This window comes from Anomaloglossus baeobatrachus, chromosome 5 (genome assembly GCF_048569485.1).
Source record: "Anomaloglossus baeobatrachus isolate aAnoBae1 chromosome 5, aAnoBae1.hap1, whole genome shotgun sequence".
Lineage (NCBI taxonomy): Eukaryota > Metazoa > Chordata > Amphibia > Anura > Aromobatidae > Anomaloglossus > Anomaloglossus baeobatrachus.
The window spans coordinates 522,882,112-523,152,157 of NC_134357.1; the positions used below are offsets into that span (position 1 = coordinate 522,882,112).

The window sequence follows — 270,046 nt, forward strand, 5'->3', positions numbered from 1 at the left end:
GGCAGAGCCCGGAGGTACAAGAACAGCAGAAATCCCCCACAATTGTCCCTATTTTACAAACTGTAGCCCTCAATGAGCATATTGACACTACAGGTCTGTCAAGTTTATACCTTGGGGGGGGGGGGGGTTGAACAAAAATTAATTACATTTTACCACTGTTGGAAGCCAACATGGACAATGTATGCATCATAAGGAATCACTGGACATACATACGAGCTACCAATATTACCAGGACTTTACATCAAAGGAATCGGCCATGTGCAGTGAGGAGTTTCACAGCCTGTGAGGCAAGAAGGCCATTGTGTGTTCTGTGATGATCTGACCTTTGTTCCATCAACAGGATAAAGGTTGCACCTTCATGTGAATTGAATGGGGTGCCTTTAGCCTCTTAGAAGATACACAACTCTTGTGGTATTCATGAATTGAATGTCCTGTTTATGGCCTAGTAAAATATACATTGGTAAACAATCCCATATTCAAGTGGAATACACGCCATTGTTCTGGAGATGGACATCAAGCCTCCAATCTGAGTGTAAACCTGTCCTCAGGCTTTGTGATATGAAAGACCTTTGCTGTATACCAAGATATTATCCACAGGTTTGTCAATACTCTTGATCCGTTAAACTGACCTTAGAGCCAACTTCAGGAGAGCGTTGACATCAGCAGCCATATGCACGTTCCTGGACAACTCAAAAGACTGACGTGACTGGATGGTACCATGTGGAGGTGTTACAGTGATGGGCACTGCAAGGCCAGGTTTGATTGTGTGTCTGATATAAGGTAGCATACCAAGCTATTCAGTCTACCCACTTCCCATCTTCCACCACCCTCTATTACCTTTTCCCTAAAGGTCCAGTCACACTAAGCAACTTACCAGCGATCCCAACAACGATAGGGATCGCTGGTAAGTTGCTAGGAGGTTGCTGGTGAGATGTCACTGCGACGCTCCAGCGATCCCACCAGCAACCTGACGTGGCAGGGATCACTGGAGCGTCGCTACACGAGTTGCTGGTGAGCTCACCAGCAACCAGCCCCGCGTGGAAGATGCTGCGCTTTGTAACTAAGGTAAATATTGGGTAACCAACCCGATATTTACCTTTGTTACCAGCGCACGGAGCTACACATGCAGAGAACAGGGAGCAGCGCACACTGAGCGTGGCTCCCTGCTCTCCTAGTTACAGCACACATCGGGTTAATTAACCCGATGTGTCCTGCAGCTACATGTGCACAGAGCAGGAGCCGGCACTGACAGTGAGAGTGGCGGAGGCTGGTAACGAAGGTAAATATCGGGTAACCAAGGACAGGGCTTCTTGGTTACCCGATGTTTACATTGGTTACCAGCCTCCGCAGAAGCCGGCTCCTGCTGCCTGCACATTTAGTTGTTGCTGTCTCGCTGTCACACACAGCGATCTGTGCTTCACAGCGGGACAGCAACAACTAAAAAATGGCCCAAGACATTCAGCAACAACCAACGACCTCACAGCAGGGGCCAGGTTGTTGCTGGATGTCACACACAGCAACATCGCTAGCAACATCACAAAAGTTGTTCGTTAGCAGCGATGTTGCTAGCGATGTTGCTTAGTGTGACGGGGCCTTTAGTATGTCACTGTAAATACCCTATTTGTAATAAATCTTCTTTTAAAGATCCAGTAGCTCTTGTTAATTAGGATTAACTGGCACCCCAAAACTCAGCAGATTTTTACATCCACTAAAATGTTTTATGATTTCCAATTTTCACAAAGGGAAATAGGTTAAAAGGGCCTCTTATGTGTTACACAATTTCTCCTGAACGTGGCAATACCCCACGTGACCGTACAGTACTGTTTGGCCGCACCAGAGGACTCTGGAGGGAAGGATCGCAATCTGATTTTCTCGGAGCACAGATTTTCCTAGAGTACTAAGTGTACACGATTTGCAGCGCTCCCAAGTGCTAGAACAGAAGAAATCCCCTCAAGTGACACAATTTTAAAAATTACACCCCTCTGAATACATCTACAGGTGTGGTGATGATTTAGGTTCTGGAAACCAAATTGAGTCAAATGCAGTGCATGTTGCAGAGTTAAAAATTGCAAAAAAAAAAGGCCTTGTGTCCAGTACATTGTAGTGCCAATACATTGTGCTTCTGGAAACCTGCACCCTGTACATTAAGTGAGCTCCCCTCACTACAATAATGCTGCACATGTGGATGCCAACTGTGGTTTAGCCAGATTGTGGGCATTTGGAAATGCAGATTTTGCTGGATTCCCCCCAAAGCCTAAATATGTACTGGTAGGTAGAATGCAGCATTAGTCCATTTTAACTGACTAATTGGAGGAATGCTCAGTAAGAACAGGATAGTCTTGTTGCTTACAGTGCAACTGTATTATGCAGTCCCAGCGGCTTGCACCGGTTCACACTTTGTTCTATTTGGAGGTGATTGCCAGTTTCAGTTTATATATCTATTACAGTTTGTAATTGTGACACCAGCATTTTTAGCTACTCATGGGAAGTGTTGTAATAGCCTCAGCCACATTTTTTCCTAACAGAATGGGAGATGATGCAAATAGTTCAAACTATTACAATTGTAGAACACAACCTTCAGCCTACGCAATATTGTTATACATGTTCAGTTACATCACATTGAAGACAAAGGACACTTACTCCCCAAGTGTACCCCTCCCCTTGGGTTGCGCCTTCATCCATTTCCAAAGAGGATGGGCACCATCTCCATTGACATCGATCTTACTAAACATGTCGAATTCCACCTTGTAGGAAGCAGCAAAGTCTTTTATTTGAGCTTCATCCCCAGGTTCCTTACATAGGGGGTGGGGGGGGGGGGGGGGAGAGAGAAAGAAAAAAATAAAAAAAGTCACGCTACCTTGAAATATTTTGCATCTACACATTATTATGCTTCTAGAAAATGGGTTTTAAAGTCTCATTGTAGGTCAGGGTTATGTAGACAAGCTGCTCTGGGTCAGAGTCTTAGGCCGGAGTTCTACTTGTGTGTGACTGGTGCGAGTCTCATCGGTATCACCAGACACGGCCACACTAACAGGAGCGCGTTGGCTGCATGTATTTCCATGTAGCAGCACAGTCAAGTCCAGAGAGTGGCCGTGCCGGGTGATACCAATGAGACACTCGCACGAGTCATACACAAGTGGAACTCCGGCCTTATCGTTCTACTATTCACAGCAATATTAAGTAATCAAAAGCTAATCACCGAGAGCCCTATTCCCTACTCTTAGAGACCAATGCATTGCAGTCTTAAAGAAAATTTGAGCCCAATTGCAGTAGTTGTGTGTACACTGTACATGTTTATACTTACTGATCACAGCTCTCTCCCAACATCAGTTTTCTGATTCTCTTCTGCACCATGTGAACACAAATCAGACTAGCCAGATTGCTGAGAGCCAGCATTTATGTGTACTAATGGAGGTGAAGATGGGTAGATCAATTTGCAGGACTCCAGTCCATCAACCAGGTTGGTCACTGGACAGGAAACCTGCAAATCTCTTCCTGAGATCTTGGCCGATTTCTTTTGACTTTCCCATGATGCTACACAAAGAAGCAGTGTGTTTCAGGTGTGCATTATAATACAGCCACAGGTGTCTAACTCAGATGTTACCAATAAACCTATCAGAAGCTTCCAAAGACATATCATAGGGGCTGTCCCATATTGTTTAACGGCATAGGCTCCTTTCACATTGCGTTTCAGCGGCTCCGTCGGGGCATACGTCCAAAATCCCACCCCTCCCCCCCAAAAAGCGTGTTTTGGATGTATGTGCCGACAGGGTCATTGAGTATAATGGAGCAGACAGAGCAAGCGTATGCTCTGTCTTTCACCATTTTCGGGTGTATACGTTCAGGTGTCCGCCTGCAAAAAGCGTAGTCTACTACGTCTGGGCATCCGCCTGCAGAAAGCGTATACACCCGAAAATGGTGCAAGACAGCATATGTTTGCTCTGTCTGCTCCATTATACTCAATGACCCTGTCGGCGCATACGTCCGAAACACGTTCTGTGGGGGGGAGGGGTGGGATTTTGGATGTATGCCCTGACAGACACTGAATTGCAATGTGAAAGGGGCCTTAGTGTATGTAAACTTATGACTGCAGAAAGTAATAAAATGCCTTAAAACATTCTCTCTCATTATTAAACATATTTAACTTGTCAAAGAGTTGGATATTGACTAAAAGGGCCACTTAATATGGTGGTCTCCTAAAAAGAGCCACCCCTTGGCTGGGTCCTTCCCAGAGGGATATCTGGCTGGTTTCTGTGTCGAGACTCCCAACAGAGGCTCCACGGACTTTTTTTTTTATTTTTTTTTTTTATCTCATTCTGGCATTTGGCAAATATAAATATTTTTTGTTCTTAGTTGACCTAAAAACAGGAAAGGTTTGTGATTTCATGAAAGCTAAAGAGAAAACAAACATGTAGATGTGTCTTTTTAGAGCATGTATGGAAACATCTGGTTTCAACTGTAGGTCTTGTGCACAGCAATGCAGACATAAGACAAATGGTGGGAGAAAGTGGACATTTATAAGTGTATGAACCCATGCTTTATGTACACTTACACTCATGCAATGGAGCTAGAAAAGCCATTTCCTGCAGTGCTTTACTATATGCTCTCTTCTAAAACAAGGTTTTTGCCATACAATGTATTAAGAGCCAGTACCTGTTTCCCAAACTGGTTGCAAGGAAACCCAAGGATGCGTAAACCCCTCTCAGCATATTTGGCGTGAAGGTTAACAAGCTGAGTGTAGTTTACAGGAGTTTTTCCTCATTTCGATGCTACGTTTACAATGACGCAGACAAAGCCCCTGTGAAAAAGAAGTTACATAGTTATTTCCGTGACAAGAGCACCATTGTTCCTAGAACAAGTGACAGCTAAATCACCAGCTCTGGATTAGACCAATGGAAGTCTCGGCACATCCGCCAGCAGCCACAAGGGAAAAACCAGCTGTGAAAGGTACCTGTACTTCTCCAGGGACACTGCATTGCCATCGATGTCTGTAGCAGAGAATTCATAGATACTTTTAGCAGTTTTCCAGTCGTCCACCTGAGCACACTGCAATACAAGCAAACAAATCCCACATCATATTACATAACGTTAGAGGCTGTAGTTTAAGAATTCAGAATTATTGTTTTTAATGATCAATCTCCCCAGTAATACAGAAATTGATGAAGACGTAAAAGGGATCATACATACATACAAACCCTGTTCCAAGGTTGTGCTTTATGCAACCTTCCAGAGTCCAACGCCGAGCCTTTACCACTGCTCCCAGTGTAAGGACTAAGACACGGCATGAAAATCAGAGCGATTAGAATGCGATAAAACATTGCATTCCACTCGGGCCAATATTACCCTGTGTGCCAGCACCCAATGAGCGATTATTTTCTCATCCCTAACCGGAGCGAGAAAACAGTCGCAGCATGCTGCAACAGAAATGTGAGACTATTCTCTTGCACCCATTCAAAAGAATGGGGCGAGAGAAAGATCGCACTGCACTCGCAATACATCGGTGTACCGCGAGTGCAAGGTGAGAATGGCAATAGCTGGCTACGGAGGAGAGAGGGAGATAAATCCCTCCCTCCCCTCAGAGCCAGCCTGCCCCTCGCAGCTGAGTTCCGATCGCATGATTGGACCTCAGTCGCAGTGACACTCTGCTCCTGCTGTGCTGCCAGCGTGAGCAGAGTCATGCGAGGATCACAGTAGTCCCCTGTGTGGCCCCAGCCTTATTGTCTGGCTGCAATCACTGAGCTCAGGGGCTCTACCCAAGTAGACAACAGGAGCAGTATACAGCCACTAATGAAGACTGCAGACAATAATAGACACTGGGAGCAGAGGCTTGACACAGGACAAGTAAAGAATTAGGAAAATTTATAACCCAGAAAACGCAATTAAGAAAACAAATACATAAAGAAATTAAAGGGAACCTGTCAGGTGCAGTATGCACCTGAAACCACGAGCAGTTCTGGGTGCATATTGATAATCCCTGCATCTAGTAGCATAAATAAAGGGATCTTTAGGGTACGGTTCCACTTGCGCATAGCTGCCGACATAAAAGAGGGGGGGGGGGGGGGGAAGCACCCACACCACTGTTTATTTGCCAGGAGAGTTCAGAGTAATGAGGTCAGAGGTACTCTTAGGTAGGTTACAGGTGGCGTACTCCAGCTGTGACCGCAACTAACCTGAGTGACGTCACCACTGATTGCTGCGGCTCATCGATTCTCTGGAGCTCACAGCAGGCCAGTCATGTTGATTGATTGCACGCTGTGAGGTTCAGATGTAGCAGAGCTGAATCGCTGTGTGGATTACATCAGCTCTGCAGGGGTGTTTTGGGGTTAGGCTATGTGCGCACGTTGCGTACTGGCCCTGCAGAAAGAAATTTCTGCAGCGATTTTGAAGCACACGTGTGCTCTTTAAATCGCTGCAGAAACAAAAGCCGATTCCACGCGCTCTGCATGTAACCCCTCCCATAGACAGAGCAGGGACTTCATGCAGAGCCCAAGAAAGTAGTGACATGTCACTTCTTAGAACACGCACTTCTGGCAGCAGCCGAAGCGCTGCGCTCTAATACGCCACGTGCGCACGGCTCCTGCACAATCTCCACAGATTGTGCTGGGGAAGCAGGACGCATGCAGTTACGGTGCGGTGCAGATCGCAGCGTAACTGCATGCAAATACGCACATAGCCTTAGTGAAAGGGTTGTTTGCATTTTATTCCAAAAAGGGTTTTTCTCATGTTTATTTACTTTCACTTACAGATTAGTGATGGGGGGGGGGGGGGGGGGGGGGGAGGTCTCAGACACTGCCATTACTAATCCAAGACTTGGTGGCTGCTATTAACTCCTTAGTACTCAGATTGCCACTGCACCAGGGCAACATGAAGAGCCGGGTTAAGCACCGGGCTTGCCACATCAATGGATACAACAATTACGGGCGGCTGGAGGCTGATATTTTAGGCTGGACCTCCCCAGCCTGAGAATACCAGCCCCAGCTGTCTGGCTATCTTGGCTGGGTATCAATATCAGAGGGACCGCACGTCAGTTTTTTTAATTATTGACTTAAATAAATTTTTTTTTAAAAATGTCGCATGCAGTTCCTCTTAGCCCGTAGTAACACTTGCGAGGGACTTGCCAGACTCTCGCACTGCATCACCCGGCACAGTCGCACACTGGCAGGTGCAGGTCAGCTGCATGTATTTCAATGAGATGCTCGTCTCCGGAAAGCGTCAGGCCGTGGCGGGTGATACGATGCGAGACTCAAGTGTGACTCCCGCCTTATTTTGATACACAGCCATGATAAAGCTAGACAGCTGGGGGCTGCACCCACAGACTTTATCTGTGCTGGTCTCAGAATACGGGGATCCTAAGACAATTGTTTTATTTATTTATTTTTATACCACCATACTAACCCACAGACATTTGCGCTGCTTTCCTCACCCACCGGCCATCCTGGTGCCTGTGATTGGATGCAGTCAGCTGACACACTACCACTCAGGATTGGGACACGTCTAACTGCAACCAATTACACACGTCAGTGGGCGGGGAAAGCAGTGAATATTCAATGAGGGTTAACTGTCGGCTCCAGAAGGGAATGCGTGACCATGGAAGCCACCATGACAGATCTTCAATGATTACACCACGTGCGCTCCTACCCACTTATCCCATTTGCCAACATTTTTAATCTCTGGATTCTGGTCCCCATAGACTTATATGGGTACCAGATGCCAAACCATATCAGGTTTTTATTAAAACAAGCAGGTATCCATCGACCTAAGGGTACTTTCACACTTGCGTTGTTTTCCTTCAGTTGCAATCTGCCGTTTTGGAAAACAGCAGAATCAGCTGTCAATAGTTATTATGGATCCCTATGGTGGCAGATTCCGTTGCAAAGTGCTTTACAATGGAATCCGCCACTGGATTCCATTAATTTCTACTGAGCATGCCAAGATTGAAAAAAAAAAAAAAAAAAAAAAAAAAAAAAAACACGGAGCTGACCCATTCCATTAGACATACGCCTAACGGATACAACGGGTCCGTTATTTCACAGGAATCAGCTAACGGATTCCTGTTAAATAACGGACCCTTTGCATCCAATGACAACACAAAAATAACGGATGCGTCAAAACGACGCAGGAACGGAGACCCAGCGGATTCAACCCAACACAAGTGTGAAACTAGCCTCAGTTGGGCTACTTTCACACTTGCGTTGGACGGCTTCCGTTGCCATCCGCAGCCTTGAGGAATTACAGTAACCATTGCAGGAAACAGTTATATGCCTCAGACTTCTATTAGCTACGGATAACAACGGATGATCTTGCATTGCATCCGCCCTGCGGCACATCAGTTGCTTTGACGCTGACCATCAGGCGGATGGAACGCTGCATGTAGCGTTTTTCTGCACTTCAAAAAAACGCAACCTGCAGGATTCAGTCAGCGTCCGTGGTTTTTATAATGGACGCCTATGGTGGCGGATTCCGTTAGAATCCATCATTTGACGGATTCAGTTAACGCATCCGTCTTTACACAACTGCGCATGCCCAGATGTGTAAAGTCAAGGAAAAAAAAACAAAAAAAAAAACCTATAACGGATTGCGTTATTTTGTACGATCCGTAGCATCCGGTGCATCCGTTACACAACACTACGGATCCCGTCCAACGCAAGTGAGAAACTAGCCTTAGTTACCTGTGCGCCCACCCAGCTCTAATTGTAACGACACCTCACAAGTGACCCTGCATTATGCTGCTCAGATTACATAGCAATAGGTCTGCTGACTCTCCCTCTATTACAATAGGCCACATGACGAAGGAGGGTGCAGGACACTGTTCACATTAGGGTATTAGTGCAGCACCCAGCCCCCCAGAAATGTAGACAGACCCTATATAACTCCATACACGACCCCCTATTTAATGGGCTGCTGTAGGAAGCTACGCCATTAGCCAGGGAGGGGGAGGACAGAGCTGGTAAGCGGATAACACTCACCTCGGACCTTGCCCTTGGTGCTCTGTAATCTCATAAGCGGGCCCTGAGCGCCCCGGGAGGGGGACGTACGGTACAGGTATGGCAGGCCCGAGCTCACACGGCACATACAGCCGCCTCACCATGCGCTGACCAACGGGAGAACTCGCCAGCCGCACTACACCGGCGGGTATAACGGGAACAGCCCCATACGCGTACTCACCATGACTCTCCTGCCGCTCACAGCGCCGAGCGCGACTAACCGCCCAGCGCCACCACACAGCGTTTTCAACATGGCACCAACACGTCCCTCCCTCCCGTGCTACATACAGACCAATCACTGTAAGTGGGCGTGGTTTATGTTGATAAAGAACTTCTGTAGTGACCAATCAGCCGTCTTCCCAGCTGAGAACGCGCTGGCTGGCTTGTGGACGCGCTGGTTGGCGTGATACAGCAGTTTCCCAACTCCGGCCTCCTTCACACATCCGTCTTCTCCTGCCTTGTGGACGCGCTTGCCGGCTTGTGCACGCGCTTGCCGGCTTGTGCACGCGCTTGCCGCCTTGTGGACGCGCTTACCGCCTTCTTCACGCGCTCGGCGTCTTGTGGACGCGCTTGCCGGCTTGTGGATGCCTTGGGCGCCTTGTGGATGCCCTGGGCTCTTTGTGGATGCCCTGGGCGCCTTGTGGATGCCCTGGGCGCCTTGTGGATGCCCTGGGTAACTTGTGGATGCCCTGGGCGCCTTGTGGATGCCCTGGGTGGCTTGTGGATGCCCTGGGTGGCTTGTGGATGCCCTGGGCGCCTTGTGGATGCCCTGGGCGCCTTGTGGATGCCCTGGGTGGCTTGTGGATGCCCTGGGCGCCTTGTGGATGCCCTGGGTGGCTTGTGGATGCCCTGGGTGGCTTGTGGATGCCTTGGCCGTCTTGTAAATGTGGGCGCGCGAGCGAGCTTCCCGGCTAGCGGGCGCGCGAGCGAGCTTCCCGGCTAGCGGGGCGCGCGAGCGAGCTTCCCGGCTAGCGGGCGCGCGAGCGAGCTTCCCGGCTAGCGGGCGCGCGCGCGAGCGAGCTTCCTGGCTTGTGGATGTGCTTCCTGGCTTGTGGATGTGCTTCCTGGCTTGTGGATGTGCTTCCTGGCTTGTCGATGTGCTGGGCGCCTTGTGGACGCTCTCGGCGCCTTGTGGACGCGCTGGGTGCTTTGTGGTTGCGCTGGGCGTGATACTGCAGTTTACCAACTCAGGCCTCATTTACACATCCATCTTAAAAAAAAAAAAAAAAAACACGTTTTGCATGATCCGTTTTGGACATAATCCGTATGACCATCCGTATGTCCGCATGACCGGTACTGAAAAAAAAAGATACTAAAATGAATGGGGTTTTTTATGTGTAAAAGATTTGCAAAGCCAGAAAAATTATAGATAAATGCTACAGAGATAACTTGTACAGCTATTTAGCAGAGTTAATAAATAATTTACTAAAAAAAATGACGTGGGGTTCCCCCAATTTTCATAACCAGCACAGGTACAGCAGCAGCTGTGGGCTGCAATCCTCAGCTGTACCTTGGCCGCTTGCTGCTTAGGAAAAATAGAGGGAACCCATGCTTATTTTTTTTTTAATTATTATTAATCATTTTTCTAAAACAGCCAAGGACAGGAAACAACTGAGCCTGATATTTTTAGAGTGGGAAGGGCCATGGTTATTTGACGATTCCCAGCCTAAAAATAGCAGCCCGCAGTCACCCCAGATGTGATGTGCCAAATCTGGCGCTGTACTCTGTTTTTCCTGTTACCCTGATGTGGTGTGGTGGTACCAGCTGACATCAAGCTGTAGTATTAGTAATGGGTGGGCGTCTGTCAGACACACCCATTAGTAATCCAGTAGAAATATAAAAAAATATTTTATTTGAACAAACACCCCCCTACTACAGTCCTCGTTCACCAATTTATTAAAAATGTATTTTGAAAAAAAAAGTCCGTCGTAATCCATAGTGATATCCCACAATGTTTCCCAAAAGCGAACCTGAAAGACTTAAAAAGAGAAAATGATTGAAGAAATAAAGACAAAATACACCCTCATTCACCAATTTATTTCTCTGTAAAAATCCTAATCTACAGTCCAACGTAATCCAAAAGGGCTGTTCTGGTCACCAAGGGGCAGCGACGGTCCAGGGGTGGACTCACTGGACCGTGCATCAGACTCCCCTGAAGGAGCAACCAGCAGAGAAGGAGATTGTCTCTTATGGACGGGTATAGTCTCAATGTCCAGTGCAGAAGTGCACAGGTGTGGCAGCACAGAGATGATGGCTCAGATGTGGTGGCACTGTAGTGGCGACTCAGACGTGATGGCACTGTGATGATCGCTCAGACGTGGTGCACTCTGGTGATGACTTAGACGTGACGACACTGTGGTGATTGCTCAGACGTGGTGCACTCTGGTGATGACTTAGACGTGACGACACTGTGGTGATTGCTCAGACGTGGTGGCACTCTGGTGATGACTCAGACGTGACGGCACTCTGGTGATTGCTCAGACGTTGCGGCACTCTGGTGAAGGCTCTGACGTGACAGCACAGAGGTAATCGTGGTCACTAGGATCTAGGACAAGACAGAGGTTACACACATGAGACTGGTACTAGGACACAACAGCAGGGTTAAACACAGGAGCGTACGCAGACCTGAGAACTAGCAACGCACTAACTAATGGATGTGCCAGGCTAGACTGGATTATAATTAGGATGGTTGACCTTAGGGAGATCAACATCCACCACTGCGGAGACACCATCACGTGTTTCTCAACGCAGTGATTCTAGAGCAATGCCCCCTGGGAAATATTCAAAGCAAGAAGGCCTGCGGAGACACCATCACATGTTTCTCAATGCTGGCAGGAAACTAGCCAGGTCTTTCACCGGGAAGGAACAACCACGGGCAGGGCAGTCTCCAGTCAAGGAGACCACCTATGCCAAACATGGTATCCATCCACAGACAGCCTTTCGGGGTATTTGCCCCTCATCAGTGTGGAGTAGGAATCTGGCTAGTGGGACATTGCCTAGTAAAAGACTATGTGAGCAAGGATGGTTGACCTTAGGGAGATCAACATCCACCACTGCGGAGACACCATCACGTGTTTCTCAACGCAGTGATTCTAGAGCAATGCCCCCTGGGAAATATTCAAAGCAAGAAGGCCTGCGGAGACACCATCACGTGTTTCTCAACGCTGGCAGGAAACTAGCCAGGTCTTTCACCGGGAAGGAACAACCACGGGAAGGGCAGTCTCCAGTCAAGGAGACCACCTATGCCAAACATGGTATCCATCCACAGACAGCCGTTTCGGGGTATTTGCCCCTCATCAGTGTGGAGTAGGAATCTGGCTAGTGGGACATTGCCTAGTAAAAGACTATGTGAGCAAGGATGGTTGACCTTAGGGAGATCAACATCCACCACTGCGGAGACACCATCACGTGTTTCTCAACGCAGTGATTCTAGAGCAATGCCCCCTGGGAAATATTCAAAGCAAGAAGGCCTGCGGAGACACCATCACATGTTTCTCAATGCTGGCAGGAAACTAGCCAGGTCTTTCACCGGGAAGGAACAACCACGGGCAGGGCAGTCTCCAGTCAAGGAGACCACCTATGCCAAACATGGTATCCATCCACAGACAGCCTTTCGGGGTATTTGCCCCTCATCAGTGTGGAGTAGGAATCTGGCTAGTGGGACATTGCCTAGTAAAAGACTATGTGAGCAAGGATGGTTGACCTTAGGGAGATCAACATCCACCACTGCGGAGACACCATCACGTGTTTCTCAACGCAGTGATTCTAGAGCAATGCCCCCTGGGAAATATTCAAAGCAAGAAGGCCTGCGGAGACACCATCACGTGTTTCTCAACGCTGGCAGGAAACTAGCCAGGTCTTTCACCGGGAAGGAACAACCACGGGAAGGGCAGTCTCCAGTCAAGGAGACCACCTATGCCAAACATGGTATCCATCCACAGACAGCCGTTTCGGGGTATTTGCCCCTCATCAGTGTGGAGTAGGAATCTGGCTAGTGGGACATTGCCTAGTAAAAGACTATGTGAGCAAGGATGGTTGACCTTAGGGAGATCAACATCCACCACTGCGGAGACACCATCACGTGTTTCTCTACGCAGTGATTCTAGAGCAATGCCCCCTGGGAAATATTCAAAGCAAGAAGGCCTGCGGAGACACCATCACATGTTTCTCAACGCTGGCAGGAAACTAGCCAGGTCTTTCACCGGGAAGGAACAACCACGGGAAGGGCAGTCTCCAGTCAAGGAGACCACCTATGCCAAACATGGTATCCATCCACAGACAGCCGTTTCGGGGTATTTGCCCCTCATCAGTGTGGAGTAGGAATCTGGCTAGTGGGACATTGCCTAGTAAAAGACTATGTGAGCAAGGATGGTTGACCTTAGGGAGATCAACATCCACCACTGCGGAGACACCATCACGTGTTTCTCTACGCATTGATTCTAGAGCAATGCCCCCTGGGAAATATTCAAAGCAAGAAGGCCTGCGGAGACACCATCACATGTTTCTCAACGCTGGCAGGAAACTAGCCAGGTCTTTCACCGGGAAGGAACAACCACGGGAAGGGCAGTCTCCAGTCAAGGAGGACTAGGATGGGGCACAATACTACAAGGGGACAAGGATGGGCACGTTACAACAATATGGGGAACATTACTAAAAGATGTTGGTCAAAATTTCTATGTAGTGCTAATTGTAAGACTATTAGTTATAAGAAAGGAATAAAATGTAAAAAAAAAAGTTTATACTTAAAGAATGTGCACGTTTGCTATAATGAACAAGTGAAAATGTTCAAAATCAGTGATCCCAAGGTGTGTAAAAAAAAAAATATTTTATATGTGGTACCAATAAAAATGTCACTTTGTCCTGCAAAGAATGCGGCCCCCCCAAATTATTTTTTTTTATTTTTTTCCTCTGTGCGGCTCATACACCCAGCCGAGTTTGAGACCCCTGCTCTAGAGCACAAACTCTAGAAACACCTCTTAAGACTTAGCTTGTAAAGTTACCATAATGCTTAAGCAAGCATTGTTGACCTTAGGGAGATCAATGATATATTGATATAAGGATATGTTCCTAAGGTCAACAATGCTTGCTTAAGTAGTCTTTTACTAGGCATTGCCCCCACTAGCCAGATTCCTACTCCACACTGATGAGGGGCAAATACCCCGAAACGGCTGTCTGTGGATGGATACCATGTTTGGCATAGGTGGTCTTCTTGACTGGAGACTGCCCTGTTGTTCCTTCCCGGTGAAAGACCTGGCTAGTTTCCTGCCAGCGTTGAGAAACATGTGATGGTGTCTCCGCAGGCCTTCTTGCTTTGAATATTTCCCAGGGGGCATTGCTCTAGAATCACTGCGTTGAGAAACACGTGATGGTGTCTCCGCAGTGGTGGATGTTGATCTCCCTAAGGTCAACCATCCTTGCTCACATAGTCTTTTACTAGGCAATGTCCCACTAGCCAGATTCCTACTCCACACTGATGAGGGGCAAATACCCCGAAACGGCTGTCTGTGGATGGATACCATGTTTGGCATAGGTGGTCTCCTTGACTGGAGACTGCCCTTCCTGTGGTTGTTCCTTCCCGGTGAAAGACCTGGCTAGTTTCCTGCCAGCGTTGAGAAACATGTGATGGTGTCTCCGCAGGCCTTCTTGCTTTGAATATTTCCCAGGGGGCATTGCTCTAGAATCACTGCGTTGAGAAACACGTGATGGTGTCTCCGCAGTGGTGGATGTTGATCTCCCTAAGGTCAACCATCCTTGCTCACATAGTCTTTTACTAGGCAATGTCCCACTAGCCAGATTCCTACTCCACACTGATGAGGGGCAAATACCCCGAAACGGCTGTCTGTGGATGGATACCATGTTTGGCATAGGTGGTCTCCTTGACTGGAGACTGCCCTTCCCGTGGTTGTTCCTTCCCGGTGAAAGACCTGGCTAGTTTCCTGCCAGCGTTGAGAAACGTGATGGTGTCTCCGCAGGCCTTCTTGCTTTGAATATTTCCCAGGGGGCATTGTTCTAGAATCACTGCGTTGAGAAACACGTGATGGTGTCTCCGCAGTGGTGGATGTTGATCTCCCTAAGGTCAACCATCCTTGCTCACATAGTCTTTTACTAGGCAATGTCCCACTAGCCAGATTCCTACTCCACACTGATGAGGGGCAAATACCCCGAAACGGCTGTCTGTGGATGGATACCATGTTTGGCATAGGTGGTCTCCTTGACTGGAGACTGCCCTTCCCGTGGTTGTTCCTTCCCGGTGAAAGACCTGGCTAGTTTCCTGCCAGCGTTGAGAAACATGTGATGGTGTCTCCGCAGGCCTTCTTGCTTTGAATATTTCCCAGGGGGCATTGCTCTAGAATCACTGCGTTGAGAAACACGTGATGGTGTCTCCGCAGTGGTGGATGTTGATCTCCCTAAGGTCAACCATCCTTGCTCACATAGTCTTTTACTAGGCAATGTCCCACTAGCCAGATTCCTACTCCACACTGATGAGGGGCAAATACCCCGAAAAGGCTGTCTGTGGATGGATACCATGTTTGGCATAGGTGGTCTCCTTGACTGGAGACTGCCCTGCCCGTGGTTGTTCCTTCCCGGTGAAAGACCTGGCTAGTTTCCTGCCAGCGTTGAGAAACATGTGATGGTGTCTCCGCAGGCCTTCTTGCTTTGGATTATAATTAGGACTGTTTAGTTAATTAATGTACCAGCACGTACAAAAATGCACCCCAAAAATCTCTCCCTTTAATGACACAAACTCCCCCTACACTAACTGCGGACACACTGTGCATAAGATGTCATCTGTGGATCTTATCTTTTCCTTTTTTGGCTTCCTTCTCCTTTTCCACCATACCCAAGAAGTCTTCATGAGGCCCACAACCATAATTTTTGGAGGGCCATCAGACATCCCTCACTTGTACATTTGGGAGGACACTCTCTCATGAATTTGGTAGGGCAGCATGGTGGCTTAGTGGTTAACACTGCATACTGTACGCACATTGCGCACAAGATGGCGTCTGTGGATATATTTTTTCTTTTTAGCCTCCTCCTCCACCATATCCACAGAGTCATCATGTGGCCCCCAACCATACTATTTGGAGGGCCATTAGACATCCCTCACTCATACATTTGGGAGAGCCCTCAGGTAGCACTCTACCAGAAATGTGGTAGGGCACTCTCATATATTTGGGGGGGCCCACAGGTGGCCCTCCACCAGAAATTTTAGAGGGCCCTCTCTCAAACATTTGATAGGGCTGCAGGGTGGCTCAGTGGTTAGCACTGCAGTCTTTGGACACACTGTGAAAAAGATGGCATATGTGAATCTTATTTTTTTGGGAGGGGGGCCGCCTCCTCCTCCACCATATCCACAGTCATCCTGTGGCCCTCAACCATAATTTTTGGAGGGTCATTAGGCATCCCTCACTTATACATTTGGGAGGGCCTTTACGCATGCATTTTGTGGGGCCCTCACTCATGTTGTGGTGCAGCTTTGAATACACTAAATTTATCTGTACTACATGAACATTGTTTTATACCAGTTAGGTCCCTTTCACACATCAGTTTTTTTCCATCAGTCACAGTCCATCAATTTTGAAAAAAACGGATTCAGCGACTGATGCCGCTGGATCCTTTTCTTTCTAATTGACTTGTATTAGCGACAGATTGCGACGGATGGCCGAACGTCGAAAATTGTTTGTCCAGCCGATGGAAACGACGGCCATAGTAACGTTTTTTGTCTACGTCGAAAAAACGGACAGTGACGGATCCGTCGCCGTACATCCTTTGTTAGAATGGAAGCCTATGTGCGCAGGATCCGTTGTAGTCTGTCAAATGACGGAATCCTGTGACATTTTCCGTTTTTTTAACTGACCATACTCCAATTTATTATTTAGGAAAGGTATATAACCCTGCCAGGTAGGGCTTCACTTCTCAATGTCCCAGCAAGCAAGCCAGTCGTCGGGACTTGCAGTGTCCAGGCAAGCATTTTTTTTTTAGATACTGTCTTTGTATTTCAATAAAGAGCTGTATAGCTCCTACTTTGTTGACATTTTTTTTTTCAAAAAAGTGAGTTAAAAAAATAAAAAATGTAAAATTGTTCCAAAACCTTGGCATCTGTAGTATCATTTCACCAAAGTAACTTTAAATTTTTGGGTTATGTCTCACAGGAAAGCACCTATGGTAGTTATTTTGGTTTACGTGTAATACAGAGGTGTTTGAGGTTGTATTTTAAAAATCCATGGTGTATACAAATGGGAAATGCAGAAATTGGGTCTTTAAAATTTTACCAGGGTTTTTAAAACATTACATATGTGGTCAATATATATTCAAGTGGGCGTTTAGTGATTTTAAGTGGGAAGAAGTATTTACTGTGCAATGGTGTTTGCAAGGTACTACTTGGCTGGGTGTGTTATGTTTGTTTTTTTGGGGGGAAATACTGAAGGGGGAGTGTTATGTTTCCTTGTGCATCGCACATATCTAAAACCTTTTAATTACAGAGGGGGTGGTTTAGCATCTTACTAATGTAGTTAGCATTTTTTGTTTGGGGGGCATAGGGGGATCTTTTTGGGGGGAGGGGTTGAAATCCTAAAAGGTATGGAGTTACCTTTCTATTTTCTAAGTCGGCGTACAACACAGAAAAAAATCTTAGTATAATAGCTAAGAATCGTGTTTATTTCTTCCAGAAAGTTGACTGAGCCACCAGCGACACAGCCAGGCCAGCCAGTCTGAAATCTGTCTTCTTCTGGGAGCCCTCCCTCACATCGTCAGGGAACTGAGGGTTTTTTTTTCTTTTTTGTGATAACATTTTTTGTACATATAACCCTATATGCATTAATTCTTGTTTAAACGGAAGCTGCAGCATCAGAGGTACTTTCAGAAGGAGACGGACAGGGTGGAGAAAGACTCGGATCGGGCTTGCAGAGTGTAAAGGCCACTTTACACACAGCGACATCGCTAGCGATGTCGCTAGTAAAAGCACCCGCCCCCGTCGGTTGTGCGTCACGGGCAAATCGCTGCCCGTGACGCACAACATCGCTAGGACCCGTCACGCATACTTACCTGCCTAGCGACGTCGCTGTGGCCGGCGAACCACCTCCTTTCTAAGGGGGAGGATCGTTCGGCGTCACAGTGGCATCACTAAGCGGCCGCCCAATAGAAGCGGAGGGGCAGAGATGAGCGGCCGGAATATCCCGCCCACCTCCTTCCTTCCTCATTGCCGGCGGCCGCAGGTATGATGTTGTTTCTCGTTCCTGCGGTGTCACACATAGCGATGTGTGATGCCGCAGGAACGACGAACAACCTGCGTCCTGCAGCAGCAATGATATTTGAGATTAGAATGACGTGTCAACGATATGGTGAGTATTTTTGATTGTTAGTGGTCGTTCGTACGTTTCACACGCAACGACGTCGCTAACGAGGCCGGATGTACGTCACGAATTCCGTGACCTCAACGACATCTCGTTAGCGATGTTGTTGCGTGTAAAGCCCCCTTTAGTTTCTTACATGCATCATAGAAACAGATCATCACAGTACACCTGTGCTGTATATATATATATATATATATAGTACACATATGCCTACATCCAAGCACAAATGTTTTTTTTCCGTTTTTCTTTTTTTTATAGTCTTCTGATTCTAGGGCTGAAGGTAGAGGTTCTCAAAGCACCTCTCAGGGTCGTCGGCGTGAGCGTCAGGGCGGTCAGCAGAGAGTAAGTTGGTTTTTTTTGTTTTGTTTTTTTTTGTTTTTTTGTATTTTTCAACTTCATGTGGATGATTTGAGTTTAATGTTTTTGTTTTTTGTCTTTTTTAACAAGCTTCACAGCGTGCTCATGACTCTGACGGTGAGGAGGCAGAATGTGTAGACATCAACCTCCTCATAGATGTAGTCTGAGAGCGGGAGCCGCTGTGGATCATGGGGGCCACCATCACACTGATGTTTTTGTGACCCGTCGGCTCTCTGAGGAAGTGTGCCACTAAGTGGTTGAAGATTGGGAGGACCTTGATGCTCGGGCTCAGAATCAAGTGCGTACGTATTCACAGTTCAGTAAGTTATGTTGTCGAATGTAATGTGTTGTATACTAACCAATTTGTGCTTCCACTTTACAGGGGACAAGAGTTATTAAGCGGTGGCGGTCACTCAGGGATCGCTTCAAAAGTGAATTCAACAAAGAGGTGCAGCGGCCCTGAGTGGATCCGGAGGACGCAGATCGAAGTACAAGTATTCAAGAGCTCTGTTGTTCCTCCGGTCAACTATGGTGAGCAGAAGGTAAATAACATTTACACAACATTTACTAAGTAAAAATGTTTACTTGTGTAACCTTCTTTTTTTGTTTGTTTTTTTGTTTCAGCCAGAGCCAAGCAATAGCAATGAATTACTTACAATTTATTTTCTTTTTCTTTCTACCACAGCACCGTCAGCAACACTCAGGAGCCTGCAGAGTTGAACCCTTCTGGAGCGATCCCACAGGAGTCCGCCACTGGGGAACACTTCGACAGACCCGACCCATCTGCACCTTCCCTCCCTTCTCTGCCTTCTCTCACATCTGGTCCCTCGGTCCCATCCACCAGCGCTGGAGCATCTTGGCAGACTTCGTTATATGAATCTGCTGGTGATGAGGTAGCTTTTCCTTTACCCCACCCCTCTCACACTACTGCCACCAATAGAACACCTTTGGGTTCTGGACGGCAGTGCCATAGGGGTCAGGAAAAGAGCTATGCTCCCGAGAACTTTATGAAACCGTTGTCCGAGCAAATAAGTGCTGGATTCAACCTCATGCAGAACAGTATGCTCAAACTGAGAAAGTGTCTGGATAGGATGCATTTAGATGCAAGTAAATCGCCAAATCATTCCTTTTCCAGTCGGTAGTCGAGCGCATAGATAAGTTGTCTCCTGACCAGCAGATGCATGTAATGCAAGCCTGTCAGTTTGCTCTAGCGCAGGTTAGCTCCCAAGCCCCTCCACCCGCCCCGGTAGTTCCTCCCGCACCGGTAGTTCCTCCCGCACGAGCTTCTTGCTCGTACCAGCTTCCTGCCGCATGCCAGTTCCCAACCACAGCATCTGTGTCTCCACTTCTTGCCCAACCTGTGCTCACTGCCCAACCTGAACTCCCTGCCCGCTACCACCAGTCTCCTTCCACACCCATCATGCCCCAAATACAACCCTCTTCTCCAGACACCACCACTTCTGTCTCCCAATCCCTCCACTCCACCCCTCAAACCTTACCAAATCCCATCCCATCTCCCGTTTTTTTGTAAACCCATCCTCCTTGGTTTCTCCACCACTTCAGCTTCTGTAAGTTCTGATCCTTCACCACCACAATCCGCCCTCCATACTCCCACTGTCGAAGTGTTCCCATCTGTCAGCCCCTCCAATACTATCTCCACCCCAAACTATATTAATTTATAATAAGTTTATAACAAGTTATGAATTAAAAAAAATATTTTGGTAAAAACCTTTATTGTTTTTCATTTATTTAATGATAAGGTACAATACTTTTTGTAAAACAAGGTACAATACTTTGGGTAACAAGGTACAAAACTTTGGTTAATAGAAACAATTCATAGTGTAATCACAAATATGAAAACTACAATATGTTTGGTACTCCAACATACATTATATCAAAAGACAAAGATATCAAACCATCTCATGCTGCCATTCTACTCTTCCTTGAGGTGAAATAAAGTACTCTGCAAATTTGTCCCTCATCCTTGAAACTGCCACAGGACTTCGAAAAGTAATATTCTGATAATCATACAAGGAGGTTTCTACAAAATTGTCATCCATGGCAATCTGTTCCTTGCATATTAGGAAATTGTGCAGGACCACACAAGCTTTCACCACCTCATCCACAGTGTGAGTCTTTAGGTTAATAGTGGTCAACAAAACTCGCCATTTGGATGTGAGAATGCCAAAAGCACACTCAATGATTCTTCGCGCCCGTGTTAAGTGATAATTAAACACACTTTTCTTTGGCGTCAAGCCACTACTTGCGTATGTCTTAGGCCCCCTTCACACGTTCGTGATACACGTGCGTGTTTGGTCCGTTTCCGTATATACCGGAGACACGGCCAAACGTGCACCAATGTTAATCTATGATTGTGGTCACACGTGCGTTATTTCATTATGTCCGTGTGTGCGTGTCCGTGATCCGTATGTGTTTGCGTTTTGCATGGATGCATGTCCGTTATCTGCACGGAGCACGCACACGTGGACACAATGAAAGTCTATGGGTATGTGCACACACGTTAGTAAACACGTATGCATCTACCTATACTCCGTGTCCGTTTGGTGTTTTTATTTCTAGTGATGTCGGCTATTCTTTCTATTTCTGTGTATGTCGGTCAATCTCCCTGAGTCCGTCGGTCGGTCTCTCTGTCTCTCTGTCGGTCTCTCTGTCTGTCTGTCCCTCTCTCACAGTCTGTCGGTCAGTTTCCCCCCCTCTCTCATACTTACCGTTCCCCGATCTCCGGCGCAGCGCTGCACGGCTTTCTCACTGCTGCGGCGGCTTTTACTATTTTGAAAAAGCCGGCCGCTCATTAAACAATCTCCTATTCCCTGCTTTCCCCGCCCACCGGCGCCTATGATTGGTTGCAGTGAGACACGCCCCCACACTGAGTGACAGGTGCCTCACTGCACCCAATCACAGCAGCCGGTGGGCGTGTCTATACTGTGCAGTAAAATAAATAAATAAATAATTAAAAAAAAACGGCGTGCGGTCCCCCCCAATTTTAATGCCAGCCAGATAAAGCCATACGGCTGAAGGCTGGTATTCTCAGGATGGGGAGCTCCACGTTATGGGGAGCCCCCCACCCTAACAATATCAGTCAGCAGCCGCCCAGAATTGTCGCATACATTATATGCGACAGTTCTGGAACTGTACCCGGCTCTTCCCGATTTGCCCTGGTGCTTTGGCAAATCGGGGTAATAAGGAGTTAATGGCAGCCCATAGCTGCCACTAAATCCTAGATTAATCATGTCAGGCGTCTATGAGACACCCTCCATGATTAATCTGTAAGTGACAGTAAATAAACACACACACCAGAAAAAAATCCTTTATTAGAAATAAAAAACACACACATATACCCTGGTTCAACAATTTAATCAGCCCGAAAAAGCCCTCCATGTCCGGCGTACTCCAGGATGGTCCAGCGTCGCATCCAGCGCTGCTGCATGGAAGTGACCGGAGCTGCAGAAGACACCGCCGCTCCGGTCACCTCCACGCAGCTAATGAAGACAGCCGTGCGATCAGCTGAGCTGTCACTGAGGTTACCCGCTGTCACTGGATCCAGTGACAGCTCAGCTGATCGCGCGGCTGTCTTCAGTTGCTGTGTGGAGGTGACAGGAGCGGCTGTGTCTGCTGCAGCTCTGGTCACCTCCATGCAGCAGCGCTGGAAGCGACGCTGGATCATCCTGGATTACGCCGGACAAGGAGGGCTTTTTTGGCCTGATTAAAGTGGTTAACCAGGGTATATGTTTGTGTTTTTTATTTCTAATAAAGGATTTTTTCGGGTGTGTGTGTTTATTTACTGTCATTTACAGATTAATCATGGAAGGTATCTCATAGACGCCTGACATGATTAATCTAGGACTTATTGGCAGCTATGGGTAATTCTGGGCGGCTGTTGGCTGATATTGTTAGGCTGGGGGGCTCCCCATAACGTGGAGCTCCCCATCCTGAGAATACCAGCCTTCAGCCGTATGGCTTTATCTGGCTGGTTTTAAAATTGGTGGGGACCGCACGCCGTTTTTTTTAATTATTTAATTATTTATTTCACTGCACAGTATAGACACGCCCACCGGCTGCTGTGATTGGGCGCAGTGTGACACCTGTCACTCAGCGTGGGGGCGTGTCTCACTGTAACCAATCATAGGCGCCGGTGGGCAGGGAAAGCAGGGAATACGAGATTGTTTAATGGGCGGCCGGCTTTTTCAAAATAGTAAAAGCCGCCGGAGCAGTGTGAATACCGTGCAGCGCCGCGCCGTGGATCGGGGATCGGTGAGTATATGAGAGAGGGCTGCTCAATTCAGTTACTCAGGAGTTTAGCGGTCACCGGTGAGTCCTTCACGGGTGACCGCTAATCAGGGCGCGACAGACAGAGCCGCAGCATGACCATGAAGTCGGGTGAGGTTCACCCGAGTTCATTCTGACAGTGCGGCTCTGTCTGTGTCTGCTGTCATCTGCCATTCAGCTCTGCTACATGGCTGTCTGTGTCTGCTGTCAGCGACCATGTAGCAGAGCTGAATGGCAGATGACAGTAAAAACGCATCCCTACACATTACACACGCTTGGCAAGTCAATAAATAAAAAAAAAAAGGGTGCCCAATGCATACGTCATAGAACACATGATCTAAAGGAACGCACACAAAATTGATCAATTTAACATAGACTACTAATGCTCGTGAGACAGCAAATGAACGACCTACGTGCAATCTCATAAGATCCTGTATGCAACCTGGGCGTGTCGCATCGCAAATGCGATTGTACAACTAATTGCAACGTGTAAAGCAGGCTTTACACCTGAGTTTAACCAGTGTCAGTAAAATGGAGCTCAGAAGCAACAGATTTATTTAGGGTCTGTAAAATTCATCTTTAACGTCGTGCTGTGCTTCTGATGTGGATGCAACTTTCTCCAGGAGAGGAGCCTGAACTGTGTGTGTGCACTCAGTCCAACCCTGGGGACTTTTTCAGCCACATCCACAACCAGAGAGATTGACAGCTTCTCAAAAGAAAGATCATGTCCCATGAAGAGTTTTATGCAGAGAACAAATCAGAGGATATCGCCCAGCAAGAGAAGAGATCTGAGAAGCATATTATGCAGGTGAAGGGAACTGGTACAGAGCTCAGATAAAGGACCTCCTAATACCAAGCGTGCCAATGCTGGTGTTCCAGAATGTGCAAGGGTAGACCAAAAAAATCATGTCGCGGGCGGAGAGGGGTTTTTGGGGAACGCCGCTCGCCTGGGGTGGAATTTCTGGCGCTCGGGTCAGGTGCTTCTGCTCCTCGGTGGCTTGAGCACGGGGCCGGACACGGGGGCTCGAGCAGTGCCTCCTCGCCCATGAGTGAAAAGGAGGTTTGGTGGTGGGATGTCGGTTGTGACGCCACCTATGGGGTTGTGGTGATGGTGGGCACCACTGCTGCTGGTGACGGGGGTTCCCGGGAGCGATGGCGGGGAGCAGCTGAGGTGTTGGCCCCTCCGTGGGGAGCGTGCTGCAGGGCACAGTGCTGCGGTGCGGTGCCTGATGGCACTGTTGTACTCACAATTGAACGACACAGAGTCACTGGTAAACTAGAAACTGCTGGAGTCCGCAGCCTTCGGTACGGAGGGTGTTTAAGTCCCACACACGGTGCAGCAGACCCCTGTTCTTTCCCTGCAGTCAGGTGCCTCTTTCTCCACTCTTTCTCTTTCTTTCCTCCTTGGCCGGGAACGGGGAGTCCACTCCCCTGCAGTGATCCGGGATCTCTTTCGATACCGGCGGGCCACTACCCTGCCCCGGTCACCTCAAGTCCCTTCCTCACTAACAGCCTGTCCCGGCCCTTTTGGAGCACGCTTCTGTAGCAGACCGGGAGCTCCAACTCTGGACTCCTCTCCTTTCCCTCTCCCCACTCACTCTGCTCCAGCGCCTCCCCTGCTGCTCTGTTTTGCTCTTACCCTGGGGGGGGGTCTGTCCTGCTGCACTGGTGTGGGATCAGGTTACCAAGGAGGAGAATGGCCTGCACTTTGCTGGATTTCTGCAGGCTCTGTGACACCCTGGTTTTGCCAGGGCGTCACGATCAGGAGAAGGCTCTCTGATACACACTGGAATAGACAGTGAGGAAGGCCTTAAAAAACAATGTGTTACCATTCGTAAGGAGTGGCACTACTAGTGGCACTATGTGAAAGACCGGACAAAAAAAATTACCCCTGTGGGGTATACTTATATCAGAATGAGCAACAAGATATGGTGGAGACAGAGGAGTAGGATAGGAGAAACAAAATAAAAAAAATATACCCTTGTTTGGATGGGAAGGGATGCTTGTTAATACAACTTACAAAACTGAACATTTTTATGAGACTTTAGGTTTGCTTGGTGTCATCTGGTGGGGTAACAAAGTTTGGGGAAATCCAGTCCTTGTTCAAAAGAAACTAGATAGGTTGATGAAACTTTACATTTATTCCACATACTCTCCACTGATGTCAACACACTTCTTACATCAGTATTCTAAGTTCTGAATGCCTAGCAAAAAGGATTTCAGTTGTACCTCAAACCAGGCATCCGTAGCAGCCATGGCATCAGAAATGGTGTGAAATTTAGTACCCTTGAGTTGTTTCTTGAGGTTTGGAAACAGATGATAGTCGGGAGCTAGATCTGGTGAATAAGGTGGGTGGTCAACCAGCTGGAAGCCCAGCTCAGTCAGTTTTGCCGTGGTCACTTGTGCAGTGTGAGCGGAGGCGTTGTCTTGCAGGAACAATATTTCTTTGGACAGCTTGCCGCACCTTTTGGCCTTCAGAGCTGCCTTCAATTGGTCCAAAGGTTCAATGCAATACCTTGCATTGATGGTGGAACCCTTTTGAAGGTAGTCCAAACAGACGCCAGCACCTAAGTGGCTAATTTTTGTATCCTGAACTTCTTTGGATGACAAGAACCACTGTGCCTCCACTCTTTTGACTGCTCCTTGCTTTCAGGGTCATACAAATAAATCCAGGTCTCATCCATAGTGACCAGTCGATACAGGAAATTCTTATCAGTCCGGAAACACTGACAAAAGGACCGGAAAGTTTCCACTCGCATGCTTCTCTGAGCTGTTGTCAAACATTTGGGGACCCACTTTGCAGATAGCTTCGTTATGTCAAAATGTTCATGGATAATGACACAAACACGTTCACGGGAAATCCCCTTGATGTCTGCTATTGCTTTACATAAAATTTGTTGATTCTCTAGAATGACGTTGTGCACAGCATCAAAAATATCCAGAACAACCACTCTCAGTCATCCAGGACGTTCCCCATCATTGGTATTGAAGTGGCCGTTTTAAATTTGGCAACCTAGTTCAATGCCCTTCTTATTCTGTGGAATATGAAGGGCATTGATCCCCCAATGTCTGCGACATATAACCATGAATATCCTTTGCGGACTTTCCTTGCAGAAACAAGAATTTTATCACTCCTCTGCTCTCAGTTGCTCTGAATATTGCATTAGACTTCGTCATTTTGTTTTCCCGCATGCGTAGAACACTGTTGCCATAAGCACCAAACACCACATTTTGAAAAGATATGTTAGACACATAAGGCTTTCATGTGATGTAACATTCTTTACCATAGAAACAAAAAAAGATCACAAAGCTAAAGACTTATCAACAGCCCCGTGTACCATGGATCGAAAAAGGTGCACAACCAGTATTACACAAGGGTCTTGCTAAAGGCCATAAGACATGAACTCTGCCATGTGTGTCAGAATACCAAAAGGCAAACTTTCAGTGTCCCCACCAGGACAAAGACTATCCATCATCTCCTGCTCCTCCTTCCTCTCCTCCTCCTGCTGATTACCCAGTCTGGGCACAGAAGATGGGATGAGGCTGGACTGGGTTGTATCTCCCAGTGTAATATCTTGCTCCATAGCCACCTGCTCGGCATGCAAAGCTTTGTCTTTCAGAGTGATCAGCAAGCATTTCAGTAGACACAGCAGTGGGATAGTTAGGCTAATTATGGCGTCATGACCGCTCACCATCTTGGAGAAGTCCTCAAAGTTTTGGAGAACCTCACATATTTCAGACATCCATGCCCACTCCACAATTGTTATGTGTGGAGGCTGGTTGGAAGTGCAACGAGCATGTTGGAGCTGGTAATCAACTACTGCCCTCTGCTGTTCACTAAGCCTTGCCAACATGTCTAATGTGGAGTTCCAGCACATGGGAAGGTTGCTAAGCATTCTGTGAGGTGGCAATTAAAACCAATGCTCCAACACTGCCAGACCAGTGGCAAGTGACTTTATGAAATGGGCAAAGGAGTGGCATATCTTAACAAGTAGCTCCGGCAAGTCTGGGTATGTTTTCAGAAAGCGCTGTACAACTAAATTAAACATATGGGCCAGGCATGGAATGTTTTCCATCTTGCCAAGCTTCAGAGTAGCCACTAGGTTATGCTCATTATCGCACATGACCAGGCCTGGTTCTAGTTTCAATGGCAAGAGCCACTGATCAGTCTGGTCTTTTAGACCATTCAACAGCTCTACTGCGATGTGTAGTTTATCACCTAAAGAGATTAATTTCAGCAGAGTCTGTTGCAGCTTCATAGAGGCAGTCAGGGCCAGATTAAGGTTGGTGGGGGCCCCTGGGCAGAAAATCTGGTGGGGGCCCCACGTTACCATTTTTAGCCATAACAGTAGAGCACGAACTGTAGCATTTAGATATAAATCCAATGAACATGTATCTTATGCTGTTCTGCCACATTCAGATTTACAGTACAATACAGACACAGTCCAGGATCACTCACAGCCGTCACTTATACACACAGTACAATACAGATACAGTCCAGGATCACTCACAGCCGTCACTTATACACAGAAAGTAGAGTTAAGGCTGCTTTACACGTTTCAATTACATACGATCTCGTATGTGATCGCACACACCCCCATCGTATGTGCGGAACGGGCAATTTGTTGCCCGTGTCGCACAAACAATTAACCCCCGTCACACGTACTTACCTTCCATACGACCTCGCTGTGGGCGGCGAACATCCACTTCCTGATGTGGGAGGGACGTTCGGCGTCACAGCAATGTCACACAGCGGCCGCCCAATAGAAGCGGAGGGGCGGAGATGAGCGGGACGTAAACATCCCGCCCACCTCCTTCCTTACGCATTGCCAGCGGGACGCAGGTAAGCTGTGTTCATCGTTCCCGGGGTGTCACACGGAGCGACGTGTGCTGCCTCAGGAACATTGAACAACCGGAAGTTCAATTTTTAGAAATTGAACGACGTGCGTGCGATCAACGTTTTAACGCACAATCAGGGTCGCACGAAGCTGTCACACACTACAATATCACTAACGATGCCGGATGTGCGTCACTTACGACGTGACCCCACCGACACATCGTTAGATATATTGTAGCGTGTAAAGCCCGCTTTGCTCACATTTTTTATTGATCCCAATGTTAAGGCAGCCAGGGCCGGCTCCAGGTTTTTGTGGCCTCCGGGTGAAAGAGTCTCAGTGGACCCCATCCACACACAGACACGCACATACACATACAGGTATACGTACATATACATATTTAAAGACAAATTCAGAAAAATACATATAAACAGACAAATATATGCACAGTCATATACACTGATATATATGCAGACAGACGCATTAGGGCTCATGCGCACGTTGCGTAATTCCATGCATTTACGCTGCGTATAGCACTGCAGTGTAAATGCATGCGTCCTGCGCCCCCTGCACAATCTATGTGCAATGTGCATGATACGTGCGCACGTTGCTTTTAAGAACGCAGCGATTTGGATGCTAAAATGTTGACCCAAATCTGTGCGTTCATAAAATGAGCATGTCAATTATTCCGTGCGCTATGGATGCAGCTCCCACTCTGTCTATGGTAAGGGCAGCAGCCAGAGCGCATGAAATCGGCTATTTTGTACAGAAAAACTGCATCCATTATGCAGTGTTTCTGCAGCAATTTGAAGCGCACGTGTGCTGTCAAATCGCTGCAGAATATTCAGCAGTTACGTGCACATGAGCCCTTATAAGTATTAATATGGGGATGTCGCCAGCAGCTTCACTCACCTCTCCCGCTTGTTTCCGTCCAGCTCCTTCAGGACATGTGGCTGTGTTTCACGATGGCTGTCACTAACAGACATGACTGCACACTGACAGCACTGCTGTATATACATCACAGGAGCGGCTGGGGGCTACAATATATACATTACAGGAGGGGCAGGGGGCATAGACGTTACTGGAGTGGCAAACAGCTCTGGTGGTGTACTCATTACTGGGATGGGTGACATAGCGCTCTGGGGGGCCCATATAGTTCTGGGGGGGCCGCACAGACTGCTCTAATTCATATATACACACACACACAGTACTGCTTCTTACACACACACAGCTCTGACACACACAAATACAATGCACCCTCCATTACCCCTCCCCACACACACACACACAATACAATGCACACTCCATTACCCCTCCCCACACACACACACAATACAATGCACCCTCCATTACCCCTCCCCCCCACACACACAATACAATGCATCCTCCATTACCCCTCCCCCCCACACACACACACAATACAATGCACCCTCCATTACCCCTCCCCCCACACACACAATACAATGCACCCTCCATTACCCCTCCTCACACACACACACACACACACACACAATACAATGCACCCTCCATTACCCCTCCCCCACACACACACAATACAATGCACCCTCCATTACCCCTCCCCCACATACACACACACACAATACAATGCACCCTCCATTACCCCTCCCACACACACACACACACAAACAAACACACACAATACAATGCACCCTCCATTACCCCTCCCCCACACACACAATACAATGCACCCTCCATTACCACTCCTCCCACACACACACACACACACACAATATAATGCACTCCCCATTACCCCTCCCCCCACACACAATATAATGCACTACCCATTACCCCTACCCCACACAATATAATGCACCCCCCATTACCCCTCCCCCCACACACAATATAATACACCCCCCATTACCCCTCCCCCACACACAATATAATGCACCCCCCATTACCCCTTCCCCACACAATATAATGCACCCCCCATTACCCCTCCCCCCACACACAATACAATGCACCCCCCATTACCCCTCCCCCCACACACAATACAATGCAACCCTCATCACCCCCTACACACACAAATTACACTGCCCCATCCCTACACACTCCTCCCCCTCCCTCCCTCCCTCGGAATACAGTGCTCCTCCATTGCCTGTCACAAAGCTGTGCTCCTTCACAAATGTTCCCCGTGATGTGTCCTCAGCCCCTCCCCACTCATCCCCATTAATTTAACCTGTCTCTTCAGCTCCTTCAAGGAGCGCTCACTTCCTGATGTCCCCTGTGTGCCGGCGCCAGCAGCACTGTGATGACGTCAGCAAGGTGCTGATCTCATCACATTGCTGCACGTCGGGGGCGGGGCCCAGTCCCGGCGCGCTGTTCAAATGTATTTACGTCTGAAAGACGCAAATACATTTGAATAGGAAGGACGAAGCTGCAGTCACCGACACCGGCACGCTCCTCTGCACTGTGTGCATGCCGAGCACAACGCACACAGCACAGCGCGCTGCCTCCTGCTAGTGTGCCTGGCATGTACACACTGCAGAGGAGCGCTGCGGGGACAGCAGATACAGCGGCCCACTACACCGTGCCCCCCCCGCCCCTCGCTGGGTACGGCCGCAGCACATAGCAGGGAGCTCATTGGCAGTGCACACCTCTGACCCCGGAAGTGCAAGCGTTGGTACTTCCGGGGTCAATCAGCATCCTGTGCCCGCAGTTTGTTTTTGTGTCTTAAAGACGCAGATACAAGCAAATGGCGGCACGCGCCAACACCCCGCGCCCCCCCCCTCCTCCCAAAAACACAGCTGATTTATTAGACTGTCTTTACGGAGGGGGGGTGTGAAGAAAAAAAAAAAATGCTGACAGGTGAATAGTGGCAAGTATGGCCCTGGTGGTGGGGGCCCCCTTGGAAGCTCTTTTGGTGGGAGCCCCGGGGCTGAAGCCCCGCCTGCCCCGCCTATAATCCGGCCCTGGAGGCAGTGCACACGACCTCCTCATATCAGTCTTGAAACGTGCACGGTGAGAGGCCTGAATAAGCCATAAATGGAAATGTAAAGAGCTTCTCGGAGTGTCCAAGTGTGGGGTGTTTTGTCTCCTGGGACTCATCATGGTGGGAGGAAGGAGGATCAGGGTGACGATTATGTGGTCCAGCCTCTTAGCTAGTGAGACTAAACTATGTGGAAGACAAGTGGTAAACAGACTGGAAGCATTATATGCCATCCAGCCCACAACCTGCTTGCACAGTTCTGTCTTCAACAGTGGTGTATTGCACCCCCCTACAAATTAGGCCAGGAACCTAAGACAAGATGAGGTTTGGGGTTCTCACGCAGAAGCAGACATAGTTTGCCCTGCCACATGGCCATGAGGACGGTGTCATACAACATTAGCACCACATCCACTCCCCTGTCCCTTAAAGACTTCCACATTTTTAATTAGGTATGCAGCTAAGCGAACTCTTATTACAGAATAGAATGCATTGGAATTCTCATTTTAAGGGACTGTTTGATTGATCTTGCAGCAGGAAATAAAAAGCAAACAACCCTGCTTAAAAGCTGGTCCCACGACATCCACTGAATCGGTACTCTAACCAAGGGAACCTCATTCAGAGAGCAAGGCTCCATAGAGCACTCCCATTCAGTGCCAGACCCAGAATTTCTCTTGAGCGGTGACGTCATTGAGTTACTAATCAATCAGGGAAGGCCTGGGTCAACTATAAAGCGGTGCTCAGGAGAAAGAAATACACTAGTAATAGAAAAATAACTCCAGCACAACAAGAGAAAGTAGAATCCAGATGCTTTTTGCTCAGTATTAATATTTATTCTTATTTTGATTATTGCTCAAAAAATTATGTCCATAAGTGATAATGGTGTTAATAGACAGTATCAACGTTTCGACAGAATCGGTCTTTTTCAAAAGACTGTCAGTAAAGACTAGTGAAATGCAGAGAAAAAACAATTGAACACGTAAATGACTTGTTGAAAAGCGAAGCACTATGTCTAGGGATCAAAAGAATAGGTGAAACCTTGTGAATTACAAAACCAGAAGAAACATCCAGAATATGACATCACTGGTTGATGCAGATGCTATGCAAATTGTAAACAGAAAAGGAAGTAAGGCGGTGGCAGCACCAGAAGTGGTGTATACAAAAGGGGGGCTAGTATGTACTTCAAAGAAATCTGACAATACAAAGTGTCTATGTGTATCCTGGGATAGGTAACCTGATGCGGTATGATGAAGCAGGAAAACAGGTATACCTTTGCAGGATATGTGTTAAAGGAGATACAAAGTCACTCTAGGACCACATCTGACTGATAAAAGGCAAACAAGAAAACATGCACAGAGTGATCTCCACTGCTTTGTATGTACTACAAGATGCAAACTGCACATTGAAGGGACATGAGGAAATGATGACAAATCTCCACCTGGTATATACAGCAGTCACCTGCTCCTTTGCATTGCCATCTACCAGGTGGATTTTTGCATAGCATCTGCATCAACCAGTAACGTCATATTCTGGATATTTCTTCTGGTTTAGTAATTCACAAGGTTTCACCAATTCTTTTGATCCCTGGACATAGTGCTTCGCTTTCAACGAGTCATTTACGTGTTCAATTGTTTTTTTTCTGCATTTCACTAGTCTTTACTGACAGTCTTTTGAAAAACAGATTCTGTCGAAACGTTGATACTGTCTATTAACACCATTATCACTTATGGACATCATTTTTTGAGTAATAAGCAAAAGTAAGAATATTAATACTGAACAAAAAGCATCAGGATTCTACTTTCTCTTGTTGTCCTGTTTTGAGTGCCAGAGTTATTTTTCTATTACTTGTCATTGAGTTACTGACATCACCAAGCGTGAGATATTCCGGGTCTGGAAGCTTTCTGGATTTTTAAAAAAATAATTAATTGTGAACAAGGGATAGTGTGGAGGAGTCTTTATTCAAATAAACTATTTTTTCTGTATTTGTTCTTTTCACTTTACACTTAATGTATTAGTAATGTGGGTGTCTAATAGACGACTCTGCATTACTAACCCCCGGGTTTGATGCCAGCTGACAATTCACAGCTGACATCAACCCCTTCCTCAGTTTGAAATGTAATTAAGAAATGTCAGTTAACAGGAATGGTGGAGTTCAAGATAAGGTCTGGAAGACCAAGCAAAATTTCTGTACGAGTTGCTTGAGGGATTGCTAGTGAAGCAAATCAGAACCTGAATACCCTATTAAATCGATGGCTGGACCGTATATGACAAGCTTTTCTCCCCCCCATTCACCTTTTGTGTCTCCCCTATTTCCTCATAGACTGTAAGCTTACGAGCAGGGCCCTCACTCCTCCTGGTATCTTAATTTTGTTATTTTGTATTGTCTCATATTGTCTGTACATGTCCCCTCTTAATTGTAAAGCGCTGCGGAATATGTTGGCGCTATAGAAATAAAACTTATTATTATTATAACCTCCACTTGACTGCAAAAGACCTACTGGAAGATTTAGCAGAGTTTAGAGTTCATTGAGTACATTGTTCTACTGTTCAGAGACACCTGCACAAATATGGGCTTCATGGAAGAGTCTTCAGAAGAAAACTTTCTCCTGCGTCCTCACCATAAGAATCAGAGTCAGAAGTATGCAAAAGAACATCTAAACAAGCCTGATGCATTTGGAAACAAATCATGTGGACCAATGAAGTTAAAGGGAACCAAACATCAGGTTTTTCGTCTATAAGGTGCAGCCAGTGCAGTACTGGCACTATCGGGCACAGTGTTTACATACCATCAGGGTGCAGCTCGGGTGTTTAGGCAGCGAAATCCAACTTTATAAAGTTTGAAAATTCGTGTACTTTTTGATTGACGTGTGCACCCCTCTCCTAATGTCCGGGCGGGTTATACACTTGTAGCCCCCCCCCCCCCCCCCCCCGCTGCCTGTTCCTCCTTCTCTCTGGTTGTATTTAAATTTCCCTCTTCAGTAACATGACGTCTAAGTTGGCGCCTGCGCATAGCGCTTATCTCCGGCGCTATGTTTCTGAAGCTCGCATTACCGTGCAGCCGTTTGCACGAGAAGGGCGGCGCACGCTTCTTCAGATCCCGTTGTGACCGCGGGAGCGCGCGCGGTTACAACAGGACTGGAGAACAGCTGACAGGAGGACGCGATTAGCTGCACCTACGCTACCAGCACAGCAGCCACCTAGGACACCGGGGCTCAGGTACCCAAAATTCGCTGCCTCGGAGTGACCTTTGACTCTGCCTTGTCCTTCATACCACACATCCAATCCCTCACCACTTCCTGCCGTCTTCAACTCAAAAATATTTCCAGAATCCGCCCTTTCCTCAATTCACAATCTACAAAAATGCTAGTGCATGCCCTCATAATCTCCCGCCTCGACTACTGTAACATCCTCTTCTGTGGCCTCCCTGCCAACACGCTTGCCCCTCTCCAGGCCATCCTTAATTCTGCTGCCCGACTGATCAACCTCTCTCCTCAATACCACCCCGCTTCTCTTCTCTGCATGTCCCTCCACTGGCTCCCACTCTTCCACCGTATCTAATTCAAACTACTAACACTGACCTACAAAACTGTGCATAATCTCTCTCCTCCGTATATCTCCGAACTAATCTCCCACTACACTCCAACACGTCACCTCCGGTCCTCCCAAGATCTCCTTCTCTCCTCCTCTCTCATTCGCTCATCACGTAACCGACTCCAAGACTTCTCCCGAGCATCCCCAGTCTCCTGGAACTCGCTGCCTCAACACGTCAGACTATCCCCTACCCTTGCAAACTTCAAACGGAACCTGAAAACCCACCTGTTCAGAAATGCCTACAATCTACAATGAACTCACTGCCGCCCGACCACCGTGCGGAGCTGCAGCCCGACCACTGTGCGGAGCTGCCGCCCGACCACCGTGTGGAGCTGCCGCTCGACCACCGTGCGGAGCTGCCGCTCGACCACCGTGCTGTAACTGCCGCCCGACCACCCACCGTGCTGCAGCTGCTGCCCAACCACCGTGCTGTAGCTGCCGCCCGACCACCGTGCTGTAGCTGCCGCCCGACCACCGTGCGGAGCTGCCGCCCAATCTACACCTCACCTACTGTCTCCTCCCCATAATCCTATAGAATGCAAGCCCGCAAGGGCAGGGCCCTCTTCCCTCTGTACTAGTCTGTCTACTGTTAACTTGTATATGTATTTTGTATGTAACCCCCTTCTCATGTACAGCACCATGGAATTAATGGTGCTCTATAAATAAATAATAATAATAATAAAAAAGGTGAGGTGAGTTCACAATGCTGTGTGTGCGCCCCTGCGTTGACCCGGGCTCACCTTCTGAATGCCAGGTCACCGCAGGAAAGCACTCAAGCTGTGTGTCTGTGCTATGTGTGTGTGCAGTGTGTGTGTGTGTGTCTGTGCTATGTGTGTGATTCTGTGCAGTGTGTGTGTGCAGTGTGTGTGTGTGCAGTGTGTGTGTGCGCAGTGTGTGCGCGCAGTGTGTGTCCGCAGTGTGGTGTGTGTGTGTGTGTGCACGCTGTGTGGTGTGTGTGTGTACGCTGTGGTGTGTGTGTGTGTGCGCACACACGCTGTGTGGTGTGTGTGTGCGCACGCGGTGTGGAGGAGAGCAGACAGCAGCTGCCAAACTACAAGGCTCAGCATCCTCCATCTAGGACTGTATGCAGGATTTTTTGCCCCCCCCCCACTCCCAAAAAAATGACGTGGGCTTCACCATGTTTTTGTATGCTAGCCAGGTACAGCAGGCAGCTACGGGCTGCCCCCAACCCCCAGCTGCCCATTTGTACCCGGCTGGGAACTAAAAAATATAGGGAAGCCCTTTTTTTATTATTTCATGAATTTCATGAAATAATTAAAACAAAAATGACATGGGCTTCGCCCAATTTTTGAGTCCAACCAGGTACAACTAGGCAGCTGGGGATTGGAATCCGCAGTTTAGAGTGCCCAAGCTTTCTGGGAACCCCGCTGCGAAATGCAGTCTGCAGCCACCCCAGTAAATGGCGCTTTCATTGAAGCGCCAACTTCTGGCGCTGTATCCAACTCTTCCAGCTGCCCTGATGCCGGGGGTGGCTCACTGGGTAATAAATGGGGTTAGGGATAGGTGTGTATTATCAGCTAGCCCTAAGCCCGAAATTCATGGTGTCACGCCAATATTAGACATGGCCACCATGAATTTCTAGTAAAGATAAAAAAAAACAACACAGAAAAATATTTTTAATAGAAATAAAACACAACACAATTAGTGATACCATCTTTATTGAAATAAAGAACCCCTCTCCGCAGTAATCCTGGGTCAAGGGTCCCGCGCCGTCCAATCCGGATTCAATATCATCTGAGAAAAAAAAGAAACTACACACTTCAGTGCAGCGTCGTACAGGCTACCGGAAAAAACTCCAGCCAGGCCTGGATTCAGGACACACACACCACACAGTGTGCACATACACACACACACACACCACACAGCATGCGCACACACACACACACACCACACAGCGTGCGCACACACACACCACACAGCGTGCGCGCACACACACACACACACACACACACACACACCACACAGCACGGACACACAGCACGCACACACACACACTGCACAGAATCACACACATAGGACACACACACACACTGCACACACATAGCACAGACACACAGCTGTGAGTGCTTTCCTGCGGTGACCTGGCATTCAGAAAGTGAGCCCAGGTCAACGCAGGGGCGCACACACAGCATTGTGAACTCACCTCACCTGAGCCCTGGTGTCCTAGGCGGCTGCTGTGCTGGTAGCATAGGTGCAGCTAATCGCGTCCTCCTGTCAGCTGATCTCCAGTCCTGTTGTAACCGCGCGCGCTCCTGAAGCCACAACGGGATCTGAAGAAGCGAGGGCGCATGCGCCGCCCTCTCGTGCACAGGGCTGCACGGTAATGCGGGCTTCAGAAACATGGCGCCGGAGATAAGTGCTATGCGCAGGCGCCAGCTACGACGTCATGTTACTGAAGAGGGAAATTTAAACACGGGGGGGGGTGTGGGGATACAAGTGCATAACCCGCCCGTATATTATCTGGAGAAGTGCACACGTCAATCAAAAAGTGCACGAATTTTCAAACTTTATAAAGTTGGATTTCGCTGCTTAAACACCCGAGCTGCACCCTGATGGTATGTAAACACTGTGCCTGATAGTGCCCGTACTGCACTGGCTACACCTTATAGACGAAAAACCTGATGTTTGGTTCCCTTTAAAATAGAATTCTTCAGCCACAATGATCACAGGTATGTATAGAGTAAAAAGGGCACAGAATTTCAGGAAAAGAATATCTCGCCAACCATTAAGCATTGGGGTGGATTAATCAAGCTTTGGGGTTGTGTTGCAGCCAACATTTCACGTCTAGAGGAAAGAATGGATTGAATGAAATTTCAACAAATTCTTGATGCAAACATAACACCATCTGTAAAAAAAAAAAGCTGAAGTTGAAAAGAGGAGGGCTTTTACAAATGAATAATGATCCTAAAAACACATCAAGGTGAAGGTTTTACAATGGCCCTCACAGACCCCTGATCTAAACAACAGTGAAAATCTGTGTCTAGACATGAAAAGAGCAGAGGGTGCAAGACGAGCCAGGAATCTTACAGAACTGAATATAACAAGAATATAAGTGAACAAGAAAGAATATAAGAAAATCCCTCAAACAAGAATAGAAAGACTCTTGGCTGGCTATAAAAAGCATTTACATGCTGTGATACTTTCCAAAGAGGGTGCTACTAGGTACTAACCATGCAGGGTACCTAAACTGTTGCATTGGCCCATTTTTCTTTGTTGTTAATTTTAAAATGCAAAATATGAAAATGCATTTTTTTGCCTAAAATACAAAGGAAATGTGTCCCCTTTAACTTTATGCCTTTTACAGATCATTTCATCGTCAACTTGCTTAATTGTTCACAATAACAGTAATTTTAACCAGGGGTGCCTAAATTTTACCTGCCACTGTATGTGGAGGAAATCTACTGTTTGGGCGCACGGCAGGCATCGGAAGAGAAGAAGCACAATTTTAATTTTTGAATGGAAAATCGTCTGGAATAGTTAGCAGATGCAATGTTGTAATTGGAGAGCCCATAATGTGCATAACAAGTGGAAACCTCACACAATTTTGGAAATCTCAAGGTATTTATCAAGATGTAAGGTAAGTACTTTGAACCTCCAGGGTTTATAATGTTGAGCCGTGAAAATAAAATAAAGCAAATTTTTCTTACAAAAATATTCTTTTAGCTCCAAATTTTTTATTTTCACAAAATTTGTTATGAAATTTCTCCTTAGTAAGCCAATACCCCATATGTGGTGGTGCATAGCAAGGCTCGGAAGGAAAGGAGTGCCATTTGACTTTTTTAATGCAAATTTGGTTGGCATAGTTAGCGGACACCATGTCGCATGTAGAGAGCCCCTGATGTGCCTAAACAGTGAAAACTCCCCACAAGTGACCCCATTTTAGAAACTAGACCCATCATGAAATTTATCTAAATGTTTGTTGAGCACCTTGAACCCCCACATGCTTCACAAAAATGTATAAAGTTGAGCCGAGAAAATGAAAAAAATACATTTTTTCCACAAACATGTTGATTTTGCCCCAAATTTTTAAATATCACAAGGGAAACAAGAGAAAATGCACCATACAATTTGTTGTGCAATTTCTACTGAGTACGGCAATAACCACAGATTTTCTGTGTATGAGATTTGTCCAAATCCTTCTGTCTCCTGATCTGCTCCCAGACAGACTGGATGATGTGAGATCAGTGCTGTGTTCTGCCGGATCATCACCTCCAGGACTACTTGTTCTTCTTTTTGCTAAAGATAGTTCGTAATGATACTGGTTTATCTATGGGGTCGTGCCATTTCCGGCGCTTTACCTGGCTTATCTCGATTTCCCTGCAGCAGTGGTACTTGCATAGCTTTGGAATCTAATTTGAATGGGGAGTTCCAAACATCTTAGAAAACCAACCACAGATTTTCTGTGTATGAGATTTGTCCAACTCCTTCTGTGTCCTCATGTAATCCCAGACAGACTGGATGATGTGAGATCAGTGCTCTGTTCTGCAGAATCTTCACCTCCAGGACGCCTTGTTTTCCTTTTCTCTAAAGATAGTTCTGAATGATACTGGTTTATCTTTGGGGTTGTTGTTCTGCTGCAGAATAAATTTAGCACCAATCAGATGCCTCCTTGATGGAACTGCATGATGGGTAGGTGTCTGCCTGTAAAATGTAAACAATGTTAAAAAAAAATTGCATATAGATTGCACTTGGATGACATCTATGTGCTGTCCATGATTTACACAGACCCATAGATGTGCATTGTGTATCAAAAATGGCTGTTAGTTTTTTTATTACACACAGCTGTACTCTGTGCACGTCACACACGTGGCTACGCTCTGCATGCCTCGTACACACATAGTTACATAGAGAAACCTATAATGTTGATCACTACTCAAATAGAGCCAATACGATAATAATGACTATGTAGTTCACAGTGAACACTAACTAAACCTACAAAGAACTACAACAAATGCAATTTTGAAAAATCTTTATTAAAGCATAAAAATGACAATGACATATGAAGGAACAATAATGTACCAAGAAAAAAAATGTACTTGCAATAATCCAACAATGGCCAGTAACAACAATAATAGACCAAGAAAAATATAATGGCTAGGGTACCTCAAGCATATAGACCAAAAACAAATAAATAGCCATAAAAATAGTACATTTATTGATAATCTATTAAAAATTATCACAAATCGAACAAACATCAAACATACAAGGTGCATGTAGTGTGAAGGTGCACACTGGGTGGAAAGGTATAGGAAGTATTGTAGAAGGGTCTGAGGTAGGTATATATGATAGATTAATGTAATATGGAACAAAGGGGATATAGCTGTCCCTTGTCTGTGTCCTACCTAACAATGTGGCTTTAAGCACGCTTTAAGCACCCTGGGTTTGTAGTGCCCCCATTCCACGGCGGCTCGCCCTCACTGTTCCTAACTACCTAGTTATATAACCACCACCAAGATAAAGACGTGCAAAGTGCAATAAAATCAGCACAATATTGCCAGGCACAGCAACAATTATACACACATAAATTGGTTAGGAGACTAACAAAGCAATGTATAGACTCTACCAAATAATAAAGCTATATCCCAAGTTAAGGACAACGGCTGATGTCTCAGGGTCAGTGAATACAGCCCCCCCTCTCTACAGTATGTAGACTTAATAGAAGAGGTACAGAACTCTTATAAACTGACCATCCCAAGAAGTAATCGCGGGGAGAGGAAGACAGGGGGAGGAGGAGGTCGTCCCTCTGCCAAGGACTGATGATCGTCAAGATGGGGCTTGTATGCTTCTCACACTTTATACTGTACTTGAGTAGTATTGTTATTTGGGGGTTGGATGCGGAGGGCTGATTGAGGGGATAAGTTTAAGTTAATGAAGTCATGGGAGAAGTTTAACGCTAGATATAATAACTGACGTGAGTCAAAACGGTTCCCTCTCTCTGCCGATACATTTTTGCCCTCCTGCCCCCGATTCTTGTAGTTTCATGCTTTTACAGAATTCCTAGCATTTTCATAGAGGACATGTATGGTTATGATTAACACACCCCCGTTTTTCATGTTTCCTTCCGCTTCCTCCTTCTGTGTCCCCTTTGGCCTTTTATCGCCTCTTTTCGGGCCCATGCTCCTCGACCTCTCTCTTCCCCCGTTCTTCTTGCCCCCTGTGGCCCTCTGTCCCCTCTTGTCCCCGTCCCCCCCTTTTTATTTTTTTCCCTCCTTCCTCCCTCCTTTTTTCCTTTCCCTTTTTTTTTTTTCTTTCCTCTCCTCCCCCCCTTTTTTCCTCTCCCTTTTATTTTTCTCTTTCTCTCTACCTCTCTCTTCTCCCTCCCTTCCTTCCCCTGAGGGGGGTGGGTCGTGGGGGGGGGGGTTGGGAATTGCAGGGCGCGCATATGAGCTGGGGTTTGTCTGTGGTTTGGGTCTTATAATGAGGCCTGGGGGGGGGGGGGGCTTCCGTCCTGGAATTTGTTGGGCTTACAGTTTGTAATCTTTGTTTTCCCTTTCTTTTCCTCTATTTCACAGCCTAATCTTTTCTTGATTCTTGCTGCGTTTCTTGCTCCTTACTCTGGTCATCTCTCTTTCCCCTTCTTCATCCCTATCCTTAGGTGTGGGACCCCAGTGCTCGGGATGACGCAACTTAATTTTGGCTCCCTTAATTGTAAAGGGTTGAATGTGCCACAAAAGAGATCGCAAATATTTTATGCTATGCATAAACAGAAGACTCAGGTGTTATTATTACAAGAGACCCATTTTAAAGCTGACCAGGTCCCAGTTCTTAGGGATAGATTTTAAACAACATGGTTCACAGCCCTAACCCGACTGCTAAATCCGGGGGGGGTCTCCATTGCTCTCCATAAGTCATTGGTGTTCTCCGTGATCGACTCTTTGGTGGATCCTGAGGGTAGATTTATATTTCTGAAGCTCCAGATTGGTGTGGGTGTATATACCGTAGCTAACTGGTATTTACCCAACTCCAGACCCACTGTGGCATGCTCTTCCCTCCTGTCTCGGCTGGCGGAATTTGCAGAAGGGACTTTAATAGCTGGGGGGGACTTTAATTTCACTTTGAACCGGCAATTGATACCTCCTCGGGGCAGAGTTTTATTTCACAAAAAAGGATGTTGGCAACTAGGGAGAAAGTTGCAAGCATTACAATTGGTTGATATTTGGAGGGCACTGCATCCCATGGAGAGGGATTACTCTTATTTCTCCCCAATTCATTAATCTTACAGCCGTATAGATATGTTGTGGATTAGCCAACACGCCATGCCATGGCGAGCCCAGGCCTCCATAGGGTCTATATGTCTATCGGACCATGCACCGGTGTTCGTCCAACTCACTGCCCCAGACAGTTCGTGGCGACCATGGACGTGGCGTCTTAATGAACATCTACTTAAAGACGACTTATGTGTAGCGGAAATACGACAGGTGATGAGTGATTTCTTGGAAATTCACGCTCAGGACCAGACGGCCTTGCCGACACAGTGGGAGGCCCTTAAATGTGTGGTGCGGGGTATATTAATAAAGCATGGATCAAGACTTAAACGGGAGAGGGCCTCTCTGATTACCTCTTTGGTTCAGCGAATACAGACCTTGGAGGCATCCCACAAAAAATCCTTATCGGCCTCGGTGTACGTTGAATTGGTGCGATCCCGGGAGGAACTTAGGGGGCTCTTAGATCAAAAATACTATGCACAGAGGGTACGTTTACAGAGATACTTATATGAACATGCAGACAAGTGCGGAAGGGCATTAGCCAGGTTTATTCACCCGAGGAAACTCACAAATCATATCCCGAAAATTAAGGACAGAGGAGGACATATGATTCAGGACCCGGTTAAAATAGCTGAGGAGTTCCGGGCCTTTTATAGGGAACTGTACAACATAAAGGGTCAGTTTACTGATATGTCACCGACGGCACTCAATAATAAGATCGAGGACTATGTCCAGCGGACTGCCTTGCCTAGGCAAGCCCAATCAGAAATTGAGACGCTGGAGTCAGATTTTACGGAAGAGGAGATATCTTCGGTTATCAGCGACACCCCAGTAGGTAAGAGCCCGGGACCGGATTGTTTTACAACTAAATTTTTTAGAGTTTTTAGGGAACAGATTGTCCCCTTTTTGACACGGGTCTTTAACTCGGTGCCTGCTGGAGCATCTTTTGTTCCTCAGTCTCTAGAGGCGCATATATGTGTAATTCCGAAGCCAGGGAAGGACCTGGTTAATGTCTCCAATTACCGTCCCATATCATTGATTAATATAGATGTCAAATTCTTTTCAAAAGCTCTCGCCAATAGACTGGCACCTTTGCTCCCAAAAATGATACACAAAGACCAGGTGGGTTTTGTGGGGACCCGAGAGGCAAGAGACAACACGAATAAGACGTTTCTTCTGCTGGCTTGGGCGAAGGCAAAGGCACTACCTATGTGTTTACTTTCCATAGATGCGGAGAAAGCCTTCGACCGGGTCAGCTGGAGTTTCATGTTGGCAGCGTTGAGACAGGTGGGGATAGGTGACAGGTTCCTTAGAGGAGTGGCCTCCCTTTATAGTACACCGACTGCCAGAATAAAGGTAAATGGGTCCTTGTCCGCGCCTATTAGCATAAAAAATGGTACCAGACAGGGTTGTCCCTTATCCCCCCTCCTATTGGTTCTCGTAATGGAGCAATTGGCTTTGGCCATTAGACAGAACCCAGATATAAAAGGGATAGAGGTGGGAGAGCATCATTGGAAAGTGGCCTTATATGCAGATGACCTCCTCCTATACATTACACAGCCACACATATCCTTTCCCTCTTTGGTTAAGGAAATTGAGAACTTCGGACATATAAGCAACTTTAAAGTTAACTATAATAAATCAGAAGCCTTGAATTTCACTCTGCCGGGGAGGGAAGTAGATCATATTGCATCCAACTTTCCTTTTAGATGGCAGACATCGGCCCTGACTTATCTGGGGGTGGCGGTACCACGGGACAGTACCAAGATTTTTCACCTCAATTACCTCCCTTTGTTGGAACGCACTATAAGAGATCTTAAACAAATCGATCGACAGAAACTGTCCTGGTTTGGACGTATTAATGTCATCAAGATGGATGTTCTCCCTCGTTTTCTATATATCTTTCAAACGGCCCCTATAGCACTACCATCGTTTTTCTTTACCAGAATACAGTCAATTATTAACAAATTTGTCTGGGGAGGGAGGAGCTCACGGGTGGGGAGGAGAGTGTTGAGTAGAGGTAAGGGAGAGGGGGGGGCAGGGTTGCCAGACTTTAAAAAGTATCACAAGGCGTCTCTTCTGCTGAGACTAATGGATTGGCAATTTAATAGGAGCACTAAACAATGGGTGAGTCTGGAGCAGGTTTGCTCCGAAACGCCCCTGCGGTTCTTCCCGTGGATCACACCGCTGCAGAGGGGACGGATAAATGGAGAGGCGGAGTTTCTCAGGGCATCCTGAGGGTCTGGGACATTGAGTGCAGGCAGGGATCTCTCTCAAGGGGTCCTGGTCCACTCTCACCGCTTTTCTCTAACCCGGAGTTCCCCCAGGGTTGGGAGTCGAGCGTTTATGTTGGAGGAGGGGTGAGGACACACGGATAGCACAGACTTTGCACGGTTTGGAAGTACCCCCCTTTTCGGCCCTTTTGCTCCCAGAGGGTCGGCATCCAACGGCTTGGCTGGAATACCTTCAACTTAGGTCCTTCTTGATGGTTGACAACAGAGTTGGGCTTTTTGCGGCTCAGCCCACAAAATTTGCAGGAGAATTCTCCCGGGCATCTCTTATCTCTGGTTTACTCCTTCCTGATTACAGAGGCGGACATGGGAGACCGTAAATACATCTAGAAGAGAATTGGTGTTACCGTAGTTAGGATGTGGCTTATACTCTTCTCTGTAAGTTGACATGAAGTAATCACGTATTTGAATCTTCTTTTTTTTTTTCTTCCTGTAAATTCTCTTGTTTACTTTAATAAAGAAAGATTAAACATAAAGAAAGATTAAAAAGAAAAAAAAAAAGATTTAAAGAAAGATTAAACATTTAAAGAAAGATTAAACATAAACTGACCATCATATAAGTATAGAGAATGACCATCATATAAGTATAGAGAATAGACAGATAGGTACAAGCTAAAAAATCAATTGCTACTAGATGTTATATAGAAAGTACAATGGGGTGCTGTGCCTGGTGTTGTGTAAATGTACTTCGCCCATCGTTCACCCAACGCGTTTTCCCCCACTATTAACTGGAGTTCATCATTTGCTGTTCTCTGTTCAATTCCCCCAATGAACCCCAGTGAATAGTGGGGGGAAACGCGTTGGGTAAACGATGGGCGAACATTGTGAGGAAAGAGTTAACCTTTTTCACTGACTTAGAAAATAATAGAAATTCATTCTCCCTTGCAAGACCAAACCAGACTTATTTACGTAATAAACTATGAGACCAACTTCAAGGACGCAGAATGTTTTGACTTAGAGACAACTGAAAAACATCTTGTTATGGGAGTATAAGTCATTATGTTAATTTCTCTTGCTGGGAATATGTTATCCACGCCTTAATGAATGTAGATTAATGAATATGTATGTTGCATAGTTACGCCCTAATCAACTTTGTATAACCTTGTAATGTAAATAAAATAATACACTTTCTATTCGGAGCCACACATCTCCAGTCTTATGTGTATAACAGCGTCTGCTTGTTTTCATTGAGACGGAATAGCCGAGGGGGAAGGGGGGGGGGGGGGTCACCGATACCCTCTCTGCATTCGGACATCGCTGGCAACAGCTGTGACCGTTAGGTCAACCTAACATTATCTGGCGCCCGAAAAACAGGGACCCGTGTTAATCCCAGGACGCAGTGAACTGTCTTGACAAGCCGAGGAGGAGGTGACCAGACGTGGGGACCAGAAACACCTGGCCAGGTAAGAGTTGAACCTTATTCTTCTCTTTATGCTCCCCATCTCTGTTCAATTCCCTCCTCAACGCGCAAGAGGTACACTGTGAGTAGATACTGGGTTATTGGCGGGTTTCTACTGAACTCTGAGAGAGCCTTGCCAGCAGATGTTTTCTGTGCCTTGTTCGTTTGTTTGTTTCTCTGTGTTTCTCTGCCTCTCCGTGTGTCGCGTGTCTGCTCTCCTGCGCTTTGCTTCTGTGCTGTTGTCTTTGTTGGTCGCTATAGATTCCATACATCAGTGAGTGTTGAAAGGGAATAGTGTACCTGCTCTGTCCAATGGATGTGATATTCACTGCCCTAGTGTTAGTGGGAATAGCCCTGTTTGCCATTGCCATCGGATATAGAGTGTACCTTTGGTACAAGAAGGGTAACCCAGCGCCATTCAACATTCTCAGCCCCCTCTGAACAGTTAGGACACCACCTTTCAGTAGGAATACAGATCAAGAGTCAGTCTCTGGGTACTTCCAGGAAAGGTGGTTCTAGACCTCACCTTAGGTAGGAATACAAAAGGAGTTAGTCTCTGAGTACTTCCAGGATAGATAGGTTTAGTCCAAAGGACGTTCAAGGGTCTAAAAGCTGAAGAAGATAGACGAAGAATGGGGCAAGGAATATCAAAAGACAGAAGAGCTGGATGCTCCCTGCAACATCTCATAATGTGTTATCATGGCAAAAGAACAGCCAGTCAGTCCAAGGAAGTTTTTAAGACATTTGGATTGAAGGGGAAGGATCAATTGGACCCCAACAAATGGGACACAATAAGAGCTACTAGAGCAGGAGTGATAGCAGATAAAACATGGACTAAACTGGTCAGAACTCTTTCTGACATGGCAAAAACAGCCCACGATCAAGGTTGGATATACCATGAAGAATCAGACACATGGGAAGAAGCTGGGAAGCAGGCTAATAAGGATCAGCAGCCTCCTCTGTACCTGTCAGCTACTCCTGGAAGAACTCCAAAAATAGCAGGATCCCCGGAATGGACCTGCACAAACTGTGGCCAACAAAATCCGGACTGGAGTGAAACATGCCTGGCCTGTGGAGCCCCACAGCACAAGCTACAAGCCACAGCACCAGTGTCTCTTTATCCCGTAGTGGAAAGAAGAGTCCTGATAAGACCACCTGTTAATCCACAAAACCCAGATGCTCCCAGAGATGCAGTTCCTCGTACGTATGAAGACTACGTACCCTGGACTCCAGCCGAGCAGATGGCTTTCCTGCAAAATGCTCCAGACCCGACTAGAAACCCAGTCAGTTTTTCACGTTACCTGAACCAAATACAGGTCTCCTACAGAAGCACTTGGTTGGACATGGAAGGTTTGTGTAGAGTTAAAATGTCTCCCGAACTGTATGCCAAACTCACTGCCCACCTGACAGGACATGTTCCGGACGATACCCGTAATGTGGAATCAGGCCAAGACTTCATGATAAGACTCAATCTCTTCTGCGCCCAGGAACAAAGAACTAAGGGCACAATGGGACCAGTGCATCAAGGTCCTGTGGAGCATGTCAGCTCATTTTACTACAGATTCATGCAGTCATTCGCAGATGAAGGGCTGGACATACAAGCAGCCGCAATACGTCGCCTGATGGTAAGATCCTTCATGGATGGAATACATGCACCTCTGGCAGAAAGATTGAAAGCGTGCTGCCCAGAATGGAGAAACATGGAAGACATAGATCTTCTAGTCAACAAAGCAAGTGGCTTAGAAACCGACGCAAAGGATAAAAGGAGCAACAAGAAAGTTGTCATAGTAGCAGTGGACGGTCAGCCAGAAGGTACAAGAAGGAAGGCACCGACCTGCTACTATTGTGGAATCAGAGGACATGTGATCAGAGACTGTAGAAAGAAGAAGAGGGGCACTCAAAACCAACCCGAGAATCAGGAGAAGACTGCCTGACTTGCGGCAGCACGGGATAGGGATGTCAGAGGTCCATTTATACACGTCCCCCTTCACATTGGCAACAAGGAAATAAGAGCTTTGGTGGACTCAGGAGCCTCACGCTCCGTACTCCCCAGGAACCTAGTGCCTGAAGGATCCATCTCATCTGAAGCTACTGTAGTATCCGGATTTGATGGACAAGCCCAGATAATCCCAATAACACATCCACTGAAGGTGAAACTGGGACTACACATGTTCGTGTCTAAATTCTTAGTGTCCCCCCTGGGTGGAGATGCCCTAGTGGGAGCAGATCTACTATCAAGACTGCAAGCTCAGAGGATTTTTAGGACTAATATCATTCTGCAGACAGTGGATTCCTAATGCATCGCTACTCATGTAACCGCTGTATGATTGCACAAAGAATGTTCCTTTCTCCCTTACAGAAGAAGCTCGACAAAACTTTCAAAAGCTCAAGGAACTAGTGATTGATGCACCTGCTCTGGCACTACCAAACTATGATCTCACCCTTAATCTGTTCGTAGCAGAGCTTCAAGGATTTGCCGTAGGAGTACTCACCCAGAAGACGGACAAACACCACATAATCGGGTACTACTCCTCTCAACTTGACAACGTCACCAAAGCAGCACCAACCTGTGTCCGTGCTGTTACAGCAGTTTCAAACATACTGCAGAAAGCATCTGAAATCTCACTCGATTTCCCGACTACCATCCTTACCAGCCATGACATCTATGCTGTTCTCAATCAAGTGCAGCTGAAACACCTCTCCATGGCAAGACAAGTCAGACTTCAGTGCACGCTGTTGCTACCCCCAAACATCTCGTTTGCTGGAGTTACAAGTCTAAACCTTGCTGATCTGCTGATCTTCACAAGATTAGAAGGGGGGACAGAAGAGAGGACAGAAGAGAGTGACAAACGTACCAGCGCACCATTTGATCATGATTGTCAGGAACTCATTGAACATGAGGCAAAGCCCCTGCACAATATTCAGGCAACACCGCTTACAAATCCAGACTTTGAACTTTTTGTGGATGGTAACAGATACGCTGATGAAGCAGGCAAGTTCCACACCGGATTTGCAGTAGTGACTCTATATGCAGTCTTAGCCAAACAACCGCTACCTCCACGCATATCTGCTCAAGAAGCATAACTTCTTGCTCTCATCTGGGCAATTGAGTATCTGGAAGAACGAAGAGCGAACGTCTACACGAACTCAGCCTATGCCATTGTGCACGATTTTGGCAGTATCTGGCAGACTAGAGGATTCCTCACAGCAACAGGAAATCCTATCAGGCATGGAGCCTCAGTGAAGAAACTAATGGAAGTAGCCTTGATACCAAAGCAGCTAGCAATCATATTGCTGCCCACACCAAGGCTCAAACACCCGAGGCAAGGGGAAATCGCTTGGCCGATCAAACAGCAAAACAAGCAGCCTAAAGCCCACTTTACACGTTGCAATTAGTTGTACAATCGCATTTGCGATGTGACACGCCCAGGTTGCATATGGGATCTTATGAGATTTCACGTTGGTCGTTCATTTGCTGTCACACGAGCGTTAGTAGTCTATGTTAAATTGATCAATGTTATGTGCGATCCTTTAGATCATGTGTTCTGTGACGTTTTTTTATTTATTGACTTGACAAGCGTGTGTAATGTGTAGGGATGCGTTTTTACTATGTCATCTGCCATTCAGCTCTGCTACATGGCCGCTAACAGCAGACACAGACAGCCATGTAGCAGAGCTGAATGGCAGATGACAGCAGACACAGAAAGAGCCGCACTGTCAGAATGAACTCGGGTGAACTTCACCCGACTTCACGGTCATGCTGCGGCTCTGTCTGTGTCGCGTCCTGCTTAGCGGTCACCAGTGAAGGTGAATCGCGCTACTCACCTCAGTTGCTGCGTGGAGGTGATAGGAGCGGCGGTGAGTAGCGCGATCAGCTGAGCTGTCACTGAGGTTACCCGCGGCCACCGCTGGATCCAGTGACAGCGGGTAACCTCAGTGACAGCTCAGCTGATCGCCGGCTGTCTTCATTACCTGCGTGGAGGTGACCGGAGCGGCTGTGTGTGCTGCAGCTCCGGTCACCTCCATGCAGCAGCGCTGGAAGCGACGCTGGAGCATCCTGGATTACGCCGGACATGGAGGGCTTTTTGGGGATGATTAAAGTGGTGAACCAGGGTATATGTTTGTGTTTTTTATTTCTAATAAAGGATTTTTTCGGGTGTGTGTGTTTATTTACTGTAATTTACAGATTAATCATGGAGGGTGTCTCATAGACGCCTGACATGATTAATCTAGGACTTATTGGCAGCTATGGGCTGCCAATAACTCCTTATTACCCCGATTTGCCAACGCACCAGGGCAAATCGGGAAGAGCCGGGTACAGTCCCAGAACTGTCGCATCTAATGTATGCGGCAATTCTGGGCGGCTGTTGGCTGATATTGTTAGGCTGGGGGGCTCCCCATAACGTGGAGCTCCCCATCCTGAGAATACCAGCCTTCAGCCGTATGGCTTTATCTGGCTGGTTTTAAAATTGGGGGGACCGCACGCCGTTTTTTTTAATTATTTAATTATTTATTTCACTACACAGTATAGACACGCCCACCGGCTGCTGTGATTGGGTGCAGTGTGACACCTGTCACTCAGCGTGGGGGCGTGTCTCACTGTAACCAATCATAGGCGCCGGTGGGCGGGGAAAGCAGGGAATACGAGATTGTTTAATGGGCGGCCGGCTTTTTCAAAACAGTAAAAGCCGCCGGAGCAGTGTGAACGCCGTGCAGCGCCGGGGATCGGGGATCGGTGAGTATATGAGAGAGGGGGATAGACTGACATGGACAGAGAGTGAGGGACAGAGATAGTGACCGACTGACAGAGATTAGTGAATGACAGACATTGTGAGGCGCTTCAGAACGCAGCTTTTCAGCTGCGCTCTGAAGCAGACCTTTTTTAAGCTGCGGTGCAGAGCGCACACCTGCGCATATAACCTCAGACACCAAAATCGTATGAGGGATGTCACACGTTACAATTCACTAGGTTCGTGCAACAAAACGCTCAATTCTAGAGAATGATACGATGTGTTTGCGATCAACGGTTTTGCGTTCAATCCTGATCGCAAGTAGATGTCACACGCAGACACCTCACAAACGATGCCGGATGTGCGTCACTTACAACTTGACCCCAACGACGGATTGTGAGATATATTGAAGCGTGTGTAGCGGGCTTTACTCCCTTTGAAGGAGACGGAAACAGTGTCAACGACTGAGGAAGAAATGCAGAACCTCTTTGAGACACAAGAAAACGCTCTGAGGAAGAAAAGGCCAGATGGCGGGCCAAGGGGGCAGAAAAGGTGGAGGGGATTTGGCGCCTAAACGGACTTTCCGTCCTGCCACGCAGTTGGTTCCCTGCCATTTTCCAAGTACTCCACTACCCCACACATGGTAGCACAAACTCAATCATGAACCAGATGCAACCTTATTGGGTAGCCCCTGGCTTCAGACAATACGCCTCCCAGTGAATAAAAGCTTGTTGCATCTGTCAACAACACAATCCAGGCCAGCTAACTAAAACCCCGCAAAGACACATGCCAAAGACATTTGCCCCATTTCAAAGAGTACAAATAGACTATATACAGTTGCCAAAACATGGCATCTACGAGTTTGTATTTGTCTGTGTAGACCTCTTCTCAGGATGGCCAGAGGCCTACCCTGTAAGCTCAGCCACGGCCCGAATTACAGCAAAAAAATTGGCCTGTGAGCTGGTGCCTCGGTTTGGACTCCCTGAAGTCATAGAGTCGGACCGAGGTACTCATTTCACTGGACAAGTTTTCCAGAACACCTGTGCCCTGTTAGGCATTCAGTCAGCCTTACACACGCCTTACCACCCACAGCCATCAGGGAAAGTGGAAAGGTTAAATGGAACTCTAAAGCTCAAATTAGCCAAGGCAGTGGAGGAGACTTGTAGACCATGGACAGAATGTCTCCCCATAGCTCTTTACTCTATAAGGACTACCCCGCAGGGAAAGCACAGGCTCTCACCCTTTGAAATACTCTTTGGTAGTGCACCCAGATTAGGATGCTACTTCCCGCAGGAGTTACACCTGCAATGTGATAGCCTAATGTCTTATGTTGTTTCCCTGCAGAAGAGACTAACTGAAACCCACCAAAGCGTCTACTCTTCTCTATCTGATCCTGATGCCGTTCCAGGAACCCACTCTCTAAAACCTGGTGACCGGGTCTACCTAAAGAAGCACGTGAGAAAGACCCTTGAGCCACGATTCGAAGGGCCTTTGACTGTCCAGCTGACCACTCCAACCTCCGTCAAACTTGAGGGGAGATCGACATGGGTCCATGCCAGCCACTGCAAGAAGGCCTAATACTGCTGATAAGTATTTCTATGTGTACTCCCTTTTTGGGGCCTTCTACACCACGGCAGAATTCATTTGAGACCCATCATGAAGTGTTAGCTGAAAAACTTGAGATCACAGACTGCTGGATATGTACACACGCACCTGTGACAGCCTCTTCCATGCCATACTTAGCCATACCAGTCCCAATAAACAAAGTGTTTCAATGGGGAGGCTGTTACAATAGACTATCAGTCAATGACACCAAGTATCAAAAACTGTGGAACACTAGTGTGCCCATACCAATAGTAGGGTGGGTAGATTTCCCCTGGTGGCAAAACAACCTTACTACTGGCCTTCCCGGAACCCAGCAATATTTAGCCTTTGAAGGAAGCAGCTGGGTACCCCGTAATTACACAAAAACACCTACTATGGGCAAGATTCCAACAGAAGGAATCAAAATAAGTTTTGGGCGAACCTCTGACAGTACAGATGCATTTAAACCCTTGCTGTTAGAGAGACATCTGCATGACCATGGGTGGGTATACAATTCATTGTTTCCAGAAGGCACAAATGATACTTGTTACTCCCAACCCGGAAACTTATGGTGCAATGATTCTGACCCATATGTGCTTGGCCGAGAAACCTGTGGTGAACCGTCCGCAGGGTATTGTAGTCCCCTAGGCCAACTTCCCGGATGGTGTATGCTCAGAAACATATCGGCCTTTATAGATATAGTACATAGACTCATATTACAACATTCTGCCATCTGGGATCTCCCACCGCAAACCTACTGGGTTTGTGGTTACAATGCCTACAAATGGCTACCAGTAGGAGTAAATGGCACCTGCACCTTGGCCCGTTTGACCCCTGCCACCTTCATTATCAATACCACTGATATACTGGCAGGGAAAATGCCTCTCCACCTACTGGTAAAGAGAGCGGCAGACAACAAAGACAGGCCTAGTGGCCGACCCCATGTGATTCAAATGAGTCATGTCAACAAATTTTTCAGTTCTCTTTTTATCTATCCCATGATAATGCAGATGTATAAGTTGGTGGACAGCACTGACTATCTTGATGATCAAATTTTTGAGGTTCTCCAAGCAGTAAATAGTACCATTGCCATACAGAGACAATTAATCATTGTAACCAACCAACATACTTTGGTACTGGATTTCCTCACTGCAGCCCAAGGGGGGATGTGCCAAATAATAGGCCCCAGCTGTTGTCACTACATAGATCCAAAAGGAACCTTAAAAGCCCAAGCCAGTTTAACTGAGATACAAAAGCTGAGGAAAAAACATGATGAGGAGGTACTCAGAAGCTCAGATGCTTGGTGGAGCAATGCCTTTTCAATGTTCAACCCTGCAAACTAGTTTAAAGGAATAGGAGGATGGTTCATGGGGATACTGCAATCAGTGTTCCAAGTGTTACTCTGTTTACTAGTGGCTTATGTAGTGTTCAAGTTGCTAATGGCTTTGTTTTCCCGCTGCTTGAAGCAATGTAGATACAATGATTATTCAGCACCCGTATGAAATCACTAATATGCCTTTTTTTTCCTCTTCTCTACTCTTTCCTCTAGAAATCACCTTGGCATATCATGATGAGACTCCTATCGAGAGGCATGCAGGCAGTCCTGGGTGACGGACGTGAGACGACACTGCCTGAGCAACCCGCGGCTCAGAAAGTATCTGGAGGCTGGCCTGCTCTCTCTATAGTCCACAGCTTCTCGATGGCCCCCTGTCCATCAATCACGCCAATAGGGGGGATTGTGAGGAAAGAGTTAACCTTTTTCACTGACTTAGAAAAATAATAGAAATTCATTCTCCCTTGCAAGACCAAACCAGACTTATTACGTAATAAACTATGAGACCAACTTCAAGGACGCAGAATGTTTTGACTTAGAGACGACTGAAAAACATCTTGTTATGGGAGTATAAGTCATTATGTTAATTTCTCTTGCTGGGAATATGTAATCCACGCCTTAACGAATGTAGATTAATGAATATGTATGTTGCATAGTTACGCCCTAATCAACTTTGTATAACCTTGTAATATTAACAAAATAATACACTTTCTATTCGGAGCCACACATCTCCAGTCTTATGTGTATAACAGCGTCTGCTTGTTTTCATTGAGACGGAATAGCCGAGGAGGGGGTCACCGGTACCCTCTCTGCATTCGGACATCGCTAGCAACAGCTGTGACCGTTAGGTCAACCTAACAATTAAGTACATTTACACAACACCAGGCACGGCACTATTATGTGTCAATAAGGATGGGAGAATCCTGGTATCTAACTACGCCACTGTAGTCCAGGAGGACTACCAACTAAAAGTAGGATACTCAGTAGATCACTGGGGATGGTTTATTGTATACCCCATTGTACTTTCTATATAACATCTAGTAGCCATTGATTTTTTTAGCTTGTACCTATCTGTCTATTCTCTATACTGATATGATGGTCAGTTTATAAGAGTTCTTTACCTCTTCTATTAAGTCAACATACTGTAGAGAGGGGGGGGGCTGTAGGCACTGACCCTGAGACATCAGCCGTTGTCCCTAGCTTGGGATATAGCTTTGTTATTTGGTAGAGTCTATACATTGCTTTGTTAGTCTCCTAACCAATTTATGTGTGTATAATTGTTGCTGTGCCTGGCAATATTGTGCTGATTTTATTGCACTTTGCACTTCTTTATCTTGGTGGTGGTTATATAACTAGGTAGTTAGGAACAGTGAGGGCGAGCCGCCGAGGAATGGGGGCACCAAAAACCCAGGGTGCTTAAAGCCCCATTGTTAGGTAGGACACAGACAAGGGACAGCTATATCCCCTTTAGTCCATATTACATTAACCTATCATATATACCTACCTCAGACCCCTCTACAATACTTCCTATACCTTTCCACCCAGTGTGCACCTTCACACTACATGCACCTTGTATGTTTGTTCGATTTGTGATTTTTTAATAGATTATAAATAAATGTACTATTTTTATGGGTATTTATTTGTTTTTGGTCTATACAGTAACAACAATAAGCAGGGAAGTTTATCAGGATGTAAACGATAAGGAATACCCTAGTATGTCCTTTGGTAAGATACAGCATGTGAATTTTTGTGATATATATTACCTCATATGGCTGTTTATTTGTATAAAATGTAGTGTGTCAGGATTTTTATCCATGTTTTTTTGCCCCTACTTTTTCAAATCCATTTGGATCTTAATATGACATTACTTACGTGTATAAATATTTGATAGGTGTGTTATCTCCTGATACATGTCATTAAATTTTATATACTTATAGTGTTATTGGCCATTGCAGTATTATACCCATTACAACTACCATTTTCGTGCTGTTTTACTTCCATAGAAGATGAGATACTGCATTCTGTCAATTACTGAGCTCAATTCCCTCAGTACCCGTACATGAATGCTATCTGGCCCGGGGGATTTGTCAGTGTTTAATTTACTCAGACGTACACTAGGCATACTTCTTGTATTAAATTCATTATATCAGGTGGTGAACTTTGACTTTTGAATGATCCCTGGAATTAATCCCTTGGTGAACACCGATGAAAAGTGCCTGTTTAATATCTCAGTCTTTTCTTTGTCCTCTATATCTAACTTCTTATTATATTTTAAGGGGCAGAGACCATCCTTTCTTTTCCTTTTGGCAATAATGTATTTATAAACATTTTTGGGATTTTAATGTCCTTGGCGATTTTTGTTTCGGTAGCTAATTTTGCTAGCATGATTTCTTTTTTACATTTCTTATGGAGATCTTTATACTCCTGAAATGATATTTCTGTATTCTCAGCCTTCAAGATTTTGAATGCCCTTTGTTTTATTATACTTTGTACTGTCTTATTTATCCATAGTGGTTTGTTTTTATTCCTGGACATTTTATTACCAGAGGGTATACGTTTTTTACAGGACTCTAGGAGTATATCCTTAAACTTGCCCCATTTATGTTCGGTATCCCCAGTTACCATGACATTGTCCTAATCTACACAATTAAGCTTTTCCTTAACTTGTTTTTGTTAGTAGCTTTCCTAAAATTCCAGGTTTTAGCATTTCCCTTTTCAAGTGTTCTATTGAATACTACTTTGAAGCTTACCATATTATGATCATTAGTACCCTGCCCAAGTGCTACCGAACCAGTAGATCTGAAATTGTATCTGGTCTATTTGACAGGACCAAATCCAGCAAATTATCTCCCCTGGTTGCTACATCTACTAACTTAGAGAGGAAATTGTCTTGAATTATAGATAAGAACTTACAGCTTTTAGCACAACCCTAAGATTCTATGTCCCACTAAATGTCTGGATAGTTGAAATCCCCCATAATAAGGACCCGATTATTATTATTATTATTAGCTGCCTTTTCAATTTGTTGCAGCATTTCACCCTCTACCTGTTCAGGTATGTTAGGAGGTTTATAGTAAACTCCAATTAGCAGCTTTCCATTATTCCCCTCCTCATGTACATTTACCAATACTGACTATACATTGTCACAACATCCCCTACGTAGAACAGTCGTCAAGAAGTGGGGGGCACCCTAAACATTATGGTGGAACTCCGCTGGTAGGCTGGTGACAGTATGGGCTAATTGACAGACATAGTGCCCCTGATTATCAATATAATCTTTGGAAGTATTGGTGAACACTGTCACCCCTTTCACCACTTTTATTGTATCCTATATTATGTTTCGCACCTCACCCCCTTCACTTGACTACGGTCTGATAGAATTATATTGATGGTTCTAAGGAATACCGTTTTAATTAATAGAAATAAAGTATTGTTTTAGGGGATTTTTAATTTGGTCTATATATAATTCATTCCTCTTTTTGATTATTTGTTTTGGTTTTCTATGACTCTCATCCAGCCAAGTTTTCGTAATACTCACCACATCATAATCCACGGTTGATATAAGAGTCTCCAATGCATTCATTTTGTTTGCAAGACTTCTTGCATTTGCCAGTAGGCATTTAAAACTATTAACACATTCCTTACTCTTTGCCTCCCTACATTTATTGCACGTCCCATCCCCCCTAAACCTTCATTGACCCCTACTGTCTCACTGTTTCTATCTGCTCTATCTATCCCCTTATTTGCTCCACTACCCTCCCTCCCCCCAGATTCCAGTTTTAAAGCTCCTCCATCCGTCTGACCATTTTCTCCCCCAGCACAGCTGCACCCTCCCCATTGAGGTGCAGCCCGTCCCTACCGTAGAGACTGTAGCCTACTGAGAAGTTGGCCCAGTTTTCCATGAACCCGAACCCTTCCTACCTTCACCAATTTCTAAGGTACGTATTTATCTCCCTATGCTCCCACTGTCTTTATAGTGACGCTTATGGCACTGATGGTATTTCTGAAAACGCCATCTTGGAGGTCCTGGCCTTCAGCTTCTCTCCTAGTTTCCTGTACAAGTAAAATATATCTTTGTACCGTGTTAGCCAGTAGTAGGCTCGAAAGCTTGCAATTATTACAATCTTTTCAGTTAGCCATTAAAAGGTATCAACCACTGAGGACTCTCTGTTCTTTTAAACAATTTTTTTTAGTTTCCTGTAATCATTTTTAAAGGACCTTCCTCCTACCTCTAACTTTGTCATTAGTACCAATGTGCACCATGACCGCTGGGTTTTCCCCAGCCCCACCCAGCAATCTGTCTATTTAATCTGCAATATGCCGAACCCGAGTACCCAGCAAACAACAAACTGCTAGGCATTCACAGTCTCAGCGACAGATAACCCTGTCTGTCCATTTAATTATAGAGTCCCCTATCACCAACATAGGTCTGGCCTTTGCTACACTCCTATTTCCCTACTTCCTACAGCAGGCGTTTTCTTGGTTGCTAGGAGCAATGTCCTGCTGTAGTGAGCCTAATCCTGGGCCTGCATCCCTAATATCAGCCAAACAGGCATATTTGTTAGGTTGTGCCAGATCAGAACTAGGCTCCCTGACACTTTTCCCCCTACCTCTTCTTCTAACGGTTACCCAGCTATCTACCTCTGGGTCCTGACCTTCCCCACCTCCACCCTCCTCCATATCACTGACCCCAGCCAGAGCCACTCAGCGAGCTCTAAACTTCTCTCCAGGTATGCAATGCTCCTGAGTGTTGCAAGCTGCATATTTAGATCAGTTGCCTGGGCTTCCAAATATGTAACATGCTGGCATCGAGTGCAGATATATTCACACTTATAACGGCTGTTCAAGGCATGCATACATCTGACAAGATACACACCTGGTAGCATTGTCCATGAAGCACCTATTAAATGGGAATAAACAGTACAGATAAAAGCAGAAAAACAATGGGAAACTTGTAAGGATAACTCCAAACTATGTTCTTGTGTCAAACTATGATATTGTGTTTAAACCATGGACTTGCCTGCACCCTTGGACTTTACTGCACTCTCGCTTACTGTGGCTGGAATATGTAGTTCTAGGACAATCTACTAACAATTAAGTCACAAGACAAATATCACCAGACACTTTTTTTTTCTCTTTCACAGTAGCACAGACAAACAGACAATACCCTATAGAAATTAAAGAATTGCACAGTTATCACAACTATGATATAGTGTTTAAACTATGCAGTTACCTGCACCCTTGGACTTTACTGCTAACTTTACTTTACTAACACTTGCTTACTGTGGCTGGAATATGTAGTTCTGGAACAATCTAGCAAAAACCCCCACTCTGTACATGTCGCATTCACACGGCTCTGCTACATACACGTCGTGCACATGGCTCCGCTCAGTACACATCGTACACACACTGCTCCGCTCAGTACACATCGTACACACACTGCTCCGCTCACATCGTTATCAAACAGCTCTGTACAAGTCCTACACTCATGGCTCTGCTAACATCGTATACACACTGCTCTGCTCTGTATACCTTATACACACGGCTCTGCTCTGCACATGCTGTATACATACAGCTCCGCTCCGTACATGTTGCACACATGCGCCTCCTCTCCGTACATGTCACACACACGGCTCAGCTCCGCACACAAGACCCTGCTCTGCACACCTCGTACATACAGGGCTTCACTCTGCACACATCGTAAACAAATAACTCTGCTTTTGCACACGTCGTAAACATGTGGTTCCGCTCCACTCAGGTCACACACACGGCGCCGCTCCATACACCTCACCTCGTACACACACATCGTAAACATATGGCTCCGCTCCATACACACACAGTTCTGTTCCGTACACGCTGTATACACGAGGCACAGCTCCGTACATATTGTACACAAGCAGCTCCGCTCTGTACCTGTTGCACACGCAACTCTGCTCCGTACACGTCACACACACAGCTCCTCTCCATACACATTGTTCCCAAGTAGCTTTGAACATGTCGTATACACATGGCTCCGCTCTGCACTCGTCATAAACACACAGCTTCGCTCTGTACATGTCATACACTGCGCCTGGTCTCCGTACACGTCGCACACATTGCTCCACTCTGTATACACACGTGGTATACACAAGGCTCCACTCCATACACCTCACACACGGCTCTGCACCTCATATATACATGGCTCCACTCCACACACGTCTTACACATGGGGCTCTGCTCTGTACACACGGCTCCGCACAAGTTGTACACATCCATCTCCTCCTTGTACATTAACATAACATAACTCACATCAAGAGCCATAAGAAAATAAGCACCAAACCTCTCTTGGTTAGGTAGGGAAGGTGCCAGCACTACTCATTACAGGAATAGTAACAAGAGGACAAGAGTAAAGTGCAAAAAATAGACAATTTTATTGAATACACAACAAGACAATAATTACATTAAAATGGTGCACTACCAGTATATCCTGGGGATGCCAGCAAAAAATAGACCAGTAATTGTAGTCAGAAAAGTCAAAAAAGACAAGTAGTCAGTATTCATATATATGGCGACAACTAGCCTAAATGGGTCACAGTAGTTGGGACTGTACCCAAACCCAAAAGAAATGCTATGTATAAAATGGGAAAAATAGTCAGATCAAACCGTGGTTGCCCACCGTGTAAGGGTGGGGAATCATGGTGATATCACTGGTTATGCTGTTAGTAAACGTGAGTGCACAACAGGGAATAAGTCTGCAATAAATATATGGCACAAGTGTGCAGTTAAGAAATATTCCCTTACCTAAAGTGCTCAAGTGCAAACAGAACCAACACAGGACAGCCAGCCGTAAATACAAGCGGTTCTTATGGGGTGTAGGAAGGCATCCTCAGGTCATCAAAAGGTCTCCATCCAACGCGCGTTTCGCGGGGATAGCTTTGTCAAGGTGGAAAACCAAAGTAATGACCCCATGACCTGCATGCCTGTTTTATATACCCCTCCTAAAGTGAAATCCAACAGCTGAGTGGCCGGAAATGGCATGGGGACAGGAAGTGACATCACTAAGTAACAAGCTTATGTCGCCAACGTACCTCAAAGTGGTTAGAAGTGCATATAGTTTGGGGGTCCATGATGCATCCCACCACATCTTAATTAAACCACTAGAAATTGAAACTGGATTGTACATGGCACATATCGTTACCATGGACGCACTTCCTGATACAACCAACAGGAAGTCGTCAGCACAAAGGGCAGGGAGAGTACAGTGGCCGCTATGTATGCTGGTATGTCGTAACTATAGACGCTATTCCGGATTGTTACCGGAAATCGTCATGAGAGGGGGCGGGAAGAACCCACGTGTCCGCTATGGCCGCTGGTAACTAGGGAAGCTATAGACGCAGAAAGTCGTCATAGGTCCCGAAGTCAGCTCCACCCATCCGCCGGGTGAGTGACACGTGGATCGCCCAATAGCAATCACGGTACGGACATATGGGGACACCACAAAGGAGGGAGGGAACAAGGAAAGGTCATGTGACCGCTATGTGTACGTCCAGCCTAGGGCCACACCTCTCAATCCCTGACTAATGTAGATACAGATAGAGCGTACATCCCTGTTATAATAACTCATGCCACATTAGGTAACTAAACGGGCCGAAGACGTAATGATACTACACCCGAACAATATGGTAATCAGGGAGGCCAATTATACATAGAACCCCAAATAACCACAGACAGGAAAAAGAGAGAGAAGAACAGCCCACATCTCCCCAGACTTCGGCGCAATATGTAAGCACTCATGGCGATCTAAAGACAAAAGTGTCATCAGTTTTCATGCCTGGTGGGAAGGCCCACGTGGCTAGTGGGGACGTGTCACCCCACAACCACGCACCACCACTCCCAAACAGGACGACAAACCCAAACAACAGACCATGAGCCACCACATTGTGTCCTAAGTCCTGTCACCACAGGACCACCCATTCCGAGGGGCACGTATCCCCGGAAATAAGGTGTACATGTGTACAAGACAGGTACCAAGGAACATCATGGAGGAAAAAAAAAAAAAGGGGATCAAAATTAAAAAACATTTTTCCCATATCACACAGATGTTGAGAACCATATGTGAAGTACCAAGATGATCAAAATTACATGGCAAATAGGAACACATGGAGAACATGGTACAATTAGAGTTGCTCAGAAAATCAATTTATGACATGCCGGATGAGCTTCGGTAAATCTTCAATATACACAAGGCCGCCGGAGTGTACGAATCATGCTGTTCTCTTCATAAGATGATAATAATCCTTCAATTTTCCCCACTCTTGGGTATCTGGCAGAGATCCAGGCCTTGCTTCAGCCTTGCAGCACACAGTCACTTGTATCGCATAAAGGAGGAATATATCTAAGGGGTAATGTATCGAAAATTAATAACAGGTCAGAGGTCATTACTATGTTGAGCAAGATGTTGCTCCCGGTAGTATTAAAATAAAAACAAACCAATAAAAACAACACTCATAAACACACAAACAATGAAATTAAAAAGAAGGATTGCAAACAGAAGAGAACATGAAAAAGCTGGAACACCAACTAGAAGTCAAATTATAATAAAAAAAAAAAAAAAAAAAAAAAAAATTATAAAAAAGACACAAAGCTGATGTTCTCATTGAGCCCCTTGGGGACCAAAGTGTCCAGAGTGGAGATCCATCGGGCCTCCACTTGAGCGAGACGCTTTTTCAGATCGCCACCACGAGATCCGCCACGTATATGGTCAATACCCCGTACCTTCAGTCCAGACGGGTTACTCCCATGAAATTTAAAAAAATGTCTAGGGAGTGTTTTCAACGTGGTAGGGTCAATAGTATCCTTGGCTGCGCTAATATCCCGTACATGCTCCCTCGTGCGCACCCTCAATTCACGTGAAGTGAGACCAACGTACACGAGGGAGCAAGGACACGTGGCGTAATAAATAACGTGTGTAGTAGTGCACGTAATATAACACCTGATGTTAAATGTCTTGGTGCCATCTGAGGACGTAAATACGGAGGTACGAATGATGTTCTGGCAAGCCAAGCACCGACCACATGGAAAACACCCTAAGAAGGGACCGCGGGTACTGAAAGGATTACAAATAGGTGGCACGTAATGACTCCTTACCAGAATATCCGAAGGTTTTTTGACCGGCGAGCTGTCATGAGAGGGCCAGGAGGGAGGACGTCAGCCAGAACAGGATCCGATCGAAGGACAGGCCAGTGCTTACCCAGGATATCTCGCATAGTCTGCCAGTGGTCGTTATGAGTACCTATAAAACGAATAGGTGGATCAGTTTTTTGTACTTTAGGAGTATATTGAAGCAACTGCTGACGAGGAGTCCGCTTGGCACGTAAGTACCCCTTTCGGACACAGCGATTGCTGTATCCACGATCCCTGAAACGGCTCCTGAGGTCAGCCGATTGTGACTCAAATGTCTCATTGGTGGAACAAATCCGCCTAGTTCTCAGGAACTGGCCAGTCGGGATAGCGCGTATTGTCGAAGGTGTGTGGGCAGATGACGCGTGCAGCAGGGCATTGACTGAAGTGGATTTGCGGTGGACACTAGTCTGAATCATTGACAAAGGGTCCACTTCGATGTTAATATCCAAAAAGTCAATGCACCTGCTGCTGTGTTTGTATGTTAATTTAATATTAAGGTTATTGTTATTCAATTGCCCCATAAATTCGTCGAGCTGCTCCACTGTGCCCTGCCAAAAAAACAAAACATCATCAATATATCTGAGCCAGCACTGCACATGGGAGCTAAGCCCAGTGCCACCCTCGCCAAAGACCGCCCTCTCCCACATACCGAGGAAGAGGTTGGCATACGCGGGGGCACAGGCCGCCCCCATGGCAGTGCCGCGTTGCTGCAGATAAAATTGGTCCTTAAAAATGAAAAAATTATGTGTAAGGACAAAGTGGAGCAGCTCAAGGATGAATGTATTAAGTTCGCTATCCCGACCGGCCATCCCCAAGAACAGGCGGGTGGCCTCCAAACCATCATGATGGGAAATACAAGTGTACAGGCTCTCCACATCCGCTGTCACGATTAGCATGTTCTGATCCATAAAGATGCCATCGATCCGCCGGAGCACGTCAGTCGTGTCACGGACATAGGAAGGCAAAATTTCAACTAGGGGCTTAAGATGGTAGTCAATGAATTTGCAGATGGGATCGCACAAGCCTCCTATGCCGGACACGATGGGGCGCCCCGGAGGGCAGAGGGCATCTTTATGGATTTTAGGTAGCAAATAAAAAGTGGGTATCGTAGGATATTTGGTGGAGAGCCCGCACACCATTTTATTGGTAATTAAGCCAACCTCAGAAGCCGACTCCAGGATCCTGGAAAGGTCACGGGAAAAGGACTGCACAGGATTATAAGATAGTTTAGAGTAGGTACTCCTGTCACGCAGCTGCCTCAATGCCTCCTTCTCATAACTTGCTACCGCCCAGATCACAATATTACCCCCCTTGTCCGCTGGTTTGATCACGATATCGGATATGTTATTTAACTCTTCTAACGCCAATCGCTGTCTATGGGTAAGGTTATCACGCCGTCTCCGTGATGAAATTTGTTTGAGATCACTAGACACTAGGCGAGTGAAAATTTCAATAGCAGGACAGAGGGACAGGGGGGGAAAGCTTGTAGATCTGGGCAGGAGTGACCTGGGAAACACACCTACTGTGGCACTGGACTGTTCTTCAAGCAGATCCTCCAATACCTGCAGGGCCTCCCTCTCCGCGGGACTATCCAGTCCCGTGTTATCCCGTCTGTGGTGGAGTCTCTTAAGTATCAGCTTCCGTGCAAAAAGGTGGGTATCTTTCAAGGCTGTAAAGAAATCAAATTTATTGACAGGAGAGAAGGTTAGACCCCTTGATAATACCTCCAACTAATCGTTGGAGAGTATATGTGTGGAGAGGTTAATCACCTGGAGTCTATTCCTCCCCCCCTGTCGGGTGGCCTGTTGTTTGTTGCGGGTGGTTTTTACTCGGGCACCGACACTTGATTCGACCTCACTACCACCGCCCGATGCCTCCGAAGATTCCCCAAGAGAAGTGAGGGATGAAAGGGATGCGGACTGGCCACGAGTGATGGTTCGTCCCCGAGAGCCTGCTCTGGATCTAGTTTGCCATCGATATGCAGTGGAACTGGCATAATCACTCAAATCCCTATTGAATTTTTTCAGTTTCTGACCACAGACCTCTTTCTCCAATTTGGACAGCTCTTTTTCAATTTCGGCCTCCATCCCAGTGACAACTGTGCAATTGCTTTTAATGGTTTTCTCAAGCTCCTCTAGCTCAACCTCCATAGTGGAGAGGGTCGTTGTATTATGCTCCTTCAACAGAGACAGGAATCCCAAGGAGCATGCTTGGGCCAGACACTCCCACCTCTCACGGAAGGAGGGATCCTCTACCGGAAAGGATGGGAATATCTGGACCCGCAGGCCCCGAGGGATCATGTCTCTGTCAAGGTATTTAGAAAGTAATGCACGGTTCCAGCAAATTCTCAATCTCTTCTTAAGCAGCTCCTTATATTTAAAAATCAGAATATCACTGTTGGGCGTGTTGACATCGCTAGTGGTGTCCTTGTTGTGGTCTTTCAGAACATTATCGAAATGTACTGACCAGGCCCGATCACGGGCGCGGAAATCCATGCTCGGATGCAAGTAATCTGTGAGAAGCACAGAGACACACATTAACATAACATAACTCACATCAAGAGCCATAAGAAAATAAGCACCAAACCTCTCTTGGTTAGGTAGGGAAGGTGCCAGCACTACTCATTACAGGAATAGTAACAAGAGGACAAGAGTAAAGTGCAAAAAATAGACAATTTTATTGAATACACAACAAGACAATAATTACATTAAAATGGTGCACTACCAGTATATCCTGGGGATGCCAGCAAAAAATAGACCAGTAATTGTAGTCAGAAAAGTCAAAAAAGACAAGTAGTCAGTATTCATATATATGGCGACAACTAGCCTAAATGGGTCACAGTAGTTGGGACTGTACCCAAACCCAAAAGAAATGCTATGTATAAAATGGGAAAAATAGTCAGATCAAACCGTGGTTGCCCACCGTGTAAGGGTGGGGAATCATGGTGATATCACTGGCTATGCTGTTAGTAAACGTGAGTGCACAACAGAGAATAAGTCTGCAATAAATATATGGCACAAGTGTGCAGTTAAGAAATATTCCCTTACCTAAAGTGCTCAAGTGCAAACAGAACCAACACAGGACAGCCAGCCGTAAATACAAGCGGTTCTTATGGGGTGTAGGAAGGCATCCTCAGGTCATCAAAAGGTCTCCATCCACACATTGCTCCACTCTGTATACACACGTGGTATACACAAGGCTCCACTCCATACACCTCACACACGGCTCTGCACCTCATATATACATGGCTCCACTCCACACACGTCTTACACATGGGGCTCTGCTCTGTACACACGGCTCCGCACAAGTTGTACACATCCATCTCCTCCTTGTACATGTTGTACACACACGGCTCCGCTCCCTACACATCGTACACACATGGCTCCGCTCCATACACACATGGCTCCGCTCCGTACACACACAGCTCCGCTCCGTACACCTCGTACACACACACACCTCTGCTCCGTACACCTCGTACACACACACCTCTGCTCCGTACACCTCGTACACACACAGCTCTGCTCCGTACACCTCGTACACACACGGCTTCGCTCCGCACACCTCGTACACACACGGCTCCGCTCCGTACACACACAGCTCTGTGCCATACACGTTGGACACACAGGAGATGCGCCTCGTTAATACATGTCATTCACAAGTGGTTCCGCTCTGTACGCGTTACGGCTCTGCTTCGTACACACATGGCTGTGCTAGGTACACACACAGCTCTGCTCCGTATACCTCGTACACACGCGGCTCTGCTCCGTACACCTCGTACACACACGGCTCTGCTCCGTACACCTCGTACACACACGGCTCTGCTCCGTACACCTCGTACACACACGGCTCCGCTCCGTACACCTCGTACACACACGGCTCCGCTCCGTACACCTCGTACACACACGGCTCCGTTCTGTACACCTCGTACACACACGGCTCTGCTACATCCACACTGTAAAACCCCTCCTGACCCCACACATAACCTTCCCCTCATCCAGCACATGACACCCAGCACAGCAGAGTCCTGCATACACTGAGGAGCTGATCATGTGACCCCTGACTCCTCCCTCCATGTGACATCATCACAGGTCCTGGAAGCACAGAGCAGCAATAAGAACACGCCCCTGTCATGTGATAGGGGCGATTTGAAATTACATCATACCTGGAAGGAGCCAATACACTCTAGCATTTACACTGCAGGTGGAGGTATGTGGTGATTCCCCATGGGCACAGTAACCACATCATGTTGTGATGTGTCATAACATGTATATTTTTATTTGGCGCTCTTTGGGGATCATACATATAAGTTATTGATTCATATTTACTCTTATTTTCAAGGGGGATGGAAAATAACTTCTATATTGACTTTTATGTTGGTTTGTTTCTGCAGCTTAGGCTGGTTTCAGATGTCCGTGTTTTAGATACGTGTGACATTCGTTTTTAACACGGATGTCACACGTACCCATGTTACCATATTGTGTACTCACACGGCCGTGTTTTCACAGGGACCGTGTGGTCGCGCTATTTCACACAGACGTGCCCGTTTTTTCTCCAGCAGCACGGATGTCACACGGACCGCACACTGTTGTGATCCGTGTGACATCAGTGTGACAGGTACCTGAGAAAACACGGGTTTTTAAATAAAAACATTTTTTATAGTTACCTGTATGCAGCGATTCTGTCTCCAGCTCCTGACCCCCGCTCATTATTTTCATTGATTATTCACCACAGTGAGCAGCTGGGAGCAGGGGCATCGCTTTGACAGCGCCGGAGACAGCACCGCCGAGGACAGCATCGCCGAGGACAGCATCGCTGGAGACATCGCTAGTGACAGGTGAGTACCCTGCCAGCAGTGTGTGTGCAGGGACGTCCAGGAGGTCATCGGATTTCCCAATGAACTCTGATGACCTCCTGATGACCCTCCGCGACAACTGTGCTACAGCGAGTGTCCCGATGGTGACTTCCAGGGGTTCATGAGAGTTCATTGGGAACTCTGATGACCCCCTGGATGTCACTGCACAAACTACTGTATACTCACCTGTCCTCGGCGATGTCCCCGGCGATGCAGTCCTCGGCGGTGCTGTACCCAGTTTGTCCCCGCAATGCTCCGGCTTCCAAATCCTCGGGCAGTGAATAATCAATGAAAATAATGAGCGGGGATCAGAAGCGGGACGCAGCAGAGCAGAAGACAGTGTCGCTACATACAGGTAAATATGGAACATCTTTTCATTGCAGAGACACGTGTTTTACCCGGCACAGGTATGCAAACACGGATGTCACACGTGTGACCATAACCACGCGTGTGACTGGTACCTGATTAAACACGGATGTCTGAAACCAGCCTTAGTTTGTACAGAGGTCCGTTCCTATGTTTCTCTAAATTGGAGCCAGAATTGAATTTAATCCGCTCTTTCCTGGATTGCGGTTTCCACCTATTCACAGCCACTGAAGGGCAGAGGGGACAGTTGTCTCAGGTTCCTCGCTCGGAGGGGCAGCTCCAAGTTAAGGGGAACCTGTCCGATGCAATATGCACCCAGAACCACGAGCAGTTCTGGGTGTATATTGCTGATCCCTGCCTAATCGTCCCTTTATACACTAGCATAGATAAATAGATCTTTAGAAAAAGTATTTCTAAAGATCGTATACTATATGCTCATGAGTGCAGGGACTAGTCCAGAGGGCGTAACTTCCCTTGACTGGTCGGCCCCCCTTAGCATGTTAGTACGTCCCTATGGGCATACTAACATGCTAATGAATGCGCAGCCGCACATACCTCACTCTTCATGGTGGACGGCGGAGGATGGATGCGCTCTGCGCATGATCCAGAGCACCCGGGACTTCCAATCATGCGCACTAAACTGATGTCAGGTGTAAGCTTCCCGGTTTCAGTGAGGTACAGAACCCATAACCGGAAGTGCTGAGGACTCCATATCCTACCCAGTGCGCATCCATCCTCCGCCGGCTGCCATGAACAGTGAGGTATGTGCGGCGAAGCTGCACATTCATTAGCATGTTAGTACGCCCACAGGGGCCTGCTACCATGTTTTATGGGCCGACTAGCTAAGGGAACAAATGCCCTTGGGACTAGTCCCCGCGCTCATTAGCATATAATATACGATCATTACAAATACTTTTTCTAAAGATCTCTTTATCTATGCTAGTGTATACAGGGACTGTTAGGCAGGGATTAGCAATAAGCACCCAGAACTGCTCGTGGTTCTGGATGCATATTGCACCTGACTGGTTCCCTTTTAACTGTGTGTGTACCAGAGCTGCAGAGTCGATGAGTCGGTGTCCATTGTGGTGGAGTCGGAGTTGGTATAAAATGGACCGACTCCGAAAATGTATAATAAATTGGGTACAGTGGTTCAGTGCAGTATGTGATCAATATTTTTTTCTTAAGAATTTGTGAAAGTTATGAAATGTTCTATAAATGTCTTTTCTATTCCTGATCAGAATCAGATGAATCTGTGCTGAACTTCAGCTACATGATAGTAGTGTTACCATTTTACCACAGAATACTTAACACAAACATGAGTCATCTACAGTTGAAACCAGAAGTTTCCCTCCGCTCTCCATAAAGACACATATGCAGGTTTTTCTCACTATCTGACATGAAAACAGAATAAGGCCCTGTGTGTACTGGAAAATGGAATTTTCTCAAGAAAATTCCGCAGGTATTCAAAGATTACCGCACCCGCGGTAAAAAACCGCGGCAAACCGCATGCGGTTTGCTGCGGTTTTACCGCAGCATTGTTCGCGGTATTGCCGCGGTTTTGCCGCGTGCGGGTTGGTATGTGCTTTATTGCATTCAATGCAATAAAGCACATTGAAAAAAAAAAAAAGTCATTTCATTCTGAGATAGAGAAATAGACAGAAGAATAGATTAGACAGAGGGATAGATAGAGAGATAGATAGATAGATAGAGGACAGATCGCTGCATTTCTCACGGTTGGCAGTGAGTTCACATTACCGGCCGTGGGAAATGCCCTGGAGTTACCTCTGCTGTCTGCTGCGAGGCTGCATTCAGCAGTGTCTGTGTCAGTCGCGGCTGGATGCCAGCATCACAGGACGCCGGAGCTGTGGATTACGTCGGAGCTTTGTTTCGGGAGGGGTTAATAAAAGGGTGAACGAGTCTTATTTGTGTTTTATTTAAAATAAAAGGATTTTTCGGTGTCTGTGTTTTTTCACTTTACTTACGGGTTGATCATGTCAGCTGTCACATAGACGCTGCCATGATCAAGCCTGGAGTTAATGGCGGTGATCTGCCACCATTAACTCCTTGTATTACCTTGACTGCCACTGCTACACGGCAGCAGGAAGAGCCGGGGACACTCCGGTACTGCCGCATAATGCATGCGACAGTGCCAGGGCAGCTGCGGCTGATATTCTGGGCTGCGGGAGGGGGAGTGAGGCGGGGGACATTAACCCTGCCCCTCTCCCTCCCCAGCCTGAGAATACCGGGCCTCCGCTGTGTGTCGTGGAGCTGACAGGAGCGGCGGTGTCTGCTGCAGCTCCTGTCACCTTCACGTAGCAGATCTGGATGCGATGCTGGACCTCCGTGGATTACGCCGGACACGGAGGGGTTTTTCGGGCTTAATAAAGTGGTGAACGAGGGTATTTGTTATTGTTTTTTATTGCAAATAAAGGATTTTTTCAGGTGTGTGTGTTTATTTACTGTAACTTACAGATTACTCATGGAAGGTATCTCGGGGAGACGCCTGACATGATTAATCTAGGATTTAGTGGCAGGTATGGGCTGCCATTAACTCCTTATTACCCCGATTGCCAACGCACCAGGGCAAATTGGGAAGAGCCGGGTACAGTCCCAGAACTGTCGCATATAATGTATGCAGCAATTCTGGGCGGATGCTGACTGATATTGTTAGGCTGGGGGGCTCCCCATAACGTGGGGCTCCCTATCCTGAGAATACCAGCCTTCAGCCGTATGGCTTTATCTGGCTGGTATTAAAATGGGAGGGGACCGCACGCCGGTTTTTTTTAATTATTTATTTTACTGCACAGTATAGACACGCCCACTGGCTGCTGTGATTGGGTGCAGTGAGACAGCTGTCACTCAGTGTGGGGGCGTGTCTGACTGCAACCAATCACAGGCGCCTGTGGGCGTGGAAAGCAGAGAATACGAGATTGATTAATGAGCGGCCGGCATTTTCAAAATAGTAAAAGCCGCCGGAGTCTTTATAACAGCCGTGCAGCACCGCGCCGTAGATCGGGGAATGGTAAGTATGAGAGGGCTGCTCACTTCAGTCACTCAGGGGATTAGCGGTCACTGGTGAATCCTTCACGGGTGACCAGTAATCAGTACGCGACACACAGACAGAGCCGCGGTATGACAATGAAGTCGGGTGAAGTTCACCCAAGTTCATTCTCATTGCGCAACTCTGTCTGCTGTCAGCCGACATGTATCAACGTCATTTTACATCACACACACGGACATTCCACACGGACATTCCACGTACACATACGCGCAAATTTTACATGCATACACAGACATTTTATACGCACACACGGATAGCATACGCCATCACACGGATGAAAAACGTATCGGAGAAACACCCATAAAAAACGGAACACGGATCCGAAAAAAGGGACCGTGTCACACGTACGTTTTCTATGCGGAAGTGTGTTTTAGGCCTTAGCTAGCTCATCAGTTTTTTGCAACTGCGCATTATGTTGCTTTTTACAAAGTTAAAGTTTTACTTAAGTTTTTTGATCACCCACCGCACAATGCTTCAAGGTTGTCTCTTACTAACATAACCCAAAGTTTGTTTGTAAGGTTTGTTTGCTATTTTCTAACATCTCAAAGTTCACTGGTTTGTTGTTTTCACCAAGTTAACTCCTCATGTTCAGGCATAATGCTCTATGATTATAGCACATGGCCAGCAAGACCTCCGTAATCACCTATTCTGAAGACTGGATACCTATTTTAATCCAACAACACACTCCTATTTGTCTCATTTATATCACATCAGGGTCATTTGGATGTTTTTGGTTGTCATTATAATTTAAAAAAAAAGAGAATTTTGTTTACTTACCGTAAATTCTTTTTCTTATAGTTCCGTATTGGGAGACCCAGACCATGGGTGTTTAGCTTCTGCCTCCGGAGGACACACAAAGTACTACACTTAAAAGTGTAGCTCCTCCCTCTGAGCTTATACACCCCCTGGTGAGCAGACCCAGCCAGTTTAGTGCAAAAGCTGAAGGAGAATAGCCACTCACAAGTAGAACAGAGCAAGAGCCGGAACAACCGGAGACTCTGTCCACAACAACAGCCGGTGAGAACACGCGGAACAAGAAAATTGCCAACAGGCAACAGGGAGGGTGCTGGGTCTCCCAATACGGAACTATAAGAAAAAGAATTTACGGTAAGTAAACAAAATTCTCTTTTTCTTTATCGTTCCTTTGGGAGACCCAGACCATGGGACGTTCCAAAGCAGTCCCTGGGTGGGAAATAAACAGAAAAAACTAAGAATTAGGCAGAACCTAACTTCACAAATGGGCGACAGCCGCCTGAAGGATGCGTCTGCCCAAGCTCGCATCTGCCGAAGCATGAGCATGCACTTGGTAGTGCTTCGAAAAGGTATGCAGGCTAGTCCAAGTGGCAGCCTGACAGACTTGTTGAGCCGTAGCCTGGTGCCTAAAAGCCCAAGAGGCACCGACAGCTCTGGTCGAATGTGCCTTGATCCCCGGCGGGGGAGGCACCTGAGTACTCTGGAAGGCGTCCGAAATGGTCGATCTAAGCCAACGGGCTAAAGTCGGCTTAGAAGCAGAGAGGCCCTTGCGCCGACCTGTGGTTAGCACAAAAAGAGAAGTGCACCGTCTAAGAGCAGCTGTGCGAGACACATAGATCCGGAGAGCACGCACCAAATCCAGAGTATGCAGCGCTTTTTCAAAGCGATGAACAGGAGCCGGACAAAAGGAAGGTAGGATAATGTCCTGGTTAAGGTGGAAAGGAGAGACCACTTTAGGAAGAAAGTCCGGAGTTGGACGGAGAACCACCTTGTCTTGATGAAAAACCAAAAAAGGTGACTCCGAAGAGAGCGCAGCCAAATCAGAGACTCTCCTGAGGGAAGTTATGGCCACCAGAAAGGCCACTTTCTGTGAAAGACGATACAAAGAAACTTCCCTAAGATGCTCAAAGGGAGGTTTCTGCGAAACCGTGAGAACCAAATTAAGGTCCCAGGGATCCAAGGGCCGCCGATAAGGCGGAATGATGTGAGACGCGCCCTGCATGAACTTCCGCACCTGAGCCAGCCGAGCGAGACGCCGCTGGAACAGAACTGACAGAGCTGAGACTTGTCCCTTGAGAGAGTTGAGGGACAGTCCTAGCTGCAGACCGGACTGTAGAAAAGACAGAAGGGTCGGCAAGGAGAAAGGCCAAGGAGGATGGTCGGTAGAGCGACACCAGGACAGGAAAATTCTCCAAGTCCTGTGATAGATCTTAGCGGAGGAAGACTTACGGGCCCGAGTCATAGTGGAGATGACTTCAGGAGGAATACCAGAAGCCGTCAAAATCCAGGACTCAAGAGCCACGCTGTCAATTTGAGAGCCGCAGAATTCAGGCGGAAAAACGGACCTTGCGAGAGCAGGTCTAGACGGTCCGGGAGATGCCACGGCACCTCTACGGACAGATGAAGCAGGTCTGGATACCAAGCTCGCCTGGGCCAGTCTGGTGCAATGAGGATGACTCGACGGCCTTCCATTCTGATCTTGCGCAGGACTCTGGGCAAGAGAGCTAGAGGGGGAACACGTAGGACAGACGAAACTGGGACCAGTCTTAAACCAGAGCGTCCGCGGCGAAGGCCTGAGGATCGTGGGAGCGAGCCACGTAAACAGGAACTTTGTTGTTGTGACGGGATGCCATTAGGTCCACGTCCGGAGTGTCCCATTTGCGGCAGATTGACTGAAACACTGCCGGGTGCAGGGACCACTCGCCACCGTCCACGGTTTGACGGCTAAGATAATCTGCCTCCCAGTTTTCCACGCCTGGGATGTGGACTGCGGACATGGTGGACTTGGAGTCCTCCACCCATTGAAGGATGCGTTGTACCTCCAACATTGCCAGGCGGCTGCGTGTCCCGCCTTGGTGATTGATGTAGGCAACCGCTGTCGCGTTGTCTGACTGGACTCGAATGTGCCTGCCCGCCAACAGGTGGTGAAAAGCTAGGAGAGCTAGAAACACGGCTCTGGTCTCCAGCACATTGATTGAAAGGGCTGACTTGGACGGAGTCCAAGTGCCCTGTGCTCTGTGGTGGAGACATACCACTCCCCAGCCGGATAGACTGGCATCCGTGGTGAGGATCACCCAGGACGGGGCCAGGAAGGAGCGCCCCTGGGACAGAGAGAGGGGCCGAAGCCACCACTGAAGAGAGCTCCTGGTCTGTGGCAACAGAGCCACTAACCTGTGTAAGGAGGAAGGCCGCTTGTCCCAACAGCGGAGAATGTCCAGCTGCAGGGGGCGCAGATGGAACTGGGCAAAGGGGACAGCCTCCATTGACGCCACCATTTGACCCAGCACCTGCATCAGACGCCTGAGGGTATAACGGCGGGGCCTCAGCAGAGAGCGCACCGCTAGCTGGAGTGACTGCTGTTTGACTAAGGGCAACTTCACAAGTGCAGGCAAAGTCTCGAACTGCATCCCTAGGTACGTGAGACTCTGGGTCGGAGTCAGAGTGGATTTGGGCAGATTGACCAGCCACCCGAATTGGGCTAGAGTGGCGAGAGTGAGCGAGACACTCCGCTGACAGTCTGCGCTGGATGAAGCCTTGACTAGAAGGTCATCCAGGTAAGGAATCACTGCCAACCCCTGTAGGTGCAGAACCGCAATCACTGCTGCCATGACCTTGGTGAATACCCGAGGGGCTGTGGCCAACCCGAAGCAATTGAGGCAATGACTGATCGCAGAGACTCCATGCGAAAGTGCCGCACCTGAACATGCTTGTTGAGAAGCTTGAGATCCAGGATGGGCCGGAAAGTACCGTCCTTTTTGGGGACTAGGAAGAGATTTGAGTAGAAACCTCTGAACCGTTCCCGGGCGGGAACCGGTACAATTACTCCGTTGGCCTGCAAGGATGCCACGGCCTGTGAGAAGGCGGCGGCCTTGGAACAGGGGGGAGTTGAGAGAAAAAATCTGTTTGGCGGACTGGAAGAGAATTCTATCCTGTAGCCGTGGGAGATGATATCTCTCACCCACTGATCGGAGACGTGTTGAAACCAAGCGTCGCCAAAGTGGGAGAGCCTGCCACCGACCAAGGACGTTGCTGGAGCGGGCGGATAGTCACGAGGAGGCTGCCTTAGTGGCAGCACCTCCTGCGGTCTTCTGTGGATGCGCTTTTGGGCGCCAGTTGGATTTCTGGTCCTTGGCTGAGTTAGTGGACGAGGCCGAGGGCTTAGAGGACGACCAGTTGGAGGAACGAAAGGAGCGAAACCTCGACTGATTCCTACCCTGGGCAGGTTTCCTGGCTTTGGTTTGTGGCATGGAAGTACTCTTCTCGCCAGTAGCTTCCTTAATAATTTCATCCAGCTGTTCTCCGAACAGCCGGGACCCAGCAAAAGGGAGCCCAGCAAGGTACTTCTTTGAAGAAGCATCTGCCTTCCACTCTCAAAGCCACAAGATCCTGCGGATAGCGAGGGAATTAGCCGAAGCCACCGCAGTGCGGTGAGAAGCCTCCAGCACGGCAGACATGGCATAGGATGAAAAAGCTGAAGCTTGGGAAGTCAAGGCAACCATTTCGGGCATAGATTCCCTGGTGAGGGAATGCATCTCCTCTAGAGAAGCAGAGATGGCTTTGAGAGCCCACACTGCTGCAAAAGTCGGGGAAAACGAGGCCCCCGCCACTTCATATACGGATTTGGCCAGAAGGTCAATCTGGCGGTCAGTAGAATCCTTAAGGGAGGTGCCATCAGCCACCGACACAACGGTCCGGGCTGAGAGCCTAGACACCGGGGGGTCTACCTTTGGGGACTGAGCCCACTACTTGACCACCTCAGGTGGAAAGGGAAAACGGTCATCAGAACCACGCTTTGGGAAGCGTTTGTCAGGACAGGCCCTGGGCTTGGTCACAGCGGCCTGAAAACTGGAGTGGTTAAAGAACACACTCTTTGCCCTCTTAGGCGAGGTAAACTGGTGCTTTTCTGCCAGAGAGGGTTGCTCCTCTGATACTGGCGGATTGAGATCCAGTACAGAATTAATGGAAGCAATCAAGTCACTAAGATCTGAGTCACTTTCGGACAGATCAATGGGGTACATGGAGTTAGCCTCCGAGCCCCCTGTAAAGGCATCCTCCTCATCTTGCGAGTCAGCTCTTGAATCAGAGCCGCGGGAGGAGGAGGGAGAGGGAACCCTGCGTCTCTTCTCAGGAAGACGGGGTCTGGGACCTGATGATGAATCCTCTGTGAGCTCCGGTCCTGAGAGACCCCTAGCAGCAGAGGCACCCTGTGAGGGGGGCTGATGCATATTCAGCAAAGTCCTGGACAGAAGTCCCATGGACTCAGCAAAAGACTGGGAGATAGACCTAGAAAAGGATTCTACCCAAGCCAGGGGCTCAGCCACAGGAGCAGGAGCAGCCTGAGAGACCACTGGGGGAGAGACTCCAGGCTGTGGCACCGCCAAGGTAGAGCAGGCATCACAATGTGGATAGGAGCTCGGTTCAGGCAGCAGGAGCTTACATGCAGCGCATACAGCATAAAGCTTTGGAGCCTTGCTCCTCGTGTGACACATGCTGCTGGAGTGGGGGCTCTGCCAGAGAATGAACCCCAGAGAGTATATACAGAGGTCCACAACCAGAGACCGGTTGTGGCTTACCAGACCGCTGTGCTGTGCAGAGCGGTGTTGTGTGCCCTCCAGATCCCGGACCCCCAAACACAGCACCTTAGCAGGGATGCAGAACGCAGACCAGCGCTGAGTGAACTCTGAGAAAATGGCCGCCGGAGTGAAGAGAGGGGGCGGGACTTGGCTGAAGAGCGGGATCTGGAGGGCCATAGAGACCTACAGGGGAGGAGACATGCACAGCAGTGGGGAGAGTCCCTCCCCTGTGCAGAACGGCCGCCGGGAGGAGCCGTGCTGTCCCTCTGCATGAGTGACATGCGAGGGCAGTGAAAACGAAACTAGGCCTCCGGTGAAGCCGGGGCCTAAATTTGAGTGGCGAGGCCGATGCGTAGGCACCATCGGCGCGGTTCTCAGGCGACAGCTAGAGAACCCGCCGGAAATGTCAGTAAATACAGTAAGCACACTCTCCCCAAACAATAAAGCACAGGGACCCCCAAATATAAACGTCTCAGGTACTTAGCTGCTGAGACGCAGGGCCAGGTCCCTGGGGATGAGTGCTCCGGTCCAGCAGGGTCCTGAAGGGCTGCGGATGGAGACCGGTCTCCTGCCAGGCATGGAGACCGTGCTGGCTCCCACTTCAAGCCAGAGCCCAAGAGGGATGGTGAAGGAGCACGGCATGTAAGGCTCCAGCCTAGGAAATCAACCTTACAACACCGCCGACACAGTGGGGTGAGAAGGGACATGCCGGGGGTCCAGACGTGGACCCGCAGTTCTTCAAACTCATTCCAAAAGGAAAAAATCATATGAGAATGCATGTGTGGATGTATGCCTCCTGAACACAAAGCGATAAACTGGCTGGGTCTGCTCACCAGGGGGTGTATAAGCTCAGAGGGAGGAGCTACACTTTTAAGTGTAGTACTTTGTGTGTCCTCCGGAGGCAGAAGCTAAACACCCATGGTCTGGGTCTCCCAAAGGAACGATAAAGAAAAGATAACACAGTAGTTTGACAATAAATGGCTTCACCCAAAAAAAAAATGTTTGTGTTATCATTCATGTTCTCTGAAAAAAGGCCAAGAAAGCAAAAAATCTGCTGAGGTATGTAAGCTTTTGAGCACAACTATAGATAAATTAAATGCTCCAGTCCATACAAAGAAAGTATACAATATTTACTCCTTTTATATCTCCTCATGTTTTTCCCTTTATTATCTCCAGTAGTTCTTTATTATGTTACATCATTATCTTCTTCCCATGCAGGTCCCTACAATATTGGACCCTTTCAGTGGAAATTTTCCATATAAGAGAATTTTCCTGATTGACCCATCAAGGATGGATAAAGAAAGGGACAAGATGGTGGAGAGGATATTAGCCCTCACCCTAGAGATCCTCTTCCGGCTTACTGGAGAGGTGAGAGATTCTGATGACGTCACATTACATCATTCTTATCTATGGGAATAACAGATGGACAGAACTGGAGAGGTGAGGACTCTGGAAATGTCTATAGTGAGATTTATTAATGTGTCTCTCCATAACCAGGATTACACAGTAGTGAAGAATACCTCTAGTGAGCGCTGTCAGGCCCCTGTGTCTGAGGGATGGGGAAGACCCCTGAGCCCAATCACATGTCCTCCACCTCACCCCCTGATACATGAGGACATCAATGACCAGAAGATCCTAGAACTCACCTACAAGATGATTGAGCTGCTGACTGGAGAGGTGACACTGTTGGGAATGCTGGGACATTATACAGTAATGCTATGAAGGGATCGGGGGATGACGGTATCATTGTATGTGTCAGGTTCCTATAAGGTGTCAGGATGTCGCTGTCTACTTTTCCATGGAGGAGTGGGAGTATTTAGAAGGACACAAAGATCTGTACAAGGACGTCATGATGGAGGTTACTCAGCCCCTCACATCACCAGGTAATACACAGGATGAAAAACTAAGTGGTAAAGAAGTGAAATTTCTAGAATGCAATTTTGTTTAAAAGATATTATCTTATTTGCAAACACCTGTATCCTTCACCGATGAGAATATCTGACAAACTGTGTTCTATATGAAACTTTCACACAGGGCTGACTTAGTTTTGTATTATTCCATAATTGTTATTTTTAGACAGTAAGTGGTATTGTGTATGTATATTGAGGTATGCTCCTCATGGACTGACCCAGCAAGTTGAAGAATCGTTCTTCCAACCAGTCCAATTTTAGATTATATCAAAATAATTGTCCATTCATATTTGAGCTGATTAGTCCTAAAAATACTCACCCAGGTAAGTCGTAACAACTAAATGCAGAGAAGTCACACTTTCCATTACTAATTTTTTTTATGTAAAGTTGTGGCATGACGATTACTAGATTAATTCTACATAACTTTATACTGTATATTCTGGCATTTTAAGCTTCAAAAAACGGGCATGTATGAATCTATCTCTTTAAATTGAACACTCTCTACCAATATAGTGACGTGGCTGGGTCAGAAACAATAGCCCGACTTGGAAACTGAGACACAAAATATATTCTAGAAAATAAAGTTAACATGTTCACATTTCTGAGGGCCAGATCTAAATGTGCCGATGCTAATGCAATAGTCTCCTAAACTCAGCGAAGCAAAAGAGAAAAATACAGAGGAGGAAAATGATGAGAAAATAGTCAGGTGGGTAATTTTGAATATCCACCACTCATTTATCTGAGGTAGGAAGATTGTGACCTATTTTACTCCCAATAGTATAATATTTTACTCCCAGTAAGGATGTTATATATACGCTAAGAGTAATATGTCGCGGGCGGAGGAGGGGACGCCGCGCTCTCCCTCTGCTCGGGTCCGGCGGGCACTGCGGCCTGCTGCTGCCGCTGCTCGGTGGCTCGAGCGATGGGCCGGATTCCGGGGACTCGAGCGGCGCTCCTCGCCCGTGAGTGAAAGGGGGTTTTTGGGTGTGGGGATTGTTTATTGTCCGTGACGCCACCCATGGTTGTGGTGATTTGTTGGCACCACCGCTGCTCTGTATGGGGATCCCGGGAAGGATGGTATGGAGCAGCCAGTTGTTGTGTTGCCCCTCCGTGGGTAGGGGTTGGTGATCCCGGGGCCCAGTGATGAGGTGGGAGATGCAGGGCTTGGTGGGCGCAGGGACGCGGGGGCAGCGCTGTGCCTTGCGGCACTGTGGTACTCACTCAGCCTGAGACGATGACACAGTTCTCGGTAAAACACACGGCTGGAAAGACGGTTCCCACGGACGGCTGCACTTGCTTTCCCCAGTAGGTGACGGTGACGGTCCCTCTGTCCTGCACCTATGATGATAATGGTTGCGATGGGTTCCCACCGGTAACCCGCTCCCCGGCTTGGATATGGGCCGGAGGAGCCCTACTTTGCCCGCAGGCGCTGGCCCTGAGAAACTGGTGCCCTGGCGGTGGCGGTGTCTCTCCTCAATGGTTAGACTGTTGCCTTCAATCGGGACTTGGTTGTTTGGAGACAGACGTCCCGTTCACTGACGGATTTGGCAAATTTACGGCGACTCCTAGCCTTGCCGGGGTCCGAGAGGCCCCTGCCCTGGTGCTGACTGTTCTTTGTATACTGCTCCAGACCGCCGGGCCACTACCCGTCCGCGGTCCTTCCAGCAACCTCCGAGCAGTCCCCCTCCAGACTATCACCGCCGTCTGCTGACCTTGCTGACACTGTCCGGGCACACAGCCGGACCAACTTCAGGCTTTCTTACTGACACTTTTACTCTTTTCTTCTGCTCCTCTACTACTTCCTTCTACTTCACTCCCCTAAACTGCACTCTCTGTTTACTCCTTCTACTTCCTCCTCCTAGACTCATCTGCCTGGTTCTTCCCGCCTCCAGGGCTGTGTACTCCTCGGTGGGCGGAGCCAACCGCCTGGCCCACCCCCTGGTGTGAACATCAGCCCCTGGAGGAAGGCAACAAGGATTTTGGTAGCCTTGGTGTTCCTAACTGGGGTGTAGGGTGTGGTGGTGTGATGACCTGTGACCCCTGGCTTGCCCAGGGCGTCACATTCCCCCTTAGCAAAATGCAGACCGTCCGCGGGCTGCCCGTCCAACACCGGTTTTATTTTCTGAAAAATATAAAAAGAATAACACACATACAACTTATGACATCATCCCACAACGGGAGGCACATTTCTTAAACGTTACTAACGGTTTACGGTTACGGTTTCCGCTCTCTCCCACCCAAGCAACCTGGCCCTGATGCTGCCCCTAAAACCCAGGCAGCACCCCTTGACCCAAGTCCAGCACAAGTTACCCGAGCGGGATCTATCCTTCCCCTCCAGAGGGTAGCCACCGGTTCCTGTGGTGGCTGGGCCCCAGCCTGCTCTGCTGAGGGCCCTCCCTCCAACCTGCCTCTCCGGAGGCGGCAACTGCGGAAACGGTAACGGTAAAACAACTTATTTACAAGCCACTAACGTTTGTGGTTGCCCTGCAAGTTCACGGGCTTGTCCATAGAAAGTTCTCCATGCCAACTTTTTAAACGGTCCCCACGGGGACAACGTTGCAGGCAACGGCCGGTTTTCAAATCACGGTAGAATCAGGTTACTCCATCAGTTGATTACTTCATTTTCAATTTTTAAACTTTCAAACAAACACACTCAACACACCTGTTTTCTTTTTCCTCCCCCTTTAAAGAACGGTTTCCCTGTACCTAAGTGGGGGCCTACCTAGGTTGGGACGGGTGGACCTCCGGGGTCCGGTGTCAGTGTGGCTAGGCAGTGGGGCAGAGGGAACAATTGGTTCCTCCTCCCGGCTATCGTGTGGGGCAGGCGGAGGCCTAGGGGAGCTGGGCACAGATTCATCCCTGGGCACTGGCACTGGTTCTGGCTCATGGTTGACCGCTTCCACCACTTCCTCATCCACAGGTTGTGGGAACAGTATCACTGGAAGAATCACCGCGCCGTTCTGTGTAGGCCAGTCTGCTGGGAAGTCTCCCATCGCAGTGTGGATCACCTCTTTCGCCTTATCCGCTGGTAGGGGAACCGGTACTTCTGCCGCCGCTCTTAAGGCTGGTGGGCACCTTTTCAGATGGTCCCGGGAAACCGTGGCCAAAGTGCCTCCTTGATCACGGCCGATTTGGTAGGCCTTCCCGTCTTCCCATCCTGTGGGCTGTATGACGTACAGGTTCTGTTCCCATTGATCATCCAGCTTGTGGGTTCTCCTCTTCCGCTTCAGTACGACATCTCCGGGCTGAAAAGGGCCAGCAGACGCCTTTTGATTAAAGCGCTGCTCCTGCAGTTCTCGACTCCGGCTTAAGTTCTTCTCGACATATTCTTGAATCTGCCGGTACTGTGCTCTACGCCGGGTTTCCCATTCAGCTGTCGAAGGGAGTGCTTCTGGGGCTTCCAACCCCATTTCCAGGTCCACCGGCAGGCGGCCGGGGCGAGCCCTCATCAGATATGCTGGGGTGCACTTTGTTGAGCTGGACGGGATATTGTTGTACATATCGACCAAGTCGGGTAGCTTTTCCGGCCACAGGTTCCGCTCTTCCAGCGGTAACGTCTTGAGGAGTCCCAGGACCAAGTGGTTCATCTTCTCACACATGCCGTTGGTCTGGGCATGGTAAGGGGTGGTCCGGATCTTCTTACAGCCGTACAACTGGCAGAACTCGTGGAACACCTCCGCTTCAAAAGCCGGGCCTTGGTCAGTAAGCACCTTTTCTAGGATATCCATGTGGTCGGCAGAAATAGGCCTGGAACGCTCGAGCGGCAGTACGACCAGTTAGGTCCTTGACGGGGACAACCACCATGAATATTGAATAGTGGTCAACGCGTAGGCGTACCCACTTCGGCTGGGGGTGAGCTTGACATGGTCTAGGGCGACCAATTCCAGCGGCTGATGTGTGATGATTGGGTGTAGGGGCGCCCTCTGGCTGGTCTCGTCCTTCCTCCTCAGCGTACAAGGACCACACTCCCGGCACCAGGCTTCTACCGACTCCCGCATCCCACTCCAGTAGAACCGCTCTCTCAACAGCATCTCCAGCTTTTTCCACCCGAAGTGCCCGGCACCATCATGGTATGCCCGCAAAACAGTAGCTACATCAGCTTGGGGAATAACCAACTGGCAGATTTTCTCATGAGTCTTCGGGTTGATCAGCTCACGGTACAGCTTCCCTTGATGTAGATACAGCCGTTTCCGTTCTTTCCACAAGCGCTGGGCTTCAGCTGGGGCGGCAGGGTCCATTCTAACAGCACCTTGTTCCACCAGGGTCTTGACGAGGCGGACAGCCGGCGCCTGGTTTTGAGCTTCCTGCCACTCTTGACTGGGCCGTGGGTCCAAGTCCACCCGTTGTTGGTGCACCTGTACCTTCTCAGTTGATGGCTGGTGAAATGCAGGCAACTCGATCTCCTCGAGGTCGTCATCCTCGCACCCTTCCTCTGACAAATGGGGCATTCAGGAGAGTGCATCAGCATTAATGTTGACACGACCAGCACAGTACTTGATGGTGAAGTCATAGTTGGCTAGCCGGGCCACCCACCGCTGCTCCAAAGCGCCCAACTTGGCCGTGTCCAGGTGAGTCAACGGATTGTTGTCCGTGAAAGCGGTGAATTTTGCTGCAGCCAAGTAGTGGCGGAACCTCTCTGTGATAGCCCATACCAATGCCAGGAGCTCGAGCTTGAAGGAGCTGTAGTTCTCAGGGTTCCTTTCAGTTGGCCGAAGCTTCCGGCTAGCATAAGCAATCACTTTCTCCTTCCCATCCTGGACCTGGGATAGGACTGCTCCTAGTCCCACATTGCTGGCGTCTGTGTAGAGGATGAACGGGCAGCCATAGTCAGGATACGCTAGGACCTCTTCTCCGGTCAAGGCCGCTTTCAGCTGGCAGAAGGATTCCTCATGCTTTTCTTCCCACACCAGTGGGGCTCCGATGGGTCTACCACCTTTGGTCTGTCCCACGAGGAGATCTTGCATGGGGGCAGCCATCTTCGTGTACCCTTTGATAAAGCACCGGTAGTACCCCACCAGACCCAGAAACTGCCTTACTTCCCTCACGGTGGTTGGTCTCGGCCAGCCCTGGATGGCAGTGATCTTCTCAGGGTCGGGGGCGACACCTTCTGCACTTACCACGTGCCCCAGGTACTGCACTCTGGGTTTCAGCAGGTGACACTTAGAGGGCTTCAGTTTCATCCGATATCTGGCAAGGGACGCGAACACCTCGGCCAGGTGCTCCAGATGGGCTTCATACGTCTGGGAGTAAACAATCACATCATCCAAGTACAATAGGACGGTCTCGAAGTTTAGGTGTCCCAGGCAGCACTCCATCAGCCGTTGAAAGGTTCCTGGGGCATTGCACAGCCCGAACGGCATACTATTGAATTCACAGAGCCCCATCGGGGTGGTGAAGGCGGTTTTCTCCCGGTCTTCTGGGGCCACGGCCACTTGCCAGTACCCACTGGTGAGGTCAAGTGTAGAGAAATAATTTGCAGTTCTCAGTGCGGCCAAAGACTCTTCAATACGGGCAGTAGGTAGGCATCTTTATGGGTTATCTGGTTAATCTTCCGTTAGTCCACACACATCCGCATGGTACCATCCTTCTTCTTGACCAGTACCAACGGAGCGGCCCAGGGACTACAGCTGTCCCGAATAACCCCTGCCTCCTTCATATTCCTCAACATATCTTTGGCACACTGGTAATGTGCAGGGGGAATAGGCCTGTACCTCTCTTTGATAGGGGGGTGTTCCCCGGTGGGGATATGGTGTTGGACCCCCTTGATCTGCCCAAAGTCTAGTGGATGTTTGCTGAAAACCTGTTCATACTCCCGCACCACCCTGTATACCCCTGCTTTGTGATGTGTAGGGGTATCATCAGTGCCCACATGTAGCTGCTGGTGCCACTCATTTACCTCCCCTTGAGGCGGGGAAGTGCTGGTAGTAGGTGGGGAGACTGAGGGACTGGCTTCGTGGATGGTGTGGGGATCCAGGGTGAGGAGTTTGGCTATGGTGGCATACCGGGGAAGCCTGACTTCTTCCTCCCCACAGTTCAGCACCCTCACGGGCACTCTCCCCTTCTTCACGTCTACCACCCCTCGGGCGGCCATTATAGTGGGCCAGTGCTCGGAGGGTATGGGCTCCATCATGGCAGGGTAGTCACGCCCCTGAGGCCCTACTGCTGCCCTACACCAAATCATCATCTCACTCCTAGGGGGCACAAGCAACGGAGCAACATCCATCACTCTCACTCCACCAATCTCTCCTCCTGTTGTTTACATGCTGGCGGTACATCAAGGCTCGGATCTCACGCTGCACAGCTCTCTGTCGGCTCCCCGCCGCCGTGGCGGCCAGCTGTTGCAGTAGGGCCAACACATCACCCATACAGTGCTCCATCACATTGGTTCCTAGCACTATCTTCGGGTTATGATCACTGGGTTCATTCATGATCACAATCATACCCTGGTGTTGCAGTTCAGCTTGCCCTACTGTCATAGCCACCTGTTTATACCCCACTTGGGTCAATGGGAGTCCATTGGCAGCAATTAGCGTTATACTAGTATCTGGGGGTGCCAGCTCGTCTATCCCCCAATACCGCTGGTACAATGTGTATGGTATGGTGGTTACTTGTGATCCAGTGTCCAAGAGAGCCATCACCGGTATGCCGTCCACAGCCACGGGGATGATGGGCCGGACCCCGATATACCGGTCCCGCCAGTCCGAGGGGCCACGGGGTTCTACTCCTGAGGATTGGCCCGGGGCCCCAGGGGTTGTTCGTTTAACGGGCACTCTCGGATGTAATGCCCAGGCTTACGACACTTGTAGCAGGTGGGAGGTCTGCTCCGCGGGTTGCTATTTCTTCTCCGCTGCATCCAAGGGACATCCTCAGGGCTGTCGGCAAGCTGTATCTGTGCTGAAGGCTGAGATCTGGTCAAAGGTTGGAGTGCAGCAAGAATCTTGGCGAGGTCTCCGTCAATGCGACGGACCTGGGCTGCCAGTTCCTCCATAGTGCTGCTTGGGGCTGCAGGTGTTGGAGAGGTTGGTAGGGCAGGGGCCACCACTACGGGGGCTGTCTCAATGGGCCACGGGGCTGTCTCCAGGACTTCTGAGGCTGGGGGCTGTAGTGCTTTAATGGCCCGTTCCTTTAACACAGCAAAGTCCACATCAGGGTGTTCCAGGGCCCACAGCCGGAGTTGTTTGCGATCCTCAAGGGATCTCATCCCCTGCACAAATTGCTCTACTAACATCTTGTTGCTGTCCGCCTCATTGATAGGATTCACCCACTTTAGCGTGCGGAGGGCGGTTTGCAGACGTAAAGCATAGTCCCGAATGCTATCCACAGCCCGTTGCCGGCACTGGTAAAACTGCATCCTCAGCTCAGCTTCAGTCCGGGTCTCAAAGGCAGTCTGTAGCTTCTCAAAGATGGTGGCTACAGAGAGCCGGTCCCCCTCGGCCCAGGTCTCCGCCTCCTGCTCAGCCGCACCGGTTAACTGGCCTAGCACTACCGCTGCACGTTGCTTATCGGTCAGGGGGTACAGCTCTAGCAACGGGTTAAGCTTTTTCCGGAAGACCTGTAAAGCATCAGGTTTCCCGTCATACTGCGGTAGCCAGGTAGCTCCGGGCGCATAGGGCAAGGAGAACGGCATCACCTGAGCGAGCGCGGGGGCCGCGGCACCTCCCGCCAGCGCGGCCGGGACCTGGGCAGGCCTATTCCCATCCGCGGGTGCCACTGCGGCTGCGACCGCCGCTCCTCCAGCGGCTCCGTTGGGCGCAGACATCTTGTTTCCGTCCCCCTTAGCTTGTTTCCGGCCTCTCCTCTATTGGGGCGGAGTTTTGGCCTTCGCTCCTCTGCTACTCGAGAAGACGCTCGAGCAGGAACTTTTCGTGCCAAAGATGGCGACTTCCGAAATCTTTCAGCCGGATACCTCAGGCGGTCACAAGGCGCACCTCTACCCAACGGCAGAGCGGTAAGATCCTGTTCGTGACGCCAAGTTGTCGCGGGCGGAAGAGGGGACGCCGCGCTCTCCCTCTGCTCGCGTCCGGCGGGCACTGCGGCCTGCTGCTGCCGCTGCTCGGTGGCTCGAGCGATGGGCCGGATCCCAGGGACTCGAGCGGCGCTCCTTGCCCGTGAGTGAAAGGGGGTTTTTGGGTGTGGGGATTGTTTATTGTCCGTGACGCCACCCACGGTTGTGGTGATTTGTTGGCACCACCGCTGCTCTGTATGGGGATCCCGGGAAGATGGTATGGAGCAGCCAGTTGTTGTGTTGCCCCTCCGTGGGTAGGGGTTGGTGATCCCGGGGCCCAGTGATGAGGTGGGAGATGCAGGGCTTGGTGGGCGCAGGGACGCGGGGGCAGCGCTGTGCCTTGCGGCACTGTGGTACTCACTCAGCCTGAGACGATGACACAGTTCTCGGTAAAACACACGGCTGGAAAGACGGTTCCCACGGACAGCTGCACTTGCTTTCCCCAGTAGGTGACGGTCCCTCTGTCCTGCACCTATGATGATAATGGTTGCGATGGGTTCCCACCGGTAACCCGCTCCCCGGCTTGGATATGGGCCGGAGGAGCCCTACTTTGCCCGCAGGCGCTGGCCCTGAGAAACTGGTGCCCTGGCGGTGGCGGTGTCTCTCCTCAATGGTTGGACTGTTGCCTTCAATCGGGACTTGGTTGTTTGGAGACAGACGTCCCCTTCACTGACAGATTTGGCAAATTTACGGCGACTCCTTGCCTTGCCGGGGTCCGAGAGGCCCCTGCCCTGGTGCTGACTGTTCTTCGTATACTGCTCCAGACCGCTGGGCCACTACCCGTCCGCGGTCCTTCCAGCAACCTCCGAGCAGCCCCCCTCCAGACTATCACCGCCGTCTGCTGACCTTGCTGACACTGTCCGGGCACACAGCCGGACCAACTTCAGGCTTTCTTACTGACACTTTTACTCTTTTCTTCTGCTCCTCTACTACTTCCTTCTACTTCACTCCCCTAAACTGCACTCTCTGTTTACTCCTTCTACTTCCTCCTCCTAGACTCATCTGCCTGGTTCTTCCCGCCTCCAGGGCTGTGTACTCCTCGGTGGGTGGAGCCAACCGCCTGGCCCACCCCCTGGTGTGAACATCAGCCCCTGGAGGAAGGCAACAAGGATTTTGGTAGCCTTAGTGTTCCTAACTGGGTTGTAGGGTGTGGTGGTGTGATGACCTGTGACCCCTGGCTTGCCCAGGGCGTCACAAATATCTGTCAAATCCACTAATTTAGGACAACCCGACTTTCTCTGGACAGCAGATGTTAAGAAAAAAAATGCATTGATCTGATCAGTTGTGATTTGCTTGCTATATCTTGTTCTCATGGGAGATTGGGTGATGCTCGACTGAGGTTTGTGTTAGGCTGCTTTCACACATCCGGTTTTTGCTGAGCGGCACAATACGGCGCTTTGCAGAAAAAACGCAACCTTTTTTTGCCGCCGGTTGCGTTTTTTTCTGCATAGACTTGCATTAGTGCCCTATTGTGCCGCATGGCCTTGCGTTGCGTCAGTTTTTTCCGGATGCGGCATATTTAGCCCATGCGGCGGACGGATTGAACGTTGCCTGGCACTTTTTTTGTGCGTCGAAAAAACTGCATCGCTGGTCCGGCGCGATGCGGCACCATTTACAATGCAAGCCTATGGACGCCGGATGCGGTTTTTTGAACTGCGCATGCTCAGTATCAAGCCGCATCTGTCAAAAAACGGACGGGCCGCATGGAAAAACTTATGCAACAGATCCATTTTTTTCGCCGCATCGGTTGCATAGGTTTTTGAGCCGGATTGAGCCGCACTGCAAAAATTGGATGTGTGAAAGCAGCCTTAGCTGCCTCCCTTCTCAAAAGCAAGCAAATATAGGGAGAGGTCAGTAGAGGCTAACTGTTCTCTGAAGTTTTTTTTTCAACTTCAATCAGAAAATGTATTTGTGTTACATGTTTTACATATTGTTATGTATATTTTATAAAATCTCTATATAATATCACATATTTAATATATTAATTTAAAGTGAAAAACAAAAAATTGTTTTCATTTTGGCAGGTGCCTATATCAGTCTTTCAAAAGAATGTGTGATATCTTCTAATGTTAAAGATGATCATGGTTTTAAACAAGAAACATCTGAAGAGCATGCCATCACTCCAGATAAACCCTCAGCTTTTCCAAAGAAAAACCTGTCATCTGATTATTTTCAACAAGTCCAATCTTTTGATTCATTACAGACTGGTAGAAAAATAAAAAATAACAGAAGAAATGTTGAACATCAAAAAACTCACAAGCGGAAAAAGTCTTATTCATGTTCACAATGTGGGAAATGTTATACTCGAAAAACAAATCTTATTTACCATCAAAAAACTCACACAAGGGAAAAACCATTTTTATGTCCTGAATGTGGGCGATGTTTTAAAAAGAACTCACATCTTCTTGAACATGAGAGACATCAGACATGTCAGAAGCCATTTTCATGTTTAGAGTGTGGGAAGTGTTTTAACCAGATATCAGATTTTGAAGCACATCAGAGATTTCATGTGGGAGATAAACCATTTTTATGTACAGAATGTGGGAAATGTTTTAACAAGAAATCTGTTCTTGAAGCACATGAAAGAATTCACACAGGAGTGAAGCCATATTCATGTTCTGAATGTCAAAAATGTTATAATCGAAAAATAGATCTTAATACTCATAAGAGAACTCACACAGGGGAGAAGCCATTTTTATGTTCTGAATGTGGGAGATGTTTTAACCAAAAATCACATCTTCTTACACATCATACAATTCACACAGGGGAGAAGCCATATTCATGTTCTGAATGTGGGAAATATTTCAGCCACAAATCACATGTTACTAGACATAAGAAAATTCACACAGGGGAGAAGCCATATTCATGTTCTGAATGTGGGAAATGTTTTAGACACAAATCACATCTTATTAGACATCAGAATGTTCACACAGGGGAGAAGCTCTATTCATGTTCCGAATGTGGGAAATATTTTAGCTACAAATCACATCTTATTAGACATCAGAAAATTCACACAGGGGAAAAGCCATATTCATGTTCTGAATGTGGAAAAAGTTACAATGCTAAATTACACCTTGTTGCACATCAGAGAATTCATACAGGGGAGAAGCCATTTTTATGCTCAGAATGTGGAAAATGTTTTAACCAGAAATCGCATCTTGTTACACATCAGAGAAGTCACACAGGGGCAAAGCCATATTCATGTTCAGAATGTGGGAAGTGTTTTAACCAGAAATCACATCTTGTTAGACATCATATAAGTCACAAAGGGGAGAAATCATGTTGATGTTCTGAATGTGGGAAAAAATTATAATGCTGCAATAAATCTCAAATGGGAAATGTTTTGCGCACTTGTTAACATTTGCCTTTTTGTATATGTTGGATGTGAGCACTAGTTGTATAATGCGGGCTCAGAAGTTGAGCATGATCCTTACAGGTATTAACAGTGTTCTACAGCCATCACTCATTATGGTACCAGCAATCCCAGATGGTGACCAAGGTTGACCCTGAAATGGTTCGCAGGCTGGTAAAAGTATGCGACATTTCAGTCCTTTTGGTAAATCTAAATGTATTTCTTTTTCTTTTTTGGCAAATAGATTGTAAGGTGGACTTCCTTTGTAGGTCAGTTTGTGGCAATAAGAACACGATGTCTGCACACAGTTTTCAATGAGTACACTCCCAAATGTAAGAATTCTGCCATTAACCGCTTCACGACCGCGGGCAGTAAAATTACGTCCTATTTTAACGTGACTTAACGACCAGGGACGTAATTTTAGTGCCTAAAGTTCATTTGATTGCCGTGGCCATAGCAACGGCTTTCAAATGATGTCCCCTGCTGTTTCTTACAGCAGGGGATCTTTGCTTCACCCCAGGGGGGGTGGCATCGCCACCCCCCATCGACGATCGATGTGATTGGCTGTTCAAATCTGAACCGCCAACCACATCTTTCGCACTGATTTCGGTAAAAATAATGCCGGAAATAGTGCGATACTGTGAGATCCGGCTATGATGTGCTGTAGCAGGTACAGCAGATCATAGGTGGATCTCAAACATGCCGCCCCCAGCCCCTGCAGCACTGATTTGAGCGATCGTGCTATGACGCGCAATCGCTCCAATCAGTGTGCAGTGGGGCGGTTTGATTTGCTGGTGGCCGCCCTCCCCAGGCCTGTGCTGGTCTGGGGACCCTCCCCCAACATGTCTGCAGCGTGCAGCACTGGCTGGTACTAGTGGTACCACGCCACCGCTGCTGCTGCCGCTGCTGTCACGTCACGGAGCAGGAGCAGGAGCGGTGAGTATTGTGCTCACCTTGCAGCCCCTGCGCGCTCTTGTGATTGCTCCTGCGCGCTCCCGTAATGGCCCCTGCCCGTGCCCCCTTGCGATCTGCCCCCCCGACATCCCGATCTGTCCCCCCGACATCCCGATCTGCCCCCCCGACATCCCGATCTGCCCCCCACGACATCCCGATCTGCCCCCCGCCATCCCAATCTGCCGGCCTCCCCCGTGATCTCTATTCTGCAGCTCCTCCGGTATCTCCCTCCTCCTCTGCTCTCCCCCTCTGCTGTCCCCCCGACGTCCTCTTACCTGTCTTCACCGGCCGATCACATCTGCCTCCATCGCTGGGTCCTTCTTCCTGGGTCTTCTGCTGAGCTGTCCAACTTCCTGCCTGCTGCTCCTGTAAAGCTGTTCCTCCTGCTAATCCTCTGGGTACTGTGAGTATAACTTTTTTTTTTTCTTTTTTTTTCCTCTATCCCCTGTCCATTTTTACACCTCATGCGTCCGTGCGTCCCGCCGAGCGCTGATCAGGGATGCACATAACGGATTGGCATCCCTGCTCAATTTTTGGTGTGACAAAAAGCATCGGGGATACGGAAAAAAAAGTCACGCCAAAAAATGAGCAGGGATGCCGATCCGTTATGTGCATCCCTGATCAGCGCTCGGCGGGACGCACGGACTGATGCGATACTTTTTTTTCCGTATCCCCGACGCTTTTTGTATCGCATCAGTCCGTGCGTCCCGCCGAGCGCTGATCAGGGATGCACATAACGGATTGGCATCCCTGCTCAATTTTTGGCGTGACAAAAAGCATCGGGGATACGGGAAAAAAAAGTCACGCCAAAAATTGAGCAGGGATGCCGATCCGTTATGTGCATCCCTGATCAGCGCTCGGCGGGACGCACGGACTGATGCGATACAAAAAGCGTCGGGGATACGGAAAAAAAAGTATCGCATCTGTCCGTGCGTCCCGCTGAGCGCGGATCAGCATCCCTGCTCAATTTTTGGCGTGACTTTTTTTTTTTTTTTTCCCGTATCCCCAGCGCTTTTTGTATCTCATCTGACCGTGCCTCCTGCAGCGGCCGATCAGTGCATTGCATCTGTGCGTTTGAAAAGTCAAATGGCGTTCCTTGTCTTCTGAGCCCCGCCATGCGCCCAAACAATTGATTTCCACCACATATGAGGTATCTGCGTACTCGGGACAAATTGCACAATACGTATTATGGTGCATTTTTTCCTGGTACCGCTTTAAAAAGAAAAAAAAAAGCTACCTTGTTGCTGCAAAAATTTAAAAAAAATAAATCATTTTCACGGTTCAACGTTATCAACTTTCAGTGGAGCTCCTGGGGGTACAAGGGGCTCAACAAACTTCTAGATAAATTCCTTGAGGGGTCTAGTTCCAAAATGGGGTAATTTGTGGGGAAGCTCCACTGTTTAGGCACCATAGGGGGGGGGGTCTAAAAACGTGACATGGCGTCCGCTAATGATTCCAACCAATTTTGCTGTCAAATGGTGCCCTTCTCTTCTGAGCCACGCCATGCGCCCAACAATTACTTTCCACCACATGTGAGGTATCTGCGTACTCAGGAAAAATTGCACAATACATTTTATGGTGCATTTTTTCCTGATACCCTTGTGAAAAAAAAGCTACCTGGTTCAAGTAACAGTTCTGTGGTAAAACAAAAGAAAATTGTATTCATGGCTCAACATTATCGACTTCTGTGGAGCCCCTTGAGGCTCACCAAACATCTAGATAAACTCCTTGAGGGGTCTAGTTTCCAAAATGGGGTCACTTGTGGGGGAGCTCCACTGTTTAGGCACCTCAGGGGGTCTCCAAACGTGACATGGTATCCGCTAATGATTCAAACAAATTTTGCTGTCAAATGGTGCTCCTTCTCTTCTGAGCCCCGCCATGCGCCCAAACAATTACCTTCCACCACATATGAGGTATCGTCGTACTCAGGAAAAAATGCACTATAAATTTCATTGTGTATTTTTTCCTGATACCCTTGTAGAAAAAAAAGCTACTTAGTTGAAGCAACAGTTTTTTGTGGTTAAAAAAAAAAAAATTCTTTTCACGGCTCAACGTTATAAACTTGAAGTGAAGTTCCCAGGTGTTCAAAGTGCTCACCAAACATCTAGAAAATTATTTGAGGGCTCTAGTTTCCAAAATGGGGTCACTTGCGGGGGAGCTCCATTGTTTAGGGGGTCTTCAAATCTGACATGGCGTCCGCTAATGAGTGCAGCTAATTTTGCGTTCAAAAATTCAAATGGCGCTCCTTCCCTTTCGAGCTCTGCCGTGTGCCCAAACATTTGATTTCCACCACATATGAGGTATCTGCGTACTCAGGAGAAAATGGACAATACATTTTATGTTGCATTTTTTCCTGATACCCTTGTAAAAAAAAAAGCTACCTAGTTGAAGCAACAGTTTTGTGGTAAAAAAAATGTTTTTTCTTTTCACGGCTCAACGTTATAAATTTTTGTGAAGCCCCCAGGTGTTCAAAGTGCTCACCAAACATCTAGAAAAATTATTTGAGGGCTCTAGTTTCCAAAATGGGGTCACTTGTGGGGGAGCTCCATTGTTTAGGCACCTCAGGGGGTCTTCAAACCCGACATGGCGTCCGCTAATGAGTGCAGCTAATTTTGCGTTCAAAAATTCAAATGGCGCTCCTTGCCTTTCGACCTCTGTCGTGCACCCAAACAATTGATTTTTACCCCAGGGGTATCAGCGTACTCAGGAGAAAATGCACAATAAATTGTAGGGTGCACTTTCTCTTTTCTCCCTTGTAAAAATGAAAATTTTATGGCTAAAGTAACATTTTTGTGTTTAAAAAGTAAAATTTTCATTTTTTCCTTCCACATTGCTTTGGTTCCTGTGAAGCACCTAAAGGGTTAATAAACTTCTTGGATGTGGTTTTGAGCAGTGTGAGGGGTGCAGTTTTTAGAATGGGGTCACTTTTGGGTATTTTCTGTCACCTCGGCCTCTCAAAGTCACTTCAAATGTGATGTGGTCCCTAAAAAAATTATTTTGCAAATTTTGTTGGAAAAATTAGAAATTGCTGATGAACTTTGACCCCTTTTAACTTCCTAACGAAAAAAAAATCATTCGAAAATTGCGCTGATGTAAAGTAGACAAGTGGGAAATGTTATTTCGTAACTATTTTGTGTGACATATCTCTCAGATTTATGGGCATAAATTTTCAAAGTTTGAAAATTGCGAAATTTTCCAAATTTTCGCACAATTTCCTAAATTTTCACAAATAAACGCAAAAAGTTTCCGCCTAAATTTGCAACTGACATGAAGTACAATATGTCACGAAAAAACAATCTCAGAATCGCCAGGATCCGTTGAAGCGTTCCAGAGTTATAACCTGTCAAAGTGACACTGGTCAGAATTGCAAAAAATGGCTCGGTCATTAGGGTGTTTTAGTGGCCGGGGGTGAAGGGGTTAAAGTGGTTAGCCGGGACTTGTTGTTTTTTTTCTTCTATGGGGCTTAGCACGTATTGGTAGGTAGCTGCTAACTATCTGCTTGTTCAGTCATACGTCAATTTCTCCATGCTCAGAGTGATCACAGGAATGCACCTGGCCCCAACTCTCACCTGTGAAGTCATGTTGATTGATAGCTGGCTCCCCTCTGCTTAACTTGGTGCAAGCGCACTGAGTTAGACCACATCTACTCTTTCAGTATTTCGTTAGTATTTTACATAAGTATTTCTAAGCCAAAATCATGAGTGGAACGATCAGAGGAAAAGTATAAGACATGTGCATCACTTGTGCATTTTTTTACCCACTCCTGATTTTGGCTTACAAATAGTTATGTAAAATACTGATCAAATACTGAACGTGGATTTACTTAGATTTAGAATGCATGAGCTGACACATGAGCAGTGCAAAAAACTCTGAAAATTACTCTGATTTTCAGTGAGTATCAGTTTAACCCCTTTACGCCCTTGGACGTACCCATACATCTGAATTGCTGTTTCTTCATTCTGACTCACAAAAAGCAAATTAAAAAGTGATCAAAAAATATTATGTGGCCCAAAATGTTACCAATAAAAACTCCAACTCATCCCGCAAAAAGCAAGCCCTCACATCACTCTGTTGGCAGAAAAATGAAAAAAATGATAGTCTTCAAATTTCAGTGATGCAAAAACGTTTATTTTGTAAAAAAGCATTTTTAGTGTGATAGTAGCCAAACCTAAAATTATTATATAAATCTGGTATAGCCGTAATTATACTGATACTTATAGGTGAATGGCGTAAAAAAACGCCAATTTTTCAACTGCTGTTGATTTGTTCAGTCTGCCTCCCAAAGCTTGCAGTAAGGCTCTGTTCATATTTATCCGGTGCTCTATGCTGACCGCTTACACCGGAAATGATGTGTAAATCTCTGAAAAACATTATTCAGACAAAATTCCCAATGGAAAATTCACTGTAATGAGGCAGAGGGAGTCACTTTGAACTCCCATCTGGCCTATGGTCCATCGTCTTACTTGTCTTTTTGGGCGTGCACAAAAGTGCAGTCATCAACAGTTTTGTTCACATTTGAAAGAATGAACACAGCTGAGCAGAGGCCAAACAGAGTTTGCAGTAACTCTGCTGCCTCATTAGTGAATAGATCCGTCAGGGGTTTCACCTGAATAATGTATTTTGGAAATGTAGATGGAAACCCCGGTGTAAGTGCTCATAAAACAGCACAAAATAAACCTGAACTGATACAAAATGTTCAGTACCCAAATCGCCAAATAGCATTCAACTCAACCCACAAAAACACAAGTCCCTTCTCAGGTCCATCATCTAACAGAAATACAGGGGGCTTCAATGTTACTGGTAGCACAAAGTCTCTGGAAAAATGTTATGGCTCTGCCACTCAAAAAAGAAATGGAGTGTAATCTTCTCTCCAAAATTCAAATGATCCCCTCCCTTCTGAGCCCCAGAATGTGCCTAAACCACAATTAACATTAATTTGGCATTACTGTAGTGAGGAGAACCTGTTTAATTTATGGGGTGCAGATTTTCAGAAGCCCAAGCTGGGCACAATGTATGGGCACTGCAATGTTCTGGGCACGACAGAGGCTTATTTTTAATTCAGCAAAATTCAATGTGTTTGACTCCATGGATGTTTTCCAGAGACTAAATCATCACTACATCCATAGATGAACTCCCAGAGGGATGTAATTTCCAAAATGTGGGCACTTGGGTTTCTGCCGTTCTGGCACTTAGGGGCTCTCCAAATGGAGTTGGCAAACTATTATAGGAAAAACTGTGCTCCAAAAATCAAATGGCTCGCCTTCCTTCCCAAACCCTGTGGTGTGGCCAAACAGTACTGTACAGTCATGTTGGGTATTGCCACGTTCAGGAGAAATTGTGCAAGACATTATAAGGCCTTTTTTACCGATTCCCCTTGTGAAAATTGGAAATCTTGGGTTAAAGCAACATTTTAGTGGTGAGAATGTAATTTCGTCGCCCAATAGTGCGGCCAAACAGTATTGTACAGTCACATGTGGAGTATTGCCACATTCAGGAGACATTTTGTAATACATTATGGGACCTTATTTACATATTCCTGTTTTGAAAATTAGAAATCTGAGGTTAAAACAACATTTTAGTGGTAAAAATGTATTTTTTGTTCACGTTCCAATAGTATAACATTTGTGACATGCCTGTAGAGTCAATATGGACTTGTATCAGAGTTTGATCAGAGTGGGATCAATTTTTCTCAAAGGCTCGAGAGTGTCGGAAGTCAGCTCTGGAAGGCAAAGACAGGGACTCCGTAAAAAAAAAGCACACGGGGTTACAGTCCTAAAAGCTAAGTGTTTATTCACACTACCATAAACACAAACGTAAGTACATTCGCTGTTGCAAGCGTAAACAGTACCATGGGACCACAGATCCCGGGCTTACCATGTCATGGGAGGGTGTAACTAAACGACCACCTAGTTCATTGCTAGAGCCACTGACGGTGTAATATAGACTTGGGCCACAGGTAGCCACCAGGTGCTATTCTCAGAGCAGTCCCCGAGCCTGACAGCTGAGCCGAGCAGGTCAGCCACAGAGCAGGCTGACTTCAGAAATGCAGTATAAAACTCTCCAGCTTCCTTCATCTTTAAGACCCGCAACACACATCCGTTTAATTTGTACGTGTGCGGTACGTATCTGCACGTACCTGTAGACACGTACACACGGAGACCCATGTTGTTCTATGGTAGATGGCACACACACATAAAATCACACGGAACGTGTGTCCGTGTGATAAGTACGTGTGTGCGCTTTTCTACACGGACAACATGTCCGTTTTTGGCCGGCATCACGCAGGCACGGACCCGCTAAAGTCTATAGGTCCGTGCCTGCACAGACCGCACACAGAGTATGTCCGTGTTCAGCACGTTTCGTGCGTGTGCGTTTTTACACTAGCGATCTTATTTTTTTTTTTTTTAAATTATATTCAGTATACTTACCTTTTTTTCTGCTGTTCTCAGTCATACTTATATTGGCGCTCGTTTTTTTTCTTCCCCCGGCTCATACCGCTCCCCGATCACCAGCGCGGCGAGGAACAGCTGTGCAGAGAATACGCGGCAACAATTACTTTGAAAATGCCGGCCGCTCATTAATCAATCTCGTATTCCCTGCTTTCCCCACCCACTGGCACCTATGATTGGTTGCAGTCAGACACGCCCCCATGCTGAGTGACAGCTGTCTCACTGCACCCAATCACAGCAGCCGGTGGGCGTGTCTATACTGTGCAGTAAAATAAATAAATAATTTAAAAAAACGGCGTGCGGTCCCCCCCATTTTAATACCAGCCAGATAAAGCCATACGGCTGAAGGCTGGTATTCTCAGGATGGGGAGCCCCACGTTATGGGGAGCCCCCCAGCCTAACAATATCAGTCAGCAGCCGCCCAGAATTGCCGCATACATTATATGCGACAGTTCTGGGACTGTACCCGGCTCTTCCCGATTTGCCCTGGTGCGTTGGCAAATCGGGGTAATAAGGAGTTTTTGGCAGCCCAAGCTGCCAATAAATGCTAGATTAATCATGTCAGGCGTCTCCCCGAGATACCTTCCATGATTAATCTGTAAGTGACAGTAAATAAACACACCCGAAAAAATCCTTTATTAGAAATAAAAAACACAACATATACCCTGGTTCACCACTTTAATAAGCCCAAAAAAAGCCCTCCATGTCCGGCGTAATCCAGGATGGTTCAGCGTCGCTTCCAGCTCTGCTGCATGGAGGTGACCGGAGCTGCAGAAGACACCGCCGCTCCTGTCAGCTCCACGCAGCTAAGGAAGGCAATAGCGCGATCAGCTGTATTCAGTGTTGGCCGCGAGTAACCTCAGTGACAGCTCAGCTGATCGCGCTATTGCTTTCATTAGCTGCGTGGAGCTGACAGGAGCGGCTGTGTCTTCTGCAGCTCCGGTCACCTCCATGCAGCAGAGCTGGAAGCGACGCTGGACCATCCTGGATTACGCCGGACATGGAGGGATTTTTCGGGCTTATTAAAGTGGTGAACCAGGGTATAGGTTTGTGTTTATTATTTCTAATAAAGGATTTTTTCGGGTGTGTGTGTGTTTATTTACTGTCACTTACAGATTAATCATGGAAGGTATCTCGGGGAGACGCCTGACATGATTAATCTAGGATTTATTGGCAGCTATGGGCTGCCAAAAACTCCTTATTACCCCGATTTGCCAACGCACCAGGGCAAATCGGGAAGAGCCGGGTACAGTCCCAGAACTGTCGCATATAATGTATGCAGCAATTCTGGGCGGCTGCTGACTGATATTGTTAGGCTGGGGGGCTCCCCATAACGTGGGGCTCCCCATCCTGAGAATACCAGCCTTCAGCCGTATGGCTTTATCTAGCTGGTATTAAAATGGGGGGGACCGAACGCCGTTTTTTTTAATTATTTATTTTACTGCATAGTATAGACACGCCCACTGGCTGCTGTGATTGGGTGCAGTGAGACAGCTGTCACTCAGCGTGGGGGGCGTGTCTGACTGCAACCAATCATAGGCGCCGGTGGGTGGGGAAAGCAGGGAATACGAGATTGATTAATGAGCAGCCGGCATTTTCAAAGTAATTGTTGCCTTCACAGGTGACCGCTAATCAGTACGCGGCACACAGACAGAGCCGTGGCATGACAATGAAGTCGGGTGAAGTTCACCCAAGTTCATTCTCATCGCGCAACTCTGTCTGCTGTCAGCCGACATGTATCAACGACATTGTGCAACACACAAACGGACATTCCACACGGACATTCCACGTACACATACACGGGCATTTTACACACAAACACGGACATTTTACACGTACACACGGCTCGCATACGCCATCACACAAATGCCATATGTACCGGAGAAACGCCCCAAAAAAACGGAACACGGACCCGAAAAACGGATTGTAAGACAAGCACGTTTTTTTTTGCGGAAGTGTGTTTTAGGCCTTACACACCATTACTGATGCACTCTGGCTGCCTTTATGCATTCTTAATTCCTACAGCTTAGCAACTCAGGTGTTCCCCTGAAAATCTGGATCAGCAAGAATGGTCCAGGTCAGACTATACCTTCTGTTATCCAGTCTGAAAGGCATTTGATGGTAGAAATGTACCTTCCATCCAGAACCACACCCTTCAATGTTCAAACAGTGGACTCAGGACTAGACATCTGCATTTCCCTGCAGCGTGCCTGCCCGATGTTCCACTTTAAACTTAAAAATTTACAGGGACAGGAACCACCTGGTAACCCGAACATTCCCCTACTTGGCTTGACTCATCCACATAGAGAATGATTGGTCACCAAGCAGAATGTCAGCCCCAACAAATAATAGTGGAGAGGCTCGAATGCCTAATTAATTGCGAGACACTCCCTCTCCACTATACCTAATCTAGTTTTAGCTGGGGTAAGCCTTCAACTAAGGAAAAGAACAGGCTGCTCTTCCCCGTTAATCTGGGACATCACTGTACCTAGACGCACTTCTAATACACTGTGTGCAGAATTATTAGTCAAATGAGTATTTTGATCACATTGTCTCTCCAGTAAAGGAGACAAACTCTAGCACAGCGCCACCTATTGGAAGTAGCGATCCTAAAAGTCACAAGTGGATTTTCAACAATCCATTGCAATATGACTCAGGATATATAAGCCAGATCAGAATCCCAATTTGCAGACACGGTGTTTCGGGGTGCTTGCCCCTCGTCAGTGCAAAGTATGGGGGTGTCTGATCTGGCTCATGAGAAAGCTATGTGGGGACCACGGGGGAACACTATTCTCCTTAAGGAGACTTTGCAAGCCAGTCTGGCTGCCAGGTAAGGGGACTTATAGCTGCAATGCCCCTCTGGGAAATATTCAAATTGTCTCTCCAGTAAAGGAGACAAACTCTAGCACAGCGCCACCTATTGGAAGTAGCGATCCTAAAAGTCACAAGTGGATTTTCAACAATCCATTGCAATATGACTCAGGATATATAAGCCAGATCAGAATCCCAATTTGCAGACACGGTGTTTCGGGGTGCTTGCCCCTCGTCAGTGCAAAGTATGGGGGTGTCTGATCTGGCTCATGAGAAAGCTATGTGGGGACCACGGGGGAACACTATTCTCCTTAAGGAGACTTTGCAAGCCAGTCTGGCTGCCAGGTAAGGGGACTTATAGCTGCAATGCCCCTCTGGGAAATATTCAAATTGTCTCTCCAGTAAAGGAGACAAACTCTAGCACAGCGCCACCTATTGGAAGTAGCGATCCTAAAAGTCACAAGTGGATTTTCAACAATCCATTGCAATATGACTCAGGATATATAAGCCAGATCAGAATCCCAATTTGCAGACACGGTGTTTCGGGGTGCTTGCCCCTCGTCAGTGCAAAGTATGGGGGTGTCTGATCTGGCTCATGAGAAAGCTATGTGGGGACCACGGGGGAACACTATTCTCCTTAAGGAGACTTTGCAAGCCAGTCTGGCTGCCAGGTAAGGGGACTTATAGCTGCAATGCCCCTCTGGGAAATATTCAAATTGTCTCTCCAGTAAAGGAGACAAACTCTAGCACAGCGCCACCTATTGGAAGTAGCGATCCTAAAAGTCACAAGTGGATTTTCAACAATCCATTGCAATATGACTCAGGATATATAAGCCAGATCAGAATCCCAATTTGCAGACACGGTGTTTCGGGGTGCTTGCCCCTCGTCAGTGCAAAGTATGGGGGTGTCTGATCTGGCTCATGAGAAAGCTATGTGGGGACCACGGGGGAACACTATTCTCCTTAAGGAGACTTTGCAAGCCAGTCTGGCTGCCAGGTAAGGGGACTTATAGCTGCAATGCCCCTCTGGGCATGTTGTCCTACTCCAAGCTGTATAGGCTTGAGAGCCAACTACCAATTAAGTAAATCAAGTGATGTGCATCTCTGTAAGGAGGAGGGGTGTGGTGTAATGACATAAACACCCTATATAAGGTGTACTTAATTATTAAGCAACTTCCTTTCCTTTGGAAAAATGGGTCAGAAGAGAGATTTAATGGGCTCTGAAAAGTCCAAAATTGTGAGATGTCTTGCAGAGGGATGCAGCAGTCTATAAATTGCCAAACTTTTGAAGCGTGATCACCGAACAATCAAGCATTTCATGGCAAATAGCCAACAGGGTCGCAAGAAGCGTGTTGGGCAAAAAAGGCGCAAAATAACTGCCCATGAACTGAGGAAAATCAAGCGTGAAGCTGCCAAGATGCCATTTACCACCAGTTTGGCCATATTTCAGAGCTGCTACGTTATTGGAGTATCAAAAAGCACTAGGTGTGCCATACTCAGGAACATCGCCAAGGTAAGGAAGGCTGAAAAATGACCACCTTTGAACAAGAAACATAAGATAAAACATCAAGACTGGGCCAAGAAATATTTTAAGACTGATTTTTCAAAGGTTTTATGGACTGATGAAATGAGAGTGACTCTTGATTGGCCAGATGGATGGGCCAGAGGCTGGATCAGTGAAGGGCAGAGAGCTCCACTCCGACTCAGACGCCAACAAGGTGAAGGTGGGGTACTGGTATGGGCTGGTAACATCAAAGATGAACTTGTGGGACCTTTTCGGAATGAGGATGGAGTGAAGCTCAACTCCCAGATCTACTGCCAGTTTCTAGAAGACAACTTCTTCAAGCAGTGGTACAGGCAGAAGTCGATATCATTCAAGAAAAACATGATTTTCATGCAGGACAATGCTCCATCACATGCATCCAACTACTCCACAGCGTGGCTGGCCAGTAAAGGTCTAAAAGATGAAAAAACAATGACATGGCCCCCTTGTTCACCTGATCTAAACCCCATAGAGAACCTGTGGTCCCTCATAAAATGTGAGATCTACAGGGAGGCAAAACAGTACACCTCTCGGAACAGTGTCTGGGAGGCTGTGGTGGCTGCTGCACGCAATGTTGATCGTAAACAGGTCAAGCAACTGACAATCTATGGATGGTAGGCTGTTGAGTGTCATCATAAAAAAAGTGGCTATATTAGACACTAATTTTTTTGGGGTTTTGTTTTTGCATGTCAGAGATGTTTATTTCTAAATTTTGTGCAGTTATATTGGTTTACCTGGTGAAAATAAACAAGTGAGATGGGAATATATTTGGTTTTTATTAAGTTGCCTAATAATTCTGCACAGTAATAGTTACCTGCAAAAACAGATATCCTCCTACTATAGCCAAATCTAAAAAAAAAACCACTCTAACTTCCAAAAATATTAAGCTTTGATATTTGAGTCTTTTGTGTTGATTGAGAAACTAGTTGTTGATCAATAATAAAAAAAATCCTCTAAAATACAAGTTGCCTAATAATTCTGCACACGGTGTACATCTGTCTGCACGAAGTCTGATGTAATCAGAACAGGTGTTCCACACAACATTGACTTCAAAGACATGAAGCCTCCTCAGCCTGATTATTCCACTGGACCATTACGGACTTCCTACCTTTTGGACAGTCCATCAATGGAGCCGACAATGTGGCAAAATTGGGATTAAATTTCCTATTATATCTGATTAACCCAAATAAAGCTCTACTTGCTTCGCTGTGAGGGGATGGGAACAGTTCTGAATTGCTTCTACTTTGTGTACTTGGGGTTTGATAACGGCACAGACTCTATATGCACACGTGAAACAAGTGCGCCCGTTTTTGTGGCAGAACCCATGATGCTGAATTTATGGGACACAGTTATTGTGAATGGTATAAACTCCCCTGATGAGTGAAGGTGATGACGAAACGCTTCGGAAGCAACCTTACAGATCTGCACATGGTGCGATGACAGGAGGAATTATATCCTGATCTGCAATAGGAATTCTTGATCCCTAAAAACAGGATGATGGTGGCGACTATAAAAAGGAAGGTCGATCATGCCTGAATACCCTGTGATGGGAATCTTTAGATGAGCCTAATTGGGTGAGATCTTTCCATATCTTTAAACATGAACAGTCATAACTTGTAAATGATGTTCAGTGGTTTGAACTGGTAAACATCAGGTCTCACCTTGTTTGTAAAAAATTCTGGTTTTCCTCTTTTTGGGGGGAGGGGTGGCTCCCCTCACGGGTGAGTACGGGATCTTGATATTATTGTGAATACTGCTATTCACAGGGATTCTTTGTCTATTGTGCTGTACATGTATGCTGGGCCCTTTTGTCCTCTGGTGTGACCCAACTACATGTTTACTTTTATGTTCATGTTTCTATGTGACTTTTGTCACTTTTAACTTTCATGTAATTAAAAGTTAAGTTTTAGGAGTCTTTGTTCCAACCTTTTAGATTTTTGTATGTCTCCTTGACCCTATTTTGCTACTTATTATATACCGTCTGTGGGTCTACAGTTTATTAGTATCCAGGTTATAATTTTTGATAACTCCTCGCCCAATAAATACCATAGGTACAGAGCTTCTTCCACCCCTAAGGTACATTTTTTGGGTATGGCGGAGAAAATCCACTGATGCTTGAACCTCTGGTAAGTGACTCTCCCAATCCACACTAAGTGCCACAATGTCATGCAAGCCAAAAGATAATACCTTATACTGATACACCTCTTCAGCTTTACAAAGGTCGCCTTCTCCTTAGCGGCCTCCATCAGGGGCACCTGATAGTACACTGTGGTCTAGTGTCAAAAAGTACCAAGCATGCCCTAACCTCTCTATTAACTCATTCCTCCGGGGCAATACCATTTGGCTTAGGTATTAAACCTATCGGACTAGCCTATTCCCTCCTGGACTCCGTCATGACCCCTAGCTGTAGCATTGATTTCACCTTCTCCTAGATGGCTTGTAGACGAGCAACAGGCACCTGATAAGGCTTTGATCAGACATTTTGCATGGGGCTCAGTAATAATTTAATGTTAAATTATAGTGGCACATCCAGTGAGTTTGGAGAAGAAATCCATATTCTGGCTAACAAACTCCCGGATTTCCTGAAGCTGTATGGAGGACAAAACCACAGGAGGTAACTGAGCTTTCCCCACAGGAAATGCAGGCAGCAGATTGTCCCCACCATGGCTTTCCCTATCCATCCAGGGCTTCAGCAAATTGATATGGTAGACCTGCTCTGGTTTGCTTCACCCTGGCTGGTGTATCTTGCAGTTTACTGGCCCCAAATTCTCTATTATCGCATAGGAATTTGTCTATAGTGGGCACAAGTACCAGCACCTGATCCACAGGGTTAAAGATTCTTACCTGAGCCGCCTAATTATAGACTCAACTCTGAGCCAGTTGTGCCACCTTCAAATACTCCCAGTACTCCCAGACAAGTGGCAGAACTGTCTCAATTCTTTCCTGCATTTTTGCAACATGTTCTGTCACAGAAAGAAAGAATCCAGCTCTTGACCATGCGATTTTCTTCAATAGTTTAAGTGAATTGTGTGACGCCCTGGCAAAACCAGTTAGTCACAAAAGTGTACATCCTCCTTGTTACCACCAGAAACCCACACTTAGGCATAACACACAGCCATTAAACCCTAGCCACCCCCTCATGATAATAAGGACACACCAGTGGGCGGGATCAGGCGGATGAGAACGCCGACCTATGGGTCCTGATGTGTCAGAGGCGGGAACACAGTGGATCAAGTTCAGGCATTGAAGTGTAGACAGTCAAGTGGAAGTGGGGCACACACTGAGAAGTGTATTCAGGGGTAATAGCCCTTGGACTACCCGGCTAGGTGGCAGACAGTGAACAGGGCCACAGGCGACGGAGATCCGGTCGCGGGAGACCTAAAGTGGACCAGGGCAGGGTTGTAGCCCACCGGTGCCGATAGCAGGAATCTGGTCCGGAGGCCGTGCACAGTCGGGGTGCCTGGACCCTAGGGCGAGGAAGGTTGCAAGCCCCTCTCCAATTATCCAGTCGGGGACAAGGTTCCAGACTTTGTCCCATTAACTGCCCAGATAGAGCAAAACGGAAGCCCAACGCGGGGGATAGGGTGTCCGTCAGAACCCACTGAGATCCCAAGGGTCAGCTTTCGCGGGCCACAGCTCCCAACACATACAGAACCGGGAGTGGACTTCTCTGTTCTATGCTAAGTCGTCCAAAAGAGAAACTGTGGAAAAAGAAGCGCAATAGGGTCTTACCCCAATATATACAGGGTGAGGAAATGAGCAATACTACTCACCAAAAGGGGTTGTGAAAGTCACAACTCCTATAACAGCATGTAACTCCAAGCCACGGCAGCGGTCCCCATAAGGCAGATAACAGAGAGCATTAGAGATGGGTTTCAAAGCCGCGCCAATGACCAACAGATCATGAAAGCTTAAGATTAATGTTGCTTTATTTCATGCACAGGTCTACGCGTTTCAGGAGACACAGCTCCCTTCCTCAGGACAAACTGGCAAAGAACATCAAATCTGCTGTATAGAGGAGAGCCTACACAACATTATATTCCTTTGGGGGTGTGTCATGACGTCATCTCTAAGGTATATAATGTTGTGTAGGCTCTCTATACAGCAGATTTGATGTTCTTTGCCAGTTTGTCCTGAGGAAGGGAGCTGTGTCTCCTGACACGCGTAGACCTGTGCATGAAATAAAGCAACATTAATCTTAAGCTTTCATGATCTGTTGGTCATTGGCACGGCTTTGAAACCCATCTCTACTGCTCTCTGTTAAGTCGTCCAAAAGGAAAGACAAACACAAAGTGCAGGAGGAAGGGATACCTGTTCATTAACCTGCGTGCGGGACCCGAATGCACCCTCCTAAGGCAGCCGGCCACTGGCAACTTGGTTTACTACTGGACTTGTGTGAAATTATTGAACTGTGAGTACGCCATTGTCCCCCGGTCCAGCCCGACACGCCACCTCCAGCAGCCATCACTCCCGTGTTCAATCCGCGGGCCCTGGGACTACACCTCCCCTACCCGTGGAGGGGATCCCATCTTGCTGCCCCGCTCCATCAGACCCGGGCGCTCCATCACCAGGCAGCGGCGATGCTACCATCCCTTACCGCAACCCACGGGTGGCGTCACAGACACAACAACTCCCCTGTAAATATCCCCTTTCCAACGGTTGTGAGGACGGGCGGCCATGAGAGCCCGGGTCAGGTCACCACTCGAGCCGTAGCAGTAACCCGGATCCGAGCAGGCCCCCGAGAGAGAAGCGGCAGCGCGCCCCGCCCGCAACAATTGCATAACAAACAGATCAATAACGCATGAGAAGCGTGTTCATCAATGCGTTTCAAGTGCTCATACCACTAATAGTTGATCCACTTTAGTGCCCGCTGATCATTTTCCCTGGGAGGGAGTGTATTTTATTTCATTTGGTACTGAAGTGGTTAGGGTGCATTTCTATACTGCAGTGTTCTAACTGAGTTGTAACCTCAGCTGCAGTCACTCCCTTCTTTTGTAAATATCCCCTCCTTATGTTGGCTGTAGCTCATTCCTATGCCAACCATGTTGCAGGAACTCACTGCATAGCAGTGGGGTCATTACTATTGTAGCTGCAAAGTTTCCTATAGAAGTATCCAAAGAGTGCTTTTTGTTGTGTCTTTCCCCACCCATTTCTCTTTCCTTCCTTGCATTGTCTTATTGTAGTGGAGAGACTAGCATCTCGTTGGCCTTCAGTAGTCAGGTTGAGTTCAAGGCCAGCTAGGGCCTAGGCGACGGAACAGTGTTCAGAGGGGGAATGACCCATCTAGGGGTATAGGGAGTGCAGGGATAAGCCTCAGGTGAGTGTCTCTTCTCCCTAGCACCAGGGTCTTCCACTCACCGGGCATGACAATCCTGATGTTCCCACTGTGTTATGCTGCTTGGTGGGTGTGCCATGTAATGCTCACTGCCAGAAATGGTGCTGCAGTGAGCTGAAGTGGACCCACTGGACCACAGTGAGACCCCGGCACTATAGTTTTGTGGGGTAAAGTCCTGGACTGTGGCAGCTGATCCCTATGGCGGACACAGGAGCAGGCAGGACAGAGTCTCAGGTGCAGACAGACCACCAGGGTAGCTGAGGCAGACAGCACAGGCAGAACAGACAGGTAGAGTCACTAGCACCAACAGGGCAGGAAGGACAGGCAGAGTTACTAGCAAGGCGGATCGCACTGCCAGGATGGACAAAGTCAGTAGTACCAAAGGCAGGACAGACAGATATCAGGTACAGGTATGACGGGATTAGAACCAGATGCCAACAGGACAGGATGTGATGGAACCAGGTACAGGCAGGAACCAGATGCCAGCAGGGCAGGAAGGGCTGGGACCAGAGACAGGACTGGAACCCGGTGCCAACAGGCAGGACGGCCTGGGACCAGGTACAGGTAGGGACAGGACTGGAACCAGGTGCCAACAGGCAGGACGGACTGGGACCAGGTACATTTTTGTACAAAAAGGACCTGGCTCGACCACTATTATCAATAGGTGCTCTGGAGAAAAAAATAGTCAATACAATAGCAAATATACTCCGGCACACTGAGAGAAATGTATGAGAGAAGTCCAAAATGGTGCTCAAAAAATCATTTTTATTATTTTGTATTCTTATAGTATTCACCGTCCAACGTTTCAACCCGTTTTCTTCAAGGACTATGTCAAATTAGAGTAAACATTTTTCTGAATAGGTTTTCAGAGGAGCACCCAGGTGTATCAGGCAGATACGGAGATTCTCATGTCAGAATTACGCTGTTGCTTACAAGGTGTCAAGTCATCAAGCAAAGTGGTAGGATATGGAGAAGAAAAGGACCAAGTCCGTCTAATGAACCAAACCGAGACATATATGAATACACAATATGGTATGGGGTTATTGTGATATGAGTATCATATGTGAGTCTACCTTGTGTATGTAGATCGGTGGGCCTAAGGTCTAGAGTGTTATATTATTCACTAAGGGGGAGCCTTAGTGGGTCCGTGCTTATGTTGCTGTAGCAATAAGAATGAACAGATTGGTTAGTGCCCGCATGGGCTAGAGAGATATACCACTACCAATAAACCAGTTCAATGGATCCCACATGGGGTAGAATGAACACCAATATAAATATAGATACCATGAAGGAGGTCCCAAATAAATTGAATGTTACATGCAATATTGTAGTTACCGTTAGTATTCAGGGTAAATGCCCAAGGGTCATAAATTGGCTGATAACAGAGAAAATGGAAAGACGAGGTGGTTAGTTAATGAGCATAAAATGTTGTAGAAAAAGAGTTGTAAAAAAAGGGGGGGAGAAGGTAGGATAGAGATACAGCATACCTCAAATGATGACATTCATATCAAAAACGTCATGGAATATAGATCTGAAGTAGGTTCAGGCTCTTGATAGTGAGGAAACCACAGGTGGAGCGTCAGGTGTGACGCTCCACCTGTGGTTTCCTCACTATCAAGAGCCTTTGGCCAGCTCACGGTTTATGCAATTTGCACAGCCTATTAGGGAGTTGTAACAGGTTACATTCTTACAAAAGCATGACCCTTGATACATGACCCTGAACCTACTTCAGATCTATATTCCATGACGTTCTTGATATGAATGTCATCATTTGAGGTATGCTGTATCTCTATCCTACCTTCTCCCCCCCTTTTTTTACAACTCTTTTTCTACAACATGTTATGCTCATTAACTAACCACCTCGTCTTTCCATTTTCTCTGTTATCAGCCAATGAATACTAACGGTAACTACAATATTGCATGTAACATTCAATTTATTTGGGACCTCCTTCATGGTATCTATATTTATATTGGTGTTCATTCTACCCCATGTGGGATCCATTGAACTGGTTTATTGGTAGTGGTATATCTCTCTAGCCCATGCGGGCACTAACCAATCTGTTCATTCTTATTGCTACAGCAACATAAGCACGGACCCACTAAGGCTCCCCCTTGGTGAATAATATAACACTCTAGACCTTAGGCCCACCGATCTACATACACAAGGTAGACTCACATATGATACTCATATCACAATAACCCCATACCATATTGTGTATTCATATATGTCTCGGTTTGGTTCATTAGACGGACTTGGTCCTTTTCTTCTCCATATCCTACCACTTTGCTTGATGACTTGACACCTTGTAAGCAACAGCGTAATTCTGACATGAGAATCTCCGTATCTGCCTGATACACCTGGGTGCTCCTCTGAAAACCTATTCAGAAAAATGTTTACTCTAATTTGACATAGTCCTTGAAGAAAACCTTCGGGTTGAAACGTTGGACGGTGAATACTATAAGAATACAAAATAATAAAAATGATTTTTTTGAGCACCATTTTGGACTTCTCTCATACATTTCTCTCAGTGTGCCGGAGTATATTTGCTATTGTGGGACCAGGTACAGGCAGGAACAAGACAAGCAGGATGGTACAGGAACAGGACTGGAACCAAGTGCCAACAGGCAGAACAGGCCATGGTGAGGTACAGGCATGAACAGGACTGGAACCAGGTGCCAACAGGCAGGACGGGCTGGGACCAGGTACAGAGAGGAACAGGACTGGAACCAGGTGCCAGGGCGGTCTGGGGCAAGGTACAGGCAGGACAGGACGGGACGAGACCAAACTGGACAGACAGGGTGGCCTGACAACTAAATAGACAGAACTCAAAAGACTAAAGACTAAGACTTGTTGAGCAGGCATCTCCCTTAGCGGGAGCGTGCCTGATATACCCAGTTCCTCTCAGCGATAGGCTGAGAGGCACTTCCTAGGAGTGGTATGCTGGCTTTTTAAGAGAGGGGCAGTGGCATGCGTGCACTCCCTAGGAGCACTTCCAGAGGTCCTGTGACGTGTGCATAGACTCCGGAAGGGAGAAGGAGGAGTCACCCACGAGGAGGAGTGCACAGACACCAGGCAGCATAGAAGGAGCCAGTGACGGTGAGTGAGTGAGTTCCCTTAAGGAAGGGAGAGCAAGGGGCGCAGGGACACAACGTTACATCCCCTTATTTCTGGCTTGACACCTGTAGGCATACCTGTGGAGACACAGGGGTCAGTGGGTGCTCTCATCAGCTGGACCAGCCACCTTTAGAAAGACCGCATGGACTAGGGCTCATCCCATCTGAACGCCTTAACTCCTTACCCATGAGCAGAACACTACTCAGACAACACAGGTTGCAGGAACCTCAATAATTAGACTTCATTGGATCCCCAACATTCAAAGGCATATAACACAAAACAATGCAAATCATATGATGTAACTAGCAACAGAGTCTCACACTTCCACTGGCTTACCAGGGATTAGAATATTCGTGCCTTTGGAGCTTCCAGGACCACATACCCCAAACTAGCAGCACCCTGCTTTTGTCAGGCACCCAACAGGAACAGGATAGTGACAAGCTACGGACTTTGCTGTGCTCGAAGCTTAATGAGCACAGCAAAGTCCATAGGCAACCGAATCATCCCAACCTAGGTTTCTTCCAGCCAAATACTACAATCCTCGGCGGTACTCCTGCACATTATCCAGTTTCGGATCCCCCAACCGGCACCAAGGTGCCTAGGCTGGATAAAGGACTTCCAACTAAGACCGAAACCCCTAGATTGAAGCCATGTAGCAAAAGAACACCCTGGTGACTTAGTCCCATTTTATATCTCCTGGGCACTCATCCCAGGTGTGAGGACATAGGGATATATTCTGATCTATGAAGCCATATTCCTATAGCCGCCATCTTGTCAAGCTTCAATCAGAATGCTAATGAATCTGAGGAACCTGTCTATTTAGCAGTGGTGTGACAAAGGAAAAAGTCTATGATATGGAAAGTAGGTGAGCCTTGGGAACACAAAGAGAGACTATGACCCCCCTCCGTGACACTGTAGCAGAAGTTCCTATCTAATTACCAGGCTCTGGAAGCCCCAGACAGAGAGGCTTCAGTAATAAATTGTTAATATCTCGTGAGCCGTGCTTCCTATGGATATGTCGAGCAGAGAAATGGCATCGGGGCAGGCTAACGACTCCCGCACATATTTTATATAGGCGTAGGACCTTTGGAAGTATACCAAATGTGATATAGGCCAGTGGGGAACCAGCAGACCAGCCATGTGTCCTCTCATTTTGAAGATAAAATCATAACTGAAAAAATGAGAGCATTGGCGTCCGCCTACGACGTTCCCAGGCAAAGTTATGGCCAAAAAATCCCTTTGGATTATTACTTTGACTCAGGGGGGCAGGGGGAGTTGCAGTGCTTGCCTCTGAGGTCACTAAGGTAGGAGGGGACAGGGATTGTAGCCAGTTGATAACCTCAGTGCAGCCATTTTCAGTTTGTTCTTGCTCGGGGGTCTGTGTCTGAGAACACATGTGAGGAAGTTCCTGGAAACCTGGTCGAACAGCGCCCCCCTGTGACCAGACGCACAAGGTAACTGCTTGAACTGTATGCCTGTTTGTAAACCATACTTTATTGTAAATGTACTCTGACCTATGTATATCCTGTAGATTCCATATTGTATATATTGTAGTTTCTAGGGTGCCTTAGGCTGATTAACCCCTTCACGACCACGGGCAGTAAAATTACGTCCTATTTTAACGTGACTTAACGACCAGGGACGTAACTTTACTGCCTAAACTTCATTTGATTGCCGTGGCCATAGCAACGGCTTTCAAATGATGTCCCCTGCTGTTTCTTACAGCAGGGGACCTTTGCTTGACCCCAGGGGGGGTGGCATCGCCACCCCCCATCAACGATCGATGTGATTGGCTGTTAAAATCTGAACCGCCAACCACATCCTTCGTATTGATTTCGGCTAAAACAATGCCTAAATCAATGCGATACTGTGAGATCCTGCTAAGAGGTGCTGTAGCAGCTGCAGGAGCTCAAACACGGCGCCCCCCAGCCCCTGCAGCACTGATTGGAGCGATCGTGCTATGACACGTAATCGCTCCAATCAGTGTGCAGTGGGGCGGTCTGATCTGCAGGTGGCCGCCCTCCCCAGGCCTGTGTTGGTCTGGGGAACCTTCCCCAACATGTCTGCAGCGTGCACTGGCTGGTACTTCTGGTACCACGCCACCGCTGCTGCTGCTGCCGCCGCCGATGATGTCACCGCCGCTCCGGCTCCACGTAAGTATTGCGCGCTTCCTGTGATGGCCCCCTGCGCGCTCCCGTGATGGCCCCCTGCGCGCTCCCGTGACAGCCCCTGCGCGCTCCCGTGATGTGCCCCCCTGCTGCGATATGCCTCCTGCTGCGATCTGCCCCCTGCCATGTGCTTCCCTGCCGCGATCTGCCCCCTACTATGTGCTTCCCTGCCGCGATCTGCGTCCTGCTGCAATCTGCCCCTGCCAATCTGCCCCCTGCTGCGATCTGCCCCCTGCCATGTGCTTCCCAGCTGCGATCTGCCTCCTGCTGCGATCTGCCCCTGCCAATGTGCCCCCCTGCTGCGATCTGCCCCTGCCAATGTGCCCCCCTGCTGCGATCTACCCCCTGCCATGTGCTTCCCTGCTGCGATCTGCTTCCTGCTGCGATCTGCCCCTGCCAATGTGCCCCCCTGCTGCGATCTGCCCCCTGCCATGTGCTTCCCTGCTGCGATCTGCCTCTTGCTGCGATTTGCCCCTGCCAATGTGCCCCCCTGCTGCAATCTGCCCCCTGCCGCGATCTCTATTCTGCTCTTATTCTCCCTCTCCCTCCGACGTCCCCTACCTGCCTTCACCGGGTCGTCCGAGGTCTTTACTGACCCGATCTCATGATCTCATCTGCCTCCATCGCTGGGTCCTTCTGATGAGCTGTCCAAGGGCCTGCCTGCTGCTCCTGCTCCTGTAAGAAGCTGTCCACTTGCTGCCTTCTATTTCTCCTGCAGTTCCTCTGGTTAGTGATCCTCCTGCAAATCTTCTGGGTACTGTGAGTATAATTTTTTTTTTTGCATTTTTTTTTCTGTATCCCCTGTCCGTTTTTACACCGCATCCGTCCGTGCGTCCCGCCGAGTGCTGATCAGTGATGCAGATAACGTATCTGCATCCGTGGTCAATTTTCGGCGGGTTTTTTTTTTTTTTGTCTGTATCTCGTTTTTTTGCAGCTCATCCATGTGTGCATCCTGCACTACTCAGGAGAAATTGCACAATACATTTTATGTTGCATTTTTTCCGGATACCCTTGTAAAAAAAAAAGCTACCTGATTGAAGCAAAAATTTTGTGGTAAAAAAAAATAAAATAATTTTCACGGTTCAACGTTATCAACTTCTGTGGAGCTCCTGGGGGTACAAGGGGCTCAACAAACATCTAGATAAATTCCTTGAGGGGTCTAGTTCCAAAATGGGGTAATTTGTATGGGAGCTCCACTGTTTAGGCACCATAGGGGGTCTCCAAACGTGACATGGCGTCTGCTAATGATTCCAACCAATTTTCATGTCAAATGATGCTCCTTCTCTTCTGAGCCCCGCCATGCGCCCAAACAATTACTTTCCACCACATATGGGGTATCTGCGTACTCAGGAGAAATTGCACAATACGTTTTATGGTGCATTTTTTCCTGATACCCTTGTGAAATAAAAAGCTACCTAGTTGAAGCAACAGTTTTGTAATAATTTTTTTTTTTGCTCACCAGACATCTAGAAAAATTATTTGAGGGGTCTAGTTTCCAAAATGAGGTCACTTTTGGGGGAGCTCCATTATTTAGGCACCCCAGGGGGTCTCCAAATGCAACATTACATCAGCTAATGATTCCAACTAATTTTGCTGTCAAATGGCACCCCTTCTCTTCTGAGCCCCGCCATGCCTTCAAATCCAACATGGCGTCTGCTAATGAGTGCAGCTAATTTTGCACTCAAAAATTTAAATTGCGCTCCTTGCCTTCCGAGCCCTGTCGTGTGCCCAAACATTTGATTTCCACCACATATGAGGTATCTGCGTACTCAGGAGAAAATGCACAATACATTTTATGGTGCATTTTTCCCTTATATCCTTGTGAAAAAAAAAGCTACCTAGTTGAAGTAACAGTTTGGTGATAAAAAAAATTTTTTTCTTTTCACGGCTCAATGTTATAAACTTCTGTGAAGCCCCCAGGCATTCAAAGTGCTCACCAAACATCTAGAAAAATTATTTGAGGGGTCTAGTTTCCAAAATGGGGTCACTTGTGGGGGAGCTCCATTGTTTAGGCATCTCAGGGGGTCTTCTAACCCAACGTGGCATCCGCTAATGAGGGCAGTTAATTTTGCGTTCAAAAATTCAAATGGCGCTGCTTCCCTTCTGAGCTCTGCCGTGCACCCAAACAATTGATTTTTACCACATATGGGGTATCAGCGTACTCAGGAGAAATTGCACAATAAATTGTATGGTGCATTTTCTCTTTTCTCCCTTGTGAAAATGCTAAATTTTATGGCTAAAGTAACATTTTTGTGTTAAAAAGTTAAATTTCATTTTTTCTTTTCACATTGCTTTGGTTCCTGTGAAGCACCTGAAGGGTTAATAAACTTCTTGGATGTGGTTTTGAGCAGTACGAGGGGTGCGGTTTTTAGAATGGGGTCACTTTTGGGTATTTTCTGTCACCTAGGCCTCTCAAAGTCACCTCAAATGTGATGTGGTCCTAAAAATAATGGTTTTGTAAATTTTGTTGGAAAAATGAGAAATTGCTCATGAACTTTGACCCCTTCTAACTTCCTAACGAAAAAAAAATTTGTTTCGAAAATTGCGCTGATGTAAAGTAGACATGTGGGAAATTTTATTTAGTAACTATTTTGTGTGACATAGCTCTCAGATTTATAGGCAGAAATTTTCAAAGTTTGAAAATTGCGAAATTTTCAAAATTTTGGCGCAATTTCCGAAATTTTCACAGATAAACGCAAAAACTATTAGCCTAAGTTTACCACTGACATGAAGTACAATATGTCACGAAAAAAAATCTCAGAATTGCCAAGATCCGTTGAAGCGTTCCAGAGTTATAACCTGTCAAAGTGACACTGGTCAGAATTGCAAAAAATGGCGCGGTCATTAGGGTGTTTTAGTGGCCGGGGGTGAAGGGGTTAAAATATATAATTAATCTTGGGCTGTTCTGTTATCTCGATCTTGAATCCCACGTCTGTGTGCTCGGTTAATAGTTACCATAAATCGGTTGGTGGCAGCGAGTTTGTGCCAAGGATTATTGTGGGGCGGCCAGTGAGATTTGGGGAGGTTTTTATATATTCTGTCCGCTGAGGTCGGGGGAATATATACCCTACTCTCACCGGGAGCTCTTCAATCATCGGCATAAGTAGAAGAGCGGCCTCCTTGCTTATTGTCGGGCAATTCCATAATTGGCCTGACTATAAGAGGGGCGCTAGAGAGCGCGTCACGTGCTCTGTCTGTCGGTCGGATGGGTGGTAGAAAGAAAGGACGTATTCGGGACATATTCCTGACACCAGGGTATTGTGATCTTACTGAATTGGTGGAATAAGGCTGTGCTCTTATTGGGTGGCATTCCAATCCGCATAGTTAATTCTCTTGTATAATAATCCTTTGAGTGAGGTAGACAGAGAGGCTCAGGGGATTTACATTAACCCCTTCACGACCGCGGGCAGTAAAATTACGTCCTATTTTAACGTGACTTAACGACCAGGGACGTAATTTTACTGCCTAAACTTCATTTGATTGCCGTGGCCATAGCAACGGCTTTCAAATGATGTCCCCTGCTGTTTCTTACAGCAGGGGACCTTTGCTTCACCCCGGGGGGGTGGCATCGCCACCCCCCATCGACAATCGATGTGATTGGCTGTTCAAATCTGAACCGCCAACCACATCTTTCGCACTGATTTCGGTAAAAATAATACCGGAAATAGTGCGATACTGTGAGATCCGGCTATGAGATGCTGTAGAAGCTACAGCATATCATAGGTGGAACTCAAACATGTCGCCCCCAGCCCCTGCAGCACTGATTGGAGCGATCGTGCTATGACGCGCAATCGCTCCAATCAGTGTGCAGTGGGGCGGTTTGATTTGCTGGTGGCCGCCCTCCCCAGGCCTGTGCTAGTCTGGGGACCCTCCCCCAACATGTCTGCAGCGTGCAGCACTGGCTGGTACTAGTGGTACCACGCCACCGCTGCTGCTGCCGCTGCTGTCACGGAGCAGGAGCAGGAGCGGTGAGTATTGTGCTCACCTTGCAGCCCCTGCGCGCTCTTGTGATTGCTCCTGCGCGCTCCCGTAATGGCCCCTGCCCGTGCCCCCCTGCGATCTGCCCCCCCCCGACATCCCGATCTGCCCCCCCGACATCCCGATCTGCCCCCCGCCATCCCAATCTGCCGGCCTCCCCCGTGATCTCTATTCTGCAACCCCTCCGGTATCTCCCTCCTCCTCTGCTCTCCTTGCAGCCCCTGCGCGCTCCCGTAATGGCCCCTGCCCGTGCCCCCCTGCGATCTGCCCCCCGACATCCCGATCTGCCCCCCCGACATCCCGATCTGCCCTCCGACATCCCGATCTGCCCCCAGACATCCCGATCTGCCCCCAGACATCCCGATCTGCCCCCAGACATCCCTATCTGCCCCCCGACATCCCAATCTGCCGGCCTCCCCCGTGATCTCTATTCTGCAGCTCCTCCGGTATCTCCCTCCTCTGCTCTCCCCCTCTGCTCTCCCCGTCCCCCTCTGCTGTCCCCGTCCCCCTCTGCTGTCCCCGTACCCCTCTGCTGTCCCTCTCTGCTGTCCCTGTCCCCCTCTGCTGTCCCTGTCCCCCTCTGCTGTCCCCATCCCCCTCTGCTGTCCCCCCAACGTCCTCTTACCTGTCTTCACTGGCCGATCACATCTGCCTCCATCGCTGGGTCCTTCTTCCTGGGTCTTTTGCTGAGCTGTCCAACTTCCTGCCTGCTGGCTGCTGCTGTAAAGCTGTTCCTCCTGCTAATCCTCTGGGTACTGTGAGTATAAATTTTTTTTTTCTTTCTTTTCCTCTATCCCCTGTCCATTTTTACACCTCATGCGTCCGTGCGTCCCGCCGAGCGCTGATCAGGGATGCAGATAACGTATCTGCATCCGTGGTCAGTTTTCGGCGGGACTTTTTTTCCCCGTATTCCCGGCGCTTTTTGTATCGCATCAGTCCGTGCGTCCCGCTGAGCGCTGATCAGGGATGCACATAACGGATCGGCATCCTTGCTCAATTTTTGGCGTGACAAAAAGCATCGGGGATACGGAAAAAAAAGTCACGCCAAAAATTAAGCAGGGATGCCGATCCGTTATGTGCATCCCTGATCAGCGCTCGGCGGGATGCACGGACTGATGCAATACAAAAAGCATCGGGGATACGGGAAAAAAAAGTATCGCATCTGTCCGTGCGTCCCGCTGAGCGCGGATCAACATCCCTGCTCAATTTTTGGCGTGACTTTTTTTTTTTTCCGTATCCCCAGTGCTTTTTGTATCTCATCCGACCGTGCCTCCTGCAGCGGCCGATCAGTGCATTGCATCTGTGCGTTTGAAAAGTCAAATGGCGTTCCTTGTCTTCTGAGCCCCGCCATGCGCCCAAACAATTGATTTCCACCACATATGAGGTATCTGCGTACTCGGGAAAAATTGCACAATACGTTTTATGGTGCATTTTTTCCTGATACCGTTGTAAAAAGAAAAAAAAAAAGCTACCTTGTTGCTGCAAAAATTTTAAAATTTTTTTTTAAAAAAAATAAATAATTTTCACGGTTCAACGTTATCAACTTTCAGTGGAGCCCCTGGGGGTACAAGGGGCTCACTAAACATCTAGATAAATTCCTTGAGGGGTCTAGTTCCAAAATGGGGTAATTTGTGGGGGAGCTCCACTGTTTAGGCACCATGGGGGGGGGGTCTAAAAACGTGACATGGCGTCCGCTAATGATTCCAATCAATTTTGCTGTCAAATGGTGCCCTTCTCTTCTGAGCCACGCCATGCGCCCAACAATTACTTTCCACCACATGTGAGGTATCTGCGTACTCAGGAGAAAATGGACAATACGTTTTATGGTGCATTTTTTCCTGATACCCTTGTAAAAAAAAGCTACCTAGTTGAAGCAACAGTTTTGTGGTAAAAATATTTTTTTTTCTTTTCACGGCTCAACGTTATAAACTTCTGTGAAGCCCCCAGGTGTTCAAAGTGCTCACTAAACATCTAGAAAAATTATTTGAGGGCTCTAGTTTCCAAAATGGGGTCACTTGTGGGGGAGCTCCATTGTTTAGGCACCTCAGGGGGTCTTCAAACCTGACATGGCGTCCGCTAATGAGTGCAGCTAATTTTGCATTCAAATGGCGCTCCTTCCCTTTCGAGATCTGCTGTGTGCCCAAACATTTGATTTCCACCACATATGAGGTATCTGCGTACTCAGGAGAAAATGGACAATACATTTTATGTTGCATTTTTTCCCGATACCCTTGTGAAAAAAAAAAGCTACCTAGTTGAAGCAACAGTTTTGTGGTAAAAAAATTTTTTTTTTCTTTTCACGGCTCAACGTTATAAACTTCTGTGAAGCCCCCAGGTGTTCAAAATGCTCACCAAACATCTAGAAAAATTATTTGACGGCTCTAGTTTCCAAAATGGGGTCACTTGTGGGGGAGCTCCATTGTTTAGGCACCTCAGGGGGTCTTCAAACCTGACATGGCGTCCGCTGATGAGTGCAGCTAATTTTGCATTCAAATGGCGCTCCTTCCCTTTCGAGATCTGCCGTGTGCCCAAACATTTGATTTCCACCACATATGAGGTATCTGCGTACTCAGGAGAAAATGGACAATACATTTTATGTTGCATTTTTTCCCGATACCCTTGTGAAAAAAAAAGCTACCTAGTTGAAGCAACAGTTTTGTGGTAAAAAAAAATTTTTTTTTCTTTTCACGGCTCAACGTTATAAACTTCTGTGAAGCCCCCAGGTGTTCAAAGTGCTCATCAAACATCTAGAAAAATTATTTGAGGGCTCTAGTTTCCAAAATGGGGTCACTTGTGGGGGAGCTCCATTGTTTAGGCACCTCAGGGGGTCTTCAAACCCGACATGGTGTCCGCTAATGAGTGCAGCTAATTTTGTGTTCAAAAATTCAAATGGCGCTCCTTGCCTTTCGACCTCTGCCGTGCACCCAAACAATTGATTTTTACCCCATATGGGGTATCAGCGTACTCAGGAGAAAATGCACAATAAATTGTAGGGTGCACTTTCTCTTTTCTCCCTTGTAACAATGAAAATTGTATGGCTAAAGTAACATTTTTGTGTTAAAAAGTAAAATTTTCATTTTTTTCCTTCCACATTGCTTTGGTTCCTGTGAAGCACCTAAAGGGTTAATAAACTTCATGGATGTGGTTTTGATCAGTGTGAGGGGTGCAGTTTTTAGAATGGGGTCACTTTTGGGTATTTTCTGTCACCTCGGCCTCTCAAAGTCACTTCAAATGTGATGTGGTCCCTAAAAAAAATATTTTGTAAATTTTGTTGGAAAAATTAGAAATTGCTGATGAACTTTGACCCCTTCTAACTTCCTAACGAAAAAAAAATTTCTTTCGAAAATTGCGCTGATGTAAAGTTGACAAGTGGGAAATGTTATTTAGTAACTATTTTGTGTGACATATCTCTCAGATTTATGGGCATAAATTTTCAAAGTTTGAAAATTGCGAAATTTTCCAAATTTTCGCACAATTTCCTAAATTTTCACAAATAAACGCAAAAAGTATCGGCCTAAATTTACAACTGACATGAAGTACAATATGTCACGAAAAAACAATCTCAGAATCGCCAGGATCCGTTGAAGCGCTCCAGAGTTATAACCTGTCAAAGTGACACTGGTCAGAATTGCAAAAAATGGCCCGGTCATTAGGGTGTTTTAGTGGCCGGGGGTGAAGGGGTTAAATTAGCAATACACAACCTCAGATACTGAAATGCGCCGATGAGTCCGGCAGAAAACAATGCCTTAACAAACACGAGTTGCCACACAAAAGGGACCTGTGTTTTGCCAAATTAAGAACATTAACCCCTGACAGACATTGAACAGGGCTGTGTCTTCACAATACCATGACAGATGTGCCAGGATCTCACTCCTGTCCTGTGCAGTCACTACAGCTGTCAGTCGGTTAACAGTCTACTGAGTATACTCCCATTACAAACCAATGATCACAATTCGGTTTAAAATCCTATCACCAGGAGGCGTGGCCTAGTGATGTTGCTGGAGGGCTGTGGATTCTAAAGCTCCTGAGACCCCCCCCCCCCCCCCCCCCACCCCCCGGCTTTCCTCGGCCTGGGAGACAGCTCCAGCACAAAACTGCAGCACCTACTACATCCCCTCACCTCTCTGCACATGAAGGAGCTTTTATTACTGTTATCAGGGACCAGCCAGTACTCAGAACAGCAAAGTTGCAGTAAGTGAAAAGAAGCATTGAATTCTCAAGATGGCTGATGCTGAGTGAAAGAGACTGAGCAGCAGAAGCAAGTAGTGGGAGAGGTGGGTGAGAGCCATCCTGACGGGGACCTCTTGTTTCTTAACTCCTGAAAAGCTTGAGAAACTGCCCGTGATTTGCCCGTGACGCACAAACGATGGGGGCGGGTACGCACGCTAGCGATCTCGCTAGTGAGATCGCAGCGTGTAAAGCGGCCTTTAGACTATTCTGTCTCTCTTTGTCCATACAGCGCATGCACGCAGCCTTTACTATTGCTTACACTTCATAGCATTACAGCACCTGCGTCAGAACTTCACCTATGACCTATGACTAAGGACCCCATGTGGTCTGAAACGCGTAAGGGTACATGTCATACACACATGGCTTCTCTCCGCACATGTCGTACACACACAGATCCTCCCCGTACAGCTCGTACACACAGGGCTCCACTCACCTCGTACACACAGGGCTCCGCTCCGCACACTTCGTACACACAAGGCTCCTCCCTGTACACGTTGTACACACACGGCTCCGCTCCGTACACACACGGCTCCGCTCAGTACACGTCGTACACACACGGCTCCGCTCTGTACACGTCATACACACATGGCTTCTCTCCGAACATGTCGTACACACACGGATCCTCCCCGTACACGTCGTACACACACGGCTCCGCTCACCTCGTACACACACGGCTCTGCTCACCTCGTACATACATGGTTCCGCTCCGCACACCTCGTCCGCAGACGTCGTACACACACGGCTCCTCCCTGTACACCTCGTACAAACACGGCTCCGCTCTGCACATCTCGTACACACACGGCTCCGCTCTGCACATCTCGTACAAACACGGCTCCTCCCTGTACACGTCATACACACACGGCTCCGCTCCGTACACATCGTGCACACACGGCTCTGCTCCGTACACGTCGTGCACACACGTCTCCGCTCGGTAAACGTCGTGCACACACGGCTCCGCTCCGTACACGTCGTGCACACACGGCTCCGCTACGTACACGTCGTACACACACGGCTCCGCTCCTTACACACATGGCTCCGCTCCGTACACCTCGTACACACACGGCTCCGCTCCGTACACCTCGTACACACATGGCTCTGCTCCCTACACCTCGTACACACGGCTCTGCTCCGTACACCTCGTACACACACGGCCCCGCTCCGTACACCTCGTACACACACGGCCCCGCTCCGTACACCTCGTACACACACTGCTCCGCTCCGTACACCTCGTACACACACGGCTCCGCTCCGTACACCTCGTACACACACGGCTCCGCTCTGTACACGTCATACACACATGGCTTCTCTCCGAACATGTCGTACACACACGGATCCTCCCCGTACACGTCGTACACACACGGCTCCGCTCACCTCGTACACACACGGCTCTGCTCACCTCGTACATACATGGTTCCGCTCCGCACACCTTGTCCGCAGACGTCGTACACACACGGCTCCTCCCTGTACACCTCGTACAAACACGGCTCCGCTCTGCACATCTCGTACACACACGGCTCCGCTCTGCACATCTCGTACAAACACGGCTCCTCCCTGTACACGTCATACACACACGGCTCCGCTCCGTACACATCGTGCACACACGGCTCTGCTCCGTACACGTCGTGCACACACGTCTCCGCTCGGTAAACGTCGTGCACACACGGCTCCGCTACGTACACGTCGTGCACACACGGCTCCGCTACGTACACGTCGTACACACACGGCTCCGCTCCTTACACACATGGCTCCGCTCCGTACACCTCGTACACACACGGCTCCGCTCCGTACACCTCGTACACACATGGCTCTGCTCCCTACACCTCGTACACACGGCTCTGCTCCGTACACCTCGTACACACACGGCCCCGCTCCGTACACCTCGTACACACACGGCCCCGCTCCGTACACCTCGTACACACACGGCCCCGCTCCGTACACCTCGTACACACGGCTCCGCTCCGTACACCTCGTACACACACTGCTCCGCTCCGTACACCTCGTACACACACACGGCTCCGCTCCGTACACCTCGTACACACACGGCCCCGCTCCGTACACCTCGTACACACACGGCTCCGCTCCGTACACCTCGTACACACACGGCCCCGCTCCGTACACCTCGTACACACACACGGCTCCGCTCCGTACACGCCATACACACTCGGCTCTGCTCCGTACACCTCGTACACACACTGCTCTGCTACATCCACCATGTATATCCCTCCTGACCCCACACATAACCTTCCCCTCATCCAGCTCCATGACATGATGACACCCAGCACAGCAGAGTCCTGCATACACTGAGGAGCTGACCATGTGACCCCTGACTCCTCCCCTCCATGTGACATCATCACAGGTCCTGTAAGCACAGAGCAGCCATATATCTAGAATGTTTATTCCATCAGGCTGCATGTTGAACACGCCCCTATCATGTGACAAATGACATCATACCTGGAAGGAGCCCGTACATTCTAGCATCTCCTCTGCAGGTGGAGGTATGTGGAGATTTCCCGTTACTGGGCGCATTAAGTTAACCCCTTCATGTTGTGATGTTTTGAAAACCATAACATGTATATTTGTTTTTGGTGCTGTTTGGGGATCATACATAACTTATTGATTAATATTTACTCTTATTTTCAAGGGGATGGAAAATAACAGCAATGTATTGAATCTTGTGGTTTCTTTCTGAGATTAGTTAGCACAGGGGACCTTCCCATGTTTCACTTCATTGCAGCCAGAATTGAATTTAACCCCTCCTTTCTGGATTCCGGTCTCTGAATCGCAGCCACCGAGGAGCAGAGTGGACAGTCACCCTAAGCTCTTCGCTCGGAGGGGCCCATCCGGAGCTGCCGCCTTACCTAACTGTATTGGTGTGTGTACCGTTACAGAACGGCTTATATAATATGCAAAATGAACCCTCTTTTTCAGCGCCTCCACCAGATTGGTTTCCTACAGTTATGATATTTAAAGGGAACCAATCATCAGGATTTTCGTATATAACCTAAAGTCAGTGCTATACTGGCACTATCAGGCTGAGTCTATACATAGCTGTAGTGGTCAGCTTGGATGTATAGGTTTTGAAATCCAAGAAAGTAAAGTTTATAAAATCGGCAGCTTTTTGAGTGACAGCAGCTGAGGATCAGATAATATCTGGGGGGTATTCATAGTTATCCCGTCCCTCTGTTAGAATTAGCATAAGTATTATACAAATGATTCACTTTTCACTTCCAGGACCTGTGTGAGGTCATACCCATGTGACCAGAAGGGGCAGGGCCTCAGTCATCATAGCTGATACCAGGAAGCAACATTTTTCTGTTGGCAGAGGCCCTGCCCCTTCTGGTCACATGGGTATGACCTCACACAGGTCCTGCAAGGGAAAAAGTTAGTCAATTGTATAATACTTATGCTAATTCTAACAGGGGAAGGGGATAACTATGAATATATTATCTGATCCTCAGCTGCTGTCTCTCAAGAAGCTGCCGATTTTATAAACTTTACTTTCTTGGATTTCAAAACCTATACATCCGAGCTGACCACTAAAGGTATGTAGAGAATCAGCCTGATAGTGCCAGAATAGCACTGGCTTTAGGTTATATACGAAACTCCTGATGATTGGCTCCCTTTAAAGGGAACCTGTCACCAGTTTTTTCATGTATGAGTCAATACCACCCCCTTACTCAGCGTCTGTGCACCTTTCTAAAGGTTGTATATTATGGCCTGACACCCCTGAAAGTCACCCAAAAAAACCTCTTAAATAACTCCCACGCTGTATGCAAATTTGACCGGTATGGTCCGATGGGCATCATTGAAGTGGCTCCAGTCCCTCCTCTCCGCTGCTAATTGCCATCCTCCCTGCTTCTGGAAATCTCAGAAGAGGAGTTCAACTCTTTTCTGTGATCTCTGGCAGCAGAGAACAAAATTATATTGGCCAAATAGTTCCAGTAAGCAGGAGCTGGATATGCATTTGCCAACGCATGTGCAATTAGGTTTCAGGCTGTGCTCGCAGTAGGAAAAGCAAAATGCGCATTCACGAACCGGCGATGTCCCTGCGCGAGATTTCATTGGGCTATGTGGATGTGTAGGGTAGTGGAGCCCCTACTAAGGATGTTGCTTTACTGTGGCTTTAATAGAGGAGAATGAAATGGCCTGCGTCTCCCTATGCTGTTTTGTGTTGTTTTGGTCTGCCCTGTGGGAATAGTGCGGGAAGAAGAAGGACCTGAGAGTGAATTTCAGGCGGTGCAGAGGGAAGCACGCATGAGACAGTCAGTATCCGGCCTGCTAGAAGACGCCGCCTGGATGAGCCCAACTGTCCGGTGAATCATGGGAAGAAAATGTTCTTCACCGCCCTCTCGGCTTGAAGTGCGCACCACTGTACCTAGAAGCCTCAAAGCAGACCAGTCTTGCGGACAGTGCCATGAGTGTACGCCTGGGCATATCAGTTGGGGAACCATATTAGTCCTCGGTAGTCTGAGTGCAGTATCCCCACGGTCCCTGAAGGGGAGACCAATTGGATAGAGGACAGAGCAGGATTGTTTAGCATTCTACAACGCTATACTGCTGCTAAGCCTGTTGTTGTAAGTTGTTGTAGTTGAGGTGACCTGGGCAGTCGCTGCAGCTAGAGAGCATAATTTGTAGTCTGAGTTGTTTTACCGCTTTACTCCTTTTACTCCAGCTGCCCGGCAGCTTGCATTTGTAATTGCCTATAAATAAACATCCGCCCTGGTTTAGCCGTCAACTCGTCTGATCCTGTGACTTGCTCTTCATAGGGGTGGGCACTCGATTCATCACTTCAGATGATGCAAGACAAGTCATCCACATCAATCATATTGGGAGGATGGCAATTAGCAGCGTAGAGAAAGGACAGAAGCCATTGCAGTGATGCCCATCGGACCACTCGGATTTGCATACAGCAAAGGAGAGCTATTCAAGTGTTTTGAATATATTCAGAGGGGGTATGGGGGTCAGGACTTAATATACAACCTTTTAGAATGCAGCACAGGCGCTGAGTAAGGTGGTGGTATTAGCTCATACACGAAAAAACTGGTGACAGGTTCCCTTAAAGGTGCATTCCTTTATTCAAATCTTACCAATTATCAGTGAAACTGAACCAAGTTACTTATGAAGGAGCTGTATTGATAACATATTAAATATTCAAGTCCATAAAAAAAGTATACAATATCTACTCTTTATATCACCTTCCTTTATTATTTCCAGTAATTCTATTATTATATGGGATCTTTATCATGTTACATTGTCATCTTCTCCCCATTCAGGTCCCTACAATACCGGATCCTCTCAGTGGAGATCTTCTATATAAGAGAATTCCCCCTGATTGACCCATCAAGGATGGATAGAGACAGAGACGAGATGGTGGAGGGGATATTACACCTCACCCTAGAGATCCTCTTCCGGATTACTGGAGAGGTGAGAGATTCTGATGACGTCACATTACATCATTCTTATCTATGGGAATAACAGATGGACAGAACTGGAGAGGTGAGGACTCTGGAAATGTCTGTAGTGAGATTTATTAATGTGTCTCTCCATATCCAGGATTACACAGTAGTGAAGAAGACCTCTAGTGAGCGCTGTCAGGACCCTGTGTCTGAGGGATGGGGAAGACCCCTGAGCCCAATCACAGGGCCTCCACCTCACCCCCCGATACATGAGGACATCAATGACCAGAAGATCCTAGAACTCACCTACAAGATGATTGAGCTGCTGACTGGAGAGGTGACACTGCTGGGAATGCTGGGACATTATAGAGTAACGCTATGAAGGGATCGGGGGATGACGGTATCATTGTATGTGTCAGGTTCCTATAAGGTGTCAGGATGTCACCGTCTATTTCTCCATGGAGGAGTGGGAGTATTTAGAAGGGCACAAAGATCAGTACGAGGACATCATGATGGAGAATCCCCAGCCCCTCACATCACCAGGTAATAGACAGGACTAAATACACACGGCCTCTAATTATCTGTATGTAAATAATAAATTCAGTCCCTGTTTGTGTCTCCTCCAGTTCCATCCAGTAAGAAGACAACACCAGAGAGATGTCCCCGTCCTCTTCTCCCACACGACTGTAAACAAGAAGATCTCATTGTTCCTCAGGATCATCAGGTAGATGGAGGGAAGGTGCCATGAAATCTCCCTATGTTGTGTAGATGGCTGTGAAGGTCTTGTGCTCAGTCTTGTTTTATCCTCCAGTATTATATGTGTTATACTTGTGTAATGAGAACAGTGGAGATGGCAGGATTAGAGCTGATCATAGATGTGACTTCTCCATCTGTCTGTGACTTTTACAATATTTGTTTCAGGGTGAAGATCTGACCCATATTAATACAACAGAGACATATGTGAGGGGTGATGAGTGGTGTAAAGAGGAGATTCCTACAGATAACCGCACAGGTGAGTAGTAATCAATAGTTGGAGAGATGTCACAGATTCTACTTATTCACTGGCTGGTACAATTGTATTGTATATTGTATTTTAGGATATATTGCACAGAGAGCTTTTTATGTGGATGTTTCAAGCAGAAAAATCTGACAGAGACACTATCCCAAAAAAAAAAAAAAGAAACCTGATCCAGAACATAAATAAGCCATCATGCAACTATAGCCATTGAAAAGTTAAAACATTATAGTCTGTACTCAAAACTGCACTTAAACACTTTGTCCGGAAACCTGTTTTCACCTTCATGACCAAGCCAATTTTTTTAAATTCTGTCCAGTGTCACTTTATGGGGTAATAACTCTGGAAGGCTTCAACGAATCCCAGTGATTCTGAGAATGTTTTTTTGAGACACATTGCACTTTATGTTAGTGGTAAATTTAGGACAATATTTTTTGCATTTATTTATGAAAATATTGGAAATTTGGTTAAAAATGTGTAAAATGTTGCAATTTTCAAACTTTTAATTTTTATGCCTTTAACCCCTTAACGACCTTTGACGTACTGGGTACGTCACGGTGACATGGTGCTAAACGACCCATGACGTACCCAGTACGTCATGGCGAAATCGCGGTCCCGGAGCCCCGGAGAGTCCAATTTCTTTGATTAAACGGTAGATTCGGGAAGGAGGGGACCTCTGCCTGACCTCAGGAGGGGTGGTGCCTCCTCCCCGAACCTACAGAGGCTGTGATTGGCTGACAAACGCCGTTCAGCCAATTACAGTCACTGTAATGTTCCAGCCATTGAAAATGGCTGGAACATTTAAATCCAGCCCTGATCAGTGCTGCTGTAGCACCGGCCATTGGCTGGAGCTGGGTGATCAGTGCTTCACCCGCCCCCAGCTCTGATTGGAGAGACCGGTCTTGTGACCGCTCTCTCCAATCAATGTGGATCTGCGGCCTGTGACCGTCCCTGGAAGCCGAGGAGAGCGGTCTCTGCGGGTGCCCATCGGTAAGTTGCCGCCCGCCCCTGTCCCCGATCGCTCTGCCCGCCACCGCCGCTGTCTCCTATACCCCCGCCAGCCCCGCCGCGGCTCCGATCGCCACCGCCAGCCCCGCCGCTGCTGCCGATCCACCGCTGTCCCCGCCGCCACGCTCGCCACTGTCCCCGCCGCTGCTCCCGATCCACCGCTGTCCCCGCCGCCACGCTCGCCACTGTCCCCGCCGCTGCTCCGGATCCACCGCTGTCCCCGCCGCCACGCTCGCCACTGTCCCCGCCGCCGCTCCCGATCCACCGCTGTCCCCGCCGCCACGCTCGCCACTGTCCCCGCCGCCGCTCCCGATCCACCGCTGTCCCCGCCGCCACGCTCGCCACTGTCCCCGCCGCCACGCTCGCCACTGTCCCCGCCGCCGTCGCACCCACCTTTTTCAGCCGCTGCTGCCCCCAAATCGGCCCCCACTGTTCCCGATCGGCGGCCGCCGCCTCCTTCATCGGCTGCCCCTTCTCCATCGCCACTACACCTCCTATCCCTCCATGTGCTGCAAGGGGGAGGGTGGCTTGCAGCACATGTGGGGGGAGGGTGGCTTGCAGGACATGTGGGGGGCGGGTGGCTTGCAGCACATGTGGGGGGAGGGTGGCTTGCAGCACATGTGGGGGGCGGGTGGCTTGCAGCACATGTGGGGGGCGGGTGGCTTGCAGCACATGTGGGGGGCGGGTGGCTTGCAGCACATGTGGGGGGGAGGGTGGTTTGCAGCACATGTGGGGGGAGGGTGGTTTGCAGCACATGTGGGGGGAGGGTGGCTTGCAGCACATGTGGGGGGCGGATGGCTTGCAGCACATGTGGGGGGCGGGTGGCTTGCAGCACATGTGGGGGGAGGGTGGCTTGCAGCACATGTGCTGCAAGCCACCCTCCCCCCACATGTACTGCTGCAAGCCACCCTCCCCCCACATGTACTGCTGCAAGCCACCCTCCCCCCACATGTGCTGCAAGCCACCCTCCCCCCTCCATGTTCTGGGGGCCACCCTTCCCCTGGGGCCACCCCTCCTCCATGTGCCATCTCTCTCCCATCAGAGTCTGCCCCCCTCCCTGATCTGCTGCCTGCTCTCTCCCATCCTCTTCATCTACTGCCCCCTCTCACCCTCCTCAATCTGTTGCCTCCTTCATCTGCTGCCTCTTCTGTCTGCTGTGATCCTGCTGCCTAGATCCATCCTGTAAGGTAGGTATCCCCATCTCACCTCCCTCCCCCCTCATCCTCTGCCGCTCCTCCATCCGCTGCGCCATTTCCCATCATCCATCCGCTGCGCCCTTTCCCATCCTCTGCCGCTCCTCCATCCGCTGCGCCCTTTCCCATCTTCCATCCGCTGCGCCCTTTCTCATCTGCCGCCCCGCCCTCTCGCATCGCATTATCCAGCGCAGTTGCTCGCTTCCAGACTGCAGTGGATGATGCGATGCGAGACTCGTGCATTGCTCTCACGTTTGGCACTGGTCTTAGTGGCAGGCGCATTTTTTTTTTTTTTACTGATGTCTGTATTTTTTATTTCCCAAACTAATTTTTTTGTATGGGGGGGGGTCTAGTTTCCAAAATGGGATCACATATGGGGGAGCTCCATTGTTTAGGCACCTCAGGGGGTCTCCAAATGAAACATGGCGTCTGCTAATAATTCCAATCAATTTTATTGTGAAATGGCGCTCCTTCTCTTCTGAGCCCCGCCGTACGCCCAAACAATTGATTTCCACCACATATGAGGTACCTGTGTACTCAGGATAAATTGCACAATACATTTTATGGTGCATTTTTTCCTGATACCCTTGTGGAAAAAAAAGCTACCTGTTTGAAAAAACAATTTTGTGGTAAAAAAAAGAATAAAATATTTTCACGGCTGAACATTACAAACGTTTGTGAAGCCTCCAGGGGTTCAAAGTGCTCACTAAACAGCTAGATAAATTCCATGAGGGGTCTAGTTTCCAAAATGGGGTCAATTGTGGGGGAGCTCCATTGTTTAGGCACTTCAGGGGGGTCTCCAAACGCAACATGGCGTCCGCTAATAATTCCAACAAATTTTGCTGTGAAATGGCGCTCCTTGCCTTCCGAGTCCTGCCGTGTGCCCAAACATTTGATTTCCACCACATATGGGGTATCTGCGTACTCAGGAGAAAATGCACAATACATTTTATGGTGCATTTTTTCCTGATACCCTTGTGATAAAAAAGCTACCTGGTTGAAGCAACAGTTTTGTGGTTAAAAAAAATTTTTTTTCTTTTCACGGCTCAACGTTATATACTTCTGTGAAGCCCCCTGGGGTTCAAAGTGCACATCAAACATCTAGAAAAAATATTTGAGGGCTCTAGTTTCCAAAATGGGGTCACTTATGGGGGAGCTCCATTGTTTAGGCACCTCAGGGAGTCTTCAAACCCGACATGGCGTCCGTTAATGAGTGCAGCTAATTTTGCACTCAAAAATTCAAATGGCGCTCCTTGCCTTCCGAGTCCTGCTGTGTGCCCAAACATTTGATTACCACCACATATGGGGTATCTGCGTACTCAGGAGAAAATGCACAATACATTTTATGATGCATTTTTCCTGATACTCTTGTGAAAATACTAATTTTTATGGCTAAAGTAACATTTTTGTGTTAAAAAAGTAACATTTTCATTTTTTCGTCTACATTGCTTTGGTTGCTGTGAAGCTCCTAAAGGGTTAATAAACTTCTTGGATGTGGTTTTGAGCAGAGTGAGGGGTGCAGATTTTAGAATAGGGTCACTTTTGGGTATTTTCTGTCTCCTAGGTTTCTCAAATCACTCCAAATGTGATGTGGTACCTAAAAAATTTTTTTTTGTAAATTTTGTTGGAAAAATGAGAAATTGCTGATGAACTTTGAACCCTTCTAACTTCCTAACGGAAATTTTTTTTTTTTCAAAAATTGCGCTGGTGTAAAGTAGACAAGTGGGAAATGTTATTTAGTAACTATTTTGTGTGACATATCTTTTAGATTTATGGGCATAAAATTTCAAATTTTGAAAATTGCAAAATTTGCAAAATTTTCGCCAAATTTCCGAAATTTTCACAAATAAACGCAAAAAATATCGGCCTAAATTTACCACTGACATGAAGTACAATATGTCACAAAAAAACAATCTCAGAATCGCCAGGATCCGTTGAAGTGTTCCAGAGTTATAACCTGTCAAAGTGACACTGGTCAAAATTGCAAAAAATGGCCGGGTCTTTAAGGTGAAAACAGGCTGGGGGCTGAAGGGGTTAAACCAGAGAGCTATGTCACACAAAACAATTAATGAATAACACTTACCACATGTCTACTTTACATCAGCACCATTTGTCTAGATGGCAAAAAATACTCAAAAGTGACACTATTCTTAAAACGTCACCCCTCAAAGTGCTGAAAAAAACATTCAATATGTGTATTAACCCTTTTGGTGCTTCATAAGGGTTAAAGCAATGTGGAAGGAAAAAATTAAAAGTTAACTTCTTCCTACAAAAATGTTGCTTTAGCCCAAATTGAACATTTTCACAAGGGGTAACAAGAGGAAATGAAACCCAAAATATATTCTGGAATTTCTCCTTAGTACACTGATAATCCATATCTGATCAAAGACTGCTGTTTTTTGCTCAGGAGGGAAGGAGCACAAATCAACTTTTGGAACTCAAAATTACATGACTTGTTATCGGATGCCATGTCACGATTGCAGAGCCCCTGCTGTTCCTAAACAATGGAAACCCCCCACGAGTGAACCAAATTTGGAAACTAAACCCCTCAAGGAATTTATCTAGATTTGTGGTGAGCACCTTGAACCCCCAGGTGCTTCACAGACATTTAGAACATTGAACCATGAAAATTAAAAATCACATTTTCCCCACAAAAATGTTGCTTTAGCCTCAAATTTTTATTTTCACAAGGGTAACAGAAGAAAATGGACCATAAAATGTATTGTGCAATTTCTACTGAGTACACCAAAATCCCATATGTGGTGGAAAACCACTGTTTGGGCGCACTGCAGGGCTCGGAAAGGAAGGTGCGCGATTTGACTTTTGGAACGCAAAATTGTCTGGAATAGATAGCGGTCACTATGTTGAGTTTGCAGAGCCCCTGATGTGCCAAAGCAATCCATCCCCCCACAAGTGATGCCATTTTGGAAAATACAACCTTTAAGTAATTTATGTAGAGGTTTGGTAAGCACCTTGAATCCATAGGTGCTTTGTAGAATTTTATAACATTGAGCTATGAAAACAAAATCACATTTTTCCCACAAAAATGTTGCTTTAGCCCCAAATTGTTCATTTTCACATGGGAAATAGGAGAAAATACACCACACAATTTGGTGTGTAATTTCTCCTACGTATGCCAATACCCCATATGTGGTGGAAAACTACTATTTGGGAGTACAGCAGGGCTCTGAAGGGAAGGAGCACTATTCGATCACAGATTTGGCATTGACTACTGCAAGCGCCATGTTGCATTTGAGGAGCCACTATTGTAACAAAACAGCAGGAACCCCCGACATGTGACCCTATACACGTCTTCAACTAAGGGCACATACTCTCGTGGGAAATGGCGAGAGGTAGTTTTTACCAAAAATTAAGGCCAAAGACCCGGCTGCAAACTGGTGGCAAGTAGAATTTTGGAGAGGAGAAGGAGGAGGCAGCAAACCATTGATATATTGGGTTTTCAATGTGATATTATATGTAAGGGTTACTGTATTTTTGGAGTCTCCAAAACACTGGGCATAACAAATAGAGGATACCAGGTGGATGCGCCTGTGTGTGATGACCCCCCCCCCCCCCCCCCCGCTGTACTGAGCATACATTCAGACAGTAAACTTGCGGCAGGGGAGGCCAACACCTCCAAAATGTATTGTGCAAGCTCAGGTTATGTATTCAATTTTGCAATGTTGAAATTAAAGTGTGTATAGCCATCAGATAGCACTGAGATACATGTGGACATGTACTCTTCCACCATGTCTGCTAAACGCTGACTTCTGGAAATACACGTTGTAGCTGATAGTAATGGTTAATGGTGTGGAGGGCTGCACATGAATTGTTGCAAATTGCAGACATGATGACCCACCCTTCCGAAGGTGTGACCGTTGCAACCGCTGCGTTGGTCACTTCCTCCTCCTCCTCCTACACCGCCTTGTTCCAACCAGCCTCCAATGTCTGGTGGGAATTCCATAAGTACAGCGTTACACATCTTGGACTTACAGTTGCACATTTTTCGATCCCGCTTCAGTGGCGAAAGTAGCACTGCTATGTCGTCTTTGTAGTGTGGGTCCAGCAGTGTCATCACTCAGTAATCACCATTTGTCAGAATCCTTCCAACTTGAGGTTCGCTGCGCAGGCACAACAGCATGTATTGGCTCATGTGTGCCAGGCTTACCAAACTCAATGATGAGCTGTCCTCAGTCGCAGGTGTGTGGACTGGCTCCTTTGTATTCCCCCAGCCAAGTTGCAATGATGCCCTTGACCTAACTTCCCAACCACCCGGCTGGGCAGACGATTCATCCATCTCCTTCTCCGGAACTGTCCCTAGGCTAGAACGTTGGGGACATGGCAGTTGGGGACATGGGACAGGGCGCGTCCAGGTCACAGCAGGGAGCTGTCCTGTATTAAGTATAGAGTCGGAGTCCGACTATCAGAGTGAATGCACAGAGGCCTGCCATAAAGAAGGTGAGTAACTGTCGTTACTCACAGCAAATCCATGATGGCAGCCCCCAGTGCTTCAGTAACACTAGAAATAAATAAAAACTAAATAAACAGTGAATTTATTTTTGTATTAAAAATACTTGATTTCATAATCACTAGAATTAATACAAAAATAAAAAACGTGGCACCTTCCCTTTAAAGTAGTGACTTATGGATCACCGCTCATCAACTGCTTTCTTTTGTGTATTAACAGACTTTTAAAATTTTGCTATACTTCAAACCAAATAGCATCCAATGATCATAAAGATTAACTGCTTCTGGAGCTTCAACCTCTAGAAAAGGAAGGTTGTCCAAAATGTATGAAACTAAAGACAAACTGTTCCAGCTCTCCTTGTGATTGTTTACAGATTGCAACATCATTTTTACATGTACAGTGCATGCGACCGCTGCAGTCAATGATTGGATTAAAAGGCTCTGCCAGCGTAGATGACTTGAGCTGCTGAACCCAGAGATTGGCTGCAGTCAACATGTTCCCTGTTGTTGGCATATCACTACTGAATCCTGTTGACAGATAACACAACCAATATGAGTTATCAAACCTAGGGTTATTTTGTTTGGGAAAAAAGCTTTGGGGTGATCTTTTCACATTTGGAAAATATATGACTGATGAATGGGCAGTTAGGCCTTCAACAATGAGAAGGGGACATCCTCTAGAGGAAAAAAAGTTTTATTTTATTCAATCTTGTTTATTCTCATGAAATCTGAGGGGAATGAGATGTTTATTCTCTGAAAACCTCTTCACTTCTCGGCACTGTTATTGAAAATAATGCATTCAGTTTTTTTCTTACCAGGTGACTGTGCCTGGAGTTCAGAATCACATCAGATATATGCAGATTTTAAAGGAGATGACCATGGAATCGCACCATGTATTTATGAAGAGCATGCCACTCTCCCAGATATTCATCCAAGCCTCCACAATCAAAATCTATTATATGATCCTTTTCAACAGGTCTTATTTTGTGATTCATTAGAGACTGATAAGAAAAAAAAAAATAACCTAAAATATGGTGAATATCAAGGAGCTCAAACAGGTGACAATTTGTTTTCATGTTCAGAATGTGGGAAATGTTTTAAGCAGAAATCAGTTTTAGTTATACATGAGAGAAGTCACACAGGGGAGAGGCCATATTCATGCTTAGAATGTGGGAAATGTTATAGCATTAAATCAAGACTTGTTAGACATCAGAGAATTCACACAGGTGAGAAGCCATTTTCATGTTCAGAATGTGGGAAATGTTATAGCATTAAATCGAGACTTGTTAGACATCAAAGAATTCACACAGGAGACATGCCATTTTCATGTTCAGAATGTGGGAAATGTTTCTATGAGAAATCAAATCTTATTACACATCAGAGAAGTCACACAGGGGAAAAGCCATTTTCATGTTTAGACTGTGGGAAATGCTTTAATCGGAAATCAAATCTTGTTACACATCAAAGAAGTCACACAGGTGAGAAACCGTTTTCATGTTTAGAATGTGGGAAGAATTTTAATCGGAAATCAAATCTTGTTATGCATCAAAGAATTCACACAGGGGAGAAACCATTTTCATGTCCAGAATGTGAAAAATGTTTTACCCACAAATCACATCTTATTAAACATCAATTAAATCACACAGGGGATAAGCAATTTTCATATTTTGAATGTGAACATTTTTTAATTAGCAATCAGTTTTAGTTGCACGTCTGAGAATTCACAAATGGTAGAAGCTTTCTTCATGATCAGCTTGTGGGAAATGTTTTACAGATAAATGATGTCTTGTTAGACTTTAGAAAATTTACTCGAAGTCCTTTTCATATTAAGAGTTTGAGAAATCTGTCTTTAGCATTGAAGACACCACATTTGAATGTGGAAATCTCATTGATTTACATACAGCAGTTAGGCTGCTTTCACACATCAGTTTTTTGGCATCAGGAACGATCCGGCGAAAAAACTGATGCGACGGAACTGGCGAAAAAAAATGGATCAGTTGCATCAGTTTTTTCCATCAGTTCCTTCAGTTTTTTGACAGATCCGGTGTGATACTGAGCATGCTCAGTTCAAAAAAATGGATCCGGTGTCCGGATCCGTTTTTTGCCGCATTACGCCGGATCCGGCGTCCATAGGCTTCCATTATAAAACATGACATACGGCGCGATCCATTTTTTTGCCGGACACAAAAATGTTCACTTCAACGTTTCATCCGGCCGCCAGACAAGTAAATTTTGCTGGATCCACTAATGAAAGTCTATGGGGGAAAAATGGATCCGGCAGCAACAGACGCCGGATCTGTTTTTTCATGTTTTTGCCGGATTGTGCCTGATGGCAAAAAACTGATGTGTGAAAGCAGCCTTAGGTACTTACCTCCTTCCCCCTCCTTTCCAACACACCTTCTGAAGAGATCCAATTATAAATCAATAGTCCACACCTTTCACAGCAGGTCTGCTCATCAAGGATCTCTGCTTTTGTTCTATAAAAGCTGTTTTGCTGGTTCAAATGTCCTGTTATCTCTATGTGTAAATATAGTGATAACAGTGAAGCCTCCAGAACAAACCACTAAGGCTATGTGCGCACGTTGCGTACTAGTCCTGCAGAAATTTCTGCAGCGATCTGAAGAGCACATGTGCGCTTTAGATCGCTGCAGAAATGTCCATAGTGAGCGCCGATTCCATGCGCTCTGCCTGCAGCTCCTGCCATAGACAGAGCAGGAGCTGCCGGCAAAGCGCAGGAAAGAAGTGACTTGTCACTTCTTTTTACGCAGCGCTTCGGCAGTAGCCGAAGCGCTGCGCTCTTAAACGCCACGTGCGCACGGCCCCTGCACAAACTCCATAGACTGTGCAGGGGACGCAGGACGCATGCAGTTACGCTGCGCTACAAAGCGCAGCGTAACTGCATGTTTTTACGCAACGTGCGCACATAGCCTTAAGCTGGGTTTACACACTGCAACATCTCAAACGTCATCGCTGTAACGTCACCGGTTTTGTGACGCAATAGCGATGTTGTTTGCGATGTTGCAGTGTCTGAAACCTATCAGCGACCCGGCCCCTGCTGTGAAGTTGTAATCGTTACAAATCGTTCAGGACCATTCCTAGGTCCTTTGTTTCCCGCTGTGCAGCATGCATCGCTGGAAAGTTTCAGTGTGTGAAAGACTTTGCAGAGACTTTGTTAGCAACTTCCCTTTCAAAAGGCTGCTTATCAACATCCCCAACAACCAGCTAGGTCGCTCTGCAGGTCCGGATCGCTGTTGAGTTGTTGGCCAGGTTTGCCTGTTTGACAGCTCACCAGCGACTTAGCAGAGACTTAGGGAGGTCGCTGTTACATCACAAAACCGGTGACGTTACAGCGATGTCCTTTGCGATGTTGCAGTGTGTAAACCCAGTTTAAAGGCCCAGTCAACCAGCGATCCCGAAAACGATGCGACCTGATAGGGATCGCTGGTAAGTCGCTGGGAGGTCGCTGGTGAGATGTCACACAGTCAGACCTTACCAACGATGCAGGAACGATACAGGTCGCAGCTGCGCTGGCATGCCTGTGACTGAAAGCCGGCAGTTCCCAGGAGGAACCTAGGCAATTTTTTCCAAGGAAATATAAGAATATTAACTTGTAGATTAAACTTGTATCTTAACCCCTTAACGACCGCGGGCAGTAAAATTACGTCCTAGCGGTCATGACGTTACTGCCCGCGGTCTCCTGGCAGCAGCATGCTGCGATCGGCGCACATCTCAGTTGATTTTCATAGCTGAGATGTGTGCCTGATAGGCAAGAGCAGAATCGTTATCTGCTCGTGCCGTTTAACCCCTGAAATGGCGCTGTCAGTATGTGACAGCGCCATTATAAATGCGATCGCGGTAAAGTTTTACTTACTGCCCGATACCGGAAGTCACGTGACATGATCACATGACTTCCGATGGTTGTCATGGTAGCACAGGGTCATGTGATGACTCCTGTGCTAGACATGAACTACTTTCACTTACGCTTTCCACGGAGGCCAGGGAAGCAGAAAGTGCACATATCTGCTCTTTACAGCTGTGTAGCTGTGATCAGCAGATAGTGAAGAGCGATCGGATTGCTGATCGCAATAGCCCCCTAGGGGGACTAGTAAAATAAAAAAAAAAAGTAAAAAAAAAAGTTTTAAAAAATGAAAAAAAACAAAAAAACATAAAAGTTCAAATCACCCCCCTTTCGCCCCATTGAAAATTAAAGGGTTAAAAAAAATAAAAAATATACACACATTTGGTATCGCCGCATTCAGAAACGCCCGATCTATCAAAATATAAAATCAATTAATCTGATCAGTAAACGGCGTAGCGTCAAAAAAATTCCAAACGCCAAAATGACGTTTTTTTGTCGCCACAACTGTTGCGCAAAATGCAATAACAGGCGATCAAAACGTAGCATCTGCGCAAAAATGGTACCGTTAAAAACGTCAGCTCAAGTCGCAAAAAATAAGCCGTCAATGAGCCATAGATCCCGAAAAATGAGAACGCTACGGGTCACGGAATATGGCGTAAAATGTGCGCCACTTTTTTCAGACCAACTTCTGAATTTTTTTAACCCTTTATATAAAAGTAAACCTATACATGTTTGGTGTCTACGAACTCGCACTGACCTGAGGCATCACACCCACACATCAGTTTTACCATACAGTGAACACAGTGAATAAAATATCTTAAAAACAATAGTGCTATCGCACTTATTTTGCAACTTTTCTGCATTTGGAATTTTCTTGCCATTTTCCAGTACACTGTATGGTAAAACCTGTGGTTTCATTGAAAAGTACAGCTTGTTCCGCAAAAAATGAGCCCTCACATGACCATATTGACTGAAAAATAAAAAACTTACGTCTCAGAAAAAGAATGGCGAAAAAAAAAACGGAAAGCGAAAAATCGGCCGGTCGTGAAGGGGTTAAGGTTAATATCTGACGTGAGAGGTTCCCTTTAGGACAGTGATGACCATCCTTTTGAGCTCGGTGGGTAAAAATTCATAAAAAGTACCAAGCATAACTCGGGTGGTGTTTCACTTCTAGAAAAATCCATAATTTTGTGATATTTGTAGCTCTAGTAACAAAAAAATTATAATTTTAAAATATGTACTGTATTTATTAATAAAGCAAAAACAAATAATTATTTACCTTACTTGCTTGGTGACTTATTTGTTGCTGAATTTCATTAGCTAAATCTTCAATTGAAGGTTGATATTTCGTACACTACAAGCCCAAGAAAGCCCCCTCCCTCCTCCCAGCAATCATTATCTTTACTCCCCCTGCCTTCCCCCCAGTAGTCAATATCTCCTCCCCCAGCTGTCATCTCCTCTCCCCTCCCTCCTCCAGCAGTCATTATCTCTACCTCCAGGCAGTTATTATCTCCTTTCCCCCCAGCAGTCATCTCATCTCCCCCTCACTCCACCCAGCAGACATTATCTCCTCTCCCCCAGCAGTCATTATCTCCTCTCCCCCCAGCAGTCGTTATCTCCTCTCCCCCCAGCAGTCGTTATCTCCTCTCCCCCCAGCAGACATCCTCTCCCCCCCAGCAGTCATTATCTGCTCTCCCCCCAGCAGTCATTATCTCCTCTCCCCCCAGCAGTCATTATCTCCTCTCCCCCCAGCAGACAATATCTCCTCTCCCCCTCCCTCCACCCAGCAGTCATTATCTCATCTCCCCCCAGCAGTCATTATCTCCTCTTCCTTCCTCCCCAGTCTCTCCCACCAAAATGTTTATATATATATATATCTTGAGTGGTGCTGACCAGATTCTGACTGGCAATAAGAGTGCTCTATAAATGTGCCGATGTGTGATGACTTACTGCAGCAGCCACACTGGTGCAATTTAATGGCGCCCACCTTCAATGGCTCTTTTCTTCATGCTCCGTTCCAGAGGTTTAGAGAGAGGCGTGATATGTACTGAGTGGTACGTACACGCGCCTCGCTCAGGACCCTGATTTAAGGTACAGAACATAATTGTTAAATCACTGGTGATTTAACTAGAACTGCATGTGCGCCCCCCTGGGTCGGTCATTTTAAAACAGTTTAGGGCCGCACAAGCAGTTCTAGTTAAATCACCGGTGGCCATAGCTTGTCTTATAGATCGAAATGCAGCCGCCCCCCCTAGCAAAGCCAATATCCGGAATCGGTAGGTCCAACCGGATTTAAAAATAAATAAATAAATAGATAAATAAAAACTCGGTTCGGGCCCGGAATTAATCCCGAATATCTACCCGATCCTTATATAAGTGTATGGGGACCTGAATCATGCACTTTAAAATGGTGGTAGAAAGGGCTAGAAGGATTAGAGCAGGTGTGTTATACATACCAATCTCCACGTGGCTGTAATACTATTTTCGGGGCTGCTCATTGTCCCTCATGCATATACACTGCTTCCCCTGCCCACTAGCAGTCACGGCGTCTCTGGTTGCAGTCAGTGTCTGACTTCTTAAAATCCAAGACATTGTGTGCGTATCTATAGTGTTGTAAAAATAATTAAAATACGCGTAGGGTCCCCTCATATGATACCTGGCACAGATAAAGCATACAGGCTGCATCCCGCAGCCATGTGCTTATCTTGGTTGTGTATCAAAAACGGAAGGACCTGATATGGATTTTTAAAAAATGATTTAAATAATTAAAAAAATGGCGTGCAGTCCCCTCCCCCCACTTTGATACCCAGCCACACTAAAGTCAACAGCTGGGGGCTGGTATTCTTGGGCTGGGGAGGCCCATGGGTATTAAGCCCCCCTGCAGTTTAAAAATAGCAGCCTGCAGCAACTCAGCATTGTCGCATCCATTAGATACGACAACCCTGGTACTGTAATCGGCTCATCTCCATTGGCCTGGTGCGGTGGCACTAGGGGTAATATCAGGAGCTAATCACAGCTCAGAGTTGCTACTAAGCCCTAGATTAATAATGGGAGTTGTTTATGAGACTGTAAGTCAAAAGAAATAAACACAACCATCGAAAAAATCTTTTATTTGAAATGAAATACAAAAAAACCCACCCTCTTTCACCCCTTTATTAACCGCAAACACTCAGTTCAGACGTAATCTATACGAGGTCCAATGATGATTCCAGCTCCGTTACATACATACTGAACTCACAGTGAAGCCACTAAAGTCATACTGAAGCCACAGAGTGTGGATAGAACATGTCCGCATTCTGTGGCTTAAGGTATGAACAAGAAGAGAGAAAGGTGACCAAATGCCCAAGTGACACAAAAATCTATAAATTTTATTTACTCACAAAACATTGTACGTGATTACATTTGGTGAATGCATACATTTAGCAGATTAATAAAAGAAAGGACCAGGACCCCTAATGTATAAAATATTATAAACACATTATTGAAAAATGTCATGGTGTGTTATTTAAATTCACCACCAGAGGTCACTGGCGTCCCAGTATAAAGCCACCATAATACTGCAAGGTTCAAAACATGATAGACCTAGGGGCGTAATGATAGCGGTCGCAGAGATCGCGACTGCGACCGTCCGTCAGGGTTAGAAAGGAGCTGTGCTGTTCAGTGGCAGACTACACGGCCGCTATGGGCCCGTAAGTCATCGGGCCACCCTCACCCATCATCACACAAAGTAATGATGAAGGAAGGAGCGGAACACTCCATTCCATCCTTCATCATTCTTTCCATGTGCCTGCGCTTCACATCTCAGTGCAGCAGAGCACGGGACACTAACCGGAGCAGGGGGGAACAAGAAGAAGTGAGGACTTGTTTATTCTTTTTTAATCAGTGAGTAAAAGGTGGCCAGAGGCCTTTGGGGGTGCATTAACACTAGAAGTCCCAGGAATTTTGAGCTCCATAGGGATTCAATGGTAGAAATGTTAAATTACCCCACTCTGGGACTCCTAGTGTTAAACAGTATGGAGGCTGCATAACACAATATGACGGATACCTTATATATGGACTATGGGGGTGCATTATAGTACATGAAGGCCTATGGTTTGCATTATAGTATATGAAGGCCTATGGGGTGCATTAAATGGTATGGTGACTGCATAACACAATATGAAGGACACCTTATACATGGACTATGGGGGTGCATTATAATACATGGAGGCCTATGGGGTGCATTAAATAGTATGGGGGTTTCATAATATAATATGAAGGACTATGGGGCTACATTATAAAACATGGAGGACTATGGGAGCTGCATTATAATATATGAAAGGTTATGTGGCACCCAGGGCTGTATTTTGCCTTCATGCTGCCCTAGGCACTTTAAGTGGTCGCGCCCCTTAGTGTCAATGTAAAACTGAGTTTTCGCACACGACATCTGTTTAAGGCAGATCTACTCTGTAAAACACTTTAAAAAGTATCAATGAGAAATGAAGGGCACTAACCCCCCCCCCCCAATGGGGATATCACCACAGGCACATCAAAACATAGCATGAGTATAAAATATTCCCACCACACCGTCCCCACTTATATACTGTGACTGTCACACTGCCCCTAAAAAACTACACACTGCCCTCCCTTATAAATTATACCCACCACACCTTCCTCAATTATGAAATATGATCTGCACATTGTCCTCACATCATGCTGCCCCCTCCTCACAGTGTCCCATGCATGCTGCCCCCTCCTCACAGTGTCCCATGCATGCTGCCCCCTCCTCACAGTGTCCCATGCATGCTGCCCCCTCCTCACAGTGTCCCATGCATGCTGCCCCCTCCTCACAGTGTCCCATGCATGCTGCCCCCTCCTCACAGTGTCCCATGCATGCTGCCCCTCCTCACAGTGTCCCATGCATGCTGCCCCCTCCTCACAGTGTCCCATGCATGCTGCCCCTCCTCACAGTGTCCCATGCATGCTGCCCCCTCCTCACAGTGTCCCATGCATGCTGCGCCCTCCTCACAGTGTCCCATGCATGCTGCGCCGTCCTCACAGTGTCCCATGCATGCTGCCCCCTCCTCACAGTGTCCCATGCATGCTGCCCCCTCCTCACAGTGTCCCATGCATGCTGCCCCCTCCTCACAGTGTCCCATGCATGCTGCCCCCTCCTCACAGTGTCCCATGCATGCTGCCCCCTCCTCACAGTGTCCCGTGCATGCTGCCCCCTCCTCACAGTGTCCCGTGCATGCTGCCCCCTCCTCACAGTGTCCCATGCATGCTGCCCCCTCCTCACAGTGTCCCATGCATGCTGCCCCCTCCTCAGTGTCCCATGCATGCTGCCCCCTCCTCAGTGTCCCATGCATGCTGCCCCCTCCTCACAGTGTCCCATGCATGCTGCCCCTCCTCACAATGTCCCATGCATGCTGCCCCCTCCTCACAGTGTCCCATGCATGCTGCCCCCTCCTCACAGTGTCCCATGCATGCTGCCCCCTCCTCACAGTGTCCCATGCATGCTTCCCCCTCCTCACAGTGTCCCATGCATGCTGCCCCCTCCTCAGTGTCCCATGCATGCTGCCCCCTCCTCACAATGTCCCATGCATGCTGCTCCCTCCTCACAATGTCCCATGCATGCTGCCCCCTCCTCACAATGTCCCATGCATGCTGCCCCCTCCTCACAATGTCCCATGCATGCTGCCCCCTCCTCACAATGTCCCATGCATGCTGACCCCTCCTCACAATGTCCCATGCATGCTGACCCCTCCTCACAATGTCCCATGCATGCTGCCCCCTCCTCAGTGTCCCATGCATGCTGCCCCCTCCTCACAGTGTCCCATGCATGCTGCCCCCTCCTCACAGTGTCCCATGCATGCTGCCCCCTCCTCACAGTGTCCCATGCATGCTGCCCATTCCTCACAGTGTCCCATGCATGCTTCCCCCTCCTCACAATGTCCCATGCATGCTGCCCCCTCCTCACAATGTCCCATGCATGCTGCCCCCTCCTCACAATGTCCCATGCATGCTGCCCCCTCCTCACTATGTCCTATGCATGCTGCCCCCTCCTCACAATGTCCCATGCATGCTGCCCCCTCCTCACAGTGTCCCATGCATGCTGCCCCCTCCTGACAGTGTCCCATGCATGCTGCCCCCTCCTGACAGTGTCCCATGCATGCTGCCCCCTCCTCACAATGTCCCATGCATTCTGCCCCCTCCTCACAGTGTCCCGTGCATGCTTCCCCTCTCCATGAGCTCCTAATGCTGCCTTCCTCTGTTCCATAATGACACCTTCATGCTGCCCCATTCATCATACTAAGCTCTGTCTATGGCAGGAGCTGCAGGCAGAGCGCATGGAATCGGCTTTTTTTTTTTTTCACTACGGACATTTCTGCAGCGATTTAAAGCGCACGTGTGCTCTTCAGATCGCTGCAGAAATTTCTGCAGTGACTGTACGCAACGTGCGCACATAGCCTAAGACCACCACACTAGCGCTTATGCTGAGACCCACACACACACACACACACTACCCCACTCTTGATATTGACTCCCCTACATTGTTCCACTCCATACTGAGCCCACACCTGCTGCCCCTTCTCCATAATGAGCTCCCAATGCTGCCCCCCTCTTATTCCGAGTCTTTACACTCCCCCCCATCAATATTGTCTTTGCTCTATCCCTCAACCCTTGTCCTCTGTCTCTAGCATTGGCCCCTCTCTCCCATTCCCCCAGCAGCAGCCTCTCTCCCCCGCCTCCAGCAGCAGCCTCTCCCTCAGCATCAGCCTCTCTCCCCCCAGCCTCCCCCAGCATCAGCCTCTCTCCCTCCAGCCTCCCTCAGCATCAGCCTCCCTGCTCCCAGCATCAGCCTCTCTCCTCCTAGCCTCCCCCAGCATGAGCCTCCTCCAGCATCAGCCTCTCTCCTCCCAGCCTCCCCCAGCATGAGCCTCCTCCAGCATCAGCCTCTCTCCTCCCAGCCTCCCCCAGCATCAGCCTCCCTGCTCCCAGCTTCCACCAGCATCAGCCTCCCTCCTCCCAGCCTCCCCCAGCATCAGCCTCCCTCCTCCCAGCCTCCCCCAGCATCAGCCTCCCTCCTCCCAGCCTCCCAGCCCCCCTCCTCCAAGCCTCCCCCAGCATCAGCCTCCCAGAGCATCAGCCTCCCTCCTCCAAGCCTCCCCCTCCCAGCCTCCCCCAGCATCAGCCTCTCTCCTCCCAGCCTCCCCCAGCATCAGCCTCCCTGCTCCCAGCTTCCCCCAGTATCAGCCTCCCTCCTCCCAGCCTCCCCCAGCATCAGCCTCCCTCTTCCCAGCCTCCTCCAGCATCAGCCTCCCTCCTCCCAGCCTCCCCCAGCATCAGCCACCCTCCTCCCAGCCTCCCCCAGCATCAACCACCCTCCTCCCAGCCTCCCCCAGCATCAGCCACCCTCCTCCCAGCCTCCCCCAGCATCAGCCACCCTCCTCCCAGCCTCCCCCAGCATCAGCCTCCCCCAGCATCAGCCTCCCGCCTCCCACCCTCCCCCAGCATCAGCCTCCCGCCTCCCCCAGCATCAGCCTCTCTCCTCCCAGCCTCCCCCAGCATCAGCCTCCCTCCTCCCAGCATCAGCCTCCCTCCTCCCAGCCTCCCCCAGCATCAGCCTCCCTTCTCCCAACCTCCCCCAGCATCAGCCTCCCTCCTCATCAGCCTCCCTCCTCCAAGCCTCCCCCTCCCCCTCCCAGCCTCCCCCAGCATCAGCCTCCCTCCTCCCAGCCTCCCTCAGCATCAGCCTCCCTTCTCCAAGCCTCCCCCATCATCAGCCTCCCTCCTCCTAGCCTCCCCCAGCATCAGCCTCCCTCCTCCTAGCCTCCCCCAGCATCAGCCTCCCTACTCCCAGCCTCCCCCAGCATCAGCCTCCCTCCTCCCTCAGCCTCCCTCCTCCAAGTCTCCCTCAGCATCAGCTTCCCTCCTCCAAGCCTCCCCCTCCCCCTCCCAGCCTCCCCCAGCATCAGCCTCCCTCAGCATCAGCCTCCCTCAGCATCACCCTCCCCCTCCCAGCCTCCCCCAGAATCAGCCTCTCTCCTCCCAGCCTCCCCCAGCATCAGCCTCCCTCCTCCCAGCCTCCCCCAGCATCAGCCTCCCTCCTCCCAGCCTCCCCCAGCATCAGCCTCCCTCCTCCCAGCCTCCCCCAGCATCAGCCTCCCTCCTCCCAGCCTCCCCCAGCATCAGCCTCCCTCAGCATCAGCCTCCCTCAGCATCAGCCTCCCTCCTCCATGCCTCACCTTCCTCCTCCTAGCCTCCCCCAGCATCAGCCTCCCTACTCCCAGCCTCCCCCAGCATCAGCCTCCCTCCTACCTCAGCCTCCCTCCTCCAAGTCTCCCTCAGCATCAGCTTCCCTCCTCCAAGCCTCCCCCTCCCCCTCCCAGCCTCCCCCAGCATCAGCCTCCCTCAGCATCAGCCTCCCTCAGCATCAGCCTCCCCCTCCCAGCCTCCCCCAGAATCAGCCTCTCTCCTCCCAGCCTCCCCCAGCATCTGCCTCTCTCCTCCAAGCCTCAGCCTCTCAGCCTCTCTCTCTCCCCCCAGCCTCCCCCCAGCCTCAGCCTCTCTCTCCCCCCAGCCTCCCCCCCAGCCTCCCTCTCCCCCCAGCCTCCCCCCAGCCTCCCTCTCCCCCCAGCCTCCCCCAGCATCAGCCTCTCTCCTCTCAGCCTCTCTCTCCCCCAGCCTCCCCCCCAACCTCAGCCTCTCTCTCCCACCAGCCTCCCCCCCAGCTTCAGCCTCTCTCTCCCCCCAGCCTCAGCCTCTCTCTCCCCCAGCCTCTCTCTCCCCCCAGCCTTAGCCTCGCTCTCCCCCCAGCCTCCCCCCCAGCCTCAGCCTCTCTCCCCCCAGCCTCAGCCTCTCTCTGCCCCCAGCCTCAGCGTCTCTTTCCCCCCAGCCTCCCTCTCCCCCAGCCTCAGCCTCTCTCCCCCCAGCCTCAGCCTCTCTTCCCAGCCTCCCCCCAGCCTCAACCTCTCTCTCTTCCCAGCCTCCCCCCAGCCTAAGCCTCTCTCTCTTCCCAGCCTCCCCCCAGCCTCAGCCTCTCTCTTCCCAGCCTCTCTCTCTTCCCAGCCCCCCCCCCAGCCTCAGCCTCTCTATTCCCAGCCTCCCCCCAGTCTCAGTCTCTCTCTCTTCCCAGCCTCAGCCTCTCTCTCTCTTCCCAGCCTCCCCCCAGCCTCAGCCTCTCTCTCTTCCCAGCCTCTCTCTCTTCCCAGCCTCCCCCCAGCCTCAGCCTCTCTTCCCAGCCTCCCCTCAGCCTCAGCCTCTCTCTTCCCAGCCTCCCCCCAGCCTCAGCCTCTCTCTTCCCAGCCTCCCCCCAGCCTCAGCCTCTCTCTTCCAAGCCTCCCCCCAGCCTCAGCCTCTCTCTTCCCAGCCTCAGCCTCTCTCTCTCTTCCCAGCCTCCCCCCAGCCTCAGCCTCTCTCTCTTCCCAGCCTCTCTCTTCCCAGCCTCCCCCCAGCCTCAGCCTCTCTTCCCAGCCTCCCCTCAGCCTCAGCCTCTCTCTTCCCAGCCTCCCCCCAGCCTCAGCCTCTCTCTTCCCAGCCTCCCCCCAGCCTCAGCCTCTCTCTTCCAAGCCTCCCCCCAGCCTCAGCCTCTCTCTTCCCAGCCTCCCCCCAGCCTCAGCCTCCCTCTTCCCAGCCTCCCCCCAGCCTCAGCCTCTCTCTTCCCAGCCTCCCCCCAGCTTCAGCCTCTCTCTTCCCAGCCTCCCCCCAGCCTCAGCCTCTCTCTTCCCAGCCTCCCCCCAGCCTCAGCCTCTCTCTTCCCAGCCTCCCCCAGCCTCTCTCTCTTCCCAGCCTCCCCCCAGCCTCTCTCTCTTCCCAGCCTCCCCCCAGCCTCTCTCTCTTCCCAGCCTCCCCCCAGCCTCTCTTCCCAGCCTCCCTCTCTTCCCAGCCTCCCCCAGCCTCAGCCTCTCTCCCCCCAGCCTCCCCTTGCATGATTATAGTGGACAAAAAGAGGCATCAACTAACCTGTAAGGTGCTCATACATTCTAGGCTCTGCCTTACCTGCTCCGGTGCCCGCCGCCCTGCTCTGGCTGGCTCCTCTTCTGGCTGGCTCCAGCTTCAGACGCGTCCTCCTCCGCGGCGTGTGTCGTCTGCAGCATTGGACGCTGCAGCATGAGGCAGTGAGCTGATTGTCGCGCCCGCGCGCCTCTGACCCCGGAAGTGCAGGCGATGGAACTTCCGGGGTTAATCAGCTCACTATGCCTGGCGCCCGCCTCAGCTCACTATGCCTTGCGCCCGCCATGTATTTAAATAGACAGAAGTGCGCCTCTCCTCCCTCTCAACCCCCTGACCCCCCCCGAACACAGCCGAGTGTAACGGAGGGAGGGACGGGGGGCGGGGATGTAAAAAAAAAAAAAAAAAATTTATATATATATTTTTTTTTTTTTTTGCTGCCAGAAAGTGCCGCTCCACGCAACGTGCCGCCCTAGGCACGGGATCACGGGTGCCTAGTGGCAAATACGGCCCTGGTGGCACCCATTATACTATATGGAAGGCTATGTGGGGCTATTATAGCATTTGGGAGCTATATACGAGGGGGGACAAAGATAAAAGCATGGGATGGGAACGTTTTGTGCTGAGGTAAAGAGGTCTTTCCCTCAGTACACAGCTTTCCAATTCTCTGCTATACATCTTTCCCTCAACAACCAGCTTTCCTATGCTCTGATATCATGGCAAAGCTGGGTGCTGAGGGAAAGATGTATAGCAGAGCATGCGAAAGCTGTATGCTGAGGTAAAAATGTGTAGCAGAATATGGGGAAGGTGTGTGCTGAGGACATGATGAGTATCAGAACATAGGAAATCTGGGTGTTATTGGAAAGGGGGATTTCAGATCATGGGAAACAAGTGCTGATGGAAAGAGCCAAATGTCAGCAACACTATCCCATACCCCGAGTGTTGGTGTACAGTTGAGGGGTGGCTCAGGTCTAAACTTTGCACCGGGGCCAATCAAACTCTAGGTTTGCCACTCCTTAGTCACAACCCCTGATGAAGGCAATCTCAGGCGCTGGACCATTGGACCCGCTCCTCCATGCTACGAGACACTGATGCCTCTGCCTCACTGTAAGTGCCCTGTCACATCATTTGGCTACGGCATGATGGTGATTTTACTAGGCAGATAGTGAATTTTGATGTGCTCTGTCTATCATGTTTTGAGCCTTGCAGTATCATGGTGGCTTTATACTGGGACACCATTGACCTCTAGTGGTGATTTTAAGTAACACACCATGAATTTTTCAGTAATGTGTTTATAATATACTAGAAGGTGGCCCGATTCTACGCATCGGGTATTCTAGAATTTACGTATTGTGTAGTTAATGTATGATTTTTGTTATATATATATATATATATATATATATATATATATATATATATAGATGTTGTTGTGTGTAGTTACCAAGTGTTTGTGTAGGGCGCTGCACATGTTCTGGGTGTTGTCTGGGTGTGGCGGGGGTTGAGAGCGGTGTTGTTTGTGTGTTGCATTGTGTGTGTTGCGTTGTTTGTGGAGCGCTGTGTGTCTGTAGCGTTGTGTGTGTGTGTGTTGCACGGTTTGTGTGGGTGTGGGGTGTGTGTGTGTGTTTTGGGGGGAGGTATGTTTTGTGCAATGTGTGTGTTGTGCGGTATGTGCGTATATTTGTGTGTGCCGCGATGTTTGTGTGTTGGCTGTTGTGTGTGTGCGGCGTTGTCTGTGTGTGTGGGTGTCTGTGTAGGGCGGTGTTTGTGGTTCCCAGTGTGTGTGTGGTGTGTTGTGCAGTGCGTGTGTGGCGGTGTGTGTGTGTGTGTTTTGGGGGGAGGTGTGCACCCCCCATCGTGCTCCATCCCCCATGCTGCGCACCCCCCATCATGCTCCATCCCCCATGCTGCGCACCCCCCATCGTGCTCCATCCCCCATGCTGCGCACCCCCCATCGTGCTCCATCCCCCATGCTGCGCACCCCCCATCGTGCTCCATCCCCCATGCTGCGCACCCCCATCGTGCTCCATCCCCCATGCTGCGCACTCCCCGTCGTGCTCCATTCCCCATGCTGCGCACTCCCCATCTTGCTCCATCCCCCATGCTGCGCATTCCCCATCGTGCTCCATCCCCCATGCTGCGCACTCCGAAACGTGCTCCATCCCCCATGCTGCGCACTCACAAACGTGCTCTATCCCCCATGCTGCGCACTCCCCATTGTGCTCCATCACCCATGCTGTGCACCGCCCATCATGCTCCATCCCCCATGCTGCGCACTCCCCATCGTGCTCCATCCCCCATGCTGCGCACTCCCCATCGTGCTCCATCCCCCATGCTGCGCACTCCCCATCGTGCTCCATCCCCCATGCTGTGCACCCCCCATCGTGCTCCACAGTCACACATCAGACAGTATACACGCACACATCTGATCGCATACACTCACACCCCACTTCTGCCTGTGCCCTCCGGTGTGCGGTCCCAGCAGCTGTGCTGCACGCAGTGCTCCTCTGCCTTCTGCCGACACGCACACACCCGATCGCATACACTCACACACCCGATCGCATACACGCACACACCCGATCGCATACACGCACACACCCGATCGCATACACGCACACACCCGATCGCATACACGCACACACCCGATCGCATACACGCACACACCCGATCGCATACACGCACACACCCGATTGCATACACGCACACACACATTGACGATATTGCACATACGTGCTCACACTCACAACATCCGGAGATACCACATGCTTCTGGCCATGTGATCCTCCGGCAGGTCCTGGAAGGTCACTGCACGCATAGTATCGCCGCCGAGAAGCAAGCGATATCACTGGATGTTGTGAGTGTGTGTATGCGATCTGATGTGTGTGTGAGGTGTGTGTGAGTGTGATCTGATGTGTGTGTGTGTGTGTGTCTGTTCATATGTGTGTGCGTGTGTGTGTTCCGCCGCTGCAGGACCTTGATGCGCTCACCTGGGAGCCGGTGTACGCTGGTAACCATGCTACACAATATTACTATATTACTCGATGTGTACCATGGTTACCAGCGTACCCCGCCCCCCGCTCGCACGGGAGCCCACACCAGCATACGCCGGCAACCCCAGCAATGCGAGGGTATGGGTCGGCTGGGTTGCCGGCGTACGCTGATGTGGGCTCCCGGGGGTACAGCACTCACCTGGGAGTCGGGGCTCCGTGTCGGTTCGGGGAATGCGTGCGGGGGGCGGGGCCAGAGCGAGCGTGGAATGCGTGAGGGGGCGGGGCGTGGCCGAGTTGCCAATGCGTGCAGGGGGCCGGGGCGAGAGGCCAATCCGTGTGGGGGCGGAGCCTGGGCGAGCGGCCAATCCGTGCGGGGGGGCGGAGCCGAGGCGATCGGCCAATCCGTGCGGGGGGGGAGCCGAGGCGAGGCAAGCAGCCAATGAGACGCTTGTCGCGGTAACGACAGAATTTTGGGAGCAAGACAGACAGACAGAATAAGGCAATTATATATATAGATTATACTTTTGGGGTCCAGGTCCTTTCTTTTATTAATCTGTTAAATGAATGCACATCCACCAAATTCATATACAGTTAGGTCCAGAAATATTTGGACAGTGACACAATTTTCGCGAGTTGGGCTCTGCATGCCACCACATTGGATTTGAAATGAAACCTCTACAACAGAATTCAAGTGCAGATTGTAATGTTTAATTTGAAGGTTTGAACAAAAATATCTGATAGAAATTGTAGGAATTGTACACATTTCTTTACAAACACTCCACATTTTAGGAGGTCAAAAGTAATTGGACAAATAAACCAAACCCAAACAAAATATTTTTATATTGTGTTGTGAACGGGTTCTTCTTCACCAAAGAAAGTATGCGGCGATCATCCACCACTGTTGTCATCCGTGGACGCCCAGGCCTTTTTGAGTTCCCAAGCTCACCAGTCAATTCCTTTTTTCTCAGAATGTACCCGACTGTTGATTTTGCTACTCCAAGCATGTCTTCTATCTCTCTGATGGATTTTTTCTTTTTTTTCAGCCTCAGGATGTTCTGCTTCACCTCAATTGAGAGTTCCTTAGACCGCATGTTGTCTGGTCACAGCAACAGCTTCCAAATGCAAAACTACACACCTGTAATCAACCCCAGACCTTTTAACTACTTCATTGATTACAGGTTAACGAGGGAGACGCCTTCAGAGTTAATTGCAGCCCTTAGAGTCCCTTGTCCAATTACTTTTGGTCCCTTGAAAAAGAGGAGGCTATGCATTACAGAGCTATGATTCCTAAACCCTTTCTCCGATTTGGATGTGAAAACTCTCATATTGCAGCTGGGAGTGTGCACTTTCAGCCCATATTATATATATAATTGTATTTCTGAACATGTTTTTGTAAACAGCTAAAATAACAAAACTTGTGTCACTGTCCAAATATTTCTGGCCCTGACTGTATGTAATCACATACAATGTTTTGTGAATAAATAAAATTTAGATATTTTTATGTCAATTGGGCATTCGGTCGCCTTCCTCTCTTCTTGCTTGCACTTGTTCATAAAGCGATTTGCCCTTATCATAGATCTGTCCCCTATATTCTAATTGATATAAACATATATCTGTGTTAGTCAATGATATGAATACACATTAACCATATTTCAAATATGCATTAGGTTTTACTGCTTTTTATAATTTACATACTCTATGGCTTCAAGCATAGACTGACTGAGCTGCAGCGATGAGCGATGACATCACTTGGTATATTTGCGGTCACAGCTGGAGGTTCCCACAGTACCCCACCTGTGACTACAGCTAAATTGACTTCAGGTGACCTCACTTTAATTCAGTGACCTCACATCAGGTATGGTCACTGAATACACAGACATGCATCTCCTGGCAGAAAAACATGGGTTTTTTTTGCCAAGAGATGCAGATTTGGTGCTGAAATTTATATACCATATTCCTGCACCAAATGTGCATCTTCTGGCAAAAAAAGCATTAAAACATGATGCTGTTTTGATGTGATAGTGATGCAATTTTTTGCCAGGAGATGCAAATTTCTTGTAGGTATAAACTTTAGAACCAAATCTGAATCTCTTGGCAAAAAAAGCATTTAATCGGTTTTGACGCTGTTTTGGTGCCGTTTTCTGCTATTTATAAGCTGGGCGAGCCCAATAACCATGGGTCTTCCCAGCCTGAGAATACTAGCCCTCAGTTGTTCCTTTTATCATGGCTGGGTATAAAAATTGGGGGGAACCGCACGCCATTTTTTAAAATGATCTATTTAAATAATTTAAAAAACCACTTGGAGTCCCTCTTATTTTGATACACAGGATAAACGCAGGGCTGGGGGCTTCAGCATGTAGCCATACGCTGTCACACAGGGTGGGATCTGACTGAAACCAATCATAGACAACAGGACTGCCGATAGGTTGGGAAAGCTATGCATATGCATGAGGGTAATGAGCAGCCCCGGAAGTAGTGTTACAGCAGCGCAAGAGACTGGTAAGTATAACGCCCCTTGGTTCTTCCAAATTTTTTTTCTTTTTCCTTTATTTTTTGTTTAATTATCCGGATAGCTGTATCTGGATAGTTCCCTGGAGTTCCCTGAGAACTCCGGGCCTGGGGGGGTCGATGCACGGATACTTTTCATCCCGCACGGTTCTGTACTTTTACAGTCTGGGTTCGCCCATCAGTAATTATGAATTTAAAAAAAAAAATGAATCTGACTAGAGGAAAGACACTGGGAGGAGGGGATGATCAAGGGTGTGATTCAGATATCGGGAAAGAATTTATTACAAGTGATCACTACATTTTTCATTATTTTTCCTAACGGAAACACTTCTAGTGTAACTGTCTTGTCTCCCAGAACAACTATGAGGAGGAAAGGAGAGAGGCGAACCCAAATGCTCCCAACATTTACAAAATATAGATTTAATCACTATGGCTTACTCCATGAGAGCGGTGACATCTTGCTGAGCAAAAAGATTTGAGGTTTCCATTGAACAGATCTATAAGGCAGTGACGTGGTCCTCGCCCTCTTCTTTCTACAACCACTATAGCATGGACCTTTATCCTCTGACCTCACCTTTGGGAGAAGGGTTCTACAGGCTGTGGTCTCTTCTAAGATTTTCTTTCCCTGTTATTCTCTAGTGGTGCTGTCATGGGTGTATGAAAAATATGTACAGTAGTTACTCACCAGTAATGTGTTTTTTGGGAACCCATGACAGCACCCTTACATTCCCTACCATCACTTGGGGTGTTTCACCTTATTTCTTGGTTTTCCTTTTCATGCTTATATGTAGTGTTATGGTTAGTTATAGGATTAATAATGTCTCTTCGGAGTTTATGTCATACTCTGTAATCTAACTGATGGGGGAGAGGTACCACCCTTTTTATCCTGTAGGTTTCCTGTCTTTCAAAGGTGGATCCCTCTCATTCGTGGCGCGGTCATGGGTTCCGAGAAAAACACATTACTGGTGAGTAACTATGTATTTTCTATCTTGTACTCAATGGATGGTAAGCATACTGGTAATGTTAAGCATATAGTTACTGTACCTACAGCCTGTTTGAAAACGGGCACTACATTGAACTGGTGCCAGTCTTTTCATGCAGTAACGGACACCACAAGGTTTTTAAAAGTTATGAAGAGGAGCACAGTAATAACAGCGGATTTCTTTTAAAACTCTTGAACGCAGCGCGTATAGGCCTCTGGCTTTGTCACACTGATTTGATGTAAGTACCTTTTGGAACATATCTACATTTAGCCATCTGAGTATATTAGTTAATATATTAAGAGCTGTCTGCTTCCCATTGTTTTGTGATATTCAGAGATAAAGAACCTGAATCTACTAATTTTATTGATAATTAGTGACCAGCTCCCCATTAACAAAATGTATGGAACACACCTGCCCTGGCCTTTTTTGTAGCTATATTTTTAAATAGTTTTTAGGTATTTGCTCTGTGATCTTTCGCTCCTGCTATTCATTTTGACTACTTTATTTTTACAGATAATATTGAGCTCTTTGTAGCCTATCATTGTTTTTTTCATTTCCAGTAGTCTTTTTACCGAAAGTGTCGCAACCTCCAGCGGGAATGCCCGATCTCAGAACTTGGTGCTTAATCCTGTCACAGTGGCACCGATGGGTCTGGCAATCCACAGGTTGGTAAACAAATGTAAAAGGGAATACGGTAGTAAGGGAAGGTAAGTAGGTGGTTGCAGGGCTGATTCCGTAGTCCAACAATGTGTAGTGGCTAAACTCCCTGTTCTGGTGACTTTCATGTGGTTTCTGGCCTGTGCAGACACCCAGATCATATGGCCTGAAGTAGTAGTAGTCTGGGTGAATGTGTGTTGTCCCCGCAGTGGTCCAACCGCTCGGATCCGGAGGTCGCTACTGTGGCTTGAGGGTCTCTGGACCCGGGGGCTCGCGGCCACTCTCAAATGCAAAAGGGGTATTTACAGTGGAGTATGAGTTCGGGACGCCACCCGTGGTATGCGGTAACGGGGAGTACCGGCGCTGCCAATGGGAGTACCCAGGGGTGATGGAGTGGAACAGCTAGATGACGTTTCACTCCACGGGTAGGGGAGGCCCCGGGACTCTAGATGACGGGATGCTGCCGCAGGGGAGCACAGAGCTGGTTGAAAGCAGGGGAGGACCATGTACTCACTCAGGCTGGTAATCATGGTGCCGGGTGGTGTTTTGTAAAGTCATTACACATACACACTGCTGGTGAACCAAAAGTCCCAGTGCACCACTGCCGCTTGGGATGGGGAGCTCGTCCAGGTATCCGCTCCCAATAGTATTGCTTCGCTGTGTCCCACTCTAGTCCGACCTCTTGGGAGCTTCGACTCATCAACACCTCACACTATGAGGGCTACTACTTCACTTTCCTGAGGGCTCCAACCCCTGGTTTCCTCTCCCTTTGAGAGTTTCCACTACACTTCCTCTCCCTTTGCTCCCCTGGAGCCGCTGCCTTGTCACCTCCCACCAGTCTGCCTGACCCTCAAGGTGGGAGGCACTCTCCTGCTAGACCTACCCACTGGCTTGTCTGTCCTGTACTGGTGTGAGTGTGGATTGGGGGTTTGATTGCGGTTGGTAGCAATACCACTGGGTGGAACCTAAAACCATAAGGACAGGAGTGCAGTTCCCTGCGACACCCTGACTAGTGCAGGGGCGTCACAAATGCAATCCCACAGGAAACACAGACACCGTAGGTTTCCTGAACAAAAAGAGGGAACATTTACTCCCCATAAGCTGCAGTGATGACAATGCACACTTTAGGTCTCTCCATAGAACAGTCTCCACAGCCTATATTACAGTTCTTTCCTTAACAACAGCATTAACTCTCCCTCATCCAAGCTCTGAGAGGATGGTAGCATCTTGGCAATTTAACTGTCTTGGCTTTGAGCAGTTTGTGAGCTTTCTGGATCTTGCTATGTTCAGGGTCTACCTTGATTTAGAATAAATGGCAGCCTGGATTTTTCCTTTCCAAAACAAGAAAGCCCGCAGAGACACCATCACATGTTTCTCAACGCTGTCAGGAAACTAGCCAGGTCTTTCACCGGGAAGGAACAACCACGGGAAGGGCAGTCTCCAGTCAAGGAGACCATCTATGCCAAACATGGTATCCATCTACAGACAGCTGTTTCGGGGTATTTGCCCCTCATCAGTGTGGAGTAGGAAACTGGCTAGTGGGAGCATTGCCTAGTAGAAGACTACATAAGCAAGGATGGTTGACCTTAGGGAGATCAACATCCAACACCGCGGAGACACCATCACGTGTTTCTCAACGCAGTGATTCTAGAGCAATGCCCCCTGGGAAATATTCAAAACAAGAAAGCCTGCGGAGACACCATCACATGTTTCTCAACGCTGGCAGGAAACTAGCCAGGTCTTTCACTGGGAAGGAACAACCACGGGAAGGGCAGTCTCCAGTCAAGGAGACCACCTATGCCAAACATGGTATCCATCCACAGAATACCATGGATACCATGTTTGGCATAGGTGGTCTCCTTGACTGGAGACTGCCCTTTCCGTGGTTGTTTCTTCCCGGTGAAAGACCTGGCTAGTTTCCTGCCAGCGTTGAGAAACATGTGTTGGTGTCTCCACAGGCTTTCTTGTTTTGAATATTTCCCAGGGGGCATTGCTCTAGAATCACTGCGTTGAGAAACACGTGATGGTGTCTCCGCGGTGTTGGATGTTGATTTCCCTAAGGTCAACCATCCTTGCTTATGGATTTTTCCTTTCCACAGAAAATTTCCTTCTCCTTTCTAGACACAATCACTAGAGGTCAGAAGTGACTGGAAGTAACCCCCCGACTCCAGCGTGCATACACCTCTCCCACCAAACTCAGTACTCATCTCCTGAGTCCTCAGCCACAGACGTCTTTCTCATTTTTCCTGTCAGAATAGACCCGGAAATTTCCTCCCTGCTGCTTCACTTCCTTTTATCATATATGGCAAAGGTAGTATTCAGACTGGCCAGCAGATGTCAGTGTGGATTACAAATGCTACAGCTCTCAGTGCAAGGCTTCAGAAGGCACAAATAATGTCCAACATTATAGAAAAACATAATCCCATCAGGGGATATTCTAGTAGTGTCTCCTCTGGGTCATTACAAAAGTGTAAGCCATGTAGAGGTTTAACTTTTGTCATCTATATTTGTTATCTATTGGTTACAGTATATTTTTTAGTCTGACTGTCCAATATAAATTTATTTGTTGGTTTATTAGGATTTAATGGGATATTCCCGTCTCTCAGACCCTATCCTAGCATGTAGTAGGTGTAATAATAATAATATTAGCAAATACTTCCAATAAGAAAGTATTATAGTTTTCCTGTTAAGCTATGTCAATTACTTCATGTTCAGCGCATTGCAGTAGCTTAGATGTCCATGGTTATGACCACAAACAACTAACTAACTAACTAACTTTCACTATGGGTGGCAATTACCATGGATACCTAAGAAGTAATGCCCTGCACATAAGGTAAGAGACATACTATACTACATTGGAGGTATTTATTATTATTATTATTATTATTATTATTATTATTACACCTACTACCTATTGGGATAGGATCTTGGACATGGAAGTACCCCTTCTGAGTAAAATGAAATGATATTGTGGTCACTGGTAACAAGATTTTTGGGAACAGTGACACCTCCAATTAGTCCTGCAGTATTAGAAATGACCAGATGCACAACGCATTGCTTCATGTTGGGCCTTCCACAAACTGACCTTGAAATTGTCATCCAACAAGCTGAAGAAGGTTTCCCCTTTGTAGCTGAAACAGGACCACGGCCATAATCTTAAACACTAATCCTGTTAGGCCACGTACACATGTTGGGTATTTGTGGAGTTTTTTACCTTGGTATTTGTAAGCCCAAACCAGGAGTGGATAAAAAATGCAGAAGTGGTGCCCGTGTTTCTATTATACTGTTGCTCTGACTGTTCTATTCCTTCTTTTGGCTTAAAAATACTGAGGTAAAAAAAACTCACCAAATATTTAACGTATGACCGTTGCCTTAATCTATTAGCAGAAGTTATCTAGAATAACTCAATGCCGACAGATAACTGTGTAATCCATGGAATCTAGAGTCCAAAATGTACCTACAAAAGATGTGATAACCAGTCTGCTCATCCACCTGTACAATACTCAGTAGGACGAAGGCGGCACCTTAGAGAGTGGTCTGGTATGAATAAAATTTTCCATCTGTCCTTTCATCTCATAAGGTAAATGTACGGCGAGCCCCTGATCTGTTGTGCTGCTGTTAGGAACGTAATAGGAATAACATATGTTCATCAAAGTCAACCAAGAGAGGGAAGAACCAAGGAATGAGCGAGGACATGGATGAAGGGAAGAACCAAGGAATGAATGAATGGAGGTGCTATGTACCATCAAGCATGTCCCACCTTTAGATATTTTATTTATTTTTTATTTTTTTTTTAAGACTGCATAAACTTAATTCTTTTACTCTTTCCTCATAATAATCTTAAATACCTTTGATCAAGTTATTGTTCTTCTTTATCCCTTTTCTTGTTCCAGTCCATCCTTTATATATATTGGTGCCTAGAACTGAACTTTAAACATGCTTTAAACACTCGACTCCACTCTGTGAACATCGTATACATGCGACTCCACTCCGTGAATGTCGTACACAAGAAACCACACTCCTTGAACGTCGTACACATGGCTCCGCTATGTACATGTAGCACAAATGGATCTGCTCCTTACACGTTGTACACACACAGCTCTGCTCCGTACTCTCGGTCTATTAGCCTATATTAGTAATCTCTGATCACTGTGTAGGAGCCTCCTACATCTTTGCATCCATGACTCTTCTTTTGATTAGCTGACCTGGTGGTACACCATCACTGTAGAGTGAATTTAGATGTGACTTCGCACCAGGCCAACTAATCAAAAGAAGATCCACGAGTGCCGCTGCTTTCAGGTTGGAGAATGTTCTCAGGGGTCTGCACAACGGGACAGCTGAAAGAAGCTCCTGGAAATGTATTCACACCATCTCTACATATAACTTATTGATTAACTTTTTATGGAGCCAGAAGTTTTTGTTATTTTGAATGATATATGAATGACGGATGTCAATGACTGCTTAGTTAATTGGACCACTGTCTATTCTGAAGCCTTTGTATATATACTCTTTCTAGGGCCTAGACAAGTAACAGTGTTTTGATTGCTAAGTTGACTATACACCATTTAGGGTGGTAAGACTATTGTAGTTATATCCTGCAATGACCTTTTATGTGGTATAACTGCCACTCACTATAGTGTGTTTTTTTGCACAGTGCACCTACTTAGGGCATCTGTGTTTTTGTGTGGTTTTATATGGTTGAGCTAGTTCGTATTTGGAGACGTTATGTAAAACAACTACAATTCACTTATTACATTTTTATAAGTCTCCATTTATTTTATTTAATTAAAGCAGGGGTTTCCTAATCCCGCATTTCTTCTCGTCGTGGTCAGGATTGAATTCAACTGCATATTTCAGCATGAGTAAAGTGCTTTGTGGGAAAACCCTTTCCCAATGATAGTGAGAGACTCAGTGGAGCAGACAGAAGTACTTCAGAAGTAGATTAGTTAAAGGGAACCAAACATCAGGATTTTGGTATATAAGGTAAAGCCAGTGCAGTACTGGCCCTATAAGACACAGGATGTACATACCATTACTGAGCAGCCCAGATGTTTAGGCTATGAAATCCAAGTTTATGAAGTTTGAAAATTCATCCACTTTTTGATTGACGTGTGCACCTCTCCAGATAATATCCGGACGGGTTATGCACATGATTTCTCTCCCCCCCCCCTTCCCCGCTGCCTGTTTCTCCCTTTCTCTGGCTGTATGAAAATTTCTCTATTCAGAAACACGGCGTCGGAGTTTGCGCCTGCGCATAGCGCTTATCTCCGGCGCCATGTTTCTGAAGCCCACATTACCTAGTCTTGTGCATGAGAGGGCGGCGCATGCGCCCTCGCTTCTTCAGATTTCGTTGTGACCGTGGGAGCGCGCACGGTCACAACAGGACTGGAGAACAGTATCGAATTATGCATATTTTTATTTTATTCATCAATAATATATACAAAATGTTTTTTTATATTCTTTTTCAGAAAAAAATATTATTATTAAAATATTGTGCTCAGTATTATAGTAGGTTAATCCCAGTCAAAAAACAAGGCTAGTCCATGGGGTCCATTATAAAAACTGCTCAAAATATCAGTGCATACAGGTAAGCACAAGGGATAGTCGTGGTAAGAGGAATGACATTACTTAAGTCCTCTACCCATAATCCCTATGGTGAAGAGAAATCTATATCTTAATTAGCAAAGGGATTATTCCAACTCTAATTGTCATCAGTGTTGGATTTACATTTTAAGTTTCAAGCGTTTCCTGGATCAAACAATGGTGGTGGTACAGAAATACCGTAGATTAAATCTCCAATTATTATTTTTTATAAATTCATCTAATTAATCACATCAACGGCATTAAGGTATCCACAACTCCAGTAGATCAACAGAAATATTATAATTTTTCTAATCCCCTGCTGCTCGTATTGTTTCCTGAACAATGGCTTATATGTCATGCACACATCACCTCATGTCCCAGGTGTAAAAGGGAGTGGAATCAAGGGAACCCCCCTGCTTCCAAAGTGCTAAGTGCACAATACATACAGTTCAATACAGCCACTGGTGAAAAAATATCAATTGTCAAAAAACAGCAAATAGTAAAATATAACTTTTAATAATGTTTCTCTAAAAAAGGAATGAAACCTTGCCTTGATTAAAATAATGCCAAATGAAGGATATAATGCCGTATCGCCCTTAAAGGACTATAGAAAGGGCCCATACATCCTATCGGCTGGCATCAATCAACACACATAAAGACTGGTTACTACTGGCAACCAAACCAAGAGCACTTAATTAAATTGTTATAAATAGGACTCCAGACCTCAGGGTCGTTTCACCCTAGCACTGCCTATTTCCAAGATTATGCCATACCATACCCTCATATACCAGATGGAGGAAATGGAAACTCCACCGCCTATAACAGTGTTGAAACAATCAAAGTCGTGCCCAAAAAGACTATACAGCAGGGTAAATAGTCAAAGCCCCATTGTATCCTTGTCTGGTTAGAAAAATGGAACAATCTCACCCGTGTCGGTGTGTTCAATTTCCATAAAAGCAGATTGCCACCATCAACGGCGTATCAACGGACACTTCCACTCTGGATCCGGGACCCCTTCCAAAGTGACAAAATGCTATGTATATCCCCAATTCTCCTTCTCCCGACGCGTTTCCTATATGCTATTCTTCAGGGGAGTCAATATAAGGAGATGCAGGTTTTTAGTGGAAAAACCTCAAAGGGTTCACTATAAAGAGAAAAACGGGATAGAGCCAGGGGGGTCACAATCACAATACCCCTGCAAACGTCCGATTTTTAGAGAAAACAAGAGGAAGTAAGTGGCTTACCCAATGGTGACAGCTGGGATCCTTTTTGCTGTACACCTCTGTCCATAAACACACTGGTTTAAATGGATGCCACTTACCCGCCGGCGTCTGACATCACTTCCGCCGGCGCTTCCACCGCTTCCGCTCAATGGAACGCAGCGGTGGAACGCACGGTCTCACAGGAAACTACGTCATAGCAGCCCGGCGCACACATAACACCTACACAGTAGGATGTTTGAATGGGACGCTGACGCGCCTATCTGGCCCGCCTTCTCGCCGCACATAGACAGCTCACTAATCACGCATGCGCTTAGTCTATGTGAACGGACAGCACTTGCTTATCTACTTTTTAAACATATAGCAGAAAGCGGGGCATGGGTCCAGAGGTACCAGATGACATGCACAGGTTACCAGCCACAGACAACAATTCTAATAACAAAACTAGATGTTCAAAAAGAATGAATTCCCAGAGAAAAGGAAAAGATTTTTTTTAAAAAAGAACGACTAAAATGCCAAAATGGCAAATGAAAGTAAGTGACCCTGAGAGAGACTGGAGAGGCAAGATTGGCCAATGACAACCTCAAAACAAGATAAGGGGGAGGCGATTGGTAGCTCACAATTAAAGATTAAGAGGGAGAAGAAACCTACCTAACATTCCACCACCACCTAAAGCTGACTCACCCCGCTTAACCTACCTACCTGCGGAGGTCGGCACCCTAAAAGGACGGTGGTTGGCGCCCCCGCTCATCCGATGACTCTCCCTCCTAGCTAACAACACTCCCTAAAACTACAAAAAGGGTGCATAAGATAAAGACTCATTTAAACCGTTGGGAAAAACTGTATTGAGCCGAAAGATCCATCTACACTCTCTCTGTAGAATTTTTTTGTTCCAATCACCCCCCCTGCTTCAGTGGTGGGACAACATCAATGCCCTGGAAGATAAAATGGCCAGTTTCGCCCCCATGAAGCGAGTTTACATGCTTAGCCAGAGGGGTATCATTTCCCAACCTGATATCCCTAAGGTGTTCTCCCACACGCCTTCTGAATTCTCTTTTGCTTTTGCCTATGTACTCTTGTCCGCAGGAGCAGGTGGCTTTATAAATAACCCCTTTGGTCCGACAATTGACAAAACAACGTATCTCATACTCTTTCCCTGTGTTTCTGCTCCAGAATTTATTTCCTACTTGCACTGCACTGCAGGCCACACACCCATTACAACGAAAGCACCCCTTTAGATTGCTCCTAAGCCAGTCGCAACCCGTGCCTCTCCTGTCAAAAAAATGGCTGTGTGTCAACCTATCCTGCAAGGATCTGGCCTTTCTGTAGGTTATCTGTGGTTTTTCAGGAACAAATTTGCCAATGTCAGAGTCCATCTTAAGGATCGACGAGTGCCTCTCCAGTATCTCTCTCATAGCTCTTGAACCATTATTGAATGTGGTGATGAAGCGTACCACCTCCGCCGCATCCCCCACTTTAGGTGCAGGATACAGGAGAGCCGGTCTTCCAACTCCACTGACTTCTTCACGTGCCTGTTTGACAATCTTACCAGGGTAGCCCCTCTCGCGGAACCTGCCCTCCAGATCGTCGAACTGTAGTTTACATTTCTCCTCATTGGAGCAGTTTCTCTTTATTCTGGAAAACTGTCCCTTAGGGATGCCTTTTTTCAAAGTAAAAGGGTGAGCACTCTCCCATCTCAGTAGGGAGTTTGTCGCTGTCTCCTTACGATGGGTACTGGTGACGATGCTCCCTCCCTCAGATTTCTCAATTAGGACATCCAGAAATGGCAGTCTTGAGCCGTTAACCTCAAAGGTGAAGAATAAACCAAGATTGTTCGTGTTTAACTTCCCCACCATTTGTGCCAGCTCAAGTTCCGACCCCTCCACAAGATAAAGATGTCATCAATCAATCTGCACCAAAGCAGAATTTTATCCGTGGGGAGGTCAGAATCATCGCCAAACACCAGTGTCTCCTCCCACCAGCCCAGGAGCAAATTTGCGTACGATGGCGCACAAGGGCTGCCCATCGCAGTGCCCCTGAGCTGGTGGTAGAGTTGGTTTCCAAAAGTAAACACGTTCCGTGTGAGGCAAAATTCCAAAATCTCCAGGAGAAAGGCATTATGTTCATGGAATTGCCTGCCCCTGCCATTAAGAAAATGCGCCACAGCTCTAAGACCCAAATCATGTCTGATGGAGGAATACAATGATTCAACGTCAATACTAGCCAGTATCACGTTCTCTTCAAGGGTGATATCTTCAAGTTTTTTCAGGAGGTCTGTTGTGTCCCTCAAGTAAGAATTGAGGGAGATGACAAAGGGTTTGAGAAGTTCATCCAGATATATTCCCAAGTTCTGAGTCAGACTATCCACTCCCGAGACTATCGGCCTCCCCTTAAGTGGATTTGTTCCTTTATGTATCTTTGGAAGACAATAAAAGGTGGGGGTCACTGGAAATCTCGGGAGTAGGAACTCAAATTCTCCTTTGTCAATCAGACCAGCTCCCTTTGCTCTCACAAGGATATCCCTCAATTCACCCAAGAAGACCTTCGTCGGATTAACGGCAAGTTTGCCGTAACTCTCAACGTCATTCAAGATGTTCAGGCACATATTCTTATAGTCATCAACATTCAATAGTACAACATTGCCGCCTTTATCCGATTTTTTTATGACTAAATCAGGGGAACGTTCCAGCGACAGCAAACCCCCCATTTCACTTTTGGAGAGGTTGAAGTCGCGGGGACGGCCCACCTGAAGATTTTCAAGATCACGAGTGACAAGATTACAAAAGATCTCAATCGAGCCCACATCACTCAGCGGCGGCGCCATCTTTTCGCTTTTCTTTTTAAGGCATGTAAAAGGACCAAAGCCACTCATGTTGGGATCAACTTCACCAATTTCATACAGCAGTCTAACGTCCTCCAAAAAATCCTCAGATATACCCAGCTCAGCACTCTGTTTTTTATTTTCTCTGACATAGAACTTTTTCCATTTCAATTTACGGATAAAAAGATTCAGGTCTTTTACCCCCTCAAATTTATCAAAATCGGATGTGGGTACAAACCCAAGACCCTTACTCAAAACTGATCTTTCTGCTTCAGTAAGGTTATGTCCTGACAGATTGATCACTTGGGTTGACCCGGTGGTGGAATATTGTTTTGTCGCTGTTTGTTTCTGAGGGAGTAATGTGTTTGCTCTAAAAAACGAAAATTACCCCGTCCTTTCCCCTTACTTTTCCCTTTACCACGAAAAGCAGTATTCCTACCTTCCACATCCAATACTTCTGTATCAGTAGAGGTGCTTTCAGGCTCGCTCTGTCTGACAGGTCTGCTGGAGAAGAAAGTTTAAGCTTTATTATCTCTAAACTCCTGCAAATCTCTAACATAGAATTTGTGCTTTTTTTCTTTAAGATGATATTGGAACTTCTCGATGGTATTCTGCAGAGTCACTTCTTTCGCCGCAAATTCACTATCACCTGAAAATTTTTTTGTTATATCAATCTGTTCCTTTAAAGCCAATTCCAGATTTGCTAGGTTTTTCCGTTCCTCCTCCAGCAGACATGCCATTAATCTGAGCGAGCAATCAGTCACCTCCCTCTCCCATTTAAGCACCAGTTCTGGGCTTTTATACCTGAAACCGGGTACGAGAGAGATCCGTAAATATCTGGGGACGATTTTCTCCTTCAAATAATTTTCAAGCGATTGTACTTCCCACCATGAGGTGGTCCGCTCCCTATAAATCCTGGTCAGATCATTAAAAGCGCCATTAAGAGTTGGGGTATATTTTTTTTGAACAAAATTTCTCTCTGAGAACACTTCCTTGGCCTCTGAAATCCAGTTATTTGTATCTATACCTGTAGTCAGGAAACCTGCCATATCACAATGATTAGAATTCAATACAGCCACTGGTGAAAAAATATCAATTGTCAAAAAACAGCAAATAGTAAAATATAACTTTTAATAATGTTTCTCTAAAAAAGGAATGAAACCTTGCCTTGATTAAAATAATGCCAAATGAAGGATATAATGCCGTATCGCCCTTAAAGGACTATAGAAAGGGCCCATACATCCTATCGGCTGGCATCAGTCAACACACATAAAGACTGGTTACTACTGGCAACCAAACCAAGAGCACTTAATTAAATTGTTATAAATAGGACTCCAGACCTCAGGGTCGTTTCACCCTAGCACTGCCTATTTCCAAGATTATGCCATACCATACCCTCATATACCAGATGGAGGAAATGGAAACTCCACCGCCTATTTGATTGTTGAAACAATCAAAGTCGTGCCCAAAAAGACTATACAGCAGGGTAAATAGTCAAAGCCCCATTGTATCCTTGTCTGGTTAGAAAAATGGAACAATCTCACCCGTGTCGGTGTGTTCAATTTCCATAAAAGCAGATTGCCACCATCAACGGCGTATCCACGGACACTTCCACTCTGGATCCGGGACCCCTTCCAAAGTGACAAAATGCTATGTATATCCCCAATTCTCCTTCTCCCGACGCGTTTCCTATATGCTATTCTTCAGGGGAGTCAATATAAGGAGATGCAGGTTTTTAGTGGAAAAACCTCAAAGGGTTCACTATAAAGAGAAAAACGGGATAGAGCCAGGGGGGTCACAATCACAATACCCCTGCAAACGTCCGATTTTTAGAGAAAACAAGAGGAAGTAAGTGGCTTACCCAATGGTGACAGCTGGGATCCTTTTTGCTGTACACCTCTGTCCATAAACACACTGGTTTAAATGGATGCCACTTACCCGCCGGCGTCTGACATCACTTCCGCCGGCGCTTCCACCGCTTCCGCTCAATGGAACGCAGCGGTGGAACGCACGGTCTCACAGGAAACTACGTCATAGCAGCCCGGCGCACACATAACACCTACACAGTAGGATGTTTGAATGGGACGCTGACGCGCCTATCTGGCCCGCCTTCTCGCCGCACATAGACAGCTCACTAATCACGCATGCGCTTAGTCTATGTGAACGGACAGCACTTGCTTATCTACTTTTTAAACATATAGCAGAAAGCGGGGAATGGGTCCAGAGGTACCAGATGACATGCACAGGTTACCAGCCACAGACAACAATTCTAATAACAAAACTAGATATTCAAAAAGAATGAATTCCCAGAGAAAAGGAAAAGATTTTTTTTAAAAAGAACGACTAAAATGCCAAAATGGCAAATGAAAGTACATACACAATACACAATACATACAGCCAGAGTCAGGTCACTAATTGAATCAATGCACAATAGCGCTCATATGCACATGATGATTAAACAGTTAAATAATTGAAATTCAATAGATGTATTATTTACCCATAGTGGAGGTGGACCACCCGGACAGCTCCCCGACACGTGTTTCGCAACTCGCTTCTTCAAGGGAGCGTGGTTTCTGGGCGTTCCCTCCCTGTCTTAAATACGGCGCTGCATAGTGCCATGTGACGTCCTCCAAGCAATCTGATGTATAAACCGCGCCTCCGGACCATGAAGTAGGTGGGTAGTATTTACTCTCTCCTGCGCATGCTCTGGTTGGCGCGGTTGGCGGAAATTGCGTGTATTCATGCACTAATATGCACGAGTGGTGACATCACCATCATCACCACCTTGTGACCTCCTCCACCCAATAGAATACAGGTGTGATATATGATTCATGTTAATCAACGTACATCTGCGATGTAATACATCGGATTGCTTGGAGGACGTCACATGGCACTATGCAGCGCCGTATTTAAGACAGGGAGGGAACGCCCAGAAACCACGCCCCCTTGAAGAAGTGAGTTGCGAAACACATGTCGGGGAGCTGTCCGGGTGGTCCACCTCCACTATGGGTAAATAATACATCTATTGAATTTCAATTATTTAACTGTTTAATCATCATGTGCATATGAGCGCTATTGTGCATTGATTCAATTAGTGACCTGACTCTGGCTGTATGTATTGTGCACTTAGCACTTTGGAAGCAGGGGGGTTCCCTTGATTCCACTCCCTTTTACACCTTGGACATGAGGTGATGTGTGCATGATATATAAGCCATTGTTCAGGAAACAATACGAGCAGCAGGGGATTAGAAAAATTATAATATTTCTGTTGATCTACTGGAGTTGTGGATACCTTAATGCCGTTGATGTGATTAATTAGATGAATTTATAAAAAATAATAATTGGAGATTTAATCTACGGTATTTCTGTACCACCACCATTGTTTGATCAAGGAAACGCTTGAAACTTAATATGTAAATCCAACACTGATGACAATTAGAGTTGGAATAATCCCTTTGCTAATTAAGATATAGATTTCTCTTCACCATAGGGATTATGGGTAGAGGACTTAAGTAATGTCATTCCTCTTACCACGACTATCCCTTGTGCTTACCTGTATGCACTGATATTTTGAGCAGTTTTTATAATGGACCCCATGGACTAGCCTTGTTTTTTGACTGGGATTAACCTACTATAATACTGAGCACAATATTTTAATAATAATAATTTTTTCTGAAAAAAAATATAAAAAAACGTTTTGTATATATTATTGATGAATAAAATAAAAATATGCATAATTCGATACTGACTCAAGTCTGTTGTATTTTGAAGCTGTTGTTAGAGTCCTAAGGTATCCAAAAAAGATGGGTTTATTGAACTTCTGTATTGTATTAGGACTGGAGAACAGCTGATCTTACCAATTAGCTGCAGCAGACGATATCGTAGCTGCAGCTAATCGGGGTAAGATCAGCTGTTCTCCAGTCCTGTTGTGACCGCGTGCGCTCCTATAAAGGTTCATCTTGCTACTGGACTCCCTTTCAGACCTAAATAACAACTTTATAAAATATTACCTTTTGCTATAGTAATGAGATTTGCTGGCCCCGTGGGCGGGCTGTATTTCGTCTGTTATCCCCCTCCTGCCGCTGTTCGCCGTCCCCCAGTGTTTATTTACATAGATGAGGCCGACGCCCTCTTCTTCCGCAGGATGACACTGGCCAATCAGAGGCAAGCGGCTCTGCCTTTGACGTCAGCGCTCTGGCCGCGGAAGTTCCACCCTCGTCGTTATGGTAACCCGATACACGGCCCGGCCCCGTACCAGAGAACAGCAAGTCCCAGGAGACCGGCGATGCAACGGAAGGTAAGGTGAGCATATAATATGTGCGTGTGTGTGCATGCTTGTGTGTTTGTGTGTGTTTGAGTGTGTTTGTGTGAGCTTGTATGTGTTTGTACGTGTTTGTGCATGTGTGGAATGGCACAATAGGGGACCAGGATAGGACATTTAACAAGTTGTGGAACGAATTGTCTGCATTGCAATGATTTCCTATGGGAAATCTTGCTCTGCTGAACGAGTAACTTGGTTAACAAGCACAGTCCCAGAACGGATTGTTCTCGTTAACCAAGGTTCCACTGTATGTCCCTTTCGTGCGCTTTGGATGCAGCCCCTGCTCTGTCTATGGGAGAGGCTTCATCCAGAGCGCATGAAATGGCTTTTCATTACGCAGTGTTTCTGCAGCGATTTGAAGCGCATATGTGCTGTTCAAATCGCTGCAGAAATGTATGCAGGGACAATGCAACGTGGGCACATAGCCTAATACAAGACTTTTATATCACTGGTCAGGCTGTCATGCTGCATTTGAAGTCAATGTAGGATGTTTGATTTTGTTATAGATGCCACACCAAAAAGTATCTCTTATGGAAACCTGTATTTTTACGAGAGTGTATCTTATTAAGAAAATATCTATAAGCAATATCGCGAACAGTATTCCGCTACCTCCAATCCTCAGGACAATATGCAGTTGACTGGACGAGGTGACGGCGGCTTTCGATATTGTGCTGATTTTTGGATCTTTCACTGTGAATGTATAGTATATACACACCTGATTGCAATGCATGGATTATATACAGTATATTTAAACTGGTACAGTCACTGCCAAGCCTGCAATTAATCCAATAAAAACTAGCTGTCACCACCAATCATTTATACACGCCGATTGGACACCCATTACTGGTAACTTTTGCCCTCACAAGGCTTTAGTTATGCAGTTTATAGAGCAAAAGAAAATTAAGCTATTACGTTTTATATATTTAATCTGAAAAGTATGCAGTGTTCATAAAAATATACAAACTATATTACAAATGGAGAAAAACAATACAGTATACAGGTTGGGCCATAAGAATGGATACACCCTGATAAAATGGAAGTGGTTGCTGATATCACCTTACCGTTTGTGGCATGTTAGTACATGGGAGGGGCAAAATATTTGAGGTCGGGTGACGCCCATGGCGGCCATCTGCAAAGCCGCCATTTTGAATTCAACTTTATTTTTATAAATGGGAAGGGGGTGATATGACACATCACACACATAGAAAATTGCACAAGAAAAACAATTATTAATTAAAGAAGTTACTCCCTCTCCTTGGTGACCTGAGATAGGACTGGTCATGGGATGTGGCTCCGGTTTCTAGAAAATTAGGTGATCCCCAACTTTCAGAACACCTTCACTCTTGGAGGTCTCACATGGAAGATTTTATTGCCATATTTCCTATCATGATTTTACTTTTACATAGATAGGAAATATGATATATATATTGTCATCCATCTGCCCAATATTAACTTGGAGCTCAAAGGCAGGCCTCACAGTTATGTAAAAATATACATGTCATTTCACATGGAATCATAATACCAAAAATGTCTCTATCGTAACTCTTTCTTACACAAGAACGCACATATTCATAACCTTGTTGGCTGGGAAAAGCCTGGTTGCAGTCCTTTGAAGTCCAGCAGAGCCGACTCCAGAGGCGATATGTTTGTTGCTTCTACCCTGTGGTATATACAGAACACCTGCAGGCTTTTCATCTGCTTTACAGAAGATGTACCAGTTCAATTACCTGTTCACACCGGGGGTCCTAGCTGAAAGGGGCCAGATGGTGTTAGCTTAGAGAGCTAGCTCTTCTTTCATTTCCAATTTATGACAAAGCCATGTTCCATATCACAGTACATTATGACGCCTCCCACTTATAGATTGATTTACAGATGTTTTTCCAAGCCCATCTCCTGGCATAATCTCCCTGGATCCCACAATACCTTCTCCTTCTTGGACTTGTACGTTTCTCAGGCGATGTCCCTTGATGCCTCTAATAGGCATCTGCGTACAGTGCCACCTGAAACTCCTGGCTAATGAAAGCCAGAAGCGATGTTAAGGCCCAAACCTCACAGGAACCCTCTGGGACCTGCTCTAAGTCAGTAACTGGTTCTGTTATCCCTCTGGAGGATGAGGGTTCAGAAGGCAGCACTTTGCCTGCATTCTGAGCACTCTGACTGCGGGTGACAGTGGCTATTTAGGCTGTCTCCCTGGAGAATTGTAATGCCCTTTTTGGCATCCCCGCACTGTCCTGATCCCTTCCTGTTCTGAACATCGTCTGGGTGGGTGCTGTTCTGAAGCTCCCTCTGGTGGCCAGGAATGGTAATGGAGCTGAATCTGAGCCTGTGACTCAGACAGGTGTTGGTGTTAATTGGGAATGGGGGAAGTCCTATTGCAGACAAGTCTGGTCTATATAGGAGAGCACTTTTTGCCCGGCTGGTGCCGGTTATAATTGTATATTCCTCAGTCTCTGTTCCTGGCCTGGAGCTTTGTCCTTCCCTGTATCCCTGAGCAAGACTTCTGCAAATAAGTTTTCAGCTTTTGCCTTGCTTCCTGGTTTACACCTCAGGGTGTTGTTTTTCCTTGTTTTGTATCTGTTTTCTTGCGGGTGAAGTTTGGTTTCTCTTGTGTGTGAGCATGGGGGTTCCCCCCGTGCTAACTCTCCTGCAGGAAAAGGGATTTTATCCCTATCTGATTTGATTACTTGCTCTTCTGTATTTTTGTGTTCTTTTTTGGTATTTTGTTCTCTCATTCTTTACAGTAGTACCTGATATAGTGGGGGTGAGGTCGTATGACCTCCAGGGCCATTTTTACTATCAGGAGTTTGGTATTTGTCTACAGGGATTTTGTACTGACCACAATCAGTTCATTTCCTGTTCTTTGTATCAAGTTAGTTGGGCCTCGCCTTTTCTAATTCTATTTTTCCTGAGTATTGTGTTTCCTTATATCACCGTAATCTTTGTATGTGGGGGACTACCTACTCCTTTGGGGATTACTCTGAGGCAAGGTAGATTTCTTCATTTCATTCTGTGAGGCATAGCTAGTTTCTCAGGCTGCAACATTGGCGTCTAGGATTTTAGGAACGCTCCATGGCTACTTCTAGTGTGGTCTGATAGTCAGGGGATTGCGGTCAGCCCAGGTTCCAACTACTCCTGTTTCTACGTGTTTTTCACCAATGGGAGTTTTTGTAATCTTCAACAGTTACTAGAGCATAACACCTTCCCCTGGCATGGAGGTTGGTATACTCACCCTCTGGGTCGCTCAGCTGTAACTGCTCTGTCCCGGATCCCTGCTGCCAACTCCCAAGGCCTGTGCATGCCACACAGGTCTGCTGGGTGTACTCTTGGGGTGCCAAATCCAGCCCTACTGAATAATCTCCTCAGTTCGGCACGGTGGCTCAGTGGTTAGCACTGCAGTCTTGCAGCGCTGGGGTCCTGGGTTCAAATCACACCGGGGACAACATCTGCAAGGAGTTTGTATGTTCTCCCTGTGTTCCTCCAGGTTCTCCAGTTTTCTCCCACACTCCAAAGACATACTGATAGAGACCTTAGATTGTGAGCCCCAATGGGGACAGTGTTGCCAATGTATGTAAAGCGCTATGGAATTAATGGTGCCGTATAAGTGAATAAATGTTATTATTCTCATGATGTATGCAAGCTGCCTGCTTGCTTTGAGGACGTGATAAAGATGTATCAACTATCACCAGCACCAAGTAATAAGAATAAGGAAAGTACAGATGAATAGCAGCTGACAGGCTGAACAGCACCCAAAGGAAAAGGATGATAAATAAGCAAGAATTATAGAAGATCAGGAAACGGTTTGTGCAGCCAAACGCTGTGACATTCTATAACCAGACACCACAAGACTGTCATCGGTGACAGTCATTTTCGGAAGTTTAAGCATACGTAACACACAGATATAGGTCCGCTCTTTACTATTTGTGCACATTCTTTCCAGGCTCCAGTTTGTACAGTACAGAGCAAAAGTTTGGACACACCTTCTCATCTCTAGAACAACTGTTAAAGGAGTTGTCCGACATTAGCTTACCAAAAAAGTTTATCTGTGCTGTATTGTCATATAAAACACCCCTACATTGTTATTTTTTGTTTTCTAACTTTTGTTCCTCTTGAATTATGACTTTATTCTCTGCAGCTCTTTGTTTACCTTCAGCTCCAGCAAACTGACCACTTTCTGTGCTAAACCTCACAAGCAGAGCTGGCACCGCCCAGCCTCAGTTTCTAGCCCCGCCCTCTGCCTGCCCTCTGTACACACACTCCCTATCAGTATTCTGCCCCAGCAACTGACCTGTTATCAATATAACAATATATTAACAATATCAATGTTAGCAATGGAAATAACAGCCCCACATCGGGCTCTGCACCACACACACACACACACACATCGGGCACTGCACCCCACACCACATCAGGCTCTGCAACCCTCCACACACACACACACACACACACACACACACGGCGCTCTGTACCACCCATCCATCGTTCTACACCGACCCCCCCTCACCATCGTTCTGTACCGACCCCTACCCCCATAGGGAACACATGTAGGCTACATTCACATGACTGTTCCGTTTTTGCGGTCTGCAAAAAACGGTCCATTTTTGTCATGGATGCATCCGTGTGTCATCCGTGTACCTTCCGCAGACCGCAAAAAACGGAAGCAGCAAGAAAGATAAATAGATGAGTAGATATAGAGATGAATAGATAGATATAGAGACAGAGACATAGAGGGATGAATGAATGAATAGAGGGAGGGATAGATAGATAGATACATAGATAGATAGATAGATAGATAGATGAGAAAGACATATATAATGTCCCACCCCCCTGCATATTATAAGCTGGCACCCTTTTGTGACTTTCATGTGGCTCTAAAGGGTGCTTAGCCTTGTATTTAGCCAAAAAATAAATAAATAATTAAAAAATAAACCACGTGGGGTCCCCCATATCTTTTGTAGACAGCTAGGGTAAAGCAGACGGCTGCAGCCTGCAAACCACATCTGGCAGCTTCACCTTGGCTGGTAATCCAAAACAGAGTGCACCCTACGCTGTTATTTTAAATTAAATAAATAATTTAAAACAAAAAACATGGGGTTCCCCCCAAATTGGATCACCAGCCACGGTAAAGCGGACAGCTGTGGTCTGGTATTCTCAGACTAGGGAGGTCCACCGTTATTGGACTCTCCCCAGCCTAAAAATAGCAGGCTACAGCCACCCCAGAAGTGGCGTATCCATTAGATGTGCCAATCCAGGCGCATCGCCCCAACTCATCACGTGCCCTGGTGCGGTGGCAAACGGGGTAATATATGGGGTTGATGCCAGATGTGTAATGTCACCTGGCATCAAGCCCTGGGGTTAGTGATGTCATGGCGTCTATCAGATACCTGATATCACAACCCAGTCAGTAGTTAAAAAAAAATAGACAACAAAAAAAGTTTTATTTGAAAAAACATTCCCCAAAACATTCCCTCTTTCACCAATTTATTGAAAAGAAAAACAAATCCGGGTCCGGCGTAATCCAATAAGGGGGTCCCACGATGATCCATACCATATAGTCACTGTCCCAGTCAATGAAGAACAGAATGTTCCTCATTGGCTGGGAGAGTAATGCAGTGACCTGAGCTAACATCAATAGGTCAGCCCAGGTCACTGCAGGGAATGAGGAGCGCTGCTGGCAGGAGGTTAGATGAGATCATTACCTGCTGTGACGATCTCCTGCACTGCTGACATCAGTGCTGTCACTGACTTCTATGCCCGCCGCGTTCTCAGCAGTATCGCCCATGACATCACTGCTAGTGACATGAGAACGCAGCGGGCATAGAAGGCAGTGACAGCGCTGACGTCAGGAGTGAAGCGAAGATCGTCACAGCAGGTAATGATCTCATCTAACCCCCTGACAGCAGCGCTCGTCATCCCCACGGCTGCCAGCACTGCAGTGTGAGAAGCTGCTGATACTGCAATGAAGGCAGCCGCGGGGCTGGAGCGGGACACAGACCGCACAGGCACTCCTGCTATCCTGAGCAGGGGGCCCGGTGTTGGCGGTGACACTGTGGGCGGGGAGAGTACGGGGTGTGGGGTAATGTGTGGGAGGGTGCAGGGAAGGGGGCGGAGACTCCACGCACTGTTGCCGCCCAGCAGGGCGGCAACAAGCTGTTCACAGATTTGCATGTCAACATGGTCCTGCCCATGTTGACATGAAATGACCGGAAGCAGCAAAATCGCGGCAGGAGCGGTCACATGACCGCTCTGAGCTGGGGGAGAGGGGCTGAAAGCAGGGCAGGTAAGTGCTCACTATCTACTTACCTGCCCCAATGTAGCCCAATAGGGTAATAATAAAAAAAAAGTCAAAATAAGCCGGATAACCCCTTTAAGAGGAGACTTTGTGCAGCAGGCCTTCATGGTAAAATAGCTGCTAGGAAACCACAGCTAAGGACAGGCAACAAGCAGAAGAGACTTGTTTGGGCTAAAGAACACAAGGAATGGCCATTAGACCAGTGGAAATCTGTGCTTTGGTCTGATGAGTCCAAATTTGAGATCTTTGGATCCAACCACCGTGTCTTTGTAGAAAAGGTGAATGGATGGACTCTACATGGCTGGTTCCCACCGTGAAGCATTGAGGAGGAGGTGTGTTGGTGTGGGGGTGCTATACTGGTGACACTGCTGGGGATTTATTCAAAATTAAAGGCATACTGAACCAGCATGGCTACCACAGCATCTTGCAGCGGCATGCTATGCCATCCAGTTTGCGTTTAGTTGGACCATCATTTATTTTTCAACAGGATAATGACCTCAAACACACCTCTAGGCTGTGTAAGGGCTATTTGACTAAGAAGGAGAGTGATGGGGTGCTACGACAGATGACCTGGCCTCTACAGTCACCAGACCTGAACCAAATCGAGAAGGTTTGGGGTGAGCTGGACCGCAGAGTGAAGGCAAAAGGCCCAACAAGTGCTAAGCATCTCTGGGAACTCCTTCAAGACTGTTGGAAGACCATTTCCGGTGACTACTTCTTGACGCTCATCAAGAGAATGCTAAGAGTGTGCAAAGCAGTAATGAAAGCAAAAGGTGGCTACTTTGAAGAACCTAGAATATAAGACATATTTTCAGTCGTTTCACACTTTTTTAAGTATTTCATTCCACATGTGTTAATTCATAGTGTTGATGCCTTCAATGTGAATCTACAATTTTCAGAGTCCTGAAAATAAAGAAAACTCTTTGAATGAGAAAGTGTGTCCAAACTTTTGGTCTGTACTGTATGTACACACACAGCTCCGCTCCATACACATTCATATACACACAGCGCTGCTTCATACACCTCATACACACACGGCTCTGCTCCGTACACCTCGTACACACACGGCTCTGCTCCGCACACCTCGTACACACACGGCTCTGCTACATCCACACTGTAAATCCCTCCTGACCCCACACATAACCTTCCCTCATCCAGCACCATGACACCCAGCACAGCAGAGTCCTGCACACACTGAGGAGCTGACCATGTGACCCCTGACTCCTCCCCTCCATGTGACATCATCACAGGTCCTGTAAGCACAGAGCAGCCATATATCTAGTGTGCGGCTCTGCAGGTGGAGGTATGTGGAGATTCCCCATTACTGGGCGCAGGAGGCATTAACACCTTATTTACTGATTGTATTTCGCTAGTTTTGTTTTTTTGACATTCCAGGAGATAAAATGTGTTACTTTCCCCTGATGTCGATGTATGAGGGACTGGTATTTGCGGTCTGCGCTGTACATCGTAATAGACAAATTTTTGATACATGTAATTTCATGAGTTGTAACTTTTTCTTTGTCGCTGTATCAGTATTTTATGTTATTGGGGGTTTGGGGGGTTTATTTGTCATATTTTAGAATAAAACCATTCTGGGTGATTGATTAGGTCCGTGGTTGCAATGACATTTCATTGGATGATGTGGTAGGGGGCCAATTGGCCATCAGAGGATGTCGTTTTCCCTTAACCACCTATGAGGGATAACCAACAAGGTTTAAAAGCTACGTTTGTGCTATTACTATGATTAATAATATGTTACGTCAAGGAAACTACCTTTAATGTGTCCCAGAGTGTCATCAGCAGGTTGCAACAGAGATACAGAGAGACTGGAAAAGTCACAGGCATATTATTATTATTATTTATTTATAGAGCACCATTGATTCCATGGTGCTGTACATGAGAAGGGGGTTACATACAGAACACATATACAAGTTACAATAGACAGACTGGTACAGAGGGAAGAGGGCCCTGCCCTTGCGGGCTTACATTCTAAAGGATTTTGGGGAGGAGACAGTAGGTGGGGTGGGGGTCGGGCGGCAGCTCCGCACGGTGGTGAAGCAGTGAGGTCATTGAAGGTTATAGGCATTTCTGAACAGATGAGTCTTTAGGTTCCGTTTGAAGTTTGCAAGTGTAGTAGATAATCTGACGTGTTGAGGCAGCGAGTTCCAGAAGACTGGGGATGTTCGGGAGAAGTCTTGGAGGCGGTTGCATGAGGAGCGAATGAGAGAGGAGGAGAGAAGATCTTGGGAGGACCGGAGGTTACGTTTTGAGTGTAGCGAGAGATTAGTTAGAAGTGGATGTCCTTTGGTCACATCCCATACTGATAACTGCTTCATTGTGAACAATGCCCTTTGAAACCAGATGATAAATGTAACACAACTCTATTAATAAACCAAGTAAATTGATGTTGCGGAGGGTGGAACAAGATAGACAAAAAACGAGAATTCTGGCGATTAACAACAAGTCGGGTTCACTATGCAAACATCCTGGCGACATTGCTGAGGCTTTTGCAGCTTACTACTCAGATTTATATAATCTGAAAGACAACCCCAATCAATTTCAGCCTACTTCACAGTTGATCAACACCTTTTTAGAAAAATTACATCTTCCTGTTATTGATAAGGTAGACTTGGACATTATTAATCAGCCTGCCACTGAACAGGAGGTATTGACTGTTATTAAACAGTTAAAGTTAGAAAAATCACCTGGTCCTGACGGGTTTAATAATGAGTACTACAAGTCATTTGATACAACTCTATGCCCTTATATTACCAAGCTCATAAATTCTTTTCTGAATGGAACAAATATCCCGGATGAAATGCTGGAAGCCAACATTATCTTGCTCCCAAAGAGCACAGACAATACTTTAAACATTTCTAAATATAGGCCCATTTCTCTTATTAATACTGATACCAAAATCAGTTCTAAATTTATAGTCAATCGATTGCTGCCAATTATCCCTAGTTTAATTAATATGGATCAGGTTGGATTTATTAAACATCGACAGGCTTCAGATGCTACTAGAAGATTACTTAATCTTTTGCCCCATGTAGAAAAAGAGAAACTGCCCACAATTTTGCTCTGCTTGGATGCCGAAAAGGCCTTTGACAGGATTCATTGGGGTTACATGTCCGCCACTCTTGACATATTTGGTTTTCATTGGAAAATTTTAAATTTAATTTTAAAATTATATTCTACCCTCATGGCACGGATTTTGGTGAATCATTTCCTTTCAAATAAGTTTCGTATTTCTAATGGTACTAGACAGGGCTGTCCGTTGTCCCCTATACTCTTTGCCCTTACTGAATCCATTACATTAGATGAAAATATTAGGGGCATCCATTATAATAGAAGACAATACAAGATCTCATTATATGCGGATAACATTCTTTTGACGCTAACCAATCCGTTGGAGTCTTTGCGGCGTGTTAGTTCCATTATGTCACATCCCCACCGGAGTCCGCTGCTGCGACTTCTGCTCCGATCGCCAGATGACGCCATGTTCCCACCATGGAGAGTGCTGGTGATGGGAGAGGAGTTGGTGCCTGTGGCTCTGCGGAGCACAGTTTCCGCTCATCCACTAGGCTGGGTTTCCCTGGAACCTGCAGTACCACTGGCTGTGACTGTAGGTGGCGTGTGTCTTCCAGCTGAAGTTGACAACATTCACCTGCAGCCAATGGGAAGACACCACACCCTTCTTATTCCCCCTCCTGTCACATGACCACTGCCAGAGATAGTTCTGATTTCCTGGCTCCTGATCCGCCCTATTCTGTTTTGTGATTCCTGTGTGCTGACTTCTGCATGTTTTCTGACTACCCTTCTGCCTGCTGTTTTTGTACCTTGCTGCCCGATCCGGATTTGACCTCTGCTACGTTTTCTGATTACGTACTTGCCTGCCGATTCTGTCCCTGTTCTGCTATTCCTGGTTTGACCCTGCCTGACGACTACTCTCATCGGACTGTAGCCTTCGACAGGTAGTGATCTCTAGGGCCCTGTGTAATTCCAAATCCCAGTATAGGGGTTAAAGGATTCCAGGGTTCTGGGGGTCCTGCTTGGTGAGTGGCTTCCTTCTAGCCTGTCCATTACATCCCATCTGAGTCTGTTGATCCAGGCAGGCATTACACATTATTACAGATTTTTCTAATATTTCCTATTATTAATCTAATCATTCCAAATCTAAAATGTTGGAGTATAATTTAAATCCACATTTACGTCATTTTTTGCAGTTAGAATTTACGTTCGACTTGTCGTCCAATGATCTTCTATATTTAGGTATAATTTTCCCTTCTAATTTACAGAAAATAATTTCGGGTAATGTCAGGCGCGCCTTAGATGTTATGCAAGCCACTTTGAATACCTTAAAAATCACTGAGACGTCCTGGGTAGGGAAAATAGTCTCTTACAAAGCTCTTATTCTACCAAAAATTTTGTATATAATGTGTTGTCTGCCCTTGACTATTCCAAAACAAATATCGATTAAAATACAAGCACAGATCTCATCTTTTGTTTGGCAGGGGAAGGTTCCCAGAATCTCTATACTTACCTTATTTAAGCATAAGAAAAATGGAGGTATTGGCTTGCCTAATATCCAAGCCTATTATTTCATGAATTTGGTCAAGCAAACCCAAAACACATTACTGGATAATTTCAACAATAGTTGGATGTACATTGAGAAAGGCCTGTGCCATAATCGTCATAAACGGGATGTGATCTTGTCATATTTAATAAAAAGAAACAAACGTTTAGTGGATAATCCGACTACCAAGGCAGAAATAAGAGCGTGGAGATTACTGCAAGATATTTTATTATGCCAGGGCGAACCCCTCAGCAAGATTAGAGAGGTCTCGTTAGATTTATTAGAATTATTAATCCCACGTATTAAAGTAGATGGTTGGAAAAAGAAGGGAATTTTAAACGTGTAATTTATTAAGAAATAATTCTCTTTTAGGATTTAAGGCTCTTGATGAGGTATACCATCTGCCTGGTACAGAAAAGATTAATTGGGTTAGGATAAGTGAATTCTTGGCAGATACAACAACTTCTGCCTTCAAGAATCCGAGATTACTGAATGTTCTTTTGCACAATCCGACTAATGAGATCTTCTGGAAAACTAGTAACATTTATAGAATATTCAATGATGATCTCCAATTGACTAAATTATTGACTAAATTACAGTATATGAAATCTTGGGAAAGAGATCTGGATTGCTCATTCTCGCTTAAACGATGGCAAACTTCCTTGAAACACACATATACGAATTGTGCTTGTGCTAATTTGCAGTAAACACACTATAAATTACTTAGTAGATGGTATTATACGCCTCAGAGATTGAATGTCATCTCATCCTCTAATTCAAGTCTTTGTTGGAGGGGTTGTGGCTGTACTGGCTCTTTTTTTCCATATTGTTTGGAGTTGTCCTTTCTTGGGTACCCTATGGAAAGACACAGAACATCTTATATATACGGTGACCTTGGTTAGAATTAATTTGACCTCTGAGCTAGTTCTATCTATTGGTTTGGAGGAGTTGAAAAAGCGGTGTAGACAAATTACTTGCCATATTCTTTTGGTCATTAAATCTTTACTAGCGTCCAAATGGAAGGAAATAGATGTCCCCTCAATACAAGAAGTTATAGATAGGGTTTCCTTACACAACATCTATTAGTACAACATAGCCCTGAAGGAAGGTAACTTTTCTAGATATGCTGAGAGGTGGTATCTGTGGTCTCTTAAATTTAACCCAACCCTTAAGATATACGACCTTTGATGTTATTCTCTTGTTTTGTTTTTTTTTCTACATATATTAGTTGTTTGAATTTTCTTACTGTTTGCAAAATTTGCCTTCTATTTGCATATGTTTCTTTGGCATAGTAATAGGTGCTAGGAATCCTGGAGATGTATATTTTTATTTTATTTTTAATTTTACCTTTAAAATTATATCTAAAGCCTATTGTTTGTTAAAAAAAATTGTAAAATAAATAATTTTAATGCTTGCTACACCTCATTTTATGTTTCCCCTTTCCCTTTTCCCTGTTATAAATAAAGACAGTATACAAAACCATTTACAGCAGCATTGTCTGTATGCTAGATGACCTGCAGGGGTACTTGACCACACCACCAGGCACAAGCATCATCTACCCTAATGGCCTACTAGTGGGCCTCAGTGCTGTTCACTGATGAAAGTCGATTCACGCTGAGCAGAAATTATAGCCACCAGATGATACAGTGTTTTCACCAGATAAGCCTTTGGTGGTGTTACAGTGTGGGCAGTTGTGTCTAGTCAATATAGAACTGCTATAAACTTTGTGAATGGTACAGTGACAAGCCCCTACTACTTGAATAACATCACTAATCCAGTCATTGTGCCTCTGTATGAACAACACAGACTTAATTTCGTCTTCATGGACGACCATGCTCCAGCTCATCTAGGTTGCATTATTAGGGAATGGCTGCTGGAGACTGGGCTGCCTTAAATGGAGTGGCCTGCACTTTCGTCAGACCTTAATCCCGTAGACAACCTATAGGATCAGCTGAGTGCCTGTAACTCTGTACCCCAGAACCTCAATGACCTGAGGGCCACCCTTCAAGAAGAGTAGCATGCCATAATTCAGCAGATAACTCAACTTGAGAACAGCATGAGACGTTGATGTCAAGCTGGAATTGATACTCATGGCCACATGCCGAGTTATTGAGACATGGATATTTATTTGGGTTGTATACCCACCACTCTTGTTGTCTTTTGTTTCAATAAATTGTTTGAGATAAGGAGGTTACTATTGCATGCTTGTACATAAAGTTTACACTATAGTGATGTCTTATTATGAAAGTAGGGAATTTAACTTTTCCATAAATGTCACTCGAGAGCCAAATATCTCTAACGTTTTGTGAGTAGTAGTATTTCTAGGCAGCTGTCACACTACATAGACATATGATGTCCCCACAAAACACCTCACAAAGTATCATGTACCCCACAATACTCCCCACACAGTATGATGTTTCCACACAGTACGATGTCCCCACATAAGACCTCACACATTATGTTACCACAATCCCCCCAAGCAGTACAATGTACACACAGTTTGCCATGAGTACTGACAATTAAAAAAAAGGTTCTCACTTAAAAGCTTCTCATTTAACCACGTTCTGCCGCTGTTCTGGTCTGTGCAGTATGATGAGAATCAGCACAGGTGTCGCAATGTAGTGACGTCATTCTGCCTGCTACACTCTCAGATGCATAGTATCAATGGTGGAAGAGGGAACTGATTGCTCTCTCCTCCATCATTGTATTTCCCGTATCCTGAGGATACAGATACTGGTGAAATTGAGACATCAAGCAGTGGGCAATGCCAAACGCAAACTTTTGGCTACCCTGGTCTGTGGCCACAGAGAAACAGCCAAAGGGTTGCATGTGGCCCACAGGTCACACTTTGCCCAGGTGTGAGATAAAGTATTGGAAGGATATTAGCAGTATTGTACAATGGTCTAATGTGTATAGGTACCTCACAATTCCTCCCCCACACATGATGTTAGTGTAGAGAAAAATCTGGCATATTGAAAATCCAACAACTTATCCTTTCATTCTCCAGGAGATAAGCTACTGTCAAAGAAGTCTGGAAGCCTCTCTGTGCCAAGCTGACCATTGCTGTGTATATGGGATTGAGGTGAGGAGAGATAGCTGTCGTCTGAACAGTTGTCTAACGTGCCTTTAGGAGTCTCCTGAAGAATTGTGGTTGGGTATCTCTTACTAAGGCTATGTTCAAATATTTCAATTCACGGGCCAATCACATCCAGATTGTGGATGACTGCACAAACTATGGTAATGAATGACAAAGGAATTCAGCTCACCCACTTCAAGTCTCCAGGCCTTCTCTCTGCAGCACGGACAATCGGCCAGGCAGCTGCAAGCATGTAAGATGAGATCCAGCGCAGAAAGGAAGGCACTCTTCAATATAAATTTCCATATGGTTTATTCCATGTGCACATGTCGCGAGCGGAGGGGCCGCGGTCGCTACGCTCGGGTCCGGGGCTTCTGCTCCTGCTCGGTGGCTCGAGCGGTGGACCGGACCCGGGGACTCGAGCAGCGCTCCTCGCCCACGAGTGAAAAGGGGGGTGGTTTGTTTGGGGAGATAGTTCGTGACGCCACCCACGGGTCGTGGTGATAATGGGCACCACCGCTGCTGGTGACGGGGATCCCGGGAGCGATGGCAGGGAGCAGCTAGGATGTTGGTTCCCCTCCGTGGGTAGGGGTTGGTGATCCCGGGGCCCGGTGGTGATACGGGGAGGCAGGGTAGCTGGGGTGCAGGGTTGCGGAGGCAGCGCAGCGCGGTGCCGGATGGCACTGTTGTACTCACTCAGGCACAGATCCACAGAGTCTCTGGTAAACCAAACGGCTGGATGGACGGGTCCCGCAGCCGGCTGCAGTGTCTTTGCTCTCCCCGGACAGGTTGATGGTGGCTGTCTTTCCCTGCACCTTTGTAGAATGTATTGACTCCGATGGTTTCCCACTGGTAGTCCGCTCCCCGGCGTGTATGTACCGAAGGAGCCAGTTTTGCCCGCAGGCACTGGCCCTTGCATCTCTAGCCTATGGCGGTGGCTTTTTATCCTCACTGTGTGGACTGTTGCCTTCTGTCGGGTCTTGGGTGTTAGGGAACCCCTGGGGTTCCGGTCCACCGCCCGTCCCTGGTCCTACGGTTCCGCTGACTTGTACCACCTCCTACAGACGGCCACCACCGTCTGCCGACCTTGCTGACAGTGCCTGGGCTCCGACCCAGACACTAGCAGTTTCTCTACTCCACTCCACTTGGACTCCAGACTCAACTCCAAACTCTAACTCCACTGCTTTTCCCGCCTCCAGCCCTGTGAACTCCTCGGTGGGTGGGGCCAACCGCCTGGCTCCGCCCCACCTGGTGTGGACATCAGACCCTGGAGGGAGGCAACAAGGATTTTGTTTGACTGGTATTGACTATCCAGGGGAGGGGGTGTGTGTGATGTTATGTTTGTGACTACCTGGCTAGTCCAGGGCGTCACACACACATGTGAAAGGAAGGTACAGACAGCCCACTAGGCAGGGTAAAAAATGACTAGCGACGCGTTTCAACCATATAACACGGTCTTAGGGGTACTTTGCACACTACGACATCGCAGGTGCGATGTCGGTGGGGTCAAATCGAAATATATTTCGATATTGAAGTGTGTAAATCGTTTTTAATACGATTAACGAGTGCAAAAGCGTCGAAATCGTATCATCGGTGTAGCGTCGGTCATTTCCATAATTTCGGAAGGACCGATGTTACGATGTTGTTCCTCGTTCCTGCGGCAGCACACATCGCTGTGTGTGAAGCCGCAGGAGCGAGGAACATCTCCTACCTGCGTCCTGCGGCTGATGCCGGCTATGCGGAAGGAAGGAGGTGGGCGGGATGTTTACGTCCCGCTCATCTCCACCCCTCCGCTTCTATTGGCCACCTGCCGTGTGATGTCGCTGTGGCGCCACACGACCCGCCCCCTTAGGAAGGAGGCGGGTTGCCGGCCAGAGCGACGTCACAGGGCAGGTAAGTCCATGTGAAGCTGCCGTAGCGATAATGTTCGCTACGGCAGCTATCACAAGAGATCGCAGCTGCGACGGGGGCGGGGACTATCGCGCTTGGCATCGCAGCAATCGGCCTGCGATGTCGTAGTGTGCAAAGTATCCCTTAGTCATGTAATAGTCGTGTAATACGGTCGAAACGCGTCGCTAGTCATTTTTTCCCCTGCCTAGGGGTTGTCTGTACCTACCTTTCACATCATGTGTGCACATGGAATAAACCATATGGAAATTTATATTGAAGAGTGCCTTCCTTTCTGCACTGGATCTCATCTTACATACTGCACAAACTAGGTGGTATTGAAAGTAGCACAGTCTTGTCCACAAATATGTGGTTAGTGCTGTGATTTTCATGGTACATGTACACTAGTACATTCATTTATGTATATTTGATGCTTCCGACTAGAAATGAGCGAACCTTTGGAATTTTGGTTTTTAGGGCAGAGTTGAACCTCAGATAAGGTTCGGTTTGTGACCTTGACTTGACCCAAACCTCAATGGAAGTCAGTGGGCAGTTCACGTCTCTGCCCACATGCAGCCAGCCATGAGCAGAACACTTCCAGGAAAGGTGGGCAGGGTTTTTCAAAGTTTCTTTATTTATTTGATTGTGTGTGCCCACTACATTTGATCACGCTGTTTTTATCACGAGTGCGAGACGATCAAACACTGCACAGGGCTGAGCATCACTCATACCCAAGCACAGTGCTGCTCGCTTGGGTGGTTTGCACTCGTAACTCAGTCAAACATCGAACACAAACTCTGGTTTTTTTTTTAGTCTGTGTTCAAACCCAAACATCGAACGCCAGGTTCGCTCATCTCAATTTCCAGCTCATGCTATCCATTCCGTAAGTACAGGTGTTTAGGCCCAATTCTCCATCCATATTCATTTCCCAGTTGTATGACTATTGTTATGCCATCAACTAGTCAGGTGCATTCTCTTAGCCCTAGGTCAGGGTGAGCAGCACAAACCTGAGGAAATGATGCAGTAGGGCTGGATTTGCTGGTTGGCATGTGGATCTACAAAGGTTAGTAGAGCAGTGTATGTATGATTGCAGATGGGTAAGAGGACTAGATGCAGCAGGAATAACTCCACACACAGGAATAGCAGAGATGTACAGTATATGCAATATGGAGTCCTGCACTAGGGATCTGATCCAGGGCTGTGGAGTCGGAGTCGTGGAGTCGGAGCTCATTTTGGTGGAGTTGGAGTCGGTATAAAATGCACTCCGACTCCTAAAATATATAATAAATTGGGGACAGTAGTGCAATGCAGAGTGTGATGAAATTTTTTTCATAGGAATTTGGGAAACTTATGAAATGTCCTATAAATGTCTGTTCTATTCCTGATCTAAGGCTGCATTTACACACAGCATTTTTGCTGCGTTTTTTGAGGATATGTTTTTCAGCTGCAAAAGCAGATCAGCTTTTTAAAAAAACACATCACCTGAAAGGTTTTTGAGCTCATAAATAATGCTTTCAATAGCAAAAGCAGATTAGAAAAACACCACAAACTGACTGCTCATTCTTTGTGAGGATCCTCACAAAACAATGTGTCTGAACGTCCTATCTTGAAACCCATTGCCTTTGCTGGGATGCCCAGAGTCACTGCATTTCACTGAATTATTTTGCCATCAATGTTCGATATGTTTGTGACAAGAAAGAAATTGTTAGTAAGACACTGGCAGTAAAAGATAGTAAAGCTCATCACATCAGCCAGTTTCTCCAGGCCTTAGTGGAAAAAGTTCTGCAAAATTAGGAACGCAAAAAAGAACAGGTTCTTGCCATTGTAAAGGACAATGCTTCAAACATAAGTATAATTAAACTGATGAATGAGAGTAATGAACAACATCTAGAAGAAAATTTAGGATTTAGTATGTGTGAGATGGAAGGCCACAGTGCTGTTCATGTAACTGAGGAACAAACAGATATTACAACAGAAGAACAGCAAAATGATACTTTAGGATTAGATGATCTTGTTGAAGCTGCTTCAAAACACTTTCATATTCATCACATGCGCTGTGTTGTGCACACGCTGCAGCTGGCAATAAGAGATAGTCTACAAGAGGGACCCCGGTTTCACACATCCGGCTTTTCGCCGGTTTGGTGGATGCGGCGCACTCTAGTACAGTGTATACAGTACAGTTTCAGCGCGACAAACAACGGTCTCATGCTTTCATGTGACCGGAGCATGTGACCCGGGAGTTGTGGCGCTGCCACTGTACTGTATTGTACTGTACTGGCGTGCGCCGAATCCGCCAAACCGGCGAAAAGCCGGATGTGTGAAACTGGGCGGACATGCAGGAAATCTGATTGGAAAAGTGAGGAAGTTGGTTATTGCCGCCAGAACCCCTAAAATTGATTCCATCTTGAAGAGACGTGCTGGGAAAGAGGCAATTGTTGATCAAGCCACTCGGTGAGGCAGCACTTATTTAATGACTGAGCGATTGCTTGAATTAAAATAGTTTCTTATAGATATGGTGAACCCTCAAGTAACCTTAAATGAAGGTCAATGGACACAGGTGGCTGAATTGAAGGAATTGCTTAATCACCCATTTACCGTGACTAAAAAATTACAAGCTAAGGATTTAACTCCTGGCATTTTCATAAGGGAGTGGAAGAACTTGCTATTTTGCCTGTCCCAAAGAGGAGGTTTAATCGCAGATGGCAGTTATGTGGAACCAAGTCATCATATACTGCTTAGTGATCAACAGCTTACTAAAGGAAAAGAAGCTTTGAGTGAGGTAGCAGTTAGCATGAGCAGCTACAGGATTGCCAGGCGCAAGAGGACTTGGGGCCTAACAGTGCTACTGCTGCCATATCTTCATCCTCATTAGATGAGGAGTTTAACTTTGACAAGTATTTGGATGACATGGAGCAGCAAAGGGTTGCCGCAAGGAAAAAGATTTCACTCCGTCTCCTATAGCAGCAGATTGACCAGATTTCAGTAAAATTTTTCACTTGCTCTAAAAGATCTAGAAAAATTCAACCGTTCATCAAAACTGACTGTGCATGAGGCAATTCCTTTATACCTGGAAATTGTTAGAGATGTTGCCCATGTGGTTACGGCTTTGCCTCCAACCAAAGTTAGGGGTACTTTACACGTTGCGACATCGCAAGCATCGGCTAGCGATGTCGAGCGTGATAGTACCCGCCCACGTCGCACATGCGATATCTGGTGATCGCTGCCGTAGCGAACATTATCGCTACGGCAGCTTCACACGCACATACCTTGTCGGCGACGTCGCGGTGACCGCCAAACAATCCCTCCTTCAAGGGGGAGGTGCGTTCAGCGTCACCGCGACGTCACTAAGCGGCCGGCCAATAGAAGCGGAGGGGAGGAGATGAGCGGGACATAACATCCCGCCCACCTTCTTTCTTCCGCATTAACAGTGGAGGCAGGTATAGAGATGTTTGTCCTTCCTGCGGCTTCACATACAGCGATGTGTGGTGCTGCAGGAACGACAAACAATATCGTATCTGCAGCTGGAGCGACATTATGAAAATGAACGACGTGACACAGATCAGCGATTTGTGACTGTTTTGCACTCATACATCGTCGCTCCTAGGATTTACACATTGCGATGTCGCTACCGGCGCCGGATGTGCATCACAACAACTGTGACCCCGACGATATATCGGTAGCGATGTCGCAACGTGTAAAGTACCACTTAGTGTAGAGAGGTTATTCTCTATCCTTAAAATTATGAGGTCATCTATGAAGGAGGATATGATGGACGCAATTTTATTTCTTAGAACAAATTTATAGACTGCACAAATGTTATTTACTATGTTTTTGTTGAAAACTGTTTTTTGCCACTTACATAGTGTATTACATAGTGTTATATATAACACTATGAAATACACTATGTAAGTGGCAAAACACAGTTTTCAACAAAAACATACTAAATAATAACATTTAGTATATTGCTTATATTTTAAGTGAAACATTTATTGTAGTACAATGTGAACATCAGACATTTAATCATTTTTATGATACAATAATCAAGATATTTAGATAGAACATAATATATATATATATATATATATATATATATATATATATATATTATGTAATCTACTGTATATTACATATTGTATAACATATATACAATTTATTACAGTTTTTTGTGTTGTAAAGTTGTATTCCAATAAATATATTTTATGTTCTATCTAAATATCTTGATTATTGTATCATAAAAATGATTAAATGTCTGATGTTCACATTGTACTACAATAAATTTTCACTTAACTATAAGCAATATATGTGGGAGTCGGAGTCGTGGAGTCGGTGCAAGGGAAATTGAGGAGTCGGAGTCGAAGGTTTGGCTTACTGACTCCACAGCCCTGGTTCTGGAGTAGATAGTTGTAACAGGTCTGAATACTCAGGTGGCAAACAGCTGACTAAGGGCTCATTCAGACGACCCTTCCGTCTGTCCTGTTCAGTTCTTGTTTTTTTGCGGACCTACTGACAGGACCATCTTTTCAATGTCTTTTGTGTAGGATCGGATGGCACACGGAAGTGCTTCCGTGTGCATCAGTTCCTACAAAAAAAACACATTGGATGCCGTATGTTCGTTCCGTTATTCCGTTATCCAAAACATGTCCTATTCTGTTCCGTAATAATACCATGACTCAATACAAGTCAATGGGTCTGCAAAATCCCCTGATGCGCCTTGGTCTGTGTACCGCTCCTGCGCCAGCCCTGCAGCTGCCCGCACTGCAGTGTGTCAGCAGCTGCCCGCACTGCAGCGTCAGCAGCTGCGGTGATGACGAGCGCCGACATTAGGAGGTTAGCAAAGTTCATTACCTGCGTAATGAAGTCTGCTGCACTCCTGACATCAGTGCTCGTCACTGACTTCCATGCCCACCGTGTACTGACAAGTCTCAGGCCGCTCACAATATTTCACTTGTGGACGTGGCGGACTGTGGCAGTCAGTGACGAGAGCTGATGTCAAGAGTGCAGCGGACTTCATCAGCCAGTTAATGTACCTAGCTAACCTCCTGAAGTCAACGCTGGTCATCCCCTGCAGTGACCTGGGCTGACCTATTGATGTTAGCTTAGGTCACTGCACAGCTCTCCCAGTCAATGGGAAACATTGACTGGGACAGTGAGTATGGATCGTTGTGGGACCCCCTTATTGGATTACGCCGGACCTGGGTTTGTTTTTTCTTTCCAATAAATTGGTGAAAGAGGGAATGTGTTGGGGAGCGTTTTGTCAAATAAAAGTTTGTCGTCTATTTTTTTTTATTACTGACTGAGTTTGTGATGTCGGGTATCTGATAGACACCATGACATCCCTAACCCCAGGGCTTGATACGCGGTGACATTACGCAGTTGGTATCAACCCCATATATTACCCCATTTGCCATTGCACCAGGGCATTTGGAATGAGCCGGATAAAATCCCGGGACATTCTAATGAATGCGGCAATTCCAGCTGGCTGATATTTTTAGGCTGGGGGGCTCCCAATAACGTGGGTCTCCCTAGCCTGAGAATACTAGCCCTCAGCTGCGAGGCTTTCTCTTGGCTGGTATCAAAATTGGGGGGGACTGCACGCCCTTTTTTAAAATGTATTTATTTATTGTACTGTACGATATAGACCCACCCACCGTCAGCTGTTATTGGTTGCAGTCTGACAGCTGTCACTCAGCGTGGGGGCACATCCGACTGTAACCAATCACAGACGGGGAGGAGCGAATATTTATGAGCCTAATGAGCGGGCGTCTCAGGAAGAACAAAGAACTGCCACGGGAGCAGTGTGACAGCCTCTCCAGTGATCGGTGAGTATGTAGCTCTTGTTCCTACCCCTTTGCGCCTAGCATATGGCCAGACACCCTGGACTGTAGAATTATTAGGAAAGTTGTATTTTAGAGGATTTTTTTTTATTATTTATCAACAACTATGTTTTCAATCAACCCAAAGGACTCATAAATATCAAAGCTTAATATTTTTGGAAGTTGGAATGGGGTTTTTTAGATTTGGCTATCTTAGGAGGATATCTGTTTTTGCAACGATTACTGTGCAGAATTATTAGGCAACTTAATAAAAACCAAATATATTCCCATCTCACTTGTTTATTTTCACCAGGTAAACCAATATAACTGCACTAAATTTAGAAATAAACATTTCTGACATGCAAAAACAAAACCCCCAAAAATTTGTGACCAATTTAGTCACCTTTCTTTATGATGACACTCAACAGCCTACCATCCATAGATTCTGCAAGTTGCTTGATCTGTTTACGATCAACATTGCGTGCAGCAGCCACCACAGCCTCCCAGACACTGTTCCGAGAGGTGTACTGTTTTCCCTCCCTGTAGATCTCACATTTTATGAGGGACCACAGGTTCTCTATGGGGTTCAGATCAGGTGAACAAGGGGGCCATGTCATTATCTTTTCATCTTTTAGACCTTTATTGGCCAGCCACGTTGTGGAGTAGTTGGATGTAAGTGATGGAGCATTGTCCTGCATTAAAATCATGTTTTTCTTGAACAATATCGACTTCTTCCTGTACCACTGCTTGAAGAAGTTGTCTTCCAGAAACTGGCAGTAGGCCTGGGAGTTGAGCTTCACTCCAACCTCAACTCGAAAAGGTCCCACAAGCTCATCTTTGATGATACCAGCCCATACCAGTACTCCACCTCCACCTTGCTGGCGTCTGAGTTGGAGTAAGCTCTCTGCCCTTTGCTGGACAAGCCTCTGGCCCATCCATCTGGCCCATCAAGAGTCACTCTCATTTCATCAGTCCATAAAACCTTTCAAAAATCAGGTTTAAGATATTTCTTGGCCCAGTCTTGATGTTTTATCTTATGTTTCTTGTTCAAAGGTAGTCGTTTTTCAGCTTTCCTTACATTGGCCATGTCCCTGAGTATGGCACACCTTGTGCATTTTGATACTCCAGTAATGTTGCAGATCTGAAATATAGCCAAACTGGTGGCAAATGGCATCTTTTCAGCTTCACGCTTGATTTTCCTCAATTCATGGGCCATTATTTTGCGCCTTTTTTGCTCAACACGCTTCTTCGATCCTGTTGGCTATTTGCCATGAAACACTTGATTGTTCAGTGATCACGTTTCAAAAGTTTGGCAATTTCAAGACTGCTGCATCCCTCTGCAAGACATCTCACAATTTTGGACTTTTCAGAGCCTGTCAAATCTTCTGACCCATTTTGCCAAAGGAAAGGAAGTTACCTAATAATTAAGCACACCTTATATAGGGTGTTGATGTCATTACACCCTTCCTCATTACAGAGGTGGACATCACCTGATTTACTTCATTGGTAGTTGGCTCTCAAGCCTATACAGCTTGGAGTAGGACAACATGTATAAAAATTATCTTGTGATCAAAATACTCATTTGTCTAATAATTCTGCACACAGTGTATGTAATTCTCCTTCTGTTTTTTTGTGGTCCGCAAAAAAAGACGGAAATCACACAGATGTCACACGGACCGTATACTGAACGGAGCAGGACTGATGCGGTTGTCACACGGATGCCACACAGATGCATCTGTGGAAAAACAGGACCGTTTTTTGTGGACCGCAAAATGGAATGGTTGTGTGAATGTAGCCTAAGCCAGTTTTAAACAGGCCTTGGTTTATAATTTCAAGGGTGTCTGCTGGTTTACTACGTTTACAAGGTTTATTGCAGAGGGCCATCCAGACCTGGAAACAAATTTCTCACTACAGTCAAACATTATACAATGCCGAAGACCGTGGAACTGGAAAATTTATTTGAGGAACATTTGGGTACGATTTGGAACAGATAGAAGTCGTGGTAATGGAACTAAGACTTTTCACCCATGACCCAAATAGTAGTAATAGAATTATAGAATGGTAGAGTTGAAAGGGACCTCAAGGGCCATCAGGTCCAACCCCCTGCGAGTGCAGGTTTTCCTAAATTATCCCACTTGTAAGTTTATCTAGTTTCTGCTTGAAGATCCATTGATAGAGAACTCACTACCTCCCACGGTGGCCTATTCCACTATCTGACTGCCCTCACTGTCAGAAAGCTTTTCCTAATGTATAATCTGTATTGCTTCTTGTACTTTCTGGTGTTAATGAGAATAGGCTAGTTTCTGCTGCACTGTGACTACTTTTCAGTTATTTGTAGGTCGCTATTAAGTCTCCTCTCAGCCTTCTCTTTTGCAAACTAAACATTCCTAATTCTTTTCTCCGTTCTTTATAAGAAATGGTTTGCAGACCTTCTACCATCTTGGTTGCTCTTCTCTGGACTTGCTCCAATATAGCAATGTATTTCTTGAATTGGGGCCTGCACAGTATTCCAGGTGGGGTCTGACCAGGGCAAAGTATAGGGGAAATACGACCTCTCTTGATCCAGCTTCCATGCTTGCCTTCATATATCGCAGAATTTTGTTGGCCTTCTTAGCTGCAGCACTACACTGTTGGCTCACGTTGAATCTGGGATCTACTATTATTCCCAAGTCCTTTTCTCTTGTACTATTGCTTAGTTCTATTTTTCCCATGTTATATATGCTTTTTACATTTCTTTTACCCAGATGTAGGACTTTGCATTTGTCCCTGTTAAACACCATTCTGTTTGCCTCGGCTCATAGTTTGAGTGTGTCTAGATCCTTTTGAATACGATCGCTTTCCTCTCTAGTGTTGGCTGCTCCTCCTATCTTAGTATCATCTGCAGATTTTCTGAGTTCCCCAATAATTTCGTTGTCCAAATCATTTAAAAATCAACTATTTAATGGTGAACTATTGTATTTCTTTAAGATCAGTAGCAAAGTCCATAGACTTACCAAACGTGGTTCGTATACTTTGTAATAGTGAGATCACAGACATCCATGCAAGCACTGTGCGACACATGTTATGCAAGTCTGGAATGGTGGCTTGAAAAAAGGTGAAGAAGCTACGACTTCAATATCATCATAAGAAGCGTCAGCTTGAGTTTGCAAAAAAGTACAAAAAGTGGATAGTAGAAGATTGTAAACTGGTGATATGGAGTGATGAGACGAAATTTCAATTGACTTGATGTCTGATGGGTGCAAATGGGTCTGGAAGAAATAAGGGAAAAAGGGGCAAATGGATTGAGAAACTGAAGGAGCTGTCGATTTCGCTGGAGAAAGCCTGATGATATGGGGTTGTTTCAAACCATTGGATACCAAACCAGGATTGATGATGGTCTCAATGCTGAGCTATATGTGAGTATCCTACAAGAGGAGTTACTTCATACAATCGAGTACTATGGGAATGAGAAGGACGACATATCTTGTACCAATTCTTCATAATGGTCTGCTCTGTGATTACCCAAGTAGTTCTTCACAACAGAGACAAAACTCTTCCAGACTGAAGCCTCCGTGTCATTCATACATGTGGTAAAATTGGAATTATTCATGAGTTTACGAATATGAGAACCATCAAAGACTCCAGCTTTTAGTTTTTCCATGCTAAATCTAGGGAATAATCTACAAATGTACTTGAATAAATTATCTGATTTATCTAAATCTAACAAATTGCTTCTTTAATCCTAGTTTAAAACAAAGCGATGGGAGACTGATTTTGTTCTTGTCCACCAGCAACTTGTTGATATTTGCAGCTCCAACAATCATTTCTTCCCTTGTAGGCTATTACACTTTTGCCCACTGATCTTGCTTTGCCTTGGTATCCCAGAGGTACATGAAGCATGGGTATTTTGTGTATCCAGATTGCTGTCCAAGCAAAAAGTTCACCATCTTCAGATCAACACAAATCGACCACTGATGTTCATGATAATGGATTTTCTGTAATATTTTTTTTACATTTTCATAGTCTTCCATGAGTTTTGAGTGAGCAATGGGAAGAGATGCATACCGGTTACCAGTGTGCAAGAGAACAGTCTTCTGGTCTATATACATTTAGTCCCATTTGAAGTACAATTCCTGGGATATCATTGCAGTATACAAGTTCTTCCTCATGGTTGAAATATTGGAGAATTTTCTCCTCTCTTGTCCGATAGGCTGTAATTTTAATTTTTGCCTTTTTAAGATTTTGTTCACTAAGTCTGAACACTTAAAGTTCTGATGCTTGCTTAGACAGATTTACGTCTGGAATCAGGTCATTGAGTTCTTTTTGGTTTAATGGTTGAGGATATGAAGAGCTTCCCTCAAATTCAATTCAACTGCTACTAACTGCATCTCCTCAGAGTTTGACCGTGGATGGTCTGGTAAACACTGGTGTGGAAACATCATTGCCATGTGGAATAGATCGTCTGGCTGATTCCAAATCCGGATAATCCCTCTGAGCTTTATTTTAACGCTTAAAGACTTTAGTCTTTATCAACACAAAATATAATAATCGTCATGGTGGTTTTTCTGTTCACTCCAAACCATTGGCACACCACAGTTTAACCTTTTTTTTCACTATTTGTCCACTGTTGTAGCAGGTTCTCCTTTTATAGCATTATAGACTCACAAATTGAAATACAACAAATGCCATTACTTAAGACACTGATAGAATGAAGTCACACCAAAAGCTATTGCATTTGTTATCACACACAAATTGCATTGGTTGAATGCATTATTTCCATGGATGTCCATTGCCTCAAAAACTAGAATCAATTCAGCAAAAATAATGTGGGTTTTTTTAATTCAGCTCCCTCAAAATACCCTGAATCTATTAAAAAAAACCACCTTGTTTTTGAAGATCTGTATTATCAGTTACCTTGATTGCAGAATTGAGTTTGTGAAACTGTAACTTGACAGGTCAAATGACCTAGTACCAGAATTAGGCGGGCTTTGAACGTTGCGACATCGCAAGCCGATGCTGCGATGTCGCACGCGATAGTCCCCGCCCCCGTCGCAGCAGCGATATCTTGTGATTCCTGGCGTAGCGAACATTATCGCTACGCCAGCTTCACATGCACTCACCCGTCCTGCGACGTCGCTGTGGCCGGTGTTCCGCCTCCTTCCTAAGGGGGTGGGTCATAAAACGTCACAGCGACGTCACATGGCAGGCGGCCAATCAAAGCGGAGGGGCGGAGATGAGCAGGATGTAAACATCCCGCCCACCTTCTTCCTTCCGTATAGCCGCCGGCGGCAGGTAAGGTGATGTTCCTCGCTCCTGCGGCTTCACACACAGCGATGTGTGCTGCCGCAGGAACGAGGAACAACATCGTACCTGTCGCGGCATCGTAATTATGGAAAAGTCGGAGCTTACACCGATGATAGGATAACGACGCTTTTGCGCTCGGTAATCGTATCATCTAGGATTTACACACTACGATGTCGAAAGTGATGCCGGATGTGCGCGTCACTTTCGATTTGACCCCACCGACATCGCACGTGCGATGTTGCAACGTGCAAAGCCGCCCTTAGTTGGACACAGCTGAATAGAACAATCCGGTTGCTTGATTGCAGACATGAATAACTGAGAAGAGTTGATTATTTGTTACCTAGGTAGCTGAGAAAAGTTTAATTTACAATTTGATCCAGTCAAGCTGAGAGTGCACTAGCACATTCATTAACAGGATTGAGCTTGTAATTAGCAGTTGGTTGCTTGATTGCGAACAGGAGTTGATGGGAAGATAATTATTCACCTGGCCGAAGCAGAGTCAAGTAGAAGATGAGACAAACCCCTAGAAAAGCTAGTTGTAACAGCTGCTTGAGCTGGTCTTAAAAGGCCTTAGTTTAGTATGTCAGAGGTTTATGGTGGGTTATTACGTTATCTAGGTGCGGATTAGCTCAGAAGAAGTCGGCCATAGAAAATGGAAACAAAGTCTAGCTTTGGAGCCTGGACAAGTAACAGCTGGTCACAAGGAGGTTTTTAAAAACATTGCCGACTGTCATGGTGGCATCAGGATCTGTGGAGACTACTGGAGACTACAGATTCTGGCACTCTGCCTAACTTCTCTGATATCTGTGATTAGCTTAGGCAGATCCGGGCATCGACCCACAGTCTTGTAGTTCTTAAGCAGGCTAGCAAGAGTTAATCTCTGTTGGACTGCTTGTTAGTCTTTTTCGATCACATGCTGTTTGGAAGCCAGTCACATTTGCTCCCTCCTATATATGCTAGCTGCACACTTGCTTTAATGCCAGCTATAGCTTCTCCGTACTAGTCTGGTGAGGTGTTGTGATACAGATGTACTGGTGGTTGTACAAGTAAAATATATCTTTGTACCGTGTTAGCCAGTAGAGATAAAACAATTGTTTAAAAGAACTGAGAGTCCTCAGTGGTTGATACCTTTTAATGGCTAACTGAAAAGATGGTAATAATTGCAAGCTTTCGAGACTACTCAGGTCTCTTCATCAGGCATGGTAACTGGTGGTTGTAGTACTTCGTTGGTTGTAGTACTTAATTGCTGTGAGTGGTTGTGGTGTTAACCATTGTTGTCCTTTTGTTGCTACCTTACTTCTCTTTAGCGTCTTACTGTTTGTTCATGTAAGTTTGCATTGTGTTTGAGTGTCTGAATTTTGATTTTCCCTGTATGTCTTTTAACTGTCTTATTGTCACACTCCTGCCACTTCCGTCCTGGGGGAGGGGGAGAGAGTTTGTTCTTGTCAGGAGAATAGTATGGCACAAGACTCCAGCATATCCACTATCAGGGTTAATCCGGAGGTTAGGGATACCCTAGCGTGAGGGATAGTATAGGAGTCCCCTGTCCCTCACTATCCTACAGTAACATCATGACATTATAGCCGGACATACTTTTTTATTACATTTCAGCATCCTTTTCTCTATCAAACTATCAATGACAGAACGTAATTAAAATATTGGTAACAGAATTACTTGTGATCAAATTAACATTTGAGGAATGGCAACACCTTTTAGAGAGAGCGATCCATCCTGTTACTGTAATTACCGACCATAAAAAAATCCTCTACTTTGAGTCTGCAAAGGGTCTTACACCAAGACAAGCTCGGTGGTCATTGTTTTTCAATAGATTCAATTTCTTTCTCACTTATCCTCCTGGTTCTAAAAACATTAAGGCTGATGCTTTGTCCAGCAGTTTTCTGTGGCGGGAGGTAACCCTGTGAGGAACCGCTCCCCATTCTTCAGAAGGGAATGGTGGTATTGGTACTTAGTATTCATTTTGATTCTGAGATTGATTGCAGAAGCTCAATGTGAATTGCCGTCTGGGGTTCTTGTGAACAAGTTATTTGTCCCTCTGAGTCTTGAACTTAAGGTCTTGGGAGAACATCATGATTTTGTTCTTGCTGGTCACTCTGGGGTTAAAGAAACTTTTGATCTCATATTGCGTTGCTTTTGGTGGACCAAAATTTGGACAGATGTGGTAGCCTAGGTGTCTGCCTTGCCACCTGTGCACACTCTAAAGCATCTCACGCTCATCCTTCTGTATTTACCCTCCTCTGCTGGTAATACGCTCTCATTCTTCGGCGTTCCACCCTCAGTCTAATGGGCAAAAGGAATGTCTAAATCAGACTTTGGAGTAGTACTTACATTGTTTTGTATCTGCTCATTGGGAAGAGTGGTCTTTCCTTCCTCTCGCTGAATTTGTTATTAATAATTTTCGTCATGAATCTACTGGGGTATCACCTTTTTTTGTATCTATGGTCAGCATCCCCAGTTCTGTACTTTTCAGGATTAGCACTCGTCTGGGGTACATTGGTAGGATTTATTTGTCTCATGTTTATCGTCCACATGGGAGAAGGTTCAGCTTCATTTGCGTGACATGGGTTTTAAATATAAACTTGCAGCTGACTGTAGATGTGTGCTTGGTCCAAACCTGTGTGTGGGTGATCTGGGGTGGTTATCTACAAAGAACATTAAACCCAAAATACCTTAATTGAAGTTACGACCCTGGTGTATTGGTCCGTATAAAATGACTACAGTCATTAATCCAGTGGCTTTCCATTTACCAGTATCAAATAAAATCTATAATGTTTTTCACAGGTCTCTGTTAAAGAAATACGTGACTTCTGGAACCTCTCTTCCCTTATATTCTCCTCCAGTCTTAGTCAATGGGTCATTAGAGCTTCAGGTTTTAAAAATTGTTGATTGCCGTTTCGTGCGCTGTTCGTTGCAGTATATGGTTCATTGACTGGGTTATGGTCCTGAGTAAAGGACTTGAGTACCAGCCTCCAATATCCATGCTAAGCGCCTGGTTAGGTGTTTTAATCACCTCTATCTGGAAAAACCAGGTCCTGTGGGTCCAGAGGCCCCACTTAGAGGGAGGAGTACTGTCACAAGGAGGTTTTTTCAAACATCGCCAACTCTCATGGTCAACGTCAGGATCTAAGGAGACTACAGATTCTTTCACTCTCCCAGATAAATTCTCTGATGTCTGTGATCAGTGCAGTAAAGTGGGCTTTACATGCAACAACATCACTAACGAGATGTCGTTGGGGTCACGGAATTCGTGACGCACATCCGGCCTTGTTAGCAACGTCGTTGCGTGTGAAACGCAGGAACGACCGTTAACGATCAAAATTACTTACCTAATCGTTGATCATTGACCAGTCGTTCCTATCCCGATTATCGTTGCTGTTGCAGGGCGTAGGTTGTTTGTCGTTCCTGTGGCAGCACACATCGCTATGTGTGACACCGAAGAAATGAGGAACATCACCGTACCTGCGGCCGCCCACAATGAGGAAGGAAGGAGGTGGGCGGGATGTTCGGCCCGCTCATCTCCGCCCCTCCGTTTCTATTGGGCGGCCGCTTAGTGACGCTGCTGTGACACCGAACGAACCGCCCCCTTAGAAAGGAGGCGGTTCGCTGGCCACAGCGACGTCGCTAGGCAGGTATGTGTGACGGGTGTAAGTGATGTTGTGCGCAACGGGCAGTGATTTGCCCGTGACGCACAACCGACGGGGGCGGGTGCTTTCACCAGCGACATCGGTAGCGATGTCACTGTGTGTAAAGCCCGCTTTAGACTCGGGGCTCCCTCGACCCACAGTCTTGTAGTTCATAGGCAAGCTAGCAAAAGTTAATCTCTGCTTGGCTGCTTGTTATTCTTTTTTTATCATATGCTGTGGGGGAGCTAGTCACATTCACTCCCCTCCTATATATGCTAGCTGGACACTTCCTTTAATGCCAGCTATAGCTTCTCTATACTGGTCTGGTGAGATATTGTGATCCAGACTTATTGATGGTTGTGAAGTACTGCATTGATCTGAGGAGTTATGGTGTTAACCCTTGTCCTTTTGTTGCTGCCTTCTCTTGCTTTTCTTTTTAGTGTCCTACAGTTTATTATTCCTGTAAGTTTGCAATGTGTCTGAGTTTTGTTTTTTCTCTGTCAGTCTTTATCTGTGTTGCCATCACACACTTAAAAGGGAGAGGAGACAGTTTAGTTCTGGTCAGGAGAATAATAAGGCACAGGACTCCAGCCAGCATCTACACCATCAGGGGTAATCCGGAGGCTAGGGATAGCCTAGTGTCCCCTAGCGTGAAGTACAGTATAGGAGTCCATTGTCCATCGCTATCCTACAGTCACATTGCAACACAGCTATATTCTTTTGATATGCCATTAATGTTATTGATGGGACAACCCCTTAAATATCTCCTCATATGTTTCTCATTATTATATCCAGTAATTGTATTATTACGTTGGATGTTGCATCAGCTTATCTTCTTCCCATTTAGGTCCCTACAATATCGGATCCTCTCAGTGGAGATCTTCTATATAAGATATATATTTTCCTGATTGACAAATAAAGAATGGATAGGGACAGGGACAAGATGGCAGAGAGGATATTACATCTCACCCTAGAGATCCTCTTTCGGCTTACTGGAGAGGTGAGAGATTCTGATGACGTCACATTACATCATTCTTATCTATGGGAATAACAGATGGACAGAACTGGATAGGTGAGGACTCTGGAAATGTCTGTAGTGAGATTTATTAATGTGTCTCTCCATAACCAGGATTACACAGTAGTGAAGAAGACCTCTAGTGAGCGCTGCCAGGCTCCTGTGTCTGAGGGATGGGGAAGACCCCTGAGCCCAATCACAGGGCCCCCACCTCACCGCCTGATACATGAGGACATCAATGACCAGAAGATCCTAGAACTCACCTACAAGATGATTGAGCTGCTGACTGGAGAGGTGACACTGCTGGGAATGCTGGGACATTATACAGTAACGCTATGAAGGGATTGGGGTATGACTGTATCATTGTATGTGTCAGGTTCCTATAAGGTGTCAGGATGTCACTGTGCATTTCTCCATGGAGGAGTGGGAGTATTTAGAAAGACACAAAGACCTGTACAAGGACGTCATGATGGAGGTTCCCCAGCCTCTCATATCACCAGGTAATAGACAGGACTAAATACACACTGTCTATAATTATCTGTATGTAAAGAATTAATTAAATCCCTGTATGTGTTTCCCCTAGTTCTATCCAGTGGGGGGACAACACCAAAGACATGTCCCAGTCCCCTTCTTCCACAAGACAGTGAACAAGAAAAACCCAATGTTCCTCAGGATGATCAGGTAGATGGAGAGAAGGTGTCATGAAATCTCCCCTATGATGTGTAGACGGCTGTGAAGGTCTTGTGTTCATTCTTGTTTTTTTCCATCAGTATTATATGTTTAAGGCCGGAATCACACTTGCGAGTGACTCGTTTGTGACTCGCACAAGTCTCACATTGCATCACCCAGCACAGCCTGACGCTCTCCGGACACGAGCATCTCAGCTGTATAGAAATACATGCAGCCGATCCGCTCCTGTCAGGAGAGTGTGCGGCCGTGCTGGGTGATGCGATGTGAGACTCGAGCAAGTCACTCGCAAGTTTGACTCCGGGCCTTATGAGAATGGTGGAGATGGCAGGATTAGAGCTGATCATAGCTGTGATTTCTCCATCTGTCTGTCACTTGTACAATATTTGTTTCAGGTTGAAGATCTGACCCATATTAATACTACAGAGACATATGTGAGTTGTGATGAGTGGAATGAAGAGGAGATTCCTACAGATAACCGTCCAGGTGAGTAGTAAATGCTGAGAAGAGCTTGATATTTTTGAAAGACAGGTATTACCTATCTACCATGCTGGTTTTCCATGAGGAGGTAAGGGCAAATCTGTGTGTTGGTCATGTGTTTGAGATGATTTATCTATGCTTTACAATCTTGTATTGAGGCTGGGGTCACACTTGTCAGTGACTCGCTCGAGGATCGCATCGCACCACCCAGAACAGCTGCCGCTCTCCTGGCAGGTGCGGATCAGCTGCATGTGTTTCTATACTGCTGAGATGCTTCTGTCAGAGCTGCGGCCAGTCCTGGTAGTGCGGAGCGGTGCGATCCTTGCACGAGTCACATGCAAGTGTGGCTTCAGCCTGAAGCTACAGATCTATTTGTATCCACAAGGAAATAGAACTGGTTAAGAGACAAAGAACAAGGAATCATAATTTGCACATTTAATGAGTAGAAATAACCAGTACAGATAATATAGTAAATCAGCAGCACTTGGATGAAATTAATATGATATCTGAGTGTTGTCTGTTTTTTCCCTTCTAATGACTAGGTCAAAAAAAAATTAATAAAAAAAAAAAATGGATGCTACACTAGTGGTTGCAATTGGCAAAAGGACTTAATGGGAACCTGTCAGCAGATTTGGTGACTATAAGCTGCGGCCACCACCACCACTGGGCTCTTATATACAGCATTCTAACATGCTGTATATAAGAGCCCAGGCCGCTGTGTAGAATGTAAAAATCACTTTATAATACTTACCTAAACAGTCGCTGCAGTGGAGTTGGGTCATATGGGCATCTCCGTTCTCCAGTGTCGGCGCCTCCTCTTTCAGCCATCTTCGTCCTCCTTCTGAAGCCTGTGTGCATGACGCGTCTACGTCATCCACACTCGCCGGTCCAGGGCAGATCAAAGTGTGCCTGCGCAGGACCTCAATGCCAGCGAGTGTAGATGACGTAGGATGTGTCATGCACTCCGGCTTCAGAAGAAGGATGACAAAGATGTCCGAAAGAGGAGGCGCCGACACTGTTGAATGGAGACACCCATATGACCCAACTCCACCGCAGCGACAGTTTAGGTAAGTATTATAAAGTGTTTTTTACGCTCTACACAGCGGCCTTGGCTCTTATATACAGCATGTTAGAATGATGTATAGGCCCCAAATCTGCTGACAGGTTCCTTTTAAAAAGATGAAGATGACTTCACTTCAGAACTAATAGTCTCTAAAAAGATCGTTATTGTAAATTTTCTGGAAACATTGCTTCTCAACCTATAGGCAATCTAACATCATACAAAAATAAAAGAAAAAAAAAACTTTGCCAACATAAGTCGACAATTTGATGAATGTCAGCAGGTTTTTGCCACTTCATCTGAGAGCAACATGATGTAGGAAAAGAGACCCTGACTCCAACGATGTATTTCTTAGTTTACTGGGTGCAGTAGTTCTAATACAATCAAACCTTTTAGCCATGAAGCAGAGCTGAGAAAGCTGCGCCCACCCACATCAGGCTCTCTAAAGACATAGTACATTGACAGTGCGTAGTCAATCAGAAGAGGGGGTGACCCGGACAATATGGCAGAGCCAGCAAGTCACACCAATGATATGGACCTACTGCTAAAACAAACATTATAAATAAACATTGACAAGACAGGCATCCCTGAATTTTATGTTTTAACCCATAAAGCATGATGTCTTCAGATTACATAGCAAAAACCTGCTGACAGATTCCCTTTTAATAATTCTTTTATGTGTTGTGACTAATATGTGTTTAGGTAAGCAATAAACAAAGCTTGAAAAATGCCAATTTTTTCTGAATTTTCTGAAAAATTTGTTTTATTTTTAGAATAAATACATTTCAACCTACAATTTCCACTAACATGAAGTATAATGGGTCACAAACACAGTCTCAGAATTAGTGCTTGCTCGCACAAGTATTCAACATGGCTGAGTGCTATTTCATGTTTAATCGGCACTCACGCCAATGTTATACTATGGAGCAGTGCTGACCAGTGATTTTTTTTTCCCTCATGTCAATTCAGCATGAGAAAAAAAACTCGCAGCATGCTTCAAGTGGCAGTACATATCAGGTGGCATACAGCCATTCAAGTCTATGCAAAAAATCAGACTGCAATCTGTTGTCATCCGAGTGTTGTCAGATACATACAGATAATGGAGAAATTGAAGAAATTATGTTCTTCATTTTATCCCCATCTGTGCTCTGATTCTCGCATGTGAGAATCAGATCACAGTAACTGACATTCCTCTCAAACACTGATCAGAGTTTGAGCCGAGTGTCATTAGAATAAATCTATCTGATTCTCTCGCATGAGAGAATATACTCTCGTGTGAAACCTTACTTGGATAAATGAAAGCATTCCAAAGTTTCTACCACATAAATTGACACATCACATTTGAAAACAACTCGAGCTGCATCCTGAAGACCTATATAGCAGAGATGAACAAATTGCTTTGTCAACCCCAGTATCGGTCAGTGCTCTCTGAACGTGGACATTCTAAATATCACAATGTGACTGCAGGATAGCTAAGGACAGAAGGCTCCTATGCTAACCCTCACGCTAGGGGACCCGAGGCTATCCCTTACCTCAGGTTTATCCCTAATGGTGGAGATTCCTGAGTTCTATGTCTGGCTGTTGTCAAGAACAGAGCTAATCTGTTATTCCCCGTAGAGAAGGAAGGGGCAGGAGTGTGATGGTAACACAGATTAAGGCCCGTTTCACACGTCAGTGAAAAACAGTGACCTTTTTCACTGACGTGTAAAACACGCACATGTCCCTGCGTGTGCCGTGATTCACGGCACACGTGGGTTGTCTAAGTGCAATCCGGGCTCCGTTCTCCGTGGCCCGTGATTGCACTTAGAAAACAACTCACCTGTGCGCGCTCCCGCTGTCCAGGGTGCTGATCGCTCCCGCGGTGCAGCATCCGGCCGGCGGTGACCTCTGCAGCAGCTGCTTCCGGGTCGGCTGTGTCGCGCATAATGAATATGCGCGACAATAATGAGCCGGCTCAGAAGCAGCAGGCTGCACGGGCTGCAGAGGACATCGCTGGACGCCGGGTGAGTAAAAATGATTTTTATTTTAAAAGCACGTTTTTTTCTGGCACGTGTTTCACGGACCACACCACTGTGTGGTCCGTGGAACATCAGTGATGCCAGAAAAAAATAGACATGTCTCCGTGCGGCAATCACGCACACGCGGGTACGCCGCACGGAGACACGTGCAGTGAAAAATCACTGACATGTGAGCAGACCCATTCATTATAATGGGTCTGCGTATGTCAGTGATTCTGGTACGTTTTAAAAAAAGCACAAATGTCCCAGAATCACTGACGTGTGAAAGGGGCCTTAGACAGACAGGGGGAAACTAAAACTCAGACATACTGCAAACGTACAGGAACAAACAGTAAGAGATTAAGGAGAAAAGCAAGAGCAGGAAGGTAACAACAAAAAGACAACAATGGTTAACATCACAACCACTCATAGCAATAATGCATAACAACCACCAGTAAGTCTGTATAACAACAGGTCACCGACTAGTATAGGTAAACTATAGCTGGCGGTAATGATATAGCCCAGCCAGCATATATAGGAGGAGAGTAAACATGATTGACTCCCCCACAGCATGAGATCAAAGGAACTAACAGCAGCCCAGCAGAGATTAATGCTTGCTAGGCTGCCTCAGCCTGTGGGCCGACCCCTGCGTCTCCCTGCGCTGATCACAGACCTTAGAGAAGATAGCAGGCAAAATCTAAAATCTGTAGTTTCACAGATCCTGAAGCCGCTATTACAGTTAGCAATGCCTACAAAAATTTCCTTATGACATTTATCTTATGATTTTCTGTGCTGGCATGTCATTGTTTGTGTACCGCCTGGCGCACAGATGACTTCCCACCAGGCCAGTGAATTAAATGTTGCACAGAGGAACCTGGAAGGACAGGAAATTTACGGAGCTAGTGTCCACAGTCAGATAGCACTTACCTCTAGGATTAGGGATCGGGATTGCGCTAAGTAATTCTCTCATCTCTGCTATATAGGTCATATGTTTATAAGGTTAATATATGAACATTTGTATTTTTATGTTTTTTATATAAATATATGTTTTGTAAGTTAAAAGTATTTCATGCATGTAAAAGTATTTATTTTTCTTTTAGTGTTATTTTTAGCAGATGACTGTATAAGGAGCTCAGAGGGACATCAAATATCTTCAGATTTTACAGTAGATGATGGTGGTACCTCACATGATACATATGAAGAATATATCATTATCCCAGATTCACCTCCAGCCCTTCACAGCAAAGATCTATCATCTGATCCATTTCAGAAACAAGACCTAGCTTCTTATTTATTACAGACTGATAAACAAAATAATAGAGATCAAAGAGATATTGAACAGCTAATAACACACACAGGGAAGAAGTTATTTGCATGTAGGGAATGTGACAGATGTTTTACTGTAAGATCAAATCTTATTAAACATGAGAGAATTCATACAGGGGAGAGGCCATTTTCCTGTTCGGAATGTGGGAAATGTTTTAACCAGAGATCAGATCTTAATAGACATCAAAGAATACACACAGGGGAGAAGCCATTTTCATGTATACATTGTGGGAAATGTTTTACAGATAAATCAAATCTTGGTAAACATGAAAGAAGTCACACAGGAAAGAAGCCATACTCATGTTCAGAATGTGATAAAACTTTTAGCCAGAAATCAGATCTTGTTAGACATCAGAGAATTCATACAGGGGAGAAGTTGTATATGTGTTCTGAATGTGGAAAATGTTTCACTTTGAAATCATATCTTGAGGACCATCAAAAAACTCATAAAGCAAAAAAGTCATATTCATGTTCAGATTGTGGGAAATCTTTTTCTCGAAAACAGACTCTTGTTAAACATCAGAAGAGTCACGCAAAGGAGAAGCCATATTCGTGTTCAGAATGTGGGAAATGTTATAGCATTAAATCAGCTCTTGCTACACATCAAAGAACTCACACAGGGGAGAAGCCATATCCATGCTTGTCCTGTGGAAAATGTTTTAAACAAAAATCAGATGTCATTAGACATCAAAGAACTCATACAGGGGAGAAGCCATTTACATGCCCACAATGTGGGAAATGTTTTTCTCAGAAATCAAATCTTGTGGACCATCAAAGAAACCTACACAGGGGAGAAACCACTTTCATATTCTGAGGGAATATTGCTCCAAATCAGATACTGTTAATAATTATCAAAAGAGTTAGGCATGGAGAGCAGTGATTTTGATGTACCCTATGTAAAAACTCTCTAGATATATTTTAATCAAAAGTCAATTACAATTGAGTATCAAATAATTTAAATTGTTTTCACTTGTTCTATTCTGCAAAGAAAATTCTGCAAAGAAAAGAAAAATGTAACGATTATAGTTGAAGTATAATTATATGTACAGTAATATATAAGACTTTGAGCACTGAATCATGATTAAGAAATAGCTGCTGTTCCCAATGGCATTGTTGTGACCCAAAAAGAACATACAGTATCTGATTTCTGCTTTCAATATTTTATCTAATCATCAACCATGTAAATATCAGCCATAGAGAATATTCCTAATTAAGATATATATATATACATTGTTAATAAATAATTTCTTTTAAAACATCAACTTGTGTATTAGAATTTCATTATCTTTTAGATGTGGTATTTTTGTTTCAGAATTTACAGAGTTAACAGAGACCAGGAGGTGTTTTCTGTATATATAGAGAAAGGAGAAATACACTATAAGGCGTACACTAGAAAGTGACTTTGTCTTAAGAAAAAAAACGACCCTCTGAAAGAATCCCGTACCTGCGGCAAAAACCGCGGTAAAACCACACCTGCGTTTTTGCTGCGGTTTGCTGCGAATTTACGGTGGATTTTACGCAAGTTGGTCCCCTTGGATTTTTACAATTATCTATGGCAAAAACCGCGGGTACCTGCGGAAAAGAAGTGACATGCTCATTAATTCCGCAGCGGAAAATCCGCGGGTATAAAAAAAACGCAGTGTGCGCACAGCATTTTTAAAAACCCATAGGTTTTGCTGGGGAATTGACTGTAGCAATGTTAGACACATTTTCTGTAGCAAATCCGCTGCAAAATCCGCTGTAAATCTGCAGCATGTGCACATAGCCTAACAGACTTTATGTTAGGGCCCAAAAATCTAAAATAAAGTTTGTAACTGGAAGCCTTCAGGGAGACTTAAGGCCGCTTTACACGCTGCGACATAGCTAAAGCGATCTCGTTGGGGTCACGGAATTTGTGACACACATCCGGCCGCTTTAGCGATGTCGTTGCGTGTGACACCTCTGAGCGATTTTGACTCGTCGCAAAAACGTTCAAAATCGCTCATTGGTGACATGCCCCCCTAATCTCGATTATCGCTGCTGCTGCAGCTAGCGATGTAGCTCCCCGTTGCTGCGGCAGCACACATCGCAATTTGTGACACAGCAGGAACGAGGAACCTCACCTTACCTGCGTCCGCCCACCCGCAATGAGGAAGGAAGGAGGTGGGTGGGATGTTACGTCCCGCTCATCTCCGCCCCTCCGCTTCTATTGGGCGGCGGTTCAGTGACGCCGCTGTGATGTCGCTGTGACGCTGAACGAACCGCCCCCTTACAAAGGAGGCGGTTCGCTGGTCACAGCGACGTCGCTAGGCAGGTAAGTAGTGTCACGGATCCGCGCGATGTTGTGCGCCACGGGCAGCGATTTGCCCGTGTCGCACAACCGATGGGGGCTGGTACGCACGCTAGCGATATCAGTCACGATATCGCAGCGTGTAAAGCGGCCTTTATTTTGATGAAAGCCAGGTTTTGCCTCCAGGCACAGTTACTATAATTTCTAACAAATTTTTATTTGTAATTTTTCTTTTCATATTAGAAAAAAAAAATCTTATTTTAACAAAGGTCCACATACAGTATCACATGTCTATGAGGGAATAAAGTATTTTTTTGTCACGTGGAGTTTTGCACAAACTTCACCAACTGTTATGGCGGCATTGGGTTCTGTTCAGATTGCAGATTCTGACACTCAGCCTGAGAGACTCTCTAGTGTCTGGGATCAACGCAGGCAGACTCGGGCATCGACCTGCTGTGTGCTGATTAATCTCTGCTAGTCTGTTTGCTCCTTTAATCACATGTTGTGGGGAGACCTATCACATCGGCTTCCCTCCTATTTATGCTGGTTGAATCCTTCTACAAATGACAGCTGTAGTTTATCATATATTGATCTCTGAGGTGTGATGTCCTAGACTCTTTAGTGAAAGTTATGCATAAGTTGTGCCTATTTCTTGGAGTGGTTGTGGAGTTTACCCCTGTTGTTGTTTTGTACTTCCTTACTGTTCTTATTTTTCCTCCTGAATCTCTTATTGTCTTAACCTTTGTGTGTGCAGTATGACAGAGTTTTGATTTTCCCTTTTCTGTCTTTATCTGTGGGTTTCATCACACTCCTGTCCCGTCCCTCCCTGGGGGTGGGGGAATCAATCTGGAATGGTCAGAAGCGAGCCAGGAAGGAGACTTGGCCTCTCCACCATCAGGAGTGTCCCTGAGGTCAGGGAAAGAATAGGACCCCCTAACTTGAGGGTCAGCATAGGAGCCCTGGTTCCCTACTATCCCATAGCCATAGTGACATTTTTCCTCAGTTAAAAAATTACAATCTAATATTTTTCACTGTATGTTTTGATTTGATTACCTGCTTTTAGGATTTGTGTGAAAATCTGATGTAGTTTTATTTCAAGTGTATGCAGAAATGTGAAAAATTTGAAAGGATTCACAAACTTTCAAGCACCAATGTATATCTAATCAAACTCTTCTCAATAAAGCAGGTTCATCAAATTGTGCTGACACAAGAGAAGACATTTCTTCAGGATTTTTTTTTTCAAATTCTCGTTTATCAGCTTTGTTTGAATGGACTGAATTAAAATCCAACTGTAGGGAGCGCATGTGATAAATGCATAGGGAGCCCTTGTATCCAGAAGATCTGTTTGAACATCAATAAGGACAGAGCAGTTGCAGGGAGAAGACCCTTCAATGAAACAAAAACTGACTATTTTGCTTTTTGAGCTTCATCAACCAAAGCATCAACATCCTCCTCTAATGCCTCTAGTTGATTTGGGCTGTTTAATATTTCTGATTCTTATCTGAATTTTCTGACGATTAACATTTAAATTACACTTAAAGGGAATCTGTCACCAGCTTTTGGCCTTCTAAACTAAAACTAGCACCTTAAGCATCGCCTGTTCTGCATTCTATAAAGGTGCACGTTACCCCTTGACTCCCTCCTGTAGCCCCCCAAAATACCTTTTTAAAATCTCCAGCCCTGCATGTAAATTGTCCGGTCCGATGAGCATCTTAATCTGCGCCTGCTGTCCCTCCTTTCACCCTCCTCTGTGCTGATGATCATAGATGACTGTGTTATATTGAGTGCTGACGCTTTGCCAGTTTTCCCAGGAAACATGTCATGGCAGTGACAGGGGTCATCATCTGACTACACGCAGCCATGGCAACCCATTGGTGCCCCGTGATCGTGTCTCAGGGCAGCTGGTGGTGACGGGGAATGACACGGTCACCGCCGGAGCATGCTAGATCGCACTGTCAGATTTTGCAACACTGCTGTTTTTCAACGCTTTGTTAATTATGTATTTGCTCACCTGTTGGGGCAATTTTTTATCATTTAGTTGGATGATATTCTCATTTATTTACAGGAATTTGGGTCTCATTTGAAATATGGTTAAATTGGTTTTGCAAATTCTCAGAGAGAAGAAGTTATACGCTTAGTTAGAAAAGTGTGTATCTGCCGTTCAGGAACTTCCGTTTTTGGATTATATTATATCTGCCTCTGGTTTTAGGATGCCTTCTAAGTTACAGGCTATATTAAAATGGTAATATCACTGTTGCAGGGGGATCTGCAATCCTGGGCTTTTACCTTGCCACATGGCTTTGGTTGCCTTTCGTCTGTGGATGGATTTTTTTTTGAGGCTTTAGCTCTCATCTATTATGATTCTGACCAAGTATCCTTGGCTGAGTCCAGGCTGCGTCGCCTCCAGCAGGGGGATCAGTCAGCAGAGACTTATTGTTTAGAATTACATAGATGGACAACTAACTCCAAGTGGAATGACCCGACTCTTAGGGATACTTTGCACGTTGCGACATCGCAGGTGCGATGTCGGTGGGGTCAAATCGAAAGTGACGCACATCCGGTGTCGCTGTCGACGTCGCAGTATGTGAATCCTTTTACATACGATTAATGAGCGCAAAAGCGTCGTTATCGTATGATCGGTGTAGGGTCCGACATTTCCATAATTTTGCAGCAGCGACGGTACGATGTTGATCCTCATTCCTGCGGCAGCACACATCGCTGTGTGTGAAGCCGCAGGAGCGAGGAACATCACCTTGCCTGCGTCCCGGCTGCAATGAGGAAGGAAGGAGGTGGGCGGGATGTTTACGTCCCGCTAATCTCCGCCCATCCGCTTCTATTGGCCGCCTGCCGTGTGACATCGCTGTGACGCCGCACGACCCGCCCGGAAGGAAGGAGGCGGGTCGCCGGCCAGAGTGACGTCGCAGGGCAGGTAAGTGCATGTGAAGCTGCCGTAGCGATATTGTTCGCTACGGCAGCAATCACAAGATATCGCTGCTGCGACGGGGGCGGGGACTATCGCGCTCGACATCGCAGCATCGGCTTGCGATGTCGCAGCGTGCAAAGTACCCCTTAGAAACCAATTTTGTCAGGGACTGTCAGAAAGTTTGAAGGATGCTTTGGTTATTTATGAGACCCCTGAGTCCTTAGAGGCCGCCATGTCCTTGGCTATAAGTGTGGATAGACACCTCTGAAATACAATGGGTAGACCACCTGTCCCGGAGACCCTATCTCGGGGCAGCACTCCATTGCTGGGGGGATAATCTGAAGGTGAACCATCACTCATAGGTATGAAGGAGCCCATGCAGTTTGGAGGAGCCACTACTGCGCATGTTTCACAGGTTGCTACTCAAGAATTATGTGGTACCTTTGGAGCCATCCCTCTTGCTGCTGGCCCCATTCATGGTTGATGGTAATTTAAAGTTTCAAATAGCTAAGATTGTTGATTCTCGCTTTCTACATTATTCCCTTCAATATTTGATGCACTGGAGGGGTTATGGTGCAGAAGAGAGGATGTGGGTTCCAGCATTGGATGTGAATGCCACAAGGTTGTTTTTTTAATTTCATGCTTCCCATCCGGATAAGCCTCGTCCTTAGGGTTCGGACAGCACTCATAGAAGGGGTTCACTGTCACAGGTGTGTGAAAGTTGACAGACAGCCATGTGGTGTCCGATTTGTAGAAAGTCGCTGCGTTTGGCTACACAAACTGCTCCTTGACATCCTATTCTTCCTTCTCTGGTGTAAATAGAAACCTATGTATCTTCTCTGTTTGGGGTTAATCCCCTTCCTTATAGGACTCTGTGGATATTCTCAACTCTCATCTGTTAATTCTCATCACTACCCCTTGTGTGCTTAACCCCTTCACCCCCAGCGATTTTCTGTTTTCATTTTTTTTAATGCAATGTTGCGGTGACCCAAAAAACGTAATTTTGGAATTTTTTTCTCGCTACGCCATGTACTGATCAGATGAACTGATTTTATATTTTGATCGGACATTTGTGAACTCTTGATACCAAATGTATTTTTTTTTTAATTATTGCCATAATACCAGCCAAAGCCTCATCTATTATTTTGCACATATCTTATACAGGATACAGCAAGGCCCCCGTTTGTTAGGTCTTGCATATTGGAGTCCCTGTCCCTGTATGGTGCACATATAGAGTACTGTGCAGCCAGCCTGATCTAATAGTATGGGTGTGGTAATAGGCTGCTAGCCAGATACTGTGCTCCTACATGTGTGAACAGCGCTATATCCAAGCCATCAGTGTGCAGTTTTATCATCCAGCAATCGCCCCTCCATGGATTGGAAGTGTGTGAGTGATTTGCTTCTTTTGCACCTGTGATGCCTCCACCTAGTGGGGGTTTTGCTGCATCCTGCTAGTGCATTTGTTTTTGGCCTGGGCAGTGCACAACTGCTGCCTTTCTTTGCTATAAGTATTATTAAGTATTATTTTCAATGGTGCAAAAGGGGGGTGATTTGAACTTTTAGTTTTTGGGGATTTTTCATATTTTTCATATTTTTAAACTTTTTTTTTTCTTTTTTACATTCTTTGTTCACCTTACTAGTCCCTCTGGAACCCACTCAGTTGGGGGTCTTACCCCCACACCCCGCTTCTATTATAAACAACTCCAGGACCAGGTTGAGTTTCTTCCTAGTATCAGATATGTTGGCGTCGGCCCCGCCCCTTCTGGTCACATGGGCATGACGTTAGATTTATGGCTACTCTGTGCTTACAGGACCTGTGATGATGTCACATGGAGGGGAGGAGTCAGGGGGTCACATGATCAGCTCCTCAGTGTATGCAGGACTCTCCTGTGCTGGGTGTCATGGGGCTGGATGAGGGGAAGGTTATGTGTGGGGTCAGGAGGGATTTACAGTGTGGATGGAGCAGAGCCGTGTGTACGGAGCGGAGCCGTGTGTGTACGAGGTGTACGGAACAGAGCCGTGTGTGTACGAGGTGTACGGAGCAGAACCGTGTGTGTATGATGTGTACGGAGCAGAGCCGTGTGTGTATGATGTGTACGGAGCAGAGCCGTGTGTGTACGAGGTGTACGGAGCAGAACCGTGTGTGTATGATGTGTACGGAGCAGAGCCGTGTGTGTATGATGTGTACGGAGCAGAGCCGTGTGGGTGTAACGGGGTTCCAGGGGTGCCTCCAGGGTTGTAGTCGTGGCCCTTGCTCTCAGGCTTACCCCTGGTTCCGCCGTCACTGTCGGGACGGGAGATGTCTCGGTGGGGCAGAGTGTGGTGGTGCAGATGTTGTCCGACGTATAAACACTTTCCAGGCATGATTCGGTGCAAACAAAAGGCATTCTTTATTACACAGTTCTTCACACAACCGGCAGTTATAGATGACACTTCACACTTCCTTTAGCTGAGGGAAAGCCTGTCCTGACGTCTCCTCCAGTGGGGATGTGCCCGGCTAATCTGCTTCACCCGGCTCCCACTACGGCTACCCACAGACCGGACCCACACCGGCACTGCTTCGCACTTTGAGGTTCCGCCCGCTCCTTTTCTCTCCGGCTTCCCTATTCATCCAGCTCCCACACTCTGCCCCTGCTCTGCTTCCACTCTTGAGGACACTTCTTCTCTTCTTTCTTTCTGCCCACTCAGCTCCACACTCTGCCCCTGGCTGTTCCTTCTCCCCCGTCCCAGAATCAACTGACTTCAACACACACACACTTCTCTCTCTAAGCTGCCGGCTCCTCCTCTCTCCTGCCCTGTTTCTATGGGGACAGCCGTCCCACCCGGGCTCTAGGGGAAAACCCACTGCACAGTAAAAACATGTTTATTAATAACATCAACAGTAACTACCCCAGAGTGAGGTATCTTCAGGGGGAAACTGCACCTCCTTGTAAGGGGTCTGCCCACCCCTTACATTCCTCCCCTCTTTGAGCCTAAGCCTCCCGGCAAGGCATAAATCTAAAACTACACATTAAAGGCAACAGGATCATTGCAAGGACACGACAAGCAAGTTCACCTTTGGGGCAACCGCAAGGGGCGCACCAGTCCAGTGCCCGGAGTTCCTCCTGGAAGCTCCCGGTCTTAGTGGAGTTTCTGCCCGGAGGCTTTTGCAGCACTCCCGGTCTTAGACGTTAGCCAGGCTCTGTTGTATAGCCAGCACCGCCGGGGTCCCCTTCTCTGGATCGGCGCTCCTCTGCCCAGGGTAGTTGCTGCTAACACGGCCACCACATCTTACTGCTTTCTGGAGGTCTCCATCTCGTTTTCAGTCAGCGTCTCTGATAATGGCGGCGGGGTCAGTGGAGATGCTGGAGGAAGTGGAGGCGGGCCTATTTTTCCCGCTCTTGGGTATACTCCACCCCCAGTCTCACACATTAGGTCGACCCCTCCGCGGCGGTTCTTTTTTTTCCTTGGAACTCCGCCCACTTCACATATCTTCATCCGTGCCCTGGGACCGGCACCTCCCCTCTTTGGGCGGAGTACTCCGAACTTCTTTTTCGGCACCGGCCAGCCCCAGGCTCTTCTTTTGGCGCCAATTCTTCGCGCGCTTTCTGTGTCCTCAAAGACGACGGCCATCTTGCCGCCATCTTGTGCCCGGTCCAACGCTTCAGGAACTTCTTTTTCTTCCCACCAATGGATCGGGACTCTTCTCCAATAATCCGGATTCTGTGCCCTAGGCACCACTTGGTCTCCGTCTTCTTGGGTCGGGACCCCTTGCATATAATCCGCATCCTGCCGACTACGCCACATGTAACAGGGTGCCAGGGGTGCCTCCAGGGTTGTAGTCGTGGCCCTTGCTCTCAGGCTTACCCCTGGTTCCGCCGTCACTGTCGGGACGGGAGATGTCTCGGTGGGGCACAGTGTGGTGGTGAAGATGTTGTCCGACGTATAAACACTTTCCAGGCATGATTCGGTGCAAACAAAAGGCATTCTTTATTACACAGTTCTTCACACAACCGGCAGTTATAGATGACACTTCACACTTCCTTTAGCTGAGGGAAAGCCTGTCCTGACGTCTCCTCCAGTGGGGATGTGCCCGGCTAATCTGCTTCACCTGGCTCCCACTACGGCTACCCACAGACCGGACCCACACCGGTACTGCTTCGCACTTTGAGGTTCCGCCCGCTCCTTTTCTCTCCGGCTTCCCTATTCATCCAGCTCCCACACTCTGCCCCTGCTCTGCTTCCACTCTTGAGGACACTTCTTCTCTTCTTCCCTTCTTTCTTTCTTTCTTTCTGCCCACTCAGCTCCACACTCTGCCCCTGGCTGTTCCTTCTCCCCCGTCCCAGAATCAACTGACTTCAACACACACACACTTCTCTCTCTAAGCTGCCGGCTCCTCCTCTCTCCTGCCCTGTTTCTATGGGGACAGCCGTCCCACCCGGGCTCTAGGGGAAAACCCACTGCACAGTAAAAACATGTTTATTAATAACATCAACAGTAACTACCCCAGAGTGAGGTATCTTCAGGGGGAAACTGCACCTCCTTGTAAGGGGTCTGCCCACCCCTTACATTGGTACGAGGTGTACGGAGGAGCAGAGCTGTGTGGGTACGATGTGCACGGAGCGGAGCCGTGTGTGTAGGATGTGTACTGAGCAGAGCCACATGTGCAGAGTAGAGCCACATGAGCGGAGCCGTGTGTGTGCACGATGTGTACGGAGGGGAACCATATGTGTCTCGGGTGCAGAGCTGTGTGCGTACGTGAACGACGCTCATGGAACGGAGCCGTGCATGTACAAAGCGTAGTCATGCGTGTACAACTCCTACGAAGCAGAACCATGTGTGTGTACAGAGCTGACCCGTGCATGTACGATGTGTACTGAGTGGGGCTGTGTGTGTCCAACATGTGCGGAGCAAAGCTGCATGTGTATGGAGCGGAGCAGCATGTGTATGACTTGTACGGAGGGGAACTACATGTGTGCGGAGCGGAGAAGTGTGCCTAACAGAGCCACGTGCGCATACGATTCTTGTGGAGCCATGTGTCTACAAAGCAGAGCCGTACGCTACGCTTACAGAGCAAAGCTATGCATGTATGGTCGTGTGTGTACGACTCCTACGCAGCGGAGCCATGCATATACAATGTGTACAGAGTGGAACCGTGTGTGTGTGTGTAGGAGGGTGTTGTGTGCCCTACCTCTCCTGTAGATGTTATGATCTGAATGTATACGTTTTAGAGTTATGTATTTTTAGGTGTGCATTTTTCCCGTGCAATTTGGCCGGCCGCCACTAGGTGTGATTGGGTCTTTGGTGCCTCAGTTATCTTGTCTTTTTACATCAATAAGGAAATGTGCTCCTCAGACCATCTGGGGGCATCACAGCCCTGGACCAGACCCCAATCATAGGACAATAAAACTTTCACACTGCTTATCTATGAACTGCTGCAATATTTATGGCCACAACAGTTTGCCCCCTTGCCATAGTGATAGTTCTGCTTCACATAACTTGTCTTATTTACTGCTCCATTCTATGTCCTGTTGTGTACAAATATGTGCCTCTTCAGATTTTGTCAGAAAAAATGAAGCACGGTCTAATGGAGTGCTATGGAGGCTACAGGGATGTAAAAGTTCAATGTTTTTTATTAATTCACATAAACCACAACGCGTTTCGATATAGTCCAATATCTTCGTCAGGTTTTCATTCTTATCTTCAGATTTTGTGTTATACTGAGCCTGATGAAGAGACCTGCGTAGTCTCGAAAGCTTGCAATTATTACCACCTTTTCAGTTAGCCATTAAATGGTATCAACCACTGTGGACTCTCAGTTCTTTTAAACAACATTTTTTTTTTGTCCCTCCGTGTCAGGGAATGTAGAGGGAGGTACAGGACAGCGTGAATTCATAAGGGGAGTACAATCCCCAGCACAAAAGGATATATGGAAGAGTGCTTCCTGGTTAAGACAGATAGGGAACAGTGTTTCCTGCTTAAGACAGATAGAGTAGGAGTGAGATAAGTGAGAGGACCAACAGGGTCAGATGTAGCAGAGTGGAGCAGTGCGGTGTGGAGGGTCCAGTCAGAGAAATGAGATGATAGAAAGGATCAAGCCAGGGGAAACGAGAAGTGGACCCACTTCCTAGGCCGGTCGTCTTTAGTAGTGCAGACAGGAGACGGGGCCAGTGTTGACTGGCGGGGGCCCTGGCCTGGCAAACAACAAGGATTCTAGGAGTCTTTGCGTTTGTATGAAGCCGGAATGTTAGTAAAGGGGAAGACAGAGTGCCCATCCCTCTCCTATTTGGTGGCCAGTTAGTGACAGAGCCGGGTTCTCGGTAGAAAGCAATGCCTGTGAAAGATCTTGGTGTATAAACTGCCTGTAAGAAGTGGAAGCTGTTTGTTAAACAATTCTACAGTAAATGTGTTATAGTTTGACCGGTGGTGGACTCATCACTGATAGTACGGCGTGTGATGCCAGTCAGAGTGAACTGGATCCAGAGAAGCCGAATGAAACCCCAGATGAGTAGCTTCAAGCAGGTACCACCTCCACACCCACACCATACACCACTCTGCCCCTCAAGTCTGTAGCATGCCGGGGTGGATTGAGGACTAATACCCTCGCCCAAAACTGCCCTTCCGTGGTATGTTACTTAAATGCGGAGCCACATATGTACAATGTGTGCGGAGGCGCATGTGTATGACATGTGCAGAGTGAAGCTGGGTGTGTTCAATGCCTATGAAAAAATATATATTTTTGATTTTCCTAAGAGACAGATTTGTTATGCCAATTTTCCCAAGAGTGACAATGCCACATACACTGGAGATAAAAATTAGAGAACAACACACAATTTCCTAAATGTTGTGGTCTTCATGTAGTCCTATGTGGTTACATCTTAACATGAGTAAAATAGCAGCATTTTAAGCTTATTTCATAAATTGAATTTATTGTAAAGCACATAATAAAAATGTAAATGAGATAAATAAATAAATAAAGAGTACTGATCAAAATTAGAGAACACTTTCAGATACCTGCAAGTTATTGGTGTTAATCTGTGCTGTTCCAAAGTGACTGAAACCCTTCGGCAGCAGGTTGTCCAGATTAAGGCCAAAAGCGTGACCCTATCAGCCAGAGCAAAAGAAGTTGGTTGTTCCATGTCTGTGATTTTGAGAATATTGCATCTTTACAACATCACAAAATCTTTCAAGTCCTCTTGAATCTCCTTTAGTAATCGTTTCAACACTGTAGCTGGAATTGCTCGCCAATTCAGCACTGAACAGGGTAAGGATCTGTCTTGTTATAGTGTCACGACATTTAAGACCATTTGCACTGAAAGCCCACTCTGCAGTGACCAAACCTCTCATTAGCAGAATCAAAAGGGTACTCAGACTCACATTTGGTGAGGAGCATGTTGTGTGGACAGAGAAGTGGTCCACAGTTTACTTCGCGGGCGCTGGTGATGTATCTGTACAGGCGCGAGATCATGGTCTGCGCTGTGCATGACAGCAGCGTCATCCTCGTACCCAACCATGATCTCACGCCTGCGCAGATACATCACCGGCGCATGCGAGGTAATCTGTTTTTATGCTCGGCCCGCGATAGGGACAGAGAGAACTGCGCCTACGCGAGACTTGGACAGCAGTGTGGGATGATGACGGCGCCATCCTTGCCAATCATGACAGGAGACCGGCAAACAAGGCGACAAGGAGGGACAGGAGCCGAAATAGAGCCCTGGCCAACATAGCTAATTAGCATACAACACGGTGGGATTTTATAAATTTCTTTTTGGGGTCTGCAAGGGGGGGGGGTCAGCAACGAGGTGCACCTTCATAGAATGCAGCACAAGAGTTGCAGAAGGTGACACTTTTGGTTTAAGTCAAAAAACTAGTGACAGGTTCCGTTTAACTAGAGTTTCTTGCTCCATATATGGACAATGGAAAAGCTGTTCTATTCAATACTTGATCATGCTCAGGAATTTGGGAATCACCATTGATCTCTAAACCCCTTCTCTGAGTTTTATTTTCATTTTCATGACCACACCAACTTTTACAATTTTAACCAGTGTCACTTTATGTGCTAATAACTCTGGAAACACTTCAACGTATCCCAGTGATTCTGAGTGTTTTTTCCATGACACATTGTTAGTCATGGTAGTGTTACATTTTGGTCAATATGATTTGTGTTTATGAAAATATCGAAAATGTGGCAAAAAATTGAAAATTTTGCAATTTTCAAAATTAGAATTTGTATGCTTCTTAACACTAGAACTACTGGACTCGTGACACCTATCTAGAAATATATGGTGCAAAATAGTCAAAATGACTACCTCAGTAGTTCTAGTGTTAAAGGGAACTTGTCACCAGATTTGGGGCCTATAAGCTGCGGCCACCACCAGTGGGCTCTTATATACAGTGCTGGTCAAAAGTATTGGCACCCCTGCAATTCTGTCAGATAATACTCAGTGTCTTCTTGAAAATGATTGCAATCACAAATTCTTCAGTATTATTATCTTCATTTATTTTGCTTGCAATGAAAAAACACAAAAGAGAATGAAACAAAAATCAAATCATTTCACACAAAACTCCAAAAATGGGCCAGACAAAAGTATTGGCACCCTTAGCCTAATACTTGGTTTCACAACTTTTAGCCAAAATAACTGCGAACAACAGTTTCCGGTAACCATCAATGAGTTTCTTACAATGCTCTCCTGGAATTTTAGACCATTCTTCTTTGGCAAACTGCTCCAGGTCCCTGAGATTTGAAGGGTGCCTTCTCCAAACTGCCATTTTGAGATCTCTCCACAGGTGTTCTATGGGGTTCAGGTCTGGACACATTGCTGGCCACTTCAGTAGTCTCCAGTGCTTTCTATCAAACCATTTTCTAGTGCTTTTTGAAGTGTGTTTTGGGTCATTATCCTGCTGGAAGACCCATGACCTCTGAGGAAGACCCAGCTTTCTCACACTGGGCCCTACATTATGCTGCAAAATTTGTTGGCAGTCCAGTGCCAGAGGTAGCAAAGCAACCCCAAAACATCAGGGAACCTCCGCCATGTTTGACTGTAGAGACCGTGTTCTTTTCTTTGAATGCCTCTTTTTTTTTTTTCCTGTAAACCTTATGTTGATGGCTTTTCCCAAAAAGCTCTACTTTTGTCTCATCTGACCAGAGAACATTCTTCCAAAATGTTTTAGGCTTTCTCAGGTAAGTTTTGGCAAACTCCAGCCTGGCTTTTTTATGTTTCGGCATAAGAAGTGGGGTCTTCCTGGGTATCCTTCCATACAGTCCCTTTTTATTCGGATGCCGACGGATAGTACGGGTTGACACTGTTGTACCCTCGGACTGCAGGGCAGCTTGAACTTGTTTGGATGTTAGTCGATGTTCTTTATCCACCATCCGCACAATCTTGCGTTGAAATCTCTCGTCAATTTTTCTTTTCCTTCCACATCTAGGGAGGTTAGCCACAGTGCCATGGGCTTTAAACTTCTTGATGACACTGCACACCGTAGACACAGGAACTTTCAGGTCTTTGGAGATGGACTTGTAGCCTTGAGATTGCTCATGCTTCCTCACAATTTGGATTCTCAAGTCCTCAGACAGTTCTTTGGTCTTCTTTCTTTTCTCCATGCTCAATGTGGTACACACGAGGAAACAGGACAGAGGTTGAGTCAACTTTAATCCATGTCAACTGGCTGCAAGTGTGATTTAGTTATTGCCAACACCTGTTAGGTGCCACAGGTAAGTTACAGGTGCTGTTAATTACACAAATTAGAGAAGCATCACATGATTTTTCAAACAGTGCCAATACTTTTGTCCACCCCTTTTTATGTTTGGTGTGGAATTATATCCAATTTGGCTTTATGACAATTTTTTTTGTTTTTTTGGGTTTTTTTTTTTTCATTGAAGACAAATTAAATGAAGATAATAATACCAAAGAATTTGTGATTGCAATCATTTTCAAGAAGAAACTGAGTATTATCTGACAGAATTGCAGGGGTGCCAATACTTTTGGCCAGCACTGTACAGCATTCTAACATGCAGTATGTAAGAGCCCAGGCCGCTGTGTAGAATGTAACAATCACTTTATAATACTTAACCTAAACAGTCGCTGCGGTGGAGTTGGGTCATGTGGGTGTCTCCGTTCTCCGATGCCAGTGCCTCCTCTTTCTGCCATCTTTGTCGTCCTTCTTCTGAAGCCGAGGTGCATGACGCGTCCTACGTCATCCACACTCCCCGGCATTGAGGTTCTGCGTAGGGCAGGGCAGATCAAAGTATTGTAGTGCATCTGTGTGGGACCGTCGAGTGTGTATGAGGTAGGACACGTCATGGACACAGGCCTCAGGAGGACGAAGATGGCCAAAAGAGGAGGCGCCGGCACCGGAGAAAGGAGACGCCCATGTGACCCAACTCCACCGTAGCGACCTTTTAGGTAAGTGTTATAAAGTGATTTTTACATTCTATACAGAAGCCTGGGCTCTTATATACAGCATGTTAGAATACTGTATATAAGAGCCCACTGGTGGTGGCCGCAGCTTATAGGCCCCAAATCTGCTGACAGGTTCCCTTTAAGCCAGATATTTTCTATTTTGAATGATAGAACTAACATTTCCCACATGTCTACTGCACATCCGCACCATTTTTGAAACATATTTTTTTGTTAGGAAGGTTAAACGTATTTGAATAATTTCTAATTTATCTGCCAAAATTTACAAAACCAATATTTTTAGGGACCACATTACATTTGAAGTGACCCCTCAAAGTACTCAAATCACATTGAGAAAGTTTATTAATCTTGCAGATGCTTCACACAAATAAATTAAAGCAATGTGGAAGGAAAAAATAAAAAAATTACTTTTTCCCACAAAAATGTTGCTTCAGCACCAAATTTATCATTTTCACAAGGGTAATAGGAGAAAATGGACTTTACAAAATGTTCTGCAATTTATCCGGATTATGCCGATACCCCATATATGGTGGTCGCACGGTAGGGCTAGGAAGAGAAGGAGCGCCATTTGACTCTTGGAACGCAAATTTGGGATGCGTCTTATACAATGGAAAGAACGGTATATTAGGAAATATGGTGTACAAATGAAGCCAAGAAAAGAGTCTTTTGTAGCCCAATAATGCATATCGGACTGGTTGGTATTTTTTGTAATGTAAGTTCCAGTGCCTTGTATTGATGGATGAGCGGTTAGTAAAAAGGTCAGTGATTCTACACATGCGTAAAAACCAGTCTTGGTGTCATCAGTGTCCCATAGACCTGTATGTGTAGATTTGATCTATGTCTCCATAATTTTTTTTTTTTGCAAAAAATTATGGACAGGTGAACAGCACCATAGATTATAATGTGTTGGTGTTCTAAAGGGAAAAACACAGAACATGTACGTGAAAAACGGACTTCTGATTGGTCTAAGAGTAACATCCTTTCTAAGTTGAAGAGCTTGGTGAGAGGTGTCCCAGTAAGATACATAGTGTAAAATACCTTCTTTCATAGAATCATAGAATGGTAAAGTTGGAAGGGACCTCAAAGGCCATTGGGTCCAACTCCCTGTGAGTGCAGTTTTCTTAATTCATCCTAGCTATATGTTTACAAAATTTCCGCTTGAAGATTTCCATTGATGGAGAACTCACTGCCTAACATGGTTGCCTGTTCCACTCTGACTGTCCTCACTGTCAGAAAGCTTTTCCTAATGTCCAACCTGAATCTCCTTCCTTTTAGTTTCATCCCATTGCTTCTTGTACTTCCTTGTGCCAATGAGAATAGAGTGGTTCCCTCTGCACTGTGACTACCTTTCAAATATTTGTAGACCGCTATTAAGTCTCCTCTCAGTCTTCTCTTTTGGAAACTAAACATTCCTAGTACTTTTAGCCGGTCTTCATAAGACATGGTTTGCAGACCTTCTATTTTTTGGATTAGAGTATCTTCTACTTTCTGTGTTCAGGTCTTAATGCTGTTATGCAATTTTAACTAAAAACAGTCAAGGAGGTGAACTATACAATATCAACAAAGGCACCTGGAAAGTATCTAACAGAAAAACTCCAGCAGACTATTAGGCTCCTCTGTAGCCAGGGAGTCATTTTTTTTTCTTGTTTATTTGTAGTTAAGCCATCTGGTTTAGCCACTAAATTCCATCTTGAATATTGTGAGATTTTTGCCATAAAAGACATTATATGGAAGATGTCAATCTCGCCCTGTGGGTAGTGATTAGAGGACTAGTGTTGGCACATTTACATATGACAGTCAGCAGAATGATATTTAAAATACAGAAACGTTAGATTTTAGGAACTTTGAAGGTTTATTATAAAGCTGCTATCGTTGTATATACCACTATGTCCAACAGTTTGGGGCGACATGGTGGCTCATTGGTTAGCACTGTAGTCTTGCACCGCTGGGGTCCTGGGTTCAAATCCCACCAAGGACAACATCTGCAAGAAGTTTGTATGTTCTCCCTGTGTTTGTGTGGGTTTCCTCTGGTTTCCTCCCACACTCCAAAGACATAGATAGGAAATTTAGATTGTGACCCCAATGGGGACAGTTCTGCTGATGTATGTAAAGAGCTATGGAATTAATGGTGCAAAATAAGTGAATAAATATTGCAGCAATAATTTGGATAGGCTCAGTGGTATAATTTGATTAATATGATTGGCTCTGTGGAAAGAACAAAAAAAAACAAAACAGTTCCCCAACAAAGTATGGGATCCATGGTGTGACACACCACTCATTGTATCCAAAATTCCTGCCAGCCTAGAGCACTTGAGGCCACATCTTAACATCTGAATTTGTATGAAAGACCTAACTGCAAGTGATAGATCTCAAAGGATGCATAACTTATGGTTTACAATTTTGAGATGCTATTGTATATATTAATGGCTGTAACTCAGAAGAGTTGTTCAATGTGTTTTTTTGTGGGTAAATATTATAGACCTGAATTTGGTTTTTTTTTACATGTGAGTTTTTTTCATGCGAAGCAAGGTTTGATTTCCGAGTAAAATATTTCCCACATGCTGAACAAAAATACGGCTTCTCCCCTGTGTGAATTCTCAAATGTTTAACAAGAGAAGATTTAATACTAAAACATTTCCCACATTCTGAACATGAAAATGGTTTCTCTCCTGTGTGAATTCTGTGATGTGTAATGAGACTGCTTTTCTGGATAAAACATTTCCCACATTCTGAACATGAAAATGGCTTCTCTCCTGTGTGACTTCTCTGATGTCTAACAAGATATGATTTCTGGTTAAAACATTTCCCACATTGAGAACATGAAAATGGCTTCTCTCCTGAGTGACTTTTTTGATGTCTTAAAAGATGTGATCTATTAATATAACATCTCCCACATTCTGAACATGAATATGGCTTCAGTCCGCCATGAGTTCTGTGATGTCTAACAAGATCTGATTTCTGTTTAAACCTTTTTCCACATTCTGAACATGAATGTGGCTTTTCTCCTGTGTGAGCTCTTTGATGTTTACCATTCCTTCTGTTACTTTTATTATGCTTAACAGTCTGTGATGACTCAAAAGATAGAACCGGTTTAAAATTATCAGATGATAGAGTATTGATGGCTGGTTGTGTATCTGGGATAGTGGCATGTTCTCCATGTGTATCTGGTTTAATACCATGATTATCTGCTTTGGAATCTGAAGAGGTCACATGTCCCTCTTGCTTCCTGGTATAGTCCTCTGAAAAGAACAAAATTGTTTATTATTTTTGAATAATAAAACCTTAAAATATGTATTGCTTTTCCTATAACATTTCTATATAGAAAATCTAAATATAAAATGCAAATCTGTAGCAAAATTAATCTAGCTATTTACAGACAGTTGTCAAACATTTCTGCAGTATTCTACATCTGACAGTCATTATCTTCATTCTTCATAGATTCATGTTTTATTGTTTCTGTCACCAATCTTTCCTACTGTAGAGTCATAAAGGCATTTGTGACACAGTACTGATAGGTGGTGTCAATCTCACACTGTCACTGACAACTGCATGCGCTATAACGCAAAACAAAGCAATCACAGTATAGTCATGTACAAATAATGTATAAATGAGCAATTGTTTTGGAGACAATTTATTAGAGATGAGTAAAACGTTTCTCAATACTTGGTCCAGCAACTACTGAGGGAGTCCATATGGATTAGAGCACCGCAAAGTGCGTGCTACCTACGACATCATTACGCTGCAGTGAGACTCACACGTGATGTTGTAGGGGCCTAGTAGACAGAAGAAGATGGTTGCAGGCAATAGGTGGGGATGCCACAGGTAATAGGACGTTTGTGATGTTGTGATCTGAGTCATGATGGAAAAGATGAACTTTCCACCATTACCAATAGCTGTAACTTTCATCTGAAAAATAGTTGATCTTGTCCAGCACTAAGGGGAGTTGTTGTATCAAATATTTTATTTGTAGAAGTATTAAAGTGTGAATCCCAGAACATGATGTGCTAGAACGTAAATGTTTTACAAACTAAAGACTTTGCTTAGGGCTGGAAAGGTTTGTTTTATTCCTATTATATACTCAATTTGCTTTGGTTTGCCCCTCTCTCTGCCATAGAAACAAGAGAAACAACATATTCATAAAACAGCAGTGTTAGACGCCCCATCTCTTCTACCTCTATAATATCCATATAGTCACCAAATATTAGTCAATTATCAGTTTTACAGTCAAATGTGTATGCAGTACAGATAGCACCTGTATTTAGCTAAGGCTACATTCACATGACCGTTCCGTTTTTGCGGTCCGCAAAACACGGTCTGTTTTTTTCACGGATGCATCCGTGTGACATCCATTCCGTTCCGTATACAGGCCGTGTGTCATCCGTGTGCCTTCCAGTTTGTTTTGCGGACCGCAAAACACGGAAGCAGCTAGATAGATAAATAGATGGATAGCTAGATACAGATAGATAGAGGGATAGATAGAGAGACAAAGAGAAGGATACATAGAGGGATGAATGAATGAATGAATGAATGAATGGAGGGATAGCTAGAGGGATAGATAGATAGATAGATAGATAGATAGATATATAGATAGATAGATAACAGATGAGAAAGACATATAATGTCCCACACCCAGCATTTTGTAATCTTGCACCCTTTAGTGCCTTTCATGTTACACTAAAGGTTGCTTAGCCTTGTATTTAGCCAAAAAAAAAAAATTATTAAAAACAACGACGTGGGATCCCCTCTATTTTTGTAGCCAACTTGGGTAAAGCAGACGGCTGCAGCCTGTAGACCACAGCTGGCAGCTTCACCTTGGCTGGTAATCCAACACAGAGGGCACCCCACGCTGTTATTTTAAATTAAATAAATAATTTAAAACAAAAAATGTGAGGTCCCCCCCAAATTGGATCACCAGCCAAGTTAACGCTGACAGCTGTGGTCTGGTATTCTCAGACTAGGGAGGTCCGCGGTTCTTGGACCCTCCACAAGCTAGGAATAGCAGGCAGCAGCCGCTCCATTAGATGTGCCAATCCTGGTGCTTTGCCCCAGCTCATTCCGATGCCCTGGTGCAGTGGCAAACGGGGTAATATGATGTGATGAGGTGATCTGAGAACGCGGTTGTCAGTGACGAGCGCTGACGTCAGGAGTGCAGGACTTTATCACCGCAGGTAATGAACTTTACTAACCTCCTGACGGCAACGCTCATCATCCCCATGGCTACTCGCATTGCAGTGCGGGCATATGCAGACACATTGCAGTGCGTGCAGATGCTGACACACTGCAGTGCGAGCAGCCGAAGGGCTGGAGCCGGAGCGGAACACAGACTGCAATGGCACCCAACGGAGGTCACACGGAAGTGCTTCCGTGCGGCTTCCGGGGATTTTGCGGGCCCATTGACTTGTATTGAGTCACGGTCCGTTATTACGGAACAGAATAGGACATGTTCCATAATAACGGAACCGATATACGGCATCCGATGTGGTTTTTTTTTGTAGGATCGGATGCACATGGAAGTGCTTCTATGTGCCATCTGATTACACACAAAAGACATTGAAAACATGGTCCTGTCCGTGGATCCGCAAAAAAACAGGAACTGACCAGGCCAGACAGAATGGTCATGTGAATGAGCCCTTATCAGATCAACTGTTTTTCCCTTTTTCCCCTCTTTCTGCCGTAGACCACCAAAAAGCCTCATCTCTGCACACAAACTCCCCATGGTGTTGTTGCACCTAATTCCTTATAGTCCACACCCCTGTTAGACAAGAAAGGGGGTGCAATAACTGTATTGGTCACACAGTAATACTGCTCTCACTGTACCCACCACAAAATGAAAATGGTTTCTTTGAACCCATGATAAGTTTCTTTTTTTGAACTCCCCAAAGTAATCTTACCTCCTGTGGAGACTAAATGTATGATCTGCAGCTATTCTCCATCATCTACCTCTATAATGCTCTGCTGCCTGACAGACATTGACGTGCAGCATTATCCAGTGGACCTTAGACCAGGTTCAAACAGGCATACTTCACGATCCATATACAAACTGCAATTCCCAAATTAATTGCATGTCTTCCAATGCAAACTTACAGCCTCATATGCGTCTGTAATTTTGGATTTGGAAACCCAAGGTCAATCTGTGAATTGGAGTCCATTTTAATAGGGAAGGGGGGGGGGGTCTTCGTTTTTTAAGTCTTATATTTACAAATATTTGCTACATAATAAATCCAAAGGGTGAAAAACACTTATTTGAGTTTACATTCTTTTTTTTTATTTTGCTCACCTTTATTCCAAAGCCAAGGAGTCTACAGGATGGCAGGGCTGAGGTATGCTAAGCTGGGTCCATTAGAAGCATCATCATTGCACAGTTTACCAATTTTACAATCAGTTAGGAAGAATGGGTCTATTGTTTTCACTAGTAAGTCAAAACTATATAAAATCAATATTTTAAGCTGACATAAATTTTTCTTTCTAAAGGATCTCTGAGGATGTTCGAGTCATCAACCAAAATATTCAACCAAAGATATATTTCACCTCAATAATACTCTTGGATATCAATCCTATCTACAGATGTGAAATTATGCCGCCCCCAAGTCAGCAGTTGGGCTGCTTGGATCCAGATCCGCGGTGGCTTGAGGGGCGTCCGGAACCGGGGGTCATGCGGCCACTCAAATGAAGGGGGTATTTACAGGGAATTATATTTAGAGTTCATGACGCCACCCGTGGTGTGTGGTAATGTGGAGTACCACCGCTGCAGTTGGGAGTACCCGGGGGCGATGGACTGGGGCAGCCGGATGTTAGAACCCTCCACGGGTAGGGGGGATACCCCGGGACTCGATGATGGTGTTCGGGGAGTACCGTGGGGAGTGAACGGGGTCACTTTTGTACTCACTCAGTCCATAAAGCTGACACCGACAACTGGATAAACCAAAGTTCTGGACACCGCTGCCGCTGAGGGAAGCTAGTTTGGGTCCCGTCCCCGATGGTGCTGCCTTATGATCTGTGACCTTCCTCCTGGCACTTGGTTCACTTCTTTGTTGGTCCTGGTAGCATAACACTAGTCGGGTCCCGCTCAACATTGTGGCCAACTGTGGGAGCTTGCTCTCAGGGTTCACGCTTGGGATTTTCTGGACCGTTTTTGTGGAAAATCCTATCCCCCTCGTTACGCTAGTACCCCGATTTTGGAGCAGGTGGAGAGCGGATCTTGAAGGCTCCGTTCTCGTCAGGTAAATTGTCAGGTTGCCTGAAGCTACTCCCTGACCTAGAGTCCACGTACCCCGTCGTGCCCTGGTCCCAGCCCGGTGATGGTACAAGGCCGCCAGATGTCCTCCTCAACAGTTCCATGCCCCTTGTCACGATCCCCCTGCGACCGGGGGTCCAGCTCATACTAGGCCCAGACCACCGTCTGCTACCTAGTTGCTTCCAAGGAGCCCGGCCCCTGACATTCTCTCTCCTTCACTTCCTACACTTCCCTCTCCACTTTCAAAACTACTGACTGACACTCCTGACCTCCCTTTAACCAACTCCCCAAGTGGACGACCCTATTCCACTCAGATCATCCACCGGTGTGTCTGGTGGGTGTGGTGCAGAGTGTACCTAGGATTTTAATTGGCTGATATAGGCAACACTATGTAGTTGGGGACCCATAACCAAGGAGGAGGTGAATATTGCACAGAAGGGCAGATTGCACATTACCCTGTGATGACCTGATAGTCCAGGGGCGTCACATTCCCCCTTGGTTAAACGTAGCTACAGTACATCAGAGGTTTTATTTTATTTTATTTTTTTTTTTTTCAAAACTGTAAAAATAGAAAAAAGAACATTTTTATTCACAATATACTTCCCACATTAGGGAGGCTGTATACTTGAACGTTGCTTAACTTAGAGTTCATCATTCCTACGATGGAACGCTACCGGTTTAGTTAGTAGTCGAGGCTCAACCTGCTCCGTTGCAGCCTCTTCCTGTAACAGTCCAGTCCCAATGTCCCGGATCCCATTAACCCACCACCCAAACAACCTGACCCGCTGCAAACCTATTGTGGGTCCGTGACCAGGTTAAGGTCCCGGGTGTTGTAATAGACGACTCTGGTGGGCACAGGAGGTGCAATTATTTACAAGAACACAAGTCTGTGTTGGTCACAACCAGTCCTATGACCATGGTTCATGTTTACTATAATATATATATATATATATAACGAAGTCCATGTACTGGCGTACACACTTTAGCACATCTTCTCGACAATCTGGTAACCTCTTCCGTTCATTTAAACCTTGTTGATTAAGTGCTTATCTTCTAAAATGTTCTACATGAAAAATAATAAACTTTGAAAAATAACAAACGAAAACACATACACATACTGTAAGGATATTACACATTTTAAACTGCCGGGTCCCATAGCCACGCTTCCTTGCGACTACGTACTATCAACGCCGGCACAAATTCTTCTTCCAGCATCACGTGCTTGGTCACCTCTAGGGCATACCAGCCCCACTCTCCACAATGCCGGGTGTAGGTGACCATATCTTCAGGCTCTAGATTCCGCTCGGGGTGTCCCCTGGGGAGGCGCTGTTGTGTGACATCCCGTCATACACAAACATTCTGGCTGTGAGGCCTGCCTCCCGGATGAACCCCCATCCTTGCATGGGGTCAAACCGATCCACCAGACCACGGCACCGTGGCCCACGGACTCGGGAAGCAGCGCTCCTTACCTGCTCCTTCTCCTGATGTGTACGGGTGGCAAGCTCCCGTCGTCGCCGGTCTCGTGTTACCATCTCCTGTTTCAGCTTCTGTTGGTCTCGTTCCCAGTAGGGGGCGTCAGCATCCGGCCTCGGCTCCCTAGCTGGCTCTGGCTTTAGGTGCACTCTCGCGGCCCCAACAGCCGTTGGGATGCCGCTCGGAAGCGGAACAGGCAGCTCTTTAGGCTCCACCTCTGCTACATCGGGTAGATGTACCGACTGCTCCTCAGCCAGGGTCGCAGAGTCCGGTTGCTCCGCCTCTAAGGATGGGCCCGATGATGTGGCCGGGTCTGGTCTGGCCGGTGTAGGGGTGACCGCTGTCGTGACCGGGTTGAGGGACGGAACCAGAGGTTCTGCAGCTGTATCTTCGTACACAGGGGCTGAAGGTTCCGCTGCCATGGTGGGAGCAGGCAGCTCGCCGTCCGCCGAGGACGGGGTTGGTGGTGGCGGAGTGCTCGCCGGGAGCGGGGGCTGTTCGGATCCCTCAGCCGCATTGGCCGGATTGGGGTAATCATTAGGGACTGGGTAACCGCTTACCCTCTCTTCATGTGAAATCTCAATCTCATGGGCTCGCACCACCATCACCAGGCTCATCTCTTCCCTCTAGTGGTCCAGTGTAAACAGGAATTGCGTCCGCATTCTCCTGCACAGCTGCTCCGTCTCTTCCTCAATCCAAGTCACGGTCCTGGGAACAGCACGTTCCGGTGATCAGCTCCGCTCTGCCATCTTTCCTCTGCGCTGTCCATGAACGTTATGGCAGAGTGCTGGCGTTCCTGCTTCTCTTCCACTGCTGCTACATGCTGGCATGCCCCCTCGGTTTTCACTCAGCACTCTCTTCGATGCAATGGCCCTCTGGAAACTTCCGGTTCCGGGCTCACTCTCAGGACAAAGGGCGGGGCTTCGGCTTTGCACGCTTTTTGGAGAAGACGGCGTTTTGGCACCAGAAGATGGCGGAATTGGCGGGATACAGGATCTTGACTCGCGGTTTCGACTTCTAAGGTGCATGTCACCCAGCTAAGTGGGTCCTGCTCATATCCTGTTCGTGACGCCAGGAATTTGAGGTGTGCCGCCCCCGTGTCAGCAGCCGTGCTGCTCGGATCCGGATGCGCGGTGGCTCGAGGGGCGTCCGGACCCGGGGGTCGTGCGACCACTCAAATAAAGGGGGTATTTACAGGGGATTATGTTTAGAGTTTGTGACGCCACCCGTGGTGTGTGGTAATGTGGAGTACCACCGTTGCAGTTGGGAGTACCCGGTGGCGATGGAGTGGGGCAGCCGGATGTTAGAACCCTCCACGGGTAGGGGGGATGCCCTGGGACTCGGTGATGGTGTTCGGGGAGTACCGTGGGGAGTGAAGGGGTCACTTTTGTACTCACTCAGTCCATAAAGCTGACACCGACAACTGGATAAACCAAAGTTCTGGACACTGCTGCCGCTGAGGGGAGCTAGTTTGGGTCCTGTCAACGGTGCTGCCGGGTGATCTGTGACCTTCCTCCTGGCACTTAGTTCACTTCTTTGTTGGTCCCGGTAGCATAAAACTAGTTGGGTCCTGCTCCCCAGTGTGGCTAACTGTGGGAGCTTGCTCTCAGGGTTCACGCTTGGGACTTTCTGGACCGTTTTTGTGGAAAGTCCTATCCCCCTCGTTGCGCTAGTACCCCGATTTTGGAGCGGGTGGAAAGCGGATCTCGAAGGCTCCGTTCTTGTCGGGTAAATTGTCAGGTTGCCTGAGGCTACTCCCTGAACTAGGGTTCACGTATCCCGTGGTGCCCTGGTCTTAGCCCGGTGATGGTACAAGGCCGCCGGCTGTCCTCGACAGTTTTGTGCCCCTTGTCATGATCCCCCTGCGACCGGGGGTCCAGCTCCTACTAGGCCCAGACCATTGTCTGCTACCTTGTTCCAAGGAGCCCGGCTCCTGACCTCCTCTCTCCTCCACTTCCTACACTTTCCTCTCCACTTTCAAAACTACTGACTGACACTCCTGACCTCCCCTTAACCAACCCCCCCCCCAAGTGGGCGACCCTATTCCACTCAGGACTTCCACTGGTGTGTCTGGTGGGTGTGGTGCCGAGTGTACCTAGGATTTTAATTGGCTGATATAGGCAACACAATGTAGTTGGGGACCCATAACAAAGGAGGAGGTGGATATTGCACAGAAGGGCAGATTGCACAATACACTGTGACGACCTGATAGTCCAGGGGCGTCACAAAATTATTCCTAAAATCCATACATTTTTTATTCTGGCAGGAAGCTAGGAAATAGGTTATCTTATTTCTTATTTTCCAGTTTCATATAATGTATTCACCTCTTTAAATGTCTTTAACACAAGCATTTCTCTGGATAAACCCCCTCGTTAATTTCAGAATTCGATTTCAGTGATCAGAAAGAATTAGCACTCACCTGTGCAATTGTCTGTAGGAATCTCCTCTTTAAGAAGAGGACGGGGACATCTCTCTGGTGTTGTCCTCTCACTGAATCGAACTGGAGAAAACACATACAGGGACTGAATTCATTCTTTACATATGGATAATTATAGGCCGTGTATATTTAGTCTTGTCTATTACCTGGTGATGTGAGGGGCTGGGGATCCTCCATCATGACGTCTTTGTACAGATCTTTGTGTCCTTGTTTACAGTCCTCCAGGCAAAGAGGACGGGGAGATTTCTCTGGTGTTGTATGCTTACTGTGTAGAACTGGAAGAAAAAATATAGGGACTGAAGTTATTCATTACATACAGATAATAGGCCGTATGTATTTAGTCCTGTCTATTACCTGGTGATGTGGGGCACTGGGGAACCTCCATAATGACGTCCTTGTACAGATCTTTGTGTCTTTCTACATACTCCCACTCCTCCATGGAGAAATAAACTGCGATATCCTGACACCTCATAGGAACCTGACACATACAATGATACCGTCAACCCTGATCCCTTCATAGTGTTACTGTATAATGTCCCAGCATTCCCAGCAGTGTCACCTCTCCAGTCAGCAGCTCAATCATCTTGTAGGTGAGTTCTAGGATCTTCTGGTCATTGATGTTCTCATGTATCAGGGGATCAGGTGGAGCTCCTACAGTTGGATTCAGGGGTCTTCCCCATCCCTCAGACACAGGGTCTTGACAGCACTCACTAGAGGTCTTCTTCACTACTGTGTAATCCTGGTTATGGAGAGACACATTAATAAATCTCACTCCAGACATTTCCGGAGTCCTCACCTCTCCAGTTCTCTCCATCTGTTATTCCCATAGATAAGAATGATGTAATGTGACGTCATCAGAATCTCTCACCTCTCCAGTAATCCGGAAGAGGATCTCTAGGATGAGGTGTAATATCCGCTCTACTATCTTGTCCATGTCTCTAGCCATCCTTGATGGGTCAAACAGGAAAATTCTCTTACATAGAAGATCTGCACTGAGATGACCTGACTGGAAAAAAGATGAGCCAATGGGAAAGCATAAAGTTTTGATAAAATTACAGCAGAAGATTATCAATAGAGGACTAGTAAAACTGCTGCTATGTAATCCTCCATATTCATGATTTCTGTATTACCCTACCCCCACCATTAATTGGAAGCTTTTTGTGTGCACTGTGCAAAAAGCTGATAATCAGTGGCGTGGGTGGGGTTATACAGAGCTCGTGTTTTAGATAACTGGTAGGTCTCCAGCAAATCAAAAAGTGATTTTAAAAAAAATAGAAGACGCAGCCCATTAAGTTTCACACCGCTGTAATCAGGATCTCAGCACCTACATGATGCGATTTTCAGATGAGGTAGAAAAAACCTTTTGACAAATTCACTTTAAGATATGTCATGGGAATCCAATAATCTCTGTTACATTCAATAGGGTCTGTTGGGCTCTACTGGTTTCCCGTATGTACAGGGATAAGCACCGGGTTGTTTTCATATTTCTGTTGCTGCAACAGAACAAAAATATGAAAAAAAAATAATAAAACAATATTTAAGCTGGTTTCCCATTTGTTTTGCCACAAGTGAAAAACAATCCGTGTTCTTCCAGTGCGTCAAATGACAAGATGCAGTTCCTGGCAGACGTTCTGTCGCTTATCCATGTTATGTAAATAAAAGCTTATAACCTGACTTTAAATTCATCCATTAGTTTTGTAAATTACTGTTTTGAAAGCTGAAACCCTCCCAAATTTGGTTTAGGTTATGAAAATAAAGTTGCTGGAAAGCTGAAATACTGATCATTTAATGAACACAGAAAGGTCAGATTTTGGCAAGACAAAAGTTTTGTCGCCCACAGAAAGTAATGTGAAATGCAAACAAATAATTAACTTCTAATACAAAGATATGTTGCATAACATTGGTGAATAAAGTTGTGGTGCTATTAGAACCATGTTTAATATTTTGTGTGACTTCCATGAGCTTGAAGGACTGCATCCATGCGGTTGAACAATGATTTATACAATTTATTGATGAAGTCATCAGGAATAGCAAATAATACAGTCTTACATGCCTCCCAGAGTTCATCTAGATTATTTGGTTTTGTCTACCAAGCTTCCTCTTTTATTCTACCCAAAACATGCTCAATGATGTTCATGTCTGGTGACTGGGCTGGCCAGTCCTTGAGCACCTTGATCTTCTTTGCCAGGAGGAACTTTGTTGTAGAGAAGGATGTTTGAGATGGAGCAGCATCCTGCTGCAGAATTTGACCCCTTTTATGATTGGGAATGTAAGAGGTAGCTAATACTTCTTGATATTTTAGGCTATTGATATTGCCTTCCACCTTGCAAATCTTTCGCACACCCCATACTGAATGTAACCCCAGACCATGATCTTTCCACCACAAAACATAACTATTTTCTGGATCCATACGGGCTCCAGTAGGTCTCCTGCAGTATTTGCGGCAGCTGTGGTGTAATTCAACTGAAGATGCATCAGAGAAATCCACCTTCTGCCACTTTTCCAGCGTCCATCTGTTTAGCAGGCTGTGGGACTTGGCAAATGCCACATGGTTTTTTTAATTGCCTTTTGTTTAGTGCTGGCTTCTGGGTACTGATTCGACCATGGAGGCCATTTCGAAACAGAATTCTACAAACTGTTCTAGTTTACACAGGGACTTGAGGTGACCAGGTCGGTTGGAGCTCTGCTGCAGTGGAAGTGGGGCTGGCTTTGGATTTTGTAACCAACACAGATTCCTCCTGAGCAGTTGTCTTGCAGGGTCTGCAGGACCTGGGCTTGTCAAAAACATCTCCAGTCTCTTCAAATCTTTTTTTAATTTGTTGTACTTGACGCTGAGACACATTAAAGGTGCCAGGAACCTCTGCAGTGGATCTGCTCTTCAGCCTCTTGATAAACAAGGCTTTGGTCGCAGGGTGGATTATGTTGTCAGAGGTCAAGTTGCAGTTCAACTGAAGGTCTGGGGTGCTGGGTTTCTTGTTATACACACCTACTAATTAACCGATCATTTAGTGAGCACGGGTGAGGATGTAAACTAGGATTTGGTGCATTATATGACAAGGCGACAAAATTTTTGTCTTGCCAAAATCTGACCTTTCTGTGTTCATTAAATGATCAATATTTCAGCTTTGCAGCAACTTTATTTTCATAACCTAAACCAAATTTGGGAGGGTTTCAGCTTTCAAAAGAGGAATTTATGAAACCAATGGATGAATTTAAAGTCAGGTTATAAGATTTTATTTACATAACATGGATAAGCAACAGAACTTCTGTCAGGGACTGTAGAAACTAACATTATCAGCTCACCCAAGGTTTGTATAAGTTTCGGATCCAAAGTTTCAGGTAGGAATGCATGCATGGATAAATCACAACTGGTTCTTGGGTGGCAGTGTTACTGAAAATAGTGATATAACTAAAAAAGAAATTCTGTTATGTTTAGAAATGTGAAAAATGGCAAAAGTAATGTTTGAACAGAAGACGATCGTATATATAATGAAGAGACCTCTTGATGTGATCAAGATAAGGGTTGTTGGTTGCATACAGACAATTTTCCCATCATGCAGGGATTGGCCAACAAGGGGAAGAATGTGGCCCCAACCAGACCCTCTATCAGTAAGTAAAAGATGTCATCAAAAATAACAACCATACTGCACGTTGTCTATCACTGCCCTTCCAGTAACACTGCCTGGTTATCATTCTATAACAGGCTATGATAAGAATCCCTGGAGTTTGAAACATATCACCCCCCTTATGGGATTTTATTGCTCTCTTTCCCTTCCTATTTTACCTGTGCAAATTTTTCACCATGTTTTTAAAATTTTTGGAATAAAGATGTTCTTTTAAATCCTTGGGATTGCTGGATAAACTTGATACTGATTGGGATCAAACACGATACAATGGGTTCATGAAAATCTAATGATAAAATCACTAATATGTCAATGACCCCTAAGGGTATGTGGAAAGTTTTACTACAGGAAGACACTTATGTAAAACACTAGTGTTTTCCCTAAATGATCTTTTTTTGGCTTCTTTTTATATCTTTTTTTGCTTTATGTATACAATACTGAGTAGCAGCTCCCTTCTTTTAACTGCTTTGCAGCTCCCAAAGCCTGAAGCGAGTAATAGAAGCTCAGAAATTTGAGCATGTACAAGTCGTTTTGACATTGCAGTACGTATTCAATCTTTTTAGCATCAAGTGCTTTTTTAGGTGGTTTTCAGAGTGTAGAACTTGTAAGGCCCCTTTACACACTGCAACATCGCTAACGACATCGCTGTAACGTCACCAGTTTTGTGACGTAATAGCGACCTCCCCAGCTACATTGCAGAGTGTGAAACACATCAGCCACCTGGCCCCCGCTGTGAGATCGCTGATTGCTACAAATCTTTCAGGACCATTTTTTGGTCCTTTTTTTCCCGCTGTGCAGCATGCATCGGTGTGTTTGACACCGTTACAACGACTTCGTTAGCGACTTCCCTTTCAAAAAGCTACTTTGACACGTCCCCAATGACTAGCTAGGTCGTTCTGCAGGTCCCTATCGCTGCTGCGTCATTGGCCAGGTATGCCTGTTTGACAGCTCACCAGCGACTCACCAGAGACTTTGTAGCGATCCCGGCCAGGTTGGGATCGCTGGTGGGATCGATAGAAAGTCTCAGTGTGTAAAGGGGCCTTTAGACTCCTTGATTATCAGTAATAATCATTTCCTTGAACAATTCCAGATAATCACACAGTGTAGGTAGACTGCCAACTAAAGCCACGTGCGCACATTGAGTACTTGGTGAGTTTTTTTACCTCCATATTTGTAAACCAAAACCAGGAACATTCAGAGGAAAAGTATAATAGAAATACAAGCACCACTTTTGCATTCTTTTTTACCCACATCTTATTTCAATGCATGCAGTATATTACTTTGGTACGATCACTGCCAAGCTTTTCAAAAACTCAATAAAAACTAGCTGCCACCACCAAACATTTATACAGACCAATTGGACACCTGTTATATATTATCAGATATTATATTTATTTATTCCACATTTATAAAAACCCTTTTAAGATAATAAAACATTTTTTATTGTTTTTTTTAATCTTCATATAAACTGGGAGATACTGCTTTTCTTCATGACACACCTCATTTAGCCTACTACCCTATAGCCTTGAACTAAAATATATATATATTTTTTTTTAATTACTTCTTAGTATAAAATAGTTACTGGGAACCTTTTACGTGTAAAAACGCTATTTACCTGCAGATATGGGACTATTCTGCATATTAATAGTGTTTGAAACCTCCGGGCGCCTGTACATTAGACCCAGCTGCCGGGAGTCAAAGAACTTCAACCCCTTAACAACTGAGCCACTTTGAACGTTAATGACCGAGCCATATTTCCAATTGTGACCAGTGTCATTTTATGAGGTAATAACTCTGTAACACTTCATTGGATCGCAGTGAGTCTGAGACAGTTGTTTGTGATGCTACACTTCATGATAGCGGTAAATTATGCTCCATATTTTGCATTTATGAAAATATTGAAAATTTGCAAAATGTTTTTTATAAATGTCACAATTTTAAAACTTTGAAGTTTTATGTCCGTAAACCAAATAGTTATACCACACAAAATAGTTACTAAGTAACATTTCCCATATCTCAACTTTACATTAACATCCTTTTTGAAGCATAATTTAATTTTATTAGGAAGTTAGAAGGGTTAAAAGTTTATCGGCAACTACTTCTTTTTCCAACAAAATTTAAGAAACCTATTATTTATAGGGACCTCATCACATTTGAAGTTACTTTGAGGGGCCTAGGTGACAGAAAATACCCAAAAGTGACACTATTCTAAAAACTGTACCGCTTATCAGGAACTGTGGAGAGAAGGGTGTAATAGGGTCTTACCAGATTAAAAACAGGAAAAAAAAAATTAAATTGCACTCACCTAAAAGTGTTGTGAGAGGTCACAACACCCAAATCGCTTAGTCACAGAAGGTGAAAGCCGCAGCCCCGCAGGAATCGGGATAACCTTTTCAGGAAAGAACGGGGGTCATCACTGCACTAATCACCAATGCCAGTAAGGGATTATTGATCCAGGTCCTTTATTGCATGAACATATACAAGTCTACGCATTTCAGGGGTCTATTTATTTAAATAAAGACTCTCCCACACTCCCTCATTCTCCAATATATTAATTTAAGAGAAATCCTCAAGATTCTGACGTAATCGAATTGGTAAATAAAGACTCCCGTACACTCCTTCGTTGATTGATTTATTAATTAAAAAGAATTCTTCAAAGTTCTAATGTAATCCAATCATGAAATGTCCCATGATGTCCATAAAATATTATGGAGTCTCATTTTGAGAACGGTCTCAGAATGAATCTCCATAGAATTCATTGAGCATTGTGAAACATTGCACCATTGGATTATGTTGTGTAACTTTGAGGGTTTTTTTTAATTAAAGGGGGATGAACATGAGGTAAGTCAATGGAGGGAAAGGATATGTATATTAACGGCGTGGCAAGGTGCCTCCGTCATCTGTCCATATCGTCTGAAAGGCATCCAGCCAGTTATTAATGGAGGCAGTGAGGTATTCCACCCTTCTTGTGTCTCTAATTCTATTCTCCAAATCTTGAATGGCAGTCAGGAGAGTTTTTTTCCAATGTGCGGTAATGAGACATTTCGCCGAAGTACAGAGTAATGAAAGAAAAACCTGGCTGCGTCCTTGGTCATTTCCACAGGCGGAAAATTAAATATATAATTAAGTGGGTCTAAACCAGCCCTAAGGTCCAAGATCTTAAAAATCAAGTCCTCCACACCCTTCCAGAAATTAGCTAGAACCCCACATTTCCAAATAAGTGTGTTTTTTTTAACTCTAAGATACACACCTCTCCATTACTGATCTCTGGGCTTGATGTTAATTTACAGTTGACATCAACTCCAAAAGTATTACACCAATTGCCACTGCACCAGGGCAATCGGAAGAGCAGGGCAAAGTACCAGAATTGGCACATATAATGGATGTGCCATGTCTGGGGCAGCTGCGGGTTGCTATTTTTAGGTTGGTAAGAGCCAAATAACCATTGGCCTTCCTACCCTGACAATAACAGCCTCCAACTCTCTGCTTAACTTGCGCTGGTTATCAAAAATAAGGGGAACCCCACGTTATTTTTTAAAAATTATTGTTCACAGCAGTGTACAAGTATCTTCCCCATGCCGAAAAGTTTGTCGATGTGCTGCAGGCTTTCAACAAACTCATTAGCATATGAACAGCACTTAAACCCGGACACTGACTTCCGTTAGGCTGTGTGCCCATGGGACAACGTACCCGCTGATTTTTCTGCGGAAAACCTGTGGATTTATCTGGATTTTCTATACACAGGTTTTTGCAAGTACAGACACTCCCTATGTTATCCTATGGGATTTGGGGAGTGCTGTATCAATGGTGCGGTATGTGCGGCTGCGGAATATACTGCGGATGTCCCGCAGCTGCACGTAACTGCGTCAATTATTCATGCGGAAATATCTGCGGATTTCCCGCTCCTCCACTATGGAGATACAGGGCGGGAATACCGCAGGTATTTCCGCACTTGTCCCGCAGGTTTACCGCAACAAAAATGCTTGAATCCCGCAGCAATGGATAGCTGCGGATTTCGGGCAGCAGCTGCGGTAAACCTGCGGACAAACATGCGGAAATATCCGTGGGTACATTGTCCCGTGGGCACATAACCTTAAGCGGGATTTACACACAGCGACATCGCTAGCGATGTCGCTGGTGAAAGCACCCGCTCCCGTCGGTTGTGCGTCACGGGCAAATCGCTGCCCGTGGCGCACATCATCACTCTGACCCGTCACACATATTTACCTGCCTAGTGACGTCGCCGGGGCCGGCGAACCGCCTCCTTTTAAGGGGGTTGTTCGTGCGGCGTGACAGCGGCGTCACTAAGCGGCCGCCCAATAGAAGCGGAGGGGCGGAGATGAGCGTGCCGAACATCCCGCCCACCTCCTTCCTTCCTCATTGCGGGCGGCCGCAGGAACTTTGATGTTCCTCGTTGCTGCGGTGTCACACATAGCGATGTGTGCTGCCGCAGGAACGACGAACAACCTGCGTCCTGCAACAGCAACGATAATCGGGATTAGAACGACCGGTCAACGATTAGGTGAGTAATTTTGATTGTTTAACGGTCGTTCGTGCGTTTCACACGCAACGCCGCCGCTAACAAGGCCGGATGTGCGTCACGAATTCCGTGACCCCGACATCTCGTTAGCAATATCGTTGCGTGTAAAGCCCGCTTTAGAGTTCGCTCATCACTAATTATGATAAATTGAGAAGTTATTCACTTGTAAATTTCTATGACGGTATAAAATCCACAATCAGATTCTATAATGTAACAACCTCTTGTGTTTTATCCAATATTCATAGAAACATAGAATGGTAGAGTTGTAAGTGACCTGAAGGATCATCTGTCTGGTCCAACCCCCTGCAAGTGCAGGTTTTCCTAAATCATCCCAGCTATATGTTTATCCAGCTTCTGCTTGAAGATTTCCATTGATGGGGAGCTCACTACATCCTGCGGTAGCCTGTGCCACTCTCTGACTGCCCTCACTGTCAGGAAGTTTTTCCTTTTTGTCTAATCTGAATTTCCTTCCTTTTAATTCCATCCTATTGCTTCTTGTACTTCCTTGTGTTAATGAGACTAGGGTGGTTCCCTATGCACTGTGACCACCTTATAGATATTTGTAGACCGCTATTAAGTCTCCTCTCAGCCTTCTCTTTTGCAAACTAAACATTCCTAGTCTTCATATGACATGGTTTGCAGACCTTCTACCAGCTTCATTGCTCTTCTCTGGACTTGCTCCAATGTCTTTCTTGATGTGAGGTACCCAGGTGGAGTCTGACTAGGGCAGAGTATAGGGGAATAATGACCTCTGCTCTACAATCTCCATCTCCGCGGTCAGTGTCCTCATTAAAGGACCAACCCATCGACATTATATGGGAAATCACTTTATTCTAAACTATTACAATCCAAATTAGGAAAATTACATTTTTTACATTTTCCCAGATTTCTATAAATATAAAAACCAGACATCTCCATTCCCTATAATCTCCACCCCAGAGACAAAGCGTCATCTGTCCCCAAACCCAGAGTGACCTCCCCTGTATACATGAGCACACCCAGCTGTATATTACTGTACATATACACATGGCAGAGCTGGGGGAGGGGACACTATCTCCGGGAATGGAGGGGTTACTGCGCCCAGTAATGGGGAATCTCCACATACCTCCACCTGCAGAGCCGCACACTAGATATATGGCAGATGCTAGTGTGTATGGGCTCCTTCCAGGTATACCGTCATTTGTCACGTGATAGGGGCGTGTTCGAAATGCAGCTGGATGTTTCCAGACGGAATAAACATTATTTTTTTTAAGGCTACTCTGTGCTTACAGGACCCGTGATGATGTCACATGGAGGGGAGGAGTCAGGGGTCACATGGTCAGCTCCTCAGTGTATTCAGGACTCTGCTGTGCTGGTTGTCATGAGGTGAAGTTTTGGGAGGTTAGGAGGAATTTACAGTGTACAATGTATGCGGAACGGAACCGCGTGTGTATGACGTGTACTGAGAGGAGCCATGTGTATATTACATGTACGGAGAGGAGCCTCGTATGTACGACGTGTATGGAGAGGAGCCGCGTGTGTACGACATGTACAGAGAGGAGCCACGTGTGTACGACGTGTACAGAGAGGAGCTGTGTGTGTATGTACCGCCCCCGCGACAGCCGACGGGCAGCTCGGATCCGAGGGGTCTCCGGACCCGATGCGGGGTCACGCGGCCTCTCGAAAATAAAAGGGGGGTAGAAAGGGTGGATTTGGATAATGTTCGTGACGCCACCCACGGTTCGTGGTAAAAATGGGGATACCACCGCTGCTGCGTTTAGGGGAGAGGGGAGCGCCCGGGAGCGATGAAATAGCAGCTGTAGATGTTAACCCCTCCGTGGGCAGGGGAAGGTGTCCCGGGGTTCGGTGCTGGCAGGCTGGGGACCCGTGGGGAGCAAAGGAGCACCACGTACTTACACAGTCCAGAGATGCTGATACTGACACCAAGTAAACCAAAGTCTTGAGTCTTGAACGTCCTGCAGCCTTAATCCGAACACGTTGGGTCCGTGCCCTTTTGGCGTTGCTAGTTGGTCTGAAGCCTTGTCCCTTCGCACAGTGTTTACACTTGGTGGATCCCTTTCACCTAAAACTACTCGGGTCCCGCTCACCTGCGTGGCTAGCAGGGTGAGCGTGCTCTCAGGGTTCACACGTGGGATTTTCTGGACAGTTTTGTGAAGTCTTATCCTTCCGTTGCGCTAGTACCCAGATGTTGGAGCGGGTGGGGAGTGGTTCGTGAAGATTCCGTTCCCGTCGGGAAAAATTACTGGGCTGCGTGTAGCTATTTCCCAGCCTAGGGTCCGCGTACCCCGTCGTGCCCTGGCCCCTGCCCGGTAGTAGCACAAGGCCACCGGTCTACCCTCCGTGGCAGTAACGTGCCCCCTGTCACTACCCCCTGCGACCGGGGTTCCAGGTCCTTCCAGGCCAGACCAACGTCTGGCACCCTGGGACTGTTACAGGAGCCCAGCTCCGCAGCGTGACCTTTCCTGTCACCGCTCACTGGCACTTCTCCACTACTCTCTTCTCCTGACACTTCTGGCCCTCCTACTTCCATCCCTCCATCTGGGTGGCCCTATTCCCCTCAGGCTACCCAATGGGTGTTTGGTGGGTGTGGTGCAGAGTGTTCCTTAGGATTTGTGTATACCTGCTCTTAGCAACACCAAAAGGACAGGACCCGTAACCAAGGAGGAGCGGGTACCATGCAGAAGGGTAGATTGCACGGCACCCTTGTGACGACCTGATAGGCCAGGGCGTTACATGTATGACATGTACAGATAGGAGCCGTGTGTACGACATGTACAGAAAGGAACCGCGTGTGTACGACGTGTACGGAGAGGAGCCGCGTGTGTGCGACGTGTACGGAGAGAAGCCGCGTGTGTGTGACGTGTACGGAGAGAAGCCGCGTGTGTGTGACGTGTACGGAAAGGAGCCGCGTGTGTGCGACGTGTACGGAGAGGAGCCGCGTGTGTACGACGTGTACGGAGAGGAGCCGCGTGTGTACGACGTGTACAGAGAGGAGCCGCGTGTGTACGACGTGTACAGAGAGGAGCCATGTGTGTGTATGACGTGTATGGAAAGAAGTCATGTGTGTATGGAGAGGAGCCGTGAGTGAATGATGTGTACGGAGAGGAGCCGCGAGTGAATGACGTGTACGGAGAGGAGCCGCGAGTGAATGACGTGTACGGAGAGGAGCCGTGTGTGTGTATGCAGTGTACGGAGAGAAGCCGTGTGTGTATGCCGTGTACGGAGAGGAGCTGTGTGTATGCCGTATACGTAGAGGAGCCCTGTGTGTATGCCGTGTACGGAGAGGAGCCGTGTGTGTATGCCATATACGGAGAGGAGTCATGTGTGTATGACGTGTACAGAGAGGAGCCGTGTGTGTACGGAGCAGAGCCGTGTGTGTATGACGTGTATGGAGAGGAGCTGTCTGTGTACGACATGTAGCCTCGTGTACAATTTGTACTGAGCTCAACAGTGTTTTCATATGATGTGTACAGAATGGTGCCGCGTGCATATGTTGCGTGTGCTATATGTGCAGTAACGGTTTCTTCCCTGTGTGAATTCTCTGATGTTTAACAACATTTGATTCAACACTATAACTTTTCCCATGTTCTGAGAATGACATTGGTTTTTTTTCAACTTGGAAACAGCGGCTACTTTTATGCAACATTTTTCAGGTTGTTTTTGTGTCAAAGCTGTAAGTAGTTTGACAATTTACTGAAAACAGCACTAAAAATTGCAGGTGTGAATCTGACCTTTTTGAGAAAAGAATTGTGCATCACCTGGTTATGTAATAGTGGATGCTGCAATGAACAGCCATCACAGCAATTATATGGTTCAGAGGGCTCCCTTTTCCAGCCCAGTGATCTCCACCACAGATTCATCTCATGATACAGATGTTCGCTAGCATGGTCTAAAATCTGTCTGTCGATTTGTGTTGCCCTTGTAGTGCATCCGGTCTGTTCCTCCGTAGAAGCCGATCTTTAGTTCTGAATCTATCATATTGGGACTTCAGTGTTTTTGGCACTTCTTATGCCCAATGCCATTCCATGATTGTTTTATAAGTGTTCTTGTGTGAAAAGAAAACATGGATCTGATTCATCAAACAATTTAAGCAAGAACTTTTATTGTTTCTATGCTAGACTCTGACAGATCCATCAACTTTTTGAATAGTGGCCGTGGTCAAGTGTGCCCAACAAATTCATCATCATTGATGCCACAAGAGTGATGTAAATTATGACAAAATGTATACCAGCTCATGTCTGGTGTACATTTCTGACAATGACGAACGACAGTTGCAAGATGAGTTCTTTTCATTAAGTCTTTTATACAAACTGCCAGTCCTAATGTTGCTATTTTTATTTCTAATCCTCACCCAAAAAGAATCCACTAAAGATTTACCTAAATCTAAACTTGTCCCACCCCAAAAAATAAGCTGTATTGAGGCTTTATTCATTGAATAATTAAAAGATTTCAGTATTGAAGCACAAATATTTTGTAAGTAACACGATTTAATACAGTCAAATCCACACAGTGCTCTAAATTAACCATTCCACTGTGGGTAGATGAAAGGGTTAAAAGCCGCACCCACAAATCAGGCTGATGAGTGATCCTGAACTTTGTCAACGCGTTACAGAAATATTTCTCCTTCAGGACAAAAATTACTGCTGCGGCAGCCACGATACACGCTACTACAGTGGTTGCGACTTCTCACAAATGTGATATGGTGACTGAAAGTGGTACTTCAAAACCCAAGTGGTGCTCTTTCCCTTCTGAGCCATGCCATGAACCCAAACAGTAGTGTACGACCATATGTTGCAATACTCAGGAGAAATTGTGTAATAAATTATCGTGTTCTTTTTACCTCTTGGAAATATGCATATTATTGTAACCAATGCAATTTTTTTTATCTTTATAGCCTACTAGCTGTACTACCCGGCTTCGCCCGGGTTAATAACCGCTGTTAACAAAATAGAATGTATTAACAAAAATGTATTCTGCACACAAAAACCACAAAACAAATAGATAGAAATGTAATTATAATGTCTGTCTCCCCCTCTGTATATATCTCTCGGTCTCTCTCTTTGTCTGTCTGTTTCTTTCCCTGTCTGTCTCTGACTGTCTCTGTCTCTTTCTCCGTCTGTCTCAATCTCTTTCCCTGTCTGTCTATCTATCTATCTCTGTCTCTTTCCCTCTCTGTCTGTCTCTGTCTCATTGTCTGTGTCTGTTTCTTAACCTGTCTCTCTTTCCCTCTCTTTCCCTGTCAGTCTGTCTCTTTGTCTGTATGGGGAGATAAGGTATGCACACCAGTGACTATGTAAGGGGAATACATGAAATAGCAGAAACTGCTGTGTGAATACTGACTTGAAAAATCCAATAGCTATATGCTAAAAAAAAGTATTTTTTCGTTTGTGAACCCTCCCCAACCACACCTATTGCCAATCCATATCATACGCATAAATAGCCTGGGTCTCAGCTTCCCATACACGGTAGGTTTTTTAACTGCATGAGAGGACACACACAAGCTAGGGACCCCAACGTAGAGAAATACTTTGGCGTAGTGTTGGGGCTCTATTGCATTGATCAATTCAGTAGCTAAATTTCTCTTGATTCATATGTTCATGGCAGTAATGTAGATTCCATTTTTCACATATTCACTCTTGCATATAGCTATTGGATTTTTCAAGTCAGTATTCACACAGCAGTTTCTGCTATTTCATGTATTCCCCTTACATAGTCACTGGTGTGCATACCTTATCTCCCCATAGTGATTTTTTTTAGGTTTTTGCACCCAGTTCGGACTTAGAATGGTGTTCCAAACGTTATTCCTATTTGTCTCTTTGTCTGTGTCTGTCTTTGTGTCTGCCTCGTACCCTGTCTGTGTCTGCCTCTTTCCCTGTCTATGTCGGTCTCTTTCCCTGGCTGCATTGTGACACACCAACATTCCTTATAAGGGCGTGGCTGCGCATTCTTCTGAAGTTCTGGCTGCACTGTGGCTCCCAGCTCTATTCGCTTTAGTGGAGGCAGGTTTTTTGGTGAATAACTGTAAAGCGCGGGGTTAAAATTTACCCTCAAAACATAGCCTATGACGATCTTAGGGTCCAGAAGTGTGAGTGTGCAAAATTTTGTGGCTGTAGCTGCGACGGTGCAGATGCCAATCCCGGACAGACACACATATATACATTCACACATTCAGCTTTATATATTAGATTGATAAAGAAATGTGAAACACCTGTGGGGTAAAAACGCTCAATACACCCCTAAATGAATTCAATGAGCCAGTGTTGCCACCAAATGGTTCCACTGGGAGGCTTTCCTCTCCTCCCCACTATACCGGACGGTCCTGAGATGTAGATGGTTGTCTGAGCTGTAGCTGCGCCCCAGGGTTTTCATGGGGATCATTATTTGAGGTGGTAGATTCGCATGTCTAGAATTCTAACAATGTATCGGATATGTCCATGTGGATATTTTCCCTTTCTTCTCTAGTTACTTTGTCTTTTTCTTCCCTCTTCTGTTTCTCTCTCTCTTCTTCCAGTTTATAGGCACTTATTCGAGTATATATGTCTACATTAGTTTTCCATATGTTGTATTGTTAAGTGCTTGATGTTGCTTGAAAATCAATAAAATCTTAAAATTGAATTCAATGAGGGGTATAGCTTCCAAAATTGGTACTAGCACCTCAGACGTTTTGCAAATAGCATACAGCAGCTGACAAATATTGCCACAAAATGTGCGCTTGAAGAGCCAAATGATGATCCCTCCCTTATGAGACCTGCCATGTGCCCAAGAAATAGTGTACAACTACATATAGGTTATTGTCATGCTCATAAAAAAAAATGTAATATTGTCTGATACTTTTTATCTTATCTATTCCATAAAAAAAAAAAGTAAAACAATATATTTCACTGTGCCCATAGATTAATTCTTTGCTACCTATTGCAGAAAAATCTGTGCTCAACATGGCGTGCTTCCCTTTCAGCGCGCTACCGTGTACTCAAAAAGTAGCAAATCCACAAAAGGAGAAAAGAAATGGTGGCACTCACCCTTAGTAGAAGTCTTCTTTTAGGTCATTCAAAAATTAAAAACACATACAGGAGGGGGATGTCTAAGATGCAGGGCATGACAAGACGACAGCGACTGTTTCGCGCACCTAGGCACTTCGTCGAGTCCTGACACCACCTTTTCTCCCTTTGTGGTTTTGGACTATTGTGCTGATTGCCAGGTGGAGCACCTCCCTGTATTTTGTATGTTGGTATCACTGCAGCTCTGTCTGTGCCTGTCTGGAGACTATTAAGTGGAGCTAGGTCTGTGTTTGGAATTGGTGCAGGACCTGCATCTCTCTTTTGGATTTAAAAAATAGCAACACATATCGAGCACTGAAACACTGTCTTTTGAACTACTGTATGTCTATTCATCTATTACTCTAGTAAAAAATTTGGCGTTAAATGCACATCTTTGTGTACTTTTTTTTTCATCAAGTACTTTTCACAACAGCACCACAGGAGGTTGAAACCCCGCGCTAATAGGGACTGGAAACACAAAGAGGTTAAATAGCCCCTCCCCACCGCCAGTGTTTTCTCATGTCCCTAAGGGTAATGAAAAGGCCATGGTGCTCTGTGGCCGGCGACAAATATGGACAACATTATCTTTCTACAGCCGGACAGATGAGGATGATCACTGGTCTTTCCTACTCTTTACGGCTGCTCTTGTCTCCTCTGGACTCAGGACTTTCCCTTTCTCCTGCATTTTTAGGCAAAGAAAAATGGCGGCAGGCTGGGGTTTCACTGTGCTCCCCAGCATCTTCTCCTCCCCTTCCATGTGTCTGGCATTACGGGTCTTGTGCTAGAAGGGACATTAGGCGTGACCACACTTCCATTTAATCACTTCTGGTTGCGTTCCACAATGGAACCCTTTTGGGAGTTTTCTTCCAAGATCTCTCTGTTCTTGGCCACATTCTTTCAATTGCAACCAGTCGTCCTGTCCCTGCAGCTAAAAAACACCCCCACAGCATGCTGCTGCCACCACCAACATTTTCACTGTGGGATTGTATTGGGCAGGTGATGAGCAGTGCCTGGTTTTCTCCACAAATACCACTTAGAACTTTTTGGTTATAATTCTATCTTCATCTCATCAGACCAGAGAATCTAATTTCTCATAGTCTGGGAGTCCTACATCTGTTTTGCAAATTCTATGCGGCTTTCATATGTCTTGCACTGAGGAGAGGCTTCCGTCGGGTCACTCTGCCATAAAGGCCCGACTGATGGAGGGCTGCAGTGATAGTGGACTTTATGGAACTTTCTCCCATGTCCCTACTGCATCTCTGGAGCTCAGCCACAGTGATCTTGGGGTTCTTCTTTAACTCTCTCACCAAGGCTCTTCTCCCACAATTGCTCAGTTTGGTTGGGCAGCCAGGTCTAGGAAGAGTTCTGGTGGTTCCAAACTTCTTTCATTTCAGGATTATGGAGGCCACTGTACTCTTAGGAACCTGGAGTACTGCAGGAATTATTTTGTAACCTTGGCCAGATCTGTCTCTGAGCTCCTTGGGCAGTTCCCTTGGGCTCATTTGGTCCGACATGCACTGTGAGCTGTTAGGTCTTATATAGACAGGTATGTGCCTTTCCAAATCAAGTCCTATCAGTTTAATTATAGACAGCTGGATTGCAATAAAGGAATAGAACCATCCCAATGAGAATCACGAGGAAATGGACAGCATGTGACTTAAATATGAGTGTCTGAGCAAAGTGTCTGAATACTTTTGACTATGTGATATTTCAGTTTTTCTTGTTTAATAAATTTGCAAAAATTTTTTACATTTCTGTTTGTCCAACTATCTTGGAAAGCTGTTTTCCCAGTCACAAATCACAATAGCTAAAAGAGTTGGTGAGCTTCAGGTCCTCTCAGAGAACCATATCGAAAGATTCTGGAAGACAGAATTATCTTTCAGTGACTTTAGAGTTTCACATGTCCCAGTAGATTATAATTGCTTCCTTTTGTCAGAATCCATATAATGACAGGGAAGCTGTATGGGAAGCTCTATGTTCTCCATAGCTGTACGAAGAGTCGTTCTGCACTACAGTCAAAATCCTGATGAAAGGACCAAAATCTCTTTGCCCAGCACTACAGTTAGGACAAAAACAGGAAGTCGTCAAAAAGTACCATTGTTAACTGGATCAAAAAAGCAAATTTGTGGATCATATAGAAACCAAATTTATTGGTAAAAGAAAAATTGACAGCTAATTCTACTTGGCCCATATCCATTTCCTGGTCCGAAAGGGAAATGCTTAGATCAAGCAGGTCTGCAGAGCCGCTACCTGGTCCATAACTTTTCTAGACACTATAGATAAGATTTAATGTCTAGTAAGACTTAGGGGGGCTTTACACGTTGCGACATCGCAACCGATATATCATTGAGGTCACATTGTTAGTGACACACATCCGGCGCCGTTAGCGACATCGCAACGTGTAAATCCTAGGTGCGACGATGAATGAGCACAGAAGTGTACAATGTCGCTGATCTGTGTAACGTCGTTCATTTCCATAATGTCGGTTCGACCGCAGGTACGATGTTGTTTGTCATTCTTGCAGCTCCACACATCGTTGTGTGTAAACCTGCAGGAGTGACGGCAATGCGGAAGGGAGAAGGTGGGCGGGATGTTATGTCCCGATCATCTCCGCCCCTCCGCTTCTATTGTCCGGCCGATTAGTGATAGCGCGGTGACGTCGCTGTGACGCCGAACGCACCTCCCCCTTGAAGAAGGGATTGTTCGGCAGTCACAGCGAAGTCGCCGAGCAGGTATGCGTGTGTGAAGCTGCCGTTGCAATAATGTTCGCTACGGCAGCAATCCCCACATATCGCATGTGCGACGGGGGTGGGTGCAGTCGTGCTGGACATCGCTAGCAATTGCTAGCGATGTCGCAACGTGTAAAGCCCGCCTTAGCCTTGGGAAGAAAAGTTTTCCAAGCTATCGTCCTTCCCTTACTATTTGTTGATATTCCTTCTGTGGTGCTGTCATTGATGGACAAATATATAAGCCCCTCGAAACCAATTTAAAACTGAATTGGTTCCTAAAAAATAGGTTTTGGAAAATGCCCTTAAAAATTTAGACAATTTGCTAATTTTCTAAGCCTCTTACTATCCTAAAAAAATATGTTCACAATGCTAAAGTAGACATATTCTTATTTTTATGCTAATTTTATTACCACAAACTGACATGTCAGATTTAAAAAAAAAATTAAATTAATTGGTTGCAACGTGAGGGGCTTAATGGAAGATTGGATATAGGATTTTGATGTTTCCTTGTGGAAAGTGTATTGCACACTGTACCTTTTGAAGAAAAAAAAACCCCCTAACTATAGTACACAAACTTTTGATTCTAAGAATATCAATATATATTGTACACACCTGTCGAAAAGAGCACCCACTGAAATCAAACCAGCACTCTCTATACAACAAAATTTATTTCTAGTTTTCTATAATCAAGGAATCAAGAACATTTTATGACTACATTTCCAATATTGTTAATCCACCTTCCCATTCTCACATCATAAAATAGGATATAGACTTTTTAAAGGGAACCTGTCAACAGATTTGGGGCCTATAAGCTGCGGCCACCACCAGTGGGCTCTTAGAATGCTATATATAACATACTGTATCTAAGAGCCCAGGCCGCTGTGTAGAACATAAAAAACAACACTTTATAATACTGACCTAGGAGGTCGCTCCGGTGCAGACTGGTCAAATGGGTGGCGCCGTTCTCTGCGATCGGCACCTCCTCTTTCGGCCATCTTTGTTCTCTTTCTTCTGAAGCCGGTGTGCATGACACGTCCTAGGTCATACACACTCGCCAGTACTGAGGTCCTGCGCAGGCGCACTACAATACTTTCATCTGCCCTGCTCAGGGCACCTGTAGTGCGCCTGCGCAGAACGTCATGCACGCCGGCTTCAGAAGAAAGAAGACCAAGATGGCCGAAAGAGGAGGCGCCTATTTGACCAGTCTGCATCGGCGTGACCTCTTAGGTGAGTTTTATTAAGTGTTTTTTATGTTCTACACTACGTCCTGGGCTCTTATATACAGCATGTTAGAATCCTGGTGGCCGTAGCTTTTAGGCCCCAAATCTGGTGACAGGTTCCTTTAACACACAAATTTACTACAGAAGATTGGATGACATATGGTTTAAAAAAAGCAATAACCATCTAGAGGTTTATCAAAATATTTATCTGATAATATTTCATTCCCTACAAATCATCATGTGTGCCAAGTACTGGAGGAGTTTGGATTTACTTGGCACTGTACATAATTTTGCTATTACCGAAATTAAATTTTAGTGATAAGAAATATCTACTTTAAATTAGATATGTAGCATGACAATGAAACTAAGGAGTACATGAAGCTGTACATGCAAAAGTTCATCTCCATCAATAAGGACAAAGATGTTTTGAATAGCGCTCTCTAGAGATTGGGCCACAAATCACTCCTGAAGAACAAGGCACCCAACCCACCAACTAAATGGTACACCCCCTTCGTATATCTGACAGCACTTTTCACGCTGTAAATATTGAGTCTTTGTATAAATTTGATGGATTTGTTAAAACGTTTAAAAATTAATGAAATGCTGATAATTGAACTTAGGTAACAATGAAAACACCTAATTAAAAGGACTAAAAACACTGATGCAGCAATCGTCTGACAACTTTTGGCCACGACTGTACAGCACAACAATTTGTGGCTATTGTAACTGAGTTGAGATAAGTGAATACATTTTCAAGGCCAAGGTCCAGTGATCAGGTCAGTATTCCATTGCCTCTGGATCTGAAACATGAAAATGGTTTCTTATTTGCCTGAATCTATGGGTCCTCTATTAATTAGCCAGCCTGGCTAAAAAAAAGAAAAAAAAAAAAAGGAAAAAGGAGGGTACAGTGGGCAAAGGAGATGATTCTGGTTTCTTTTGCCATTCCAATAAAACATATAAAAGATGACTGAAGAAAACATTTTGCAAATGTTAAAATCACATTTCTTAACTTAACAATATGGCCTGCATTGCGTCAAGGGTTAATGTATGATGGTGAAGAAACTTAAACGGTCGTGTGGAGCACCGGGGTGAAAAAAAATATATATTCTTAGATAAACGAATGGAATAACAAACCTTTATTATCCCTCTAACTGGCCACATTAAGGGATAATAATGGTTTATTATTCCATTCATTTATCTAAGAAAATATTTTTTCACCCCAGCGCTCCACAAATTAAATTAAATTTACTCTTATCCCTCCTGAGGGTTTAGCGGCAGGAGCAGCTTCGGGTTTCGTCCTAATTTTTGTGTAGTTGGCTGTAGGACCTGTGGTTACCCGGTAACCTGGGAGCCACATGCTAGGACCTGCGGTGAAACACTTTCGGTAGAGTCCGGTCACGCGATACTACCCGGAAGTACTGTGCGAGCGGCAGCAGCGGAGGCCAGCGGTGTCCGGATCCCTCCAGCAATATTATCTACACCAAACAAACCTGAACTGGGATGGTTATCCCACCAGGTATTTTTACAGCACGCTCCCTTTGTTTATTTCCTATAAGAGTTAATGTATGGGAATACACAGTATAGATACATTTTGGTCAGTTCTCATTGCATTGCTATAAAATAGGTGCAAGAAATGTTATAATTTTCCTTAAAATAAAATAAAAAATCTGTATCAGCTTGATGACCGTGAAATCTGGCAGGCAGTGATGGCTATGGAAAGCTGCTCAGAAAGTTGCTGCATGGTGGGTTTGCTTATTATCTTCCCAAGTTTCTCAAGGCTTCTGTAGGGATACAGGAGCGGTGGTTTCATTTTTAGCTTTCTTGCGAAGAGGTTCGGTTTTGTACCACTGTTTCCAGCTCAATTTTTTAACCATGGTATGGTCAAAGGTTAGTGGCCGTTTTCCACGAAGAAGCAGACTTAAGTTTAAAAGTTTTTAAGTTTTTGAAGCCAGTGGATTGATGTCATATATCCAAGCTCTGCTGAAACAAGTCTTCTCACCAACTAGTACATCTTTCGATGGCATATGACTGTAATGCAATGTTGTATTTTTTTCTTCTAGCATTTTTTTTTGTATTAAAGGAAAGGCGTTAAAAATTTAAGAGCACGAAAATGGTTTCTCACCTAGGGTTTCGGACTATTAGAAATATTTTTGAACTTTTTTTTTTTTTAAACCACATTCTGAACATGAAAATGGCTTCTTCATTTGAGGAGTTCTTTGATGCGTAATAAAAGTGGATTTACACTAAAATGTTTTCCAGGTTCAGAAGATTAAAATGACTTTGCCCTTTTGTGAATTCTCTGATGAGAAACAAAAGAAGAATTATTTTTAAAACATTTCCCACAATCTGAACATGAAAATGGCTTCTCCTTGGTGTGAGTTTTTTGATGATTGACAAGATATGATTTCCAACTGAAACTTTTTCCACATTCTGAACATGAAAAAGGCTTCACTGCTAAATGAATTTTCTGATGTGTAGTAAGATCTGATTTGTGGGCAAAACATTTCCCACAATCTGAACATGAAAAGGACTTCTCCTCTGTGTGATTTCTCTTATGTCTACTGAGACTCGATTTATTGGTAAAACATTTTCCGCATTCTGAACATGAAAAAGGCTTCACTCCTGTATGTCTTCTCTGATGTCGGACAAGATCTGCATTCTGGTTAAAACATTTCCCACATTCTGAACATGAAAAAGGCTTCACTCCTGTATGTGTTCTCTGATGTCGGACAAGATCTGCATTCTGGTTAAAACATTTCCCACATTCTGAACATGAAAAAGGCTTCACTTCTGTATGTCTTCTCTGATGTCGGACAAGACCTGCATTCTGGTTAAAACATTTCCCACATTCTGAACATGAAAATAACTTCTCCTTGGTGTGACTCTTCTTATGTTTATTGAGAGTCGATACAACGGTAAAACATTTTCCACATTCTGAACATGAATATGGCTTCACCCCTGTATGTCTTCTCTGATGTCGGACAAGCTCTACATTCTGCTTAAAACATTTCCCACATTCTGAACATAAAAATGGCTTCTCTCCTGTGTGACTTCTCTCATGTTTACCAAGATTTGATTTATCTGTAAAACATTTTCCGCATTCTGGACATGAAAATGGTTTCTCCCCTGTGTGTATTCTTTGGTGCCTAGCAAGATCTGAATGTTGGTTAAAACATTTACTACATTCTGAACATGGAAATGGCCTTTCTCCTGTGTGAATTCTCTCATGTTTCACAAGATTTGATTTAATTGTAAAACGTCTGTCACATTCTGAACATGAAAATGGTCTTTCTTCTTTGTAAACTTTTTGTTGTTCAATACTCCCTTGGTAATGATTATTTTGCTTACCAGTATGTAATGAATTAGTCGATAAAACTTGTTTAAAACGATCAGAAGACAAATCTTTGCAGTGAAGGGTTGAGGGTAAAGCTGGAATGATTACTTTCTTCTCATGCAAATCTTCTATAATACCACAATCATCTGTTATAGGTATTAAATATTCCACTGAGATTCTATCATAGTCACCTGCCAAGAAATAAAATATTGTGTTAATTCTAGGACCCAAAATTATAATTTGGTAAATAACACTTCTAAATAAAAATGTTAGTATGAATTGAAAAACATGTAGCAAAATTTCTATTAATACCTGACTTAAGGTCTCCAAGCACATTAAAGGAGAAAAAAAAAAAATCACCCGAACCCTGCAATTTGGGTGGGACAACATGTGCATCTAATTTGTATCAACAGAGTATGCTGAATTTCCAACGATTTTGTTGTCCTGTAATATAAGCCACCAGAGATATCTGGTAGAAGATTGATTCAGAACGGAGATGACCTGTATGGTTAAGGCTACTTTCACATATCAGTTTTTTGCCATCAGGCACGATCCGGTTTGTGCCTGATGTGACAGATGCATCGCAGAATGTGGCAAAACTGATGAGACTGATCCGTTAAAAAAACTGATCCCTTGTAGCAGTGGCCGTGGGTAACCCTGAGTGACGTCATCGCTGACAGCGTGACTCACTTCAGTTGCTCCGTGGAGCTCACAGTGAGCGGCGGTGCTCTATGGCCACTCTGGTCAGCTTCCGATGTAGCAGAGCTGAAAGCATCGTGGGACCTCGTGTGGATTACGCCGGACCTGGAGGGATATTTGGGGAATAATAAAGTGGTGAAAGAGGGTGTTTCTTTGTCTTTTATTTTAAATAAAGGATTTTTCGGTGTTTGTGTTTATATACTTTCACTACAGTTTAGTGAAGAGGGGGAGTCTCAGACTCTGCCATCACTAAGCTAGGAATTAGTGGCAGCTATGGGCTGTCATTAACTCCTTATTACTCCGATTGCCACCGCATCAGGGCAATCGGGATGAGCCAAGTAGAGTCCCGGGACTGTCACATCTAATGGATGCGGCATTTACAGGCGGCTGCTGGCTGATATTTTTAGGATGGGGGGGGGGGCTCTCCATAATGTGGGGCTCCCCATCCTGACAATACCAACCCTCAGCCGTGTGGCTTTACCTTGGCTGGTGTCAAAGTTGGGGGGGACCGCACACCGTTTTTTTTAATCTTTTTTTTACTGTAAGATATAGACCTGCCCACTGGCGGCTGTGATTGGTTGCAGTGAGACAGCTGTAACTCAGCGCTGGGGCTTGTCTGACTACAACCAATCATAGGCGCCGGTGGGCTGGGAAGCAGTAAAAATGGAGATGGAATAATGAGCGGCCGGCATTTTCAAAAGCAGGAGAAGCCGCCGGAGCAGTGTGACAGCTGTGCAGCCCCTTGCAGGTGATTGGAGAGTATGAGAGAGGGGGTGAGAGGGAGAGAGACAGAGCTTTTTTTTTTGACCAAAAGTACATGTCCACAACGTCGAAGTGTGCCGCCCCACTCGCAGCAGCCGAGCTGCTCGGTTCCGGATCTTCTGTGGGTGGCTCGAGGGTCTCCGACCCGTGGGTATCGCGGTCACTTCGATCAAAAAGGGGAATTGTAGTGGTGGATGTAGGACATATATGTACGGGCTGAGCCGTACTAAGTTCGTGACGCCACCCACGGTGTGTGGTGAGGTTGGACACCACCGCTGCAGTTACGGGGCACCCGGGGGAGATGTTATGCAGCAAGTTGTTAACCCCTCCGTGGGCAGGGATGGTGTCCCCGGGACCCGTTAGGGGTTCGGTGGTGCAGGGAGATGGGCGACCGCAGGGTGCTGGTGTACTCACTATTGAAGGAAACACACGAGTCTCTGGTAAACAAAGGTGATGGTGGTCGGCGCCCGCAGCCAGCTGCGTTCTGATCCACCACCCGGCTGGTGGTCCCTGTCTTTCTCCTGCAACTTTGTGAAATGGTGGACTGCCTGTGCTTGCAACTTCAGAAGTCCGCTCCCGGCTGGATGTGGCCTAAGGAGCCCTTGCCTGCAGACGCTGACCCGTGGGATCTCTGAGCCCTGGCGGTGGCCTTCTATCCCCCTCGGTGGGCTGTTGTCTTCTAATAGGGACTTTGGGTGGGACAGGACCTCTAGTCCTGGCCTCAATCGGTAAATTAACTGGTTCCAGTCGCTTCTGGTCCCGGCTTCAGGGTCCGAGTACCCCCCTGTGTGCTCCGGTTTCCGAGTCGTTTCCCCGGGTCGGTACTGGCGGGCCACTACCCTGTCCCGGTTCACCTCTGTTCCACCGAGCCGTCTTCCCGGCTCCTGCAGACGGAGACCACAGTCTGCCTCCTAGCCAATGGCACCAGGGCTCCTACCCTGGCGCCGTTCAATTTGGGGTATTCGCCTCTACTGGAGCTGCACACAGCTCCTGCCCACACTCCTCTCCAACTTGAACTCTAACAGAAAACTGACTACTTTGCCGCTCCCGGGCTGTCTAGACTCCTTGGTGGGCGTCTTCCAACCACCTGGTTCCGCCCCCTGGTGTGTCCATCTAGCCCTGAGGGGGGTGACTAGGGTTTTGAAGGTTGGCTGATGTCACCTGTGAGGGAACAGTGTAGTGTAGGGGCCTATTTGTGACTACCTGGCCCGGCCAGGGCGTCACACTGGCATGCTCAGAAACAAAAAACGGATCAGTCGCCTGAATCCGTCAATAGACGGATGACGATGGATCCGATGCCCATAGGTTTCCATTGTAAAAAAAAAAAAAAAAAAAAAAAAAAAAAGGACGGACGGCGCCCTCTGTTTTTTCGCCGGTCCCAAAAAAACGTTCCTTTGGACGTAGCTTCCGGCGGATGCACAGGCAATTTTTGCCGGTTCCGGCGCATACCAGATGAAACACGAGGCGATGTGGCACAATCCGGCGCCAAGACAAGTCTATTAGGAAAAAAAAAACGGATCAGACGCCGGATCTGTTTTATCCGCAATTCGCCGGATTGTGCCTGATGGCAAAAAACTGGTGTGTGAAAGAGGCCTTGGGGGGGCTTTACACGTTGCGACATCGCTACCGATATATCGTCGGGGTCACGTCGTTTGTGACGCACATCCGGCGCCGGTAGCGACATCGCAACGTGTAAATCCTAGGTGCGACGATGAACGAGCACAGAAGCGTACAATATTGCTGATCTGTGTAACGTCGTTCATTTCCATAATGTCGGTTCGACCGCAGGTACGATGTTGTTTGTCGTTCCTGCAGCTCCACACATCGCTGTGTGTAAACCCGCACGAGCGACAAACATCTCCTTACCTGCGTCCCGACGGCAATGCGGAAGGGAGAAGGTGGGCGAGATGTTATGTCCCGCTCATCTCCGCCCCTCCGCCTCTATTGGCCGGCCGATTAGTGACGTCGCTGTGACACCGAACGTACCTCCCCCTTGAAGGAGGGATTGTTCGGCAGTCACAGCGACGTCGCCGAGCAGGTATGTGCGTGTAAAGCTGCCATAAAGATAATGTTCGCTACGGCAGCAATCACCACATATCGCATGTGCAACGGGGGCGGGTGCTATCGTGCTGGACTTCGCTAGCAATTGCTAGCGATGTCGCAACGTGTAAAACCCGCCTTAGTTGAGGGAGGTAGCTGCTATCCAAATAAGCATTTGTCAAACAGCCATCTATGACGTGTGAGCTATAATCATAAAACAAATCACTATCCAACAGTGGATCTCAGCGCAAGGACTTAAAGGGAACCTGTCAGGTGCAATATGCACCCAGAACCACAAGCAGTTCTGGGTGCATATTTCTAATCCCTGCATCTAGTAGCATAGATAAAAGAGATATTTAGAAAAAGTATTTCTAAAAGATCTTTTTTTAAATGTTAATGAACACAGGGAATAGTCCCAAGGGCGTTAGTTCCTGCGCACATTCCACCATGGTAGCACGCCCACTTCCGGTCATGCGCACTAGTCCTCTCTGAAGCCGGGACGCGTACACCTGTCTTCATACTGCGCATGGCCAGAAGTACTGGGACTTCAGATCAGTGGTGACAGGGGACACAGGCAGGGATTAGAAATATGCACCCATAACTGCTCGTGGTTCTGGGTGCATATTGCACCTGACAGGTTCCCTTTAAGCATGTCAGGATGTTTGGCCACCATGCTTTTACAGATTTTCAACTCTTTGCTGAAGCCAGCATCTTCATTGTTTCATGTTTCAGTGTGCCTGTGATTACTATTCAAATTGTGAACAGAGAAGCATAAAGGGACTTCTGAGTCACGTGCCGTCCATCTCACTCTCTACTAGAGATGATCGATGTTCGAAGCGAACCGTTCGCCAATTTCAAATTCGAGTTGTCTTGGGCGATGTTCGAGTCGTTCGACGAACTCAAATGATTTGCTTAACGTTCGACCGTTCGAGTTACCGTTCGATAACGGTTCGATCACCGAAAGCGTAGCTAGTTACTAGCTGGCTTTTCACTGTAATACCGTCAGTTACTGTTACTAATGATATTATCAAAATTCAGCGTATAGTGTGCGGGGGGGACTGGGTTTAGATCAGTGCTGCTGAGTGCTGAAAGAATGGCGATCGCCATTTTTTTTCCTAATCGCGCGTACAGTGGGGCGGGCCAGGCTGTCAGCCAATCACAGATACACACACAGCAAAGTGGATTTTTGCCAGACAAGCAAGGGCATGTTTCATTGGCTGTGCATGTCACATGTCCTTCCCTATAAGACCCGGCCATTTTCCCCATCGCCGCCATTATCTCAGTGCTACGGGTGTGTATCAGTCACCACTCCAGCTGCTGCTGTGAGCGCTATAGAGTGCAATCAAGACATCGGTTTAGGGAGTAGGGACTAGTTTTAATTTCAGCCCTTTTCAGGGCTAGATGAGAGCAGCTCATAGCCATTTTTGCCAGGCAGGTCTGTGCCAGCGCTGTGCAAAGGTTTTTCATAGTGTCTGTCTAAATCAGCTCAGGCAATTCCTTGGGGCATAGTATCAGCGTGTGTGATAGTCAGTGACGTACCTCTGCTGTCAAGAAAGCTACACCACCTCTCCATTCTACACCACCTCTCCATTTCTGCTACGCAATTTTAACTGCAAAAAGTGCAGGCAATTCTTTGGGGGATAGTATCATTGTCTGGGATAGTCAGTGACGTACCTCTGCTGTCAAGAAAGTTACACCACCTCTCCATTCTACACCATCTCTCCATTTCTACTATCCAATTTTTAACTGCAACAAACAGTGTCCAATTTGTTCACAAACAAAATGAGTGGCAAAAGGCCAGATGCTGGTGGAAAGGGGGAACAGGCGTGTTGCAAAGGGAAAAAAAAAAGTTTGTGTCCGTGGGGTAGGTGGTAAAGCAACAGTAACATCTGCTGAAAAAAAGACCTTCTTCCAGCCAAAGTAAGATATCTACTACTTGCCGTGGACAATCTGATATGATCCCTTTGTTACGGAAATGACCATTGCTACCAGAAGTAGATGAGGCACAAAAACAGCAGATGCTTGAATGGATCTCAAGTGGTCCATCAAGTGGCCTCTCCTCCACCTCAACTTCAACATCCTAAAGACTCCAGTCCTCTAAGTTGTCACCCCAATCGCACTTGCTTTCTACCAGCTCTCAAGTCTCCACCCGCCCTGCAGAGTATGGGGTAACAGAGATGGTTGAGTCTGCAGAGCTGTTCAGTCACACTATAGCCTGGGAATCAGAGGTCTTCTCCAGGTCTTCTCTTCTTGCCTAGCTTGGTCCGTTTTGACATTGCAAAGGATCACCCAATTCATGTCATCTGTAAGATTTGTCGCCAATAAGTAGAGGCCAAAAACTCACTAGTTTGAGTACTTCGTCCATGAACCGTCACATGAATAAGAAGCATAAGTCGCAGTGGGAAGCTCACTGTGCTATAATGCGGCCTAGCGGAGCGGGACAACCACCGTCTGCCCCATCAAGTGCATCCGTGTGCTCTTCATCCTCTGTGACTGTGGGGACAGCAGTCACACATGCTTTTGGACGCAGATCTTCCACCTCTCTACCCGCAACAGGCAGTGTGATTGGCAGGTCGTCAGTTGTTTTGGAAGTGGAAACAGCTGCTGGTGTTGAGCTCTCTCAGACATCGAGAGCACCACCTTTGGATGAAGGCAACATTATGTCTCCGCCTGCACTTTCCTCACAGACCAGCAGTTTGCGAGGACACCCTACTCAACGCCGTCTCAGCACAGCAGCTAGCCCTTGGTCCCTCAGATGTGGACAAGTAAAAGACCATTTCCTCCTAGCCATGACAAAGCTAAGAGGTTGACGTTCAGCATCTGCAAGCTGTTCGTTACAGAAATGCTGCCTCTTCGTCTGTTGGACACAGGATATTCGAGACCTTATGTCCGTCGCAGTGCCCCAGTACCAGATGCCCAGTCACCACTACTTCTCCAAGAAAGGTGTGCCTGCGCTACACCAGCATGTCACACACAACATCACCGCTTCCTTGAGAAACTCTGTCTGTGACAGGGTGCATTTCACCACAGATACTTGGACCAGTAAGCATGGACAGGGGCGTTACATGTCGCTGACTGGGCACTGGATAACTATGGTGAGAGATGGAGAAGGGTCTGCTGTACAAGTCTTGCCGTCTCCACGAGTTGTGAGTCAATCCTCTGTATGTAGAAGTTCCTCAACTGCTTCTGCCTCTTCCACCACGTCTGGGTCCTCTATCTCCGCCCAAAGCCTGTCTGGTTAGGCCACCCGCATTGTAACTGCGCACAAGGAATCCCACACACCTCCTTACTATGCTGGCAGCAGAGTTCAACGGCATCAGGCGGTCTTTACGTTGAAATGTCTAGGAAATGTGACCAGTTGTGGTCAGCTCTGGAGACCGAGTTTCATCAATGGTTGTCTCCACTCAACCTGCAGCCAGGGAAGGCCGTGTGCGACAATGCTGCAAACCTGGGTGCGGCCCTTCTCCGGGGCAATGTGACACGCGTGACTTGTATGGCTCACGTGTTGAACCTTGTTGTCCCGCAATTTTTAACCCACTATCCCGACCTACATGGGCTTCTGCAGAGGGAACGGTCACTATGTGCTCACTTCTGCCGTTCACACGCCGCAGCTGAATGACTTGCATCGCTCCAGAAGTCTTTCGGCCTGCGGATTCACCGCCTGAAATGTGATGTGCCGACATGCTGGAATTCGACTCTCCACATGTTGCAGCGACTGTGGCAGCACCGCTGAGCCCTGGTGCAATACGTTATGACGTATAGCCTGGGCCAACGAGATCCAGAGGTGGGGCAGATCACGCTGCTGGAGTGGTCTCAGATCAAGGACCTATGCACCCTTCTGCACAGTTTCGACATGGCGACGAAGATGTTTAGCGCTGACAATGCCATTATCAGCATGACAGCTTTCCAGTCATTTACATTCTGTAGCACACTCTAAACAGTATTTGGAGTCAGGTAGTGGGACAAGACGAAGGGGAGGAAGTACAGGAGGATTCATATGTGGAAGGGATACAAAGATTTACAAGGTCCATACGGTCAGCAGAACCAAGGTGGCAAGCATGGGACAGTGGGGGAGAGGAATTAACAAGGGCGCATGGTAGCAGCCAAACTGTTGAGGAAGATGCAGGAAGTAGAAGGACTACTGCCGAAGCGCTGCGCAAAAAGAAGTGACATGTCACTTCTTCCGTGCGCTTTGCCAGCAGCTCCTGCTCTGTCTATGGCAGGAGCTGCAGGCAGAGCGCACGTTCTCGCCGGCACCATGCGCTTCAGAACGGAGCTTTTCAGCTGCGCTCTGAAGCGCACCTTTTACGGTGCTGGGCTAGTACGCAACGTGCGCACATACCCTTAAGGAGTGTGCACTTTTTCAGCCCTTTCCTCCAAGAGCCATAACTTTTTAACTTTAACATAGACATAGGAGGGTTTATTTTTTGCAGGATGAATTGTAGTTTTCAAAGACATCATTCATTTTAGCATACAATTTACTGGAAAACAAGAAAAACATTCCAAGTGTGGAAAAATATATGGGAAATTAATTTGCGTCAGGGTTTTTTTTTGTTTTGGTTTTTTACACTGAGCTGACGTTTTATTGATACAATTTTCGTTAGATACGATAAGTTTTGATCTCTCTTAAATCACATATTTTGGCACGGAAGCTACGGAAGAAAACAAAAACAAAAAAAAACATCTAAACACGCAACCCTTTTGTTGTCCAGGAGTCGCTGACGGTGTTCTTGGCCAAGGCAAATATTCATGTATAAGGGGAGGTCGGGAGAAGTTCTGTGAACAACTATTCTGCTGACACCTATCATTTGTGTATCTTATATTGGTTATACAATACCAGTTTTTTTTTTTTTTTCAAATATTAGACTACTCACTGCATTTAGTGTTTCCCACTCACCTGTGTGGTTATCTGCAGGAATCTCCTCTTTGGTCCGCTCATTACCAATCACATATGTCTCTGTAGTATTAATATGGGTCAGATCTTCATCCTAAAACAAATATTGTAAAAGTCACAGACAGATGGAGAAGTCACATCCGTGAATATGTATAAAACTTATAATACTGGTGGATAAAACAAGCCTGAACACAAGACCGTCACAGCCGTCTACACATCATAGGGAGATTTCATGACACCTTCTCTCCATCTACCTGATCATCCTGAGGAACATTGGGATCTTCTTGTTTACAGTCCTGTGGATGAAGAGGACGGGGACATCTCTCTGGTGTTGTCCTCTCACTGGATGGAACTGGAGGAAACACATACAGAGAGTGAATTCATTCTTTACATACAGATAATTATAGGCCATGAGTATTTAGTCCTGTCTATTACCTGGTGATGTGAGGGGCTGGGGATCCTCCATCATGACGTCATGGTATTGATCTTTGTGTCCTTTTAAATACTCCCACTCATCCATGGAGAAATAGATGGCGACATCCTGACACCTTACAGAAACCTGGCACATACAATGATACCGTTATCCCCCTGATCCCTTTATAGCATTACTGTATAATGTCCCAGCATTCCCAGCAGTGTCACCTCTTCAGTCAGCAGCTCAATCATCTTGTAGGTGAGTTCTAGGATCTTCTGGTCATTGATGTCTTCATGTATCAAGGGGTGAAGTGGAGGCTCCATGATTGGGTTCAGGGGTCTTCCCCATCCCTCATACACAGGAGCCTGACAGCGCTTCACTAGTGTGTAATCCTGGTTATGGAAGACACAGTAATAAATCTCATTACAGACATTCACCTCTCCAGTTCTGTCCATCTGTTATTCCCATAGATAAGAATGAAGTAATATGACGTCATCAGAATCTCTCACCTCTCCAGTAAGCCGGAAGAGGATCTCTAGGGTGAGGTGTAATATCCTCTCCGCCATCTTGTCCCTGTTTCTATCCATGCTTGATGGGTCAATCAGGAAAATACTCATTTAGAAGATCACCACTCAGAGTATCCGATATTGTAGGGACCTGAATGGGAAGAAGATGAACCAATATAACATCATAAAGATCCCATGGCAGATTGTAATGAATAGTTAGACAACCCTGGCACAACAACCTCACTAAAAAGCTTCGGAAAGTGTCCAGGGGTGCTAGAAGAGGATACATTCACAGGAAGACTTCACCAGATTCAAATACGAAATTTTCACATTCAAGTCGGCCCTCACTTCTGCTAAACAGGACTACTTCACAATCCTCATAGCTTCTTTATCCCATAACTCCATCATCATATTCAACATTTAAATCCCTCCTCCAACCACCATTGCCTCCTTCCACCTCCCTTATCTCTGCAGAAGACTTTGCCACACATTTCAAAAGCAAAATTGACCAAATCAGGCAAGTCTTTACTAAAGGGTGCTTTACACGCTGCGACATCGCTAGCGATAGCACCCGCCCCCGTCGTTGGTGCGACATTTGGTGATCGCTGCCGTAGTGAACATTATCGCTACGGCAGCATCACGCACATACCTTATTAGCGACGTCACTGTGACCGCCGAACAATCCCTCCTTCAAGGGGGAGGTGCGTTCGGCATCATAGCGACGTCACAGTGGCGTCACTAAGCGGCCGCCCAATAGCAGAGGAGGGGCGGAGATGAGCGGCCGGAACATGCTGCCCACCTCCTTCCTTCCTCATTGCCGGTGGACGCAGGTAAGGAGATATTCGTCATTCTTGCGGTGTCACACATAGCGATGTGTGCTGCCGCAGGAACGACGAACATCATCGTACCTGCAGCAGCAACGATATTTGGGAAAGGAGCAACGTGTCAACGAGCAACGATTTTTCACGTTTTTGCGCTCGTTGATCGTCGCTCTTTGGTGTCACACGCTGCGATGTCGCTAACGGCGCCGGATGTGCGTCACTAACGACGTGACCCCGACGATATATCGTTAGCGATGTCGCAGCGTGTAAAGAACCCTTAAGGCACCACCACAAATCTTCAATTTAACAGATTATTGCCCTTACCTCATAACCTTCCTCCCCACCATCACTGAAGGAAAGTTTACTCAGCTTCTCTAAATATCACACCTTAACACGTGTAACATAATAAAGATTCCGAGCAATAATACAATTACTGGAAATAATCAAGGGAAACGTAAGAGTAGATGTAATGTGTAGATGTTTATTACCACTAATAAGGAATGATCCATGTGTGGTTACTAAAAATTGTTTCCAAGTGAAAAATGCTTCCATAAGGATCAAAGCATTACTAATTTGTTGTTTGTTTGTTTTTTAGGTTACTGGAAGAGAAATCTGATGTTGCAGTATGGATTTCTTGTTTTGTGAGTGGTTTCTAAGGGAATTCTCATCCCAAAATTTGTGTTAAAAAACTGGTACTGTACATGCAATCATAGCGTCATTATGATGTACTGATAAAGGCAGAGCTTCCTCACATTGGAGGCTTCACCAAGGCAGACTTTTTAAAGATACTTCCCTGACAGATTTACTACCAGTCAGACAGATCAAGTGTGTGTGTGTGTGTGTGTGTGTGTGTGTGTGTGTGTGTGTGTGTGTGTGTGTGTGTGTGTGTGTGTGTGTGTGTGTGGTTTGACCAGAGGTTTGCATCAAATTCTCCTCAACTCTTTTTGATCAGTAAGTGAGAGTTATGGGTTTCTGTGAATGATCCTGTGTGTACATTGGCCTTCACAATCACAGTATCCATGCTGTACACAAATACACAACACCTCTGTCTTCCCTAGAGAAACAGGCCAGCTCACATGAAGGAGACAATGAATATCAGTCATTTCTGACACTACTGAGGTAAAATGAAACTTGATCTTTGATTGGTAATTGTGGTGAAAAGAAATCCGAGCTCTGATTGGTTACTGTGGGCAATAAAGGCAGTTGTACTTTATGAACCTTCTGTAGAATGCTCTGTAGAAAGATCGATTTTGTGCAAGCCTTGATAGGTCCACTAGGATCTTTTCCGACGTTATCTTGATAGTATCAAGTTATTAGGTTGTCGGTCTTTTTCTTCACCTTGTTCCTTCTATTTTTCCAACCATGATGTCCTTCTCCAATAATTGCTCTCTTCGTATGATGTGTCCAATCAGGCAAGTCATAGCTTGGTGATCCTTGTGACATGTCTGGCTTGATTTGTTCCAAAACTGATTTGGTTTGTTCTTCTTGCCATCAATAACATCCTTCTCGAGCACCACATTTTGATTTTTCTTCTGTCTCGTTCCTTTATCATCAAGTTTCACATCCTTGTGTGATTACAGAAAAGACCAGATCTACTGAGCACAATCCATACAGTGGAACCTTGATTAACAAGAACAATCCGTTCTGGGACTTTGCTTGTTAACCAAGTTACTCGTCCAGCAAAGCAAGATTTCCCATAGAAAATCATTGCAATGCAGACAATTCGTTCCACAACTTCTTAAATGTCCCATCCTAGTCTCCTATTGTGCCATTCCACACACGTACAAAACACACAAACACACACAAAACACACACATATTATGCTCACCTTACCTTCCGTTCCATCGCCGGCCTCCTGAATCTTGCAGTTCGCCAGTACAGGATGTGTATCGGGTAACCATCGCGACGAGGGAGGAACGTCCGCTGCCAGAGCGCTGATGTCAAAGGCAGGAGCCGCTTGCCTCTGATTGGTCGGCGCGCTGCCTTTGAGTAGCGGCTGACAGCGGAAGTTCATCCATCCAATGGTTACCGATACACATCCTGTAGCGGCGAACTACAAGAACCATGAGGTCGGCGATGGAACAGAAGGTAAGGTGAGCATAATATGTGTGTGTGCGTGTTTGTGCATTCTTGTCTGTTTGTGCGGACTGCAAGAGCGGGTTAGAGCGCGGTGGATGTACGGAACCAGAAGTGTGTGCGGTGAGTATTTTGCTCGTACGGCAAAGCATTGCTTGTAAACTGAGTTACAAATTTACAGAAAGCTTTGCTCGTTAAGCGAGGTTCCACTATAATATATATAATGGATCGTGGAAGAATTAAACATACACCTTATATCCAGATATCTTGTCTTAGTCAAAGTTATAGCCCAGAACTGAAGGATTTAAAGGGGTTGTCCAGTACGTAATAATGATAATAATGATGGCCATTACATATGATAGACAATGATATAAAATCAGTGTGGTTGAGAGACACAACACTCTCACCAATCAGCTGTTACCAGTGGAGTGTAAGAAGAAAGCTCCAAAAGCCTGCTGCTGTGACCGCTGGTCCTGGACTTGTGAGTGCAAGAATTAAAGAGAATCTGTCAGGTCCAATATGCACCCAGAACCACGAACAGTTCTGGTGCATATTGCTAATTCCTGCCTAACCGTACCTGTATACACTAGCATAGATAAAGAGATCTTTAGAAAAAGTATTTCTAAAGATCTTATATCGAATGCTAATGAGAGCGGGCACTAGTGCCTAGGGCGTTAGTTCCCTGGCCAGTTGCCCCCATTAGCATGTTAGTACACCCCTGTGGGCATACTAACATGCTAATGAATGTGCAGTGTCACAGGATGATCTCACTCACCTCTCCGCCGCCATCGCGTCCTATGCTGGATTTCGGCTCAGTGCGCATGACCCTGGAGTTTGGGTCATGCGCACTACTTCAGCTTGAAGCAAGGACGCATACACCGGCTTCATAGTTCGCATGACCCAAACTCCGGGGACATGCGCACTGAGCCGAAATCCAGCATCGGACGCGATGGCGGCGGAGAGGTGAGTGAGATCATCCTCTGACGCTCCACATTCATTAGCATGTTAGCACACCCACAGGGGCGTACTAACATGCTAATGGAGCTGACTAGCCGGGGAACTAATGCCCAGGGGACTAGTGCCCTTGCTCATTGGCATACGATAAAAGATCTTTAGAAATACTTTTTCTAAAGATCTCTTTATCTATGCTACTGGATACAAGGACAGTTATGCAGGGATTAGCAATATGCACCCAGAACTGCTCGTGGCTTTGGGTGCATACTGCACCTGACAGGTTCCCTTTAAAGACCGTTACAGAAAAATCCTAGCGGATCTGGGTGTAGAAAATCTGGAGCAGATGAGGTAAAAACTATCCATCAGCTACGCGTTCCAGAGCTGGTCCAACTCCTTCATCAGGACTAGAATACCAGGATGTCGCCTATGACATTAATATAGGTGAGAGATGTCCGGGTCAATCAGATACAGGTGAAATGCAATGAGTAAATATAATCCTCATATATTACAGGATAGATTCATTAAATAGGAAATGTTACCACAGCAATAACAATAAATCAACATTGTCTACCCTTTACCATGTCGCCTTGTATTCTCAATGCATTCTCTAAACCATCTGGTAGTAAAGTGACTAGTTAGCTTTTACAGCATATCCTCCAGATTTTCTACATCCTCGGCACTGCTATATTTTTCCTGTAATACGACAGTGGAGTAGAGGAGCACAGCAATAGGAAGTGCTGAGTATTGGGGGAGTCGAGCGTCGCACCCCTACTAATGTGGTACTGTGTCCATCGTAAGGATAAGCCATCAACATAAAAGTACTGGACCAACCCTTATATTGTACCTGTGCCCAGTAATGGGGAATCTCCACATACCTCCTCCTGCAGAGCCGCACACTAGATATATGGTAGATGCTAGAGTGTACAGGCTCCTTCCCAGCATGACGTCACTACCGTCACGTGTTAGGGGCGTGGTCAGGGGCGGTCTAATGTCACAATGCACGAGGAGACGCCACTTCCTCCTGCTTCTCGGCATGTGTGGACGCTGCTTCTGCTGCAGCCTCTACCTCAGGACTCCGCGCTATGGATGACTCTTTCCTGCACAGACCAAGGTCAGTGTCTTCATAGTTAAAAACGGGAGTTCTTTATTACTGTGTGTGGAAGCTTCATGCTGTGCCTGGTCTGGATTTTTTTTTTGGGGCGCTCAATGCTGCTGTGGACCATCTGTGCTGGGCCAGTGCTGCTGGGGGTCAGTGGGGGGCTCTGTCCTCTGGTGGGGTCCGGTGCTGGGATGGTGGGGGGCTCTGTCCTCTGCTGGGATGGTGGGGTCCGGTGCTGGGCCAATGGGGGGCTCTGTCCTCTGCTGGGGATGGTGGGGGTCCGGTGCTGGGGCCAGTGGGGGGGGCTCTGTCCTCTGCTGGGGATGGTGGGGGTCCGGTGCTGGGGCCAGTGGGGGGCTCTGTCCTCTGCTGGGGATGGTGGGGGTCCGGTGCTGGGGCCAGTCCGGGCTGTGGGGTCGGTGGGGGCCCTGTCCTCTGCTGGGGATGGTGGGGGTCCGCTGCTGGGGTCGGTGGGGGCCCTGTCCTCTGCTGGGGATGGTGGGGGGTCCGCTGCTGGGGTCGGTGGGGGGCCCTGTCCTCTGCTGGGGATGGTGGGGTCTGCTGGGGTCGGTGGGGGCCCGTCCTGCTGGGTCGGTGGGGGGCCCTGTCCTCTGCTGGGGATGGTGGGGGTCCGCTGCTGGGGTCGGTGGGGGGCCTGCCTGTCCTCTGCTGGGGATGGTGGGGGTCCGCTGCTGGGGTCGGTGGGGGGCCCTGTCCTCTGCTGGGGTCGGTGGGGGGCCCTGTCCTCTGCTGGGGTCGGTGGGGGGCCCTGTCCTCTGCTGGGGATGGTGGGGGTCGCTGCTGGGTCGGTGCGGGGGCCGCTGTCTGGGATGGTGGGGGTCGCTGCTGGGGTCGGTGGGGGCCCTGTCCGCTGCTGGGGATGCTGGGGGTCGCTGCTGGGTCGGTGGGGGGCCCTGTCCGCTGGGCTGGTGGGGGTCGGGCTGGTCGGTGGGAGCCCTGTCGCTGCTGGGAGGTGGGGGTCGGGTGCTGGGGTCGGTGGGGGCCTGTCCGCTGCTGGGGATGGTGGGGGGTCGGCTGCTGGGGTCGGTGGGGAGCCCCTGTCCTCTGCTGGGGATGTGGTCGGTGGGGCCCTGTCTGCCTCTGCTGGGGTCGGTGGGGGGCCCTGTCCTCTGCTGGGGACTGGTGGGGGGTCCGCTGCTGGGGTCGGTGGGGGGCCCTGTCCTCTGCTGGGGTCGGTGGGGGGCCCTGTCCTCTGCTGGGGGCGTCGGTGGTGGCGCCTGTCCTCTGCTGGGGATGGTGGGGGTCCGCTGCGTGGGGTCGGTGGGGGGCGGCCCTGTCCTGCTGGGGATGGTGGGGTTCGCTGCTGGGTCGGTGGGGGCCCTGTCCTCTGCTGGATGGTGGGGGTCCGCTGCTGGGGTCGGTGGGGGGCCCTGCCGCTGCTGGGATGGGGGTCGGTGCTGGGGTCTGGTGGGGAGTCCTTGTCCGCTGCTGGGGATGGTGGGGGTCGGGTGCTGGGGTCGGTGGGGGGGCCCTGTCCGCTGCTGGGGATGGTGGGGGGCGTCCGGCGTGTCTGGGGTCGGTGGGGGGGCCCTGTCCGCTGCTGGGGATGGTGGGGGTCGGCTGCTGGGGTCGGTGGGGGGCCCTGTCCGCTGCTGGGGATGCGTGGGGGTCGGGCTGCTGAGGGTCGGTGGGGGGCCCTGTCCGCTGCTGGGGATGGGTGGGGGGTCGGGTGCTGGGGTCGTGTGGCGGGGCCCTGTCCGCTGCTGGG

The 270,046-nt window shown here is 46.5% G+C and overlaps 4 protein-coding genes and 1 long non-coding RNA gene across 5 annotated transcripts in view; 1 reads left to right on the forward strand and 4 right to left on the reverse strand.

Moving 5' to 3' along the window:
- GPX4 (glutathione peroxidase 4) overlaps positions 1–9,273 on the reverse strand; it is a 14,374-nt gene extending 5,101 nt beyond the window's left edge. The window contains exons 1-4 of the mRNA XM_075350961.1: positions 9,166–9,273; positions 4,952–5,046; positions 4,654–4,798; positions 2,641–2,792 (exon numbers count right to left, since the gene is read on the reverse strand). Coding sequence (XP_075207076.1) covers positions 2,641–2,792; positions 4,654–4,798; positions 4,952–5,046; positions 9,166–9,237 — 464 coding nt within the window. The 5' untranslated portion in view covers positions 9,238–9,273. The remainder of the gene's footprint in view (positions 1–2,640; positions 2,793–4,653; positions 4,799–4,951; positions 5,047–9,165) is intronic.
- A 50,039-nt stretch (positions 9,274–59,312) lies between these two features.
- On the reverse strand, positions 59,313–64,569 carry LOC142312086 (uncharacterized). Its single transcript, XR_012754328.1, has 4 exons — positions 63,846–64,569; positions 63,596–63,745; positions 62,041–62,185; positions 59,313–61,288 (listed from the first exon to the last, which is right to left on the reverse strand). It is a non-coding gene; the product is annotated as an uncharacterized LOC142312086 (long non-coding RNA).
- Positions 64,570–66,200: 1,631 nt separating this feature from the next.
- On the forward strand, positions 66,201–206,041 carry LOC142312883 (uncharacterized). Its single transcript, XM_075351867.1, has 14 exons — positions 66,201–66,282; positions 77,120–77,269; positions 77,399–77,578; positions 77,661–77,784; positions 87,841–89,099; positions 89,253–89,342; positions 125,029–125,175; positions 125,305–125,484; positions 125,567–125,690; positions 125,774–125,871; positions 126,069–126,159; positions 133,649–134,410; positions 200,456–200,459; positions 204,887–206,041. The coding sequence occupies exons 2-14, from the start codon at positions 77,192–77,194 to the stop codon at positions 205,644–205,646; spliced, it is 3,897 nt and encodes a 1,298-aa protein (XP_075207982.1). The 5' UTR covers positions 66,201–66,282; positions 77,120–77,191; the 3' UTR covers positions 205,647–206,041.
- A 15,929-nt stretch (positions 206,042–221,970) lies between these two features.
- On the reverse strand, positions 221,971–240,907 carry LOC142312076 (uncharacterized). Its single transcript, XM_075350954.1, has 7 exons — positions 240,837–240,907; positions 232,437–232,574; positions 232,128–232,307; positions 231,923–232,046; positions 231,715–231,843; positions 231,551–231,631; positions 221,971–223,663 (listed from the first exon to the last, which is right to left on the reverse strand). The coding sequence occupies exons 2-7, from the start codon at positions 232,512–232,514 to the stop codon at positions 222,810–222,812; spliced, it is 1,446 nt and encodes a 481-aa protein (XP_075207069.1). The 5' UTR covers positions 232,515–232,574; positions 240,837–240,907; the 3' UTR covers positions 221,971–222,809.
- Positions 240,908–250,148: 9,241 nt separating this feature from the next.
- LOC142312085 (uncharacterized) overlaps positions 250,149–270,046 on the reverse strand; it is a 201,475-nt gene continuing 181,577 nt past the window's right edge. The window contains 2 exon segments of the mRNA XM_075350965.1: positions 250,149–253,015; positions 253,017–253,920. Of these exon segments, the coding sequence (XP_075207080.1) occupies positions 252,956–253,015; positions 253,017–253,920 (964 nt within the window). The 3' untranslated portion in view covers positions 250,149–252,955.

Coding starts and splice junctions, on each gene's coding strand:
- LOC142312883 (XM_075351867.1), top strand. CDS start 77,192: ATGGATAAAGAAAGGGACAAGATGGTGGAGAGGATATTAGCCCTCACC. Junction 125,485..125,566: donor TTGAGCTGCTGACTGGAGAG/GTGACACTGCTG, acceptor TGTATGTGTCAG/GTTCCTATAAGGTGTCAGGA. Junction 125,872..126,068: donor TTGTTCCTCAGGATCATCAG/GTAGATGGAGGG, acceptor TATTTGTTTCAG/GGTGAAGATCTGACCCATAT.
- LOC142312076 (XM_075350954.1), bottom strand. CDS start 232,514: ATGGCTAGAGACATGGACAAGATAGTAGAGCGGATATTACACCTCATC. Junction 232,308..232,436: donor TCTTCCGGATTACTGGAGAG/GTGAGAGATTCT, acceptor CTCCATAACCAG/GATTACACAGTAGTGAAGAA. Junction 231,632..231,714: donor CCAGCCCCTCACATCACCAG/GTAATAGACAAG, acceptor TGTTTTCTCCAG/TTCGATTCAGTGAGAGGACA.